General features: G+C 43.3%; 1 protein-coding gene and 1 long non-coding RNA gene across 3 annotated transcripts; one reads left to right on the top strand and one right to left on the bottom strand.

The window, feature by feature from the left end:
- Positions 1-39,298: 39,298 nt before the first annotated feature.
- sned1 (sushi, nidogen and EGF-like domains 1) lies at positions 39,299-218,308 on the bottom strand. Its single transcript, XM_069896336.1, has 29 exons — positions 218,032-218,308; positions 169,824-170,111; positions 165,408-165,548; positions 164,734-164,896; positions 156,369-156,494; positions 155,634-155,747; positions 152,337-152,450; positions 146,785-146,898; positions 139,290-139,403; positions 131,345-131,470; positions 127,766-127,876; positions 120,596-120,712; positions 117,111-117,230; positions 116,607-116,723; positions 110,297-110,470; positions 85,035-85,148; positions 82,793-82,906; positions 77,337-77,630; positions 74,321-74,504; positions 72,546-72,658; positions 67,140-67,418; positions 63,809-63,977; positions 60,314-60,396; positions 57,995-58,084; positions 57,049-57,165; positions 56,144-56,231; positions 53,317-53,393; positions 46,041-46,076; positions 39,299-41,107 (listed from the first exon to the last, which is right to left on the bottom strand). Exons 1-28 carry the CDS (start codon positions 218,239-218,241, stop codon positions 46,051-46,053), a joined length of 3,897 nt encoding a protein of 1,298 aa, XP_069752437.1. The 5' UTR covers positions 218,242-218,308; the 3' UTR covers positions 39,299-41,107; positions 46,041-46,050.
- LOC138742227 (uncharacterized) lies at positions 77,393-100,154 on the top strand. 2 transcript variants are annotated; one of them, XR_011344005.1, is made up of 4 exons: positions 77,393-77,508; positions 77,611-77,766; positions 96,615-96,685; positions 99,966-100,154. It is a non-coding gene; the product is annotated as an uncharacterized lncRNA (long non-coding RNA). The 2 variants fall into 2 exon arrangements; XR_011344004.1 differs by having other exon boundaries at positions 77,393-77,766.
- Positions 218,309-231,685: the final 13,377 nt, after the last annotated feature.

Raw genomic sequence — 231,685 nt, 5'->3', positions numbered from 1 at the left:
GTAATGATATGATGATGTTCTAAGCGTGTATCCAAGGGTATAAAAAATCACCATTTTGCTGATAACGGCAGAATGCATTCTCCGACTAACATGTTTAGTCGCAAGTGTTACAATCCGGTAATAAAGAACAAAGAACCCTGATTTCGACTCAGCCTGGTGTTTGTCTCACTCATTCATGAACAAAGCAGACCTAACAATTAATTTTATATATAAAAAAACCCAACCATCCCACTAATACCCTCCCTCCTCCCTCAGCTACAAAGAGAGAAAAAGGAGATCATTATCTAATACAATCACTTTTAGAACTTTGAAGCTTCTTGGCTGCAGGAGCGGTGGCATCCACTGGAGCGGACCGAGAGTTCAAACGTGGGCTCCAAACTTATATGTAATCTTTTCGCCAATTGTGTTCTTGTTTAAAGATCACTGCGTCAAAAGAGTTTGGGCACTTAATCTGGTTCATCCCTAATTCAGTGTCACATGACAATAAGAAGCCTTGGAACAAATAGCACGAGACTCGGAAAGTATCCGTCGCCGCTTCACCTCGCTTATCATCAATATGATTTATTTCTTGTACTTTATTCACAAGTTTCTTTAAAATGCAGAAGCTGCCTTTGTTTAAATATGAACACCTTGACGTTTTACACAATGGGTTAGATGTGTGATGGCATGCCTGCTTCGGGAACCTTGTCACCTCATTGACATGGCAGCTGCCTCCACGAGGCTGAGGTTTGGGGGTTCCTGCAGATGATCAGCGAGGAGGAGTGAGCTGAGACCACGCCGCTGCTCTTCCCAGCTTGTGCCTCCACCACTGTTGGTGAATGCCTTGGATGACTCGAGACCCCTACAAACAGGTGACTGCATAAAATGAATTGAAGGAAAAATATTATCAAAAAAAAGTGTACTTTTGCTTCATATTTATTCATTGAAACAGAATGCTAAGTGTTTGCCTTGAAATGTATTAGCCACAAAATAGAGTAAAACTGAAGGGGTTAGATGCAAAGTGCCTTCTGAGCTCAGTATCATCAGAAACTGCTGCTGGGCTCAGTACTAGCTCAGTACTAGCTCTGGGGAAAGTGTGGGTGAGAGATGAGGTTCGAACAGCATGGAACAAGTCTTTCAGCGAAACTCATCGTGCTGACTAAATTGGCATTCTGGGCTCATCCAATTTGCCTGCTTTGGTTCCATATCCTTCTAAATCCTTCTTATCCAAATGGCTTTTGCCTGTCAAAATTGTACCCTTTCCTATCAATTACACTGTAATCAGCACCCCTGAACTGTAATGCCCCCACAGCATATTTTCTCTGCTGCCTGGCCAGCAGTAAAATCAATGCGACCTGGCTCTGTAATCTTCAGATTCCCTGTGTCCGCCAACCTGGTTCATTTTTATTGAAAGCACAAGGCAGCGTTAGCAGAAAGGGAAACAAGGTTAACGTTTCAGACAGAGACTCTTCACCAGGGCCAGGAAAAAGCTACCTTTAAGTTTGAGAGAAAGTAGAGGGATGGGTGGATTGCCTCAAAGGAATATGTTTTAATATTTTGCTTTGACTTGCTTCTCTGCCAGAGCCATATCACCCATGTCTCACCTTTACCTTACTTTCTAGTTTGGGTTTTGAGATGCCACAACCATACCTCATCACCCACTGTGTATAATTTGAAGACCTAGATTTTTCGGCTGGGTGTATCTCCCTCCGATCTTGAAAGGCTATTGCGTAAGTTCATGAAACATGCCCACACGGAGCAGAAGTATCAGGGTCAGAACTCTGTGTGAGAATGATGCTCCCATCAATGAAGAAAATGAAGCGCAGGCTAGCTCGTTGTAAAGAGAACGGCCTCTCTCTGACAGCATTAATTACAACTTTCTGTTGTTATTTACCAGGTATTATTTATTATTTTGGTTATGTTTAGGCCTTTCTCCTACAGCGCAAGGGTGAAGTCATGAGGATGGGATGACATTTCCCATATTTGCTGACTGAATCCTGTTTCCTCAAAGATCTTGGAAGTAGTTACAAAGATCTTGATATTGGCCTTTCCACTTTGTTTAAAGGCTACAATTGAATAAAAACGTTGATTTTTTTTTGAAGCTCAGTATTGCTGTATAAGCAAACAGAATTAAAGAAACAAAACCATTCAAAGATGAAATTCACTCTGCTGTTTACAATTAACGTTGGTTTTCACTTCTGGATTTCTACCTGACACAGAAGCATGTGGATTGTTCTGAGATCCTGATCTTTTGGGATGCAGCGATTTTCAAGGAATTTTAACTAAGACCATTTTACCACACTGAATGCATAATCCCTTAACATATCAAGATCTATTTTAAATTTTTTAATTTAGACACGCAGCACGGTAACAGGCCATTTCGGCCCATGAGCCCATGCTGCCCAATTACACCCAATTAACGTACATCCCCGGTACGTTTTGAAGGGTGGTAGGAAACTGGAGCCCCCGGGGAAATCCCACACAGTCATGGGGAGAACGTACAAACTCCTTACGGACAGCGTAGGATTCGAACCCCGGTCCTGATCGCTGGTGCTGTAAAGGTGTTACGCTAACCGTTACACCAACCATGCCACCCTCCTTCAGATTTTAGATTTATTGTCAGAGTAAATGCATGACATCACAAACAACCTTGATACTTTTTATGCAGGTGAGGCAGAGTTAACACATTGGTAGTGCAAGAAATAAAAACTGTACACATCTAAACAAATAAAGAACTGTAAACAAATTGTGCAATACAGAGAAAATTAAAAAAATAATAATGTGCACAAGTACGAGTCCTTCATTGAGTCCCTGATTGAGTTTGTTGTTGAGGAGTCTGATGGTGGAGGGGGAGCAGCTGTTCTTGAACCTGGCGGTGCGAGTCTTGTGGTACCGATACCTCTTTCCTGATGGCAGCAGCGAGAACAGTGCGTGTGCTGGGTGACATGGGTCTTTGACGATGGCTGCTGCTCTCCGACGTCAGTATTCGCTGTAGATATTCTCGATGGTGGGGATCAGTCAATATGCTCACTGACTGATCCTCCACAGTATTGCTGATAAAAGAATTTCTCACCTCTGTATGCACAACCCCTTATTTGGGCCTTCAACACCTATAACAGAACAGATGGAGGCCAATTGGTCCATCATGTCCATGTAGATTCTTAGCTGAACAATCCCATTCCTCCTCTACTTTTTACAACTACTTTCACAAACTCACCAAGTCCCTTTGATTCTTTCCCCACTTACAGTATCAGGTAATTTGCAGAGGCCAGTTAACCTACCAGCACATCTTTGGGATGTGAAAGGTCTCAGGGAAAGCCAGCATGATATAACAAGGAGAAGATGCAAATTCCACACAAAAGGGCCTGAAGATCATGGAGCTATGAAGTTGCTCTTTCCTTATCCCCCATTTGATCCAGACACCCAGAGTATGCATTTACCCTGACCATATCTTCATTGGATGTCATACACTCATGGGATGGCAGGGAGCAGAGTTCAGGACAAGGAACTCCATCTCCTCATTTATCTTTGTTAAGGATCAGTTAACAAGGGAACATCAAGTTGGAACTTGGGAACTTCCAATTGATTACAGCATTGCCAGTTATTTAAAATGTAGATGGTACTGTAGATATAAAGCATTAAAGCACAGTACAACCCTCAGACCACAATGTTGTGCTGACCTATGGAAACCCATTCCACAACAATTACATTTGTTTCACACTTCACACTTACCTTATTCTGTTTTACTATACATCTATACAAAGGTGTCAGATAGTCCTTTGACTGTCCCTATTGCACCTGCACCACCACTCCTGGCAATGCATTTCTGCCCGCACCACTCTGGGTGAAAAAAGTACCTCTGATGTCTCCCCTAAACAATTCAGTTCAGTTCACTACATTATAGGAAAGATGTGGAAGCCATGGAGAAGGTGCAGAGGAGATTTACCAGGATGTTGCCTGGATTGGAAAATAAGTCTTATGAGGCAAGGTTAGCAGACCTGGGACTTTTCACTTTGGACCGTAGAAGGTTGAGAGAGGTCAAAAATATATGGTGGACAGCCAGTACCTGTTTCCTAGGGCAGGATCAGCAAACACCAGAGGACATATGTACAAAGTGAAGGGAGGGGTAAGTTTTTTACACAGAGAGTTGTGGGTGCCTAGAATACCTTGGTGGTGGATGCCTAAACCCTGGGGGCATTTAAGAGACAATTAGACAGATACATGGATGAAGGGAAAATAGAGGGTTATGGGGTAGGGAGTGTTTAGTACTATTTATAGGGAGTGATATATGGGACAGCACAATATCGAGGGCCAAAGGGCATGTACTGTGCTGTATTGTTCTACCTCCTCTCACCTAAAACCGATGTTTTCTGGTATTTGCTACTGTTGCCCCAGGAAAAGGTTGCCGGCTTTCTGCCCTATCTATGCCCCTTATTATCTATTCTACCTCCATTAAATCACCTCTCATCCTTTACCAACATTACCCCAGCTCTTCTTTGATTTATTTACACGAACTACTGCGAATTTTCAGCCCACCTTGAAGATTATTTTCTTTTTTTTAACTAATGTCAAGCCTTGAATTTTCATTCATTCTTGTTGAGAATGCCACATGTGGATTCCAATTCTTGTGCAGCTGACTGACCAATCCCAAATAAAACAGGGAACAATGGAAACAGACAGAATCAGGCAGTATCCATGGAGAGAAAAAAAAATTATTGTTTCTGGTCTAAGAAATTAATAAAACTCTTTCTCCTTTCACAGATGTCAAATGTTTCCATTATTTCCTCTTTTATTTTAGATGTCCACCATCTGCAGTCATTTTCTGTTTACATTTTTTGATTGATGAATCCCACCACTTGTGGGATGACCTGATCGGCTGTGGGCTAAAGCAGTGGTTCTCAAACTTTTTCTTTCCTCTCACATCCCACTTTAAGCATTCCCTATGCCATCAGTGCTCTGTGATTAGGAATTGCTTAAGGTTGGATGTGGGTGGGAAGGGAAAGTTGAGAATCACTGCTTGAGAAAAATTGTCATTGGCCCATTTCCTTTGGAGTTATGAAACTGTGCACATAACGAGTCAATGAGGTACAATTAAAACAGTGGCTTTCAAACTTTTTCTTTCCACTCACATACCACCTTAAGTAATCCCTGACTGATCACAGAGCATAGGGATTACTTAAGGTGGAATGTGAGTGGAAGGAAATAGTTTGAAAACCATTGGTTCAAAGGAATGGGAGCACTAAAAAAAGTGAAGATACTGTCCGAGAAATAATTTAAAGAAAAGTCTACTTGAGTCTGGAAATTTCTTAACGACCCTCTTGATTTAGTTATACTTCACATAAATGAATGATTTCTCCTGATGAACCATTTAATGGAGGCTACAAAATAAAAACCTAGGACTGTGGCCATTCCACCCCAGACCCAAGTTCATTGATGTATAATTTTTTTTGCTACACTACCCAATGCTCCCTCCTGTATATTTGAGGCCTTGTGACCTTGTGTCTAAAATCCTCATTCAAATTCAAGCAACCTGCAAAAAACATCACAGAAAATAAATGGGTAAAAATATACATGCTTGAAATTGGCATCTCCTAGTGGTCAGATTACACAATCTCAAGCAACCAGAAAATCCAATTATCCGGCATCTACCATTCCCCATAGGTGCTGGATACAGGAGATTTTACTGTATTAGCACAATAACTCCCAAGTAATTGGCTCACCTGTGCTCATCTATGAAAACCTGAGGGTGTCAGGCCAATTGAATCTACAGTGACACTGAAGACACAGGATTTATTTCAAACCTGAGATCTTTGTCCCATACACATACTGCTGGGCCAAGTCAGAGAGCCAGGAATCGCAGTTCAACTTGATCCTAACATTTCCAGAAACAATATAGATTCGTCCAACCTTGGGCAAATTCGTGAGCAGCCCTTGATGTACTAGAATTACCATTCCAAAATGTCCTATAAAAAAATAAAACAATGCTGGAGAAACTCAGCAGAGCAAAGAGTATCCTTTATCTAGCAAAGGTAAAGATGCAGAACCAACATTTCGGGCTTGAGCCCTTCATCAAGGTATGGGAAAATGTCGGCACGCGTCTGAATAAATGGGTTAGGGGGGATGCGTATGGGGAGGAGCATGGTCCCAAAGGCAGAAGGTAATTGGTGGAGAAGGGAGGGAGGGGACAGCAACGAGCTGGGTGAATAGAGAGGGAAACCACGGTGTCTGAAGACTCTTGTGTTTTACTTCCAAAATGTCCCAGGCCAGTATGCATAGACACATATGCTCTCGAATCTTCCCACACCTTTCACCAAATCATGTCCTTCTTTTTTAATCTAGTTTCTAAAACTCAACCCTTCCACTAAAATCATAAAGCTCAGATAATCCAGCATATTTTGGACTTTGATGGCACAGGATGAGCAAACTTTTCCAGGCTATCACATATCAGCCTTTTCTTTAAGATTTACATTTAAATGTAAATAGAGGGTTATGGGGTTGGAACCTTTATCCACTTATCCACTTTATCCACTCCACCTGGCTACGTATGAAGGCGAGATCCTTCTAGGTAGACCTGGGGAAAATCTTTAAAAAAAAATTACAAACGTGGAGTTTCCACAAGACCCAGAATTGTTCCTCCTGGGAAATATTAGTGAAGAACAGTTTAGATTATCCAAACACCAAATTCAATTTGTGAACATCGCTTTGTCGGTAGCCAGAAAGTCTGACTCTTAACTGAGTATTACACAATGGAGTTCGGAAATGTAGAATTTCATTCTGCTGGAGAAGATTACTTACACTTGAGGAAGAAGTATGACACATTCATCAAAGTGTGGCAGCCGTACCCGAGGCACAGAGGGACGCAGGTATGATCTAACACCCCCCCCACCTGAGGAATGAGTTAAGATACAAACCATCCTGGCAGATAAATAAAGAAGAGTGTGAATTAAGGTTGTGGCACAGACAATGTGTGTTTTAATTTTTAGGTTTTTTAAATTTTATGGTTTATTTAAATATTTTTATTACAGTGTGTGTGTGTGTGTGTGTGTGTGTGTGTGTGTGTGTGTGTGTGTGTGTGTGTGTGTGTGTGTGTGTGTGTGTGTGTGTGTGTGTGTGTGTGTGTGTGTGAGATAAGAAAATATATTGTTTGTATATATTTGTTTGAGTCTTTTAAAATATTACAAAAAAAGATTTACATGGTTGAGTAATATATTCTTCTCCATATTCGAAAGGGAGAGTGGGTAAATCTGAAGCCAAACACAATTGGCAAGAGGAAGTCAATGGGTTGAGCGGTATCCATAGGAGAAAGGAAATTTTGAGCCCTGATAAAGCATTTTGACTATTCTTCTCCCACTGATGCTGCCTGACCCACTGGGTTCCTCCAGCAGATTGTGTTAAGTTTCAATGGAATGTAGCCAGCAGTTCAAAGAGTTTAGAGCAAGTGTGGGAAGAGGGCCTCATGAGTGGACAGGCATATGGCAAACATCGTAAAAGGCATCAGTTTAAGCAGATGTTCCTACCTGTTTGCCTTTTTCCTTCCTTTCACTGGAACCAGGTGCCGAACCATTGGGATTTCCAAATAGAGGAAAGATTTTGGAGTTTTATTTGGCTTTTGGCTGGTTCTTCCTCCTTTAGCTCCTTTATGGGAATCCTCTTTGTATTAGGGGGCGGCAAGTTTGACATAATAGTTAGTGCAACGGCATGACAGCACAAGCGATTTGGACCGGAATTCGAATCCTGGTCTGTCTGTAAGGAGTTGGTATGTTCTCCCTGAGTCTGCATGGTTTTTCTGGGGGGGTGGTGGGGGGAGGTGGGGTGGGGGCTATGGTTTCATCCCACTGTTTAAACGTACCAGGGGTTGTAGTGTAATTGGGAGGCACGGGCTCGTGGGCTGACATGGCTTGTTACCGTGCTGTACGTCTAAATTAAATACAAACTGCTATTATCCATTTTAACAGTGATATGTGCTGTTATCCATCTAGAAAGAATAGAACCCTACAGAACAGAAACAGCTCCTTCAGCCCTTCTAGATTGAGCAGAACCATTTTTTTTTGCCCAGTCCCACTGATCTGCACCCATTCCAAAGCCTTCCATACCTCTCCCATCCATGTACCTTTCCAAATTCTTCTTAAATATTAAAATTGAGCACTCATTTACCACCTACTTAGAAATTCTGCGTTGGCCATGACAATAAACCATTAACTAATGAGATAGGTCTCCTGCTGGCCTGAGATTGGCACCCAGCTGTTCTTTTTCCACACTTTCCCCAAGGCATGGTCCTGGGTGTAGGCTTTACAGGCACAGTGCAGTGCGGTACAGTATGGGCATTGCGCCAAAATAACTAACTGGCTGCTCGCACACTGTCAAGGCTATCCCTGAACTTGACATTTACAAGCATTTGTAAAAAGACCAGGGAGTGTCTAATCAAAATAATACTAAACAATTTTTTTTGAAAACACTGAAAATAATTTTAAAGTAATTCAGTCAAACAAGGAAACTTGCAGATGCTGGAGAAATTCAGCAGGTGTGTGAGATTTAAGTCAGGTTTGGTGGGTTCACAGACAAGCTGACAAACAAGGAACAATTTACAGAAAAAGCATAACAGGGAAGGCACAAAACGTCAAGATTTACCAACACACTCTAACAACACAGCAGATACTCCCGATCTCTGTACCTCCGGGAGAGGCTCAGTGTTAAGTAATATAATATACAGTTTCTAATACACTCTCATAAGACAGGGACTTAAGCCCACTCTCCTGGTTCCCTTTACCAATGGTGGGGGGGGCCTCAATGCTAAGTATTCCCACACAATACTCAGATCTCACTCTAAGTAGTATAGTGCACACCTTACCAACAACTCCTCCAGTGATGTCCACAGTTAGGCGACCTAGCATGGAGCAGTGTTCGTAATCAAGAGCAAGGATCAGGAAGAGCGCACTGCAGCACATGGTTTGCTTTTAAAAGGCAGTAAGCTGGGGACTCCGGCCCAGGTGATCAGTGAGGGGCCAATGGACCAGTCGGCATGTTTGGGTGTGCAGAGTGGGTGATGTGACTTCTGACTAAATTCCAGACGGAGAGGTCACGTGGCCCTCCACCATCCCAATTTCCACCAAGTTCCATAATGAGAGGCCACATATCCCTCCACAATCCACAGTTCAGCAGGTCGCCCAAAGTCTCTGTTAAGCTGAGAGTGTTGAAAAGAACCTTCTGCAAGCTGGTACATTATGCACAGGTGTGGCTGGTAATAGATAGAGGAATACATGCCCACATCGTGTAATTGATTGAAATTCGATCTCACGGGGATTCAAGTAAAATTGGAAAGAAAATTTGCAATTTTTAAAAATAAATGATATTTTAAAAAATAAATGCTTTTTTTAATCAATAGCGACATCCTTAAAAAATGGCGCTGAAGCAAAAAAGTTTCATTTGATTGAGAGCAATAATGTATGGTGGTGGGTCTGAGTATGGATGAGATAGCTCCCTTCAATCAGTTCCCAGCATGAAGTCACTTGTTTATCAATGCAATGCTCTGTTTCTGTCGAATATTCGTCTTCTCCATCTCTCAGGGATATATTCAATTGGAAGTACAATTTGCAAACCCTTTAATTGCTCACCACACACACACATCCCTTTCCTGTTGGGTGTTTCCTTCCGTTAAACATCAGAAAGACTAAATTTATCTGTGGTTTTCCTGTGAGGACCAAATCCGCCCAAAGCCTCCTTTCTCATTCAATCAGTCTAAACAGACTTACAACCCTGATATAAAATGGGTATTAGGCCCTTCTAGTCTGGGCCAAAAACTCATACCAATATTCCCACTGACCTGCACCTATTCCATAACCCTCCAGACCTCTTATCCCATCCATGTATCTATCCACTTTATTTTTAAAACTTAAGAGTGACCCCACATTTACCACATCAGATGGCAGCTCGTTCCACACTCCCACCACTCTCTGAGTGAAGGTTCCCCCTAATGTTCCCCCTAAATCTTTTCCCTTTCACCCTAAAGCTATGTCCTCTTGTATTTATCTCCCCTAATCTAAGTTGCAAGAGCTTACTCAAATTCACTCTGTCTAAACCTCTCATAATTCTGTAAACCTCTTTCAAATCTCCCCTCATTCTTCTATGCTCCAAAGAATAAAATTCTAGCTTGTTTAATCTTTCCCTGTAACTCAACTCCTGAAGACCAAGCAACACCCTAGTAAATCTTCTCTGCACTCTTTCAATCTTACTGATATCTTTCCTATAGTTTGGCAAAATTTGACCTCATCATAACCTCCCAACTCCTGTACCCAATACTTTGATTTATGAAGGCCAATATACCAAAAACTTTTTTCACAACCCTGTCTACCTGTGACACCACTTTATTATTTATAGTGTACATCCTACCTTGGCTTGTCCTTCCAAAAATGCAATACCATACACTTCTCTGCATTAAATTCCATCTGCCACCTTTTGGCCCATTTTTCCAGTTGGTCCAGATCCCTCTGTAAGCTTTGAAAACCTTCCTCTTTGTCCAAACGCCTCTAATCTTTGTGTCATCAGCAAACTTGCTGAACCAATTTTCGACATTATCATCCAGATCATCTATATACCACAAACAACAATTGTCCCAGCACCAATCCCTGAGGCACATCACTAGCCACAGGCCTCCAGAAACAAATTGGATTCAAAATTGGCTGAATGGGAGAAGACAGAAAGTAGTGTGTGTGTGTGTGTGTGTGTGTGTGTGTGTGTGTGTGTGTGTGCGTGTGCGTGTGCGTGTGTGCGTGTGTGCGCGTGTGTGTATGTATATGTGTGTGTGTGTGTGTGAACAGTTTCCTGAGATGGTGGAAGACATCAGTAAGTAAACCTCTTCCGTGATTTAAATCTTGCATCTCTAAGTTATTTAAGAAGCCTCCCAAGTAATAAAGAGATATAGCACCCAATCTCTCAGACCACCCTCCAATAATTTACCAGGCTCAGCAGCCTGTAATTTCCTGGTTTGCTTTTGGAGCCTTTTTTAAACAAAGGAATAACATGAGCTACCCTCCAATCCTCCTGCACCTCATCCATGGATATGGATGTTTTACATTTTTCTGCCATGGCCTCTGCAATTTCTACACTCATCTCCCTCAAGGTCTGAGAGAATATCATGTCAGGCCTGACATTGTATAGACAATGCTTTCCATGTTCTATTATTTTCCATGATATTCTGAATGACTATCTTATCAATAAATCAAACTTTGTAGATGCAGTTTTATGTAGCTTTAATTCGTTAACATTTTGCATACCTTTGTATCAAGATTTTCGTAATGATGAAAAAATCAAAGCATTCAGCTATATTAAAAAACATAATGATAATAAGATGAATTAAGACGATAAGAAATTATTAAGATCAACTCACAGAAAAGTATTTTGATGCTTTCATGATTCTCTGAAGAATGAGATACAAACTCCAAGTCCTCACGCATAGTAACTATGGCTTCACTACAAAAAATACTTATTCTTAAAGGGTCAGGCACAAAATTAAACACAAGGTTTTCACCTTTACCCGTGTGAATTATCTACCTTTATTCAAGGTAAGATAGAAAGCACCTCCTCCTCTTTAATCTCTATATGTTACATGACACTACTGCTAATTTCCCTTCTTATACTCTATGCCAGATTCTTGAGTAAATACTGATGCAAAAAAAAACTGTTCAAGATCTCCTCTATCTCATGAGGATCCACACATAGACAACCTCTGATCTTATAGGGGACCAATTTTGTCACTAACTATCCTTCTACTCTTAAGCCCTTTGAGCCACTCCCACCATTCCCTGTGATCATGGCTGATCATCCACAATCAGGAACCTGTTTCCGTCTTCTCCCCATATCCTTGAACTCCGCTATCTTTAAGATCTCCATCTAACTCTTTCTTGAAAACATCCAGAGAATTGGCCTCCACTGCCTTCTGAGGCAGAGCATTCTACCAATCCACAACTCTGTGAAAACATTTTTCCACAGCTCCATTCTACCCCTTAATCTTAAACTGTGGCGTCTGGTCTGGACTTACCCAACATTGGGAACTTGCTTCCTGCCTCTTGCGCATCCAATCCCTTAATAACCTTGCATGTTTCAATCAGATCCCTTCTCATCCTTCTAAATTCCAGAGCATAAAAACCCAGTTGCTCCAATCTTCCAACATATGACAGACCCAGCATACCACAAATTAACTTTGTGAACCTACACTGCACTCACTCAGTAGCAAGAATGTCCTTCCTCAAACCTGGAGACCAAAACTGCACACAATACTCCAGGTGTGATCTCACCAGGGCCCTGAACAACTGCAGAAGGACCTCTCCTTTCTTATCCTCAACTTCCCTTGTTACGAAGGTCAGCTTTTTTCACTGTCTGTTGTACCTGCATGTTTACTTTCAGTGACTGATGAACAAGGACACCTAGATCTCATTGTACTTTTCATAACTTGACACCATTGAGATAGTAATCTGCCTTTGTGTTTGTTGTAACCATGGCCAGAAATGTTAAATGAGGAACCAAACTCCCACTCTTGGATACCCAGAGTAATGAAACAGCAGACACAGAGGTTTCCCTTAACACTGTGCTTTTTACTTAGATTCTCAAGACAAGACAATAGACAATAGACAATAGGAGCTGGAGTAGGCCCTTCGGCCTGTCGAGCCAGCACCGCCATTTTACAGATCATGGCTGATCACTACCATCAGTACCCATTTCCAGCCTTATCCCCATAACCCTTAACTCCTTTGCCCACTAGAGTCTTATCTAACTGCGGATGGTATGGAGATGAGCGAATATGAGTGATGCCATATTGTCTGCAGAATAAATCAACTTTGGCTGCCATGAATTGTGCACAAAATGACATAAACTATTTATATTATTTACACAAGCTTGTGACTTCAAGTCACAAGGCAATCTCATGAGTCTTTTAATTAATGGATGGCTCCCAAGGCAACACCCACTCCTGGTGATTGTTGGTCACTCTGATTAGAACTCCCAGGAACCTCTCCCTTTGAGTTGCTACTCATATGAGTGTAGACTTGGGTCGACTTGGAAGGGCTTTACTGGTTGCAAACTCTTTGTGAAATTTGTACAGGTTCCTGTGGTGCAGCAGGTAAAATCTTGTTTTCCTGTGATGGTTGCTCTTGGTTGCTCACTGGTTTCTGCGGTTCTAAAATTTCCAATAGAGCATCCAAGTTGAGTTGCTCAGATGTCTCAGCGAGATTACATTCACTTGGTCACCACTGTCTAGTCCATCTGTCTGGTCCAACCTGCACATGATAGAGAACCTCCCCGATCTTCCTCAGGATTCTCCCCAGCTGCCACTCACCCGACTTCACCCTGTTGTCCACCCTGAAATGTTCTTTGTTTTGATCCATGCCGACAGTTAAACTCTCTTTCCATCTACAAATCTCTGTGCCCAGGTTCTGACTTTTGTGGGAAAATAACGTCAAATGGTGCTCTTATTTTCCAACCGAAGATGTTTTCCGCAGGCAAAGTGCCACCAGGACTTTGTGGGTTTGGAGTGATCCTGTAATTTAGCAAGAATGTCTGCAAGATCTCCACTGTTGGACCCACCTCGTTGGCTTTGTTTAGAGCCTGTTTGAATGTATCCACAAAGCATTCTACATGACCATTGAACTGCGGATAGTATGGAGATGAGCGAATATGAGTGATGCCGTATTGTCTGCAGAATAAATCAACTTTGGCTGCCATGAATTGTGCACCATTGTCCATAACTAATGTTGCAGGAGTACCAAAACGATGGAACATGGACTTAAGTTCCATAATTGTAGCCAATACAATTGGTCGGGTTACCTTGATGATCTCTGGCCATTTGGAGAATGCATCCACTATGATTAGATAGTATTCCCCATTAATTGGTCCTGCATAGTCTACATGGAGACGATTCCATGGCCCGCTTGGTTGTGGCAAGGAACGTAAATTAGTCTTGACAGGGAATTTCACAGCCGAGGCACATCTGATACAAGACTGTGTTAGTTGTTCAATCTGGTCGTTCATCAGAGGCCAATAAACATAGCTTCACAGGGCAGTGGGTATTGATGGTCATCTAAAGTTGCATTCAAACCAGTTGAAAAATCAGCACACAGACATATGGATCCATTAGATTTCTTCACCAGCACAAATAGGTGCAGCCCACGATGAGTAGTTGACCAGTTCAATCACTCCTTCATGTTGCAGCTGTTCCAATTCATGCTCCACTTCTTGCAGTGCAGCATATGGGACAGGTTGTTTTGTCTTGAAAGTCAGTTTCACATTTGGCAAAAGACAGAATTTTGCCTTTGTTTTTGTGGACTGTCCGAGGTCTTCGGAAAATACCCGTGCATGGCGTGGCTTCAACTGTATCACCAATTCTTGTGCTGTATTTGCTGTTGTTGGGGTATGTGCCACTTCCAACTTCTGACAAATATCATTAAGTGGACGGTCAAGTAGGTTCAACCTTTCGATCCAGTCGAGGCCCATGAGGTCAAGGTTAGGACATTTTACCAAATAATATGATCCATTCCCTTCTGCGCCGTTTAAGCTGATGGAACAGTCAGCTGAACCTAACAACTCCAGGATCCCCCCAGAAGTGTTCCATGCCGTGTTTTCGGTTGGAGTCACCTCTGGCTGACCAATCTGTTTTCATGTTTTCTTTGCTATTAGGGTTATCTCAGACCCTGTATCAATTTGCAGCCTCACTAGAATGCCATTAATGCACCTTCGCGTATTTTCTGCATTTCGCAGTAGCCACCTTAAAAGTTGTTTTGATTGGTTTCACTTTTCTGTGTGAAGCTAACTTAATGGGTGTTTTCCCTCTGCAGCATTCTGGTTTATGAACTCGACACTTGCATTTACTGCAATGCTGCCGTCTGTATGGGCAGTCACGAGCTGTAGTGCCATTCATTGCAGTTCCAACAGGCGCTGGGCAGTTTGGCTGGGCGGGTCACACTTTTATTTGGTCTAGCAGGGTCTGTTGACTTGACTGTCTGTACATTGCTTGAAGATGAGTGCGCTGCTTCCACCATTTTGCTGTTGTGTTTCAAATTAATTAAGCGTTGGCTTTCGGCAATTAATTTTCGAATGGTCATGTCAGATTCCTGTTCATTCTTTGCCAGCAATCACGTTCTGAGGTCTACATCTTGGTGCAACCGCATTCCTGCTACAAAGACTAGACACTTGAATTGGTCTTTAGTCAGCGTAGAGAGTTTTAAATGCTCACATTGTCGATTTACCCTACTCGTGTATGCCACCAAATCTTCGGTATCTCTCTTGGTCATTTTTAAACACTGATACCGAATGTTGCACAATGATATTTGTTCACCGAATATTTCTGCCATTAAGTGTTCTCAAGTGTTTCCCTGAAACTGAGCTCCTGAAGAAGTTTTAGCAGAATGAAGTATATGTAGCACTCGTGTTCTCGAGTGCCTAACTTCCTCAACAACAGCCTAACCTTCCATGCCTCACTGAACTTGGAAGAGTCTATTGAAAACAAATCTTCATACTTTCTATACCAAGTTTTGAAAGTGCATGACTCTGAGTCATAATTAAACTCAGTAATATTCATTAATACATCTGCAGAATTTGTTTTAAGTGCAGGCTCAACTTCCTCAATGATTAAAGCTCCCACGGACATTTTTGCTGCCAGTTGGTCCATTACTTTTGATTTTATGAGCTCAAAACTCTCTCGTTGCTGTTTTAGGATGGCCTTGAGCTGTTCCATTGTAACTGACATTGTTGTTAAATTAAATTATCCAAGGTCCTCGTCACCAAAATATGTTGTAACCGTGGTCAGAAATGTTAAATGAGGAACTGAACTCCCACTCTTGGTTACCCAGAGTAATGAAACAACAGACACAGAGGTTTCCCTTAACATCATGCTTTTTACTTTGATTAGTTAATGGATGGCTCCCATGGCAGCACTCATTCCTGGTGACTGTGGGTCACTCTGATTAGGACTCCCTAGCACTGTTGTTGCCACCAAAATGGATAACCTCACATTTATCCACATTAAACTGCATCTGCCATGCATCTGCCCACTCACCCAACCTGTCCAAGTCACCCTGCATTCTTATAACATCCTCCTCACATATCACACTGCCACCTAGCTTTGGTCATCAGCAAATTTGCTAATGTTACTTTTAATCCCTTCATTTAAATCATTAATATGTATTGTAAGTACCTGCGGTCCCAACACTAAGCTTTGCAGTACCATACTAGTCACTGCCTGCCATTCTGAAAGGGACCTGTTAATTCCTACTCTTTGTTTCCTGTCTGCTAACCAACCTTCTTATCCATGTCTACTGACATGTCAGTACCCTACCCCCAATACCAGGTGCTCTAATTCTTCCCACCAATCTCTTACGTGGGACCTTATCAAAGGCTCTCAGTCATCCATTTTCATAGTTACATCCTCAAAAATTCCAGAAGATTAGTCAAGTATGATTTTTCCTTCATAAATCTATGCTGACTCGGACTGATCCTGTTACTGCTATCCAAATTTGTTGCTATTTCATTTTCTATTCTCCTCAAGTGCCTCATTTGCTCCTTGTTGCCTATACCTGTAATGTACCTTCTTAACCAGATCTCCAATATCCCTTGCAAACCAGGGTTCCTTCTGCCTGTTAATTTTGCCTTTAATCCTAATAGGAACATGTAAACACATTCAAAATTTCGCCTTCCACTTTCTAACCACATCCTTGCCAGAAAACAACTTATCCCAATCGACTCCTCCTAGATCCTTTCTCATTTCCACAAAATTGGCCTTTCTTCAGTTTATAATCTAAACTCATGGACCAGACCTATCCTTATCTATAATTAACTTGAAACTTATGACATTATGGTCACTGGACCCAAAATGTTCGCCTAAACATACTTTTGCCACCTGACCTGTCTGGTTCCCTAATAGGAGATCCAGTATTGCATCCTCTCTCATTGGTACCTCTATATATTGATTTAGAAAACTTTGCTGAACACATTTTACAAACTCCAAGCCATCCAGCCCTTTTACAGTATTGGAGTCCCAGTTAATATGAGAAAGTTAAATTCTCCTACTATCACAACTTCCTGGTTCTTACATCAGTCTGCTATCTCTTGAAGATTTGCTCTTCCAATTCCCTCTGACTATTGAGCAGTCTATAATACAACCCTATCAGTGTGGCACACATTTGCCACTTCTCAACTCCATCTGTAGTCTCTGTAGATGAACTCGACTGTTCTGTCTAAGCACAGCTGTGATATCTTCCCTGACTAGCAATGCCACACCTCCCCCTTTCATCCCTCCCCCTCTATCACCCCTGAAGCAATGGAACCCTGAAACATTGAGTTGCCAGTCCTGCCCCTCCTGCAACCTTCTCACAAATAGCAATAAGGTCATAGTTCCACGTGTCAATCCACGCCCCAAGCTCATCTGCCTTTCTGACAATCCTCCTTGCATTGAAATAAATGCACCTGAGAACATTTCTATCACATACATACCTTTAATTTCTGCATGCAGTCCTTGGGTGACCTTTACCCTCCTCCACCTCACTATCTACTTTAACACTCTGGTTCCTATCCCCCTGCAAATCTAGTTTAAACCCACAGGGGCAGCACTAGCAAACCTGCCCACAACAATATTTGACCCCTTCAGTTCAGATGCAAACCATCCCTTTGGAACAGGTCCCATCTTCCCTGGAAGAGAGCCCAATGATTTAGAAATCTGAAACCCTCCCACCTACGCTATGTCTCCAGCCACATGTTGATCTGCATTATCCTCCTATTTCTAAACTCACTAGCACATTGCAGGGTAGCAATCCTGAGATCATAACCCTGGAGGTCCTCTCCTTCAGCCTTGTGCCTAACGTCCTGAACTCACCTTGCAAGACCTTCTCACCCTTCCTATCCACGTCATTGGTCCCTTTATCGAACATGACATCTGGCTGCTCACTCACCCTCCGGAGAATGCCGTGAACTCGAAAGAGATATCCAAACCCTGGCACCAGGGAGATAACATACCATCTGGGATACTCAATCTCCTCCACAAAACCTCTCATCTGACCCCCTATCTATGGAATCCCCCATCACTACAGCTCATTTCTTCTCCTCCTTTCCCTTCTTAGAACCAGACTCCGTGCCAGAGACCTGGTCATCATGGTTTGTCCCTGGTAGGTGGGGAGAAGCAGAAATTAAGAGGTACATGCTTTTAATGTCTGTATTTAACTGTGTCTGAGCTTCCAATTCCATTCCCTTTCAATAAAAAAACCATAAATTTGTAACATCTTAGCAACCAATTGCTGCTGGTCTTCTTTATTTTTAAAAATATTTTTATTGATTTTAATAGATAAAACTTTTTATACATCATTTCTAACTGATTACATAATTCAAATCAATTAATAATATATACAAAACAAATATAAATTGTAATACAGAATAGAAACCCTAATTATCAAGCAATATATCTTGCTCAAAATCTCGAATTCTGATGTTAAACAGAAAACTCCACTGATAGAATAAGATAGAATTAAGAAACCCATATAGGGACTATATGTGATCATTATTAATTGTTTACCATAGCCCGGAGTTATCTAGAAATTTAAAAAAAGAAACAAGACCCCCTCCCCCTCCCCCTCCCACTAAACAAGGTTAACCTGCATATACTAAGTAGATGTGAATCGAATCGCGACTCTCGGACATCAGACAGGGCATCCTCAGAGCACTTACCCGACAGTAACCCATGAATGGGCCTCACATCTTGTCAAATTCAACATTGACATAATATCATGCAACCAGTGAGAATGAGTGCGTGAAGAATTATCTTTCCATTTCATCGGAATTGCTCATTTGGCTATCAGCAAGGTAAAATTAGGATTCTTTGTTGGGTTGAAGTTGAGGGTGTGACCTCTTTTTGAGAGAAACCAAACAAAGCAATTACGGGGCAGTCCCAAACCATGTGAATCTTCAAAGATTTTACATTTATCATATAGTGGATTAATATCAAAATAAAAATTAGAGCATTTAACTTTAAACTGACCTATTCTATACACCACCTTAAATTGTAACAGAGAATGTTGTGCACAGAATGAGGATTCATAATCTTCAGATTAATGTATAATCTGATAATGAGACATAGGTTGAGAAAATGGGCACAATTGAGGGAATGTTTTGGCTATCATGGTTTTTTTTCTTGCCAGCCCTATTATATGTAATCATTCTTCTCCATGCTTGTCGTGGTGGAGGAGATTGTGTGGTCCTGAGATTCCAAGAGTGATGCCGTCTGGAGCTATGCTCATGGTAGGGTCACCCATGGCAGTAAGATCAAGGGTGAGAATATGTTTAGAAGGATATGAGTCAAAAATCATGCATTTGGGATGAGCGAAAGTTTGCGACTTAGTCAGCCTGAATGAATTGGGCTGAAGGCCCTGTTTTGCAAGGGTAAAACATTGAATCCTGCTTAAATGCTCTGTGAATCATGAGACGTGATGAATTAAATAGCCTCCATTGTTGTCACTGAGCACTGCACACTGCTCCTGAGGTGAGATTAATGCAAAATCCATTATAATAAAGACACAAAATGCTGGAGAAGCTCAGCAGGTCAAACTGGGTCCTTTAGGTAGCAAAGGCAGAGATACAGAAACTGACTTTTCGGGCTTGAGCCCTTCATCAAAGTATGAGAAAATTCCGGCAAGAGTCCGAACAAAAGAATGTCTGTTCATTCCCTTATGTACTGTCCCACCCTGACCATCCACAGATTGGAGGAACACCTTATTTTCTGTCTGGGCACCCTCCAGCCAGATGACATGAACATTGACTTCACTGCTTTCTAATTTTATCTCCCCTCCCTCCTTTACTTGTCTTTCCAGTTCTTCTACCAACCCAGCCATCCCCCTCCCCCTCATTGCTGCTGTCCCCTCCCTCCTTTCACCACCTATCATCTCCTGCCTTTTCCACCCCCCTCCTTGCCCCCACCTCCCCTTTTGTTCAGATGTTTGCCAGCATTTCCTCATACTTTGATGAGGGGCTCAAGGCCAAAACATCAGTTCTGTACGTTTGCCTTTGCTACATAAAGGACCCTGTTTTACCTGCTGAGCTTCTCCAGCATTTTGTGTTTTTACTTCAAACATGGTGTCGACAGAATTTTTGTGATTTATTTCTATCATTTATATCATTTGCATTTTCATTATCAGCGTTCCCGTTAGAGGTTTTTCAGTCCAAATATAAGCCATTAAATTACAAATAAGTCTTTCTTCATCTGAATCCCATTAATTCATATGCAGAGATAATTACATTCATGAAGATGAGGAGGATTTAAGAGGGGATCGTTTTAACACACGAGTTACTGAAACTTTACTTCTGCAGGAGGTGATAAACAAGGCAAGGAAGAATGTGGAGGAGAAATTCAAAGCCCATTAGGCCTCTTGAGCCTTCCCACTGATCAATATGGTTCTCAGCTGGCCCCAAATCCCCACTGATCAAAATGATTCTCAGCTGGCCCCAAATTCCCACTGATCAATATGGTTTTCAGCTGGTCTCAAATCTCCACTGATCAATATGGTTCTCAGCTGGCCCCAAATCACCACCACTGATCAATATGGTTCTCAGCTTGCCCTAAATCCCCACTGATCAATGTGATTCCAGCTGCCCCCAAATCCCCTCTGATCAATATGTTTCTCAGCTGGCCCCAAATCCCCACTGATCAATATGGCCCCAAATCCCCCCCACTGATTCTCAGCTGGTCCCAAATCCTATTTAGGGCCAGATTCCCATGTTCCAAGTTATCTCCCAAAAAAGTATTACAGGTAATTTTGGTGCTAGATTGACAACAGATGACCTAATGGTGCTAACCCAGTGCTATAACCACAATACATGCTTGGTCCTGTATCAGGCAGGTTAAGGCACAGGCCTGAGCCAGGGCTGCAGATGTGAAAGATCCTAAATTAACCAGGTTGATCCAAGGAGCCAGGGATCAAACCCTAATGATGGCCGCATCGGACAATGATGGGAGCCAAATGCCATCTCTTACAGAATCATACCAGGCGCTCCCAGCAAGTATTAGAAATCCAGTGAACAAGGTAAAACATACCTAGACATGACAAGATGAGATAGCTGCATCATTAAATGCAGTTACAGACTCTCTCTTCTCTGCCCAAGAGATTCCATATTTTTATGGTGACCCCCTTGAATTGCACTCATTTATGGGAAGCTTTGAATGCACAATTGAAATTAAGTGTCAAAGCCAGAAGGATTGTTTATATATTTTGCAGCAGTACATGAAGGGACCACCACAAGAACTTGTAAAGAGTTGCCAACATATGAATCCTGAAATAGGATTCAAACAGGCTAAATGATGACACATATAGAATTTCTGGAGCTTATAAAAAGGCTCTTCCATGGCTGTTAATAAGACCAGAGGACATAAATGTTTACAAACTTATACCCTCTTTCTCAGAGGGTGTTGCAATGTCATGATGGAGATTGGCCATCTTTGAGAGCTTAACATACCTCAGAATATGGTAAACATTGTAGATAAATTGCCCACCTGGATGAAAAAATTATGTAGAAGACAAGTTGTTGAATACCAAAGAAGATACCATGTGAAAGCTCCTTTTAAGAATTTGGTGGAGTTCATTGAAGGACAAGTGGACATTGTCACAGATCCAGTGTATGGAGTTAAAGATACTCAGTGAAAAGTTCAAATCGTACACTCAACCAAAACTGAAGAAAAGTACATTTGCCATCTCTCTGACAGTGGCGGTTAAAGAAATTAAGAAAAATGAAAGTTCACCTTTTGTTCTGTAATAATAAGCATGATTTGGAAAAGTGTGTACAGATGGAAAAGAAGGTACGTAGTGAGAAAATTGCTTTTTTGGAGTAGGATTTGGCTGTCTATGTAAAGGACGCATCAGCAAAAACCTGCACAAAGTGACTCTGCTGCGATGTATGTAGTCAAAGGCATCCTAAGATACTATGTATCTTCAAGGAGAAGAAGAATTCTGAAAAGGAACAAATGACCAGGAACAAGCAATTGAAAACAGTGCTGAAGTCTCGGTATTGACTAATTGTCTTACTGCTCCGGTGAAAATAACTGCAGACTTTTGATAGAACCTGTGCAGGTCAAGACCAAGAAAGGAAGTGCAAAAGTATGTCCTTGTGCATTTCTTGACCCAAGAAGCCCAGTGTCATTTTGCACTGTGGAGCTTAAAGAAGAAGCTCAATCTTCAAAGAAGAAGAACAAAGATAAATTGTGAATGATAGGTCAAGTTAAACACATTAAAACCAATATAGTTTATGGCCTAGAGATCGCTGGACTGGATAGTAATGATTTTTGTGAACTTCCAGGCAGATATAGTAAGAAGAAAATGCCTGTGCAAAAAGAAAACATCCCACATCAAAATGAGATTGAACTGTGGACGTATTTGAAAAATATATATTTACATGATATCGACTCTGAGATTGAGTTGCTAATTGGTTCAGATGTACTGAAGGCTCTGGAAGCATTGGATATGATAAAGAGTAAGGGAGATGGAACTTATGCTGTCAAAACTATGTTTGGCTGGATAATTAATGGACCATTAGGAGAAGGAGAGGTCCAAAATCAATCAGCTATAAGTGTCAACAAGATCACAATTGTGAAGCTTGATAAAATGTAAAAACAGCAGTTCGAGAATGACTTTCCTGAGTGCCTCAGGGATGACCAAAAACCTTCAAAGGAAGACCAGCAGTTCCAGGAATCGGTGTCAGAATCTGCCAAACTAGTTAATTGTCATTATGTATTGGATTAACTTTGAAGAAAAAGGAAATATGTATGTCTGGTAATAGAAGCATTATTGAACGATGTACACTGAATTTGAAGAGAAGATTCATGAAAAATTCTTCCTTTCATTCAGTCTGATATGATCTCCAAAGGATATGCAGAGAAAGTACCAGATAATATTTTGGAGCATAGTGATGGTAAAAAATGGTACTTACCACCCCATGGCATTTTGCATCCAGAGAAGAAAAAACTTTGTGTAGTTTTTGATGGTGGAACAACCTTTTGGGGGGGGGGGGGTTGTGTTAAATTCTCATCTCTTGCAGAGTCCTGATTTGACCAGTACATTGATAGGAATTTTGGCTAGATTCCATAAAGAACCTTTTGTCATCACTGCAGAGATTAAAGTAATGTTCCACCAGGTGAAAGTACCAAATGAAGACCTTGACTTGTTATAATTCCTTTGATGGTCTGATGGAGACTACAGTCAGAACATGGTGGAACACAGAATGCCTGTGCACAGGCATCTATTTGGAGCGACTTCATCACCAAGTTGTGCGTATTTTGCCATTAATAAGTGTGCTGAGGACAATATGGAACGATTTAGCCCTCAAGCTAATTCGCACCATCAAGAATAACCTCTATGTGGATGACTGTCTCATTTCTGCAGCTACAATTAAAGAAGCAATAGCTCTTTATCAAGAGTTAAAGGCAATCTGCTACAAAGGAAGCTTTTTTCTTACCAAAGGGACACGTAATAGGCTCCAGGTATTGACTGCCAGACCTGAAAAGGAGAGGCCAAAAGGAATGAAAAATTTAGACTTGAAATCTGACAACCTTCCTGTGGAAAGGGTGTTAGGAGTACAATGATGTGCTCAGTATGAAGTTTTTAAGTTCAAAGTAATTTTGAAGAACTGCCCTCTCACCAGACAGGGAATTATATCAGCAGTCAGTCGATATATAATCCCCAGGGAATATTGGCACCAGTTGTCCCACTTGCCAAGAAGATCCTGTAGAAAGAAGATTGGTTGGGATGATGAGATACCGAAATCTATTGTACAAAAATGGACGTGTTGAATGCATGATCTTTGGAAGCTCGAAGACTTCAAGATTGACAGACGCTTCAAACCCACAAATTTCAGAACTGTAACATCTGCTCAATTGCATCATTTTGTAGATGCATGTGAAGATGGTTATAGAACTGTTAGTTATCTATTACTGCACGATAACAAGGATCAGGTACAATGTGGATTTGTAATGGGTAAAGCCAGAGTGGCTCCATTGAAACCAGTTACTATCCCATGAATGGAGTTGATGGCTGCTACCGTGGTGAGCAGAATGGACACAATGTTGAAGAGAGAGTTCCAGATAAAACTAACAGACTCCACATTTTGGACTGATAGCACCTCTGTGCTCAACTACATCAACAATTAAACCATAAGGTTTTGAACTTTTGTGGCTAACAGACTCGCTGAAATTGAGAAAGTCTCACGCCCAATAACTATCCCTGCTGATTTAACTTCCCAAGGTTTGAAAGTCATCTTTTCGTCAGGGCCTCAATTCTTCTACAGCCTCAAAATCCTGGTAAATTTTTAAAAATTTTACCAGAACGCCCTGAAATCAAAAGAGAGATCCCCCATAATCAATCTGAAATCAGGGTAAGATTGCAAATGCTGTTAGATAATGTCTGAACAAAATTATTTAGTTACCTGCTTAATCCATTACTTTTCATCCTGGAATAGTTTGAGAAGGGCAACAGCATGGTTGCTCAGATTTAAAAGATGGTATCTGAATCATAACAAACGAAGAAACAATGTTCCTGAAACACGACTCACAGTTAAAGAATTACTTGATGCTGAGATGGAGATAATCTGCTCCTGCCCAAGAAAAAGTTTTGCAGATGAAATATTTAGTCTGAAAAAAGGAATGAATGTCAAAACGACAAGTCACATTGGTAAACGAAACCTTGTTCTCATGAATGCTGTTATAAAAGTTGGTGGGCGCCTTAGTAGGGCAGCAATGTCAGAAGAGATGAAACACCCTGTAATACTGGCAAAACATTTTCATATTTCACAGCTAATTCTTCAACATATCCACAAAGAGATAAGTCATGGTCATTGTAACCATATGTTATCCCGACTATGAAAAAAAATATTGGATTTGTGGTGCCATTAGATTAAGCAGAAAGATTATAATTAAATGTGTTGTTTGCCAGCGTGTAAATGCTCCTTCTGGACCACAACTAATGGCAGATTTGCTTCTGGACAGAGTCACTCCAGATGAACCTTTATTCACATATGTTGGAGTCGATTATTTTCGACCCTTTGGAGTAAAGCGTGGAAGGAGAGTCGTGAAATGCTATGGTGTTATTTTCACATGTTCAGCCATAAAAACAACTCACATTGAAGTGGCATCATCACTCAATACAGACTCTTTCATCAACGTCCTTCGGGGTTTTGTTGCCAGACATGGGCAAGTGAAGGATCTATGATCTGACAATGGTACTAATTTCATGGGAATTCAGCCCGAATTGAACAATTACAAATTGGAACCTAACTCAAATTCATAATGAACTAATTAAAAAAGAAATTACTTGAATCTTCAATCCCTCTACTGGATCACACCAGGGAGATGTATGGTAAAGATTGATTAGATCAATACAAGACATTGTTAATTCAATCTTGGATGGACCAAATCTTAATGAGGAAGGTCTTCAGACAAAAGAAGAAGATAGCTTCAATAGTCATCCAATCAGTAAGACTTTAACAAATGTAAATGGTCTCCAAACACTTACCCCAAACCTTCTTTTGCTTCTTAAAAGTAAACCTGCATTGCCACAGAACTGTTTCAAAAGGAAGACATTTATGTGTGCCACAGGTGGAATTTATAATGGATTTAGTTTTGGAAAAGATGGGTGAAGGAGTACCTTCCACTATTGCAAGAGCAACAGAAATGATTTAAGACAAGTGCATTTTCATGGCTGGATAAGTTGTGATCTTCATGGACCATTCAGCACCATGCAACTCCTGGTTAATGGGGAAGATTGGAGTTGAAAGTGGTGAAGCTGAGAGAGCCACTGTAATGGCAGCGGTGCTCCTGGTGGAAACCTGCAAGGAGCATGGAATGGAGATACAGTGTTCCTGTGGGGTCTGTTATGAGCCCAGAGGACTCCAAAACCCAGAAGCCATAGATATTTACCAAGACAAAAGTTGCTTTTAATTATCTTTAAACATGAAAATAGAACCAGACTTTAATTTATTGACTTACTTAACCTAAATTAACCCCCTTCTAATTCTAAGAGCACGTATATGTAATGTGTGTTCAGAAAAGTTCTTTGGTTCACAGTCCAATCTTACTTCTCACTCCTCCAAGTTCACTGGTTGCAGACAATTCTTATACTGTACACAAAATTTAACATTTGTGTATTTCACCAGGCTTTGGTGCTTGAAAGGTAAACTGCTACTGCTCAGGAAGGTTCTTGTCAGCTTTCAGAGGGAGATTTGTTGTTCCAGGACATCTACAACTGATCAGTCACCTTAGAGTCTTGCTGATGAAACCTGCCCCGACAGGGGTAGCTTGTCCTGTTCCAGTCCCAGCTACTTCTGGTGGCTGTAACACTGTCGAGTGATCTCTATATCTTTCTCTCTATCTGAGAGAAATCCTGTTTGACTTGCTCTGCTTGCAAAAGCACATGTCCCTCTTAAAACAGCAAGCTCTTTTCCAGACGGCAACAGCTCCAACATGCTCTTTCATCTGTTGCCTTTTGTAAACAACAATCTATTAGTGAAGTCTCTTGAGCACTCTTCAAAGCTTGTGAAAGCTGTGGAGCCGATATATCTAGCATGGGGAAGAGCTCCAGTATTTCAAATAAGATCTGTTTTAAAGTGTTTTTAACATTACCTACTCGAACAAACCTTTCCCAATTTATCTCCCAAAAACTGTATTCTCTGTCACAGGTCTAACTGTCCGGTCAACTACCGTTGGCTCCGCACAGGCTTTGAACAGCTCATTAAAGGACACAATGGCAGTTTTAATTACAATCCTGGGACCACAGGGACTGCACCCAACATGGTAGTGCCTCTGATCGGCATTAGACTCGAGGGGTTGCAGATTCCAGAAAAGGATAAAACCATCCCCCTGCCTGAGAAGGAAAAGCAAAGGAGACAACCCATGAGATAGTGACCATGGTGGTCAACCAGTGAGGGTGCTGAAAGAGCAATGCATGTGGCAGGCTGCTGGTGACTCGAGGTGAAGCACCCACAGAGGCTGTGGGCTGCTGCAGACTGTTGTCAGGACACTCGCACCGGATGGAGAATTGCAGGAGACTGGCTCAAAATTGGCTGAAGGGGTACCAGGTATCAGAACTGGGGTGCGAGGGGGTGCCGCGGCGCTGAAGGGTTCCTGACCGTGTCAGAGGTTCAGATCTGGAGTTCTGGTTGCCAGTGGTTCGGACTGGACTCTGTGAGGCTGCGTGGGCTGGAGGCGAACCTACAGACACTTTTGCTTCTTTTTCTCTGACTGTAAGAGGCACTTCAGGAAATTTCTGCCAGTGGTGAATCTGTCTGCCTTACAGCAGGTAAAAGCAATTTCATGTAATACAACACTGTTTATTTCAATGACAGTAAAATGAATCTTGATTATTGTTGATACTATTGAGGACAAAAGAGGACTTGTACATCAAGTTCGGATTAAGACTAAAATTGGCATTCTAAACAGACCGATTACCAAAATCTGCCATTTACAAGAAACAGAAAGCTTTCATGATTGACTTTCACTTTCTTTGAATACATTATTATGATTGATTTTCTTTGTGGTGGTAATTATTATTTTACATATAATAATTAGGGGCTGGTATTATAAGGGTCAAAATGACTTTAAATAACTTAAAAACATATTTAGAAGAAATCTAACAGCTAGAATATGTTTACAAATTCTTTGAGTGTCTCCATAGCAATAGCCTGAAAGCCAAAGGTCTTTTTTTTTTAAAACATGTTTAATATAAACACAGTTAGTTTTGAATGTTCTTTTGTGGTGTGTAGAACCAGGGCAATGTACTCTGTCCAGGTAATTTCTTTGACTGCAGTACTTTTGAATGTATTAATATTTTATTGTCTGTTTATTAATTATTTTAAGTATAGTTTACTGTTTTAAGATTTCAAACAAACAGTAAAAAACTCAATGCTTCTTTGGAATGGACTTTTCATTTTGAATGAGTAAAAACAATGACATCTGCATAATACTCAAACAATAATAAAAGGAAATCGTTGCAACATGGGCTCATGAGCCATTCTGCCCAAATACACCAATTAACCTATAAACTCCATACATTTTTGGAAAATGGGAGGAAACCAGAGCACCCAGATAACACCCATGCAGACATTCCTCACAGGCACCATTTGATTCAAACCCAAGTTTCTGCCACGGTAATAGTTTTGTGCTAATTGGTATAGTAACCGTGCCACCAAGATCATAAAGTCCTGCTAAAAGAAATGCTAAGATGCAGAAACATTTTGAGCATCACACTATCATAGTTCTTACTTAACAAAGTTCATCCATGCTCGGAAATTGCCTTACAGATGCAGTGATATTATGCAGTGTGTAATGGATTGTCTTACAGATGCAGTGATATTATGCAGTGTGTAATGGATTGCCTTGCAGATGCAGTGATATTATGCAGTGTGTAATGGATTGCCTTGCAGATGCAGTGATATTATGCAGTGTGTAATAGATTGTCTTACAGATGCAGTGATATTATGCAGTGTGTAATGGATTGTCTTACAGATGCAGTGATATTATGCAGTGTGTAATGGATTGCCTTACAGATGCAGTGATATTATGCAGTGTGTAATGGATTGCCTTGCAGATGCAGTGATATTATGCAGTGTGTAATGGATTGCCTTACAGATGCAGTGATATTATGCAGTGTGTAATGGATTGCCTTACAGATGCAGTGATATTATGCAGTGCGTAATGGATTGTCTTACAGATGCAGTGATATTATGCAGTGTGTAATGGATTGTCTTACAGAAGCAGTGATATTATGCAGTGTGTAATGGATTGTCTTATAGATGCAGTGATATTATGCAGTGTGTAATGGATTGCCTTACAGATGCAGTGATATTATGCAGTGTGTAATAGATTGTCTTACAGAAGCAGTGATATTATGCAGTGTGTAATGGATTGCCTTGCAGATGCAGTGATATTATGCAGTGTGTAATGGATTGCCTTACAGATGCAGTGATATTATGCAGTGTGTAATGGATTGTCTTACAGAAGCAGTGATATTATGCAGTGTGTAATGGATTGCCTTGCAGATGCAGTGATATTATGCAGTGTGTAATGGATTGCCTTACAGATGCAGTGATATTATGCAGTGTGTAATGGATTGCCTTACAGATGCAGTGATATTATGCAGTGCGTAATGGATTGTCTTACAGATGCAGTGATATTATGCAGTGTGTAATGCATTGTCTTACAGAAGCAGTGATATTATGCAGTGTGTAATGGATTGTCTTATAGATGCAGTGATATTATGCAGTGTGTAATGGATTGCCTTACAGATGCAGTGATATTATGCAGTGTGTAATAGATTGTCTTACAGATGCAGTGATATTATGCAGTGTGTAATGGATTGCCTTACAGATGCAGTGATATTATGCAGTGTGTAATGGATTGCCTTACAGATGCAGTGATATTATGCAGTGTGTAATGGATTGCCTTGCAGATGCAGTGATATTATGCAGTGTGTAATGGATTGCCTTGCAGATGCAGTGATATTATGCAGTGTGTAATGGATTGCCTTACAGATGCAGTGATATTATGCAGTGCGTAATGGATTGCCTTACAGATGCAGTGATATTATGCAGTGTGTAATGGATTGTCTTACAGATGCAGTGATATTATGCAGTGTGTAATGGATTGCCTTGCAGATGCAGTGATATTATGCAGTGTGTAATGGATTGCCTTGCAGATGCAGTGATATTATGCAGTGTGTAATAGATTGTCTTACAGATGCAGTGATATTATGCAGTGTGTAATGGATTGTCTTACAGATGCAGTGATATTATGCAGTGTGTAATGGATTGCCTTACAGATGCAGTGATATTATGCAGTGTGTAATGGATTGCCTTGCAGATGCAGTGATATTATGCAGTGTGTAATGGATTGCCTTACAGATGCAGTGATATTATGCAGTGTGTAATGGATTGCCTTACAGATGCAGTGATATTATGCAGTGCGTAATGGATTGTCTTACAGATGCAGTGATATTATGCAGTGTGTAATGGATTGTCTTACAGAAGCAGTGATATTATGCAGTGTGTAATGGATTGTCTTATAGATGCAGTGATATTATGCAGTGTGTAATGGATTGCCTTACAGATGCAGTGATATTATGCAGTGTGTAATAGATTGTCTTACAGAAGCAGTGATATTATGCAGTGTGTAATGGATTGCCTTGCAGATGCAGTGATATTATGCAGTGTGTAATGGATTGCCTTACAGATGCAGTGATATTATGCAGTGTGTAATGGATTGTCTTACAGAAGCAGTGATATTATGCAGTGTGTAATGGATTGCCTTGCAGATGCAGTGATATTATGCAGTGTGTAATGGATTGCCTTACAGATGCAGTGATATTATGCAGTGTGTAATGGATTGCCTTACAGATGCAGTGATATTATGCAGTGCGTAATGGATTGTCTTACAGATGCAGTGATATTATGCAGTGTGTAATGCATTGTCTTACAGAAGCAGTGATATTATGCAGTGTGTAATGGATTGTCTTATAGATGCAGTGATATTATGCAGTGTGTAATGGATTGCCTTACAGATGCAGTGATATTATGCAGTGTGTAATAGATTGTCTTACAGATGCAGTGATATTATGCAGTGTGTAATGGATTGCCTTACAGATGCAGTGATATTATGCAGTGTGTAATGGATTGCCTTACAGATGCAGTGATATTATGCAGTGTGTAATGGATTGCCTTGCAGATGCAGTGATATTATGCAGTGTGTAATGGATTGCCTTGCAGATGCAGTGATATTATGCAGTGTGTAATGGATTGCCTTACAGATGCAGTGATATTATGCAGTGCGTAATGGATTGCCTTACAGATGCAGTGATATTATGCAGTGTGTAATGGATTGCCTTGCAGATGCAGTGATATTATGCAGTGTGTAATGGATTGCCTTACAGATGCAGTGATATTATGCAGTGTGTAATGGATTGCCTTACAGATGCAGTGATATTATGCAGTGCGTAATGGATTGTCTTACAGATGCAGTGATATTATGCAGTGTGTAATGGATTGCCTTACAGATGCAGTGATATTATGCAGTGTGTAATGGATTGCCTTGCAGATGCAGTGATATTATGCAGTGTGTAATGGATTGCCTTACAGATGCAGTGATATTATGCAGTGTGTAATGGATTGCCTTACAGATGCAGTGATATTATGCAGTGCGTAATGGATTGTCTTACAGATGCAGTGATATTATGCAGTGTGTAATGCATTGTCTTACAGAAGCAGTGATATTATGCAGTGTGTAATGGATTGTCTTATAGATGCAGTGATATTATGCAGTGTGTAATGGATTGCCTTACAGATGCAGTGATATTATGCAGTGTGTAATAGATTGTCTTACAGATGCAGTGATATTATGCAGTGTGTAATGGATTGCCTTACAGATGCAGTGATATTATGCAGTGTGTAATGGATTGCCTTACAGATGCAGTGATATTATGCAGTGTGTAATGGATTGCCTTGCAGATGCAGTGATATTATGCAGTGTGTAATGGATTGCCTTGCAGATGCAGTGATATTATGCAGTGTGTAATGGATTGCCTTACAGATGCAGTGATATTATGCAGTGTGTAATGGATTGCCTTGCAGATGCAGTGATATTATGCAGTGTGTAATGGATTGCCTTACAGATGCAGTGATATTATGCAGTGTGTAATGGATTGCCTTACAGATGCAGTGATATTATGCAGTGCGTAATGGATTGTCTTACAGATGCAGTGATATTATGCAGTGTGTAATGCATTGTCTTACAGAAGCAGTGATATTATGCAGTGTGTAATGGATTGTCTTATAGATGCAGTGATATTATGCAGTGTGTAATGGATTGCCTTACAGATGCAGTGATATTATGCAGTGTGTAATAGATTGTCTTACAGATGCAGTGATATTATGCAGTGTGTAATGGATTGCCTTACAGATGCAGTGATATTATGCAGTGTGTAATGGATTGCCTTACAGATGCAGTGATATTATGCAGTGTGTAATGGATTGTCTTATAGATGCAGTGAAATTATGCAGTGTATAATGAATTGTCTTACAGATGCAATGATATTATGCAGTGTGTAATGGATTGTCTTACAGATGCAGTGATATTATGCAGTGTGTAATGGATTGTCTTACAGATGCAGTGATATTATGCAGTGTGTAATGGATTGTCTTACAGATGCAGTGATATTATGCAGTGTGTAATGGATTGTCTTACAGATGCAGTGATATTATGCAGTGTGTAATGGATTGTCTTACAGATGCAGTGATATTATGCAGTGTGTAATGGATTGTCTTACAGATGCAGTGATATTATGCAGTGTGTAATGGATTGTCCTACAGATGCAGTGATATTATGCAGTGTGTAATGGATTGTCTTACAGATGCAGTGATATTATGCAGTGTGTAATGGATTGCCTTACAGATGCAGTGATATTATGCAGTGTGTAATGGATTGTCTTAAGATGCAATGATATTATGCAGTGTGTAATGGAATCCCTTACAGATGCAGTGATATTATGCAGTGTATAATGCATTGTCTTACAGATGCAGTGATATTATGCAGTGTGTAATGGATTGTCTTATAGATGCAGTGATATTATGCAGTGTGTAATGGATTGCCTTACAGATGCAGTGATATTATGCAGTGTGTAATGGATTGTCTTACAGATGCAGTGGTATTATGCAGTGTGTAATGGATTGTCTTACAGTTGCAGTGATATTATGCAGTGTGTAATGGATTGCCTTACAGATGCAGTGATATTATGCAGTGTGTAATGGATTGCCTTACAGATGCAGTGATATTATGCAGTGTGTAATGGATTGTCTTACAGATGCAGTGATATTATACAGTGTGTAATGGATTGTCTTACAGATGCAGTGATATTATGCAGTGTGTAATGGATTGCCTTACAGATGCAGTGATATTATGCAGTGTGTAATGGATTGACTTACAGATGCAGTGATATTATGCAGTGTGTAATGGATTGACTTACAGATGCAGTGATATTATGCAGTGTGTAATGGATTGCCTTACAGATGGAGTGATATTATTCAGTGTGTAATGGATTGCCTTACAGATGCAGTGATATTATGCAGTGTGTAATGGATTGCCTTACAGATGCAGTGATATTATGCAGTGTGTAATGGATTGCCTTACAGATGCAGTGATATTATGCAGTGTGTAATGGATTGTCTTACAGATGCAGTGATATTATGCAGTGTGTAATGGATTGCCTTACAGATGCAGTGATATTATGCAGTGTGTAATGGATTGCCTTACAGATGCAGTGATATTATGCAGTGTGTAATGGATTGTCTTACAGATGCAGTGATATTATGCAGTGTGTAATGGATTGCCTTACAGATGCAGTGATATTATGCAGTGTGTAATGGATTGACTTACAGATGCAGTGATATTATGCAGTGCGTAATGGATTGCCTTACAGATGGAGTGATATTATTCAGTGTGTAATGGATTGCCTTACAGATGCAGTGATATTATGCAGTGTGTAATGGATTGCCTTACAGATGCAGTGATATTATGCAGTGTGTAATGGATTGCCTTACAGATGCAGTGATATTATGCAGTGTGTAATGGATTGTCTTACAGATGCAGTGATATTATGCAGTGTGTAATGGATTGCCTTACAGATGCAGTGATATTATGCAGTGTGTAATGGATTGTTTTACAGATGCAGTGACATTATGCAGTGTGTAATGGATTGCCTTACAGATGCAGTGATATTATGCAGTGTGTAATGGATTGTCTTACAGATGCAGTGATATTATGCAGTGTGTAATGGATTGCCTTACAGATGCAGTGATATTATGCGTTGTGTAATGGATTGTCTTACAGATGCAGTGATATTATGCAGTGTGTAATGGATTGCCTTACAGATGCAGTGATATTATGCAGTGTGTAATGGATTGTCTTACAGATGCAGTGATATTATGCAGTGTGTTATGCATTATTGAGATAACATACAAAATTTTACTGGGCATTGAGAACAGCACACAACTTGATCATTAATCTGGTCTGATGTGGAGAGGTAGAGCCTCGTCTTGTACTATTTAAGATCCCTGAACTATCTACGTCATCACTATAATGCCATTTCCCTCTTAACTCCAGTAATGATCCCCATTCACCCATTTTGACCTGTTCATGGCCCTTCAATATTCATTCTATCCCTTGCATAAATTTTACCAGCAATTCATCAGCCATTAACTGAGCACATTCCTCCAATATTTACCTTTGACCCTCCCAGCTAATTTCACGATCATCTCAGTCTCTCCCAATTATCTCCTCCACTGCCCCAGCTCAATTAATTGCACATGCCCCAATCAGAGGCTTCGTCTAATTGTGATCCAGCAGCTAAAAAGGCAACCAAATTGGAACACAAAAATTAATCAATTTCTATTGTCATTAGAAACTTGGTGCCTGCCACATTGACCATCGCCAGTGGGCTGATATCGCCTCAAACCGTGCATCATGGCGCCTCACAGTTCGGCGGGCAGCAACCTACTTTGAAGAAGACTGCAGAGCCCACCTCACTGTCAAAAGACAAAGGAGGAAAAACCCAACACCCAACCCCAACCAACCAATTTTCCCTTGCAACCGTGTCTGCCTGTCCCACATCGGACTTGTCAGTCACAAACGAGCCTGCAGCAGACGTGGACATTACCCCTCCATAAATCTTCGTCCGCGAAGCCAAGCCAAAGAAAAGAAAGAAAGAAACTTTATGGGGGTGCAACCACTTGACTTGCCTGTCATGTCTCAGATGGTCACAGACTCTGCATTAAGGTCAATGGTAGTTTTGCATTGACAATGAAGACTTAAGTTGGAAGAAGGTCAAACTGTGATCTCCATGAGCAGGTTCTTATGCTCACTGGGTTGGGGGCAAGGGATATTGTCAAGTCAAGAAGGAAGAGCTTCAAACACTTCCCATGCTTTACCTAATGAGAGAGTTTGATGAGAGTTTTACTTTAAGTTGGAATTCTATTCTGATGTGACTCCTCATTTCTGCTCAAAATGGGAGCGCAGATGTAGTTTTGCCTTGTATCTAACTCTTTCTGTATCTGACACGTGTTGATGAGGTCCTGTGGAAGAAGCTTTTCTACACATTTAATGAGTGCTGTGTTAGAAGCTAACACAATGCAAAAGTTCCATTCCCACCAGATTAATATAAAGTAGATCAGCACACATTTTAGTGATGTAAAATTAATTTTAAAAGATTGGTTATTCACACAAATGTTTTATTTTAATAAAAGTATTCAATACAGCTGAACTACAACCACATTTAATATAGAACAAAGAGAGGTTCTTCAGAGATAAAAGAAAATGTTAGCAAGACAAAATAGTTAATCAATTTAGTTCACAAACTGACAACAGGGTGAGGACTGAGTGCTGGAATGAATTTCCAAAGGAAAAGGCAAATTTTACCAAGACAATGAAATCAGGCCACGTAAAAATGTGAACACAAGCCCGTCACTGTTCAAAGTGGCAGTGAGCCTTGTGCAATGTGCTTCCAACCCATAGACTAAATCATACTTAAGCCAAGATTGCTTTGGTTTCCTGGGAGAATGTTAGTAGATTGGTAGCAAAGATGAACTAAATGGATTGCATTTGGGGGAAAGTTGGGGGGGGGGGGGGAACACAAAAGATGGAGAACTCAAAGATTAAGGATTGGAGGTCATTGCCATCAGGGACCCATTTGAACACCTTTGACCTGTGATGTGACATTTAAGGGTCTGGCCATCAGCAGTGCTCGCCATGAAATAGTATTTACAAACTGGCAAGGGTGATGAACTGGTGCCACCAAAATAGGCCAAAAATGATTCTGTAGACGTGTGCATTGGATTATAAGTGTATTGAGTAACAAAACAAGGTGGCTTGTATTTTCAGAATGTTTCCCTGTTTAACAGCAGAAAGGATCACAAGGAAATCAAATGATTTTTAGCTTTTCAATCAAGTTCAAAAGAAACTGATGAAGGCAGATGTGTATAGGCATTTGACAAGGTTCCCCCTGGTAGACTCATTCAGAAATCAATGAGGCATGTGATCCTTGTAAGTTTACTTGTGTGGATTCAGATTTGGCTTCCCTGCAGAAAGTAGAAGGTAGTCATAGATGGGATGTATTCTGCCTGGAGATCAGTGACTTCCACATGGATCTGTTCTGGGATCCCTGCACTTTGTGATTTTTATAAACATCCTGGACAAAGAATTAGAAGAAACATGCAAATGACACAAAGGTTGGAGATGTTGTAGATAGTGTAGAAGGTTGACATAGTTTACAACAAATATAGACAGAATGCAGAGTGGTGCAGGGAAGTGGCAGATGCAGTTCAATCCAGATAAGTATGAAGTGATGCATTTTTGAGGGTCAAACATGAAGGCACAATAAATGGTTAATAGTATGGAAGAACAGAGAGATCTTGGGGTCCAAATCCAAGGTTGCCACATGGGTTGATAGGGTAGTGAAATAGGCTCATGGTATGCAGCCTTCATTAGTCAGGCAATTGAGTTTAAGAGTTGAGATAATGTTGCAGCGCTATAAAACTGCAATAGATAGGATGGACAGCAGCACCTTTATCCTGGGGTGACAATAGCAAATACCAGAGGAAATCTGTATTAGGTGAGGGGAGAACATTGAAGGGAGACATCAGGCAAAGGCTTTTTTGCACAGAGAGCAGTGGGTGGCTGGAATGGATTGCTAGGGGTGGTGGTATGATAGGGACAGGCACACGGTTGCAAAAAAATAAAGGGTTATGGGTATGAGGTCGGGAAGGTTTAGATTGCTGAGTAGGTTTATATAGGTCGGTACAACATTGTGGGCCGAAAGGCCTTTACTATGCTGCAATGCTCTATGTTCCAGGCACATTCAAACTGCAGCACTTATGTCACACACCTCCCAGACGTTACTGGACATGGGAATTCTAAACTATCTATACTTATGATGATCTGCGGTGAAAAGAGGATGCATGTGATCCTGAACAACGGGGAAGGAGGAGAGAAAATTGGGCTGACTGCCATCAAGTGATTCAGTTTGGCAAGGCTTATATGTAAGTGGTCAAATTAAAATGAGGTTACGATCATCTGTAAAATTCCAGATAGTTGAATAGTTCAGTTATATATTGAAAGCAAGGGTACACTAAGCTGCAGGGAACAACATCAGAGATTTTTTAGTCCACAGAGGTACAGAATTCACCATCCAGGCCATAAGAACTAGAATAGTAAAGTGCTTGCAAGCAAATAGAGACATAGGTTGGAGTAAAGAGGATCATATGACGGGAACCTTAATTTTAGCCCCTTTTCCACTGGCACCTTGTCCCAGGAATTAAGGGGGGATTAAGTAGTTAAGGGTCCAGTGGAAAAGGAAAACAATCAGCTTGCTGACGCCAAATGACACCGAATCATGCCAGGATCAACGGCCTCAACCCTACTCATATCCCCGCATCACCTGATGCCACTCGTGCTGATTAAACCAGTGGGAAAAAGACAACTTCCATTCGTTCCATTCAAAGGTAGGCTCCCTGATCCTTTGGGATGAGTTGCATTCAGTGGAAAAGCATCAGTGTCCTGGTTAAAGGTAGCCCAGTGGAAACATCACAAATGGGTCCCTATCCTGGGACACTGCAGGTCCAATTAACTGGGATGCCAGTGGAAAAACAGCTATTGTCAACTATTGCTTGTAAGTAAGAAAGTTTTAATTCTCGTTCCTATGGATAAATTGGATTCAACTGCAGCTGCAACATGGCACAAACATTAACAAGAGCTTTTGCCTTGCCTCATTCGGAAAAGGGTCATTGTATATTTTGTGTCTATTGTTGGAGCCATCAGTATCTTGGATTTGGAGAATGCAGGAGAGGAGAGAAAAGAGCCAATAATGACCCTTAATGGAGACGTGATGAGGGACAGAGGTCAATTCATCACTCAGGTCTCTCCTGCTTCTGACAATCAGCCTCCAATTTTATGCATCAGATCTGATCATCTTCTGCATGTACAAACAGGGGAACATTTCTTTAATCCACAATGGTCTATACATGAAGGTCAATAATCAGCAGATATCTTTCCTCAAAGAACCTGACCTTTAAGAATAATAACAAAGAGCTGGCTTGGACTTTTTGCAAACCTACAATGCCTGCAAGAAATAATTATGAGGAAGAGCGATTCCCATAGCTAAAGCCCAGAGCAGTCGACCTAACCCTAACCAGTAATGGTGGTGTAATGAGGCATAGCTATCATGTACAAACTAATAGACAGGGTGCTCTCAAATTGGTCTACTTCCATAACAATTTGTGTTTCCACGAAAGCAATGATATCTTCCCATTGTTCTTTGACTCCCAGGAAAGAGTTTGCTTGTGATAACAAGGACGAGATTGGGATTTAAAGATAGACCAGCGAAGGGAACCACTGTTTATAGCCATAGGGATCTTGTTCAATAGTGTGGACTTCGCACATTCTTCCAGTGATCATGTGAGTATTTTCCAGGCGCTCTGGGTCCCTCCCACATCCAACGGTTGGTGGGTTTAATGGCCAGTGTAAACTGCCCTCAAGGGATGGTAGACTCTGGAGAGGAATGGTTGAGAATGTTGGGCAAATAAAATGGGTTACTTGGGATTGGCTGGCATGGATGGTGATTCTGCGATGTCAGGTCATGAAGAAACTTCTCTCAGATGGTTACAAAGCCTCAAGGCACGTGTCTTGTGAAAGGTTCCATAACATTTTGTGCAGTTTGTCAAGGGAATAAAAAGTGCCTTAGTTTTCCAATGCTGATCAAGGTGTTGAAATTAAGCATCAGGTGCCTGTAATCTTGGAAATGGGAATATGAGCTTTCCATGCATTGCTGAATAACTCCCTCCACATTGGAGGGGTGTCTGTCAGATTTCCTCACATGGCATCACAGGCACCCATCCATGCTTATGAATGAGTCTGTTTCATCAGTGATGGAATCTTGTGTCACTCTGTTTCTTCTGCTGTCTGAGCTGCACTCTCCAAAATGCTCTTGCAAAGTCTCAGAAAACAAATGATGATGCATCTACTCAAGCCAGCTGGTGCAGAAGAAGACAAGGGAATTGGAGCGGATTTAATATAATAATTGTTGATCTGCCCTTGGCCTCAATTCCTCTACTGTGTTAACTTCTAATCAGCCTCAATTCACTGGTATTTTGCCGCAAAAATATAGTTCCTGGGGTCTCTCCAATCCTCAACCTGAACTGTCTCATCTAATTTCCAGTCAAATAATTTTGCTCATTTTGCACCAATTATTCCTACAACAGATATGCAAATGAAACTCTGCGATTTAAAGGAAGCACATTTATTGCTTTCATGTTGACAAAGTTCCCCTTGTGACAAAACAGACCCAAAGGTGGAAATTAACTTTGTTGTCTTCATATTAAGTGAGAAAGATGCAAAAGGGTGCTTCAGTGATTTGCAGATTGGAGGTGGAAGGAGAGAAAATGATGGAGGTAAAAGTGCTTTTCTCCACAATTACAAGACTACAAAGTCTATCAATATTAAAACTCCACAAAATCCAAGGATTTGAAATGTATGAGAATGAAATCTGGTCATTTTCCATTAAGGCAGACTGCAATGCCATTCATAAGTATGCATGCCAAATTGAAAATCTGTTCCCCTAATCCAATAAACTGGGGTTTTGGCATTACTACACCAATGAATCTGAATCTTCGAATAGAATTCGGACAAATATGTGATCAAAACATTCTATGTCATCAAACTTGGAGATCCACCTGGAATTCTGCATAAACAATGAAGGAATCAAAAGCAGAGACAACCTTTACCCAGGAAGAAACCTGCACATAATCATTCATCCCCACATCCCAGTAAGAACTCTAATGAGGAGTGAAGGAACATTCAATGAGAGAATGCCAGATATGGTTTCATTGTAATAAGGTGCTGTGTATCAAGGATTGCTCATACTTGCAGGCAAGGGCAAAGTGACACTAAAAGCAATGCATATTCTTGAACGTGACTTTCCTTTCAGAAGAAGATTTTGCAAGGCACTGGCAGTGAATGGGAAAAGACTATGTTCTTCAGCTGGGCAGCCTCGATCAAGAGTTCATCAACTGAACATGATCACAAATGGAGTGAAGAGAGGAAAGTCGAGAGAAACTTTGTTATACCGACAACAGTTGAGATAATGCAATGTATTGACTAGCAAGAATACTAAAGTGTAGCAAGCAGCAATATGGGCTTTTGTGAAGAGAGGAATATACAGTGAATTAGTTTCATATAGAGCTGGCAAGGAGATGAGAGGTACAATGGAACAAATGGCACTTCCAAAGATGTTACTGTCTGAGTGTCAACAGTAACATCTTCCTCAATGGATTAAGAAACAAATTTGGTACATGTTGTACTGTCAGTTGTGGGAGCATGGTTCTGCCTTAGTATCACCTTCTCAGTGATCCAAGAGCTGCCTTTGCAACTAGCTGGTCTCATTAATCTTAAATGCTGTCGTTAGGGCAATCCCAGCCCTGAAGTCAGTAAATACGTGATAAGTGCATGCCAAAGAATTTCTAACTAGCACAAGCGCAACACGAATGGAAATTCCACATGGACATACATAGTAAGAGAGGTAGGGTTTTAAGCACGCTGTCAGGCAGTCGAGGGGGCTCTGTGTTTTATACAATATATTGGAGCCAAACTTATCTGATTGAAGTCTGCACAATGCGATCATCTGGACAACGCAATTCAAATTCCCGGCAGTCTTGTCTCCCAGCTTGAAGAATTTATTCCCTGCAGACACATTCACACTCATGGGCACCCTTGTACTACAAGCATTCATTCACTCAATCGCTCCCCTCTCTCTGCTTAAACACAAAGACATACAAGAGTGTGTGCATCTGTTCTCCCCTCCCTTCCTTCCACACACGCATTCTTCAGTAAATTATGTGTTGATCAGATTTCAATTGTCCTAGTTTTTTTGGACTTTGATATCCTCAAAATGAACAAAGCAACACTGAGACGTCTTGGCTGGCTCTTCAATAGGTTGCCCCGTCTTTACAATGCGTTAACTTGTGGTGGATTAACTAGCATCATCTTTCTGGTGTCTTCAGATGTGATCTCCTTCCACACATCAACTAGAAGGCCCTAGAACAAAACAAAACGAACATCTCAGTCAGAGTCAAACATATCAAGAATCTCCCCATCACCCTACCATTGTTCAAGGAGATCCACAAGACTCAAAGTGCAGGGGTATAATCCACCATGACTGAAAAGGGAAGAATAGAGGTAGTAGGTAATGAGCATCTGGCATCACTATGAGTTTCCTTTACAGTCAGTGATCTGTGTTTGTGGCAAAAGGTGAAACGTGTAGAGCAACAGATAGAGCAACACAGGAAGGACACTGGCAAGAGGAGAGAGGTCAGAGATTAGAGGCATGAATGGAAATAGTTTGCTGCATTGTATCCCATCCAAAGGATGAATGGAGGTGTTTTACTGAGTCACATGAAACTCTTCCAAATGCCCCTTGCAGAAAAGAATATGACTTGTAGAGACAGTGTAATCAGTTAGGAGACTATTTATGATCAATGGTGTGGCACAGGAGCTCTGATAGCAGAGCATGGGTCGTGGGCTCAATCCTAACTTCCAGAGCTGTCTGTGGAGAGTTTGCATGCTTTCCCTAAGGCTTGATGCCTCCATGTGCTCCATTTTCCTCCCACATCCCAAAGATATTGGCAGGTCAGTTGGCAGAACCTGGGTGGAATTGATGGGAATGTGGGGAAGATAGATTGTGTTAGTGTAAATGAGCTTGATCATTGGCATTGGGTGAAGGGGGCATGATGATACTCCAGTGAGTACAGGTTTATCAATAGAATTAATTGAAGTGAACATGAAAGACTGAGAGTCATTGGCTTGATTTGTTTGAGATATGATGCAGAAATTGAAGTGCAGGACCAATGAAGAGCCTGGAAAGAATGGGATCAAGCAAACTAAGGAACGACTTGTTGGAGATTGGCAAGTGATAATGAAACAAGCTTGAGGTTACAGTGCTAGATCTTCAACATATTGTCATTGGGAATTCCTGAAACAAAACCAGAAAAAAATGTGGGAGCGAAAAGGAGGCAGAGAAACGATGGAAAAGACTCCAAATTCATTGACAAAGTAACAGTGAGTAATGTTGATTAACATTAGTCTGTGCCACAGTAACTACCAAGAACCATTTTCAGACCAGTAAGCAATTAATTCCAAGAAAATCTATGTGGAAGTGACCATCACCTTATGATAATTAATGGCTGAACAGTGGGGAGAAACCTGCCCCTTACTGCCTATAATAAATGTGTGGGAGAGCACTGGCAACCTTCCTACATTTGTTTTCAATGAACATACAACACTACAGCACAGTACAGGCCCTTTGGCCCTCAATGTTGTTCCGCCCTATATCTTCTTTGGCTTGGCTTCACGGACGAAGATTTATGGAGGGGGCAAATGTCGACGTTAGCTGCAGGCTCGTTTGTGGCTGACAATTGCTACCATAAATAACTCTTCCTTGTAACCCTCTATTTTTCTTTCATCCATGTGCCTAAGAGGGTCTTAAATACCCCTAATGTTTCAGCCTCCACTCCCTCCCCTGGCAAGATATTCCAGGCACCCACAAGCTTGCCCCTGATGTCTCTACTAAACTTGCCTCCCTTCACTTTGTACATCAGTATGTCCTCTAATGGTATTTCCATCCTGGGGAGAAAGAAAAGGCGCTGGTTGTCTACTTTATTTATTCCTCTCAGAAACTTGTATATCTCTCTCCTCTCATCCTTTGCTCCAGACAGAAATGTCCCGAGCTCTGCTGACCTTGCCTCATAAGAATTAATTTCCAGTCCAGGCAACATCCTGGTAAATCTCCTCTGCACCCTCTCCACAACGTCCACATCCTTCCTATAATGAGATGACCAGAGCTGAACTCACCAGGGATTTGTGAGTTTCGACTTATAACCATATAACAATCACAGTCCACACCGATTTAAATTAACTCCTCTAGTTCCACCTACCCGCTCCCTGTTCATAACCCTTCAAATCCCTCATATCCATAAACTTATCCCCAACCTTCTCTTAAATGACAAAATTGACCTTGCTGCAACCATCTCTTCTGGAAGGTAATTCCACTCAGCACCACTCTCTGAGTGAAGAAGTTTCCTCTCATGTTACTTCTAAACTTTTTTCCCCCTAACCCTTAACTTATTCCCCCTGTTCCAATCTCACCTATCCTCAAGGGGAAGAGCCTATTCACATCTACTCTGTCTATCCCCCTCATAATTTTAAATACCTCTATCAAATTCCCCCTCAACCTTCTACGCTCTAATGAATAAAGACTCAGTCTACTCAATCTTTCTCCATATTCTAGATACTGCAATCCAGGCAACATTTTAGTAAATCTTCTCTGTACCCTCTCTACCTTATCGATATCCTTACTATAATTTGGGGAGCAGAACTGCACACAGTATTCCAAATTCAATCTCCCAATTTATGAAGCCCAGCATTCCATACATTTTTTTAACTATCTTATCAACCTGCACATCAACATTGTATGGATTTGGACCCCAAGGCTCCTTTGTTTTCCCACACTGTTAAGCATCTGACCATTAATCCTGTACTCAGCACTCAGGTTTGACCTTCTAAAACCAAATTTAACTCTAACTGCCAATTTTCTGCTCAACTCTGCCTATATTCTTTTGTAACCTATGACAACACTCAACTTTATCCGCAACTCTACTGGCCTTCGTATTATCCGCAAACTTACAGACCCATCCTCCCACTTCTTCATCTAGGTCATTTATAAAAATCAAAAAGAGTAGGGGTCCCAAAACAGATCCTTGTGGAACTCCACAAGTCACTGTCCTCCAGGAAGAATACTTTCTGTCCACTACTACTTTCTGCTTTCTACAGGCAAGCCAATTCTGAATCTACACAGCCAAGGTTCCAAGGAAACCTGTGCCTCAGGACTTTCGGAGTTCAATGCAGCCAAGTAAGTGGAACTAAGGATAACTAACTTACAACTGACAATTAAAAACATATTTCAATCCCATTATTTTCACAATTAATGGAAATTTCAAGGTTACAGTCAAGACCGAATAATTATTTGCTTCCTAATGAAGGAGGGAAGACCAAAACATTCTGCAAAAGTTTTAAGGCAATAGCTGGGATGGAAGTGGAGGAACAGTTCATCTTAAATTTATCAAACTATCTACAATATACATAATAGGCATAGCTATTCCTTTGGCTTGGCTTCGTGGACAAAGATTTATGGAGGGGTAATGTCCACGTCAGCTGCAGGCTCATTTGTGGCTGACAAGTCCGATGCGGGACAGGCAGACACGGTTGCAGCGATTGCAAGGGAAAATTGGTTGGTTGGGGTTGGGTGTTGGGTTTTTCCTCCTTTGCCTTTTGTCAGTGAGGTGGGCTCTGTGGTCTTCTTCAAAGGAGGTTGCTGCTCGCCGAACTGTGAGGCGCCAAGATGCACGGTTTGAGGCGATGTCAGCCAACTGGCGGTGGTCAATGAGGCAGGCACCAAGAGATTTCTTTAGGCAGTCCTTGTACCTCTTCTTTGGTGCACCTCTGTCTCGGTGGCAGTGGAGAGCTCGCCATATAACACGATCTTGGGAAGGCGATGGTTCTCCATTCTGGAGACATGACCTACCCAGCGCAGTTGGATCTTCAGCAGTGTGGATTCGATGCTGTCGGCCTCTGCATTCTCGAGTACTTCGATGTTGGTGATGAAGTCGCTCCAATGAATGTTGAGGATGGAACGGAGACAACGCTGGTGGAAGTGTTCTAGGAGCCGTAGGTGATGCCGATAGAGGACCCATGATTCGGAGCCGAACAGGAGTGTGGGTATGACAACGGCTCTGTTTACGCTAATCTTTGTGAGGTTTTTCAGTTGGTTGTTTTTCCAGACCCTTTTGTGTAGTCTTCCAAAGGTGCTATTTGCCTTGGCGAGTCTGTTGTCTATCTCGTTGTCGATCCTTGCATCCGATGAAATGGTGCAGCCGAGATAGGTAAACTGATTGACCGTTTTGAGTTTTGTGTGCCCGATGCAGATGTGGGGGGGCAGGTAGTCATGGTGTGGAGCTGGCTGATGGAGGACCTCAGTTTTCTTCAGGCTGACTTCCAGGCCAAACATTTTGGCAGTTTCCGCAAAACAGGACATCAAGCGCTGAAGAGCTGGCTCAGAATGGGCATTTCAAGCGGCATCGTCTGCAAAGAGTAGTTCACTGACGAGTTGCTCTTGTGTCTTGGTGTGAGCTTGCAGGCACCTCAGATTGAAGAGGCTGCCATCCGTGCGGTACCGGATGTAAACAGCGTCTTCATTGTTGAGGCATAGCTATACACATATAGAATCATACACCTGAAAATGTACTGTTATCAAGCTTTCATATACTGCACTGATATTGGACAAATATTATGTAGAAGTGACCTAAATATATAACACCATGATTTTATACATTTTTTTGACTTTGATAGGTCAAAAAAAATCTTGTGTGGCGTTACACTGATATCTATTGAAAGAACAACTGACCAAAAGCCACACATATCGCATGCCACTGCAGATCATTTCTACACATCCATGATTGTATGTAAAAAGAAAAGGGGATCAATTATGTTTGTCATCGCAAGAAAATACATGTAGTTCAACAATGAGCAGGACACCACAAGCATGCATTGTAACTAATTGTGATAAACCACCGTATGTATATATTTATCCGTTCGGGCACACCCATTGGCCGACTATACCTGTGGCTCCTCCCACAGGTTCCTGAATAAAGGTGACTACTCCACAGCCCCCTCCCCAGTGAAGGACAGTCAAGCAGCCTGGACCTGCCTTTGTTCTATAGCAAATAAAAGCCTATCAGTTTGCTCAACTTCAGTCTTTTGGAGTCATTGATGGTGCATCACTAATACAACCCACATTCACTGGTGACTTATGTAAGCGAACTGCAGTACAGTAAGGGACACAAACATTCACCGTTTAATACAACACACATACAAATGGTTGACAGAGCAGTAACTGAAACCATAATTGTATACTTACCAGCATTTAGTTAGTGTCTGAATAACCTTTTGTTTCCTGAAAAAGGGTAAAACATTATTTTTGTTACAATTGGACAGCTAATGAATCTCTGCCACCCTGATCCTAAACTTTATCAGCAGTGAATCTCACAAACAATAACCTGTATATCTTTGGCTTGGCTTCGCGGACGAAGATTTATGGAGGGGGTATATGCCCTGCAACTTTTGGACTTTTTTACAATATCGAGGCTTGCGCTCATCTGGATTCATCAAAAGTGTGAAATCAATTTTGGTTGCCACCAGCCAAGCTAACATCAGTTCCTCTCATCTTGAGAACGACCGTTTACTGTAAAAGTGCTTTGCTTTAAGTCCCATTTGTCATGTGACTACTTCCCAGTTTTGGTTCCTGTAGAAGATACCTGGGTTTGCTTTACATTTTGTATAGTTTTAATACATCTCCTCATTATTGCAGTCTGATTAACTCTGTTCACATTTTCTGCCACTTTTGCAAATGTAGCATGTCAGGGATCAACAGAAACTTTTATTCAGCTGGTCAATTTGCAGCAAGATTCACCAGCCATTCCTGGAAAGGGAAATCTGAGAGGGCAGCAAGATTAAATCCAGACTCAATTTCCTTATTTATCCCTCACTGATAAAGTACACAAGAAAATAGGAGCAAGAGTTGGCCACCAGGGCCCATAATTCTGCCCCACCATTCAACGTGATCTCTCATCTCATGCTGTCACAGTTCCCCCAAACGCTCAATGACCCAGTCTCCAACACACACAGGAATGCAGAATTCCAGACACCCATCACTTCCTGCAAAATTTCTGCCCCTTTCCCTTTTAATTAACTAGCCGCTTATCTTGTGACTTTAACATGCAAAAGGTACATCCAAGTCCATCATTTTTAAATGAAGTACCCATTCAGATAGAGAAAGGAGGAATTTTAGAGCATATGCACATTGTACAATGTGTATGACAGTAAACTCAAGACCATAATTTATCATTACAATTCTTACACTCAATTTATTTGATACCAAACAGCTCCCACTGAACTCAATGCCTGGGCAATTTAATTCCCTTCACCACAGACAGGGTGCAGTACACAAAAGTGCTGAAGAAACTCCGCGGGTCATGCACCATCAGCAGGAAGTAAAGAGGAATTTTCGTCAAGGTATGAGCAATACACAGACAGGTGCCTGAATAAAAAGATGAGGCGGGGGAGGGAGAAAGGGGCAGGGGAAGGAGCACAGACTAACAGGTCACAGGTAGCTATCGGTGGGAGGGTAACCATATAACCTTATAACCACTTACAGCACAGAACAGGCCAGTTCGGCCCTACTAGTCCATGCCGTAACAAATCCCCACCCTCCTAGTCCCACTGACCAGCACCCAGTCCATACCCCTCCAGTCCTCTCCTATCCATGTAACTATCTAGTCTTTCCTTAAATGTAACCAATGATCCTGCCTCGACCACGTCTGTCGGAAGCTCATTCCACATCCCCACCACCCTTTACGTAAAGAAATTTCCCCTCATGTTCCCCTTATAATTTTCCCCCTTCAATCTTAAACCATGCCCTCTAGTTTGAATCTCCCCACTCTTAATTGAAAAAGCCTATCCACATTTACTCTGTCTGTCCCTTTTAAAATCTTAAACACCTCTATCAAGTCTCCTCTCAATCTTCTACGCTCCAGAGAAAAAAGCCCCAGTCTGCACAACCTTTCCCTGTAACTCAAACCTTCACCAAGCTGTGAAGTGGTAGGGGATGCAGTAGCTCTCTGACAGTAGGGGGTGGAGAGCTGAAGGAAAGAAGATCAGGAGCACTCAACTTGGATTTGTGGGAGGTAGGTCATGTTTGACCAATCTGATTGAATTTTTTGAAGAGGTGACTAGGAATGTGGATGAGGGTAGCGCAGTGGATGTTGTCTATATGGACTTCAGTAAGGCCTTCGATAAGGTACCACATGGAAGGTTAGTTAGGAAGGTGCAGTCTTTAGTTATAAATTTCAAGATAGTCAAATGGATTGAACATTGGCTGAAAGGGAGAGGCCAGAGGGTGGTAGTGGATAATTGTCTGTCAGGTTGGAGGCCGGTGACCAGTGGTGTGCCTCAAGGATCTGTATTGGGCCCATTGTTGTTCGTTATATACATTAATGATCTAGATGATGGGGTGGTGAATTGGATTAGTAAATATGCAGACGATACTAAGATAGGTGGAATAGTGGATAATGAAGAAGGTTTTCAAGGATTGCAGAGGGATTTGGGCTGCTTAGAAAAGTGGGCTGAAAAATGGCAGATGGAATTTAATGCTGATAAGTGTGAGGTGCTTCATTTTGGTAAGAAGAATCAGAACAGGACATACGTGGTAAATGGGAGAGCATTGAGGAATACAGAAGAGCAGAAAGATTTAGGAGTAACGGTACATCGTTCCCTGAAGGTAGAAACTCACATGAATAGGGTGGTGAAGAAGGCTTTTAGTATGCTGGCCTTTATCAATCATTGCATGGAATATAGGAGTTGGGAGGTGATGTTGAGACTATATAAGACGTTGGTGCGGCCTAATTTGGAGTTCTGTGTGCAGTTCTGGTCGCCTAATTATAGGAAGGATATAAACAGAGTGGAGAGAGTGCAGAGAAGGTTTACCAGAATGTTACCTGGGTTTAAGCATCTAGAGTATAGGGAGAGATTGGAAAGATTAGGTCTTTATTCTTTGGAGCGTAGAAGGTTGAGAGGGGATTTGATAGAAGTATTTAAGATTATGAAAGGGATGGAACAGAGTGGATGTGGATAGACTATTTCCGTTAAGAGGAGGAAAGATTAAAACAAGAGGACATGAGTTAAGAATTAAGGGGCAGAGGTTTAGAGGTAACATGAGGGGGAACCTCTTTACTCAGAGAGTGGTAGCCGTGTGGAATGAGCTTCCGGGAGAAATAGTGGCGGCAGAGTCAATTTTATTATTTAAGGAAAGGTTGGACAGGTATATGGATGAGAAGAAGATGGAGGGTTATGGGCATTGTGCAGGGAGGTGAGACTAGAAAGGGGTGTTTGGTTCGGTGCGGACTAGAAGGGCCTAATGGCCTGTTTCCGTGCTGTAATTGTTATGTTATGTTATTATGTTAGACTGAGAGAAGGGGTTTAACGGAAATGGGAGAAGTTGACACTAATGCTGTCTGGTTGGAGAGTGCCCAGACGGAATATTAGATGTAGTTCCTCCAACTTATGGTCAACCTTGGTTTGGCAGTGCATGAATAGGCAGTGCATACTCAGTGGGAATGGTTTGTGGGATTAAAATGGATAGCCACACTGGGCATTGCAGCAGACAGAGCAAAAGAGCTCAATGAAATGATCTACTAGTTTGCGTCCAGTCTCTCCAATGTACAGGAGGCCACAACAGGAGCACCAGATTCAGTGGATGACACCTGCCGATTTACAAGTAAAGCGTTGCTTCACTTGGAAGGACTGTTTTGGGCTATAAATGGTGGTGGCACAAGTGTAGCATTTCTTGCAGTCACCAGGATATGTACCAAGTGTGCAATTAATGGGAAGGGATGAATTGGTGAGGGAGTCCCGGAGAGTGCGGTCCCTCTGGAAAGTAGAGAAGAAAGGAGAGTTGTGGAGAAGACGTGTCTGGTGGTGGGATCACAGTGTAGGAGGTGCAGATTGCAGGTAATACATTAGAGGAGGAGGTTGGTGAGGTGCTAGATGAGGACAAGGGTAATCCTCCTGCAGAGGGGGCCAGGACAGATGTATTTGAAATAGAGGAGATGCGGGTAAGGGCTGGGTTGATGGCAATAGAGGAGAAGCCAGGATTTTGAAGAAGTTGGACATCTCATATGGTTTAGAATGGAAGAACTCATCCTGGGAGCAGATGAGGAATTGAGAGAAAGGAATAGAATCCTCGTAGGAGACAGGATGTGAAATGGTGCAGTCAAAACTGTGAGAATTAAAACCATAAGAAACAGCCCATTCAGCCCATCAAGTCTGCTCCACCATTCCATCATGAAGGTTTGCAGTAAATATCCTTGAAGAGTTTGTCTCCTGAGATGGAGACAGAGAGATCAAGAAAGGAGAGAGTGTAGCGGCACTCTGGTGGCACTACAACTCCCAAGAGGCATTGAACCGGCCATGTGACATCAGCACGTGACGACGTCAGCATGTTTCGAGTGCGTGATTCTGGCTTTTGGAAGGTTGCGCGGGTGATGAAGAGTAAATCCATTTTATTCACTCTAGAAACGCCTTATGTGGCTATTTCGTCGCGCCACTGCAATTCCAGTGGCCACAACTGGTGACCCCGACGAGTCCAAAACTGTATTTTTGGACAAACTTGGACTCTGCAGCCATTGCTGTGAATCTGCCACTTTTCTGAACAGCTGAGCCTGAACTGTGGTTCCAACAGGCTGAAGCGCAATTTCACCTTCGCAAAGTTGAGTTGGACACGACTCGTTATTACCATCTCGTCGGTGCCCTGGACCAGGCCGTTGCTAAGAGAGGGTCGGTGACTTCCTATGGGATCCACTACATATCAGCTCACATGGACACTGGAGCAGCCAACAGTCCGTCGTAGAGGTCGACCGCCTAAACAACAGACAGAGCTTTCTGCTGGTTCTGGGAGGGGGTGGGGTGGGGTGTAGTGGCTCTATGGCAGTGCAACATCTCTCAGGAGGCATTGAATTGGCCATGTGATGTCAGTGCGTGATGACATCAGCGCGTGTGGAGCGTGTTATTCGGGCTTTTAAAAGGTTGCACGAGTGATGAAAAGTAAATCTGTTTGATTCACTCTGGAAACGCATTGTGTGGTTATTTCGTTGTGACCACAAGAGCATAGCTGGACATGCACCAAGTGAATTTGAGGTCAGGGTGAACATTAGCAGCAAAGCTCATGCGTGCATGAGGCATCAACAATGTTGTCGTCGATGTTGGGGAGGAAGAGTCGAAGAGCCTTACCTTACCATCGCTCGACATAGCCAAGAAAAGGGCAGGCATTGCTGGGACCCATGGCCATATCCTTTGATTTAGAGAAAGTGAGATGAGCCAAAAGAGGAGTTATTGAAGGTGAGAACATGTTCTGACAGGTGGAGGAAGGTGGTGGTGGTGGTGGAGGGGGACTGGTTGGGTCTGTTGTTTGCGACCTTCAGTATGGAGGACGCAGGTAAAAAGAGACTGGACATCCATAGCGAAAATGAGATGATTGCGCCCAGGAAACTAGGCATCTGATATATTGTGGACGTAGGTAGGAAAAGACTGGGCTAGAGGGGACAAAATGTAGTAGAGGTAAGTCTGGTGGAGTAAGTGCAAACATAAACAATGGGTATACTGGTTCAATTGGGCTTGCAGGTGATCGAAATGGGCAGGGTGTGGCTGGGAAACAATGAGGTCAGTGGCTGTGGGACGGGGATGACCGGAGGCGATGAAGTCAGAGATGGTGTGTGAGATGGTGGCTTGATGATTTTTTGGTGGGATTCTGTAAGAGGAGGTATTTGAGTGCTGTCGTCTGGCCTCGGCAAGGTACAGGTCAGTGCACTACACCTCAACAGGACTCCCCTTCTCTGCGGGTTTGAAATGGAAATGATGGCATCATGTCCTATGCCGAGGTGTGTGTGAAGGAGCTGAAGGTAAGGTGAGCCCTTTCTGTCTCAGACAGGGGAAGGTCAGAGGGGTTGGAAAAGACCTGTCACTCTCCACATCCAATATAATTTCTGCCACCTACACTATAATTCCGTCACCAGACATGTCTTCCCCTCTCCTCTCTGCTTTCGGCAGAGACCACACCCTCTGGGACTCCAGAATCCACTCACCTCTTCCCACTAATTAACCCCTCGGAACCTACCTCTATGTATCTGGAGGATGATCCAACAGGTCAGACAGGAAACTGGTGAGAACAAAGAAATTTCCAAGCACTTGCTGATGGAAGGTCATGTGACCAGCCAGGCAGGAGACAAGCATAGGTCGTTTCACCATGTCAATCAAGGTCAGACCCACCCACAGCTAAACACACCTTACAATTCTCCTCATCCGAGGCCTCCTGGTTCTACCAGCGCCGGACCCCTAGCTGGCTGCATGATTAAAAACCCAGCATACAGGATAGTTCACTCTCTTTTCCCCCTTGAGACCATCTCTGAGCTCCACTCCAGGTTTTGAGCCATTGGCAAGGATGAAGAGCTAATTGTAAGGTGTGTGCCAGTAAAGGGTGGGGACTATTGTGGTGTACACCTGGGAGAAACTAGGTCTCACTCGCCGTGGATAGCAGTTGCTTTGTGTTCCTTTGTTAATCGGTGCGCCGTGCCTGCTTGTTGTAAAGTGGGGTGCTGGGTATTGTTTGTTTAACCCCCCCACATCGCAATTGAAGTTGTGATTGTCAGCGTCCGATATACATGATTTGTGTGTTATACTTCTGTGTGTGTGTGTGTGTGTGGGGGGGGGGGAGGGGGGGGGGTTGTAATCCCTGTTGTGAATTTCCTCATATATTAATAAAGGATATAATTTACTAATAATACGTGTCCAGGACATCAGATTCTTTGAACTTGTTCTCACCATCACACCCATTGACTGCAGGAAATGTTACGCTTGCTTCCACAAGTCCACCCTCACCACCATTCGGAGCCCCAAATGGTCCTTCCAATTGAAGCAACTCGTCACTCATGGATCTGCAGGGCTCCCGTTGTGCCCTCCTCTATAATCAGAGAGACTGGATGCAGACTAGGAGGTTGTTGTGTACCTTCGCTCTGCAATAACAGAGACCTCCCAGTGGCTGCTCATTTTAATTCCACACACCATTCCCACACCGGCATGTCGCTCCATCATCTCATGCACTGGCAAACCAAGACCACCTGCAAATTGGAGGAATAACAGCTAATATTCCACCTGGGTACTCTCCATCCAGAAGACATCAATGTCAACTTGTCCAGTTTCCATTAAAATTCCTCCCCAAGTCTCTCTCTCTTTCCATGTCCCTCCAGCTCTCCACCCCTTCCCTTTCCTCTCCATTCAGAGCTATTCCCCCCCCCCCATCTCGCTTCTCAGCTCTTCTCTTTGCCCGTCCCACTCCTATCCACTCGTGATCTCTTGGCCTGTGCTCCCCCCATCAATTTTTTTTCCAGGTGCTTGCCTGTTTTCTCGCTCAGACCCTGACAAAGCAGTCAGGCTGAAAGATTCGTGGCCCTTTACTTTCAAGAGATGCTGCATGACCTGTTGAGTTTCCACTGCACGTTTGTGCATTGCACTACTATCCCAGCGGCTGCAGCCATTCAAGTTTAACTCCACTGATGGGGTGCCATGTTATATGAGTGAATACTCACTGGGCGTTCTGTGTATTACAGGCTCACAAACCTCCTTGTAGCAGGTATCCTGGTGAACTTTATAAATTCTTCTGTACCTAAAAGTGAAATACAAGAACTTCCTAAGCTCCCATGGATATTAAAACCAAAAAAAATCAAGTCTAATCCAACTGGATGTAAACAGCAGAAGTAAACTGGACGATCCCCTGAGGTTCTTCCAGCATTGGTTTTACTCCAGATTCAAACAACTGCAGTCTACTGGGTTTCCCCTCCACCTGCTCCATTAATGAATAAGCATTCTCAAGTTAACTGACTCTATATTCCCTGATTCACTAAGTAATAAAATATCCATCAATCTCAGCCTTGAACATACTTAATAAAGGAGCTTGTACAGCCCTCTGAAGATTTGCACTGTCTCCTCAAGTACAAGTTTACTATCACCCAATTCACCAAGTGCCACCTGATGAAACAGCGCTCTCTGGTGGTCCTCGGTGCAAAACCATGCAAATGTGTCACACAAAGCGAAATACGAGGATCTCAGTCGGTCTTGCAGCGCCCATAGAAGGAAAAGATATATTAGCGAGATTTCGGGCCTTCTACGTTGAGGAAAGACTTAGGCCCAAAACGTCAGTATTATATCTTTACCCATGAGGCCGACTGAATTCCTCCAGCATTTCTGTGTGCTATTACTGACATAAACACACGTAGAGACAAATGGTACATATGCAGTATGTATATACATATATAGAAATAACTAAATATTATTTAATAAATAGTAGAGCCTCAGAAGGTTCATTCAGTCATTCTGCGGTCTCCCTGCCTGTGGGAAGAAGCGGTTTCTCAGCCTGGTGGTTCTGGCTCTGTGTCTCTTTCTTGATGGGAGTAGCTGAAAGATGCTGCATAGGGGTTCTCAATGATTTTGTGAGCCCTTTTAATACAACGGTCACGTCGATGGGGGCATGGGGGACCCAGAGTCAGCATCAGAACAAGTCTAATCCAGGAGCATTGCAGGGGGAGGGGGGGGGCACAAACTGATGTTCGAAAACTCACTCAATGGGGGGGGGAGTGGGTGCCAAACCTGCCCTGAATCTCCTCCATGCACAACCCTCACACTTCCCCCTCCCTCCAACGTAACAGATAATTTGTGTGCTTATATTGTACGGAGATGAAACCATGTGATGCTAGTGACGCGGGTGGGGGGGGCACAATAACTCATTTGGGGGGGGGAAATGCCTGTGAATACCTCCCTTGACCCCAGCCACGGGGAGACCTGAGACAGCCTCTCTGCCGCCCTTAGGATCCTGTGGATTGACCCCCAATCCAATGATCTACAGTAACCGTACCACACTGTGATGCAGTTGGCCACGACAGAGTTCTTGTAGACAGTTGACAAGATGGTGCCTGGTAGCACTGCCCGCCTCAGTCTTCTCAGGAAGTGCAGTCACTGATGGGCCCAGGAGAGGTCAGAATTAAAGTTCCTCGGAGTGCTGAATGCATCACTGAGATGCAGAAGATTGTGTATGGGATGCTCCTTGTGGAGTGTATGAACCAGGAGAAGGGATTAGTCATTTAAAAATGAAAAGAGGAGAAATTTATTAATAAGGATGACAGTAATAGGCCTCAATGACACCCGTCCTCCACCCTAATTAAATGCTTCGAGCTCCTTGTGATGGAATGCACCTCCCAGAGACCCTAGACCCATTTCATTTGCCTACAGACTAAACAGTTCCACTGATGATGCTGTGCCTTGTCCCTCTGCTCTGCCTTGACCCACCTGGAGAACAATGCCTCACACCAGGCTGTTGTTGATTGGCTTCAGCTCAGCATTTAATATGATCATTCTCAGAGGCTAGATAGAGAAGCTATCCCTGTAACTGGATTCTGGATTTCCTCACAAACAGAATGGGTCAGCAACAGAATGTCAAGCCTGATCACGGTGAGCATCGGCGCACCTCAGCGCTGTGTGCTCAGCTGTTCCTGTTCACGCTACTGACCCACGACTGCGAGGCCAGATCAAGCTCCAATAGTGTTGTCAAGTTTGTAGATGACGCAACAGCAGTCGGCCTCATCAGTAACAAGGATGACTTGCGCTACAGAGAAGAGGTGAGAGAATAACAACCTGAGTCTCAACGTGGACAAGACAAAGACGATGATTATGGATTTTAGGAGGACCAGGAACAACCACCCTCCCTGCCTCTGGAAGGTGCGCTCTGATGCGTTCCATTACAAGACGCTCAAAGCAGTTAATTATGGTGGAGGTCAGTGCCACGGAACTGCTGTCATTGAGGACTAATCCCTTCTCCTGGTTCATACACCCCACAAGGAGCATCCCACACACAATCTTCTGCATCTCGTGCACATCTAAACTCCAGTTAGTTTCAACCAGTGTCTTCCTGTGGAGCCATCATCTCATCTCAGGACTCAATCCAGCAAATCTATCTCCTCCAACATGGCAAAAAATTATTGAGTACCCTTTCCATCCAGCAGGCAGTATCTTTGACCTGCTACTATCAAGAAGGAGGTACAGGAACATCAAAATCAGGATTGCCAGGCAGGGAAATAGTTTCTTTTAGCAGGCTGTGAGATTGATGAATGGCATCCTGTTTCTGAGTAAATTATTGCAAGATATTTATATCTATTTATTTTAAATTATGTATATGTGATTATTTTGTGCTGTGTGTGGATGTGCTTTGCTGTTTCGTCTGGATGTATATAAACAGCCAGATGATAATAAACTTGAACATGATTTCTTCAACTAACCACAAGATTATGCAAACACTTAGTTTAACATTTGGGTTTTAATTCATTAATACAGGAATTCCAAAGATATAAACTTGCCTGCACTTACTTAAATTGAAAGACACTGTCTTCCCACACTGGGATAGATTTAGTTTCAGAGTACAGACGTGTGCAGGCATGTGGCAATTTCTTGCAAACTGAAAGAAAGTTAGAAGTTTTAAGAACATATTGCAGTGTTAAACTCGTTCCATCCAGTTTTCATCACCCCAGGCTGAAAGTCCTCCATTACTATCAATATCTCATTGTCATAGGAATTTGTGCCATCGATGCCAAGCCCCTCACCCTCATCTCAATGAGTGGCACTCTTCTCCCACTGGGATTAATGACACCCTCCTATATTATATCCTCCTGTCAGCATGACGGCAAACCATGGGTACGAACGGTAGGGCCTCTGATTCTCAACATCAGAGTCCTGGGTTCAGTCCTGACCGTGGGTGCTGGCTGCGTGGAGTTTGCACATTCTTGTTGTGACCGCGTGGGAGCTTCCTCTGATTTCTTCTCACGTCCCAAAGCTGTGCGAGTTCGCAGGGTACTTGACTGCTGTAAATTGCCTGAGTGTGTAAGTGTCTGGGGGTGTGGGGTGGGGGGAAAGTTGAGGGGGAAAAGTGGGGAGAATAAAGAAAAATGGGAATAATGCAGGTCAGTGTGAATGAGTGGTTGATATTTGGCAGGGGCGAGGTGGGTTGAAGGGGGCCTGTTTCCTGCTATATGACTTTTACTCTGAGATTAAAATGATGCAAAATAACTTTATTCCCTGTCACAACCCACAGATGTTGTTACAATCTCTTTGTCTTAACTACCTTTCTTGTTAAACAAGCAATGGCATTCTAACCTTCCACAAAACGTAAACCTATCAGTTATGAACCAGTCTCTTGTAGGTTCTCGATTAGTATCAGTTAGATCTTACCCACAGAGTGCACAAAGAATCGAGTGGATTTTGTAATCTTCTCTTACATAATTCACAGTTTTTCCCCTTGAATCCTGTTTCACAGTCACACATATACGACTTCATCACTGTCACACAGGTACCTCCGTGTTTACACGGGTTCGAGGAACATTGTTGATGGTTTTCTGCAAATGGAGAAGTTGGAGTTGGAGGTGGAGAAACAGACTGCCAACTCTATCCTGGCACCTTCCTTCCCAGCCTGAGATAAGAACTCACCGGTTGACCACACACTACTCTCCCACTCCTAGATCTCTACCCCTCTGTCACAGCCTGTCCCAGATACCAGTCCCTCCCTCACTCCCACAAGGCGTGTCCCACGCCCAGATTTCAGCTCCTGCTTTGCAAAGGCACACACACACTCCCCCCAGATACCAGCCTCCCCTCACCCCACCTGTCCAATCCCTAGATATCAGTTCACTGCCGCCCACACCACTGAGGGCGCACATATTCCACTCCTGGATGCCAACCCCTCCCACACTCGTGTATTCTCTATTGTGCTTTCTCCTCCCACATTTTCGACGTCCTGGACGCCACCCGTGCCACAGTGAATGCGTTCCCTCTATGATCATATTGCCTGATCCAAAGTTTGTCAGAGAACTCCTTTGGCCTTTGTGAAAGTTCTCAGAACTTTATACAATTAATTATTAGTGTTGAGGCTCTGTGTGATAAGTCTGGTCCAGCACTGGCTGAGGACACACTGAAGTTCTTCCCTTCTCTGGATGAGAAATTCTTAGCTATGCATCAGCTGGCGCAGTAACTCTTCCATTGCCGAGTCAATAATTCAATCTGGAAATTTACTGGTTTTGCCTACTTTGTGTCATGCATAAGAATATTCTGCGACAGCCTTAATATTTAGTTCTGTTGTCCTTATTAAATAAGCTGCCATCCTCTCTGCATGCCAATCTCCAGGTTAAGTAGTGCCTAAATTACCCATCAAATTCTGACCAGACTTACTGTTGGTCTCAGACTCTTGGATCTCCAGGGCCAGACTGATTCGATTAGTAGATTCTTCCAGGTTTTCCAATTGGATTGGAGGCCGAGGAGCTGTTCGGGAAAACAAAAATAAATTGAACTCCAAACCCGAAGAGAAAAATAAACCTCCCTGGCATCATGACAACTGGTGTCGAGGCGTATTGGCTGATGACGGACTCTTGATGAATGGGTACGTGCGTGATCAGTTCGTTGAGGAAACAGTTCACTCCGAACATTGACACCAATTCAAAGACGGAGTAGTGCTTCCACAGCCAGAGATGATGAACAGGTTCTTCTAGAAAAAGTGATTTTTTTTTGCCCCTTTATTATTTACAAACTGGCCCAGCGAAATCTTGAAATCACTAAATTTTATTGGAAAATTGAAAGTGACTGCAAGGATTTCACTGCACTATTTTGTAAATAATTAATCTAACAGTTCAGTGATCAAAACCCAATTTACTGGAGGAAATCTACAAGTCGAACATATTTATTTTGTTTTAGAAATTTATGTACAAGTGATGATTACCTGCTGTGTGTTGTGCATGTACCTTGGTGGGGAGAAACGCTGCTTCATCTGGTTGTATGTGTCATGTAAAATTATAGTAAACTTGAACTTCCACTTGATTGGTGGGAGAAAAGTAATGGGCAGCATTTCGAGTCGGAACCCTTCATCAAGACTGAGAGTGCAGAAGGAAGCAAGCCAGTATAACGAGGACAGAATGGGAGAGGTTGAACAATGGCCAGGGAACGTAAAGGATGGCAGAGAGAGGCAGTTGATTGGCAGGTGCCAGAAAATAGGGAGAGTCGGAAGAATAAATGAGGTTAGGTGGTGGGGATGGGGGTGTGGTGAATCTATGTCGTGCTGTCAGTCTTTCGCTGTGTTTAGTCTGCTTTACTAACATTGGATGTGTATTATCTCTACCACTAAAGACACTCCCCTTGGGTATAACTGTGTTTGCACCCATTATTATACCACTAGTTTCTGCTAATAAAAGCCATGATTCCTGGTTAACCACACAGCCTTCGACTTCTTCATTAACTGGCACTTCATGGGGGGAGGGGATAAGTGTAAACAAAAGTTGCCAGTAGTGGGATCTGATTAAAAAAAAGGCAGTATTGTGAGAGCTATTAGGAGAGATCTCTAACAGATCACTTTTTGCTCCAGATTCTTGCATCTTCAGTCTCTCATGTGTCCCTTTGTGACATTGCAATGGTTTTTGGAATCGGATAAGTGTGGTGTGCTGTCGTACAGAAAGCAGACACAAAACAGTTAAAGTCCCTACTGCAGTTAGCTTGTTCTCCATTTAGGTCAGTTGATTGACAGTCGGCCAGGTGTTGTCCTGTCCTCCAGTGCTCTTCCTGCAGGTAAACACAGATCACCACCTGCAGTCGGCTAGTGGTATATCACCACAATAAGAAAGTGGGTGTGCAGGTGCAGCAGGCAAATGCTTGTTGGCATCCATAGCAAGTGGATTTGAGTCCAGGAGTAGGGAGATCCTGCTACAGCTGTACAGGGCCTTGGTGAGACCACATCTACAGTACTGCTTGCAGTTTTGGTCTCCTTATCTGAGGAAGGACATCCTCACCATGGAGAGGGTGCAGAGATGGTTCACTAGACTGATACCACGGATGGAAGGACTTGCATATGAAGAAAGGTTGGATAGACTAGGCTTGTATTCTCTGGAATTTAGAAGATTGATGGGGGATCTTATAGAAACATATAAAATTCTAGTTTAATTTAGTTTAGACAGACTAGATGCAGAAAGGTTGTTTCCAATACTGGGAAAAACCAGAACCAGGGGTCACAGTTTAAGAATAAGGGGAAAGTTTTTTTAGGACTGAGATGAGGAAAGATTTCTTCTCTCAGAGGATGGTGGATCTGTGGAATTCTTTGCCACAGAAAGTAGTTGAGGCTGGTTTCTTGTCAATATTTAAGAGTAGGTTAGATTTGGCCCTTGTGGCTAAGGGGATCAAGGGATATGGGGAGAAGGCAGGAACCGGGTACTGATTAGTCATGATCATATTGAATGGTGGTGTAGGCTTGAAGAGCCAAATGGCCTACTCCTGCACCTATTTTTCTATGTTTATAAGAAGATACCAAGATGACAGTCAGTCCCCAATCCAAAATCCCTTACAATCAATCTGACAGTCCCTCTCTTCTCATCCTCTTATCTTTGTTCTTGTTTAAGCCTCAATGAAGCACCTTGAATGCAATTGAATACAAGCTCCTGTATCAAGGATCGAAGCCTAAAATATTGAAATGAACAGTACCCTGCAAGTTGATTGCGTTCAGCTACCTACATGCACGGTGGGTTATGGGTTTGGGCTGTAGATTGGCAAATGTGGCACTGATTCTTCCTCTTCCATCCAACATTTCTGAGTATCTGAAAATTAAATATAATATGATTTATTAATGAGTTAGACAAGAATGTCCGCAGATGCTGGGGTCAAGAGCAATGCCCAAATGTTGGGGAAATTCAGAAAGTCCAGGTTCAAAGTCCCTTTTCTGTCACATAATAATACATTAAAAATATACTGTACTTCAACTGTTGTCTGCTGTGAAATGAATAAATGTATTCCATTGGAAAAAATAACATATAATTTAAAAAATAATGTCACAATGTTTGAACAAATTTGGGAACCATACATGGAACATATCAGAGAGCTTGCCTACGACCTCCATTCCTAAAAATGAGAATGAAAATGATAAGAAGACAAAACGACTGGATTCAGTGTGTAATAAATAGATGACGCATTTTTCTTGTTTGTTTTCCTTTGTGTGAAAATATTGTTTTATGGTTTTATTGTATTGTATAAGTTGAATATCTATGTGTATTATAGGGGGGTGGGTGAAGGGGAGGGAGGGAAGGGGTGGGGGGAAAAGGGGAGAAAAGACCACTGTGTAAATTTAATGAGATACGTTTGTACATATTTTGGTTGATATGGTTCACAGTGTGAAAAATAAAAAAATTATAATAAAAAAAACTGTTGCCTGCCGCAAGGCAAAGAATCACCATAAGCATGGCCTGGTGCCCCTAACAACAGGAGGAAGAGAAGCAAAAGAGAGTCCTTTCAGAGACCTTAGCCTCTTTCAAACTGCAGCACCTGGGTGGCCCTCCTGGGACCCGGGTGCGATTACTGGGGCAGAGGTGCTGGAAGCACCTTTTAAATTGTAGGGGGTTCGACCCATTAAATCACCAACCTGGTGATTTAAGGGGGATCTTTCCCCCGCAATGACACATCACATACTCGCCGGAAGAACTGCCGGATGTTCAGATGTTGGGTGCCCAGTGACGCATGTACGCAAGGGCTGATGTCACCAGAATAACCGGGTCGGCCATTTTCATTTACGTGTACTTGATCTAGGTAAGTTTAACTGGGTTCCCTGACTATCTCCGATGTAGGTCAGGGTATCGGTTGGAATCTGATCAGGTTGACTGGGTCAGACCCTTTCTAACTGCCATGTAACTGGGATGCAAACTGGGCAAATTTCCCGGTTAACCCATTTTATACGGCAGTATGAAAGGGCCTCCTGAGTGTCATGGAATCACCTCCAAGCACTCCTGCAGCCTCTGCAGCAGTAGAACTCAATCCATCGGCCACCTAAACTTCAGATGTAGCCTTGATACGATCAGCACCCAAGGCCTTTTGGTAACACCCTCAACACCCTCTCGAATCCCCGTTCCAATTCCTGGTTCCGATGAGCCCATCTCCAGCAGCCCCACAGTCTGTGGGGTTGGGGGGGGGGGTCCTTTGACCTCGTCGCCAGCAGCCAGCAGCCCATGTGAGTCCGACTGTAAGTCACCAACAGCTTGTGTTGGTCCTTCAGCTGCCGAACCCCTCATCGGTCCACTGCTCTGGTCACTTTTCCTGTCTTTCACGCTTCTCTTTGTCAGCAGTGTGTCTCCTTTCCATTTCTGGTGCCCTGTGCCCTGTAAAGCCTGTATGGAGCCGTCAGCATTTGGAGCAGGTGGTAGGACGGTGCAGACCAGTGCTTGTCTCTGCTCCCTGCTCTCCCAGGTCCACAACAGCTGCAGCCATTACATCAGGTCATTCTTAAAAATTTATGCACGACAACAATATCAGACATATTTTGTCCGAACCCTATCACCCAAGTACTAATGGGGAGGCAGAACATTTTGTTCAAACAATCAAAAAAGCAATGAAAACATAAATGTCTTCTGGACACACAAAATCATAGATTTCCGGTTGGGGAACAGAACACGCTGCATTCTACCACAAAATGCACTTCAGTAGAACTAATGTTTCTGCAACCTGCAGACCAGGTTGTCCAGTTCATCCAGATTTGGGTCTCAGATTGCAAAAAAAAAACAGCATCGCCACAGACCTCACCTGGAACATTGGAAGTTGGCAAGGGAGTTCTGGTGCACGATTATTGACAATACAAAGACCCATGGGTTGTAGGAGTAATCTTACAAAAATTGAGCCCCTGCTCATACTCTGTTCAGATTGTGGAAGTGACACATTGACCAGTTACGAGCATTGACTGGCACCAAGGACCATGAACTGCCTCATGTCCTGCCGTGGCCTGCCCTGATCATCCAGGCAGAGCGGAGGAGAAAAAACGGTCATGGAGCTGAGGAGCCCAGTAACTGAGACACGCAGCTAGGAGGGCAACGAAGGTGGGCAGTTGCCGCCGACCCGACTCTCTATGGATCCCGAGCAAAGACCAGCATAGTAAACCTTGCCGAGGCAGTCCAGAAGAGAAAGAAGACCACCTGAACACTTTAAGGACTATGTGCCCTGATTATTATTAAATACTTTCCCTTTTATAATTATAATTATTTGTGAGATGTATTCTAATTCTCGTGTAGTCCTGAGCCTGATGTAATCTTATTAGTTCGAAGGGGCCCAGTCAGCATTTACTGCATCGGGGAGAAGAGTGTTGGGCAAAAGCCTGCCCTCTGCTGAACATCATGATGTGTCACCCTTCCATATCTAACCCTGAGTGTCAGTAGCCAGGTTAGTCTGATAGAAGCAAAAGATGAGAAAGCATCACGTCTCCAAGTCTTAATTGTGACGTGTTAACTCTGACATGTTAAGTTGCAATCACGTGAATGACAGGTATACATGGGTCACCAAATTATAGGAAAGATATAAACAAAATAGAGAGAGTGCAGAGAAGGTTCATGAGAATGTTGACAGGATTTCAGGGTCTGAGTTACAGGGAAAGGTTGTGCAGACTGGGACATTTTTCTTTGGAGCGTAGAAAATTGAGAGGGGACTTGATAGAGGTGTTTAAGATTTTAAAAGGGACAGACAGAGTAAATGTGGATAGGCTTTTTCAATTAAGAAAGGGGGAGATTCAAACTAGAGGACATGGTTTAAGATTGAAGGGGGAAAATTATAAGGGGAACAGGAGAGGAAATTTCTTTACGCAGAGGGTGGTGGGGATGTGGAATGAGCTTCCGGCAGACGTGGTCGAGGCGGGATCATTGGTTACATTTAAGGAAAGACTGGATCGTTACATGGATAGGAGGGGACTAGAGGGGTATGGACCGGGTGCTGGTCAGTGGGACTAGGAGGGTGTGGATTTGCTACGGCATGGAATAGTAGGGCCGAACTGGCCTGTTCTGTCCTGTAAGTGGTTATATGGTTATATGGTTAGTTACTGAGTAAAACCGAGGGAAGTTTCACTTCGCTGCCAGACTTTTGATCCTGCTCTTTATGACCTTGATGTGTCCTGGACTTTGGACGACTCTTTAATCAAGTGCATGACACAGGAGGCAAGGGGATTAAAGAGGTTATTTTCAAATAATTAGGCGCTGCACCTGCCTTATGACCGGTGAATTGTCTTTGTAGCTCACATTGCTGATTTCCTCTTCCTCATCAGGCTGTGCCGTGATGTACAGCAGGTTATTTTTCACTCCTGCATCAACTGGCTCGGTGTTGATCTTGCCATTCCCTTGCCCTTCCCTTCGGCTCGCACCTCTGTGACTTCCCACTATTAAAGGGTACAAGGTGATTATTAGTGCCATTGTTCAAGTTCATGTACATAGAGATCCAGACAAAAGAGTGGTCCACCATGGTCCACACACATGCACGTGCAATACACAGCACATAAAAAAATAACATATATATTAAAAAATGTAAATATTTTGGAATAATTTACTCATTTCTTTTGACAGGATACTGTCAATCAATCTCGCAAACTGCAGGAAGATGCTATTTCCCAGCTGGGCAGCCATGGTTTTGATGTTCCTATACCCCTCCCTGATGGTAGTGGGTCAAAGATAGTGTGTGCTGGATGGAAACGGTCCTCAGTAATTATTTTAGCCTTATTTATGCAACACTCCTGGTGAATAAAAAGTAAAGGCACAATGGTGGAGAAGCCAGGACCGAAGCTGGGACCGAATCAGTGTTCAGGGGCATCAGGAGCTCGGATACGTGGGTGGCTGAGGGGACGATTCACTATCAGGGTGTCAGGACCTTCGGTGGGCGGGCAGTTGAGGCATCAGGTCCTCTGGTGGGCGATCCACCGGGGCAAGGATCTGCAGTTGGGTTGTCGGGAATTCGGCTGGGCAGGCAGGCAGCCACGGCAAGGATCCGCAGTTGGCTTGTCAGGATTTCAACTGGATGGGTGAGTAACCAGGGCAAGGTTCGATGGTTGGAGCATCAGGAGCTTGGAAGGGCAGGCGGCCGGGCAAAGATCTGCAGTCAAGGCATTGGGAGGCTCAGATGGCTAGGTGGCCAAGGTGAGAGTTACCAGTCAGGGCGTTGGGAGCTCAGATGGGCGGGCAGCTGAGCAGAGGGTTTGCGGTCAGGGCATTGTGAGCTCAGATGGCTGGGTGGCCAAGGTGAGGATTCCCAGTCAGGGCGTCGGGAGCTCAGATGGGCGGGCAGCTGTGCTGAGGATTTGTGATCAGGGCATCGGGAGCTCACATGGCTGGGTGGTCAAGGCAAGGGTTCCCAGTCAGGGTGTCAGGAGCTCAGATGGGCGGGCAGTCAGGACCAAAAATAGGCAGCAGGTTGACTTTTTCATGGGATATACTGGGAAAAAAAAGGTGATTTTTTGGACCAAAAATGTTAGGGGTTTGGGGTAGATTTTTACACGAGTTTGAATTTTACTCAAGTACATACAGTAGTTATCTTTTTCCCAGTTCTGCTCAGAAATCATCAGCTTGAAGCATCATCTGTGCTTCTGTCTCCACAGATTCTGTCTGAATTGATGAGTATCTCTAGCATTAGCATCCTCTGTTTTATGGCCAGTGATAACTCTCCATGTGACAGTACCATTCCACCCACCCTTTCGTCTATACCTTCTCTGTTAGCTTTTTAAAAAAAATTACATCTCTTTCCAACAACTCGTCACCTTTTCCCCACTGTATATCCTCTTTAGCATCTTTATCAGGGACACCATGGAAGCAGGCTATTCAGCCCATTGGGACCATCCAGACTTCCAAGCACTCATTTGCACTGAATCCACTTTATCCTCCCTGACACACTGACTTTTGGGATGGGGAGGAAACCAGAGCACCTGGAGGAAGGTCACAGGGAGAATGTGCACACTCCACACAGACAGCGCTGGAGGTCAGGAATGGATCCAGGCGACTGGTGCTGCATGCCAGTAGCTTCACCAGGTCTCCCACCATGCCATTAATGTTCAGCATCCTCTCACCACTTTTGCCTTGCCCAATTCCTATCCCAATTTTCTCATATTTCCTTACATCAGATAAAGGCTATTTTGTTTGCCTAGTCTATGCCAGATTCCCCCTACTTATTCCCCTGAAACCTCTTCACACCAACCCCTGTCTCCCAGCTACAGACATGGTAAGTTTCAGCAACCAATTAACATGCCAGCATGACTGGGGGTGTGGAAGGAATCTGGAAGAATCCCAGGTAATTATGGAAAGAACATGCAAATTCCACATAGACAGAATCCATGTTCAGATTCAACCTTGGGCAACTTCCCACTCTTTGTCCACCATTCTCCAGACTGCCTTCCCATTGCATACTTCAATAGCCTCCCTTCTATGGACAAAAATCCTTCAGTCCACCCTTCCTTACCATGTCTTGTTATCTCAGGTTTGTATGTGAGCTTACACCAGTTCCCTCCCTCATCTCAATGTTGGCTTCTATCATAGATCCACAAAGTCAGAGTCAAGGTGCCTTCTGTCTCACCATCTGTCCCCTACTTATCCCACCCTTTCCTATCCACATACCTGCCCAAATAAAAAGTTTTCCTCCTTACTTTGAAGTGATTCTGTAAGAGCCTCTCCTGTAAACTCTTAACTGCTAATCTGTGCTCCTCCCACTTCCCTTCCTCCCCACCCCCACACTTAATTTTGTGGCCCAAAATGTCGATTGCCTATTGCTTTCCTTGGATGCTGCAGGATCCATTAAAGGCTCCTCCAGCACTTTTGTGCCATTGTTCCCTGTCCAAATGTCTTTCAAATGTTGGATATCTATTTGTCTCTGACTTCATCTGGAAGATCCTTCCATATGTGCATTTTCACCAAGGTGGAAATGCTGCTCCCCAGGTCCTTTCTAATCTTTCCCTTTACCTAAAATCCATGCCCTCTCACCCTATACTCTTCTATACTCGTGATAAGACTATATCGAAACCCCTCATTATAACACGCCAGGAAATTAATGTCCAAGCTTATCCAGCTTCTTGTTATAATTCAAGTCCCTCAATGCATTCTTTACCAGTATATAAAAACGATGGAGCTATCTTGTACCCTTTCCAGTTGAATCCTTCCTGTAGCAAGATGACTAGAATTGTGCAGGATATTCCAAATGTGCCCTGGTTATCAACTTGTACAGCAGTTCTTATCCCTCACTCTGGTGACCCTCTGTCCATATGCAAATTCCATTCCCTTTCCTTATCCTCTACCATGTCTACCTGTTCTCTGCCCATTTCACAGCACCCTGATCTGGCCCCAGTTTTTATCAATCCCATCCATAACCCATGCCTCTCATTCTTAATTTCTCCTCTCAGGATCCATATTCCCTCTTCATTGTATTCCATTCCAGATCCACATTCTCTCCATCCACTCCACTTCCCAAAATGTACCATCTCTTCATTCCCACCTCTCTGGCCACTATCCTTGCCTGTCCATCCTTCATTTACCCAGTGACCTGGTATTCTGCTGCGTATACAAACCTGTGCTGAATGTCAGGTGGGCTGGATCACTGACCAGCTTCTCCCTCTCCATGTTCATAACCCTCATTAGTGCCAGCTTGTACCTTCGTCCCACGTCCAGGTCGCGGAGAGTGTACATGTTTAATTTTCCATTGGGAAGGTAGCGGCTCTTCACATTATGGCTGGTTGTAATATTCAGGATATAACCATCGCTGGAGCCAGTTGGGGGGTTGTTCCAGTGGAGTTTTGCTGTCATTGCTGTAACCCCAGCTAGGACAAGATTCTGAGGAGGGAGAGGTCCTGAGGGAGAATCACATAAAGAGCTTTTGTTGCTGTTGTCTATTGGCCATCACCGGTAGCTATGGTGACACATCACTTATAACAAAAAGCTATGTCTCCACCAAAGATCTCAATCACTGGATGCTTGACATTTTATGTGCTGGGTACAGTTTCATGGGGCTATCACATTAAAGCCAAAGACTGGGACTGATATTGGGTCACCAAGATAAATAAGTGGGTTGGGTGGAATGTTTTAATGGGAATGATGGCTTGAGATCAAGAGGGAAATTTCACTAAAGATTGTTGAGGAAGTTGGGTAATTTTCATCACAAATGTAGCATTATATTATGTGGAACACAGGATAATTTTGGAGAACAAGGAGAGTTGGGAATGAGTTAGCAATGTAGTATCAACCCGATGGGCAAATGACTTCCTCCTTGGCCATTGGAAAAGAATTGGCAACAGGAGAATGAGGTGCAAGTGATCAAGAGATTGGATGATGGAAATTAATGCTCCCGCTGTGGGCCTCAGGAGAATTTGGAGACACAAGAGATTGCAGATGCTGGAATCTGGAGCAAAAGATAAATTACTGGAAGAACTCAATGAGTCAGGCAGCATCTGTGGAAGCAAAGGGACTGCGGACACTTCAAGTTGGGATCAATCAATTGAAATTGGTTTGGGTTTCGCTTTGTGGTTGGATGGGGACATGGTAGTTCCAGAGGGGAGGGAGACAGGAATGGAAATCTTTGATGGGCTTCAGAGGATCAAGATGATTGAAGGATTAGAGAATTATTGCAGAGGAAGTCAAGGTCTGATCTTGGGCTTGGCAGAATGAGGAGTGAGATCAACATCGGGTCTGATGGGGGGGGGGGGGGTGGAATAATCCTATGTTGGGAGTGTGCAGAGGGACCAAAGGCCAATAAGGTCTCAATATAGCATGGTAATGCAGCAAATTGTGGACACACTGACGTTGGTGTTTCACACCTTCCATCACGCACAAGGGCTTTGACTTCTGCACCATCTTTCAGCCAACCAGGATCTCATTTCCCAAGCTCCTTTTAAAGTTATCCTCATCGCCAGGAAATGTTTTATAATTTTGTTGAAACATCTTTGAATTATAATTGAAAACGTGCTGGGATACTAATAACAATACTATTCAATAACTGGAAAATTTGTTAAACTGGCAGCACCAAACTCAATGTATGTGCTAGATTATTGGAGTCTATCAGAATCAGGATTTATTGTCATGAACAAGACACGAAATTCGTGGTTTTGCGGCAGTATCACAGTGCAAACATTCATATAAATCTCTTTGTAAAATTAAATAAAAATAGTGCACAAAAAGTCAACTTAATGCAGTGTCATTGGCTCAGGAATCTGATAGCAGTGGGGAAGAAGATGCCCTTGTGCCACTAAGTGCTTGTCTTCAGGCTCCTGTATCTTTTTCCTGATGGTAGCAGAGAGAAAAGGTCATTGCCTGGGTGGTGGGGGGTCTTGAGAATAGAGACTGCTCTCTTAAGGTACCACCTCATGTAGACGTCCACTATGGAATGAAGTCTGGTGTCTGTGATGTCGCAGGTAGAGTTAAGAACCCTCTGGAGTTTTTTCAGGTCCTGGACATTAGTGCCTCTGTACCAGACAGTGATGCAACCAGCCAGAATGCTTTCCACTTGTTGAAATTTTATAGAGACTGACAGACTGAATCACCTCAAGCATCTCACAAAGTATCGCCGCTGGTGAGCCTTCTTTGTGATTGTGTCAAAATGGAGGCTCCAGGCCAGATCCTCAGAGATGTGGACACCCATATTGCACATTATTCAGAAAGGGGAGGAGGGAGTAAGAAAGTTGGTTCGATATGGAACTTTAACAAGACAACTTTAACTTTTAATACACAAAAGTGCTGGAGAAGCTCCGCAGGTCACATAGCATTCTGCATAGAGCAGACACATAACCAATGTTTCAAACTTGAGCACGAGCAAAAAATAGGTAGGTGACTGCATAAAATGATGGGGAGAGGGGCAGTTGAGGAGCACAGGCAAGAGGTTGTAGGTGTATATGTGTGGGGAGAGGGGCAGGGGAGGAGCACAGGCAAGAGGTCATAGGTGTATATGTGTGGGAGAGCAGAAGAGAAAAAAATAGGAAGTGATTGGGGCAGAGGCCAGCTCTGAACGGAGAGGGAAATGGGTTGAGAGAGAGAGAGAATGCCCAGACCTTGTAACAGAGTATATAATCCCCAAAAATTTATATATATTTATTTTAATTTGAATCTCTATGCATATAGTGACAGAGTATATAGATATATTTTTGGGAGATAAATTGGGAAAGGTTTGTTAGAGTAGGTTACATACAAACATTTTAAAACAGATCTTATTTAAAATACTGAGCTCTGCCATGGTAGATGTATCGGTTCCAGAGCTTCTGCAAGAGCTTTTGAAGAGCGCTCAAAAGACCGCTAATGGATTGTTGTTTACCAAAGACAACAGATGAAAGAGCATGTCGGAGCTGCTGCTGTCTGGAAGAGACCTTGCTGTTCTAAGAGGGTCAAGTGGTTTTGTAAGCAGAGAGGGCCAAACAGGCTTTATCTCTGAGGGAGAGAAAGACAGAGAGAGATACAGAGATTACTTGATAATGTTACAGCCTGAAAAAGGACAAGCTGGCAAGCCTGGTCAAAGCCCTTGTGGTTCATGCAAGAAGAGAGGACTGACTGTCTCATGTTTCACTTGGAATAAGAGAAAAAAAAAGGCACTCTGTGGTGACCTGAAAGAAAGAGGTTCTCATCTGGAAAACCCTGAGGCAAGAGTCCTCTGGGCTCATAACAATATTCTGTAGGTGATTATTATACATGGTTAGTGCAACACTGTTTACAGCTCAAGTGACATGGGTTTGAATCCAGCACTGTCTGTAAAGAGCTTGTACGTTCTCCTTGTGCCTGGGTTTAAATTTAAATTTAGACATACAGCATGGTAACAGGCCATTTCAGCCCATAAGTCCATGCTGCCCAATTTATTCCCCATTAACCTCTTCTGGGTGCTCTGGTTTCCTTCCACCAAAATTGTACAGGAATTGTAGGTAAATTGGTATATTTTGGCGTGGATCTTTTACCGTGCTGTACGTCTAAAAATTATGTACTGTGCTTTGTGCACCGTAGTCTGCAGAAATGCGATTTTGTTGAGTTGTACAGCCAGTTGATAATAAAATTAACCAAAGAGAGTTGCAAATTAGACACCCAAAGCTTGTTCAACAACACAAAGCAACAGGTAATGATGATAAACAAGGAGTCTGCAGATGCTGGAATACTGGAACAGTACACTAGGCGCTGTAGTAGAACCCAGTAGGTCACACAGCATCCAATGTCCATGTTTCACCCCTGAGCCTAGATCAGTGGTTCTTAACCTTTCTCTTTCCACTCACATCCCACTCTAAGTAATCCCTATGCCATCGGTGCTCTGTGGTTAGTAAGGGATTGCTTAAGGTGGTTTGTGAGTTGGAAGGGAAGGTTAAGAATCACTGCTCTAGACCCAATTGTTAATGAAATATTTTACTTGAGAAAAATTGTCATTGGTTAATTTCCTTTGGAGTTATAAAACCATGCCCATAATGAATCGATTAGGGACGATTAAAACAGTGGTTTTCAACCTTTTCCTTTCCACCTACACACCACCTTAATAATCACAGAGCACCGATGGCCTAGGGAAAACTTAAAGTGTTACGTGAGTGGAAAGAAAAAGGTTGAGAACCAATGCTTTAATTGTACTCGTTATGTGCACAGTTTCATAACTCCAAAGGAAATGAGCCAACGACAACTTTTCTCCAGCAAAATATTTCAGTAACAATTGAGTCTAGAGCATTGATTCTCAACCTTCCCTTCCCACCCACATCCCACCTTAAGCAATTCCTTACTGATCACAGAGCACCGATGGCACGAGGATTACTTAAAGTGGGATGTGAATGGAAAGAAAAAGGTTGAGAGTCACTGGCCTAGATGTTTTGCAATTGCTTTACTCTTGAGGCTTCAAAGGTCAGTATTTGGCCACCTGCTTTTGTAATAAACATGAATCACTGAGGCCATGCTAAAGTTTATCGGGTGATACAAGCATTGATCATGTGACTGACATTGATCTGGACCACGAGAAGATCCAATTGGATGATCAGCAGAATATAAAATTGGCAACTGCAATTTGATTCAGAAAAAATATGATGTAATGCATTTGGGATATCCAACAAGTGAATACATAATAAATGGGATGATTTTGACTGGTGTGGAGGGATAATGTTCAGGGAGGTGTCTGTCTGCAGATCAATTAAGCTCACAGGACAGGCCAATAAGGAAAAAGAGTGATCTGTTTTACTTTCATAGTCAAGGCTATATAAGAAATACAAGAAAGAGGGCAGAAAAAACTGAAGAGGATTTACTGGGGATGAAAATATATCGCCAATCAAAAAGATTGGATCTGGCAGGGTTGTTTACTTCAGCACATAGGAGGCAGAGCGGAAAGTAAATTGACATTTGAAGAATAATGACACCTGGACAAAGTGAGCAGAAACATCCTATTTCCCTTAGCAGAGGAGAGGAACACCTTTTCATCCAGAACACAGTGGGAGCCTGGAACTCACTGTCTCAAGGTTCTTGGCTTTGTACTTGGAGCAGTAGGGCTACAGCACTTGTTTTCAATGCTCTGGTTGAATTGGGTAGTTCAGACCAGCACTGTCGAAGGTTTCCCTCTGTGTTGTGAATTTCCCAGCCGGAAAAAATATGGGTACTCAAAGTGGTCACGCTGGAGCTGCGTGGCCTGGGTCCACTTGCAAACGTCCAAAAGCAAGGCCATATAGTGACTGACTGTGATTGACGTGGACATGTCCTTCTTTTTGGGGTGGGACCACAAGTATAAATAGTTGACTGGAAGGTAAATATTGGGAGTGAAGAATAGGCAGGATCTTATCAAATGGAGCATTTACAAAATTTCTCACATGGGGAACCATTAAGGTTTTATAATGCCAGGAGGTGAGCGCATGCACCATTTTGGGATCAGGCAACCTGAAGGATTTCAAGGTATTTATTCTGCTCTTGGACCAAGCCACGGTGGCTCTTCAAAATCTTTAGCTGCAATTAGATAGGTATCCAGGCAGAATGTGTCTGAAAACACTTACGTGTCCACACAAGAAGGGATTGTGCTGTTATACCTCTCCAAGGGTCTTCCTGATCTTTGAGGCCCATCTGTGGAACAGCTTCCACTGTATAAAGATTTCCTGGAGAAAGGTCACTGTATGCAGACAAGGAGGAGAGAAAAAAAGTACCTATTACATGTTCTTAGAAGCTTAGTTTCTCTATTACAATTCTCCATTCTTGATTAGTGTTAATGTGTGCTTGTTGGCCAGAATGCCGAATTAGGACTGGACAAAAACACAAGAAAAGCAGCATACAAAATAGGATCTAAAACTGAGAGAAATGGCCCTTGTGGCCCACCATGTCTGTGTCACTCATGATGCCAAGTTAGACTTATCTTATATAACCATATAAACAGGCCATTTTGGCCCTTCTAGTGCACATCAAACTAAGTACTTTCCTCTAGTCCCACCTACCTGCACCGTCACCATAATCCTCCATTCCCCTCCCGTCCATGGACACTGCTGCCACTACTTCTCCCGGAAGCTCATTCCGCACAGCCACCACTCTCTGAGTAAAGAGGTTCCCCCTCATGTTACTTCTAAACTTTATATAACAATTACAGCATGCAAACAGGCCATCTTGGCCATTCCAGTCCACACTGAACTAAGCAGCTGTCTTCACATTCTTGTATCTACCTAAATGCCTCTTGCATTCTATCTGCCCCCACCATCTCCCTGTCTGTGTATTCCAACCACCTGCTATTCTCTAAGGGAAAGAAAATTTGCCTCATGAATATTTTTTTTCTCCCTGTTACCTGACAGCCATGCCCCCTAGAATTTGATATTTCTCTCCAGGAAAAATAATTGACCCTATCTGTGGCTGTCATATACATTGTCAGGACAATTTTGAGCAAAGCCTGTTGCTTTTGACTTGCTGTGGAAGCTGTGTGACCTGCTGAGTTTCTCCAGCATTTTTGCACCCCTTAAGCCTGTCCCACCTTATCATATATGATCATGGCTGATCTACCCCAGGGCTCATCGCATTTTCGGTGCCACATCTCCATAGCCCCCATTACTGCCTAATCTTTCAAAAATTAATCTACCTCTCCTTTAAATGTTTCTCATGATCCAGTCTGCATTACCCTGTGCAATAATAGTCTCCTTATCTTTTGTGAGATTAAATTAGTGATTTTAATGACCACCCTCAATGCTCTGTAATCGTGTTCCCTTATTCAAGACCAGTAAAAGTATCTCAGCGTCTTCCTGTCAAGCCCCCTTAGGATCGTCCATTTTTCAAGATCACCCCTCATTCTTCTAAACTCCATAGATGTTCATGGTTACACTACTGCTAACATGATGTTTGCTGCAGATTTTCTATCAAAGGCTGCTCGGCAGCAACGAGAACTCTGGCACTGAAGTACCTGCAGAATCCAAGTTCTACCCCAACTCTCCAACTGTGACAGACCAAAGGTGAGGCGCACTTAACTGCTCATGAAAGATTGTGTTTGCCGACGAGGAGCTCAGAGGAACAAAAGACCGAGTGAGCAAAGGAGACGAGTGCATCAGATCTGCTCATTCCATTGCTCCAGTATGTTGCATTACAGCATAGGCTCAACTCACTCATGAATCATCTTACACAGACCATGCACACATTACGCTATCAAAGTCTACCTGTCCGCCTTTCACTTTTCCAACTGCTCCATCATTTCCATTGAACTGGGCTTTGCTGGCCATACACACTGCAATCCCACATGGTATGTATTCACCCGTGGGTGCGGGTGAAAGGGGTGGGGTATATGATGGGGATGCAGACTTACCCAAATGTGTACTGTGTGATATTGGAACTCAACGGAACTGTTGCGTCTCTAGCCAAGTCAGAAGACCTCAGAGACAGTAGAATTATGCCTGTAGCTGCATGTTTCAGACTGTACAAAGACCAGGTGATGGATATACTGGAAGCAGTAACATTTGCTGCAGACAGATTTCCAATAGGACCAGGTTCTAGAGGGAAGAAGAGACACCTCCATCAATTGAAGTCATTACAAATGACGGGAGATCTCAGCACACATCACCAATGCCGGTTTCTTTATTCTACTTAGTATAGGCTAGATGGAGGGAAGCGGGATCATCATGACCAAGAAGAGCAGAGCAGGAAATGAATGGGAGAATGTGTAAGCACTCCCAAAGAGGAAGATAGATTTTGGCTGGATGAATGTAAATCAGTTCCAGGGAAGAATCTCAGAACAAGGGAGAGTTTAAAGTTTCTGCTTAGGGTCTCCTGTAGATAGTAATTAATTACAGGCATGAACAGAATCAAGGGCTATGGGGCAGCACAGGGAATTTACAATGAGGTGGAAGATCAGCTATTATTAAATGGCAGATCATGCATGAGGGGCTGAATAGTACCCTCTTGCTTCTGAAGTGGCACAGCAGTTACTGAGCTGCCCATCAACTCCTCCAATTTCCTTTGGAGATATAACCTCTCCAGGCCATGCAGACAGGTCAAACCTTTGGTCAGATTTATTTGCGGAAGCAAAAGGGACCAGAGAGGAAAGGAAAGAAGATCGTCTTTGCTTGCTAGTGTTGAACATAGTCAGAATTTCATAGCCAGGTGTGCTCACCGCCCCTGTCTGACATTCAGAAAGTTTGGACAACCGGCAGTGGGCACTCCCACAAAGGCCAAAGATGAACCTTATACAAAAGGACCCTGCAGTTCCCTTCTTTGGTTTTTAGGGGTACAGTTGAAGAAAATTCTACAGCAGGTATTTTTCAACAGCTTCTGTTAGCATCCTGCAAAAGTACAGAGCAAGGGTTCCAGGGAATAGAGTGAGGCAGATCTGCTGAGAGCCTTGTGGACCTACTGTAGAAATTCCTGAAACTAGACTGTTGCAGAGAGGAGACTGCAGCATAATGTGGCAGACTACATAGATATGTTTTTGGGAGATAAATTGGGAAAAGGTTTGTTAGAGTAGGTCACATACAAACACTTTAAAACAGATCTTATTTAAAATACTGGAGTTTTGCATATCGGGGCCAACAGTCTTTGAAAGAGCTTGGAGAGTGCCCAACAGACTTCACTAGTGGATTGTTGTTTACAAAAAGCAACAGATGAAAGAGCTTGTTGGAGCTGCATATTGTCTAGAGCTGTTCTAAGAGGGTAACGTGGTTTTGAAAGCGGAGAGAGACAAACAGGATTTCTCTCTAAGAGAAAGAAAGAGACAGAGACAGAGATCACTTCTACAGCATTACAGCCAGTAACAGCAGCTGGGACTGGAACAAGACAAGCTGGCGAGCTTGTGGAAAGCCCCATTTGGAAGAGAAGTCTGTAAGTGCTTTTTCAGCCTAGTCGAAGCCCTTGTGGTTCATGCAAGAGGAGAGGACTGGCTGTCTAATGTTTCAATTGGAATAAGAGAAACAAAAAGGCACTCTGTGATGACCTGAAAGAGGTTATCATCTGGAGAACCCTAATGGGGAAAGTTTCATCAGCAAGACACTGGAGTGGCTGGTTAAAAAGGAATCCGTTGTGGATGCCCTGGAACAACAAATCTCTCTCTGAAAACCGACAAGAACTTTCTTGAGCGGTAATCATTTATCTTTCAAGCACCAAAGCCTGGTGAACTTTATAAATGTTAAATTCTGTGCACAGTACAAGAATTGCCTGCAACCAGTGAACTTGGAGGAATGAGAAGTGAGATTGGACTGTGAACCAAAGAACCTTTCTGAACTTACACACACATTACATACACGTGTGCTTAGAATTAGAAGGGGGTTAAGTTAGGTTAAGTAAGTTAATAGAGATAAGTTAAAGTTTGATTCTATTTTCATGTTTAAAGATAATTAAAAGCAACTTTTGTTTAAGTAACCATTTCTCTTGGTGAATATCTATTGCTGTTGGGTTTTGGGGTCCTCTGGGCTAATAACAGTAGCCTTACCTTCAGCAGTGAATCATGCCTCTAAATACGCATTGGTCATTAACTAGCCATTTACACTGATCCTTGACTTACTTTTATTCTTCCCAACTCTCACAGGTCCCACAGATTCTACCACTCACCTACACCCTTTACACCTTATAGGCAATTTACAGCTGCCAATTAATCTGCTGGCCTGCTCATTTTTTAGGACGTGGGAGGAAATCGGAGGAATCCATGGAGAAGGTGCAAACTTCAGGCAGACAGCACTAGAGGTGAGAATCAAACCCTTGTGTGACCTCGCATGGAAAAGTAATTAATCTCATGGCACCATTTGAGGAACAGGGAATTTTCCCATGAATGATTTCAGCCAACATCACTGAAGTTTATCAAAAACTGTAGGCGTTTCAATTCTGAAATGACAATTGAAAATTCTGAAGGCACTCAGCAAGCCAGGCAGCATCTGTGAGGAGAGGATTAATCTTTACAGTATTTGGAATACTGAAAATGAACTGTTTCATTTTCCACAGGTGCTGTCTGACTAGATGATAATTACTCATAGTTCATGAACTTGTCAGTGTGCTTTTAGTCATTATAATATAGAGGGGGCCTTGGTGTACAACAAGTGCTGCTCCATGGTCCCTGTAATGGAGAAATGAACATTATTCCTTGCTTCCACATCAATTATTTGTATTGTCCTGAGATATTGTTAGTTACTTCCATAACTGTAGAGACTAACTTGACCTGTAGCAGACATGCAACTAAAAGACATCCTACTGAGCCCTATTCCCTGTTCTCTCCATTTGTCAATACTATGGTGTGGGGGCCGGGGGAGGTAGTTTGGAAACTTCTCTGTAGTTCTAAACAGGATGGTATCAGATGGGTTCTTATTGAAGTGCGCCAAGAGAATACAGAGTAAACATACGTGTCCACACATGCAGCACAGCAGGCTTGCTGATGTCATTCTGATTGACATTACGCTTCACTGAGAAAATGGAGATGTTGTAAAGTCTTCCCGGCGACAGTGTTCTCAGCTGATGGCGAGATCTGCTCTTGTCGACAAAGTCGGTTTTGCGAATTTCCCCGTTGTACGATGTGTAGGTCACTGCAAAGCCATCAATCACATCCTGAATGCTGTCAGGCCCAGGAGCTTGCCACGAGATTTCAATCTCTCTTTCTTCCGATCTCTCCACCTTCAGCTCAGCAGGTGGAGCAAGCTCTGGAGAATGAAGTAAATGAGAGCAGCTTGTGACAAGGCTTGTTGATTTACATCATTGGTTTCCTTTCATTGTATCTGCATCCTTACAATGGCTCTACTTCCTCCCACCTTCAATGAGAGGATAAACAAAGTCCAGGTATGTGCCGCTTAACGTCCATGTTACGTTTTGTGAAATTTGGCATTATGTGATGTAGACGATGTATGAACACCATATTATATACTGAGTAAAGCCATATGGGATACTGCAGTGTATATGTAAACTCTTTATCTGTAAGTAGGGATCAGTATGGGGACTGACATGGGGCTGTGGGGAGATAGCGGGGCAGTGAGGAGATAGCGGGGCAGTGAGGAGATAGCGGGGCAGTGAGGAGATAGCGGGGCAGTGAGGAGATAGCGGGGCAGTGAGGAGATAGCGGGGCAGTGAGGAGATAGCGGGGCAGTGAGGAGATAGCGGGGCAGTGAGGAGATAGCGGGGCAGTGGGATCAGTGTGGAGACTGACATGGGGCTGTGGGGAGAGAGCGGGACAGTGGGATCAGTGTGAGGACTGACATGGGGCTGCGTGGAGAGTGTGGGGCAGTGGGATCAGTGTGGGGACTGATACAGGTCTGTGAGGAGAGCACAAGGCAATGGGATTAGTTGGGACTGATACAGTGCTGTGAGGAGAGCGCAGGCCAGTGGGATCAGTGTGGGGACCAACACAAGGCTGTGGGGAGAGAGTGGGGCATTAGGACCAGTGTGGGGACCAACACGGAGTTCTGGATAGAGCAGGGGAGTTGGATCAGTTTGGGTATACAGTATACAACTCACTCATTAATCATCTTACACAGCCCATGCACACATTTTGCTATCAAAGACTAGTCATCCACTTCATTTACTTTTCCAACTACTCCATCATTTCCACTGAACTTGGGATTTGTTGACCAAACACTCTTCAATCCCACATGGCCAAACTGGGCAGCTTGGTTAGCTCAATGCTGTTACAGCTCTAGCGATTGGGATTGGGGTTTGAATCCTGGACTGTCTGTAAGGAGTTTGTACATATCCCCCGTGGGTTTTCCCCAGGGGTTCTGGTTTACTCCAACTGTTCAAAATGTACCAGGGATATGTTAATTGGGTGGCACGGGTTCATGGGCCGATAGGGCCTGTTACATGCTGCATGTATGTCTTAATGTCTAAATAGCTCCTGTCACAATGCAGGCAATCATATTTATATGACATGGGATCCAGAGTGAGCTGGCCAAATGGATCCAAAATTGGCTTGGTGGTAGGAGAAAGAGGATGGCAGTGGACGGTTATTATTTCTGAAAGGAGGCCTAAGACCAGTGGTGGGCTGCAGGGATCAGTGCTAGGTTGTTTGTTAGTCAACTATATTAACGATGTAGTTAACATGATCAGTGAGTTTGCAATGCACCATATTTAGTAGCACAGTAGGTCAGCCTGAAGAAAACTGAGGTCCTCCATCAGCCAGCTCCCCACCATGACTATCAGCCCCCCCACATCTCCATCGGGCACACAAAACTCAAAACGGTCAACCAGTTTACCTATCTCGGCTGCACCATTTCATCAGATGCAAGGATCGACAATGAGATAGACAACAGACTCGCCAAGGCAAATAGCGCCTTTGGAAGACTACACAAAAGAGTCTGGAAAAACAACCAACTGAAAAACCTCACAAAGATAAGCGTATACAGAGCCGTTGTCATACCCACACTCCTGTTCGGCTCCGAATCATGGGTCCTCTACCGGCACCACCTACGGCTCCTAGAACGCTTCCACCAGCGTTGTCTCCGCTCCATCCTCAACATCCATTGGAGCGCTCACACCCCTAATGTCGAGGTACTCGAGATGGCAGAGGTCGACAGCATCGAGTCCACGCTGCTGAAGATCCAGCTGCGCTGGATGGGTCACGTCTCCAGAATGGAGGACCATCGCCTTCCCAAGATCGTATTATATGGCGAGCTCTCCACTGGCCACCGTGACAGAGGTGCACCAAAGAAAAGGTACAAGGACTGCCTAAAGAAATCTCTTGGTGCCTGCCACATTGACCACCGCCAGTGGGCTGATAACGCCTCAAACCGTGCATCTTGGCGCCTCACAGTTTGGCGGGCAGCAGCCTCCTTTGAAGAAGACCGCAGAGCCCACCTCACTGACAAAAGGCAAAGGAGGAAAAACCCAACACCCAACCCCAACCAACCAATTTTCCCTTGCAACCGCTGCAATCGTGTCTGCCTGTCCCGCATCGGACTGGTCAGCCACAAACGAGCCTGCAGCTGACGTGGACTTTTTTTACCCCCTCCATAAATCTTCGTCCGCGAAGCCAAGCCAAAGAAAAAAAAGAAGTCAGTGGGAAAGGACTCAACAGAATCTAGATCAAATGGGAAGTGGGGCAAGGTGAATGGCTCACAGAATTTAACACTGATAAGTGTGATATGTACATTTTGGTTTGTGAAACCAGGCCAAGACTTACAGTGAATGGTAAAAGGCCTGGAAAGGCTGTAGAAGAGAGATACCTCGAGATACAGTTACCTAGTTCCAAAAAAAGGTGCAACACAGGAGATGAAAAAGCTATTTGGCATGCTTTCCTTCATCGGTTATGAGAACAGGAGTTGGGATGTCACATTACCACTGCACAAAATGTTGGTGGGACCATATTTGGAGTGCAGTGTGCACTCTGGTTGTCCAATTACAGGAAGGGTGTCATTAAGCTGGAAAGGTTGCAGAGATGATTCAAGAGGATATTGCTGGGACTGGAGAGATCGAGTTACAAGGACAGGCTGGTTAGGCTGCAACATTTCTCCCTGAGGCATTACCTTATGGATATTTGTCAAATCATGAGGGGGATTGAAAATGTAAATAATCACAATCTTTTACCAAGAGAAAGGGTTGGGGGAGGGGATATTCTAAAATTAAAGGGCACTAATTTCAGATGAGAGGGGAAAAATTTGAAAGTATCCCAAGGGGCAAATTTTTCAAGTGAAATGCATGTGGAACCAATAGCCAGAGGAAGTGCTAGAAACAGATATAATTGGATTGTTCAATAAACATTTGGACAGAAACATGGATAGGAAGGGTTCAGAGAAATATGGACCAATCACAAGCAAATGGAACTGGTTGGGATAGACCAGTGGTTCTCAACCTTTTTCTTTCCACTCACATATCACTTTAAGTAATCCCTATGCCATCGGTGCTCGGTAATTAGTAAAGAATTGCTTAAAATGGTATGTAGGTGGAAAGAAAAGGTTGAGAATCACTGCTCTGGACCCAATTGTTACTGAAATATTTTGCTTGAGAAAAATTCTCATTGGCCCATTTCTTTTGGAGTTATGAAACCGTGCACATAGCAAGTCAATGAGGTACGATTAAAACAGTGCTTTTGAAACTTTTTCTTTCTACCCACATACCACCTTAAGCAATCCCTTACTAATCACAGAGTACCTATGGCACAGGGAATACTTAAAGTGGTATGTGAGTGGAAAGTAAAAGGTTGAGAACCACTGGGATGGATAAATTGGCCAGTTTCTATGCTGTAAGACTCCATTAATCTTAGAAATGTAAGAACCAACCAAACTGATGAGATCCAAGAGATTTGCTTTACCAAAAAACACTCAAGATCGACTGCAGCCAACTATACCCCTTTGCACAATTTCAACCTAACATCATAGATTCTGTCTGCACATTTATCCTTTTCCATAGCTTATCATTAATTCCACAGTCAATATACTCTGTCTGATAAAAATTAAGCTATTTGGTTCATGCCAGCTCCCATGTGAGAAATCCCATCAGCCCCCTTCCTCTAATCTTATTGCCCTGTATATTTGCAAATTTTTATCTCTCACACATATTCATCAACTCTCCTTTTTGACATTAGCCCATGCTAAAAGGAATCATTTACAGCAGCCAACTGGCCTATTTACCAACTCTTCTATGGGACGTGGGAGGACAGCAAAGCACATGGGGCAAACCCTCATGGTCACAGGCAGAAGGTGCAACCTCTACGCAGACAGCAGCAGGGGCCACCATTGGATCCAGGTCACTGGAGCTGTAAGGCAGCCACGGTAATGGCTGCACCACCATTCGAATGTGCAGCCCAAGAAAATAGGAACTTGACCCCTCAAACCTTCCCTACCATTCCAATCACCCACATGACTCTGTGGAAAAATACCTCTCACACCACCCCTAAACTTTCATCCACTCAATTTAATCAGATTTCCTGGTGTTTGCTACTGTCACCCAGGCAAAGATGGGGCTATCCACCCTACTTATGATTCTCTCACCCCTGAAAACATCTTCCCAGGAAGTAACCTGGTGAATTGTTTCAGACGGTCTCCATTTCCCTTCTTTTCACTGTCTTTTGATTTCTCTTGTGGAAATGCAGGATCAAACATGCCTTCACCTCCACTTGCCAAGTTTTCACCCATTCACTCAACCTCAACCACTCAATCACTTCAGAGTCACCTATGTCTGCGACTCATTAAGTGTTGAACACTCACAGTAACAGCAATGAACATGCACCTCCAATATGTATATTGCCTCGTGTTCAAAAGCCTGGCCCAGCGCACATTCAGGTGTCCACACAGTGAGGGTTACAGACCTCATGTAGAGGCAGAGCTTCACAAGACTTGGGGCCTGTTTCACTGAACAAGTCGCAGCTCAGGAACTACCACAGTCAGACACACATGAAGATATGGCTTCCTTGGCTCCCTCCATGATAGATCTAAGGACGACTGCAATGCTTCCTCCCTCTTTCCCCCACTGATTCATTATCTCAACCTCCTGCACCCAATGACCATTCATCTGAGATGAGAAATGGACAATTGATATTTCTAGTCAAAACCCTTCAGGAAACAGGGCTGTCAGGCCAACTTGCCTGCACTGACCAAAGCACCCAGCATGGAGAGTTGCAGGACTGTGGAATCTCAGAGCATATATATTGTTGTTTATGCCTGCCTTCCAGAGTGACACATGTGTAGCTTTGGAGAATGGATCTCAGGAGCCTCCATTTATTGCAAGCAAGGGATGTTGATTCCAGAACCGAATTGCTCTGACACACTTACAGCCCCCAGCCTTGATATTTCTCTCACATTCTGACTTTCTTTTGCCCCAACTCTGCTTGCACTGGTTCGAACATGTTGATGGTGTATAACCGCACTTCACTTCTTACCGGTGTTACAGTGTTTGCCAGAGTACCCAACTTTACAAGTGCAGACGTAAGACCCATTCACACTCCGGCAGAAACCACGAGCCCCACAAGGACTGAGACGGCAGGGGTTCACAGCTAGGAGACAACGCACAGGAAAACAACATTACTGGATTGTCAGCAGCACCATGAAGACCGGGAATTATTTAGAGTGGAATCTCTCAGCAGGGAATGGGAGGTAGAGAAGGAAATTGTTGACTTATATGGTAGCTTTAAATTCTGACATTTATATGTTACACTATCGAATAAAACTGGAGCAAGAAACAAATTGATAAAGAGACCCAGCAGGCCAGTCAGCATCTGAGGTGAGAAGTGGACAGTTATGTTTCTGGTCAAAACGATTCAAACATACAGTCATACATCATGGAAGCAGGCCCAATTTGCCTGTGCTGACCAAGATGCCCCATCCATACTAGCCTGTTTTTGGCCCATTTTGCTCTAAACCCATCCTAGCCCCGTATCAGTCCAAATGTTTGTTAAATGTTGCCTCAACCATGTCCTCCAGCAGCTTGTCCCATAGACCCACCACCCTCTGTATAAAAAAAAATCACCCTTCAGTCTCCTGTTAAATCTCTCCCCCTTCACCTCAAACCCATGTTCTGTGGTTACCGATTCCCCAACTCTGTGCAAAAGACTCTGAGTTCACCCAATCTATTCCTCTCATGATCCTGTTTACAGTCACAGCTCAATGACAGGCCACTTGGCCCAACGTCCATGCTGACCAAGTTGTCCACCAAAGCTGGTCTTATTTGTCTCTGTTTGGCCCATACCCCTCTAAACTTTTCCAATCCATATACCTGTATTAATATCTTTTAAATGTTGCCATTGTACCAATTTGTTTGGCAACTCATTCCACATGGCCCAAGAAGATGCCAAGTTCCTCTCACTTTAAAATGTGACCTCTCGTTTATCTCTACCTGAAATACTATTTCCCTCCATAGATGCTTCTTGACCCACTGAGTTCCACCAGCAGTTTGCTCCAGATTCCAGTTCCTTAATCCTTCATGAGAAGGACTCTGGGTTGATATGAAAATGGACATTGACCAGCCAAGTCTGATTTCTCCTCGTTCAATAGGCTCTCTCAATCCCACTGAGCTGACATCGGAGGTTCATCCAATCAGGAATGTGCCACTGGACACCTAATTCCCATCACTCCACCCAACTGGCTAACTTTTAATGAGCAAAAGTACACTTGGGAAAGGATTTTATCCACATTAATTTTTTTTTCTTCAAAATTGTTTGACTATCTTCTACAGGACACGCACCATTCATGGGAAGCAATAGGTGGTAATTTCACAAAAATGTTGGAGGCACTCAGCAGGTCACAGGAAGTAAAGTTACATAACCAACGTTTCTGGCCTGAGCCCTTCTTCAAGGTGTCAGCAAAAAGCAGACAGGCTTTGGAATACCAAGGATGGGGGAGGAGGGAAGGAAAGGGCAGGAGGAGGAGAAAACAGGCCAATAGGCAATAGTGACAATGGGACATGATAGGAAGATAGGAGAGGAACAATGAAAATTGACCGGGGGGGGGGGGGGGTGGTAGTAATGGTAATGGTGGCAGAGCTGGAGACAGAGGGAAAAGGAGAGAGACCGAGCTAGAGGAAAGGAAACATAGGGATAGGCAGGGCTGGTGTCAAAGAGCGGAGGGGGGCATTCACAGGTATTGACCCCCAAATGAGATATTGCAAAAACCCCTCCCACCCACAGCACTAGCGTCACAAATCTCCACGCGATATAAGCAGCACGTTTGTCTGTTACGTCGGAGGGAGGGGCAAGTGTGATGGGGGCGGCACACGGAGGAGTTTCATGGTAGGTCGGTTACCCCTCCCCCACCCCTGCGGTTACTCTAATGCCCCCCGATTAGACTTGTTCTGATGCTAACCCTGGGGATAGGGGAAGGGAGGGATAGGGGAAGGGGAGAGACAGAGGAGGAGAGAGACGGAGGAGGGGGGAATCTGTTGAGTTCCTCCAGCAGTTTTGTGGACGGTAATAGTGTGGAGGGAAGTTCTTTTCTGAATGTAATTTGTGTTATGACTCATCCAAAAATGGCTGTTGAAATAATGTGGTCTCAGTTACTTCACTATTTTATGGCATAAAATGTCAAGTAGTCATTAATCTATTTTGTAAGGAAGAGTTTACGTGATTCATTAAGCTTTTCAGTAAGCTTTTCAGTATGCACTCCAAGGAATGTAGCCTCACCACTTACCTGATTCACAAATGGTTCCAGTAAATGCTTTCTGACACTCGCATGCAAAGCTGTCAATCCTGTCCCTGCAGGTTCCACCATTCAAACAGGGCTGGGAGGAGCACTCATCGATTTCTAAGGAAAGAAACAAGTTAACTGCCCTCATGGTTTCTTATCTCCTGTGGAAATGCCTGTCTCAAAACGAACATTTCATTCCAGGATTGGCTGCTCTTTGCCCATGAGGTCTCAACAGTGAATATTTAGGCCCATCAATTGCTCTGTCCAGTGCCTCCACACATAAACTGACCCCATTGAATCCAATAAACTGAAGGACACCACACACAAAGTTCCTGCAAAAGTCAGAAATATTAATGTGAATATCACTGAGACTTTCCAAATTGACCGCAATCCAAAAGAAGACAATGAAATCCAACAGTTAAATTCATTAAACACCTCTGTACATATATGATGCATAGAAGAAGGTTGCTTGTTTCAGCATCATGCTGAAGAAGATAGTAAAGAGGGTTGGTGCGAGGACGCAGCCTTGCTTCACGCCGTTGTCAATGGAGAAGGGTTCAGAGAGCCCTGAACAAGCCATGAAAGACCTCAACAATGAAGACGCTGTTTACATCTGGTACCGCACGGATGGCAGTCTCTTCAATCTGAGGCGCCTGCAAGCTCACACCAAGACACAAGAGAAACTTGTCCGTGAACTACTCTTTGCAGACGATGCCGCTTTAGTTGCCCATTCAGGGCCAGCTCTCCAGCGCATGACATCCTGTTTTGCGGAAACTGCCAAAATGTTTGGCCTGGAAGTCAGCCTGAAGAAAATTGAGGTCCTCCATCAGCCAGCTCCCCACCATGACCACCAGCTCCCCCATATCTCCATCGGGCACACAGAACTCAAAACAGTCAACCAGTTTACCTACCTTGGCTGCACCATTTCATCGGATGCAAGGATCAACAAAGAGATAGACAACAGACTAGCCAAGGCAAATAGCGCCTTTGGAAGACTACACAAGAGAGTCTGGAAAAACAACAATCTGAAGAAACACAAAGATCAGTGTGTACAGAGCCGTTGTCATACCCACGCTCCTGTTCAGCTCCGAATCATGGGTCCTCTACCGGCATCACCTATAGCTCCTAGAACGCTTCCATCAGCGCTGTCTCCGCTCCATCCTCAACATTCATTGGAATGACTTCAACACCAACATCGAAGTCCTCGAGCTGGCGGAGTCTGCAAGCATCGAATCCACGCTGCTGAAGACTCATCTGCACTGGGTGGGTCACGTCTCCAGAATGGAGGACCATCGCCTTCCCAAGATCGTGTTCTATGGTGAGCTCTCCACTGGCCACCGAGACAGAGGTGCGCCAAAGTAAAGGTACAAGGACTGCTTCAAGAAATCTCTTGGTGCCTGCCACATTGACCACCGCCAGTGGGCTGATATCACCTCCAACCGTGCATCTTGGCGCCTCACAGTTCGGTGGGCAGCAACCTCCTTTGAAGAAGACCGCAGAGCCCACCTCACTGACAAAAGACAAAGGAAACAAACCCAACACCAACCAACCAATTTTCCCTTGCAACCGCTGCAACCGTGCCTGCCTGTCCCGCATCGGACTTGTCAGTCACCAACGAGCCTGTAGCAGACGTGGATATACCCCTCCATAAATCTTCGTCCGCTAAGCCAAGCCAAAGCAAAGCAAGAAGGTTGCACATGTTTGGAGGCTGAGCTTCAAGATATCATTGACATTAAATGATACCCCCCAGCTCACTGCCTGCAAGACCAAGGTCCTTTACATACTACCCTCCTGTAATAAAGGTTCACACAAGCCCCTGGCCTACTTTATGTATCTGGAGCCATCTCTCAGTGAAAGCAAACATCGATGCAACATACTTCGCCGAGCCTTTGAGGAAAAGGGTGTTTGAAGATCAAATCGTCAGATCTCGAACAAAACTCATGGTCCACCAGATGGCAGTGATCTTTGCTCAATACAATTCTGAGCATTGCTTTACACATGACAGACAACACGAAGCATTGATGGAGCACTCATTGAGGACCTCTTCCAACCTGCACACAGCATCTTTCAGTTGCTCCCATTGAGAAAGAGATATAGCAGATACAATAGTTCCACAGCAGATGCAATGTTGCTGGTTCTCCACTCAGCTCTGGATCACCTTGAAAACGGCAACTCATGCATATGGCTGCTCTTCTTCGACTGCAGCTCAACCTTCAATACCATTATTCTCTCAGTGCTGGCCAAGAGGTTACAAACTCTGGGCATCTGAACCCCCTCTGCAACTGGATCCTTGACCACAATCAGTACGATTTGGAAACAATGTCTCCTCCTCACTGATCATCAACACAGGCGCACCCCAAGGATGCGGGCTTAGCCAACTGCTCTACTCATTATACACCCATGACTGTGTGGCACAATTCCAATGCCATCTATGTGTTTTCTGATGACACCACAGTTGTCAGCAGAATCACAAATGGCAATGAGGAAGCGTAAAGGTGGGAGATAGATTAGCTCTTTCAGTGGTGTCACAGGAACCACCTTGCGCTCAATGTTAGCAAAACCAAGGAGAAGATTGTGGACTTCAGAAGGAAGCCAGGGGAACACAACCCAGTCCTCATCGTGGGCTCGGTAGTGGAGAGGATCAAGAACTTCAAATTCCTGAGAGTCAACATCTATGACGATCTGTCCTGGAGCCTCCATGCTGATGCAATCATGAAGGCGGCTCCCTGCCAAGCTGCCTGTCTCCCCTCTGGTGAGCCTTGCTGTACTAATATTGGCTGTGCATTATCTCTACTGTTAAGGACACTCCCCTTGTATATAACTGTACATGCACCAATTGTCTTTCATTATTGTACCATGAGTTTCTGCTAATAAAAGCCATGATTATTGTTTGACCACATCATCTTTGTCTACTTCATTAACTGGCACTTCAATTTTATTAGCAGAAATGGACGCAGCACTCAAGCCAGAGCGGCTGATAATCGACCAGTCTGCCCCGAGGGCCAGAGAAATTTTCAACCACTGGATTGCTTGTTTTGATTATTACATGGCTCAAAACAACATGGACGATGAGGCGATACAGTGGGGCCACCTAATCTCTCTGCTGGGTGAGGTCCCTTTTGCTGTAATGCAAGGAGCTACCACTCTGGCTATAGCCTGGGAACGTTTGACTGCTTACTATGCAGGGCCACGGAATGTGGTGCTTGCTCGACACCAGTTGCTGACTAGACACTAGAAACCCGGGGAAAGTGATGCAGCCTATGCACTGGCCCTTGACTCACTGGCAAACGAATGTGATGTCAAGGCAGTCAATGTGCAACAACACCACAATGCCTTGAAGCTGGATGCTTTTGTCAACGGGATTGACTCCAGTTCCATCTGACAGAGGCTGCTGGAGACAGAGCCCTTAACCTACAACCGGGCAGTCACTCTAGCCAAAATACTGAGAAGTGCCATGCGGTCCAATGAAATGGTAGAAACCGAAAAGGAAACATCCAGGAGTGCTGGAACCCGAAGGAAAGAAAAGGGCGAACTCCTGAAAAATGCTACTTCTGTGATAAGAGCTGGTACCCCAGACACAAGTGCCCAGCTCGATTTGCTACATGCAGCTATTGTGGGAAACTCGGCCACTTCGCTAAAGTGTGTAAAGCGAAAAGTACTCCCATTGATAAGAAGAAGAGAAGCACCAAGAAAATGCGTTCTGAACCTGCAGGAATGGAAGACAACTGTGAAAAGGGGGGAAGCTTCAGACGAGCAGGCTGAATCGAGTTCAAGTGATGGCGAGTGAGATCCCCTGTGATAGCTCAATTGACAGCAAAGCTTGGGGGATGCTACGGACTGGAACGGTCGACTATGAAGGGGGAGGTGAATGGTGAAACTCTTGATTGTCTAATAGACTTGGGGAGTACTGACAGCTACATCCACGAGAAAGTTGCCAGACCCTTAAATTTGCAGAAATATCCAGTGAACCAAAAGATATAGATGGCTTGTAGTGGACTTACAGAAACTGTATGGGACAAGTGTAAAGTTACTTAAAATTTGCAGGGACATTGCCTGGCTGATGTGTGGCTCTTTATTATGCCAGAGATCTGCGCTCCTGTGTTACTAGGGTAGATATTCAATCTCAGATGAACAGTGTAGTGTTAAATTTTGGTGGGCCACTACCCACGCTTACCATCCCCTGAGCTAGTTACTGCAATCTGTCTGCATTAAAGATCAAAGCTCATTCCCTTTTCAGTGATTTATCCCCTGAATGTCAGCCAATTGCCACTAAGAGCCGTTCTTACTGCAAAGAGGATCATGAGTTTATCAAAGCTGAGACCCAGAGGCTGCTAAAAGAGGGAGTAATTGAACCTAGTAAGAGTCTGTGGCGGGCCCAAGTGGTAGTCGTGAAAAATCACACTAAGAGACGACTGGCTATTGACTACAGCCAGACAATCAACCATTACACGAGTCTGGATCCCTACTTCCTGCCACGCATCAATGAAATGATTAATCAGAGAATGCAATACAAAGTGTATTCCACTATCGATCTCAAAGCAGCTTATCACCAAATCTCCATTAAGGGAGATTTTGAGGCTGATGGGGGGTTAAACTAGTTTATAAAGGTACCTTTTGGGGTCACTAATGGTGTGCCAGTGTTTCAGAGGGAAATAGATAAGATTATTAGGACATATGAGTTACAGGGTAAGTTTCCCTATCTGGATAATGTCATTATCTGTGGGAAAACACAGGCTGAGCACGACAAAAACTTAAAGAAATTTTTAGGAACAGCTGAAGAACTCAACCTTACATTTAATGAGGGCAAATGTGTGTTCAATGTAACAATGTAACAGCCCATTCTGGGCTACAATGTCCGCAAGGGCAAAATCTGCCCTGACCCGGAAAGAATGGCCCCCCTTAAAAAGTTACCACCCCCAAACTCAGCAAAAGCCCTTAAAAGGTGTATGGGATTCTTTTCCAACTACTGCAAATGGGTTCGGGACTACGCCCTCTGTTTGACACTAAATCTTTTCCTCTCTCTCCAATGGCCTTGAAAGCTTTCGAGTGAATTAAAGCTGATATTGCCAAAGCTGCACTCTCGTCCATTGACGAGGATGTCCCATTCCAAGTGGAAACTGATGCCTCAGATTGTGCCTTGGCAGGAACCCTTAATCAAAAGGGCAGACCTTTTGTCTATTAGACAATCAAGAGTTTCACCATTCACCTCCCCCTTCATAGTCGACCGTTCCAGTCCATAACATCTCCTGCACGTTACGCGGACCTGAACTTAAACATCCTGCCATTGATAAAAAAGCCCAGGCTATTATTGAAGCTGTTCGCTACTGGAGACACTTTCTAGCCGGCAGAAAATTTACTCTGGTCACTAATCAGAAATCCGTAACCTACATGTTCAGTACGAACCACAAAAGTAAAATCAAGAATGATAAGATGGCATGCTGGCGAATAGAACTCTCAACTTATAATTATGAGATCCAGTACAGACCGGGCAGGTTAAATGATCCCTCTAACGTATTGTCATGATCTGCTGCTGGTCCTCAGCTGGAGGGGCTAAAAGACATCCATAGCAGACTGTGCCACTCAGGAGTCACGAGATTCTTCCACTACATAAGGGCTAACAACCTTCCTTACTCTCTGGAAGAAGTCAGGAAACTGACTAAAAGCTGTCCTGTTTGCACAGAATGTAAACCGCAATACTTCAAAACTCCAGAGGCCACTCTCATCAAGGCCACCCGACCTTTTGAGAGGATTAGCTTAGATTTTAAAGGGCCGTTACCTTCCAACAACAAAAATGTATATTTCCTTACTGTAATTGACGAGTATACCAGGTTTCCCTTTGCAATATCCTGCCCTAACGTCTCTTCAGCATCTGTCATTAAGTCACTTGACAGAATTTTCAGCATTTTTGATTTTCCCAATTACATTCATACCGATAGAGGCTCAGCATTCATGAGCGCTGAACTGCGGCGAGCCCTGCTACAAAAAGGAATTGCCACCAGTCATACCACGAGCTACAACCTGCATGGTAATGGGCAGGTTGAAAGGGGTAATGCTACAGTCTGAAAGACTATTAATCTTGCTTTAAAAACACACATGGTTACCCTTTTACCTGGTGGCAGGAGGTGCTGCCTGAGGCACTACATTCTTTTCGGTCTTTATTGTGTACTGCAACAAATCAAACACCTCATGAACATATGTTTGCCTTTCCTAGGAAATCAGGAACTGTGATGGACTGGCCAACCTGTTTATCTGAGCCTGGAAACGTGCTGCTGAAGAGCCACGCTCAGGCGCGTAAAACAGACCCTCTAGTCCAACCAGTTCAGCCACTGCATACTAACCCCAACTACACTCATGTTAAATTCCCAGACGGGAGTACTGACACTGTACCCCAAAGAGATCTGGCCTCGTCTGGTTTGCCCCTTCCTCGCACCCCTACTCAGATTGAGCCTGAGAGGTTGGACTCACCCACCCCCCCAGCCTGTGACCCCTAGTAAGCTTTCAGATAGTCATGCTGAGGCTCCACTGCCTCATGCTGGTGATTCTGGAGTGGGTCCAGAAGTCATTCCTTCTCACACTACAGACCCAGGACCTGTACCAGTTCCCAAGGTTGCAAAGGAGCCACCTGTTTTGAGACTAAGCACCAGAATTCGTAAACAACCTGAAAGGCTGACATATTCATAAAACATCTCATTATATTTCTATTGCTTACTAGATTCTGGCGTATTTTGGCTGTTAGAGTATTCTCAAGGCCAAACATAGTATCCATGTATCGCTTGCTTCAGTCTTTCCTAGCAGCTGTCCTTTTGATTTTAACCCTTCTTCTGCCGGGGGGAGACTGTGGTGAATGTCTGCCAAGCTGCCTGTCTCTCCTCTGGCGAGCCTTCCTGTACTAACATTGGCTGTGCATTATTTCTCTTGTTAAGGACACTCCCCTTGGGTATAACTGTATATGCACCTATTGTCTTTCATTATTGTACCATGAGTTTCTGCTGATAAAAAGCCATAATTATTGTTTGACCACATCGTTTTTGTCTACTTCATCAACTGGCACTTCAGTGAGGTGTTTGAGGAGATTCTGTACGTCACCGAAGACTCTTGAAAACTTCTGCAGGTGTATCATGGAGAGCATTCTGGTTAGTTGCATCACTGCCTGGTATGGAGGTGCCAACACGCAGGACAATAAAAAATGCCAGAGGGTTGTTAACTCGACTTGCAACATCAAAGGCACCAGACTTCACTCCATCGAGGACATCTACATGAAGTGGTGTCTTAAAAAAGCAGCCTCTATCCTCAACCCCCACCATCCAGACCATGCCCTCTTCACACTGCTACCATCGGGGAAAAAGGTACTGGAGCCTAAAGACAAGCCCTCAATGGCACAAGGACAGCTTCTTCCCTGCTGCCATCAGATTCCTGAATGATCAATGAGTCAAAGACACTGCCTTACTTTTCATTCACTATCATTTTAATTTTATTTTATTGATGTAGGATGGTTCATTATATTTCATATTATCATTCACTATGATGCTACCGCAAAACACTGAATTTCATGACATGTTCGTGACATAATTCTGAGTAGCAGAGCCAGCACCACCAGGCTGAGAAACAGAATCTTCCCACAGGCAGTGAGAATGCAGAATGACCAAAGGAACTGCTCACACCATCCCCCTGAGCTCTCATTTGTACAAATCAATATTTATTTGCATAGATGAAATATTTGTTCTGCATATGTATTGTTTGTCCATGTGTGTGTTATGTCTGGCTGTGTGTCTGCAGGTTTTGCATCGAGGACCAGAGAACACTATTTCGTCAGGTTGGACTTATACAATCAGTTTACAATAAACTTGACTAAAGATTATAAAACACTATTTCTGCAAAGCACTGCCAATTCAGTGACAGGATCAATAAACTTGTATCAATGACCTCTCCCCTGTCAACATTCCTAGCACTGATGGCCTGGGTACACTCTGTTAGCTGTGCCATGTTATCCACATGCCCAACCCTAATCTCCCCATACATTCTATTCCCAACCCAGTCATGGTAAGGGTTTCCACACACAAAAGTGCCAGAGATGCTGTGACAGAGTATATAGAAATGTTTTTTGGAGATAAATTGGGAAAGGTTTGTTAGAGTAGGTCACATACAAACACTTTAAAATAGACCTTATTTGAAAGATTGGAGACATAGTGCCTTCTCACACCTTTTTGCAAGAGCTTTGAAGAGTGCTCAAGAGACATCACTAATGGATTATTGTTTACCAAAGCAACAGATGAAAGAGCAGGCTGGAGTCAATGCTGTCTGGAAGGAGAGTCTGCTGTTGTAAGAGGGTCAAGTGGTTTTGTAAGCAGAGAGAGTCAAATGGGCTTTCTCTTCAGTCACAGTGTGTGTGTGTGTGTGTGTGTGTGTGTGTGTGTGTGTGTGTGTGTGTGTGTGTGTGTGAGAGAGAGAAAGCAGAGATCACTTGACAGTATCAGCCAGCTGGGACTGGAACAGGACAAGCTGGCAATCCCGACTGGAAAACAGCCTGGTTACAGCCATTGTGGTTCATGGAAGAGGAGAGGACTGGCTGTCTAATGTTTCACTTGGAAACAAAGGGGAACTCTGTGGTGACCTGAAAGAAAGAGGTTATCATCTGGAGAACCCCGATGGGGAAAGTTTCATCAGCAAGATACTGAGGTGACTGATGGAAGTACATCAGTTGTGGAAATTGTTAGGTCTGCTTTGTTCATGAATGAGTGAGTCAAACACCAGACTGAGTCGAAATCAAGGTTCTTTGTTCTTTATTGCCGGATTGTAACACTTGCAACTAACAGTGTTAGTTGGAGAAGGCGCATTCTGCCGTTATCAGCAAGTGGTGTTTTTTATATACCTTAGGATACGTACTTAGTAAATTATCATACCATGACATTGTCCAATGAATAAACTGTTGCTATCCTTCTCTGCTAGTTTCCTGCACATCAATTTGTCATCCCCACTCTTATCTTGAGAGTACAAGGTCACAACTGCATCTTGTTACGGCCCAGCACTGGGTGACTCCCTCCACATTCCCAGCTCATGATGTTTTTACCTAACAATGTCCTGGAACAACAAATCTCTCTCTGAAAACCGACAAGAAACTTCCTGAGTGATAACCATTTACCTTTCAAGCACCAAAGCCTGGTGAACTTCATAAATGTTAAATTCTGTGCACAGTATAAGAATTGCCTGCAACCAGTGAACTTGGAGGAATGAGAAGTGAGATTGAACTGTGAACCAAAGAACTTTTCTGAATTTACACACACATTACATACACATGCTCTTAGAATTGGAAGGGGATTAAGTTAGGTTAAGTTAATAATAGATAAGTTAAAGTGTGATCCTGTTTTTATGTTTAAAGATAATTAAAAGCAATTTTTGTTTAAGTAACCATTTGTCTTGGTGAATATCTATTCCTGCTGGGTTTATGGGCCCTCTGGGCTCGTAACAATACTCAGTGGGCCACGAAGCATCTATTGGAAGTAAAGGATAACCAATGTTTTGGGCCTGAGCCCTTCATCAAGGTAGGAGCAAAGAATAGGCAAGCACTTAAATAGAAAGGTAGGGGAAGGAGAAGGAGAGAGAAGAGAGAGGAAGGGCCGGGGGGAGGAGCAAAGTTTAACAAAATAAAAAAGCTGGTGTGAGGGGGGAGGGGTGCTGTCTGAATGGAGAGGGAAGGGAAGGGGGGGGCTGAAGGAAAATAGGTAGGAGATTAGGAAAAGTGAGAGACTCAGGGGTGGGGTTAAATGGAAATTGGAGAGGTCTAGACTCGGACAGGATCTCTTACAAAATGAAGCTTTCAAAGATAGGGTGGTGAAGAAAGCCTTTAGTATGCTTGCCTATATAAATCAGTGCATAGAATATAGGAGTTGGGAAGTAATGATAAAACTGTACAAGGCATTGGTGAGGCCAAATTTAGAGTACTGTGTGCAGTTCTGGTCACTGATTTATAGGAAGGATATTAACAAGATAGAGAGAGTGCTGAGAAGATTTACAAAAATGTTGCCTGGGTTTCAGCATCTGGAAGACAAGGAAAGATTGAGCAAAGTAGGTCTTTATTCCTTGGAACGTAGAAGGCTGAGAGGGGATTTGATAGAGGTGTTTAAGATAATGAGAGGGATCAATAGAGTTGATGTGGAAAGGCTTTTCCCATTGAGAGTAGGAGAGAGGGATACAAGAGGTCATGGGTTGAGAGTTGATGGGTAAAGGTTTAGGAATAACATGAAGGGGAATTTCTTTACTCAGAGAGTGGTTACTGTGTGGAATGGGCTTCTGGGAAAGGTGGTGGAGGCAGGGTCAATTTTGTCATTTAAGAAAGAGTTGGATAAGTATATGGATGGGAGGGGGATGGAGGGATATGGGCAGAGTGCTGGTAAGTGGGATTAGAGGAGGGTACTTGGACCAGTGCGAACTAGAAGGGCCAAATAAGCCTGTTTCCGTGTTGTAATTGTTATATGTTATATGTTAAGCGATTTTATGTAACTTTATCTAAATCTCAATCAGTGGGGGATTTGTATCAAATTGACAGTTTCCTGTCACAATTGGATCTCCTAAATTTGAATTTAGAAAAAGAAGGGGGGGGGGGAGGGTTAAACACTCAATTTACTCAAATTGAGATAGGGGAAGCTTTGGCCTCCTTGCAAATTAATAAATCCCTGGGATTGCCACTGGAATTTTATAAAGAATTTAAAGATTTATTAATGCCCCTGTTTATGGGGGTATAGATCAGGCAGTGGTGACCCACACTCTCTTTGTCGACAGCAGTTATTACGGTGATTCCCAAAGAAGGTAAGGATCCATTAAAACCACTGTTTTATGGACCCACATCAGTTTTGAATACGGATTATAAGGATATTGCCAAAGCCTTGGCAAATAGATTGACAATTTATTTACCTAAATTAATGAATCTAGATGCGGAGAAAGTCTTTGACAGTCTGAAGTGGGATCTTTTTTATTCAGTGCTGGAAAAATTTAGACCAGGACAAACATTTATTAATTGGGTTTGGACTCCATATTCACTCCTAAAACTGAAGTAATAACTGATGGTCAAATTTCATCAGTATTCCCACTGTCCAGATGTAGCAGTCGAGGTTGTCCGTTATCTCCAGCTCTTTTCCTCCTGACTTGAACCTTTAGCAGAATCCATCCTTCTAGATCTAGACCTAAAAGGTTTCAGCATCAATCATGAAGAACATAAAATCAACTTATTTATTGATGATGTTCTGATATATCTGACAGAACCAGTTAACTCATTGAAAAAAATTGCTGTCTAAATTGGAAGATTTTAGGATTAATTTGGGCTATAAAGTCAATTGGGACAAGAGCAAAGTTATGCCACTTACAGGTGTGAATTATGAACAAATTAAGATAAAGTCTCAATTTAAGTAGCCGCTCAATGGAATTAAATATTTAGGTATCAAGGTGGAATTTATATAAGTTGAATTATCTTCCCTTGCTTCAGAAAATTGAGAATGATCTTAATAAATGGATGTCCCTTCCAATAACTTTGTTTGGAAGGATCAACTGTATTAAAATGAGTGTTCTGTCTACATTACAAATTTTTTTCAGTTTGCCTGTTCCCATTCCTCAGAGAGTCTTTCAAAACCTTAATAAACGCATCACGAAGATTCTGTGGAAAGGTAAGCCTTCCAGTGTCTCCATTGATAAATTAACTTGGAATTATGAATTGGGAGGATTAACGCTCCTGGATTTCAAAAAAATATTTTTGGGCAATCCAATTGAAGTTTGCACCTCCCTCTTTGATGGAGGAAACAAGTCTTCATGGGTAAAATTGGAATTGAATAAGGTTGGTGAGAGGATAGCAGAAAACCTTATATATATCAATAGAATTCTAGGGGGCGTGGCAAGATGACGTAGAGTCTAGACGTGTAATCTCGACCTCTCTGGCCAGACTTTTAAGTACCCGTTTTTTTAAGCCTTTGTTTTCAAGTTTAAACTTTTAAAATTTTAGATTAAAGTATTAAGGAATTATTATGGCCATTAATGGTAAAAAGATTAAACCTCAAGTGCAGAAGAAGTTACACTTTCGAACTGCTGAAGATTTGGGGCCTAGACAACTTGATACAGCTTCAGGTTTAATTTCTTCAGTGTCTAAACCACAAAGACTGCCTGTGGGAGCTGAAAAAAAAATGTCTACTACTCACCAAGTGAAGGATGGCGCTGGAATTACCCGTACTCTGGAAGAAAATGCGTGTTCCCAAGAAGTGGATCCCGATTCTGAAAGCCTTTCGATTTTAACGGAGGTAGCATACAGAAAGACGACTCCATTGTGGGAAATGCATCAGGAAGCATTTCAACCTGAAGATATCGCTTTCCTCCGTGATTTTTTGAAAAAACAAAGAGCTGCGGGGGGAGAACAGCGGCAACCCCCTGAGGAAGTCGGGGTGCCATTTGCTGGGAGTCCAGACCCGCAGTAAAACTTTTAAAATGCCTTTTGTTGAGTTGCAGCAGGAGCTGCAGTTACCTGGTTCTGCCACTACGTAAGAGAAAGCAGGGCCTGCTTTTCTGAGTTACAATGTAAGCAACTAAATTCAGTCATTCAGCCTTTAATGAATGAGATGGTTCAAATGATAAGTTCAGAATTGAATACAGTTAAAGCACGTGTGGAGGCATCTTATGAAGAAATTTAAAAATTTCAGACTGGTTTTTTGTACTGTAAACAACACGTGGCTTCTAACACAGAAAAAGTGTTGAAGGTTGAAAATTCAGTTATAGAATTGGGAGAATGTGAGGAGGAGTTAGAGAGGAAAATAGACTACTTGGAGAATCAAAGTAGAAGGAATTATGAGAAAATCGTTGGAAGACTGGATCCCACAAGTATTAGGGCAAGAATTTTTTTCTGGAGGCTTGGTACTGGAAAGAGCTCATAGAGCTTTAAAAAGAACACCTTTACCTGGTCAACCACCGAGACCGGTAATAATTCGATGTTTGAATTATTTGGACAGAGAAACAATACTTCAACTAGCAGTGCAAAATGCGAGACAATGACAAACTCCGTTATTGATTCAGAATAGCAGAGTTTTTTTAAATCCTGACTTGAGTCAAGAGGTCATTCAACGTCGATTTAATCCAGTTAAAGAAGTTTTGGGGCATAAAGGTTATAAGTCTACTTTTTGCTACCCGGCAGTGTTGAAGGTGTTTTATGGAGACCATCAATTTCGGTTTTTTGAGAATGATCGTGAAGCAATGATTTTTGCTGATTCATTGCCAGATACAAGAGAACAAAGACGTAGTCCACCATTATCTCCTAAAGAAAAATCTGGTTGTTCTGGAAACGGAAGAAATGGGAAAAACGAGAATGGAAAGACTCCAACTTCTTCTGAAATGGGATCTTCGAGTTTCGAACCTCTTGGATGAATAGAAGAATCTTCTTATTCTTATTCTACTTTTTTTTGTTATTATGATATTTTGATGTTAATCATTGTTTGGCTGTTGGCACTCCTGTTCGGCTCCGAATCATGGGTCCTCTACCGGCATCACCTACGGCTCCTAGAACGCTTCCACCAGCGTTGTCTCCGCTCCATCCTCAACATTCATTGGAGCGCTTTCATCCCTAACGTCGAAGTACTCGAGATGGCAGAGGTCGACAGCATCGAGTCCACGCTGCTGAAGATCCAGCTGCGCTGGGTGGGTCACGTCTCCAGAATGGAGGACCATCGCCTTCCCAAGATCGTGTTATATGGCGAGCTCTCCACTGGCCACCGTGACAGAGGTGCACCAAAGAAAAGGTACAAGGACTGCCTAAAGAAAGCTCTTGGTGCCTGCCACATTGACCACCGCCAGTGGGCTCATATCACCTCAAACCGTGCATCTTGGCGCCTCACAGTTTGGCGGGCAGCAACCTCCTTTGAAGAAGACCGCAGAGCCCACCTCACTGACAAAAGGCAAAGGAGGAAAAACCCAACACCCAACCCCAACCAACCAATTTTCCCCTGCAACCGCTGCAACCGTGTCTGCCTGTCCCGCATCGGACTTGTCAGCCACAAACGAGCCTGCAGCTGACATGGACATTTACCCCCTCCATAAATCTTCGTCCGCGAAGCCAAGCCAAAGATTGTTTGGCTGGGGAGGGAGAGATTTGCTCTAAGTTCTTTACTAGTCATCAGCCACTGATGGGTGACCCACACCCAATTCTTGTTTAGGGATTACTACCTTCTGGTAGTTTTTTTTGGGGGGGGGGAATTTAAAAAAAAATTTTTTTTCATTTTCATTTTAGTTAGCTTTTAATTTGTGATTTTTTTTTCTCCTACTGGAGGGCCTATATACGTTGATTTGAGTTTTCATATAAAGATATTATTGGTATTTAGTAACAATAGTAGATACGTCAAAGTTTAGGTTTGCTACTTTTAATGTTCGAGGATTAAACAGTCCGATTAAGCATAAGCGAGTCTTGGCGTATATTAAGAAAATGAAAATTGATATTGCTTTTTTACAAGAAACACATTTGAATGTGAAAGAAAGTATGAAGTTAAAGAGGGACTGGGTTGGGCATGTATATTCTTCTTCATTTAATTCCAGGGCTAAAGGTGTAGCAATTTTGATACATAAAAATTTATCTTTTGAATTACAATCAATGGAGGAAAAGGCAGGATGTTTTCTTAAATTGAATTGTAAGATTTTTAGTGAATTTTGGACTTTACTTAATATTTATCCCCCAAATGTAGATGATGAAATATTTATTTCAGATGCATTTTTATATTTGGGACAGGCTAATAATAATATTTTAGTTGGTGGTGATTTTAATTGTGTTTTGGAACCTTTATTAGATAAATCTCCGAAGAAAGTTAAGAAATCTAAGATGGGAGTTCAGGTTCAAGCGTTGATGAAAGATCTTAATTTAGTAGATATTTGGTGACATCTTAATCCGACAGAGAAATTTTTCTCCTTTTATTCATCTAGACATGAATCGTTTTCAAGGATTGACTTTTTAAAAAAGTATCGGCACATTTACAAGGGAAAATACAACAAGCGGAATATAAAAGTAGGGTGATTTCAGATCATTCTTTGTTATATTTTACATATGCAACTTTTGAGAAAATTCAAGTGTCCTATTGTTGGAGGTTTAGTACAATGTTGTTAAAAAATACAGAGGGGGAGGTGGGGGGGGTGGCTTGGGAGGAGGGAGGGGGGGGGAGAAAAAGTCACTGTATATGTGTGAAAAAGAAAAAATGTATATCATGGCTAATGTGATTTATGGTGTGAAAAATAAAAAATTTAAAAAAAAATACAGAATTTATTGATTTTTTGAAAAAAAAACAAATTAATTTTTTTTGAAAGAAAATTCTAATTCCGTTCAAAGTAAGTTTGTATTATGGGATGCTATGAAAGCTTATTTGAGAGGACAAATAATTAGTTATACTTCTAAAATAAAAAAAGAATTGATTAAATCAGAGTTTTGAATTAGAGATACAGATTGATGAGTTAGAAAAGGAATTCCAGAAAGATGCTACAGAAGATCAGAAAATAGAATTATCTAGGTTGAAATTGGAATATAATACTTTGCAATCTTATCAATTTGAATGTGTGATTAATAGGACTAAACAACGGTATTATGAATGGGGAGAGAAAGCACATAAGGTATTGGCATGGCAATTAAAGAAAGAACAGGTTTCGAGGACTATTAATGCTGTTAGATGGAATTCTCTTATTACTTATAAACCTCATGAGATTAATGATGAATTTTGTTCATTTTATAAAAAGTTATATACATCTGAAGAAAAACAAGAAACTGGATCGATTGATCTTTTTCTATCACAGTTGAATTTACTGATATTAGAGGATGCAGATATATGGGAGTTAGATGAACCATTTACTCATTCGGAAATTAAAATGGCTATGATGGAAATGCCGAACGGTAAATTCACTGGTGATGATGGATTTTTGGTTGAATTTTATAAAATTTTTTATGATGATTTCTCTACAGTGTTTGGGGATGTATTACGTCAAGTAGGAGAACATTATGAATTACCTGAGTCTTGTTCTAGTGCTTTAATTACAGTAATCCCAAAAAAAGATAGAGATCTTTTGAAAGTATCTTCACATAGACCAATTTCATTGTTAAATGTAGATTTATAAAATAATAGCTAAAATATTAGCAAATAGATTGGCTAAATTTTTACCTAAGTTGATTCATATGGATCAAACAGGTTTTATAAAGAATAGATATGCTTCGGATAATATTCTGCGCGCGATTAGTTTGATTAATAGATTTTGACAATTTTCAGATCACCCGATGGTGATATCTTTAGATGCAGAAAAAGCATTTGATAGAGTTGAATGGAATTTTTTGTTTAAAGTTCTGGAGAAATTTAAGTTTGGTCCTTTCTTTATTGGTTGGATTAAGGCTTTATATAGTAAACCGGTAGCTAGAGTATTGACGAATGGTTTGATTTCGGAACCTTTTAAATTGACTCGATCAACTCGTCAAGGTTGTCCTTTATCAACAGCTTTGTTTGCGTTAGTGATTGAACCTTTAGCACAGCTGAGAAGACAAAATACACAGATACAAGGTATGAAAGTTTTATATGAGGAGTATAAAATTAATTTATTTGCTGATGATGTATTGGTGTATTTAACAAACACAGCTCAGTCACTTTTGCACTTGGAGTGTTTAATACAATATGGATGTCTTTCTGGATATAAAGTTAATTGGGAAAAAAGTGAAATATTACCAGTAAGTGAAGGAGATTATTCAGTTTATAAGAATATTATTAATTTGAAATGGACTGATCGAATTAAATATTTGGGTATAATTTTGAATGTTAATTATCAATCTTTATATAAATTAAATTATGGTTCATTAATAAAAAATTAAAACTGATTTGGTTAAATGGAAAGATTTACCTATTAATTTATTGGGTAGGATAAATACAATTAAGATGAATATTTTTCTGCGTATGCAATATTTCTTTCAATCTATTCCGTATTTACTTGATAACTTTTTTTTTGAGATTTGAATAAAATAGTTAGGGAGTTTTTATGGAGAGGAAAATTTCCGAGAGTAGCTTTGAATAAATTAACTTGGAACTATGAGTTATGGGGATTACGTTTACCACATTTTCAAAATTATTATGAAGCAGCCCTACTTAAATTTATTAGTTCATTGATGGATTTGGAACAGCCTCCTAGTTGGGCCAAAATTGAGATGGCAAATATTTCTGAATTTGAAATACATCAATTTTTGTTTAGATGGAATATAAATTTGTTACAGCAATATAATGTGCCTATATTAAAACATCTAATTAAGTTATGGATTCAGAAAAATAAAATTATAGGCTCTTGGGGTGAATTATCGGCTTTGACTCCGTTGTATAATAATCAACTTATTTCTTTTTCAATACATAATCGAAGTTTATTGCATTGGAGATTTAAAGGTGTGAAAAATTTGGGAGATTGTTTTAAAGAGGGTAAATTTTTATCTTTCAATCAGATGAGGGACAGTTTTGGTATTGATAAGAACTCTGTTTCTCTATTTTCAAATTCAATCTTTGGTAAAAGATATGATTTTACCTGAAATTAATAAATTTGAGATTTTTGTTATGAAGGTACCAGAGAAGGGTTATATTTCATCTATGTATCAAATATTACAGGATGGTATGGATAAAAAGGGTTGGGATAGATCTAAAAGTAAATGGGAAGCGGATACTGGTTTTATTTTTTCTGAGGATGATTGGTTAGATATTTGTTATGACAGTGTAACTAGATTGATAAATGCACATTATGCAATGATTAACTATAATTTTTTATATCAATTATACTTAACACCTAAAAAATTAAAAAAGTATGGTTTTCATGAATCAGATTTGTGGTTTAGATGTGGTAATTCTGTTGGAACTTTTTTCATGCTGTTTGGTCATGTATACATATACAATCTTTTTGGAAGAAAATTCAATTGTTTTTAGAATACCTGTATAAGATTAAAATACTTTTAGATCCGATAGTATTTTTATTTGGTAGTTTGCAACCTTTGAAAGGTTTGGGATTAGATAAGTTTCAACTTGCTTTTGTATATTTAGCTTTATCTGTAGTGAAAAAATATATTGTTAATACGTGGAAAGATACAAATAGGATTGATATTAATAGATGGCATAATGAGATGAAATATTGTTTAATAATGGAAAAAATTACATATGTTTCACGTGATAATTATAGTTTTTTTTATTAATAAGTGATTGTTATACTCAGAATATTTACGTTTCAATTTAAATTGATTAGATCTTAATATGTATGTTTAATTTTTCTTTAATTTTTTTTATGGCTCTCCTTAGGAAAGTTGGCTGAAGAGGGGGTTCTTTTCTTTTCTTTTTTTCCTTTTCTATATATAAAAACTAATGTTCATGTTTATGGTTAATTGTTGTATATGTTATGTACTATTTGTTATTTGAACGAATAAATAAAGTAAAAAAAAATAGAATTCTAAATTACTTTCTGGCCCAAAAGAAGCCCCCCTATTAAAGCATATAATTACAATATGAAATAAAATTAATAGTCACATTGGGATGGGGGGGGTGGGGTGGGGGGGGGCCTTTCACCTAAAACATCCCTGGACACTTGGTCCCAGAGAGGGGTCAAGTGCATTGAAGATTGTTATGAGCAGGGACAATTTATGACATTTGAGCCAATTAGGAACAAATAATGGAGTTTTAAATACATCTTTTTTTCTTCTACCTTCAGTTAAGATCTTATTTAAGGGACAAATTAGGTCCAGCACTAACCTTATGCTGTGTAGAGGCTCTGGTTTGAAAGGGGAGCACAAAAAAATTGATTTCAAAAATGTATTCCTTACTTTAAGCAGGAACCCCTAAACAAGGGCTCGATAAATCAAGACAAAGGTGGGAATCCGATTTGGGTATAGAAATTGATTCATTTTGCTGGTCCGACTTATGTCGGGACAACATGATTAATGTCAGGTATCTGCTGGTGCAATGTAACTTTTACATCAGCTCTACCTTACTCCACAAATGTTACATAAATTCAAATCAGAAATATCAGACCAATGTTTTCGATGTGGTGAAGAAATAGGTTCTTGCTTGCATTCAACCTGGTCATGCCCTGAAGTGAGGCCTTTCTGGGAAGATTTGGGTAAACTCCTGGAAAACATTACTGTAATTTGATACCCTCAGGGACCTGAATTATTTTTAATGGGGAATTTAGAAGATGTAAAACCTAAAATGAGGCTGTTGAAATATCAATTAAAATTCGCTAAGCTCACTTTAGCAGTGGCCAGGAAATGCATCTGATTCCCAACTCGGTTTAGCCCGCTGGAAGAGAGAAATGTATCATTGTGTTCCCCTGGAGAGAATCACTTGTATTTTCAAGAATATGGAATTCATCCCAAAGGTATATCAGGGTAAATCTTTAATGATTCCCCCCTCCTGTCTCTTCCTGATGCTCACAATGCCGAGGACCCGGTTATTTGTCCCTTGATAGGAATAGGTTTTATCCGGGCTGAAGTCAATCTTTTTTTCTTATTCTTTCTCTTACTTTTTCCTCTTTTCTTCTTTCTTCTTATTTCGGGGTGGGGGGGGAAGGTTCCTCTTATTTTGTTCTTCTTTCTCGCTCTTATCTTCCTATTCTCTTTTTCTCCCTTTGGTTCAACGTGGACATTGGATGGCATTTTTGATGTATTATTAGAATTTTTCTCTTTATAAAAATTGACATTCCTTCTTTTTCCTCCCTTTCATTAATATCGACACGCGGGAGAGATTTGCATTATTTTGTTAATATCATGGATACTGATCTTTTTTTTAAATTATTCTTCACTTGTCTGCATGTTGATTGAAAATTCCTCAAAGTAAAATATTTTTTTAAAAAGACATTGGACCGGTTGGAGAGTGCCCAGACTGAACATTGTGTGTAATTCCTCCAATTTGCTGGTTAGCAATGCAAAAGGCCATAGATAGGCATGTCGGTGTGGAAATGGTGCCTGGAATAAAATGGTTGGGAGCTCTGGAATGGAAGACCTCATCCTGGGTGCAGATGCAATGGAGAGGGAAGAATTGAGAGCAAGGAGTAGAATCTTTACAGGGGGCAGGGTGTGAAAAGGTTCAGTTGATGTAACTGTGGGATTTAGTGGGTTTATGGAAAATACATGTAGACAGTTTGTCTCACGAGATGGAGGGAGAGCAAGAGAGAGAAAGGAGAGAATGTAGCCAGAGAGGGACCAAGTGAAATTGACGTCAGGGAGAAAGTTAGCGGCAAACTGGATACATTTGACAAGCTCATCATGGTTACATGAGGCAGCACCAATGTCATTGCCAATGTAGTGGAGGAAGAGTTGAGGATCCCTGCCTGTGTAGGTTGGAAACATGGATTATTGTCCTCGACCTCAGTGTCTGCAGATGTTCTTGTATAACTCCATGGAAAGAGGTTGCTAGATAGATAAAGAATGATTCAAGGATGTATTCAAAGTTTCCGTGAAGAAGTACAACTTCCCTGTGGTTGGATTTGAGTCCAGATTGTTGTTTATTTTGTATTTCCTGTAGTTTTGGCTTTCTCTAAACTTGCTTACATGTTTGTATAATCTCCTGTTTGTCTGTAAACATTGAGATATATTGTATATTTGGTTCTGCACTTTAAATTTATTTGCAACAATGTAAAAGGACACACACTTTGCTATTGGCCTTTGTAACCCATGCAGCCTAATTACAGATTATTATTCTCTCATCTCTGTAGTATGGAGGGTCGTGTGAGCCCTCTGGTAGGAACCTGGTCGGAAGCCACTAAATTTAATTTTAATTTATACATACAGCACGGTAACAGACCATTTCGGCCCTCGAATCCATATTGCCCAATTTACACCCCATTAGCCTACATCCCTGGTAATATTTTGTGTGGCATTAACGGACTGGGGAGCTTATTGTGGTGCATTCGTGTGAAACAATCATTGTAACTTCTTTTTTCTTACTAATTGAGGTTCCATTGCTGGGGCAGTGGGTTCTGTGGTTGTGTCTTTCTGCTATATTATGTAGATTGCAGTGTGTAGCGATTGCCAGTACTGCTGATGCATCAAATGCGAATAGAAATGAATAAATGTATTCCATTGGAAAAATTAACATATAATTTAAAAAATAACGTCACAGTATTCGAACAAATTTGGGAACCGTACATGGAACATAACAGAGAGGGCCTACTGCAGACCTCCACCCTCTAAAATGACAGAATGAGAAGCAGACGAAATGAACTGACCCAGTGTGTAAAAGTAGATGACACAATTTTCTTGTGATGACATTGTTTAATGGGTTTATTGTATTGTGTATGTTGAACATTTAGTGGGTGGGGAGGGTGGTGGGGAGGGGGTGGGAAGGAGGGAGGGGGAAAAAATGTCACTGTATATTCAAGAGGGAAATGTTTGTGTGTATTTTGGTTAATATGGTTCATAGTGAGAAAATCAAAAATTTAAAAAAAAATGCACATGCAGTGCACATGTCTTGTCTGAGTGTGTGTGTGTGTGTGTGTGTGTGTGTGTGTGTGCATGCGTGGGCGTGCATTCGTACGTGCGTGCGTGCTTTGTGGTGCCTTTTTGCTGCAAGCAAATAAACATCTTTTGTCACAATCAACTTGTGGTCAGACTCGTTGCTTCTCAGACCCACTGAATTTGTTTATTTTGTATTTTGTATCACAACACTCTGCAACACCAACAATTTCATTGTCTGTAAAGCTATAGTGATTAAGTTACTTACCTAAACCATTTTCGACCGGTTTGCAGGATAAATGTAGTGCATGTGGTCAAGTTCCTTTGTACTTACCTGCTTACTTCCTTTTGTATTTGCCTTGCTTGCTTGTACACTCTGAACTTGTCTACCCTGTATTCTGACTAACATCTCACAAAACAGCTGTAAAGGTAAGGCCACGTCCCAGCTTGCTTGGCCACGGCACACGAACCATGGGTGTAAAGGGTGGGGCCAGTACTGCGCACACTGCACTCCACCTAAAAGCTCCTTTGCGCAGGCCCCAGGACATGTCCACGACCTCCCCCTCCACGTCCTCTTCCCTCAAAAGATGCTCACAAACTCAAGCTAGCATGATGGAACATCAGAACCATGCTAGACAAGGCTGACAGCCACCGACCTGAACGTTGGTCTGCCCTCATCGCACATGAACTCCTCAGACTTGACATCGACATAGCCGCTCTCAGTGAAGTCCGCCTTGCAGATGTAGGCAGCCTCCAAGAACGCGTCACGGGCTACACACTCTACTGGTCTGGCAAGCCTATGGATGAACGACGCCTATCTGGTGTAGGCTTCATGGTCAAGATCTCCATTGCCTCCAAACTCGAAAACATCCCGACTCCCCCTATGCGACTCCCCCTTCAAAACAAGCGTCGCATCACCCTCATCAGTGTCTTTGCTCCAACCCTCCAGGTGGAACCAGCAGAAAAGGACAAGTTCTACACTGATGTGCGCAACCTAATTCAATGCACCCCTACACCGACAAGGTTGTCATCCTTGGCGACTACAACGCTCGCGTCGGCAAAGTCTCAGAAACCTGGCCAGGAATCCTGGGCAAGCATGGTGTCGGCAAGTGCAACAACAATGGGTGCCTCCTGTTGGAGCTCTGCGCAGAACAGCGGCTTGTCATTACAAACACCCTTTTTCAGCAGAGGGACAGCCTGAAGACTACCTGGATGCATCCCCAGTCCAAACACTGGCACCTCCTGGACTACGTCCTGGTGCAAGAAAGAGACAAACAAGATGTGCTCCACACCAGGGTCATGCCCAGCGCGGAATGCACACTGACCACTGGCTGGTTCGCTGCAAGCTCAACCTTCACTTCAAGCCAAAGTCCAGGAACAGTAAAGCCCCCAGAAAGAGGTTCAATGTTGGAAACTTGCAGTCAGACAAAGTGAGAGGAAACTTCCAGACAAACCACAAAACAAAGCTCGAGGATGCAATCCGCCTCACGGACTCGTCCCCTGAAACCCTCTGGGATCAGCTGAAGACTACCATACTGCAATCCACTGAAGAGGTACTGGGCTTCTCCTCCAGGAAAAACAAGGACTGGTTTGACGAAAACAACCAGGAAATCTAGGAGCTGCTGGCAAAGAAGCGATCTGCCCACCAGGCTCACCTTGCAAAGCCTTTCTGGCCAGAGAAGAAACGAGCCTTCCATTGAGCACGCAGCCATCTTCAGCGCAAACTCCGGAAGATCCAAAATGAGTGGTGGACTAGCCTCGCCAAATGAACCCAGCTCAGCGCGGACATTGGCGACTTCAGGGGTTTTTACAAGGCTCTAAAGGCTGTGTACGGCCACTCACCCCAAGTCCAAAGCCCGCTGTGCAGCTCAGATGGCAAAGTCCTCCTCAGCGACAAGATCTCCATCCTCAACCGATGGTCAGAACACTTCCAATCTCTTTTCAGTGCCAAACACTCAGTCCAAGAATCCGCCCTGCTCCAGCTCCCTCAACAGCCCTTAAGGCTAGAGCTGGATGAGGTCCTCACCCGGGAAGAGACAACTGAAAAGTGGCAAAGCAGCAGGTATGGATGGAATCCCCCCAGAGGTCTGGAAGGCTGGCGGCAAAACTCTGCATGCCAAACCGCACGGATGGCAGTCTCTTCAATCTGAGGCACCTGCAAGCTCACACCAAGACACAAGAGCAACTTGTCCGTGAACTACTCTTTGCAGTCGATGCCGCTTTAGTTGCCCATTCAGAGCCAGCTCTTCAGCGCTTGACGTCCTGTTTTGCGGAAACTGCCAAAATGTTTGGCCTGGAAATCAGCCTGAAGAAAACTGAGGTCCTCCATCAGCCAGCTCCCCACCATGACTACCAGCCCCCCTACATCACCATCGGGCACACAAAACTCAAAACGGTCAACCAGTTTACCTATCTCGGCTGCACCATTTCATTGGATGCAAGGATCGACAATGAGATAGACAACAGACTCACCAAGGCAAATAGCACCTTTGCAAGACTACACAAGAGAGTCTGGAAAAACAACCAACTGAAAAACCTCACAAAGATTAGCGTATACAGAGCTGTTGTCATACCCACACTCCTGTTCGGCTCCGAATCATGGGTCCTTTACGGGCATCACCTACAGCTCCTAGAACACTTCCACCAGCGTGGTCTCCGCTCCATCCTCAACATTCATTGGAGCGACTTCATCTCCCACATCGAAGTACTCGAGATGGCAGAGGCCGACAGTATCGAATCCACGCTGCCTAAGATCAAACTGCGCTGGGTAGGTCACATCTCCAGAATGGAGGACATCGCCTTCCCAAGATCGTGTTATATGGCGAGCTCTCCACTGGCCACCGAGACAGAGGTGCACCAAAGAAGAGGTACAAGGACTGCCTAAAGAAAGCTCTTGGTGCCTGCCACATTGACCATCGCCAGTGGGCTGATCTCGCCTCAAACCGTGCATCTTGGCGCCTCACAGTTTGGCGGGCAGCAACCTCCTTTGAAGAAGACCGCAGGGCCCACATCACTGTCAAAAGACAAAGGAGGAAAAACCCAACACCCAACCCCAACCAACCAATTTTCCCTTGCATCCGCTGCAACCGTGTCTGCCTGTCCTGCATCGGATTTGTCAGCCACAAACGAGCCTGCAGCAGACGTGGACATTAGCCCTCCATAAATCTTCATCTGCGAAGCCAAGCCAAAGAAAAAAGATACTATCATCTCCAGATCTACACCCTTGACAAATTAGCTCACGACCAGTCAAAGTGAAGATGATAGTGTGGAACTAAAACAGTCTAAAGCCCATGCATCAGGAGCACACAATCATAGAATTCAGCACAGAAATGAGCCCGTCGGGCCATCTCGATTTTGCTGGCCGCTAATTGGTGGATGGTACATCAGTCTTGCCAGACACCACCTTCCCACCAGAACCCACAAAACCAAATTGGAAGCAAGTCATACTTGATCTCAAAAGATCAAGGACAAAGAAGAAGTTGAAGATTTGAAGTGCATAAAAGATAACATCTTGGGGAAATTCTTTACATCCACTTCAGGGAAGAGAGTCATTGAAAAGTACAGGTGTTGTCTTTGGAATGAATGTCCATGGAATCAGGACTGGCGGGGGACAAATCACGAGTGGAGTGATTCCTGGGCACCATTATTCTACATATGAACAGCCAAACTCTTCAATTACCAATTCCAAATGATAGCCAACACCCTGAATCTATGACTCTCTATGTCATCACGGTTAGGGTGCAAGTCGTGACTTACCGGTTTCATTCTCCAACATGTTTTCAGTGGGAGGACCACTTGGTGTGACTGGGACACTCACCCTCACAGGTCGGTGCTTCGCTCCATCTTCCATCCACTTGACAGGTGCTCTCCCCTGTGCTAGGCCGCACAGTAAACCCAGCCTCACACATGTACTGAGCCACTGAGCCAAACTTGGTGGAAGAAACGAGGATCTCGGCATGCTTCACTTCACTCGGGATTTTACAGTCCACTTCTGCGGAAACAAAAATTCCGAGGCTGAAAGGCTGACGGTATTGGCTTGGCCTACCACAGCTGAAATGAATTTCTACACAGAATCAGCTTAAATGCTGGTTCAATTCAGGTGTGGGACCACAAGTTAGACACTAGGGAGGGAGGCCCATGCAGTAGTTGGCGGATAAAGTGAAAATTTAAACCTTTACGCAGTTAGAAGATCAAAAACCAAAGAAGAGGCAATGAACGCAAGGAAAAACACGAGCTGACTCAGAGGCTCAAGCAGCAATTCCAGAGACAAAGGGATGTCGATGGTTCAGGTTGAGACCCTGCCTAAGGGCTGAGGGTAAAGAGTTGAGATGGGTGAGGGGGAACGGTGGGTGGGACAGGAGTTGACAAGTGATGGGTAGATCTAGGTGAGAAAAGGTAGATTGTAAGTAGGGACAAGCATGGGGAGGGAAGGGTGGAGGTGGCAGAATATGGAATCTGATAGAAAAAGGTGAGGGGCGGAATCAGGTCAGGGTAGGATGGGAACAGTGGGGGGCGATCAGAGAACCAGGGAAGGTGTGTGAGAGAGATGGTCAGATAGAACTTCGTGGGGGAGGGAAATAGAGTAACTGGAACTGGGTGGGGATTTGAATAGAGGGGGGAGGGGTGTTGATAGGATCTGAGTGGCAGGCACGGTTGGAGTGGGTTGATGTAGCGGTTAGTGCAACACCAGAGATCGGGACTGGGATTCGAATCCACGCTGTAAGAAATTTGCACTTCTCCCCTGTGTCTGAGTGGATTTTCCTCCCACCTTTTGAAACAAACTGGGGGTGTAGGTTAATTGAGTGCAGACTGGTGTCATGGTCTCATGGGCCGAAAATGGCCGGTTACCATGCTGTATGTCCAAATTTAAAATAAATTTGGATAGATCAGAAGTAGAGGAAAAAAAGGGAAATGGAGGGGTGAAGCTTACCTCCAATTGGAGAATTCAATGTTCATATACCTTCTGGCCATCCGTCCCTTAGGATGATGATGGTTCCTTTCAGTCAGTTTGATATGCGGATACCCCTCTCCTCAGAAAGGAACAGCATGCGTGTGAATGGATTTAGGTGAGGAGGGGGTTGCACAGGACCAGTCCCACCCTCTTGACATCCCCTCCTGGATCCAGCTGCATGGTGAGGTCCAAGACGGCTGGGGAAAGTTCTGTTGCAGTGAATGGCCAGACCAAGTTTCGATGACAAGCTTCATGGCATGAGCTTGCTAAATGGCTGTTGACCTTTTGAGAGGGTTCGTCTGCCCTTTGACAGGTCCTGTTTATCATCCTGCAGGGTATCGAACCACCCCTATACCAGGCAAGCCTGGTGGGGGGACTGTTTTTGTCATCAACCACCCGACCATGTGACAGGTAGTACTGGGTAACATGGTACCAGTAGCACTCAGATAAATTGCCTGTTCATATACCATTGAGTTGCTGAAAGGTTGTGAAATTATGAAAGCCATGGATAGAGGATAATATAAAGGTATTTTTCCCAGGGTAAAAATGTAAAATATTCATGAACATGCATTTAACGGGTGGTGGGGGTGAAGGAGGAGTTTAAAGGATATCTGCAGAGAAAATCAGTTTTACACAGCGAGTGCCAACAACTAGGAAGAGGCTAGGGACTGGAAGGATTGAGTTAGAGGGAGTGGTTGGAGAGGATGTAGCGTTACTCCCTGGAGTGACAGAGACTGAGGGATAATCGTATAGAGGTTTACAGAATCATGTACCATAGAGAAGGGAATGCTCACTGTCTTTTTCCCAGGGTAGGAGAGTCTAGGACTAGAGATCATAGATTTAAGGTGAGAGGGGAGATATTTGAGAGGGACTAGAGGGGCAACTTTTTCAGAGAGGGTGGTCGGTTTCAGGAACGAGCTGCCAGAGGAAATTGCAGAAGCAGTTCAACAGCAACATTCAAAAGATATTTGGACAGATTTATAGACGGGAGGAGCCTGGAACATTATAGACCAAGTGAGGGCAAATGGGACTAACTTGGAATGAGTACTTGGTCAGCATGGACTAGTTGGGCCAAAGGGCCAGTTCTCTGCCTGTCGACTCTATTACTGCAAGAGGTAGTGATGAAAGCAGATATGATAATAGCGTTTAAGTGCTTCTATATAGAAGCACTATCACATTCAATTGGACAGGCGCTTGCACTGAAAGGCTGGAATGGAACAATTCTTGAACCCCCCCCATGGTCTGACCATCAGGACTTCCAAGGCAAAAGACAAATCACGGGCAAAATTCCATCATGTCTGGATTTATTCCCAACAGCTTGCGGAGGTGCTAAAAGTAGGCTTATAGAATTGAATAGAATTGTTTATTGTTATAATACTGTTGAAAAACTTTATTTTGCAAGCTATCCAGGCAAGTTAACTTGTAATGACGACAGCAAGTGGTGCAGCAATAAAATATGTGGCAGGTACAGTATTGCAGCAAGTCAAAGGGTGCCATGTTACAAAAACAAAGGGCAGAGTTTTGAGAAACATAGTTAAAGCAGTGCAAGGTCATAAATGTTGACCAATGAGTGGTCCATTCAAGAGTTTGATCACAGCAGGGAAGAATAAGAATGTTACTCCTTGATGCAATGGATTTACAACAAATGGAATAAGGATAGAAAGATCAAAGGGAAGGGTGTGCCAATCCAATTATTATGGGGATCATTGTGTAATAAAGGAGGAGGGATCTGTGCAGAGGATGGTCACCTGTACACATTAGAACAGAGCCCTCTGAATGATCACTGGGACAAGAGGTGTTGGAAGCCAAGTAAAGAGGATGGCATCTGAGGACAGTGATAGTTAAAGGGAACACGCTGTGAAAGGGGACACTATACTAGTGAAATGCGAAAGTCTGCAAACGTTGCGGATTGTAGTAAAATCACACCGAAATGCTGGAGGAACCTGGCCAGTCTTTCAGTGTCCATAGGAGTCAAAGATATATTGCTGACATTTTGGGCTAGAGCCCTTCTTCAAGGAATGAGCAGAATGAACAAGAAGCAGGAAATCTCAGAATTCAGACAGTGGTGGTTGGGGGAGGAATCCAGACCCCCAAAAGGCGATAATTAGATATGAAAAGGGACAAGGTGAGAATTTATCATGTCTGTGTGAAAGGAGTCAGGGAAAAGGGAGAGACAGAAGCTGCTTTCAGGTGCTCGGGCGCAGATAATGCGCCTGCAGACGTGGCTGGGGGAGTGCAGCTGGGACACTCAGGTGGCCGCGGAGAAGACGCCTTTCTGTCACTTGAACATGCTGGCTGAAGGAAAGCCACATTTAAATGAATGCTGGCTCCTGTGGACTGTGGCCGTAGTCCCACTGCTGCTTTCAGGTGCAATGGGAGATTCTCCGAGCCAGAGAAGGGTTAGGTAAGTGCTCCTCCTGGCTGGATTCTAGTCCCACTGCTGCTTTCAGGTGCAATGGGAGATTCTCCGAGCCAGAGAAGGGTTAGGTAAGTGCTCCTCCTGGCTGGATTCTTCACTTTCAGGTGGCCACCCGACAGCCACATTGGGGTAGAATAGGCAGCTTTACAGTTGGGTATTGTGGCCACCTGAAAGCGGCTAAAGCTGAGGTAAGAAGTGGGTGGGGGGGGGGGGGCAGGAGTAACTAAAGCCAGAGAAGAAGGTTAATGCCATCCAGTTGGAGGGTGTCCAGTTGGAGATGAGCTATTGTTCTTTCAATTTGCGAGCGGTCTCCACGGACAGACACATCAGGAAAGGAATGGGTTGGTGAATTGAAATGGGTGGCCACAGGGAGATCCATGCTATTTTGCGGTGGACAGAGCTGATCTCCCAGTCTGCGCCCAGTTTCTCCAATGTAGAGGAGACCACAACGGGAGCACTCGACATCCAATGTCCTCCTCCGCCATTTCCACCATTTACTGTGTGATCCCACTGCTTGACATATATTTCCCTCTCCTCTCCTCTTCATTTTCAGCAGGGTCCACTCCCTCCTTGACTTGTCATGTCCTCCTTTCCCACCAATTGACCCCTGTGACCACAGGAGACTCAGCAGGTCAAACAGTGTCTTTCATATAGTAAAGTTAAAAATACATAACCAAAGTTTCAGGCTTGAACCCTTCATCAAGGTAAGGAAAAATGTCACCAAGTGTCTAAATAAAAAGGTAAGGGGGGGGGAGGTGCAGAGTCCCAAAGGCAGGAGATGGATAATGGAGGGAGGCCACAGCAGCGAGCAGAGAGAGGAGGGATGGCTAGGTGAATAGAGAAGGAAGTGTGTGGAGAGCTGAGGGAAAGAAGACAGGGGGAAGGGAAGGGAGGGTGAAAGGAGAGCAGGTTAGCAGAAACCCAGCCCAGAGAGAGCCCTGATGGAAAATCAGGTGTTCCTTCAATTTACGGGTGGTTTTGAAGGGACAGAATGAGGCCATGGACAGACATGAGTGAGGGAGTGGGGCGTGGAACTGAAATGGTCAGCCACTGGGAGGTCACTGGTGTGGACAGAGTGAAGGTGTTCAGCGAAGCGATCTTCCAACTGGTCTCTCCGATGTAGAGAAGGCCACAAAGGGAGCACTGGATGCAGTAGATCACTCACATGGATACACAAGTGAAGTGCTGCTTCACTTGAAAGGCCTGTTTGGGACCTCGGACTGTGGTGAGGGAGGAGGTGTGGGCACAAGTGTGGCACCTCCTGCAGCCACAGGGGAAGGTGCCAGGGGGTGGGGGAGCAATTGTTAGGGAGAGATGAGTGCACGAGGGACTCATGGAGGTTCCCCTTCCCCTGTCTTTATTTTCCTCAGGCTCTCCACCCTCTTCCCTCTATTCACCCACCCATCCCTCCTCCCCCTGCTCGCTGCTGTGGCCTCTCTTCCTTCTCCACCTATTACCGCCTGCCTCTGCGACACGCTCCTCCCCATCCCTCCCACTCTTACCTTTTTATTTGGATGCCTGTCGACATTTTTCCATACCTTGATAAAGGGCCCAAGCCCGAAATGTTGGTTATGTATTTTTAACTTTGCTATATAAAGGACACTGTCCTAACCTGAACCGATTTATTCTTCCAACAGATCCATCAGCCCCCTCAGACTCTCCCCCTCACTTCCACAGTCGGAGCAATTTACAGTGGCCCAATTAATCTACCAGCCTGCACATCCTTGGGATGTGGGTGGAATCCAGAAAACCCAGAGGAAACCCCACATGGTCACAGGAAGAATGTGCAAATTCCACAAAGACAGTGCTAGACTTCATGATTGAACTGCAAGACAGCAGCCTCATTTTCTGCAGGTTGTGGCACTCATGTAACACTCATCCTCTGGGACTCCCAACAGAAGGAGATAGCAAGACATGTGATTCAGTAGATCAATGAACAGTGGTGGTATGGTGGGCGTAGTGGTTAGCGCAACAACGTTACAGCACCAGCGATATGGACCAGGGTTTGTATCCCGCACTGTATGTAAGGAGTTTGTACGTTCTCCCTGGGCCTACATGGGTTTTTTCTCAGGGGCTCCAATTTCCTCCCACTGTTCGAAACAAACCAGGGGTTGTAGTTTAATTGGGTGGCACGGGCTCATGGACTGAAATGACCTGTGTGTATAAATTTAAATTAAAAAAATATAGTAAATGTGGGGCAAAAAGGAAGCATTGAAATCATTTGGATTTCTGAACGTTGAGAATAAATGGGACAGGCATTCTCAAGATTCTACATAAAGTCAATGGGAAGGGATTTTTCCTTCTAAAACTTCAATTAAAGGAACCGGAAACAGTTATTTCATTGGAACTCTAATCATAGTCAATAAAAGTGATTGCCCTTAGACACTTTGTGTGAAGATGTACAGTATATATTCAGAAGGGAGGGATTCGCTTCAGTCGAATTGTGCCAATGGCAGTTAATAGTCCATTGGCAGTTGATCCAATGTGAAGTTTAATTTTAAAAATTAGACATACAACATGGTAATGAGTCCGTGCCACTCAATTTACACCCAATTAACCTACACCCCCCAGTACATTTTGAATGGTGAAAGGAAGCCGGAGCCCCTAGGGAAAACCCACACAGACACAGGGAGAATGTACCAATTTCTTACAGTGTTGGATTCAAAACCCAGTCCTGATTGCTGGCGCTGTAAAGGCGTTGTGCTCTCTGTGCTGCCCCAAGTGTTGCATGGAAGGAGCAGAGACTCATTCGTGTACCTGTATCACAATGCCGTCCAGTATATCCCCTGGGGCATTCACACTTGTACTTCCCAATGTAGTGAAAGCAGGTGCCACCATTCTGGCAGGGGCTGGAGGAGCAAGGGTCTGGCTTACCTAAACAGAGAGGAAGAGGACAAATAAACAGATGAGGGGGGAGGCAGGCAAGGCAAGAATAAACAATCACAAAGCAATAGTCACAATACATTCCGTGGCTGTTCACCTTTTACAGTATTTCACAGATTTTTGAATGCTACACCTTGAATCCTGAGGTTGCCAGGCTGACCAGTCAGAAGCACAGACGTATTAAAGTGGTGTCATTTTCCTGGCAGTACGAGGCCTCTTTTACGTATTATTGGCCATCTATTTTCACGCTAACATGCCTTATCTATTTTTCCCTTTGAATTCAAGCTAAATTTCTTTGGGAATCCTTTTCTCAATGTTCTTCCATTCTAGATTTCTTGCTGGTGTTCGAACCCTTTACACATTATCTCTTGGACTTACCAGTCTCACAATTCTTGCCAGTGAATCGATACAGACAGGTGCACTGGTAAGTTCCTCCATGAACCTCTTTGCAAGTTCCACCATTCCGACATGGATTGGATGCACAGGAGCGGAGTCTTTCTGAGGGAATGGAGAGTAAAGGAAAGATTTTACACAAAGGTGCTGGATGAAATAGGTGGAAGGGAATGTAGTTTCCATTATTGTCATTTGATGCAACATTTAGAATGTAACATACGTGAAATTCTTTAACTTTGTCTACCGTAAGGAAGACATGGAGTCGCCACTTTGTCCAGCGCCCCTCACAGAGACGAGGCTCCAGTGACAAATGAACTCCTGACCCCTGGTTTACAAGGCCAGTTCTCCAACCACTGAGCTGTAGAAGCCTGTTGTGATGAAGGTTTCATGACCCTGCATTGAGGTTTCGATAAACTGAGCAACTGTGTGAAAACCTGGCATATGGAGAAGTGTGATGCCATATGTTTCAGTGAGAGGGATCCAAAGGCAGATTATTATCTAAATAGAGAGAGTCGGCAACTGAGCGATCTAGATGTCCTCGTGCATGAATCCCAGAAAATTATCTGCAGGCCTAAGGACTGAAAAGGCAAATAGTATTTTGTCCTCTCTTGAAGAGATTGGAGTTTAAGAATAGAGAGATCTTGTGACAGTTTTTCAAGAGGGCATGCTTGGAAAGCAGTCCTCAATTTTGGTCCTCTGACCTCAAGATAGGTTACAGTCGCAATGAAGGATTCCAAAGGAGATTCTCCAGGCTCGTCCCTGGGATAGGAGGGATTCTCCAGCAAGAGAGATGAGAGAGGTTTGCGGTCCTTTGAGTTTAGAAGAATGATAGGTGAATATTTTTTCAGATATACAAGAGACAAAGGGATTGCTTGTCAAGATAGATGTTAAGATGATGGGAGAGTCATGAATCGTTACAAGATAAAGGGCTAGTCATTAAAAACTGGGATGGAATCTCTATAATGACCTGCTGCCAAGAGTGGTGGAGGAGCAGACATTTGGATTCTTTCATCAACACCTAACCTCTTCAGACATATAAACCCCACAAGAAAATCAAAAATCCTTACAATATTTAGTGGATCGACCTCTTCTTTGCAAGGCAATTTCAGATGAATATTTGAAAGATTGAGGAACTGAGAGTTAAAAAAAAAACTGCTGAAGGACTTCAGTGGATCAGGCCACATCTGTGGAGGCAGAGGATTGGTTAACATTTCAGGATGACAAAATTGTTCTCCCATCTCCTTATTTTTTTGCTTCATATCACAGTGTCTGCTTTCTCGGAGGAATTGAAGGCTATGGGGAACTGGCACAGAGAGAGAGCTGAGAACAGCCACAGCCACATTAGATGGCGTGGGAGGCTTGAGGGGGTGAGTGGAATTACAAAAAAAAGTCTTGCTATAATGAAGGATTTACCTTTCCTTTACACTGTATGAAGAATGGTAAATTCCTCCATTCTATCAAGACATTTTGTAATTTTCTTGTTGTATCTGAAATAGTTATCATGCCATAGAGTCTCAAGGCATGGAAATAGGCCATTCAACCCAACTTACCCTCGCCAACCAAAACGTCCCAGCCACATTAGTCTCTCCTGCCTGCGTTTGACCCATATACTCTAAACTCATCCTCTCCATGGTCCAAATGTTTCTTCAATGTTACACTTAACTACTTCTTCCAGCAGCTTGATCCATATACCCACCATCCTCTGTGTAACAATATATCTCGTGTTCCTATTAAATCTCCCCCCCCCCCCACCACCCCAACCTTGAACCGATGTCCTCTGGTTCTCGATTCCCCTACTCTGGGCAAAAGACTCACCTGATTTTAACTTCATGTTGACGCACGAAAACTTTCTTTCTTCTCCCAGTCCCAACGTCAATGCTCACAAGTTAGGAACAGCAAGAATTAGATGCACACATTCTCTCTGCACTGTACTCTTAATTAAGGCTGGCTAAGGCTTAAAGGCATATGAAATCTCCCTGTAAAATATTCCACGTGCAGTATATATAGATCAGCAGCAGGATTAAATTGTTTATCTATGGTGCCATTACAGTAGGTTTGGCCTGAGTTAGGTATTCAGTATACGTGATAACTCATCAGATTTCCCTCAGCTGAAGTGCAGAAGAAAGTGGATAAAAGGCAGATATTTCCCTCCATCAAGAACATAGAAATGAATAAATGTATTCCATTGGAAAAAATAACATAATTTAAAAAATAAAGTCACATTATTCAAACAAATTTGGGAACCGTACATGGAACACAACAGAGAGGGCCTACCGCGGACCTCCACCCCCTAAAATGATAGAATAAGAAGAAGACGAAATGAACTGACTCAGTGTGTAAAAGTAGATGACAAAATTTTCTTGTTTATTTTCATTGTGTGATGACATTGTTTAATGGGTTTATTGTATTGTATATGTTGAACGTTTAGTGGGTAGTGAGGGGGCTGGGAAGGAGGGAGGGAAGGGACAGAGGAAAAAGGGGAGAAAATGCCACTGTGTATATTCAAAAGGGAAAGGTTTGTGTTTATTTTGGTTAATATGGTTCATAGTGTGAAAAATAAAAAAAATTAAAAAATGAACTCCAAGGTCAATATTAAGAATAATGCTTTCTGCTTCACAATCAACCAACCCCAGAGTCGTGTGTATAGTTGTATTTGATATCTCTCTCTTCCTCAAGATTAAAAGTACTAAAATATTATCGCATTTTGTACTGCATGAATTAAGTTAATTAACTTAGAGATATTGTCCATTGTTTGTCTTTTCTTAATAAATCCAGTTTCATCAAGCTTTACTATTTTTGGTACACAGACAGCCAATCTGCTTGCTCATAGTTTTGCTATTATCTGATTCCACCTGCATTGAATTCGGCCATCATTATTGAATGAAGATCTACCGGGACCAATCCCTGAAGAGGGCGCACAAAATCAGTGAACTGGTGCGGACTCGAAAGGCCAACATGGCCTGTTTCTGCTCCGTAAATGGTTATATGGTTATTTTGGACAGTTGCCTGCTGGCACTACATGGACTTTTAGACTGTGATCCTGTACTCACTTTATGAAGAGAGAGTGGGAGAAATCTTTTATTAAATGAGAACACACTCATCAACGGTTGAAGAAACACAAAAGCTGAGATCTTGAGCAAACAATGAAAAGGGGTGGGGACTCAATGGATCAGGCAGAATCCATGGAGAGGAATGCACGACGATTCGGCACAAGATCCTTGATTGAGACTAAAGTAAGGGGTGATATCAAGTAAGAGGAAAAGGTGAGGAGGGGCTAAGAGATGAGAGGAGATCGGACAAGATGAGAGAGTTGGAGGTAGAGACCTTTGGGAGGAGGGGAATAGTCAATGGTTTGTGGGCCAGAGCCCAGACACAGCAGGCAGAGAATGACTGAATAGGCAACATGACAGTATGGGAGGACGGTGGCTTAATCTGAAGTGCTTGGCAGAAAAGATGAAAATAAAACAGACCTTTCTCACAATACTGCCCACTGAAGCCTGGTGGACACTGGCAAGTATAGGAGCCATCCTGTTCTTTGCAAGTCCCTCCTCTCTGACAGGGGTCCGAGTCACAGGGGGTAGGCATCACTGTAAACAGGAAAGAGAATTTTAGTAACTCCACTGTGAATGCACTGTTAAGATTGAAGGCTACAATTTGAAGGACCAATGATATAATATCAGTGGGGTTCCTGCAACAACTTGCTCTACAAAAGATTCCACTTTAACCCCAAATTACAGGGACCAGTCTGGAACTAAGAACAATTATAACAGCAGTGCATACATATTGCAATGTGAAGGAAAATGCTCATTAGCTTTGGCTCCAAATGGCAACTCTGCCTTGAAGTTAGAATCTGTGGCACATAATCTCAGCTTCAATATGTAGCAAGTATTGAATTATATTAAATGACCGAGATTTCACAGAGACACTAAAAAAGCTTTCCTAGTTTAATTGTTATTCTTGAACCACAATCACTTTCCCAGTATAATTTACTTCACCTATGTGGAAATTGGCTTCTATGCTCTTTAAATTCTCTATTATTTTCCTATCATTTTACTGAAACACCGGGAATCATTAGTTCATTTAATCTAACAAGTTTGTTAATTTATTGAACAAAAGCTCAACACATCCATGAGCATTCTTATTCTTTTCTTCCACAAAGACATGCAGGCTCCGATATACTCAGATAGCATAAGGGGTGGCACAGTTAGCGTAGCAACGCTGTTACAGCGCCAGCGATTGGGACTGGGGTTCGAAACCACGTTGTCTGTAAGGAGTTTGTACGATCTACCCATGTCTGTCTGGGTTTTCCCTGGGGTCTCCAGTTTCCTCCCACCATTCAAAACATATTGGAGTTGTAAGTCAATTGGGTATAATTGGGTGGCATGAGCTCATAGGCCGAAAGGGCCTTTTACCTGCTACATGTCTTAAAAAAACCCACATTACAATTCTACCAGCCAATGCTCCCCAGGCCACAAGGGCTGCCTTTCATCGTGCAGCCTCAGATGAAAAGTGCTTTGTCATGGCCAGCGTGGTTAGCATAACAGTATTACAGCGCCAGCAACCATGTCAAATCAGGCTGTCTGTAAGGATTTTCTGTTTTTCCCTGTGTCTACGTAGGTTTTCTCCAGGTGCCTGGTTTCCTCTCACCCTCCAAAACGTAAAGGGTTGTAGGCTAATTGGGTGTAATTTGGCTGCATGTTTCATGGGCTGGAAGGGGCTTCTTCCATGTCGTATTGTTAAAAAAAGTATGATGGCCTTTATCCCAAGTAGCTTTCATTCTGGGCTGTCAGAGTTCATCAGTTACCATGTGCACATAAGAAACACGCTTTATCCTCCTCTAACATTCAAAAAAGTCGCTCACCTCATTTTGATTTATTTACCGTCACTGTGCTAATCTTAAAGCCTTGAGTTCTCATTATCCAGAAAAAAATGAAGTGATCTGGAATATATTCAACAATTAAACCTCAACAGCTTTCTTGTGTAAAGAATTCCAAAGATTAACTAGACTTTGAATATAGACTTTTTTTCCCCCACCTCAGTCCTAGACAGTAGAGCTCATAATTTGAAACTTTTGATATTTGCTGTGCTAGACACAGTAACCAGGGGGAAATATCTACCCTGTCACCATCCATGAGAGATTTGTATGATTTAAGAAGATCATCTCCTTTTCTTACATTTAATCCTTTTTTTTTTAAAATCACACTATGAACCATAGACCAAAATACACACAAACATTTCCTTCCTGAATATACACAGTGTCATTTTCTCCCCTTTTCCCCTCTCCCTTCCCTCCCTCCTTCACCCCCCCACCCACTCAACGTTCAACATATACGATACATTAAACCCATTAAACAATGTCATCACACAATGAAAATAAACAAGAAATTTGTGTCATCTACTTTTACATCCTGTCTTTTTCTCCTTCTGTCATTTTAGGTGGTGGAGGTCCGCGGTAGGACTTCTCTGTTGTTGTCTTGATGAGATAACTTCAACTCCAGGAATCAATCAAGTGAACTTTCTCTGCACTCCCTCCGTCATAAGTGAAGCTTGTTCGACCTGATCGACTGAGAGCAATTGAGTCCTGAAGTCAGGCATTGCCATCTGGAGGAGACTGACGGCAGTACAGTCACATGCTTATTCAATCTTCAATCTTAGGCCCCACAACAATCATTGAGCGAATCATTTTCGAAGCAACTTCAAAATGAGGATCCGTAACTATGACATCAACGTTAGATGTGTTATTGTTCACCAAGTCTTTCCTGATTATGCTGCTGTCACTTCAGTTGGAATGGCTGTGTGGTTGCCATTTACCAGAGAGAGCAACAGTGAATTGGCAAGCAGTATTGATCAGATGGAGTTCAATGATCCAGTAATGTTCTTAAATTTATTAATACTGGCCAACACGTGGTAACCTCTACTTTGAGAAAGAACCACTTGACAACTTCAAGCTCAGAAGAACATCTTTATCCAGAGCAGCAAAACCCTACATTTACAAAGAGAGGCTTGTCTTCGTCCTCTCGTTTCTCTGCACACAGCATGGCCTTCAATCTACCCAGGCTCCTCTGCCAGCGTCTCTCTGGGAAAAATCACTAGGGAACACTCTTCCACAGTAGTCTGTCTCACCAGTGGAAACTCCATGGAACTACCTGCCTCCGAGTATGATGCAAGCGCACATGGTCCTGATGTCTGCGGAAAACACGTCCATCAGTCAGCTGAACAACATAGGAGGTGGGACTCTCTCTGCTACAGAATAACCCTGGGTAGCCATTGCTGATTGTTTCGCACATAGACATTGTCATCTGGTTTTAACTATCTTTCTAGTGCACGCTGATCATGTCCCTCCTTCTGCTTTTACTGCTTTCTCTCTGCTCTTGTTGTCCAATCTTGACTTGGGACTATGCCCCATCAGCATCTCCACTGGAGTGCGTGCAGTTGTAGTCTGCGGTGTAAGGCGGTATTTAAACAAGAAACGCGAAAGCCTGATGCTAAGATCCCCTTCACTGTCTGAACTGCCCGCTCAGCCAAACCATGAGAGGCTGGGTGGAAAGGTTCGTCCGAATGTGATGAATGTCATTCTACTGTGTGAACTCACTGAACAGTTAACTGGTAAAATCGGGCCATTATCAGTGACCAGCATGTCAGGCAACTCCTGGACTGCAAACGCTTGTCTGAGTTTGTCTGTGGTTGAGTGGGCTGTAATGTTGCCCATGATGTAAGCTTCTATTCATCTAGAATGTGTATCCACCATGACTAGAAACATTTTCCCCATTAAAAGGCCAGCAAAGTCCAAATGTAGTCTAAACCAGGGGCAGCCTGACCACTTGTAGGGTGCAAAGGAGCTGCTGGTGGCATTTTCTGATTGATCTGACATTGCTGGCATGATTTTACCTTGTTCTCCAGATCCTGCTCCATTCTTGGCCACCAGACATAGGATCTTGCAAGGCTTTTCATTCGAGTCACCCCTGGATAAGTCTCATGAACCTCCTCCACAATCTTTGAATGTCTGGGGAGGCATGATGACCCTCACCCCCTCCCTCCCCCCCCCCCACCCCCACTCTCCAAAAAATGCAGCCATCCTGCAGACTCAATGTATTGTGTTTGGCATAAGGCTTCAGTTCCTCTCCTTCCACGATACTGGACCATCCTTGTAAAAGGAATCTTGACTTGAGACAGGAATGTGTCCTTCTCTGTCCCCTGCTTTATCTGAGTCGCCTTTACAAGTGTCTCTGACAGCCTCTCCAATGAAAACACTGTCTCTGGAGGCACATATATAGTATCTGGTAAAGGTAGACGATTCAGCGCATCGGGATTTGCATTATCTCACCTGTTCTGTACACTATAGTTTACTGGTAGGCTGACAATATGAGAGCCCAACGCTGTATCCTAGTTGTGGCTAGCAATGGGACACATCTGGTCTCACTGAACAGGTTCATCAGTGGCTTCTAATCTGAATAAATTGTGAATGCACATCCATAGAGGTACTTATGAAACCATTTGACCGCAAATACATGGCCAGACCTTCTTTGTCTAGCTGTGAATATCCTTTCTCAGCAGCCATTAGGGTACGTGAAGAAAAACCAATAGGCTTCTCTGAACTGTCCTCCATTACCTGTGAGGGAACCACCCCTGCTCCATAGGGCAGGTGTCACATGAAGGGGTAATCTCCTTATTTGGGTCATAGTGAACCAGCAGCTTCACTGAGTGGAGGGGTTCTTTCACATCCTTTTGAAAGCTTCCTCCTGCTCTTCACTCCATGACCATTTGGTGTTATTATGCAACAGCTCGTACAGTGGATTCAAACCTTGAGAGGCCATAATAATTCACCATGCCGAAAAATGATCCAAGTTCCATGATCCCCTTCGGCTTGGGGCCTCCTTAATAGCTCTCACTTTGTCCTCCACCAGGTTGAGCCCCTCAGCTGTGATCCTGTGTCCCAAGTAGGTCACATTCGGTGCCAGGAACACACATTTGCCATGTTTCAATTGCAGCCCAGCATCTGAGAGCCTTTTCAACACCAGTTCCAAGTTGGCCAGATGCTACACCTCCGTGGGTCCCGTGAGCAAAATATCATCCAGATACACTGCAATGTGTGGAATCCCCTGCAGCAGGGTGTCCCTTGTCCTTTGGAAAGTGGCAAGCTGGACGCCACTCTAAACACCAGGGGATTGTATTTAAATAATCCCTAATGCGTGTTAATTGTGATGTACTTAGAATCCTCATCGAGCAGCAGCTGTTGGTAAGCATGGCTAATATCCAGCTTTGTGAATAGCTTACCCCCGACAGAGTCGCCAACAGGTCATCCTCCTGTGGCAATGGGTACTCCTCCAGCGTAGACAACTGATTCACTGTAAGCTTATAGTCCCCCACAAATCTTCACCATTTTGTCTGCCTTCAAAACTGGAACAATGGGAGCTGCCCACCTTGAAAACTGGATGGATTCAAGGATGCCCAACAGCTTTAAATGCTTCAGCTGCTCCTCGACCTTGTCTTTCATGGTGTCAGCTTACAAAAATATGGTGTGACCTCAGGGGTCAACATTAAGTTTTACTGTCACACCCTTCAAACGTCACTGTTCAGCTGCATAATGTTGTCCACCGTGTGTGCATAGCTAAGTTCATGCCAGTCGAGCTGGATTTTGTGAAGCCAATCACGGCCCAAAAGACTGGGCCGCTACTGTAAACTATCACCAGCTTGGCTTCTGCCTTCTGACCCTTAGCTGAAATATCCACAGGATAGGTCCTGAGTTTGATGGTCTGATGGGATGCAGGTTGGACCCCTGAATCAATCTCAAACTTCATATCCTTGCGTCTGACAGTGACAGAATACAGTTCAGTTGGTTCCTCATCTATTTCCACTCCAAACATATTGGAAGCACATACTGCCTCTTCATCAGCTTCTTATAGGTAGTGTGTGGCTGCTAGAGCCCGTTTAGCTTTCCTCTGCACTTTTTAGCTAAATGTCCCTTTTTGCCACAACCATAGCAGACAGTGTCTTTGGATTTGCACTCATGTGCATAGTGTATCCCTCCACACCAAAAACATACCACCCACATTGCCTGTATACAAGTCTGTTTCCTGACTTGGTACACTGCTGTTGACTGTCACCCCCTCCCATGTCTTTCTGGATATCCTTGGCATTAATAGCAACCATCTTCATGCCTTGGGCAATCAATAAGGCTTTCTTGAAAGTCAGCAGTGGGATTTCCCCCAACAAGCGGCATTGTATGGTGTCATTATAAATCTATTATGGAGCATGTCGTCCAACACTGGCTTTGTAGAGCTCGTCAAAAGAATCAAAGACTTGTTGATCCAAACGAAGGCTTTTATTAGCAAAAGACAGGAGCTCTTCAAAGGTGGCCGACCAGTCCGGAATGATCTGACCTGGCTAGGGACACAACCCTTTAAGGCCCAGACAGTAGGCGTGGCTAAGCTCTCAGCCAATCGCTGTAAGCACAGTCCAGATACTGTAACTATATACACTATATACATTGGTGATAGATCTGTACTATCACAGGCTTGAAATCACAATGTTCCAATAGCTGCGGAAACTCAGCCACAACATTGGCCACAGACTGACCTGGCTTCCTGAAAAGCCTGTGAAACATAAACCGCTGGACTATCACAGAGGTTTCGGATTGTGGTGGTTCCCCACGAGTTTGACCAGTTCATCAAATGCAATCTCCTCCCCACCCCCATCCCCCCCAGTTCCTTATCAACTTGTAAGTTTTTTGCCCCGCAAGCACTCAGAATAGAGCACTTCTTAGCCTCCTCAGTAATTCCATCAGCACAGAAAGATGTATCCCAACCTTTCTTCGTACTCCTGCCAAATTCATTACCTTCCATGAATTCACCGGTAATCCTGAACCTAGCCATCCAAACGCACGGGTCCGGTTCAAAATGGGTTGACACTTCCACAAAACCATCACCAAAAATATGTGGCAACTTTTACTTTAAGAAAGAACCACTCGCCAACTTCAAGCTCAAAAGAAGAACTTCATGCAGTGTGACAAAACCATGTACACGCACGTGGACCTATACATGCACGCGCGCCTTCTTCCTTTGTTGTTTCTCCTCTGCACACAACATGGCCTTCAAGCTATGCACATTGTGTATTGTTTTTATTTACACTACCAAGAAGTGGTAATTCTGCATTGCCTGCAGAAAAAAGAATCTCAGGGTTGTATGTGATGTACTCTGAAAATAAATCTGAAATCCGAAGTTGCAGGATAGCTTGAAGTGTTAGATGCCAGCTTTAAGTGGTGAGCAGAGAAAGAGTGTGGCCACAATAATGTGGTGATTTTAATTTAGCAGAGACTTTCATAACTGCTTGTTCCTGTGACATGAACTGTATTCGTGTCTCTCACATTCTCATTAATCCCACTCCCCAGCCCCCTTAACCAATCTGAGCCCATCTCCCTCACTCTGCCAGTCATTCATCCCTTTCCCCAGCACACCACGTTTCTCGACTATTATTGCTTCAGGTCTATCACCCAGTAAATCTTTACATGCTTTGCTCCTTCAACTCCACATAATTCTGATTGAATTTCTACCGACATGGCTGCAGCCTCTTCCTCTCTATCCCCACCGGTCACAGTGCTGATCCCTCTCCGCTATTCTCTGCATATCTCGTGGACAACTCACAGTCTTTGCCGCTGGGTCCCTGTGGGCAGATGCAGCGATATGTTCCCCCGTACTCAGCACAGGAGGCACCATGTGGACACTGGTGGTGGGCACTGCAAGGCTGGAGCACTTCTGTCAACAACAAAAAGAGAAAATATTTCAGCAAACCCTTGGGCCCAGAGGTAGGACACACACACACACACACACACACACGAGAAAATATTTCAGCAAACCCTTGGGCCCAGAGGTAGGACACACACACACACACACACACACACACACACACACACACACACACACACACACACACACACACACACACACACACACACACACACACACACACACACACACACACACACACACACAGAGCACCTGGAGTGGGACGTCCAGTGGTGGAGACGATACAGCATGAACTCCAGAGATGACACTCCTCAGAGGGCAGTGAATCTCTGGAACGTGGTGGAGGCCAAATTACTTGATCTATTGCAAAGTGGACAGATAATTATTTGAAAGCTCGAGGAAATGAAGGGTGCAGAAAACTAGCAAAGAAAGAGAGTTGAAGCTGGCACAGGTCAGCTTTGAACATATTGAATAGAGGGGTTGGCTTGAGGATGCAGGGGTTCTTCTACTGAAAAGCAGGCAGGAAGTAGATGAGAGGTATGGTGTGGGCCCACAATGATCAGCACTGATGCTTTTGCTAATAATTTACCTTGGTGATTTAGAAACAAAAACAGGCCAGACTGGCCTGGGTGTATTGATCACTGAGGTAGGCAGATAGCAATTAACTAAAGATGTTGATTAACTCGCAAAATTGTTATATAACTAGAACATGTTAGTAAGATTTCAAAATTATATTCTACAGAAAAATTGCTAAACATCATTCAGAAAATGAGATATTTAAATTTGCTCAATCAAAGATTTCAGATCTCCATTGAAACATCACATAAAGTAACACAATAAAAAGAGAAAACGTGTGCTCGCAGGACAAACAACTTCCATGGAAACAGAAATAGAGCAAATGATTCAGGTCACAGACACCTTGTCAAAATGACTAGCAGAGGCTTAGTCTGACAATTGGTTTAAATTTTTAAAAACATTTAGACATACAGCTCGGTAACAGGCCATTTCAGCACATGAGTCTGTTCTGTCCAATTTATACCCCATTAAGCTACACCCCTGATATGTTTTGAATGGTGGGAGAAAACCCTAAAGAAAACCCATGCAGACACGGGGAGAAAGACAGTGCGTGATTCGAATCCTGGTCCGGTCCCGATCGCTGGCACTGTAAAGGCGCTGGGCTAGCCGCTACAACAACAGCGCCACCAGGAATCAGAGTTCAACCAGAAGCTTGATTTCTGATTCCTTTTCCACAAATGCAGGTTCTACTTGCCAGAGTGTGTTTGAGGGGAACATTCAGGAGAACTTTATCGACTCAGAGTTTAGTGAGAACGTGGAATGAGCTGCCAGCAGAAGTGGTAGTCATGAGTTCAATTCTCACATTTAAGAGAAGGTTAGATAGGTATATGGTTGGGAGGGGTATGGAGGGCTATGGTCCAGGTGCAGGTTGATGGTTCAGGGTGAAATAAATAATTGGCTTCGACAAAATGGGCTGAAGGGCTTGTTTCTGTTCTTTTGTGTTCAATGGTTCGTAAGACAATAATGTACGTTACAAGTTTTTAAACAACAAATTTGAGAGACAGGTTTGTTTCTATGTCATAAACTATAATTACGTCATGGAGAACGGTGTCCCGTTCTGTTCACATACAACAAAAGAACTGGCAATGGTGTATTTAAACATTTATAAAGGTAGTGCGACAAGTATTATGTAAGAACAAAGAAGAAAAGGCTCCTTTGAAAACACAAGGCCAAATATGTGATGTTATGGAGGTGCTTCAGGTTCAGGGAGATTTTGAGGGAGGGAGAAACTATTTCCATTTGTACTATTTCACACTGGAAAGTTTAGGTGAATGAAATAGATCTATTTAAGGGGGAGCTGGATTAGCATACGATGAGAAAGGAATGAAGGTGTATTAGGATTGGAAGGATGTTTAAGTGGAGCCTGTACAGAAATTGTGGAGCTTATATGGGCAGTAGGAAACAAGAAAATAATATTAAGTTTTATTAGTAGCGGTAATTTGCAAATTTAATTTGATAGTTTTTAGAGAAAGAAGCTTCGACTACATAACTCTAAAAGGAATTAAACCATTTAAATCATGTTTGCTTATGAATCTGCTTGAGCAAATGTGAACACACATCATTGTGCACTGCTGCTCAATCCTCCAACCCGGAGATGTCTTTAGTTTGATTTCCAGGGATTGCCATTGAAGTGGATGAATCTAGAGCTGTGATTGGTTGACAGATAGCAAGCAGTAGGAATGCCTGAATGTGGTTAGAGGTTCCAGGTAAAAGTAAGATCATAAACAGATTCTGAAGGGGAGAGGGGTGGTGGTGGTGGTGGTGGAGAGGGGGTGGGGTTGTGTGCTGTAGAAAAAGAGAAGGGATGAGAAGACAGAGATGCAAGAAACAAGACATCAGAGTGGAGTTAGGCCATTTGGCCATTTGAGCCTTACACTCCACTCCATCATGACTGTTTCAAGAATGGATGCTTCTGAACAGAGAAGCTAAAGCTGGGCAGCATCTATGGGTAGAAATAGTCAGTCAGTGTTTCCAGTAGAGACCATTATCAAGACACACATTTTGCTTTTGTTATGTTCTTTGATCTAGCCTGGTGCAACCCAGGAACATTGCAATAGATGTGCAATTTCTGCAATATTAACACTTTAGAAAAGTGTCAGATGTAGGATAATTTCAACCGACAGAGCTCTCTATAATGTTTTGGGCAAAGAAATGGTGCTTTCAAAGAATGAATGAAGTTTATTTTCATTTGCTTTATGGACAGCTGCAATGGAAGGATCATAGAGTTTGGGTAGAGAAGAAATGTGTGGCAGGCATTGCAGACAGAGAAATGGTTGGGATACGGACTTTGAATCAAGAGTATATGATGAACACAGAGGTTGAAGTTCTGTTTATGCAAAGGGACTGAAATAAGAATGGGACGAAGAAAGCACTAGTTAAATTTAAATTTTAAATGTAGATGTACAGCATGGTAACAGGCCCTTTCGGTCCATGAGCCCGTGCCGCCCAATTACACACAATTAATCTACACCCAACGAACACCAAGAACAGACAGGGTAAGAAACGTAGGAACAACAAAGGATGCACCCTGGGGATGGAATGAAGTGGACAATGCCTAACTGGAAGAGTGAGGACACAAAGTGAAATCTTCACCAGGCCTGGAGAAATTACTCAGAGGCAGAATGGATATTTGAGAATGACAAATTGGAAGGGAATTGGAAATGCTCAGGCAAGGTGCCATGTTGCAGGAATAGAAATCATACCAAACTGGGAATGGGAAGACATAACAAAGATGTTGACTGAGATGAAGTCTGAAACACACTGGTGACTCAAAGTTTACTCTGAAGAGGTGCAATGTCAAGATCCACACCATGCACTGCAGAAATAACTGAAGCTACAGTTCATCAACGTCCATCCCAAGCTGCTCACAGATCACACGACTTCTACAAAAGGTTTACATACCATTCTCACAGTCACTGCCTGTAAATCCCTCAGGACAGTTGCACAGGTAACTCCCTTCAGTCTCGTTGCACCTTCCCCCATTTAGACATGGGTTTGGCTGACACACGCTCAAAATCACAGGCTCACCTTTGGATAAACCAAAGTCACATATCAGGATCCTCCATTTAAATCCAAACCCATCTGTGATATTCCAGCTGGCGGGGTTAAGTGGGCATTCTTCTAAATTTCAAACATAGGCATTTTGATAATATAATCCGTGAACATAGTGCCACTTATTCCACATCATCAATGCTCACAGTTCCACCTTAGTGAACCCATGAGATACTTGAGAGGCTATGACACAGGCACCAGAAGCTTGGGGACCTGTGACAGAAGGATGACTCCACCGTCTCTCGGACTCGGAGAGAACAGATTTTTATTTAGAGTAAAAACAAAATGGGCCCTTCAGCCCACCATGTCCACACTAATCCTCTTTGCTGACATTAGGACCATTTCCTTCCATGACATGCCTATTTTAACATGTGATTAAATGCCTCTTCTATATAGCAACTGCATCTAATTCCAATGCCTCCTCTGGCAGCAAATTTGTGACACTCCCTGACCTTGAGGCAGCCTTTAAAACCCTTGCCTCTCACCTTAAACTTCTGCCCTCCAGTTTTTGTCATCTCTACCACGGAAGAAAAAGATACATTTTATTCATATCCAGTGTAGTTAAAGGGCCAGATCACCCTTGCAATTCATTGCAGTAGCAAGGCTGGACACAACCGCTATAGAGTATAGAAATATACAGCATAGTACTGGCCCCTCTGTAACAAACTAATAATCTACTCAAACTGCCTAGAATTTCCCTACTGCATAGCCCTCCCAATTTTCTCAGTCCCATGTACCAATCTAATAGTTTCTTAAAAGATCCTATTGTCCCTGCTTCCACCATTATTGTCAGCAACACATTCCATGCACCCACCACTCTCTTGTGAAGCAAGTCCCTCTTACATCCCCCTTGTAGTATCACCCAAGAACCTTCATACTACCCACCCCCCCCCCCAGGTGTTAGACATTTCAGCCCTGGGAAAAAGCCTCTGCCCATCAATGACTGTCTTCATCTCATGCACCTCTATCAAGACACCCTCATCATCTGAAAATACCACATTCACACAACTTATCCTCTTAAGATGTGGTCTCCAATCCAGGCCACATCCTTGTAAATCTCCCCTGTACCTTAGAACCATAGAACATCACACCACAAAAACAGGCCCTTTCAACCCTTCTAGTCTGGGCTGAACCTTTTTTTTTGCCTAATCCCACTGACTTGCACCAAGTCCATAGCCCTGTCCAAATTCTTAAATGTTAAAATTGAGCCCGCATTCACCATCTCAGCTGGCAGCTCATTCCACTCTCGGTATGAAGAGGTTCCCCCTAAACTTTGTTCCCTTTCACTCATAAACCATGTCCTGTTTTGTATCCCACCTACCCTCAGTGGAAAAGGACCATCTACATTTACTCTGTCCATCCTTCTCATAATTTTAAATAACTCTATCAAATCTCCCTTTGTTCTTCTACACTCCAGGGAATAAAGTCCTAACCTGTTTAACCTTTCCCTATAACTCAGTTCCTGAAGTGCAGACAACATCCTAGTAAATCTTCTCAGCATTCTTTCTATTTTGTTTTTTTTAAAATCTTTCCTCTAGTTAAGTGATCAAAATTGCACACAAATCTGATCTCACTAATGTTTTATACAACTTTACCATAAAATCCCAACTCCTGTACTCAATACTTTGATTTATGAAGGCCAATATGCCAAAAACTCTCTTTACAACCCTATCAACCTGTGACACTATTTTCAGAGAATTATGTATCTGCATTTCCAGGTCCCTCTGTTCTACCATTTACCATGTATATCCTTTCATGGCCTGTCCTTCCAAAATGTAACACCTTACATTTTCATTGGGTGGTCTGCATTAAATTCCATCTGCCATTTTTCAGCCAATTATTCCAGCCGGTCCAGATCCCTCTGCAAGATTTGAAAACCTTCTTCACTGTCCACAACACCTCAAATCTTAGTGTCATCTGCAAACTTGCTGATCCAATTTACCACATTATCATCCAGATCACTGATATAGATGACAAACAACAATGGTCCCAGCACCAATCTTTGAGGCACACCATTAGTCACAGGCCTCCAGTCTGAGAAGCAATCTTCCGCCACAACTCTCTGGCTTCTCCTGTCCAGCCATTGTCGAATTCAGTTCACTACTTCACCATGAATACCAGGTATCTGAACCTTTCAGACTAACCTCCCATGTGGGACCTTTTCAAAAGCCTTACTAAAGTCCATGTAGACAACATCCACAGCCATTCCTTCATCAACTTTCCTGGTAAGCTCCCTGAAGATTGGTTAAGTATGTCCTTCCATGCACAAACCCATGTCAATTATCCCTAATCAGTGTCTGGCTATCCAAATAATTGTATATCCATTCTCTTAGAACACCTTCCAATAATTTACCTACTACTGACATCAGGTTCACTGACCAATTTTGCCCCTTTAATATCCTTTTGCTTTTTAATATACCTGTAGAAACCCTTAGGGTTTTCCTTCACATTGTTGGCCAAAGCCACCTCGTGTCTCCTTTTAGCCTCCTGGTTTCTTTCTTGAGGTTGTTCCTGCACTTTTATACACCTCAAGAACCTCATTTTCTTCATGTTGCCTAAACTTGTTATACACCTCTCTTTTCTTCCGAACCAGATCGAAAACTAAGGTTCCCTATCCCTGCTAACCTTGTCATTCTTCTTTGGCTTGGCTTCGCGGACGAAGATTTATGGAGGGGTAATGTCCACGTCAGCTGCAGGCTCGTTTGTGGCTGACAAGACACGGTTGCAGCGGTTGCAAGGGAAAATTGGTTGGTTGGGTTTGGGAGTTGGGTTTTTCCTCCTTTGTCTTTTGTCAGTGAAGTGGGCTCTGCGGTCTTCTTCAAAGGAGGTTGCTGCCCGCCGAACTGTGAGGTGCCAAGGTGCACGGTTTGAGGTGATATCAGCCCACTGGCGGTGGTCAATGTGGCAGGCACCAAGAGATTTCTTTAGGCAGTCCTTGTACCTCTTCTTTGGTGCACCTCTGTCTCGGTGGCCAGTGGAGAGCTCGCCATATAACACGATCTTGGGAAGGCGATGGTCCTCCATTCTGGAGACGTGACCTACCCAGCGCAGTTTGATCTTCAGCAGCATGGATTCGATGCTGTCGGCCTCTGCCATCTCGAGTACTTCGATGTTAGGGATGAAGTCGCTCCAATGAATGTTGAGGATGGAGCAGAGGCAACGCTGGCGGAAGCGTTCTAGGAGCCGTAGGTGATGCCGGTAGAGGACCCATGATTCGGAGCCGAACAGGAGTGTGGGTATGACAACAGCTCTGTATACGCTAATCTTTGTGAGGTTTTTCAGTTGGTTGTTTTTCCAGACTCTTTTGTGTAGTCTTCCAAAGACGATATTTGCCTTGGCGAGTCTGTTGTCTATCTCGTTGTTGATCCTTGTATCCAATGAAATGGTGCAGCCGAGATAGGTAAACTGGTTGACCGTTTTGAGTTTTGTGTGCCCGATGGAGATGTGGGGCGGCTGATAGTCATAGTGGGGAGCTGGCTGATGGAGGACCTCAGTTTTCTTCAGGCTGACTTCCAGGCCAAACATTTTGGCAGTTTCCGCAAAAAAGGACGTCAAGCGCTGAAGAGTTGGCTCTGAATGGGCAACTAAAGTGGCATCGTCTGAAAAGAGTAGTTCACGGACAAGTTGCTCTTGTGTCTTGGTGTGAGCTTGCAGGCGCCTCAGATTGAAGAGACTGCCATCCGTGCGGTACCGGATGTAAACAGTGTCTTCATTGTTGAGGTCTTTCATGGCTTGTTTCAGCATCATGCTGAAGAAGATTGAAGAGGGTTGGTGCGAGAACGCAGCCTTGCTTCACGCCATTGTTAATGGAGAAGGGTTCAGAGAGCTCATTGCTGTATCTGACCCAACCTTGTTGCTTTTCGTGCAGTTGGATAACCATGTTGCGGAACTTTGGGGGGCATCCGAGGCGCTCTAGTGTTTGCCAAAGCCCTTTCCTGCTCACGGTGTCGAAGGCTTTGGTGAGATCAACAAAGGTGATGTAGAGTCCTTTGTTTTGTTCTCTGCACTTTTCTTGGAGCTGTCTGAGGGCAAAGACCATGTCAGTAGTTCCTCTGTTTGCGCGAAAGCCACACTGTGATTCTGGGAGAACATTTTCGGCAACACTAGGTATTATTCTATTAAGGAGAATCCTAGCGAAGATTTTGCCTGCAATGGAGAGCAGCGTGATTCCCCTGTAGTTTGAGCAGTCTGATTTCTCGCCTTTGTTTTTGTACAGGGTGATGATGATGGCATCACGAAGGTCCTGAGGCAGCTTTCCTTGGTTCCAGCAGAGCTTGAAAAACTCATGCAGTTTGGCATGCAGAGTTTTGCCGCCAGCCTTCCAGACCTCTGGGTGGATTCCATCCATACCTGCTGCTTTGCCACTTTTCCGTTGTTCAATTGCCTTATATGTCTCTTCCCGGGTGAGGACCTCATTCAGCTCTAGCCTTAAGGGCTGTTGAGGGAGCTGGAGCAGGGCAGATTCTTGGACTGAGCGGTTGGCACTGAAAAGAGATTGGAAGTGTTCTGACCATCGGTTGAGGATGGAGATCTTGTCGCTGAGGAGGACTTTGCCATCTGAGCTGCGCAGCGGGCTTTGAACTTGGGGTGAGGGGCCGTACACAGCTTTTAGAGCCTTGTAAAAACCCCTGAAGTCGCCAATGTCCGTGCTGAGCTGGGTTTTTTTTGGCAAGGCTAGTCCACCACTCATTTTGAATCTCCCGGAGTTTGCGCTGAAGATGGCTGTGTGCTTGACGGAAGGCTAGTTTCTTCTCTGGCCAGGAAGGCTTTGCAAGGTGTGCCTGGTGAGCAGATCGCTTCTTTGCCAGCAGCTCCTAGATTTCCTGGTTGTTTTCGTCGAACCAGTCCTTGTTTTTCCTGGAGGAGAAGCCTAGTACCTCTTCAGTGGATTGCAGTATGGTAGTCTTCAGCTGATCCCAGAGGGTTTCAGGGGATGAGTCCGTGAGGCGGATTGCATCCTCGAGCTTTGTTTTGATCTTTAATCATGAGAGAAACATACAAATTCTGTACTCTTAAAATTTCACAATTTGAAGGTCCTCCACTTACCTCGCACATCCTTCCCTGAAAAGTACTTATCCCAATCCCCATCTTTTCTCATTTCCTCAAAATTAGCCTTTCTCAGATTTAGAATCTCAACCTGAGGCCCAGATCCATCCTTCTCCATAATTAACTTTAAAGTAATGGCATTATGATCACTAGATGCAAAATGTTCCCCTACACATACTTCTGTCACCTGATCCGTCTCGTTCCCTAAAGGGAGATCCTGTATTACACTCTCTCTATATTGGTTTAGAAAACTTTCTTGAACACATTTGATGAACTCTAAGCCACCCAGCCCTTTTACATTATAGGAGTCCCAGTCAATATATGGAAAATTTAAATCCCCTACTATTACAATTTCCTGTTTCCTGCAGCTGTCTGCCATCTCTCTACAGATTTACTCCTCCAATTGTCATTGGGTGGTCTATAATACAATCCCATGAGTCTCAGCTTTCCCGTTCCTCAGCTCCACCCATATTGCTTCATTCGACAAGTCTTTTGGTCTGACCTGCCTGAGCACAGCTGTGATATTTTCCCTGACAACCAATGCCACTCCTCCACCTTTCATTCATCACTCCTTCCCCCCCGCCCCGTTCTATCGTATCTAAAGAAATGGAAAACCTGAACAGTGAGCAAACAAGTTTCATGAATGCCCACAATGACATAATTCCATGTGGCAATCCACAATCTAATTTCCTCTGCCTTTCCTGCAATACTCCTTGTATTGAAATAGATGAACTTTGGAAAATTTCCACCCCACGTACGGCCCATTGACTCCTAATGGTGCATGCAATTTTCACATCATCTTTTCCCTCATTTACTCCTCTATGTGCTCTGGCCCCATCCTCCTGCAAATCTAGTTTAAACCCACTAGCAAACCTTCCCGCAAGGATATTAGTCCCCTTCCAGTTCAGGTGCGAACTGTCCTGTTGAAGCAGGTCCCACCTTCCCTAGAAGAGAACCCAATGATCTAGAGACCTGAAGCTCTCCCTCCTGCGCCAGGTCTTTGGCCACGTGTTAAGCTGCGTTATTTGCAACCTCACCAGTATGTTATCTATAGTGTCCACATCTTCCCTGTAATGAAGTGACCCATACCGAACACTATATTCCGTTCTCCCTCCATACCTGACCCTGTGGTGTTTCAGCTCGAGGGAGACCAAAGTCAGATCTCTGCGCACACTGAACATTGACTCCTTTTTTCATTAATTGTTTCTCACAAATAAAATACTTTTCACTTTTAACTCAATCAAAAAGAACACTGTGAAAAATATCATACAATTTTGTTTTTTGACTCCTTGAAAACTGCAGTTTGGCCCTCAATTTAACAAAAAAGAAATACACCGTCTTCCTTCGCATCTTCCTCTGAAAAATCATCAACTTCTGCAGATTTTTATTAAAATATACACCTGATGGGCAAGATCCAAGATAAGAGTTTGCAATCTCTATTCAAATGTGTACTTTGGTAGCAAACTGACATGAGGAAAGTACCAAAATTATTTTCCCAATCACTTAACAGTCAACATTGGAAATGCCCACAAGTCATTTTCCTTCCGCTTCAAGAAAAGCAGAAGATTTTGCTGCCCCCTTGCTCACTTCATGTTGAACCTCACGAAACCCTAGTGCAGTGAGTTGAAACATGCAGACTCCACAAGCCAAGAGCACTCATGGAGAACAATCTTTGGAAACAATGGCAGTGCAGGAACGGACTGAGTGCCCGGTGACAGTTTCACTGCCCCCCCCACCCCCCAGATGATCCACCCAACACTACCCTCAAGGAAGAAGCCCCTCTTCCATCTGTTGAAGACTTTTCTTTCTCATTTGCTTCCCTGCTTTTCTGATTCCCCATTCAACCATAATGCAATTACCTGGAGCTGTCTGTTTTTTGGGTTTTCATCTTATTAATTTAAGCTCCTCCCATGTCATTTTCCAATATATAATTATTTTTAATGGAATTAGGTTAGAAATATTTTTAAGATCTTAAAGATGTGAGCAGGGGAGGTGAACAAAATGAATGAATGAAATTATTTTTCCGGTGACTGTTAGAACATAGAACATTGCAGGCCCTTTACTCCTCTGTAAACCTACTCCGCAGCAATCTAATTCCCCCCACCACCACCTCACATCCAGAAGCCACTGTTTTCTTACACCCATGTGCCTTTCCAAGAGTCTTTTGTTCCAGCCTCTAAAACCACCCCTGGCAATGCATTCCAGGGAGCAACCACTTTAGCTCATTACTGTGTTCAATTGTGTACCTCCTAAAAGCCTGATGGAAATTGACCTAAAGGCTTCATGTTCTATAATGCCCTGGACTGTTAGTATAGGAAGAAAGCTGGGGCAAGGAGAATGCATCAAGCTCTGTCGTGAGAGTCTATCAAGGTTAATATTAAGTAAAATCAGATTTTCAGTTGACGTAGGGCTTCTACAGAGCTGCTGACAATTCAGAGAGCGGCTGTTGCGAGGACTTACTGCCAGTGGTGCTCTGATGTCAGGGCCAAAGCAAGCTTTTCCCAATTCAAGTGACCATCTAACCCAGCAGATGGTGCTGTGTTACAGGCTGCTGATGAAGCAACCTACTCAGAACACTGCTGCCTTCTTAAAAGAAGCAGACGTTCAGGCAGAGGGTGCTCCAGTACCAACCATCATCTGCTGCCCAGTGAAGAACCTGAACTTGTAGATATTGGCTGCAGGTTTCACCAGCAATGAGCTTCACTGACTTGGTTTACTGATCTGGGTCAGAGATGGCCCCACCTCTTACCTGTCTCGCAGTGTTTCCCTGTGAATGACGGGGGACACAGACAGGTGTAATTAGCAACCAAGTCAATGCACTCTCCTCCATTCAGGCATGGGCTGGAACCACACTCATCCGTTTCTAGAGAAGAAATCACAGTGTAAGGATCCACATCTTATCAATAGAACCCACAAGACACTGAATTTCACAATACATTCCAAACTTTTGTACCCACTTTTATACCATTAGAATGTCTGGAAGGAAAAGTCACATTTCAAACAGCAAATGTAAACAGGTCTCATACTCAATGATGGGTCAATTAAACTCATTGGTTGCGTTGCTCGGGGGAAATGGCAGAAACCTTGCTTATTTCCACAGAGCAACATTCTTTCCTCCAAAGATCCCAGGAGAGACACAAACGGTTTAAAATAATCTTGAGCTTCCACTAAACTATCTTGTTGAACATTCTTAATGTCGGTCTTGAAGACAGAGTGCAGCTCCCTTTAATGCAACAATATTTAACAACTTAACTGGGAGTAAAGAGCAAAATTCCGGTTCACTAAGCTCTCCAGAGTCAGGGGTACGGCAACAGTTCAGCCTAAACCCAAAGCAACACTGGACCCTTTAGTTCTTCCCCAATGTAATACTCAAACCTTTGTTTTAACAGAAAATAGATTCTCAACAATACCTCTCCCAGTACAGTTCTTCTCTTTTCCTACATATAAAACTCAACAAAAGAATCAGAGCTAGGAACTGTTGTCCAGCTGAAATGTAAAAGCTTGAAAGCTTTCTTTGAAAGGCTGGAGTGGATGACTGAAATATGGCAAAACTTAAATCAACGGGTAGGAAAACACTAAACATGTGAGTAGGAAAATAAATGGTAAATGACCAGTTGTCAAAAAAAAGAACTGATGAACATTTATATAAGAAAATGAGAAGGGGGGGGGGGTAGGGTTGAGTGAGAGAAATTTCAGTAACAACAATTCATCTTCACTGCATATGATGCAAAATGGCCAAACAATTTCCCTATAACACGCAAAGGTGCTGGAGAAGCTCAGCAAGTCACGCAGCATCCACAGGAAGTAAAGGGCTACCAACATTTTGGGTTTGGGTCCTTCATCAGGAATAGATCAATTTGCCTGTCTGTCCTTCAAGAACCAACTTTTGGTCCATTACTGACTCTTCTGTTCACTTTCCAGTGGATCCGAAGCCACAGAGGATGTCTCTAGGGAAATCCAAAGAAAGGTCGACCTCCCCAAAGCAGAGATCGGCACAAGATGGCGCCGACGCAATTGTCCTGGCAGTGGGCCAAGACATCCGCAGATGCGATGTGGTCTGCACAACCGTGGGTGGTGAGTTGCGCGGGGCTGATGCAGGGCACGAGCAGGGGAGAGCGATCAGCAGTGTGCTGGTGCGCAGCGACGCGCCATCTGACGCCCGCTACCGCACGACAGACCCTCTGGGCATGCGCACAACCTCCCACTTCCATGAAGTCCTGGACAAGTTCAGAGCTGCAGGGGGACCTGCTCCACGTCACACTGATGAGGTCGGCCCGACATGGACTGGGGTCCAAACCCGTAGCAGGGCCGCCTGGGAAGAAGTTTTAGTACCTGAGGAGGAGGAAGAAAAACATCTAGAATATTTAGATGAAGATGATCAAAAACTTTTATTGATGGCAGCAGAAGCAATCGAGGGTAGGCCCAGAACTACAAAAATGGTTTCTCCTTTTAAATCAGTTACTTCACCTGTTTTAACAAGCTCCTTGCCAGGACCTAATGTGGTTACTATGTTTGAGGAGTTATCAAAGCAAAATGAAAATATTATGGCCTATATGACTACTAGTTTTTATAATATAGATGAACAATTTGCTGAAGTAAAGGGGAAAATGTCTGATTATGTGTGGAGAAATTGCATCTATGAAAGTGGATCTCAATAAGCATTTAACAGCAGTTGATGAAGAATAAGAGAAATTTAAGAATGAAGATAGAGTGGATCAAATTGAAGAACCATTTACAGGACGGGATACTCAGAAGAATGCCTTTTTGCAAAAAATTGATTCAATGGAAAACCAAAGTTGACAGATTAATGTTAAAATAGTTGGACTTTCGGAAGTTATTGAAGGACTGGATCCCACAAAATTTTAATGGATTCCAGAAATACTGGGGATTGAATCATTTCCAGATGGTTTGGAATGGATAGAGCTCACCGAGCATTAAGAAGGAAGCCTTTTCCGGGGCAAACTCCAAGAGCACTTTTAATTAGGTGTTAATGATATCAAGATCGAGAGACGATTTTATGTCTTGGGGTACAGAAACCCCTGTGTTGCTTAGAACCCAATAATGGTTCAGGGTAGACAAGATTTTTTTTATGCAGACCTAAGTTAAGAAGTTATACAGAGGCGTAAGAAGTTCAATCCAGCTAAGGCAGTGTTGTGGAAGCAAGGCATTTAGATATCCAGCAGTGTTCAAAGTGTTTTATGAGCAATATCAATTTCAATTTTTTGAGAAAGCTCAGGATGCGTTAACTTTTGCTAATTCTTTGCCAGATAATAAGCTGAGCCATGATTTGTCAATGAAGCCTTTGGTGAACATTCTCAAGACTAAGAACGAGAATGGGAATGGGACAAAAAAGCTGAAAACTGGTTGAAGTGGCAGAAGATACTCAAACTCAGTTTGGACAACAAGATGATTGGCTGTATTTTTTTTTGAAGTTCTGTTTGGGGAGAGGTAGATGACCCTGCTAAATTCGAAGTCATCTGCCACTGGTGGTATTGACCACACCTGGTCAAATGAGGAGAGTACTGCTTTGCAGTTTTTTTGGGGGGTTTTGTTTTTCTTTCTGTGTATTTTAAGTTTTGTATTTTTAATTTTGTTTTATTATCTGTAGATTTGTTAAGCTTTTTTTTAAGGAGCTTCAATTTAGTGTAAAGGTTGGCTGTATTGGGTGCCATTCTATAGGGAACAATGAATAACCTAAATTTTGAGACATTTAATGTTAAAGGGCTAAATCATCCGATAAAACAGAAATGTATATTGGACTATAGGTGGATATTGCATTTTTACAAGAAACTCATTTGACAGAGAAAGAATATTGGAAATTGAAATGAGACTGTGTTGGTCATGTGGTGACATCTTCTTTTAATTCGAAAGCAATTTTGATACATAAAAAAGCCCCTTTTATTTTGGAATCTTTTTCTGCCAATGCTGGTAGAGTGCTGAAGATTAATTGTAAAATATTTTCAGAAATTTGGACCTTGATGAATGTTTATGCACCAAATGATGATAATGAAGAATTTGTTATGGATACATTTCTGAATTTGAATCAATCGAATGAGAATATTTTGGTAGGAGGGGATTTCAATTGTTGTTTGGATCCATTGTTGGATAAATTTCGAAAAACTGTGAAGAAAACCAAATGGCTAAAAGAATAGCTAAATTGATGAGAGACTTAAATTTGATGGAAATATGGATTTTTCTTTTTACTCTGCCTGATATAATTTGTTTTCTAGAATCGATCTATTTTTCGTATCAGCTCAACTGTAGGGTAAATTTATTCATGCTGAGTACAAGAGTAGAATATTGTCTAGCCATTCGCTAGTGTTAGTTTCATGTATTGACTCTTAGGTGGTAGAAACTACTTATCATTGGAGATTCAATGAAATGTTGTTAAAGAAACCTGAATTTGTTAAGTATATAAGAGATCAAAATGAATGAGGGTTCGGTACAGAGTAAATTGATTTTATGGGATGTTTTTAAGGCATATTTAAGGGGTCAGATCATTAGCTATACAGCAAGAGTGAAAAAAACTGTACTTGGTAGAGAGTCAACATTTGGAAAAATAGCAGTGTTAGAGAAGAAATTTCTTTCAGAAGAGTTCAACTGAGATACAATTTATCTAAATTAAAAATCGGTTATAATACTTTGCAAATTTATAATTATGAAAAAATAATTCAATGATCGAAGCAATCTTACTATGAATTAGGAGAGAGAGCGCATAATGTTTTAGCTTGGCACTTGAAGACTGAACAGGTATCCAGAGCGATTGATGGAATTAGGAAAAATTCAGAGATTACATATAAACTGCAAGAAATTAATGAGGAGTATTTTTTACATTTTATCAAAATTTATATACTTCTGAGGGTACTCAAGATATGGATCAGATTGAGTCTTTTTTATCCAATTTAAATTTACCATTTTTAAACGAGATGGATATTAGGGACTTAGATAGTCTATTTACTGATTTGGAACTTAAGGGAGCACTGCAATCTATGCCTAATGGGAAATCTCCTGGAGAGGACAGATTTGCAACAAAGTTATCTAAAAAATTTCATGATTTGTTATTTCCTGTATATACAGAAGTAATGAAACAAGCAACAGAAACAGGTTCATTTCCAGAGTCTTTTTCAAGGGCATTGATAACTGTTATTCCAAAGAAGGACAGGGATCCTTTAAAAGTGGCTTCATAGAGACCAATATCTTTATTGATGTGGATTATAAGATTGTGGCAAAGGTATTAGCTAATGGATTGGCTAATTTTTTTTAACCAAAATTAGTACATGTGGATCAAGCAGGATTTATTAAAGGTAGGTATTCAGCCGACAATATTACTAAATTGATTACAATAATTAATGCTTCAAAATGACAGATTAATCAGCCGATCATGTTAGCGTTAGATGCAGAAAAAGCTTTTAACCATGTTGAGTGGAATTTTTTTATTTAAGGTGTTAGAAAGATTTAAATTTGGACCACTTTTTACTGGTTAGGTTAAAGCTTTATTCACTAATCCCTCTGCAAGAGTGATGACAAATCAACAGATTTCATCAACATTTAATTTGTCCAGATCAACCAGTCAGGGTCGCCCACTCTAACCAGCTTTATTTGCTCTAGTAATAGAACCTCTGACTCAAGCGATAAGACAAGATTTCAATATTAAGGGAATTACAATAGGTGAACAAGAGTATAAGATTAACGTGTTTGCAGATGATGTGTTGATATATTTATCTCATTCTAAAAACATTTTAGAACCATTACAAAATTTGTTGAATCAATATGGGACAATTTCAAGTTATAAAGCATATTGAGATAAAAGTGAGATATTACCTATATCAGATGAAGATTGTAGACAAATCACTAAATTTAGATGGTCTAATAAAATTAAATACTTAGGGGTCATAGTGAATAAAGAATATCAAGATTTATATAGTTTAAATTATAAGATAAAAGTTGATTTACATAGATGGGAAGATTTACCATTAACTTTAATTGGACGAGTTAATTGCATTAAAATTAATATATATCCCCATATACAATACCTCTTTCAGTCATTCCAAGTGCAGTATCGAAGAAATTTTTTAAGGAATTAAATAATTCATTTGTTTTTGTGGTAAGGTAAATCGTCAAAGGTCTCTATGCAAAAATTAACAAAAATTAGGTGGACATCAATGACCACAGTTTCAAAATTATGATGAGGTGGAACAATTAAAATTTCTTAATAGATTGTTTGATATTGATCAACTACGTATGTGGGCAAAGATTGAATTGGGTGGGGGGGGGGGGTAAGGGGTTTCTTTTTTATTTGATTGTTGTTATTTGTATGTTTAACGTTTTGTAAAATCTTTAAATAAAATTTTCAAAAAGAACAAGTCTTGTGGTTTACTCTTCTCATTCTCCCCTAGATCTGGATTAACGAAGTTATTAGCACAATGCTATTTCAGAACCAGCGACCTGGACTCAAATCCGATGCTCTATGTAAGGAGATTGTACGATCTTCACGTTCACAGGAACTCTGGTTTCCTCCCACGTCCAAAAAAATATTTATGAAGTTAGTTGGTTAATTTGGTGGTGTGGGCTCAAGAGCTAGAAGAGCCTGTGACTATGCAGTATCACCCAATTAATTAAATTAAATCCGCCTTGAAACCTGACATCGCCTTAACTCTCCTCCACTTCTGGGGAAATTTCCTCCTTTCACAGACACTGCTCGACTGACTGAGTTTTGCCAACATTTCTGTTTTGGAAATTGTTAATTCTCACTTCTTAAAATTTTGGTAGACTGAAACCTGGCTAAGTTCCACTGTATGGGGCAGACCGCCTGGCTCTTGCCCAGACACTGACGCTGTGAATTATTGAACAACAGCGAGGCACAGATGGACCCAAGCAGAGTGAAAAAAAGTGCAGGGTAACTAAGACGACAAGTGAGGAATAAAAAGAGAAAAGCAAGTAGAGAACGAGAATAAATGTGAAAGTGTCAGCTGAGGCTTGGATTCATTTCTGAGTCAGAAGATTGTGGGATCAAGTCCCACTCCAAATACAAGCCTAGGCTAAGGTTCCTTAGTGCTGAGAGAGCCTTACATCATCAGAAGTGTGCTTCTCATGTGAGACGCTAAGCCAACCAACCACTCCAACCCAACATTTGGAAGGAAATAGAGCTTTAGATTCATAGAACATGACAGAACAGTCACAGTCCATTTGCCTCTTCTCGTCTGTGCCAAACTATTATTCTATCTAGTCGCCTTGACCTGCACTAAATTGACCATCACCCTCCATACCCCTCCCATCCATGTACCTTTTTCAAATTTTTCTAAACATCAAAATTGAGCCCCTTCAGCAGCCCTCAGAGATCTCAGCAGCCCAAGGACAGCTTCTTCCCCTCTGCCATCAGATTCCTGAACTGCTCCACTTTGTCTTTTGCTTACACTATTTTATTTAATTTGAAATGTGGAGTATAGAAATGTTTTCAATGCAATGCTTCCACAAAACGACTAATTTCATGACGTGTTCATGACAATAAAATCGGATTCCTTCAGCAGGCAGTTCTTTCCACACTCTCATCACTCTCTGTGTGAAGTGGTTTCCCCCAATGTTCCCTTTAAATATTTCCCTTTTTGCCCTTCACTCATGTCCTCTAGTTCTTGTTTAATCTAACCCAGTGGTTCTCAACCTTTTTCTTTCCACTCACATCCCACTTTAAGTTTTCCCTGTGCCATCGGTGCTCTGTGATTAGTAAGGGATTGCTTAAGGTGGGATGTGGGTGGAAAGAAAAAGTTTGAAAACCACTGTTTTAATCATCCCTAATAAACTCATTATGTCCATGGTTTCTTAACTCCCAAGGAAATGGGCCAATGACAATTTTTCTCGAGCAAACTATTTCAGTAACAATTGGGTCTAGAGCAGTGATTCTCAATCTTCCCTTCCCACCCACATCCCACCTTAAGCAATCCCTTACTAATCACAGAACACCAATGGTATAGGGAATACTTAAAGTGGTATGTAAGTTGGAAGAAAAAGGTTGATATCTAACCTCAGTGGACAAGGTTGCTTGCATTTACCCTATCCATACCTCTCGAAATTTTGTATACCTCTATCAAATCTCCCTTGATTCTTCTACACTCAAGGGAATAAAGTCCTAACCTGTTTAACCTTTCAAGTTTTGGTCAGGAAAGATCTCTCGGTCACCAAAAAGTTGGTCTCAATATAGGCAGTTGCTAAACATCCTAGCTGGTTCACCAGGGCGAAAGTGAACTCACCGTTTTCACAGCTCTCTCCTGTGTAGCCCTTCTGACAAATGCACACTGCCGTTCCATTGATTGTATCACAAATGCCACCATTTTGGCACACCTTAGTCTTGCACAAGGAGTCAGCTGTAATTGGAAATCACAAGTCATGGAGTTATATGCAACTGTAACTTACTGGCAGATAGCGGATGATTTCACGTGCCTTACAATTTGGCCTTAGTGTAATAAACCTGGACACTTTAACAGTAAGTCTGATCCATTTCACCTTTGATTGCTGGCATTTTGAATCATCGCAGTATTTCACTACATAATCAAACTCCATATTATCCTGTATCCCTTGAATCCACATGAGCTCCACATTACAAAACATAGCAGAGGAACATGTCCCTTTGCCCACAATGTCTGTGTCGACATCACGCCAAATTAAACTAATCCATCTGCCTCCACAATGGTCCATTCCTGCCTTTCTTAAATGTTCACACAGTATCTGCTTCCACCATCTCCTTGTCTGTGTATTCCAGACACCTGCCACTCTCCATGTAGAAAACTTGCCTCATTAATCACCTTTAAATTTTTTCACCTTAAACCTACACAATTTACAACACTATCTGAATATTATTCTGATCCCTGCTTCATATTGCAATGCATTGAACCAAAGAATATTACAGCATGGAATCAAGCCCATCTAGTCTGTGCCAAACTATTATTCTGCCAAATCCCAATGACCAGACCCCTTCTTACCCTCCCAATCCAAATTTTTCTTAAATGTTAAAAATGAGCTCGCATTGACCACTTCAGCTGACAGCTTGTTCCATATTCTCATCTTTCTCGGCATGAATGCTTCCACTAATGTTTCATTTAAACCTTCCATCCTTAACCCATGTCATCAAATTTTTGTCTCACTTAACCTCAGTGGAAAAAGCCTGCTTATGTTTGCTTTATCTAAACTCCTCATAATTCAGAACACCTCTATCAAATTTCCCCTCATTCTTCAACACACCAGGGAATAAATTCCTAATCTATATAACCATGTGACAATTACAGTATGGAAACAGGCCATCTCGGCCCCTCTGGTCCATACTGATCTAAGTGATCTCCTCTAGTCACACCTACCTGCATTTTGCCGATAACCCTCTAATCCCCTCTCATCCATATACCCATCCAACTTTTCCTTTAACGACAAAATTGACTTTGCTGCGACCACATCTTCCGGAAGGTCATTCCACTGAGCCACCACTCTGAGTGAAGAAGTTCCCTTTCATGTTACTTATAATCATATAACCATATACAGCACAAAACAGGCCAATTTGGCCCTACTAGTCCATGCCAGAACAAATCCCCATGCTCCTAGTCCCACTGTCCAGCACCTGGTCCATACCCCTCCAATCCTCTCTAAAAAGTCTAAACTTTTTCCCACTAACTCTTAATTCGTGACCTCTTGTTTGAATCTCACCTACCCTCAAGGGAAAGAGCCTATTCACATCTTCTCTATTTATCTCCCTCATAATTTTAAATGTCTCTATCAAATCTCCCCTCAACCTTCCTCACTCCAATGAATAAATACCTAATCTACTCAATATTTCTCTGTAATCTAGATTCTGAAATTGAGGCAACACTTTATTAAATCTTCTCTCCACCCTCTCTACCTTATCTCTCCTATAAATTGGGGACCAGAAATGCACCCAGTATTCTAAATTTGGCCTCACCAATGTCTTGAATAGTCTCAACATCACTTCCCAACTCCTATATTCTATGCTTTGATCTATAAAGCCCAGCATACCAAAGCCTTCTTCACCACCCTATCTACATGAGAATCCACTTTCAAAGAAAGATGAACCATTACTCCAAGATCTCTCTGTTCCTCTGCATTCCTCAATGCTCTCCCCTTCATTGCATTTGTCCTGTTTTGATTTTTTTCCCCAAAATGAAGCACTTCATACTTATCAGTATTAAACTCCATCTGCCACCTATCAGCCCACTCTTCTAAACAGTCCAAATCCTTCTGCAGTCTCTACAAACCTCTTCATTATCTACAACTCCACCTATTTTTGTATCATCCACTTGTTTACTAATCCAGTTTACCACTCCATCATCCAAATCATTAATGTAAATGACAAACAACAAAGGATCCAACACCGATCCCTAAGGCACACTGGTCATCACTGGCCTCCATCCTGACAGACGGTTATCCACCATGACTCTCTGGCATCTACCTTCTAGCCACATTTGAACCCATTTGACTATCTCAAAATTAATACCTAGTGCCTGAACCTTCAACAAGATTTGTCAAACATGACCTTCCCTGAACAAACCCATGTTGAGTGTTCCTGATCAAACCCTGTCTCTCTAGTTACTTATATTTATTATCTCTAAGAATACTTTTCATTATCTTACCAACCACCATGTCAAACTTACATGTCTATAATTGCGAGGCTTACTCCTCAAACCCGTTTTATTCAAAGGAACCACATATGTGATACGCCAATCCTTCAGGACTATGCCTCTCTCTAATGTCTTGAAAAATCACTGTGAGAGCCTTCACTATTTCTTCCCTGACTTCCCTCAAGGTCCGGGGGAAAATCCCATCGGGACTTTTCACCTTTATATGCTTCAAAAGCTCCAATACCCCCTCATTCCTGATCCCTAAATTTTCCATAATTACCCCTTTTGCTTCCCTTATCCTTCATAATTCAATATCTTTCTCCCTAGTGAAAACCAAAGAAAAGAACTTGCCCAATATCTCCCCAATTTAATTTGGCTCCGCACGCAGTTGCCCGCCCTAATTTTCTAAGGGACCAATTTGATCTTCCACTCTCCTTTTTCTATTTACATATTTGTAAAACCCTTTGGATTTACTTTCACCCTGTTCGCCATAGCCACCTCATACCTTCTTTTTGCTATCCTAAATGCTTTCTTAAGATTCTTTTTACAATCAATGTATTTTCCAAGCATCTCGTTTACACCTTGTTTCTTATAATTAATGTAGGCCTCCCTTTTTGTTCAAACTAAATTTCTAATATCCCTTGAAAACCATGGCTCTCTCAAACTTTTGGCCCTGTCTTTTATCCTAACAGGAACATAAATATTCTGTACCCTCAAAATCTCACCTTTAAAAGACCTCCAATTCTCCTCTACTTCCTTCCCATAAAACAAACTAGCCCAAACCACTCCTTGCAAATCCTTCTTATTTCATAAAATCTGGTTTTCCCCCACTCAAAAACCTTAATCTTTGGACCAGACCTATCCCTTTCTGTAATTATATTGAAACTAGTGGTACCAAGATCACTGGATCCGAAGTGACCTCTGTCACTTGCCATATCTCATTCCCCAAAAGTAGATCCAACACTGCCCCTTCTCTAGTAGGTACCTCAACATATTGCTGCAAAAAACTATCCTGCATACATTTTACAAATTCTAATCCATCCAGTTCCTTCGCAGAATGTGTTTCCCAATCTATATAGGGAAAATTAAAATCCCCCACTAACACAACCCTGTGCTTATTACAAATATCTGCTATCTCCTTACACATTTGTTTCTCTATTTCTCTCTCCCCACTAGGTGGTCTATAATACACCCCTATAATTGTAACTTCTCCTTTTCCATTTTTAAATTCCACCCATATCGCCTCCCTTGATGATCCCTCCAATCTATCTCGCATCAGCACCGCTATAATATTTTCCCTGACAATCAATGCTGCACACCCCCTCTTACCCCTCCAATTCTATCACACCTAAAGCAGTAAAATCCCAGAATATTGAGGTGCCAGTCACAACCCTCCTGCAACCAAGTCTCACTAATCACCACCACATCATACTGCCAAGTGTCCATCCACACCTTCAGCTTTTCCACCTTCTGCTTTTCCACCTTCCTTATAATACTCCTAGCATTAAAGTAAATGCATTTCAGAGATTTCCCACATCTTTCTCTCTTTGTCCCCATCTTTACAGTCAACTCTGTTATTTATTTCCATCATCTCCCCTCCATTACTGTACTGGTCATTTTCCTTCTCAATCACCTGCCTATCCACCCCCAAACTTTGTCTACAAACCTTCTCTATTTGCAGTCTAACCTCTTCTTGCTGTTCTCCTTTATTTGGTTCCCTTCCCCCAACCAATCTAGTTTAAAGCCTCCTGAGTAGCCCCAGCAAATGCCCTCACCAGGATCCTGGTCCCTCTGTGATTCAGATGCAACTTATCCATTCGGTACAGGTCCTACCTCCCCAGAACAGGTTCCAGTGATCCAGGAACTTGAATCCCTGCCCCTTAGACCACCCCTTTAGCCATGTATTCGTCCTCCATCTGATTCTATTCTTACCCTCACTATCGCATGGCACAGGAAGTAATCCAGAGATGATGCCCTTTGCAGTTCTTTCTTTTAGTTCCCTACCTAACTCCCTATACTCATTTTTTAGGACCTCTTCACTCTTCCTCCCTATGTCATTGGTACCAATGACCTCTGGCTCATTTCCCTCTCACCTTAGGATGTCTTGGACTTGGGAAGCTACATCCTGGACCTTGGCACCAGGGAGGAAAACCACCATCCGATTCTCCTTAGCAGGTCCACAGAATCCCCTATCTGTCCTACTAACTATTGAGTCCCTATAACTACTGCCCTCCTCTTCCTTTCCCTACCCTTCTGAGCCACAGGGGACGGCCCTGTGTCAGGAGTACAGCCACTGATGCTTTCCCCAGATTGGCTTCCCCTCCCCCCCCCCCCCCCCCCAACAGTACTCAAGCAGGAGTACCTATTGTGAGGATGACAGTCTCAGGGGTCCTCTCTAGAACCTTCCCTGTAATTCAGGTCCTCAAGTCTCAGTAACATCCTTATAAATCTTTTCTGCATTCTTTCAATCTTATTGATAACTTCCTGTAATTAAGTGACCAAAATCACACACAATACTCCAAATTTAGACACACCAATGTCACCATGACACCCCAACTCGTGTACTCAATACTTTGATTTATGAAGGTCACTCTGCAAAGCTCTCGTTGCGAACCTATCTACCTGCAACACCACTATCAGGGAATTATGAATTCCCAGATCCCTCTGTTCTACTGCATTCCTTGGTGCCCTACCACTTACTGTGTATGGTTAGTCCTCCCAACACCTCACACTTGTGTGCATTAAATTTCACCTCTCATTTTGAGCTGATTTTTCCAACTGGTTGATATGCTCTAATAATGACTCCAAAGACGGAGTGGGAGACGATAGGCTTTAATACACCAGATTGTAAATGGCCCGACTCCAAGTGCTGAAATGAATCGATAGAGGGGAGGGAAGTCTACCTTTATGGCCAGGTCACAAGGAGAGGAGCTTGTGGGGAGAGAGTCATCAGTGGACGGGCCCATCATCACCCTGGTCCAGTTGCCACCGCAAGTTTTGAAAGGCTTCCTCGCTGTCCACTACACATCCAATCTTTGCCTTCCACACCTTTGCTCTATGACATCCTTGTCTAAATTAACATTTCTCCTCAAGACATTAATTCCTGCACACCCTCCACTGTTACCAGACGTGTTACAGTGTGGCATCATTTATTCTTACTCGGAGTCCTCAGCAATACTCACCAATCTCACAGTTCTTCCCAATGAAGCCAAATATGCATTTGCAGCTGTATGCATCTATTTCATCGATGCACGTGCCTCCATTCTGACAAACATTTGATGCACAGTCATCGATATCTGAACAAAAGAGGGAACAGATGGTAACAGTGTTATGAGACTGTCATGAGCCCTTTGAACATAGCTTACTCTAAAGGTTCAAACCATGCCTTTTGTACCATGCCTTGAAAATAGTGATGAGTTTGTGCTGATGGTTAAACATTGCCCTTTATGTAGCAAAAGTAAAGATACATAAACGACGTTTCAGGCGGTGTCCAAACAAAAGATTGGCGGGGGGGGGGGGAGGCAGGAAGAATAGGTGCAGAAAGGAGGGAGGGGATAGCAGCAATGAGGAGGAGGAGGAGGAGGAATGGCTGGGTGAATGGGTGGAAGAACTGGAAAATAGGAAAGGGGGAGGTGGAAAAAAGGGAAGCAGGATTAATGGAAGGCAGTGAAGTCAACATTCATGCCATCTGGATGGAGAGTGCCCAGACAGAAAATAAGGTGCTGTTCCTCCAATCTGAGGGTGGTCAGGGTGGGACAGTACACAAGGCCATGGACAGACATGAGAGCGCAGGAGTGTGACCAAATTTGAAATGGTTGGTCTCTGGGAGGTCGCTATAGTTGTGAACAGACTGGAGTTGCTGAGTGAAGTGATCTCCCAGTCTGCGACCACTCTCTCCGATGTAGAGAATGCTACAAAGAAAGTAACCTTCCCCTGTGCCCACAGGAGGTGCAACACTAGCACCCACACCTCCTCCCTCGCCACGGTCAGGATCCCAAACAGGCCTTTCACGTGAAGCAACACTTCACCTGTACATCCAGGGGACTGATTTACTGCATCCAGCGTTCCCTTTGTGGCATTCTCAACATCAGAGAGACCAGTCGCAGACTGGGAGATCGCTTCATTCAGCACCTCCTCTCCATTCACAACCACAGCGATCTCTCAGTGACCAACCGCTTCAATTCCAGGTCACACTCCGGCACACACGTCCTTCCATGGCTTTATGTACTGTCCCACTCTAACCATCTGCAGATTGGAGGAACAACACCTTATTTCCCATCTGGGCACCTTCCAGCCAGATGGCATGAACATTGACTTTACTGCTTTCCATTAAACCTGCTCGCCTTTTCTTCCCCCACTTTTCCTGTCTTACCAGTTCTTCCAGCCACCCAGCCATTCCACCCCCACCTTTACTGCTATCCCCTCCCTCCTTTCTCCACCTATCATCTCCTGCTTTTGCCCCCCCCCCCCTCAACTCTATTATTTGGACACTGTCGGCATTTTCTCATACTTTGATGAAGGGCTCAAGCCTGAAACGTCGGTTCTGTATCTTTACCTTTGCCTCATTGCGGACATTGCTTAGAGCATCTCCAGACTTTTGTGTATTTTACTCCAACTGTGGCATCCACAGAATTTTGTGATTTACTTGTGGTGATGGTGGTGATGTGTCCAGTGCACCACTGCTTTTGGCAGAGAGGGGAAGATGGACGGCAACACTGTCCATTTATCAGCCTCGCAATCCATTTGTAAAGTATCAGGCATTTGTGCAATGGGAAAGAGATCATGGAGGTCAGTAGCAAACAGTCCCAGCTTCAATTTGGACAAAAGAGAGCAACATTGTTTTTCTGGTGTGAGGAGTCTGATAAAAGTGGGATCTCATGCTCGTGAATCTAATATTCATGAATCTTCTTCCTGACCTGGGGGGCGGGGGGAGAGAAAGAAGTGTGGCTGGGTGGAATGAGTCTTTTGTCTATCAGTGAACTCAGTCAATAGTGAAGCAAACAGTCACAGGCAGAAAGATACCTACATAGAAATTCCCTTTCTATTTCATGGAATTTATTTGATTTTATTCTATTTTATTATTCCAGTTCTTTTAGGTTTTAATTTTTAAATATGGTTAAATAGCATTTTTGTTTTTAAGATGCTTTTGAATAGCAAAGGTATTCTCAGATGTTCCATCTCGATGACAGCTTTGTAATTGATGAGTTTATCGTCACACACATTGTAAAATGTACATATGCAGTGAAATTCTTACTTGATGAACAGCGATTTGTAAATACATAACAGTAAACGATTGAATTTAAAGAAGACATCAGATAAATAAATACATCAGCTAGATAGATGGATAATAGAAGTTCACAATAATCTTAGTGCAGAGTGGTGACGGCGGTTTCACTGGTGAGGGTGGAATGAGGACCCCCCCCCCCCGCCACCAGCTGTCAGGGCGACCCTGAGATACGTCATACACTTCATCAGACATTGTCTGTTAGCTTTGACACAGCTTCCCAGCACAGATCCCTGTATCTGAGGAACGGTCCAGGAAAGAATTCAGGGATTAAGGACCAGTCAACTGTCAAGCAGCAAATTGACCACTTTCAATGGAAGTTGTGGAAAGTGTGAATGAAGGTGCAGGAAGTGATGGGCTGTAAGACAGGACTTAAAGAAGGCAGGACAAAGGTGAGGTGAAGGTGAAGAGAAAGGAGTATGTTTAGGAGAGCGTGCGGTGTGTAAAAATAGTCTGGCTGAATGAGGCAGTGGTTTTAGAGAGAATGGAGTCATTGTGATGTTACCAAGTTTGCGGAATTAAAAAACATTGGTCTTTCCAATGTGTAGCAAAAGAAAACAATGTGCCATTCAGGCCAGGATTTGCAGAAGTAGTTGGAGGCCATGAAGTGGATGGAGAGCCTTAGAGAGTCAGTAATTGTCTGGTTTTCTCCTGGAGACATTGCTATGATGGGTATTCATGCTCCAACCTTCCCAGTCACTTCCATTCACCAGAATCTTTGCCTCTCACTGGACAGATTTCAATTTCTTTGTGTTGGTGGTGACAGTGTTCACTTCTGGCACACTCAGAACGGGCAGAAGCAGGCTGCACTTGAGACTAGAGGAACCAGAAATCTCAGACCTAAGTTCTGGAAAAGTGGTCGGCATTCAGGGAACACAATTGGAACCCATTCCTTTTTCAATGGGTATTGCCATTCTCATTGTCATGGGTGTTGCAATCTCCATTAAAACCAAGGATGTGGGCCGGCTGGCATGCTGCAGGGTGAATGTCCCTATAGGTGCAACTTGTGTATTAAATGCCTGTCCCGCATCGGACTTGTCAGCCACAAACGAGCCTGCAGCTGACGTGGACTTTTACCCCCTCCATAAATCTTCGTCCGCGAAGCCAAGCCAAAGAGAAGAACAGGGTAATGGTGACTCTTCAGTCCAACAGAGCACCAAGCAGTAAAAGAGAAGAATGTGAAACCTGCCCATACCTGTCTCACAGAGAACTCCTGTATACCCAGCAGTGCACTGGCAAGAGAAGGCATTTTGTCCGTCCAAGCAAGTCCCACCATTTTGGCATGGGTATGAAGCACACTCATCAACGTCTACAGAACAAGATGGAATATGAAAGAACCAGTGTATCACTTCCATTAGCAAAGGGACTAATGTGTCGCAAGCAAAGTGATGACAGGTTCCCACCAAAACCAAGCTGATTTCATTCTCTCAACTGCCGACTCTTCTACCTACATCCCATCCTGCCTTCTCCCCTGTCTCACCCAATCCATCTCCTACCTCAGCTCCCCTTCTCATCCCTCACATCCTGGTCCCAGCTGTGAGCTCCCCACCCCATCCTCTTTGTTCTCCCATCTGCCCCTTAAACCATTTCTCCCCTTCTTCTCCCCTCCCTCACCCCCATATCCCATCCACTTGCTTCCCTCTTCCCACCCCCAACTTCCCCTCTAGTGAACTTGCTTCCTTTTACCGAACACTAATAATCCCATCCTTCCAAGTAACCTCTGCAGGGCACCCTCCCCATCATCATCGATTCTCAGCCCCTCCCTTGCTCATACATTGCCCAGTTACTTCTCACACATGCCACATCCACTTCCCTTCTCCTCTTCTTTTGCTCTACTCCACTTCCCTCTCTTTGACAGTATTCCTCTGTTCCCTCAACCTGTCCTGCCACAAGTACAAGGAGTGCCATTTTCTCTGGTAACACACATTACCTATCTGACACTTCCGTCCTGTGAATCCTGCCCGACAAGAACAGGTATAAGAAGGATTTCCGGTGATGCAATCGTCGATACACCTTCCATTGTTCAGACAAGGCCGTAGATTCAAACACACTGAGGCTGTGGAGAGCAGAGCATCATTGAAGGTGTTTTTAACATCTCAAGCCTTTCTGTTCCCTTGTCATTAAGTCAGAGTGTTACGGAGTCCAGAGGACCCCAAAAACCAACAGCAATAGATATGCACAACACAAAGGGATACTTAAAACAAAAGTAGTTTTTAATTACATTTGAACTAGAAAACAGAATTAAACTTTAACTTATTACTATTAACTTACTTAACCTACTTAATACCCCCTCTCATCCAAAGCCCAGGTGTGTGTAATGTCTATATAGGCTTAGAAAAGTTCTTTGAATCACAGTCCAATCTCACTGGTTGCAGGCAATTCTTGTACTGTGCACAGAAGTTTGCATTAATAAAGTTCACCAGGCTTTGGTGTTTAACAGGCAAATGATTACCCCTCAGGAGGGTTCTGGTTGGTTTTCTGAGAGAGATTCTGTTTGTTCCAGGACATCCACACCTGATTCCTTTCCTGACAAAACGTGCCCCCTTCAGGGTTCTCCAAATGATCCTTTCTTTCAGATCACCTTTCAGACAGCTAGTCTTCTCCTTTGACCAGGCAGTCTTCCAAAATTTGCCAGCTTGTCCTTCTGGAACCTAAGTCTGTGTCTCTCCTTCTATCTCAGCTCCCTCCCTCTCTGAGATCAAAGCTGTTCTCCTCTGCCTGGAAAGATCACATGCTCTCCCAGGCACATTGCTGAACATTGCTACTTTGTTCCTTTCTGCAAAATAGCATTCTGCAAAAGTCCTGCAAATATTGTGTGTGGTCAAATGTTTGTGCGCAACCTGCTCTAGCAATCCCTCCCAAACCACCTCTAAATACTCTGTCACAAGAGATATACAGCATAGAAACAGGCCCTTCAGCTCACCAAGTCTGTGCTGACCAGCAAGCAACTTTGTGCATGAATCCTCTTTACCAGCACTTGGTCCAGATCCTTCATGGCCTTGGAAATTCAAGAACTCTCTGGTTTTGTGAGAGTACCTGCCACCGTCACTCTCTCAGTCAGTGCATTTCAGATTCTAAACACCAGCTATAGAAGCTCTAAATCTCTTAATCCTCATCTTAAAGTCAAGTTTATTGTCAGCTGTTTGCAAAAGTACGACCCGACAAAACAGCATTTAAAATTTTTTAAAAGAAATTTAGAAATACAGCAAGGTAATAGGCCATTTTGGACAACAACTTCGTGCCGCCCAATTCACACCCAATTAACCTACACCCCTGGTACGTTTCTCCAGTCCTTGGTGCAAAACACAACCAGACCTAACGCACATACAGACAAACAACAAACAATACATATGTAGGACAAGTATTCAGACATATAAATAAATAAAAATATTTGAGTCTTGTATGGTTAGTGAGAGCAGTTCCTTTGGTTGTTCAGCATTCTCACAGCCCCTGGGAAGAAGTGGTTTCGCAGCCTGGTGGTGCTGGCTCTGATACTCTGCCCTCTGGACACATTCCACCTCGGGATAATGTTTCCTACTATCCTTTTCTCTGCCTCTCGTAATTTTGTGCACCTCGATCGAGTCCACTCAGCCTCCTTTCCTCCTAGGAAGACAACGGCAACCTAACCAGACTCCCCTTGTAGCTGAGACCACCCCAACCCTGCCAGTATTCTGGTAAATCACACTGCAGAGTAATCTCGCCTTTCCTCCACTGTGGCTCACCAATGTTACAGTTCCGACTCCCGATGGCAAGCTCTCTTCAAAATCACAAGAGGTCCACTTTCCCTGAGAGGATTCATGTTTCCTACAACTGAAACCTCACCAGCCCAGCTCCCTGGGACCTGCCACAGGACACTAGTTATATTTCAATCCAAACATTAGTGGCTGGGAGTTGTTCTAGTTTCCCAGGATGCTGTTACATCACAAGCCTGGAAAGATGCCACATAATCAATCAACTGTACCGTGTCCTACTATACGCTGCTCCCATCAAAGTACATTACTCTCACTCGCTCACAGTCCATCCTATTCTTTAATGAGCTGACCTATCCCCTGCCTCCTTAGAATCAGAATTCTACCACTTGGAAACTGCCTTTGACCCATCTAGTTCACGCTGATCAACTGGTCCTATTTGCTTGTATTTGGCCTATATCTCTCTGCGCCAGTGGTTTTCAACCTTTTTCTTTCCACTCACATATCACATTTCCTATGCCATCAGTGTTCTGTGATTAGAAAGGGATTGCTTAAGGTGGTATATGAATGGGAAGGAAAAAAATTGAAAACCATTGTTTTAATCGTCCCTCATTGACTCATTATGTGCATGGTTTCTCAACTCCAAAGGAAATGGGCCAATGACAATTTTTCTCAAGCAAAATATTTCAGTAACAATTGGGCCTGGAGCAGCGATTGTCAACGTTCCCTTCCCACTCACATCCTACCTTAAGCAATCCCTTCCTATTCACAGAGCACCAATGGCATGGGGATACTTAAGGTGGTCCCTGATGTCCTGCTCACCCAGGGAACACATAGCACTCTCATTTCTCGGGGTAGTGATCGCCGAATGGCCGCTGTCTGGCTTGCCGGGCAGGAAGTCACTGAAAATGGCTTCTCCAACCTTACTGTGCCTACTCATTGGTGTCCCCCTTTTTCACTGACTTTGCTACGTCATGGTGCAACCGAGTGCCCGCCAGTATATCTAGGTGAGTTGGCCGGGCTCATTAGTCTTGGGAAGGAAAACTCTGATTTCAAACCCGGGCAGATGAGGCTCGTTACCCTCGTCAGGGCATCAGTTTAGGAGAAGGACACTCTGAGTAACACCCATGACCCAAGGATCTGGCTATCACTGTCCAGTGTGCTGGGCCATGGCAGATCAAGGGTGGGGCCAGTACTGCGTACACTGTACTCCACCTAAAAAATCAATTGTGCAGGCTCGAAGGACATGCCCATGTCTACAATCCTTCCTAAATCTTCGTTCACAAAGCCAAGCCATAATGTGTAGAAAGACAAAGTTTGAAAACCATTGCTCAATGGTTGCTCTAATTGCCCGGCCCCACATCACAGGTACAGGCCCGGCCCCACATCACAGGTACAGGCCCGGCCCCACATCACAGGTACAGGCCCGGCCCCACATCACAGGTACAGGCCCGGCCCCACATCACAGGTACAGGCCCGGCCCCACATCACAGGTACAGGCCCGGCCCCACATCACAGGTACAGGCCCGGCCCCACATCACAGGTACAGGCCCGGCCCCACATCACAGGTACAGGCCCGGCCCCACATCACAGGTACAGGCCCGGCCCCACATCACAGGTACAGGCCCGGCCCCACATCACAGGTACAGGCCCGGCCCCACATCACAGGTACAGGCCCGGCCCCACATCACAGGTACAGGCCCGGCCCCACATCACAGGTACAGGCCCGGCCCCACATCACAGGTACAGGCCCGGCCCCACATCACAGGTACAGGCCCGGCCCCACATCACAGGTACAGGCCCGGCCCCACATCACAGGTACAGGCCCGGCCCCACATCACAGGTACAGGCCCGGCCCCACATCACAGGTACAGGCCCGGCCCCACATCACAGGTACAGGCCCGGCCCCACATCACAGGTACAGGCCCGGCCCCACATCACAGGTACAGGCCCGGCCCCACATCACAGGTACAGGCCCGGCCCCACATCACAGGTACAGGCCCGGCCCCACATCACAGGTACAGGCCCGGCCCCACATCACAGGTACAGGCCCGGCCCCACATCACAGGTACAGGCCCGGCCCCACATCACAGGTACAGGCCCGGCCCCACATCACAGGTACAGGCCCGGCCCCACATCACAGGTACAGGCCCGGCCCCACATCACAGGTACAGGCCCGGCCCCACATCACAGGTACAGGCCCGGCCCCACATCACAGGTACAGGCCCGGCCCCACATCACAGGTACAGGCCCGGCCCCACATCACAGGTACAGGCCCGGCCCCACATCACAGGTACAGGCCCGGCCCCACATCACAGGTACAGGCCCGGCCCCACATCACAGGTACAGGCCCGGCCCCACATCACAGGTACAGGCCCGGCCCCACATCACAGGTACAGGCCCGGCCCCACATCACAGGTACAGGCCCGGCCCCACATCACAGGTACAGGCCCGGCCCCACATCACAGGTACAGGCCCGGCCCCACATCACAGGTACAGGCCCGGCCCCACATCACAGGTACAGGCCCGGCCCCACATCACAGGTACAGGCCCGGCCCCACATCACAGGTACAGGCCCGGCCCCACATCACAGGTACAGGCCCGGCCCCACATCACAGGTACAGGCCCGGCCCCAGATCTCAGGCACAGGCCCGGCCCCACATCACAGGCATAGGCCCGGCCCCACATCACAGGTACAGGCTCGGCCCCTCATCACAGGTACAGGCCCGGCCCCTCATCACAGGTACAGGCCCGGCCCCTCATCACAGGTACAGGCCCGGCCCCACATCACAGGTACAGATTCTGAACTCACATCACAGTATAGCTCCAGAAACAATGCCAAGACTCTGCAATTGACAGTAACAACCCTGGGAAAAGTCTTCCAGTTACAGCTCCAAGAACAGCTAGACTACCTTCTATAGGACCTCTATCAAGAGGGTCCTGGCTGGCTGCATCATAGTGTGGTATGTTTGCTGCAGAGAAATGGATCAATCACAAGGCCATAAGAGTGGCAGAGAGGATCAATGGAGTATTCTTCCTCCCACCCGCCCAATCCCTCTCCCCCAAACCCCGATGTGATCCACTGAGGACCTCTTTCACCCTACACACATCATCTTTCAGCTGCTCCCATAGGGAAAGAGATAAAAGTTTATCACCCACCAGGATGAAGAACAGCTTCTTCTTGCGGGCAGTAAGAGGCTGATTGACCAAAGGATCTGCTCACCTTAACCCTCTGGGACTCTCACATGTACCAAACAATATTTATTTATTCATTTATATGTATGATTACTTGTCCGTGAACTACTCTTTGCAGACGATGCCGCTTTAGTTGCCCATTCAGAGCCAGCTCTTCAGCGCTTGACGTCCTGCTTTGCGGAAACTGCCAAAATGTTTGGCCTGGAAGTCAGCCTGAAGAAAACTGAGGTCCTCCATCAGCCAGCTCCCCACCATGACTACATCTCCATCGGGCACACAAAACTCAAAACGGTCAACCAGTTTACCTATCTCGGCTGCACCATTTCATCAGATGCAAGGATCGACAATGAGATAGACAACAGACTCGCCAAGGCAAATAGCGCCTTTGGAAGACTACACAAAAGAGTCTGGAAAAACAACCAACTGAAAAACCTCACAAAGATAAGCATATACAGAGCCGTTGTCATACCCACACTCCTGTTCGGCTCCGAATCATGGGTCCTCTACCGGCACCACCTACGGCTCCTAGAACGCTTCCACCAGCGTTGTCTCCGCTCCATCCTCAACATCCATTGGAGCGCTTACATCCCTAACGTCGAAGTACTCGAGATGGCAGAGGTCGACAGCATCGAGTCCACGCTGCTGAAGATCCAGCTGCGCTGGATGGGTCACGTCTCCAGAATGGAGGACCATCGCCTTCCCAAGATCGTGTTATATGGCGAGCTCTCCACTGGCCACCGTGACAGAGGTGCACCAAAGAAAAGGTACAAGGACTGCCTAAAGAAATCTCTTGGTGCCTGCCACATTGACCACCGCCAGTGGGCTGATAACGCCTCAAACCGTGCATCTTGGCGCCTCACAGTTTGGCGGGCAGCAACCTCCTTTGAAAAAGACCGCAGAGCCCACCTCACTGACAAAAGGCAAAGGAGGAAAAACCCAACACCCAACCCCAACCAACCAATTTTCCCCTGCAACCGCTGCAATCGTGTCTGCCTGTCCCGCATCGGACTTGTCAGCCACAAACGAGCCTGCAGCTGACGTGGACTTTTTACCCTCTCCATAAATCTTCATCCGCGAAGCCAAGCCAAAGAAGAATATGTATTGTCAGTCTGTATGTGGTTCCCGTCAAGTCAAGTCACCTTTATTTATCGTTCACATTATGCTTTCATGGTAAAGACGAGAAAGTGTTTCTCCTGGACCACGGAGTAAATTTACATAAATATAAGTTAGAAGTTAAACATATAAATTATTAAATATTCAGACGTATACTGTAAGAGTTCCCGGTACCAAGGTATTCTATGCACATTTGTTCTGGGAATTCGGAGTCTAATGGCCTGAGGGAGAAAGCTGTTGCCCAATCTGGATGTAAGGGCCTGAGTGCTATGGTACCTCCTACCAGATGGCAGAAGGGAGAGCAGTTTACATGATGGGTGTGTGGAGTCTTTCACAATGTTTATTGGCTTTGCCTGCATTGAGGGTTGTAGATGTCCTTCATGGTAGGAAGAGAGACCCCAATAATCTTTTCCACTGACCTCACTATCCTCTGCAGGGCCTTGCAGTCCGAGGAGGTCCAGCTTCCAAACCAGGCGGTGTTGCAGTTGCAGAGGATGCTCTCAATACATCCTCTGTAGAATGTAGTGAGGTTGGAGGGTGGGAGATGAACTTTCCTCAGCCTTTGCGGGAAGTAAAGGCACTGCTGGGCTTTCTTGGCCACAGATCTGGGGTTAAGGGATCAGGTGAGATTCTCTGCCAAGTGTACTCCAAGGAACTTGATACTCTTGACAATCCCAAATGGTGGAGCCATCAATGGTCAGGGGAGCGTGGTCCTCCCGGGCCCTTCAGAAGTCAACAACCATCTCTTTTGTTTTATTAATGTTCAGATACAGGTTGTTGGCTCTGCACCAGTCCATTAGTGACTGCACCTCATCTCTGTACACTGACTCGTCATTCTCACTGATCAGGCCCACCAGGGTCATGTCATCAGCAAACTTGATGATGCGGTTTGAGCTGTGTTTAGGTGCACAATTGTGGGTCAGCAGAGTGAACAGCAATGGGCTCAGCACACAGCCCTGGGAGGGGTATACTCAGTGTGATGGTCTTGGAGATGCTGTTTCCAATCCAAATTGCCTGAGGTCTCCCCGACAGGAAGTCGAGAATCCAATTGTACAGGGTGGTATTTAGACCCAGCAGGTTCAACTTCCTTATCAGGTACTGAGGTATGATTGTGTTGAATGCTGAGCTGAAGTCAATAAAGAGCATTCAAACAAACGAGTCCTTGTTTTCCAGCGGGGTGAGGGCTAGACGGAGGGCAGTGGCAATGGAACGATTGGGTCTATATGCGAACTGTAGGGGGTCTAGTGATGGGGGCAGCAGGAGCTTGATGTGCCCCATGATGAGACTTTGAAGTACTTAATGGCAATGGGTGTGAGTCATTGACACAGGACACAGATGGGTTAAGTGTCTGTGTGTTTTGCACTGAGGATTGAGAATGCTGTGTTGTCGGGCTGAACTTGTGCAATCAGATGACAATAAACTTCACCTGACCATACTGAATGTCAAGTTATCATTGAAGCCCATGAAATAGTCCAACATTGCCACCAATGCATTCCACAGGTTGAGGGATATTTATTGACTGTGACGGTCTGGATTGAAATGCTGGTGCTTGTCATGGAACTTAGGGTGGGAATTCACCATCCAGATGGGAATATTATTTTGATGTTGGACATAGTTGTCTTCAATGCCATTTGCTCTTTGGTGGTTGGATTTAGACACAAAATTGTACCTGTTTATGATCCCATGCGACTAATTGCAGGTGAGCATCAAATGCAAACCTGCTCAATCTCATCCAAATTTCCTGCTACCAAGACCTGGCTTCTGAATGGACAAGCACATGTTTCAATCCTCATCAAACTCTACCAGTAAGAAACAGGAACACAGGAAAAGAAATGATGTAAAGATCTTAATAAAGTGTTTTTCACGACTCAGTATGCTCCCAATATTTATCCCCAAATTATCTTGGGAAATGTTGTCACTCTTGAAGGAGGTCGATTCAGGAGGAAATTTCCAAACAGAACATGGTCTCATCAATAGTAATGAGCTATACATCTGTTTTAGTGGAGCTGATTAAGGAATAAATATTGGCCAAGACAGGGATTAATTCTTCTGTTCTTGTTCACAATGGTGCCAAATGATCTTTGACACCCACTCTGGAGGGAAAACAGGCACTGTTTAACATTTTATCTGTTAAAAAAACATATCCAACAATGCTGCTTTGTTTAATGCTCTGCTCCAGGGTTTGGACTCAAGCCCACAACTTCCTCATTCAGAGATAAGAATGCTGTGGCGGAGCTAAATCTGGAGACCATTGTCCCGTTATTGCCCCATAGACAGATAGCAATACTGTGACCTTACCTGTATCATTGCAGCCACCAACCTCGACTTGGGCATCGTGTATCCGGAATACCCAGCGTCCAGGAACTCCAACGTTAGTCGTCATTTCGACATCCACAATATCGTCCGTGCGTGAACCAGGAATGTTGAAGTAACGTTTCCCATCTCCAGCATTGAAACCTGCCTGAGGTCAATGAAACACATTGGGTATTAGTGGAAGGGATGCACATGGGGTACAGAAATAAGTAGAAAAGGAATGCTTGTGCTCAAAAGGTCTCACTTGAACAGAATGGCATGAAAGGTAGGATGGGCGAACTACTGGACTGCTATCAGGAGCAAAGTCAAGCTCAAACATGTTCTAATTCACCCTTCTCAGACATACTAGAGGAAATAGCATCAAGATGCTGCTCCCTCTTCCCCAAATTGAGGTCATTTAGATGTCCCCTTTCCCGAGGATCTGCTGAAACAATTGCAGCCAACACTTCCTCTATTTCGTTGAAGCACGAGTAATTTATCACTCAGGTTCTCAGCCTGAAACATGCAACCTTCTTGGTTTAATAACAATGGGTGGTTGTCACTAATCCAAAGAGATGATGACATATTACCAGTGGTGGGCTACGGTGATCCACTCGCATACACTGGACACTGGTGACAGTTTTTTTTAAGGAGGACGGGAAAAATCAGATTTGCTCTACCTGTGCGGCAATGCCTCCTAAGCCGGCAAAATCTCCTCCGCTGCTGGCATGCATCCCAGTGGTCCAGGTGATGTTTTCATAGTTGAAGATAGTGAAGGAAGACTCTCCGTCTGTGACCAGGACAATCTGGAAGGTGTTAACCTGAAATGCAACAGAGACACTGTCGCCATAAAACTCATTAATCATGGCAGCCCTCTGTCCTCTCTCACACCCACCAACTCACTGCCCAACATCCATCCCCCTTCAAATCGCATCCATCGACATCCTTTATCACACAATAGAACTGCAGGATGTTCTACCTGTAGCAGAATAACCCAGTAATACTGTTGTAAACCATGCAGAGACCTGAGAACAGAAGACGACTCTGCATACATGAGCGGAACATCAAAACTGATCTCCATATCTTGTCTGATAAAAACTTATCAATTTCATTCTTTAACACCTCAGCTGATTGTTATTAATTCAAGGTATGCAGGAATTGCTGGCTTTGGACTCCCCAACCACACTTGCTCTTTAAGGGAGTGACTTTCTTGGGCACTTCAGAGGGCAATTAAAAAAGCAGTAGATCTGATGTCACAGATTGGTTTCCGTCCCTGAGGGAAAAAGGAGAGCTTTTAATGGCAACGTGGGTTGTGGCTGGATCTAGCACTTGGTGTTAGATTCACAAAGTTAATAGGTCAGCAGGGAGCCTCAGAACCCCATAGGACTAACCGCTTGGATAATGTAGGATGGAAAAATCAAGATCGGCAATTCATCAATTGAGGGGGTTTAGGGAACAGATCATACCAGCTACAATAGGAGAACTGAGGGAAGAGCTAGGATGAGTGGTGTGATGAACGTTGGACACGTAACTAGCAGAGGTATGAATTGGGACCTGGCAGTTGGAATGGTGGTCAAATGGAATGGTAGTCAGCTGGTCATGATGGGGGTAGGGGTGAAGAAGGGATGGTTGAGTTGTGGTGACATATAGAGTGCCGGGGCCACAGTGATCTTAGGATCACAAAGCAGGAGAGTAGGAAGATAGAGGACTGGGGTTATTTTTTAAACTTACAGAAAGTAACTAAAAAAACTCAGAACTATGAACTATGAAAGTAAGTGAGCAAATAATATCAAAGAGGATTCAAAAGGTATCTTCGAGGATATAAAGGCAAGAGTAGATATAGGTCTACTGGAAAATGATACTGGAGAAATAATAATGGGTGACAAGGAAATAACCGAGGAACTAAATGAGCATTTTGCACCAGCCTTCACTGTGCAAGACATTAGCAATGTCTGAGATGTCAAAGGGTATCAGAGAAAGGAAGTGAGTGCAGTTACTATTTCAAGGGAGAAGGTACTCAGAAAGATGAATGGTCCAAGGTGGATAAGTACCAGGGTTGTAGGTTAATTTGTGTATTTAGGCAGCATGGGATGTGATGTAGTTGGATTTTCAGAAGGCCTTTGACATGGTGCTGCACATGAGGCTACTTAACAATGTAAAACCCCATGGTACATCAGGAAACATACTTGCTTTGGTTAATTGGCAGGTTGGAATACAGGGATCCTATTCAGGTTGGCTGCCTGTTGCTCATGGTGTTCTATAGGGGTCAGTGTTGGAGCCACTTATTTTTGTGTTGTATATTAATGATTTGGATTCTGAAATGAATGGCTTTGTGGTCAAATTTGCAGATAATACAAAGGTAGGTGGAGGAGCAGATAGTGTTGAGGAAACAGGGAGGTTGCAGAAGGACTTAGACAGATCAGGAGAATGGTGAGGGATGTGGCAAATTAAATATAATGTCAGAAAGTCCACGATCATGCAGTTTTATATACAAAAAAAAGGAGCAGATTTTTTTTTTTTTTTTAAATAGCAGGAACACTGAAAATACCCAGATGCAAAGGGACCTGGAAGTCCTCGTGCAGGATCGCCTGAAGGTAAACTTGCAGGTTGAGTCGGCAGAGAAGAAGGTAAATGCGATGCTGGCGCTCATTTCAAGACAAATAGAATATCAGGGCAGGGATGTGATGTTGAGGCTTTACAAGGCACTGGTGAGACCTCACCAGAGTAGTTTTGGGCTCCTCTTTGAAGAAAAGATGTGCTGACGTTGGAGAGAGTTCAGAGGAGGTTCACAAGGATGATTCCAGGAATGAAAGGGTTGTAATATGAGGAGCATTTTACTGCTCTTGGCATATATGTGTTGGAATTTAGGAGATTGGGTGGGGGGGGGGGGTGAAAAGAGAAATCACTTCGAAACATTTCCAATTTTGAAAGGCGTGGAAAGAGTAGATGTAGAAAGGTTGTTTCCTATAGTGGGAGAATTTAGGACAAGAGGGCACAACTTCAGGATTAAAGGACATCTGGCTGGAACAGGGATGCGGAGGAATTTCTTCAGCAAGAGGGTGGTAAATCTGTGGAATTTGTTGCCAGAGGTAGAGGTGGAGGCCAAGACATTGGGTGTATTTAAGGTAGGGATTGATAGCTTTGCGATTAGCCTGGGCATCAAAGGTTACAGGAAGAAGACTGAGTGGGAAAATGGATCAGTTCATGATTAAATAGCGGGGCAGACTCGATGGGCTGAATAGCCTATTTCTGCTCATATGTCATGATCTTATCTATTTGGGGACAGAGGTCAGTGCTCTGCAGTATTTTAGAGGAGTCGATAGGGCTGTAAGAGAATAAGACATTGAATGAAGCAAAATCACACCGAAATGCTAGAAGAACCCAGCCACTCTTTCAGCATCCACAAAAAGCAAAGATTTATTGCCGACATTTTGGGCCCGAGCCCTTCTTCAAGGAATAAGCAGAACAAGTCAAAAGTGGGAAATCTCAGTATTCAGATAGTGTCGGATGGGGGAGGAATCCAGACCAACTAAGGGTATTAATTGGATATGATAAGGGGAGAGGCGAGAATTTATCGTGTCTGTGCAAAAGGAGAAGGGGAAAAGTGAGAGAGACAGAGCTGGGGGAGGGCATTGGGGAAAATAAGTGGGTTGGAGGAGAGAGGGTTTAACGAAAACCAGAAAAGTTGATGTTAATGCCATCCGGTTGCAGGATGCCCAGTCAGAAGATGAGGTGTTGTTCCTCCAATTTGCGCGTGGTCTCAGTTTGGCAGTGCATGAGGCATTCCCCTGTGTCAGCAGGGGAATGGTATGGAGAATTGAAATGGGTGGCCCACTGGGATATCCACGCTATTGCGGCGGACAGAGCTGAGGTGCTCAATGAAGCGTTCTCCGATCCGCCCAGTCTCTCCGATGTTGAGAAGACCACAAAGGGAGCACTGGATGCAGTAAATCTCCCCTGCAAATTCACGTGAAATGTTACCTCACTTGGAAGGACTGTTTGGGGCCTCGAATGGTGCTGAGGGAGGAGGTGAGGGCATAGGTGGAACATCTCCTAGAGTCATAGGGATAGGTACCACTGGTGGAGAGAGGAGTACCCAAACAGTCCTTCCAAGTGAAGCAACACTTCATTTGTGAATCTACTGCATCCAGTGCTCCCTCTGTGGTCTCTTCTACATCAGAAAGACTGAGCACAGACTGGGAGATCGCTTTATTGAGCACCTGGGCTCTGTCTGCTGCCATAGCGTGGTTCTTCCATTGGCCACCCATTTCAATTCCCCATGACGTTCCTTTGCTGACATGTTTGTCCAGTCTCATGCACTGAAACCACTCACAAATTGGAGGAACAACATCTCATCTTCCAGCTGGGCAGCCTCCAACCGGATGGCATTAACTGGCTTCTCTGGCTTTCATTAAACCCCCACCACCACCCACTTCTTCCCCCGCTCCGTCTCTCCCTTTAACTCGTCTCCTTTCACACAGGCATGATAAATTCTCACCTCTCCCCATATCATATCCAATTAACACCTTTTGCTGGTCTGGCTTCTTCCTCCAGTCAGAATTGTCTGAATTCTGAGATTTCCTGCTTCTAGCTTATTTATCTTATTCCTTGAAGAAGGGCTCAGGCCTGAAACGTCGGCAATATATCTTTGTCTTTTGTGGATGCTGAAAGACTGGCTGAGCTCCTCCAGCATTTCCGTGTGCTTTTATTACAATCACATCATCTGCAGACTCTCGTGTTTCACTCAAGATATTGGATGATGCTACCCAACCAAGCTGGAGCAATACGCAAAACATTGGAGGAAACCAATGGTTCAGGCAATAGACATTCAAGGGTTCAGGCAAAAGCCTTTCATCATGACTGGAAAGAGGACTAAAGCCAGAATGGGAGAGAGAGGACGACGAGCGCAAGCTGGCTTGTGATAGGTAAGAACAGGTGGGATGGGGGGAAAGAAGGTTTGCAGGGAAGAGGGGCTTGAGAAAGGGACAAAGCTTTGTATCTGGCCAAGCTGTTGGTCAAAGCAGGCCACATGGCTGACATATACGAGACGGCGAACAGAGAATTCAAACATCAGAGTTTCAATTGATCAATCCTACCGGTGAAAATGAGCTTCCTCCAAAGAATGTGACTTTGTACCATGTGGCCACGAAAGCCCACTTGGTGGTGAATTCCTCAAACTCTGGAAAGTACCTCCTGATGTCGTTGGTTGTACTCTGAAGAATGGCAGGGTCCTTGGTCTCTCTGTAGAAGACATCACCCGCCCGACGGTTATCTACATCTGCCCAGAAAGCTGCCACCACTCGTCGGTCATTCGAGATCGGAAATGCCACTGGAGTGAACTGGGAAACTTCCTTCAGGAACGATATGATCCCATTATTATTCACCTAGCAGAAAAGAAAAGAATCAGATGTAGAAGATGTGGGAACACAATCCATTTAATCTGATTGAATCAGATCATGGCCAACATGGATACCAACTTTGGACAGACATTTCTTCCCCCATATCCCTTCTAGTGTTTGGCCAGTAAAGTTCTGTCAATTTTTACTTGCGGAAGAAATCACAACTTTATTTACTGGGAAAAACGAGATGCCATTAGAAATTCTGAGCATGCCAGCTTAGGACTGTAATATTGCCAAGTGACACCTTCCAAATCCTTGTTGCCCCTCCACAAATTATCTCCATGAAGAACTCCTTTGATCTACTCCTTAGAACAATTCAGGAAGCAGCAAATTCCCTGCAGAGGATCCACACTGGTTTTCTTCAAAGGGAATTTTTTTTCTGTGCCCTTAAAAGGGACACAAATTTGATCCTCTTACCTAACAAAAGATATAGTAGCATTGTAAAATTCCAAATGAGATCGTCCAGGCTCGTCTCTGGATGGAGACGGTTGTCCTATCAAGAGAGGCAAGACAATTTGGGTCTCTATTCCTTGGTATTTTGAGGAATGAGGGAAGAAACAGTATCAAACACCCAAAATCCAAAGGGGACTTGGCAGAGTAGATGTTGAGATGTCTTCAAGTGGGAGAGCCACACTCAAGCTCTAAAATAAGGGGCCAATCATTTAAATCTGAGCTGAATAGAAACTTATCTTGAAGGACAGTGAATCTCTGGAGTTCCCTGCCCCAAAGGTGATGGAGGCCAGATAATGAAATATACTTTATTCAAAGATTAATAATTAAAATACTGTGGAGCTAGTGCAGAAGAGGAGTTGAGGCCAGAATAGATCAGCCGTGATAACTGTGAATAGTAATCAAGCCCCCCTCCTCAATTACAGCATGTTGGTCCTCAGTACACCAAATACTTAATAACCACAAAGTGAGTTATTGAATCAGATCGTTCTAGGATCTGGCAGTTGAAAGCATCAGCAATTTTATTTACACAGTTGACAGCTGGTGTTACAGAAATGATCTGAGAGTAATGGACATTTTTTTTAACTCAAATTAATTGATACTGAAAGGTAATGGACCAAGAAAGTCTACATCTACTTGCTGAGAACCTAACAGCGGAAATCTCGAAAGACACAAGAGAATGTGTTTACAGTAATCTCAAGCAAAAACCAATCCTCTAGAGAAAGTCAGCAGGCCAGGAAGTATCTGTGGAGGCAGAGGTCAACGTTGCTGATCTAAACCAGCAGCTTCCAGTCTTGTACATCAGTATCGGCATAGAGAGCAAAAGCATCTCCCTGTGGGCCTCCAGTTTATATCGCTATATCCCCCTCTTACAATGCCCAACCCCATTCAAGATCAAGTTTATTCTCAGTGTACATACATGGCATCAATGCAACCCAGAAATTGTTTTACCTGTGGATCAGGCAAAATTTCTACTTCTGGGTAATCTAAACTGCACTCAAGAGAAAGAAAGTAACGTAAATAAAGAAAGAAATGTAAACAAACTAACTGTGCAAACACACCAAAAAAAAATCAGTTATAAATAATGTGGAAAGTAAAAGTCCTTAAACGTGTCTCAGATTTGTTGTTTCAGAGGGGTACCAACTGCTTCTGAATGTGGTGATAAAGTCTTGTGACATCTGTACCACTTTGCTGATGACAGTAGCGAGAAAAGAACATGTCCTGGGTAGTGTGCATCCTTGATGATTTGTGGCTACTCTCCAATGAATGTTCCACGTGGATTTTCTCAATGGTGGGAGAGTTTTGCTTGTTAATGATCGAACTGTGCTCTCAAACTTTTTGCAAGGCTTTCTACTCAGAGGGCTTGGTGCCTTCAGAGGTATGAGTGCCCGTGATGCAGCTGGGCAGCACACTTCCACGAAACATCTGTAGAACTTTGCCAAGGTTCCCAATGTCATACTGAACCTCTTCAAACTCCTATTTAGAGGTGCTTACGTGCTTTCTTCACGACGACATTTATACATTGGGTCCAAGATTCTCTGGGATAGTGACTCCCAGGAATTGTTTTTTGCTCACCCTCTCGATCTCTGATCCCTCAATGATTGCTGCATCATAGACCCCTTCCTAAAGTCCACAATTAGCTCCTTAGTTCTGGTGACATCGAGAGGTTGTTGTTGGTACACCATTCAGCCAATTTTTTTCTTTTTTAAAATTATTATATATAAATCGGTCTCCTGTATGTCCCTTTTCCTACAACCATTTCTGTGGTCTCATCAGCAAATTTGTGAATAGTGCTGTCGTACTGACCCACACAGTCGTCGGCGTAAAGCAAGTAGAGAAGGGGGCAAAGTACCCAGGCCTGTGCTGCTCTGGTACCATGGAGGAGATGCTCTTGCCAATCCGCACTGACTGAGATCTGGAAGTGATGAGATCCAGGATCCAATTACATAGAGTTACACGAGCCAGTGCCTTCCCCATTGTTTATTCCAGCAGATTGTCAACATTATTTGCTGAACAATGATATCGAAAAGCAGAGTAATGAAAAAAATAAGACAACACAGGAGATCACAATTTAGTGCCTTAGGGATTCTAAATATTAGGGATTATATCTGCAGTTCAACCAGTTAACGCTATGTGATCTTAGAGATGGAATATGAATGCGAGTTGTGGAATAGAGAAACTGGGACATTCTGCTTGCTACTTGTCTGAAATAGTGTCATGCAATATTCACATCCAACCAAGAAAATAGATAGGGCTTCTGGTTCAAGCCTCATCCTAAAAATGGGACTTTTAGCACTCCCTCAGCACTGAAAGAAAAGTCAACAGGGGTATTTTTCTGCTATTCTTGGATTGAGACAAGCCCACAATTTCAGACAAGAGGCAAGAGGTCCACCAGTTAGTCTGTGATTAACAAAAGCCAGGCTTCCCCACCTTGTTGACTTCAGCATTCATCTCTCTTCAAAGGAGCAGGCCTTGAGATGAAACATCAGTCTGCTACCTCTCGTATGAAATTTAATACAAAGGTGCTACTTTTATGGAATTTTCCTGAGGCAAAAATTAACTGCTTATAAAGGTACAATAAGAATACCAGCAAGGAGGTTGCTTGCACCTCCATTCAATAAGATCTTGCTTGATCCTTTACCTCACTGCCACTTTCCTGCCGTAATCCCTTGATTCCTCAAAACATGAAACTTGATCATGTGATAGCACAACCGTTTGAATTTACGATGGTTATTAGCCGAAGCACTTTCTCTATTGCTTGGGCTAACTTGGTTCTCCCTTTCCCAGGTCTAATGAAGTGTCATGGGTTTGAAATGCTGACTGATCCATTGAGTTCTAGTTCAGCATTTTCTGTTCTTATACCTATAATGCAAGTGAGGAGCTTATGAGAGTGACAAAAAAGCAATGCAGTAGAAGACAAACGTGCTGAGTTTGATATAATGACGTTCGCAGAGAATATTACAGCACAGTACAGGCCCTTTGACCCACAAATGTTATGTTGACCCCCAGAAACCTATTCAAAAATAAAGCTTCCCTGTCTCATAAGCCTCCTTTTTCTTGCATCCATCTGCCTGTTTCAGTCTTTTAAATGTCCCTATAGTACCAGTTTCCACCACCACAACTCATCCCAGGCACCCACAACTCTCTGTAGCCGCTTTCAGGTGGCCAGAACACCCCAAAGTAAAGCCGCCTAAAATACCTGAATGCGGCTGTTGGGAGGCCATCTGAAAGTGGAGAACCCTGACCCGAGGAATACTTACCCAACCCTCCTCGGGTATTCTCCGCTTCTGAGTGCTCCCCCACCTGAAAGAGGGCAGGACCACAGCCACAGTTGACAGGAGCCAGTGTTTGCTCCACAGCGCCTCTGCCCGCTGCGGACCTTTCAGGTGCCAGAACAGCGCCTTCAGCGCTGCCACCTGAATGTTGCCTCACACACAGCCCCGCAACTGGCTCCAGAGCCGCATTCTCCCAGTTATTCCACCTGAAAGCGACTTGTGTGAAAAATTTTCCCCTGACTCATCCCTTGTAAACTTCCTTCCACTCACTTTGTACAGATATCGTCTGGCTTTGCTGGCTGTCCACCCTATCCATGTCTCTTAAAATCTTGTAGATCTCTACTAAGTCGCCTCTCATTCTTCTTTGTTCCAAAGATAAAAGCACAAGCTCTACTAACTTTGCCTCATGAGACACATTTTCCAATCCAGACAACATCCTGGTAAATCTCTGCAACCTCTCCACAGCTTCCACATCCTTCCTATAATGAGGTGACCAGAACTGAACACTATATTCCAGGTGTGGTCTCACTAGAGTTTTATAGAGGTGAAACATTTCCTCCCAACTCTTGATCTTAATCCCTCAACTAATGAAGGCCATCGTACCATAAACCTTCTTAATCACTCCATCAGCCTGAATGGCAATCTTGAGAGACCTATGTGTTTGAACCCCTGTTCTTCCACAAGGTTAAGAATCCAGTCATTATCCATGTGCTCTGCCTTCAAACGTGATCTTCCAAAATGCATCATTTCACACTTATCTGGTTTGAATTCCATCCGTCACTTCTCCACCCACATCTGCATCTGTCTATATCCTGTTGCAACTTATGACAACCTTCAATTCTATCCACAACACCTCCAACCTTCATGTCACCTGCAAATGAGCAGTATCTCAGGAGCTGTGATATTAGAGTCTTAATTGTTTCACCCCTTCACACTCCTCCACTTTTCCAGATATTGTCCTGCAAAGTTAAAGTTTACTTAGTGAAACGTGAAAGTTTGCAGATGCTCTGATTGCAGTAAAAGTACGCTGAAATGCCAAAGGAACTCAGCCAGTCTTTTCACCATCCACATAAAGCTTTTTTTATGGATGATGTAAAGACCAGCCAGGTTCCTCCGGTATTTTGGTGTATTTTTACTAAAGTTTACTTGACTACCTTGTTGATCTGAACGCATCGCTGCTGTGATTTGAAGTAGACTGAAGTGCTTTGGTAGATTGGTGCCAATCAAAGTTATAGCAATCAACAAGGCCAGGATTAAACTAATGTGGGAGATTTAGCAGGGTAAAATAAATCATGTCCACAAGGATTAAAATCATTTAGTGAGTCTGTACAAAACTAGCACTGGAGGACTTGGAAAACACAAGTTAAATTAATATGGAAGTTGTTGATTAAATTGATATGGGTGACAGAGAGTTAAACAAATATAACAGAGAGAAGTGGGAGCCACAAGGTTAAATTAACACAGGGGTGAAACTAATTCAATAGACACAGATTGAAAATCCACATAGGAGACAGCATAGTTAAACTGATTAATAGAGAGAAACAGGGGGTCACAGTGTTAAACTAATACAGGGGATAATGGGTTAAACAAGCAAAAAAGTCATTTGGTAAATGTAACAAAGCATGGAACTTATCCGGGGTGGGGGGGGGGGTGCGGGTGAAATCGCAAGGTTAAGCTAATGCAGAGGCCACAGGTTTAAGCTAATAGGAAGCGACATCATGATTGGAGTTTTCCGGAGAAGAAGTGCAATTATTCATGAAACAGCTGGATGCCAGGATAATGCTTGTGGTGAAGGGAATCAGAGGATTATGGACAGAGGATCTAAAATAGACCAAATCTATCCCATGTTTTAACAAAGTTGCCAGAACATTTGTGGTTATAGTTTTTTTTAAATTTTATTTTCAGGGGGATCCAAATTAAAAAAAGAAGGAAGTTTACTCTGACCATCCTCGTTAAAAGCTGACCTAACTAGATCAGTGCAATTTGATTTTTTGTGCCAGGTCTTTAGTAAAGTTATCTCTACTTGTCTTTAAGGCACAACTATTGTGGGGACACTATGTCACTGTTCATTTTGTAGATCATTCAACCTGCTATTTTTCATGTGTGAGCCCAGAGAGAGTTATTCAGCCAAGGAGTCTTTATTGAAAGTACCTGCAGAGGCCAATGTCAGGAGCCAAGGATTAGCTGCAAGACATAAAGGTGCTGGAGAAACTCAGCAGGTTACCCAGCATCTACAGGAAGTGAAGGGTAACTGCCATTTCGGGCCTGGACCCTTGGTCAGGCCACCCTTTACTTCCTGTGGATGCTGCGTGACCTGCTGAGTTTCTCCAGCACCTTTGTGCATTGCTCTTGACCCGGACATCTGCAGACTTTCTTGTTTAACAGGCAAGGATGAACACATGACAAACCCCAGCCAGCATCAAGCTACCGCATCAACGTTGCTCGAATTAACCAGCAAACTCTCTGGAAGAGATGCATCTCAAAATATGTGAGAAGCCGATGAATTTGCCATTTCTAACATCTGTCCAAGGTTATACAACTTGAAGGCACAAAAGCAGAGGTTAGATACCTTCAGAGGCTCTGAAGGTATTGCATCAAGATATTGATGAACAGCATGGGGAAATAACAGGAGGCAGCCCAGCAGGGAAAAGGTCATATGTATCACCTGGGTAGGAGCATTCATAGGATGTGAATAAAGAATGGAATCCAGTTGGGAAAGATAACAACTAGAAGGGAAAAAGAATGGAATCAAATGGTGAAAAGTCTATGGAAGGTCCATAGAAGAAAATAAAGAAATGTGTGCAGTTGGAGATCAGTGACCATGCAACAATTCACCATGAGAACATAACTACTTCCTTGGCATTTGAACTGCAATGATTTCTGGTTTGTCTGATCAAGACTGTTATCTGAATTGTAAAATCATGGCATTGCATGTACAACTGTGTTACCAATCATATGTTAATTAATATTTTGCTTCAACTGCAATACTGAGCAGTAAAATAAGAAAGTCTGCAAACACTGTGATTCTCATAAATACTGTTACAAGCCCAGAGGACCCCAAAACCCAGCAGCAATAGATATTCAACAAGACAAATGGTTACTTAAACGAAAGTTGTTTTCAATTATCTATAAACATGAAAACAGAATCACACATTAACTTATCACGATTGAATTAACTAACCTAACTTAACCCCCTTCTAATTCTAAGCGCACGTGTATGTAGTATGTGTTTAAGTTCAGAAGAGCTCTTTGGTTCATAGTCCAATCTCACTTCTCATTCCTCCAAGTTCACTGGTTGCAGCCAATTCTTATACTGTGCACAGAATTTAACACAAAGTTTACCAGGCTTTGGTCCTTGAAAGGTAAATGGTTACTGCTCAAGAAGGTTCTTGTCAGTTTTCAGAGAGAGATTTGTTGTTCCAGGACACCCACAACTGATTTACTTCTATCAGCCACTTCAGTGTCTTGCTGACAAAACTTGCCCCCTCAGGGTTCTCCAGATAATAACCTCTTTCTTTCAGGTGATCACAGAGTTCCTTTTTGTTTCTCTTATTCCAGATGAAACATTAGACAATCAGTCCTCTCCTCTTGCATGAAGCACAAGGACTTTGACCAGGCTGAACTAAGCACTCACAACCCGACTTCCAAATGGGGTTTCCACAAGCTTGCCAGCTTGTCCTGTTCCAGTCCCAGTTGCTGTTGCTGACTGTATCATTGCAGAACTGATCTCTCTCTCTCTCTCTCTCTCTCTGAGAAAAAGCCTGTTTTACTCTCTCTGCTTGCAAAACCACACGACCCTCCTAGAACAGCAAGTTCCACTCCAGACAGAATGCAGCTCTGACAAGTTCCTTCATCTGTTGCCTTTTTGTAAACAACAATCCATTAGTGAAGTCTATTGGGCACTCTCCAAGCTTTTGCAAAGGCTCTTGGCCCTGACATGTCTAGCATTAGCAAAGCTCCAGTGTTTTAAATAAGATCTGTTTTAAAATGTTTGTATGTGACCTACACTAACAAACCTTGCCCCAATTTATCTCCCAAAAGCATATACTCTGTAACAATACACACAAAAGTGCTGGAGAAACTCAGCAGGTCCCACAGCAACCATAGGAGGCAAAGATGTACAACCACTGTTTTGGGCCTGAGCACTTGGTTGAGAAAAAAGCAGGCCAGCACCTGAATTAAAAGGGGGCGAGGGAAGGAAGGGCGTGGGGTGGAGCATAGGCCTCCAAGGTTAGGAGGGCAAGAGAGAAAAGCTGAGATTTGAATGCAGAGCTAGGAGGCAGGGGGGATAAGGAAATAGAGGCACGGTGAGGTGAACTGGAGGAAAGGAGACAGAGAGAGATAGGTTGGGAGGGGGGTCTAACAAAAATCATCTGGTTGGAGGGTGCCCAGATGGAATACTATGTTCCTCCAATTTGCAGGTAGTCTCAGTTGGGCAGTGCATGACACCATGGACAGACAGGTCGGCATAAGAATGGGATGAGAAATTGAAATGGGTGGCCACTGGGTGATCCCTGCTATTACAGCAGAGAGAGCCAAGGTGCTCAATGAAGCGATCTCCCATTCTGTATACAGACCGTTTGATGTAGAGGATGCCATAATGGGAGCCCCTGATGCAGTAAATGCATATTCACAAGTGAAAGGTTGCTTCATCTGGAAGGGGTGTTTGGGCCTCAAACAGTGGTGAGGGATGAGGGATGAGGGATGGACACAAGTGCAACTTTTTCTGTGGGCACAGGAGTAGGTACAAAGAGCGTGAATTGTGGAAGGGTGGAATGGATGAGGGAGTAACGGAGAGAGGGGTCCCTGCCGAAAGACAGAGATGGAAGGAGAGGGGAAGATATGTCTGATGATGGGATCACATTATAGGGGATGCGGAGGCTGGTGGGGTGGTAGGTGAGGACAAGGGGAATCCTGTCCATGTTGCATCCCGAGGTGGAGGGTGAGAGGACAGATGCATAGGGAGTGAACAATATATGGGGGAGGGCCAAGTTGATGGTAGTAGAGGGGAAGGCTTGAATGCTGTGCTATAGGCTTACGCAATTCAGAGCGATCTGTATGTCTCTCTGCCAACCCTGCTCCAGCTGTTTCCATTTCTGATAAAAGGTAACAATGTGTAGACAATCAGTGAGAATATCTGTGTTGAACCAGCAATTTCATCTATTACCTTATTTATTATTTATTAGCAATCTCCCACCCAATAGCAGTCCAAAAATCCAAAATAATAACTTTTTAAAAATTAAATTTAAACATACATCGTGGTAACAAGCCATTCTGTCCCATGCATCCGTGCCTTCTGATTTACACCCAATTAACCTACAGCTCCAGTAAGTTTCGAATGGTGGGAGGAAACCGAAGCCCATGGGGAAAACCCACACAGTCACAGGGATAACGTACAACTTCCTTACAGACAGTGCGGGAATTTGAACCCTGGTGTTGTAAAGGTGTTGCGCTAACCATTACGCCAACATGCCGCCCTGACTTCTGCATAATTGACCAATATCGTTCAGTATTTTTTATCTCTCTCTGCCTCATTCCCTGGATATTCCACTACCACCATCGCTATTCAAAATCCCCTGCCCAATATGATATAATTCCCCTGTTACAAGCCCTTTACGCAAATCAAAATGAATGATCATGAGGAGTTATTCTGTGTGCAGTAAATTACAAATCCCAGCAAAGGGTTAACTGAGTTTGATGTTTAGTAACTCATCTGTTGCAGCCAAGAAAAGCTTCCCTTCTAGATGTTAATTCCTTGCTTGTAAAAACACATCTTGAAAACACTTCAAGCATGTGCCGGAAGGAGAAAGGGGGGAAGATTGGGTCTGGGCCAAGACACACCAAGCATAGGAGGACATTGTGAACTTGAAGGGATTGTGACGACCCTTTTTTTCACCTAGGCAATTGCTCCCATCCCCCATTGAAGAAAATAACCCAACAAAAAGGTTACGAGCTCCACTCATTTTTCTCCCTTGTTCATCTCATCTCCCACCCCAACCTCTGCTTCAATACCACAAAAGCACTCTATGGGTCAAGAAACACTTGGAGTGGTGGATACACTGAGTATCGCAAAGACAATTGTGTTGGCCCTAACTGTGAGAACACATCCAGTTTCCAAATCAGGATTCACTATTCCACCCCAGATACTCGACAGGATAATCCAGGCTGACCTAAATGCAGTCCTGAGATGGTGCTGACTCAGTTAAGTCATTGAATTAAGACTTCAATTATTCCCTCAAATGAACATTTTTTTCCCTGGAGATGATTTTTTAAAAATCAGGGTAGATGATTCATGACCAAGAGGGCAGAGGTTTAAGGTGAGAATGGATGGATTTACAAAGAAGCTGAGAGCAGGTTTTTGCAGTCCATATCTGGAATAAGATGCAAGGGGAAATAGGAGCTATTTGGATGGACATATGGTTAAGAAGGGTTGGAAGGTTATGGACCAAATGCAAGAAAGAAGAACCACCCCAGAATGACAAATTGATCCCTCCAGTATCCAAGGCAATAATTATCAACTGTTTAATCAAACTGATAAACATATTAAATGCGGGGCAGCATGGTTGGCATAGTGGTTAGCATAATGCTGTTACAATGCCAGTGATCGGGACAGGGGTTCGAATCCCGCGCTGTCTGTAAGGACATTTTTCCATACCTTGATGAAGGGCTCAAGTCCGAGACGTTGGTTAGGTAATTTTACCTTTGCTACATAAAGGACCCTGTTTGACCTGTCAAGATTCTCCAGCATTGTCTGTGTTTTACTTCAACCACATTATCTGCAGATTTTCGTGTTTTACTGCTGCTGTTTGTACATTCTTGCCGTCAGCTAAGGGTTGGGGGTCAAGTTTCCTTCCACCATTCAAAATGTACCTGGGGTTGTAGATCATTTGGGTGTAATTGAGAGGCATGGGTTCACGAGCCAAAATGGCCTGTTACCACACTCTATGACTAATTTTTTTAAATTTTAAAGTTTATATTACTGCTTTATCATCATATCTCAATTGGTTCTTTTATTTTTCACGTATAAGCAGGGATTACGGCTTTCATTGACTGCACGACACTTTGGAGGCACAGTGAAGAAACAAAACGTACGATAAAAATCATGCCTGCCAAGGAAGGAACTAGATTCTCACAGCAAATGGTTGCATGGTCCACGATCTCACACTGCATGTGTTTCTTTCTGCTCATAGCCCTGTGAAGCCAGCAGCCTCCTGACTTTACAGTGAGCAAAGGGCGCCTTCTAGCAGGCACCTCAGGACCTCAACGTTAAATGACTCTGGGTACTGAGTTAAACGGCAGCTGAGTGAAAGTGTCAGCAAGCTGCTGTTATCAGTAGAGATGCAATCAGTAGCCTAAGGCCACTTAATAGAACAGAATGAAAGAGAGGGAGTACAGTTTAATACCCATCCATTGTACGAGTGTTACTCAGATAACAGTTCTATATTGCCTTCATTACAGGTTAGCAAATGATAAAGTCTGAACACTTTATCAAACTGAGAACTGCAATTGTGAAGCATTTAAACAACTATAATAACCATTACATGTGAAATCCTGATAATGAGATCAGCAAAAAAAGAACAGAAATTTGAGATGGCATGTTAGATGAGACAGGGCAGCAAGATGGATACAAAAGAAACATATACCAGCATAAACCCAACGGAGCTGAATGGCCTGTGCCCTGTGCTGCGGAATCAATGCAATTTGATGCAACACCTGTGTTTACACAGCAATGTTTCCACAGGATAAAGTTCTGCAGCCAACTTTCTCACTGTACAGCTGGGATGGCTGGTATGTGGCCGGTTGAGGCACTGACAAGCCTCACGACATAATCTGGAGAGCTAACAGCTGATACATGGCATCTCACAAGCTTGATGAAGATATCAGCTGCCAGTAAAAGCGTGAATCCCTGACACTTGTCACACTTGTTTAAATAGGAGTGCAGACAGATACTATTTCCAGACGACCAGTCTGAACAACATAGACTAGTGTCATGCATGTGCCTGGAAATTTGGTTGCGCATTAAGTTGTTTTTTCTCCCCATAATGCAATCAAATCAATTTTTCCAAAAGTGAAACATTTCTGGGTTGTTTTGTGTCATTTGACAGGCACCTTCAATCATGAGTTATCTGTGTGACTCAATCAGGGAAAGAAATGGCAACGCTGTTCTGAGGCTGCCCTCCTTTTGGAACCCTGCAGGGGACCACTGATCATGTAACCCTGGCTGCGCCCATTGTGGGGGTCTTCCTGGGACAAAATAGCCTAGGTTCCTCTACACTACAGCACGGGGTTTTCCCCCGGGGCTCCAGTTTCCTCCCACCTACTGGGGTTGTGGGTGGCATGGACTCGTGGGGCAAAATAGCCTGTTACCGTGCTGTATGTCTAAAACTACTCCAGCTGCACCAAAAGATCTGTCTGCACTTTTGAATTATCAAGTATGTCCCTAAACTGCAACTGAGATTATTTATTTATCACTCCTTTTATATGTGGCCATTTAATTTAGAGTGTTGTCATGCAAATTGTACTTATGTATATGACAATAAACACTCAGCATCATTTTAAAACTAGCCCCAACACCCCTGTCCTCAAGCAGCTTCCCCAACCTTCATATGTATTTCCCTAACTCATAATTCCCATACTTTGCTGGGTCTGTGGCTTCCCATCCCATGCCCTCCTGGCTTCTGACCCCTTACAATCCATGTCACCTCCACCCAAAACACCCCGTGTGAATGCTACGACTCAACATTAGCCTCCTTGTGTCACCCCAATCCCTCTGCCGCCTCACCAGACCCTTCTCTCTCTGGCTTCACATCCAAGGCCTTTAACGATAGGACAATGAACAGAACACCAACCTTCTTTTCAACACCGTTCAGATGTTGAGGCTACAGAGTACTCTCTTGCTCAGTGGACAGGACCCTGTCTATGTTCATGTCCAGAAAGCAGGATGCCACCGCCAACCCTTCCCAATGTAGTGCCCCTCTAAGGAACTCACTGGCTGAGCTCCCTGTCACCACATCCCTCCCCATGAGATTTAACTTCACTGTCTAAACTAAAACACCTCAGATGGGCTTCAGCCCAGCTGACCTGTCCCTCAGAGAACTGACACCAGTTTACTAATTATAACCAAGTTGCTGATTACAACAATCAGTGGTGCAAGGTATTGAGAGACACTATTTTGATAGAAAAATAACATGATTTGTTATTTCAACATTTCACTGCAAAATAATGATCTCACGATAATCCACCCAAGTCAGCAATTCTTTTCCTAACTTTTGACCCTAACCCACACGATATAAAAACATTGGGGCAGCCAGCCATGCAAACGGAACGTTCAATAACCAAGGGCTTCAGACAATTTGAGAATGAGAGAATCAAATGTAAGGTCCTGTCCAAGGCACTCAAACTAAGTAAATTAAAATTTAAAAAAATAAACTGCAGCTGCTGGAACTAAGCAAAAGCAAATGCTGGAAACACTCAGCAGGTCGGGCAGTTTAAATGGAAAGAGAGAGAGAGAGAGAGAGAGAGAGAGAGAGAGAGAGAGAGAGAGAGAGAGAGAGAGAGAGAGAGAGAGAGAGAGAGTTTCAGGGAAGAAGTACAAACCAATGAGTGGCCTAGCAGCCTCTGTGGAGACGAAGGGACATTTCTAGTGCTGGTCGACCTGCCAGGTTCCTCCAGCTGCCGGTTTTGCACTCCAGACTCAAGCATCTGCAGTCTTTTATGTCTCCAGATAAACTGACAACAGAGTTTTGGCGAAGGGTTTCAGATGTACGCTTGATTTTCCTTTCCATATATGCCGCGTCACCTGCTGACTGTATCCAGCATTTTCTGTTTTCAACTTGCATCTAAGTACCTCTGCGACTTTTATCGCCACAACCTACAGTGGTGGGAGAGCAGGATTGGACTCAGTGCAATGGACTGAATGAGACAGTAAAAGGTGAGAGAGAGAGAGAGATCTTGTTGCACCAAACTGTAACAGATTTTAAACTCTGTTTCCATACTCCCCAACTGCTTGTCACTTCTGCCACCAGGAGGAGATGGTATGCCATGTACATATGGAGAATGAGTGGATGTTGCCTCCATTTGGTTAGCGTAGCAGTCAGTGTAACGGTATTACAGGGCCAGCGACCCGGGCTCGAATCCTGCGCTGTCTATAAGGAGTTTGTACATTCTCCCCATGTCTGGATGGGTTTACTCCTGGCACTCGGGTTTCCTCCCAACTTTCAAAAAAACATTGGAGTATTTGGGTGGCACAGCCTCATGACCTGGAGAGGCCTGTTACCATGCTGCATTTGTAAACTAATAAAGAAAAATAAAATACATAAATATTTAAATATTTGAAGGGACTGCTCCTCAAGTTGTAGCTGTATCTCCATCCCCATGCTCCTAATCTTCGGTCATCTGGCGAGGAGGAGGGTGGATTGCTTGGAGGATCTCCTGGGCCCAGCCAACTTGGCCATTCATGGGTCGAGGCAAGGAGAAGTCAAGGGATTGGCCCAGGTTGACTCCTTGCCCATCTTCCGGGGTTACAACCATGCCCACATGTCTCCAGAGAAGCAGCATGTGGTGTCCTCAGGGACAATGAAGGAATTCAGGGACTGGTGGGCAACACAGGGCCTTGAGTGTGTTTTGGATCATGATGACCATGTTATAAGAGTAGAGGAGTCATGTTTCAGCTTTATAAGTCTCTGATGAGACTACATTTGAGGTATTGTGTCCAGTTCAGGTCACCTCATTATAGGAAGGGTGTGAAGGCTATGGAAAGGGTGCAGAAGAGATTTACCATGGTGTTGCGTGGACTGGAGGGCAAGGTTGGGAAAGCTGGGACTTTTCTCTTTGGAACTTAGAAGGATGAGAGGGGACGATCAAGGTTCTCCAAAATTATGAGAGACATAAATAGGTTGAACAGCCAATACCTGTTTCCTAGGGTGGGAATAACTACCACTAGAGGACCCATGTATCAGATTAAGGGAGGGAAGTGTAGAGGAGATATCAGGGGTAATTTCTTTTTTATACAGATTGTTGTTGAGGCCAAAAATGCCTTGCCAGAAGCAGTGGTAGAGGTTGAAACATTAGGGGCCTTTTTAAAAGACTAGTAGATTGGCACACAGATGAGAGAATGTAGAGGGTTATAGGATAGGGAGGGTTTTGCACTTTTATATGGTTCAGCACAACATGGAGGGCCGAAGGGCCTGTACAGTGCTGTAATGTTTTAATAATTTGAACATGTAAATAGTACATAACTGAACTACTGCAATATTAATGCCATTTCGACTAAGCTCTGAAAAAAAAATCACCTTAGTAAACAGAAATTAAAAGGAAGGTCTTGAGAGAACAATGATGTGGGTGGGGGGGGGGGAGGGAATCCTTGAAGAGTGTTTCCGTTAAAGGTACAAACCAACACTCTTCTACATTGAAAATAAATTAATACATGATTTAGCAGCTGAGAATTGGCCCTGAAATTTTCTGATACCTCTGAAAGGCTACCTGGTTATCTTCCATATGTTATTCCCTCAGCCAGCTGAGTGCTAGCATTCTTTGCCTTGATCTGAAGGTAGAGATCCTCTGGTACAAACAGCACTATCCCAGCACTGGCATGCAGGAAATACAACTCCTCCGCTTCCCAACCACAAGAACCACACCAAAGGCAGAGCCGGAATGGGCAAATCCATTGACCCCTTGATGCACAAACAACCGCACATCTGTTCTGAGCAGATTGGACACGGACTCTTGGCAGATGATCTGCTCCACAAACTGCAACAGCTGGGAAACTGAACAGCATATGTCAAAGAACTGCTCATTAATGTTCTCTTTGTAAATTTTTGAGCATTTTTTTTCCCTTGGAGAAGCATTTCTGCTAACATTTTGTTGAAATTGTGGGTTAGGAGAAATAAGCATCTTTGCATGTTGTTTTGTAAGTGGCAGAATGGGTCAGTGGTTCATGCAGTCAGCCCAAGTTACTGCAGAATGTGCTTATCTTGCTCTTGGACTGAACCTGGACTCTCAGAATTTCTCAGAACCAAGTTACCTCTCCAAGCTTTGCCCATTAGCCTGCCTTTACCCCATATCTCTTTCAACCTTCCCTGTCCACAAACCAGACAAATGTCAATTAAATGCCATAATTCCACCCATTCTACATCATCCCCTGACAGGATGTTCCTGACCTATATCACCCTTTGGGGAAAACATCATTGGATGCCTTTCAAATCTTTCCCCTCCCAATTAAACCAATACCCTTTAGTTTTAGATTCCCTTACCCTGTATTAAAAACTATGATGGTTCATCCTATCTATACTCCTCTATAATGTTATTCCTCAGCTTCCTATGCTCGACAGAAAATACTCCTAGCCTCTCCAATCTCTCTTTAAAACTCATCCCTTCCAGTATCAGCAATAGCCTCATGAATCTTTCCAGCTTAATGACATTCTTCCTGCAGCAGGATGATGCGAACTGTCCACTGTGGCCTCACCAACATTTTGTACAACATGATGGCCTAACTCTTGCATCAGTGCCCTGGATGATGAAGGCCAACCTGCCAAATGCTTTCTTCTTCACCCTACCAGTGCCTCCAGTTGCACAGAACTATGTATCTGTAGCCCAAGGTGTCTCTGTTTTGCCACACTCTCTTCCCATTCACTGTGTAGACCCTGCCTTGGCTTTACTTACAAAAATGCACCTACCTGATTTAACTGCATTTGCCATTTCTTGGCTCACTTACTTGGTTGATCATTGCCTTAGAGATCCCTCATTACTGCCCATTGACTGTTCCACCAGTTTTAAAGTTATTCACAAGCTTACTAATCATGATAGCTGCAATTTCATCCAAATTGTTAGTATAGATAAGAAATAACAATGGACCCAAGCACTGATCATTGTAGCATGTCACAGATCACAGGTTTCCAATCTGAAAACAAAGAACCCTCCAGTACCACCCTTGGAATTCTTCCACAAGTCAATTTTGATTCCAGTTGACTTGCATAGCGTGGAACACAATGAGCCCATAATTGGGGAACCTTGTCAAATGTCTTGTTAAAATCCACAGAGACAACATCCACTATTTTGTCCTTATCGATCCTCTTTGTTACCTCTTCAAAAAACTCAAATTTGTGAGACATAATTTCCCATGCACAAAGTCATGCTGACTGAACCTAATCAGTTCTTGCTACCCAAATGCTGGTAGATCCAGTCATTCAGAATCCCTTGTAGTAACTTTTGCACCACTGACGTTGGGCTTACTGGCCTGAAGTTCCCTGAGTTATCTCTGCTTGAATCAAGTGATAACATGAGCCACCATGCTGGTATCTCACCTGTGGCTAAAGATGATGCAGATATCTCCTACAATTTCCTACAACAGCTTTGGTCAGGCCCCGGAGATTTGTCCGCCTTTATGCATTTGAAGACGTCTACCACTACTACTTCTGTAATTTGGACTCTACTCAAAAAAAAACTATTTATTTCCCTGCATTCCAGCAACTGCATCTTTCTTTTTGGTAAATAAAGGTGAGAAATATTCATTTAAAATCTTGTGGCTCTGCACATTGACACCCACATTGATCCATAAGGGGCCCAATTCTCACCATAATTAACCTTTCACTCTTAATATACCTGAAGACTATCGTAGAATTTCTGTATACTCAAATAATGGGACTAAACTTGCAGTGATATCCCTGCTATCCCTCCATCCCTGCGAACTTCTCCCCTTTATGTTTATGTTAGAACTTATTAAATGTACTGACGATGTCTTTCTCTGCGATCCAAATACCGTTTTTGTTCCTTTCTTTCTTTTTTTAAATACCTATATAGGTTTTTAAACTTTTTTTAATATGAAAAGTGTTTTTTTTTTGTGGGGAGGGGGGTGTTGGGTGGGAGGGAGGGGATTTTTGGTTTGGAAAGAAAACCATCATGTATGTAATCAATTTGTGTTTTTCTTGATATAATGATTGTAGTTACTGCATGCATAGAATATTAAAAATAGACATTAAAAAAAGAATATCCCAGAATTTCCCTTGCCACAAAAAGCTACCTCATGTCTCCTTCTTCCCCTCCTGACATCGCTCGAATGCACCCCCACATCCCCATTCCAACTTTGAGCTGGGAGGATGCTGACCTCCCTCAAAAAGAAGTTTGTATTTTTGTTGTGCCTATGTGCTGTTCCAAATCACTTTGTACTTGTTGAAATGCAGCTGCCATTTATCATATAGAAAACACAGCAAGAACTCAGCAAGGTTCCGCAAGCCACAGGGGCTCCAATAGCAAGGGAAGGCGTTTCAGTGATGTAGGTTATGGGATAATCCTGGCAGAGATGAGGTAGACAGTGAGAGACATTTCCCCAAAGAAGAGGTGTTCAACGCGAGAGGAGTAAGACTTTGAGGAGAACCGAGGAAGTTTCTTTCGCCCATAGTGGAGCTTCGATCCAGAGCATCCTGCTGAGGTGACAGGTAGTATCACAACATTTAACAAGAATCAGGACAAGCAATTGAATTTCTGAGGCTAGCGGACCAAATGCTGGCAGATGGAATGAGCATTGGGAACCGAGGTTTGTTGTGTTGATGAAGGGTTCTGACCTGTAACGTCAACCATTCTTTATAACATAACAATTACAGCACGGAAACAGGCCATTAGGCCCTTCTAATCCGCACCGAACCAAACACCCCTTTCTAGTCCCACCTCCCTGCACAATGCCCATAACCCTCCATCTTCTTCTCATCCATATACCTGTCCAACCTTTTCTTAAATAATACAATTGACTCCGCCGCCACTATTTCTCCCGGAAGATGATTCCACACAGCTACCACTCTCTGCGTAAAGAAGTTCCCCCTCATGTTACCTCTAAACCTCTGCCCCTTAATTCTTAACTCATGACCTCTTGTTTTAATCTTTCCTCCTCTTAACGGAAATAGTCTATCCACATCCATTCTGTCTATCCCTTTCATAATCTTAAATACTTCTATCAAATCCCCTCTCAACCTTCTACGCTCCAAAGAATAAAGACCCAATCTGTCCAATCTCTCCCCATACTCCAGATGCTTAAACCCAGGCAACATTCTGGTAAACCTTCTCTGCACTCTCTCCACTCTGTTTATATCCTTCCTATAATTAGGCGACCAGAACTGCACACAGAACTCCAAATTAGGCCGCACCAACGTCTTATACAATCTCAACATCACCTCCCAACTCCTATATTCCATGCAATGATTGATAAAGGCCAGCATACCAAAAGCCTTCTTCACCACCCTATTCACGTGAGTTTCTACCTTCAGGGAATGATGTACTCCTAAATCTTTCTGCTGTTCTGTATTCCTCAATGCTCTCCCATTTACCACATATGTCCTATTCTGATTCTTCTTACCAAAATGAAGCACCTCACACTTATCAGCATTAAATTCCATCTGCCATTTTTCAGCCCACTTTTCTAAGCAGCCCAAATCCCTCTGCAATCCTTGAAAACCTTCTTCATTATCCACTATTCCACCTATCTTAGTATCGTCTGCATATTTACTAATCCAATTCACCACCCCATCATCTAGATCATTAATATATATAACGAACAACAATGGGCCCAATACAGATCCTTGAGGCACACCACTGGTCACCGGCCTCCAACCTGACAGACAATTATCCACTACCACTCTCTGGCCTCTCCCTTTCAGCCAATGTTCAATCCATTTGACTATCTTAAAATTTATACCTAAAGACTGCACCTTCCTAACTAACCTTCCATGTGGTACCTTATCGAAGGCCTTACTGAAGTCCATATAGACAACATCCACTGCGCTACCCTCATCCACATTCCTAGTCACCTCTTCAAAAAATTCAATCAGATTGGTCAAACATGACCTTCCTCCCACAAATCCATGTTGAGTGCTCCTGATCAGACCCTGTCTATCCAGATGTTTATAAGTACTATCTCTAAGAATTTTCTCCATTAATTTACCTACCACAGACGTCAAACTTACAGGCCGATATTTGCCAGGCTTCCTCCTTGAACCCTTTTTAAATAACGGAACCACATGCGCAAATCCTCCGGCACTATCCCCATATCTAATGACATTTGGAAAATTACCGCCAGAGCCTCTGCTATTTCCTCCTTCACTTCTCTCAATGTCCTGGGGAAGATCCTGTCTGGTCCCGGAGACTTATCCACCTTTATATTCTTCAAAAACTACATCTCTGACTGATGCTGGTTAACCAACCGAGTTCCTCCAGCTGACTGTTTTTTGTTCCATATCTGAGCATTTGCAGTGTCTCTCAATAGGTACTCAATGGTCAACATGGACGGAGTGGGCTGATTGTCCCAGTTCTGTGGTGTATGGCTCTATGATTGCATGCTGTGAAACTGAAATGGAGACTATAGCTCTCTACAAAAGAGGGAGATCCTGTACTAGTTTAATACACAAGTTACAAATAAGTACATTAGAAAAGCCTGGATGAACCTGGTTTCCAACCAAATTGGTTATTTTTCTCAATATAAATTTATTTATATGATATAAAGTGAAGAAGGCAAACAGAAGAATTGGTCACTAATATGACAGAGAATGCAAGGGAATATTCAGCAAGAAAACCTTCACTAGAAATGAACCCAAATGATATGCACATTCTTTATATCGAAGATAAAGAATAAAGATTATTACATCCAGATAAATAAATAAAACTGGTCCAAATAAAAGTTCATGAAAAATAATATATAGTATATATTATCTCTTTGGCTTGGCTTCGCGGACGAAGATTTATGGAGGGGGTAAAAGTCCACGTCAGCTGCAGGCTCGTTTGTGGCTGACAAGTCCGATGCGGGACAGGCAGACACGGTTGCAGCGGCTGCAGGGGAAAATTGGTTGGTTGGGGTTGGGTGTTGGGTTTTTCCTCCTTTGCCTTTTGTCAGTGATACTAAGAAAAATCACTTTCATTCAAATAGTGGAAAAGACTTGGAATAATGAGCCAATGCATTTGGTTAAACGCAACTGGATTTTACAGGCATGAAGCTTGGGTTTGGAAGGGATAATAGGCTTACCATTTATTCTGTGACTTCCTGCATCTTGGAGTCATTTAGTTTGTAATGAGTGATTCAGTTATTTTGTGATCTCCAACCTATTGGATTGGCTCCCATTTTTTCCAGTCAACAGACAATGAAATCACCTGAACTCGTATCAGATATGCATTGCTGCAGATCTCACCATATCCAGTACAACCAAGGATAGCCTGGTTAGCGTCACTGTTATTGCAATGCTGTTCCAACACAATCGACCCAGATTCGAATCCGGCCTGTCTGGAAGGAGTTTCTATGTTCTCCTTGTGGCTGCATGGAATGATTCTGGGTGCACCGGCCTCCTCCCACCCTTCAAAGGCATACAGGGTTTGTAGTTTAATTGGCATATTTGGGTGGATCAGGCCCATGGGCCCATGTTGTATCTCAAAATTTAAAAAAATAAAAATTAAATTAAAAAAATTATTTTCCATGGGATCACTCTTCCACACAAGTGAAAGGTATGGCAGAACATGAGCTACACCTATGAAAGCCACAGAAGATTAACATTGGGAAAAGCATATGGTTCCAATGCGTACACAATGTAATCAATATTCCCAACAACCACCAAAGGTAGTTGCCTATAAAGCAAAGATAAACTCTATAGATGGCGGTGATGCTTCACTACACAATGAGCTGAACACCTTCTACGCTCTCTTAGAGAAGAACAATACAGTGCCCTCTAGAATCCCTGAAAATGCTGAGGACCCTGTGATATCTGTCTCTGAGGGCAATGCCAGAACATCATTCAAGAGGGTGAACCCTCACAAGGCATCAGGCTCTTGACTGCTTACCTGGTAGGATACTGAAAATCTACGCTAACCAACTAGCTAGAGTGTTCAGACATTTTCCACCTCTCATTGCTGCAATTAGAGGTTCCCATCTGCTTCAAAATGGCATCAATCATCGCGGTACCCAAGAAGAGTAGTGTGGGCTGCCTCAATGATTACCACCCAGTAGCACTAACTTCTACTGTGATGAAATGCTTTAAGAGGCTGGTCATGGCCAGAATTAACACGTACATAAGCAAAGATCTGGACCCACTGAAATTCACCTATTGTCACAATCGTTCCACAGCAGATGCAATATTGCCGGCTCTCCACTCAGCTCTGGATCACCTCGAAAACAGCAACTCATACATACGGCTGCTCTTCATCGACTACAGCTCGGTATCACTATTCCCTCAGCACTGGTCAAGAAGCTACAAACCCTAGGCCTTTGTACCCCACTTTGCAATTGGGTCATTGACTTTCTCATTGGAAGACATCAGTTAGTACAAATAAGAAACTCCTCATTGATCATCAACATAGGTCCACCCCAAGGATGGGTGCTTAGCCCTCTGCTCTACTCATTATATGCCCATGACTGTGTGGTCAGGCACAACTCCAATGCCACCTACAAGTTCGCCGATGACGTCACAGTCAGCAGCAGAATCACAAATGGCAATGAGGAAGCGTCCAGGAGGGAGATAGATCAGCTCATTGAATGGTGTAACAACAACATCCTTGCGCTTAACATTTGGAAAAACAAGGAGATGATTGTGGACTTCAGGAGGAAGTCAGGGGAACACGACCCAGTCCTCATCGAGGGCTCAGTAGTAGAGGGTCAAGAACTTAAAATTCCTGGGTTTCAACACCTCTGAGAATCTGTCCCGGAGCCTCCACATTGATACAATCTCAAAGAAGGCTTGCCAACGGCTATACTTTGTGAGGTGTCTGAGGTGGTTTGGTATGTCACTGAAGACTCAAACTTTGACAGTTGTACTGTGGAGAACATTCTGGCTGGTTGCATCACTGCCTGGTATGGACGCACCAGCTCTCAGGACAAGAGAGGTTGCTCCCAAGAAGGTTGTTCACTCAGCCTGCGACATCACAGACACCAGACTTCACTCTATCGAGGTCATCTAAGTGAGGCGGTGTCTTAAAAATGCAACCTCTATCCTCAAAGACCCAGACCAGACCCTCTTCACTCTGCTATCATCGGGGAAAAGATAGAGGAGCCTAGAGATGAGCACACAGCAGCACATGGACAGTTTCTTATCCACTGCCATCAGATTCCTGAATAATCAATGAACCAAAGACACTGCCTTACTTTTTATGCATAAATATTTTTACTTTTTATAGTAAAGTTGTAAGATGTTACTCGATGATGCTGCCAGAAACACCCAATTTTAATGCCTTGTTCATGACAAAAAATCTTGATTCTGAACTGAAAGTGTTGGGAATTCATTGCTGAAGGCAGATTTGGAGTATGACACGGTGCATCACTCAGCAGCAATAATGTCTTGGCGAGAGTTTGGAGAGGTGCAATGTTAAAGAAGTTTTTAGCCATAATTATTTACCAATAGTGTGTCTCTCAAACTCTGAAAGATATAAATATGCCAATTAATTAAACAAGAGGAACTCTACAAATGGAAGATGCAAACAATTATTAATTAGTACTATTGTGATAAGCTACTTCAAGAACAAACATAGATTTTCTAAAGAATGGTAAACTAGTGTTAATTATTCTTGCGGGTTACATGGTTTTCAGCTCGACTTCTGGAACTGGATAGAAACAGTCCAATCAACCTAACCTGTCCAAACAAGCACATGAGGCTCTTCTTGAGCTTCATCCCATGCTTTCTCAGATATCTCTACCAAAGTAACCCTCTTTTTACTCCCATTTCCAACCACCTCCTTCAATGCATCAATATTGTTTATTCTAAACACTTGTAAAAGTGAGTTCCATATTATCACTAATCTTTAGCTGCTTTCTGGTGGTCAGAATACCCCAATGTAAAGCTGCATATTCTACTTGAATGCGGCTGTCGGGAGGCCACCTGAAAGTGCAAAACCCAGCCCCGAGGAGTACTCTCCTAACCCTTCTCGGGGAGATATAATCTCCGCATCCGAGCACTCCCCGAGGCACCAGACAGCAGCAGCTGGGGGAGGGCTGATGGCAATCAGCCGGCGACCCAACTCCCCGCACCCGACAGACCCCCCCTCCCCACGCCCGACAGCCCCCCTCCTCATTGCCCCTGCCCCCCCAGCATGGGATGTCGGGGCCAGTCACCCCAGCCCTGTCATCCCCTGCTGGCTGCCCCTGCCCTGATGTTCCACCTGGCCGCTCCTGCCCTGACATCCCGCGCCAGCTTCCCCTGCCCTGATGTTACGTGCTGGTCACCCTAGCCCTATCAGCGGGCGGGACTATGGCCACAGTCGACAGGAGCCGGCGTTCACTCCAAGGTGCCTCTCCTGCAGCCGGCCATTTCAGGTGCCAGAACAGCGCCTTCAGTGCTGCCACCTGAACGTCGATTCGAACACACCCGCAGCCGCTTCTGCAGGCGCATCTTCAGCGTGATTGCACCTGAAACTGGCTATTGACTTCTTGGGTTTTTTTTTTTTACCCCCTCAGTTCCCTACTGGTCTCGATAACTTCCTTATATTGATGGCCTCCAGTTATGCTTTCCCTCACAAGTGGGAACATTCTCCATTCACACCCCACCCCAACACTTTTAAAGACACTTCTTGAATTACTTGTATGGAAGAGACACAATCTGTTCCTTAGAGATCTTCTGAAACTTGGTCATTCCTGTGTTTCTTGGATCCCAACTCTTGCAGGGGGTTTATCCACTTCTAAATCTTAAATGACTCCTGCTGGGACGTTGCTTATGCTGTGTTGCTGGATCACAGTGTTTCTCAAGGTGCTGGGTTAGGAAGGGGCAAGACAATTCGAGAAATTAAAGGAATATTGATCTTGATACTTATGCTCCCAAAAGGTTGAGGAGATGGATCAGATTGGATCCAGATTCATTGATTGTCCTGAACTTTATTACCCATCAAAGCTTTCATTTTAAATAACTATCCTGTGGAAAACCACTGTTATGCTTTGATTGGCTGCTGCCGGCTGGATACGCCTCCTGAGATCGTTCCTACCCATAGCATGCTCCCCATTCCACTCGGCCTCGATCAGTCAATGAGGTTGACGGCTGTTCCTGTCTATAGTTAATAAAAGCAGATCAGTTTCACAACTTCAGCCTTTTGTGATCATTGATGGTGCATCAGATACATTCCCTTTTCTAAGTTCAAAGATCCATTGTACTACTTAGATCAATGGTTCTCAACCTTTTTATTTCCACTCACATACCAATTTAAGTATTCCCTATGCCTTCAGTGCTCTGTGATTAGTAAGGGATTGTTTAAGGAGGGATGTGAGTGGGGTGGGAAGGTTGAGAATCACTGCTCTAGTCCCAGTTGTAACAGAAATATTTTGCTTGAGAAAAATTGGCTTTGGCCCATTTCCTATGGAGTTATGAAACTGTACACATAACAAGTCAGTTAAGTACAATTATAAAACAGTGGTTTTCAAACTTTTTCTTTCCACCCGCACACCACCTTAAGCAATCCCTTACTAATGACAGAGCACCAAAGGCATAGGGAATACTTAAATTGGTATGTGAGTGGGAAGGAAAATGCTGAGAACTACTGACTTAGATATCAGCCTCCATGCAACTGGTAGCAATCCCTTACATTCAGAAACTTCCTAGTTTCAAATTCCATTTCAAAATATAAGCATATAACAGGGTGTACATAAAATATAACAGCGGAGTTCAGTAAAAATAGAAAGGCAAAAGGAAAAACACATGTTTTCAATGAATTTGAAATGAGGATGGTCTTCAAAGTAAATGGTAAAGTACAAAGGAACTCAACAAGCTTGAAGGGGCAAGATTTATCAGTATATTCCAAAAAGAAGCAGAAAAGACAAATATTACACATCTAAACAGAAATTCAACCTTCGAATGACAAGTTCCCAACAGACTATTGAGTCAGTATACGATGAACTTCTAAATCCTCTCTCCACCTTCAAATTTCTGCCACCTATCAGTGCCCGTGATACATGATCACATGATTTAAAATTGTGCACGTGTCCAAGCATGTACACTTCAAATGTCCACATTTGTATTTATGAAAGCATAAAATGTGTGTGCATGTCCTCATGCCTAAACATGCACTCTGTGTATGAATTGGTGTCTGTATATGTGTTGTTGTATGTATACAATATTTAATATCGTAAATGAAGAAGGAAGGAGGAGAATAATTTTAACCTGGCTGCAAACTGGTGATAAAACTTGATGCAATTCACAAAAGTGCTAGAGAACCACAGCAGGTCACACATCATCAATAGGAAGCAAAGCGATTTATCTGTCGGGGCACACCTATTGGCTGGCTGCACCTGTGGCTCCACCCACAGACTCCTGAATGAAGGAGGCTGTTCCACACCCCCCCTCCCCAGCTCAGGACAGTCAACCAAGGAGAGTGAGAGAGGGGAAGGATAGGGGAAAGAGGAGAAAGATGGGAAGGAGAGGAAGAGAGAGAAAAGGGAGAAAGAGAAGAGGGAAAGTGGGAAAAGAGAGAGAAAAAGGAGAGGGGGGGAGAGAGAGAGAGAGAGAGAGAGAGAGAGAGAGAGATTCTAATGGAAACCAGGGAAGTTGATTTAATGCCATCGTGTTAGAGGTTGGGATTGGATAGATCTGTTGGTGAGCCTCATGGGAAATTCACACACACACACACACACACACAAAATGCTTATTCATACAACAACATATACAAACACCAATTCATACACAGAGTTCATGTTTAGATAGGAGGACATGCACACACTTTATATCCAGCCTCATTCTGAAGGCTTCAAAGTCCTTTGTTTCTTCTTCAACCACAGAGAAAATCAGTCTACCTCCACCACCACCTTCTCCTCCACCTGGCAGAACTTGCTCTCACACTCAATAACTAACTTATCCCACTTTTCTCAAGTCAAAGGGCTGGCCATGGCTACCTGCAGAGGCCCAAGCTCTGCCTGCCTTTTTGTTGGCTATGTGGAGCAATCCATGCTACAAACCTGCACAGGCAATGCTCCTCAACTCTTCCTCCCCAACATCAATGAGTGCATTGGTGCTGCCTCCTGCACCCATGATCACCACGTCAACTTTATCCACCTTTGATAACTTTCACCCCAATCTCAAATTCACTTGGTGTATCTCTAGCAACACTCTCCCCTTTCTCAATCTCTCTGTCACCATTTTGGGAGACAAACTCTCTAACAGACATCTTCTACCAACACCACCTCCCACAGTTACCACAACCACAACTCATCGCCCCCGTCCCCATAATGATTCTATTCCATTCTCTCAACATCTCCAGCACATCTGCACCCAGGATTAGGTCTTCTATTTTAGAAGATCCGAGAAGTTCTCCCTCAAAAAACATGATTTCCCCTCTATTGCCATCAACACAGCCCTTTTCAACAATACTTCTTGCACATTGCCCTGGCCCCATCTGTCCCTAGACACAAGGACAGGATTCTCCCTGTCCTCACCTATTACCCGACCAGCATCCGCACCCATGTATCATCCTTTGCTCTCTCCATCATCTATGTGATCCCACTGACACATCTTCCCCTTTCCACTTTCTGCAAGGACTCCCTCATCTACTCATCCCTTCCCATTCATTGCTTCCTTGGCACCTTTCAGAAATGCTACATTTGTGTCCACATCTCCTCCCTCACCACCATTCAAGGCCCCTAACAGTCCTTCCAAGAGAAGCAACACTTAACTTGTGAGACTGCAGGGTTCATCTGCCACAGTTATGGTCTCCTCTACATCAGACAGGCTGGAGGTAGACGGAGAGATCATTTCACTGAGCACCTTCTCTCTGTCTGCTGCAACCTCCCAGTGGCCAACCATTTCAATTCCCTCACCGACATGTCTTTCCATGATGTCATGCACTGCTGAAACGAGTCCATCTGCAAATTGGAGAGCAAACACCTAACAGTCTGTCCGAGCGCCCTCCAACCAGAAAGCACTAATACCAACTTATTTGGTTTCTGCAAGGCCGTTTCCCTGTCTTTCTCTTTCTCTCACAACTTATCTATCCCTTGTGCCATTCCCTCAAGTTCCCCACTCCTTTCTTATTCAGAGAGCTGCACCCCTCCCCCATTATTTTTCTCTTCTGCCTTCCTCTCTCTTGCCTGTTGGCCTGTGCACATCCCCCTGTTCCTTCCCTCCTCCCTCCACCTTTTTGTTCAGGTGCTCAAATGTCAAAGGGCTCAGGTCCGAAACATTAGTTTATCCCTTTGCATCCTGCCGATGCTACAAGACCTGCTGAAGTTCTCCAGCCCTTTTCTGTATTGCACTGAGTCACAGGGACTCCAGACTTTCTTGTTTAACTTGATAAAGCATGCTGGTTCTCTACAATACCAAAAGGCCAATGGAGCGTTGTCCATTTCATCAGAAAACAAATGCTTTATATTTCACACTGATAACTGAGACAGGAATGTCTTAAAACCATTCTCTACCTGCCAGCACTTTAGCTGTTCAGTGCCTGCTTCATTGGAAATCATTTTTTCCCTTGGCTTCAATCCAACAATCCATGTCTCAGGGCAAATGTACCTCAGCACTTTGCTCCTCCCATCCCTCTAGGACTTACTGTCTGTGAATCGTGGATTCCTGCTCTTGGTCATGTGTTACTAGAAGTTGTAGTTAATAATAACGTGCTCCTCCAAAGCCTGTTTGCCATGGGGTGGATCGCATTTGATGGCTCGTACTGGCAAATGATACAGTGTCAGCAGTTGGTGTGTCACACGGTGGGGAAGTCAGCAATGTGGCTTAAGCTGGAGTCCACGTGGCTTTATACGATTCAATATGCTTTGACCAGTGGAAACGTACATCAAAGTTATTATAACCAAGGTGGGGGGGGGGGGTATTGACCATTTAATCTTATTTTTCTTCTTCTTTCTTTTATCTCTTCTCTTCTGATGTGTTGTGTGCTTTATCTACGGGAAGATGCAATAATTAAGACTTCCAATGTTGCTGTATCTGAATTTATATTTATGTCGATGACAATAAACTTTGTTTTGTCAAGTCAAGTTTATTGTCACCGGATTGTACACTACAACTCCGAAATCCTCATTTATCCAATTTTAAAAAAAAATATCTGAAACAAATCCTCATTTATCTTGGAGCCAAACTGTCCTCACAGGTTGAAAAAAATTCATTCGACATTAACTTAGTACGACGATTGTCCTTGTTTCAGGTAACTCCCTCCCATCTCTTGATCCATTTCTTCTTCCCCTATTGACTTTTCTCCCCAAATTTCCCTCTCAAACTGTGTGCCACTATTTCCCAGCCGCAAGTGGTCGGAAGAATCCCTGTTCCTTTCCCTCCCTCCCTCTGTCTCCTCAGCACAAGAGCTCCCAAAGCTGAGCCCTCCCCTCGGCCTACACCGCACATGCACACACCAGACTCCCCGGTATGCCTGTTCAGGAGGCTTAAAGGATTCAGGGTTGGGACTTGGGAGTCAGGAAACCGGGGAGGCAGAAGCCGGCTGACTCACCAAGGAGTGTTCCACTGGTCTGGGAACCATCCCCAGAGATTGGCAGCAGCGGTTGATCGGTCTCGGTGATCGGCGGAGGCAAGCATTCATTTTGGTGAGAATTAAACATTCTTTTAATGCTTAAAAAGCCTTCCCTTGTTGGTTAAACACTGTTACAAGTGATTTGCTATTGCAACTGGGCTGTTTTTAAAAAATGATCAGTTCTCCGAAAAAAAAAACGCTCATCTGACATAGGCCCAGTCCCGACCATTTCAGATAATCGGAGTTATACCGAAGAACCTAACAAAACAGCATTCTCTAGTCGACAGTACAAAACATGCAGACACACAACCAGACATAACACCATACAGACAGACAAACAATACATACACAGGACAAGCATTTTATCAATACAATTAAATTAATTAATTAATATTGTTTTGCACATATGTGAGTCTCAGAGCTCTGGATCTGTGCATCTCACAATATCACTGGTAATTTGTATCCCTTCTCCCAAATGTACCAATAATGAGGACTCCGTGATCACCAATGGGAACACATGGATGTTTCACAGTGGTAGGCCAGTGATCAGTGCACACACTGGCAGCTTCTCTGTGCACACTGCCCTGCAGAAAGAGTTCAAAGTTGGAACTGTCTGCCTTTTCCTGGCCTTTCACCTGATGGGCAATCAGCAGGAGATCCTTAGGGAGACTCCCTAGTGAACTGGTCAGACCCAGATTTATCTCCAGCATTTGCTGGACTCTGCAATGGGTGGGGGGGGGGGGGGGGGAAGAGGGGAAATATTTAGCCACAAATGTAGATATTAAAAAAAGTGGTAAAATAAGACATCTAAGATATGGCACCACAGAAAGAATATAGATGCAAAAGAGATTTGCCTAGTTCAAAACTTACCGGGGGTGTAGGCTATTGGAGTGCAAAATGGGCAGCACAGACTCATGGGCCAAAATGGCCTGTTTCTGTGCTGTATAAAAAATTATAGGCCTGGTTTGTGGAGAGTTGGACAAGCTTTATTTCGATTTCTCTGATGGAAGTTCATCAAATTCTGAGAGGCACTGATGGGGTAGACAGCCAGGATCTTTATCCCAGGGTAAACATGACAAATACGAGAGGGCATGTTGAGGAGGGTGAAGTTTAAAAGGAACTGCGCAGGGCATAGTTTTGTTTTTAGCATTGAGAGCAGTGGGTGCCTTGAGCAGGCTGACAAGGTTAGAGGTGGAACCAGATTGGTCCTTAACAGACTTCTTGATGGACACATAAGCATGCAGGGCATAAAGGACAGGCATCACGTGCAGGCAGCAGACATTTATTTAATTTTACTATCTGTACAGCACAGATGCTGTGTCCTGAAGGGCCTACTCCAGTGTTGTAATGTTCTATGTTAAATGGAAATAAAAAAGACCAACAATAAAAGATAAGCAATCCCCTTCATACTGCACAGACCAGTAGGAAAGTACAAAAGTGGTTTAAAGCCTCTTTAGTGACTTGCTTCAAGAAAAATTGCAATGAAAGCCAACACTTCACAGTCATGAGTTTCATGCGACAGTCCAAATTAATTGCTTCAAACAGATGCAGCTGTTTGACCCTTCACCACATCATGCCAATATTACACAGCCTAGAAACCTCGGTATGCGCTCGACACACGTGATTCTCTTGCTGAGGAAGATTTGGTCCAAGCCTGTCCTACAATGTACAACCTCTGCCAAAACGTCCACCAACAAAAGAAGGCACATCAAGTCCTCCCAGGACTACCCCCTTCAATCTGGACAGAAAGTATCCTTTCCCACCCTGACCAGCACTGGCCCTGTCACCTCTTTGCGCTGGATTATTTAAGTTTCCTGTTTCAAGGTGTTAAGCTTCAACCTCAATGACAACTTTCCTGCCAGTAAAAACAGAAAATGCTGGAAAACGCTCACCCAGTCTGTTTCTCTCCAGAGATGCCGCCGAACCTATGGAGTGTTTCCAGCATTTTCTCATTTTGCTTCATAGTTGCAGGATCTGTTTTTTTTAAAACTTACATTATATCCCTCTGCCTTCTGTTGCAGGAACGGGCACTCTCATTAGAATAGCTAAGATGAACTAGCACTTCAAGGATTCGGTTACATCTCAGGCTAATATTGGAATGACGCCGACTGTATGTGGTGGAGCCTGTCACGCAATAGCTTGACTAAGCAGGTCTGCTGCACTCCGGATACCTGCTGATGATCGAACCTTCGATAGACGTGGATGGGTTAACCTGTCTCAGGAACACTGCCATTTCTCCCAGTTAACCCTGCAGGCCAATATGACATGGAAGCTAACTAGTGCTCAGAGCTAAGAAGAGATGTGGTTTTGAGCTGGTTAAACAGCAATCCTGCACATACTTGTCGACAAACCTTGGCTGTTTGACTCACTGTTTCAAATAACCCTCTGTTTTTATGGGTGTCTGGCAATCAGAATTGGGTCTTTGAGTTGTGGTTCTGATGTAGAGACACCTGTTCCTCAACCTTTCACTCCTCAAATATATAGCTCAACTCACAGTGTCTTTATCCAAATATGTAACTACATCAATTTGATCTATGGCAAAAATGGGTACATTCTGATTTTTTTAAAAATGTAGTGATTGAGCACCATAACAGCCCCCACTGCCCACAAGCCCATGCCACTCAAATCCACGATGTGACCTATGCACCTTTGGAACTTGGGAAGAAACCATAGGACTGGAGGAACCCACGTATTCACAAAGAAAATTTACAATCTCCTAACAGACAATGGCAGATTGGGTTACTGGCGCTGTTCTAACCACTGCACTAACCAGGTAATGTCGATTACCAGATGCCATCCACGAGAAGATGCAATGGGACCCTGTGGCACAGACTTAACCAAGCACATTCTATGTTCAGTCGATTTAGCTTGCATTTAAGGAGAAGTTGGATATGTAGAAGGACAGGAAAGGAACGGAGGGTTACGGGTTGAGTGTAGGTCAGTGGGGTTAGGTGGAAGAAGGTGTTCAGCATGGACTACAAGAGCCAAGGGGATCTTTTTCTCTGTGCTGTAATTGTGAAATGGTTACATGGGCTGAAGGGCCTGTTCCCATGCTGTAGTTTTCTAGGTAATCAGTTAAAGAAGAAAACCCAAGCTATTTCAGAACCAAAACTCCATTCTTCAAATGAAGATGATAAGGCTGGCCATTAGTACTTGTTCTATGGTTTGGTGTAGGGTCACTCTAATGTAACGGCCACAAATGTTTAACACCATGGAGGCCCTTTCCAGATATAAACATTCATTGCCAGGTTTGAAGCCAGTTTCAGATGGAAGTTCCTATAAATACATAAATTTTGCAGCTGAAGGCTTGTTCCTTTCTCAGACTTGACTGTTGAAGTTGCTTAAAACTGCTGGGGCAGGAGCATTCCAGTAGCCTGGGAATGGGCAGGCAATAGCACATCTTCTCCTGAGCAGAGTGGCGCCATTGTTGAAGTCGTGCTCTGAAGCAGGACCAACACTGCAGACACAGTGCAAAGTTGGGTTCTCTTAGCTTCAGCTGCTGGCCTGGATTGGCCCCAGACACCCGTCAGACTGTCAGGGAAACCACTGCAAGGCTGCCAGCATCCACTGACATCACCCGACGGAATAGAGAGCAAATTTAACACCTCTGCAGATGTCCAATGCTGCCAGCAGCTGTTCACAGTGGTCCTGCCGTCTGCACTCGGATTGCTCACGAGGGGAGTGTGAAGTTGTGGGATTTCCCCACTGCTTACAGACAGGATGTGCTTGAAAATCCAACATGGATACAGTTCCTGACCTATTCCAAAAGATGTTGACTATTGCATAGAGCTACACTTAGTTTAGTGTTTTTAAAATTGTTTGACCATAATAGAGTGGGTTCAAGTGTTTTGTGGAGGTTTTATTTCTTGAACATCCGATACATTTAAAAACATTCACACTGAGCATTTCACACAAGAGGTGGGGCTAAGCTGGCAGCCAAAGGTTTCAACAGTTGTTTGGGCCCTGACCCAACAGTGGATTTATGGGGGAGTGCACAGTTTAATGGTGCTAATTCTGTGGCCAGTTTCTGCAAGATGGTTTGCAATGGGCGATCCGTGCAAGCTGCACACGTGGACAGCATGAATGGTCTGTTCCTGACTGCAGGCAATAGATCAAAAAAGACTTTGGGCAAATCGATCTCCCCAGGTTCATTAGCCTGGATCTGGGACAGGATCTGCAGTGGGCTCAATCTGTCAACAAAATGGTGAGAAGGTGGGTCACCCTTCACCCAGCATGGATGGAATTGACAGGAGGACGTAGGCTGAACATTGCACAATCTTTAATTCCTTTCCAACTTCCCAATACATGAAGCAGTTGTACCAGTGTTGGGAAATAACCATCTCCATTGCGTAGGAGACTAAACATTCACCTTGGGCATTTAAAGGCATTGATATTCTTGAACTGGCCACCTCCAGCACCCTGAGTGGATAATTACCATGACCATGCCGATGAAAGCAGAGCAAAGGGTAGGAATCCAGCAGTAGGTGACTTATCTCCTGGCCTTTCAAAGCCTTTCCACCATTTCTCATGATCATGGCAGCATGTTTAGCGTACTGGTTAGCTGCTGTTCCGCACCAGTGATCCAAGTTTAAATCCAACACTGTCTGTAAGCAGGGTGTACATTCCCCATAGTCTTCGTGGGTTTCCTCTGGATGCTCTGGTTTCCTCCCACCCTTCAAAGTTAACAGGGGTTGTAGGTTAATTGGTGTATTTGGATCATTTTTTTCTGAATGGAAGAGCTCTTCAAGGATCAAACCTCTGATTATTTGTCACATATATGAATGACTATAGATCTGATCAGAATGTTTGCAGATGATGCAACCATTGGTGGTGGAATTGCTATCTTCAGCAGAGGAAAGGGAAGATTTGGAACTGTGACAGAGTATATAGAGATGTTTCTGGGAGATAAATTGAGAAAGGTTTGTTACAGAAGGTCAAATGCAAACACTTTACAACAGATCTTATTTGAAATATTGGAGACATAGTGGCTTCTCACACCTTTTTGCCAGAGTGCTTAAGAGACTTCACTAATGGATTCTTGTTTATGCAAAAGCAACAGATGAAAGTGGATGCTGGCTCCACTATTGTCTGAAGGAGACTTACTGTTGTAAGAGGGTCCTGTAGTTTTGCAAGCAGAGAGGGTCAAACTGGCTTTCTCTCAGTCTCAGAGAGAGAGAGAGAAGCAGAGATCACTTGACAGTGTTACAGCCAGCAGAAGTTCATGGGACTGGAACAGGACAAGCTGGCAAGCTTTTGAAAGATGGCTTGGCCAAAGCCATTAGACTGGCTGTCTAATGATTCTCTTAGAATAAGTGAAACAAAAAGGAACTCTGTAGTGACCTGAAAGAAAGAGGCTATCATCTGGAGAACCCTGAGGGGGCAGGTTTCGTCAGTAAGACACTGAGGTGACTGATGGAAGTACATCAGTTGTGGGTGTCCTGGAACAACAAATCTCTCTCTGAAAACTGACAAGAACCTTCTTGAGCAGTAACCATTTACCTTTCAAGCACCAAAGCCTGGTGAACTTTATAAGTGTTAAATTCTGTGCACAGTATAAGAATTGCCGGCAACCAGTGAACTTGGAGGAATGAGAAGTGAGATTGGACTGTGAACCAAATAACTTTTCTGAACTTACACACACATTACATACACGTGCGCTTAGAATTAGAAGGGAGTTAAGTTAAGTTAATAATAGATAAGTTAAAGTTTGATTCTGTTTTCATGTTTAAAGATAATTAAAAGCAACTTTTGTTTAAGTAACAATTTGTCTTGGTGAATATCTACTGCTGCTGGGTTTTGGGGTCCTTTGAGCTCGTAACAGAACCAAATTAAAAAATCACCTTCAATTGTCAAAGTGAATATTTATTGTCAGAGTACAACCCTGAGATTGTTCTTTCAGCCAGACTTAATTTCTATACCGGAAACTGTAAATTGTATACAAACTGTGTAAACACAGATGTAAATATAAACAAATAAAGAACAAGCAAACAAGTCCTTAAACGAGTCTCTAAAGGGGTAGAGTTATTGCCTTTTGTTCGAGTTAGTATATGAGTGAATGAGAATAGAAATCAACACCAGGTGACTTCAGTGAAGACAGACTCAACTGCAGATGTTGCAATCTGGAACAAATAAGATTCAAGAATCCTTTATTGTCATTTAATAGTACAGAACATGTAATATTACACAAAACTGCCTACTGTCCGCCACAAGGTAGGCAAAGAGTTGCCATTCATGTCATCCTGCACTCCTTACAGTACGAGAGAAAGAGAAGCAAAAAGATTCACTGTGTCTTTGAATTCACCCCCAGTGCAATGGCAGCCTCAACTCCTCTTCAGTTTATTGGCAACTTGAGCTCCAGATCCAAACTCCAAAATGATCCAAGAAGCCTTCAGGTGCTCTTCTTTCCCTCAGCACCCTCTCGAATCCCAGATCCAATACCTGGTTCCCTCGAGCCACTGTCCAGCACCCCACGGGACCATGTGCATTCCTGACTCTGAGTTTCCCCTCCGCCTGCACAAGTCCTTCAGCTGCAGAGCCCCTTGGTGATCTGCTGCCATGGTCACCGTCCTGTCGGGTTGTCCCCCTCTTGCTTCTCATCAGGGTGGGAGGGGGGTGTCTCCGCATTTTTGGTGCCCTGCACTGCTCCACTGCTGCCCTGGAGTCAGCAACCCTCGTGACCGGTGCCGAACACTGTTGGGTATCTTGATCACAACTCTGTGGTCAAGAATTTTAGTTTTAAATCACTGCCAGCCCCTCAAACAGGCCATTTAACACCTGTACAGAGCTGCTGGCTTTCGGACCAGGTGGTTGAACCCTTCACAGCCGCCCTGTGTCTCCGCTCTCTCGGGTCCACACCAGCAACAACCCTACCATTACACAGCCCATGCAGTTATTTTATAGAAATAACAGAACAAAGGGGAGTGGCAGACTGGGAGGTAAGAGGTAGAGAAGGGGTAGGGCAGGGATAATGAGCAGACACAAGTGTTGGGGAGGGGGACAATTAGAAGCTGGAAGCAGGTGAAGGTGGAAGCAGGGATGAATAGATGGGTCCAAGATGGGAGAGGGAATAAGCTGGAAGGAGGAGAGGGATAAACAGAAATGTGGGTGGGGGATGATGAGTAGAGAGAACCAGATCAGGGGGACAGGGGGTAATGAGTAGAGGGAACCAGGTCGGGGAGGGGGAGGGGAGGAGATGAGTAGAGGGAACCAGGTCTTGGGGGAAATGAGTAGAGAGAACCAAGTTGTGGAGGGATGAGGAGAGGGAACCAGGTTGGTGGGGGGGGGGGGGGAGAAGATGAGTAGAGGAAACCAGATCGGGGGGGAGGGGTCGATGGGGAGGAGGTGAATACAGGGAACCAGGTGGGGGTGAGGGTGTGCAATTAGCTAATGATACCAGGTGCAGAGGAGATGATGAGTAGATGAAACCAAGTGGTGGGGAGGGAGAGGGTGATTAGTGCATGGAATCACGGGAGGGGATGATGAGTAGGTGAAGGTGGGGTGAGGAGGTGCAACCAGGGATTGGTAGAATGGCAGGGGGAAAAGGAGAGGGAACCAGGTGGCAGCTTAATAAATGGTTAAAGAGATGGTCAAGTCATTGGGGTCTCTTGCAAGGAAGATGGGACCTGTTCCAACAGGACAGTTTGCACCAGAGCTGGAGGGGGACTGATATAATTGCAGGAATGTTTGCTTGTGCTGCTCCAGGGGGTTTAAACCAGATTTGCAGGGAGATGGGAACCTACCAGAGCAGGTAGTGGAGCAGGGGAGGGAAGATATAATGTGAATATTGCATGCAAATTCAGAAATCAAAGAGTTGAATGTGGTGGAAATGTTCTCAGGTAGAGCTATTCCAATGCAAGGAGTGTTGTGGGAAAGACTAAAGTGATTGCATGATTGATGACTCAATCGTCAGTGAGAATTGAAGGATTAAATCTGCAGAGATGAAGCAGACAGCTGCAGGAAAAAAAAGTTGTGTCCTTAGATTATTTTAACTTTCCACATATTGTCTTGGACTCCCATACTGCAAAGGGGCTGGATGTCTTGGAGTTTTTCCAAATATATTCTGGAAAGTTTTCTAAATCAATATATAGAGGTACCAACTAGAGAGAGTGCAGTACTGGATCTTCTATTAGGGAACAAAGCAGGACAGGTGACAGATGTATGTGAGGGAGAACATTTTGGGTCCAGTGATCATAATGCTATTAGTTTCGAGTTAATTATGGAGAAGGATAAGTCTGAGCCTCGTGTTGAGATTCTAAATTGGACCAAGGCCAATTTTAAGGAAATGAGAAAGGATCCAGAAAGAGTGAATTGGGACACATTATTTTCGGTCAAGGATATGAGCGGTAAGTGGGAGACATTCAAAGGCGAAATTTTGAGAGTACAGAGTTTGTATGTTCCTGTCAGGATTGAAGGTAAATAGCGTAGGGAACCTTGGTTTTCAAGGGATATTTGGGATCTAGATTAGAGGTGTATATTAGGTATAGGCAACATGGAGCAAATGAAGTACTCAAGTATTAAAAAAATACAAGAAACTCAAAAAAGAAATCAGGAAGGCTAAAAGAAGCCATGACATTGTTTTGGCAGTCAATATGAAGGTATATTAAAAGCATAAGGGACAAAATTGGTCATCTTAAAAATCAGAGTGGTTGGAACAGAAGAGACGTATGTGGGGGGGGGGGGGGGGGAGGAAGAGATCTTAATATCTTTTTTGCACCCGTATTTACTCAGGAAACTGGCACAAAGTCTAGGGAAGTGAGTACAACAAGCAGTGAGGTCATGGAACCTATACAAATGAAAGAGGACGAGGTTCTTGCTGTCTTAAAGCAATGAAGGGTGGATAACTCCCCAGACCTTGAGGGAGGCCAGTGTAAAAGTTGCAGAGGCTCTGGCAGAATTATTTAATAGGTCCTTAGCCACTGGTGTGGTGTGGAGGGTAGCTTATGTTGTTCCGTTGCTTAATTAAGGCTGGAAATTATAGGCCAGTGAGCCTGATGTCAGTTGTAGGCAAATCATTGGAAAATATTCTAACAGCCCAGATATACTAATATTTAGAAAGCCAGGCACTGATTAGGGATAGTCAAACACAGCTTTGTCATGTTTAACCAATCTTGCATGGTTTTTCAAGGAGTTAACAGGAAAGTTGATGAAGGAAAGGCTGTGGATATTGTCCATATGGACTTTAGTAAAGCCACTGACAAGGTCCTACATGGGAGGTTAATTAGGAAGGTTTAGATGTGAGGATTTCATGGGGAGGTAATAAACTGGATTCAACATTGGTAGACCAGAGTGGTTCTCAGACTGGAGGCCTGTGACTAGCGGTGTGCCATAGGGATCGGGGCTGGGACCACTGTTGTTTGTCATCTGGATCATTGATTCAGATGATAATGTGGTAAATTGGATGAGCAAGTTTGATGATGACACTAAGGTTGGAGGTTTAGTGGACAGCGGGTAAGGCTTCCAAAGCTTACAGAGGGATTTGGAAAAATTGACTGAAAAATGGCAGATAGAATTTAATGCAGACAAGTGTGAGGTATTGCATTTTGACCAAGAAAGGATGTACACGGTAAATGTGAGGGCACTGAGGAGTGTGGTAGAACAGCAGGATCTGGGAACACAGAGATATAATTCTCTAAAAGTGACATCACAGGTAAGAGGTTGTAAAGAGAACTCTTGGCATATTGGCTTTCATAAATCAAAGTACAGTAAAATGTCTGGCTTCCTGCACTTATGGGGATTGGTAGATGCCAGATAAGTATATTTTCCAGTTGCTTGAGACCTACTCTTACAATGCCTAACTTATACGCCTGCAATAAGAACAAACAGTTTAAAATACAAAAGACAAATATACTCTATTGTACTTGCATTGAATAAACTTCACTTGTAAAAATGTACAAACCTGGAAGGATTTTATTTCATTTCAGTCACATTCTTTGAAAGCATTTCACCATTACTGTATCTACAGATCCCTCCCCCTCCACAGAGTGACCCAAAAGAGGAACAATAATATTATAAATAATTAAGATTCCCTCCTCCAAGTTTACAGATAAAGTCTTTGACCAGGGTGACTTACTATGCAGGAATAAAGAGACAATTTAAGAGGGTCACCTCGGCAGCAAGTGACATCAACCACTCTTTATCCTGGTTGAAGCCATTGCTGTTGCAAACAATTTTATTCAAATAGCAGGAAATACAGGGTTGTAGTTATGGGTGATTTCAACTTCCAGAATTTAACTGGCACTTCCTGACTGCAAGAGGGATAGATGGGGCTGAATTTGTCAGGCACGCTCAAGAAGGATTCTTGACACCGTACGTGGACCAGCTGTCAAGAGGATAGATCACACTGGATCTGGTTCTGAGGGGAATGTTCCTGGTCAGGAGCAGACCTTTGAGTGGGGGGAGCATTTTGGTAAGAGTTTCCTCAACTCACTGAGCTTTAACATAGCTATGGATAAGGATAAAAGGAGACAAAATGGGGAATTGTTTATTCGGCGATGGTATAATTAAGTTAGGATGAGGTAGGAACTAACGAGAGTAAACTGGAAACAGATGTTCAAGGGTGAAAGCACAGAGGTCAATGTGGAGGAAGTTTAGGGATCACTTGTGTGGGTTTCAGGATAAGTTTGTCCCACTGGGACAGGCAAAAGATGTTAGGAAGAGTGAACCATGGTTGATGAAGCAGGTGAGGCAGCTAGCCATGAGGAAGTAGGAAGCTACATTAGATATAGGAAGCAGAAAACAGGAAGGGCTCATGAGAAGTAGCTCACAGGAAGGAGCTTAAGAAAGAGGCATAAGAAAGGGACGTGAAAAGGCCTTGGAATGTAGGATTAAGGAGAACCCCAAGACGTTCCATGCAGAAGGATGATGAGAATGAAGGTGGGGACGCTAAAGGACAAAGGAGGCAGAGGATGTTGGGAAAGTCCTAAATTTATACTTTGCTTCATATTCACCACAGAAAAGGACCTTGATCAGGGTGAGTTTAGAATACAGCAGGCTTGTGTGCTGGACAATGTTGTGATTAAGGAAGAGGAAATGTTGGATCGTCTTAAAATCATCAAGATTGATAAAATGATAAGAAGACAAAATGACCTGATCCAGTGGGTAAAAGTAGATGACACAATTTTCCTGTTTATTTTCATTGTGTGATGACATTGTTTAATGGTTTTATTATATTGTATATGTTGAACATTTAATGGGTTTGGAGGGGGGTGGAAAGGAGGGAGGGAAGGTGGGGGAGGGGGCGAAAGGTGAGAAAATCCCACTGTGTATATTTAAGAGGGAAATGTTTGTATGTATTTTGATTGATATGGTTCACAGTGTGAAAAATTTTTAAAAATGTTAAAAAAGTCCCTGGAACTGGATGTGATATACCCCCAAGCTGCTGTGGATAGTGAGAGAAGAGATAGCTGGGGCAGTAGCAATGATGTCTGAATCCTCGTTGGCTGCAGGGGAGGTGCCGGAGGATAGGAGAATGGCAAATGTAATCCCTTTAAGAACTAAAGACAAAGTACGAAACACCCCTTCCCAAAAATTGGAAAGAGAAAGATAAAACCAGAACATATGAATACAGTGAACCTTTTTCAGTTAAACATTTATCACATTTAGGAGATAGATTAGAATAAAATTTAGCCAATTGGACTTTAGAATAATGGGCCCGATGTATGACCTTAAACTGTAATAATAAGTGTCTGGTATGAAGAGAGGATGAATGTACAGGCTTCAAAATAAAATTCCATGTAGTTTCAGAAAATAACTGTTGGAAAAATCAGAGAGCTTGGACTGAACAAAAATGTATGACTTGTAACTATCTTTAAAAAAATGGTTATTAGTTACTTTAAATTTTGCTGTCATTTGTTCAAAAGAAGCAAAATTATCTCGAATAAAAAGACCTTTAAAACTTTTAATACTGAGTCTATCCCAATCCTTAAAACCTCCATTCAACAAGGGTTGATAAAGATGGTTAAGTATAATAGAACTGGCAAGAGAAAAACTATGAAATCCAAAGTTTTCATAAATTGTGCCCATATTCTCAGCCTGTGGCTCATTATTGGAATATCTGTCAATTTGAAAAAGGAAAAGGATAAAAAAAGTAACCAAAATAGATGATTTTTCAGAAAAAAATTCAGTTCCATTTCTACCCAAGAAGGGCAGTCAACCAATTTATCCCAATGTAACAATAGGAGCAGATTGCGTACATTGACCATCCAATAATGGAATCTAAAATTTGGAAGTGACACTCCCCATTCCTTTTCATCTTTTGAAGATGAGCTTTATTTATTTCCTTGCCATATGTACAAAGAAATAAACAAATCCAGTGAATTGAAAACAACTTAGGTAAAGATTGAAAAACATACAAAAATGTAAAGTTTAGTTTCCATAAGACGTGGGGGCCCATTCATGGATTATCATCAGAATTTAAAGAATTAAGGTGTTTGCTCCAACGACGTGCTGTCTGATTTCTGGATGTCGTCATTCAATCCATATGTCTATTATATTCAGACAAGTTAACCTTGTTTAGAGGGAGGGTGCTGAGTAGAAGGAGTTTTTTTTTTAAAGAGGCAAATTAGATAAATATGTGTTTAATTGAGAATTGTATACATTGATCATATTACAAAAGATGAAGATAATGTCCGAGAAGTATAAATTCCCTTTCTTTTTAAAAAGGACATTTTATTTATAACTTACCTTCAAAGAAGATTAAAGATTAAAGTATCTTTTTGTCTCAGGTTTTATTGCTTTTTTTCCCCCCACTCTCTCTTCTCCCCCCCCCCCTCGTATCTTATATTTTTCCTCTTCTTTTTCTTTTCAATATTAGCTTTCGATATATTATGAAGAATGTGTTAACTGTTAATTCAATCCAATTCTGGATTTAATATTTTGGATAAGATTAAATTAAGAAAAGAATTATAGTTAGGTTTTCGATTGACAATTTATGTACATGATATTTATGGTATGGTTTATGTCATTTACTAGATTATCACGTGTAGGTTCCTTATTAAATTCAATAAAAATTTTAAAAAGAAAATAACTTCAAAATTCTGTTCCCATAGCTTTTTAATTCTGTCCAGAGAACTATCCCTAGTATTTAGAAGAAATTCATAAAGGACAGATACCACCCCTTTATAATTATGTTGAAAATTATAATTTTCCAAGTTTTCCCATCGGTAAGGTCGATTGCCATGTCGTCAGCTCTCATTTTTGGGATGTGAAAAGGAACATCCAGTCTAAAGTAAAGCAACAGACAGGGCATAGCTAATTTGATCAAGCGTTGTAGTTCTGGAACTCGATGGTTTCTGTCTCAACAGATGCTTCCAAGGCCAGCATTTTCTGCCAATAAAATTGCAGCTTCCCCTTCATACAATGCTTGAGAGTATTATATTGACAGTGACTGTCCAACCTAGTATGAAAGAAATTAAGTCCTTAACTTTGTTTAAATCTGATCTGATCATTACATAACGCCTGGTTGAACTACATATCACAATAGCTTCAATTGTACAATAATAGGTGGCAATGGATTTAATTTTATAATGATCAGCAGGCAAGTGCAACTGATGGATTATAATCGGCAGTGTGCAATAGGGAATGACCGATAGTTAGAGTATAATGGTGACTGGAACTAGTATAACAACACCAGTCGGGTGGCATGGTTCGCGCAGCGGTTATCACAAAGCCATACAGCGGGAGTGACCCGGCTTTAAGTTTAAACGTTCTCCTTGTGACTGCGTGAATAGTTTCTTTCCACATTACAAAGACTGATGAGATTAGTAGGTGAATTGATCAAATGGGTGTATTTTTGGTGGCATGGGCTCATGGGCCAGAAGGGGCTGTTACCATGCTGTATCTTTAAATTAAAATCACACCCCAGTCATACTCTCACCTTCCATCAGGCAGAAGATATACGAGCTTGAAAATAAGAACCTCTAGATTTAAACAGTTTCCTTCTTGCTGTTATCAGACTCTTGAATGAACCTTTATTTAATAAAAGATAATGCCCCTGCAATGTTTAACTGTACTTTTCTCTACATCCTGCACCTTTTGACTGATGGCACTGTTAGCCTAGCAATTAGTCCAACACTGTAACAGAACACTGTAACAGCACGAGGGATTGGGACCAGGGTTCGAATCCCACATTGTCTGTAAGGAGTTTGAATATTCTCCCCAGGTCTCTGTGGGTTTTCCCCAGGTGCTCTGGTTTCCTCCCACCCTTCAAAAACATACCAAGGGCTCTTGGTCAATTGGGTGCAATGGACAATACAGGCCTGTAGGCCAAAATGGCCTGTTACCATGCTGTATGTCTAAATAAATAAATAACCTGTCTGCTATACTTAAGTCCCTGGCACTGGACAAGATATATCCCAGGTTACTACAGAAAGTGAGGGAATAGATTGCGGGGGCATAAGCAATGATCTTTGCATCCTCCCTGGCCACTGGAGAAGTACCGTAGGATTAGAGAATGGCTATTGTGGTGCTCTTGTTTAAAAAAAGCAACAGAGATAATCCTGGGAATTATAAACCAGCTAGCCTTTTGTCAGTGGTGGGACAACTATTGGAAAGGATTCTTACACAGGATTTACAAGGATTTAGAGTAGTCTTCTCAGGGATAGTCAGCATGCCTCATCAGCCTAATTAAGTTTGGTGATGAAGGTAGGGTGCTACATATGGATTTTGGTAAGGCATTTGACAAGGTTCCCCATGATAGACTTATTCCAAAAGTCAGGACACATGGGATCTATGAAACCTTGGCTGTGTAGATTCAGAATTGGCCAGCCTGCAGAAAGCAGAGGATATATTCTGCTACAAGGTCAACACTGGAACGAGTGTTAGAGCAGGCTATTAGGGACACTGGCAAGGGAAAGGGGCACAGTCCAACATTCATAAACTCACTCAGCAGGGGGGGGGGTGCTGGTGCTGACCTAATTGTTGAACAGATGTAAACCTCCTCTATCCCTCCGACATTGCACTGTCGTCAGCGCACTGTTTTTATTGTGTGCAGTCACTAGCATGCTTCAAGTTAGATGCTAGTGACGCTTGACGCACACCAGTGACGCAGGTGGGGGAAAGTGTGATGGCGAGCGATGGTCGTGAGTGTATGCGGGGCACAGCACCTCACTTACTTGGGGGTGGAGTTGCCTGCGGATGCCCCCCTCCTTGGTCTGACCCTGTTCTGCTTGGGGTTCCGCAGGGATCTGTTTTGATCTCTTTATGATTTTTATAAATGACCTGGATGAAGTAGAGGGATGGATCAGTAAGGTTGTAGATGACATGAAAGTAGGTGGAGGTGTTGTGGATAATGTAGAAGGTTGTCATAGGTTAAAACAGGATATAGACAGGATGCAGAGTTGGGCGGAAAAGTGACAGTGGAATTCAATCCAGATAAGTGTGAAGCAATGTATTTTGGAAGGTCAAACTTGAAGGCTGAGTGCAGGGTTAATGGCAGGATTCTTAACAGAGTGGAAAAACAGAAGAACCATGGGGTGCAAATCCATAGATCTCTCAAGGTTGCCGCACAGGGTAATTATGGTATTCTGACCTTCATTTATTGGAGGCTTAAGTTCAAAAGTTGGAAGGTTATGTTGCAGTCCTCTGAAACTCTGGTTACACCAGACTTGGAATATTGTGTTCAGTTTTGGTCACCTCATTACAGGAAGGATGTGGAAGATATTGAAGAGGGTGCAGAAGAGATTGACTAAGATATTGTCTGAATTAGAGAACATGTCTTATGATGCAAGATGTAACAGAGCTGGGGCTTTTCTCTTTGGAGCTGAGAAGAATGAGAGGTGACTTAATAGGTCTACAAGATTATCAGAGGCAGAGAGATAGAGTGAAGAGATAGAGTGAAGAGATAGAGTGAAGAGATAGAGTGAAGAGATAGAGTGAAGAGATAGAGTGAAGAGATAGAGTGAAGAGATAGAGTGAAGAGATAGAGTGAAGAGATAGAGTGAAGAGATAGAGTGAAGAGATAGAGTGAAGAGATAGAGTGAAGAGATAGAGTGAAGAGATAGAGTGAAGAGATAGAGTGAAGAGATAGAGTGAAGAGATAGAGTGAAGAGATAGAGTGAAGAGATAGAGTGAAGAGATAGAGTGAAGAGATAGAGTGAAGAGATAGAGTGAAGAGATAGAGTGAAGAGATAGAGTGAAGAGATAGAGTGAAGAGATAGAGTGAAGAGATAGAGTGAAGAGATAGAGTGAAGAGATAGAGTGAAGAGATAGAGTGAAGAGATAGAGTGAAGAGATAGAGTGAAGAGATAGAGTGAAGAGATAGAGTGAAGAGATAGAGTGAAGAGATAGAGTGAAGAGATAGAGTGAAGAGATAGAGTGAAGAGATAGAGTGAAGAGATAGAGTGAAGAGATAGAGTGAAGAGATAGAGTGAAGAGATAGAGTGAAGAGATAGAGTGAAGAGCCACCACCATTTCCTCAGGGTGAGAATAGCAAAGGTACAAGATGAGGGGAGGAAAGTTTAGGGGAGACATCAGGGGTAGGTTGTGGATTACACAGAGAGTAGTGGGTGCCTGAAATGCATCGCCAGGGGTGATGGTGGACACTGGTAAGTGGAGACAATTAAAAGACTCAGATAGTCATATGGATGGAAGAAAAATAGATGGTTATTGGTGTGAGATGGGGAAGGTTTAGTTTGTTGAGTAGGTTTGTATAGATCGGCACAGCATCATGGGCTGAAACATTACTACTGTAATGTTCTATTTTCATGTAACTGGAACATTTCTTAACCATGACCTCTCCAGTTAAGCTCCAATTATTTACATGCACTGTGGACAGCCAAAGACTCCAGACCTTTTAGTACATTCCTCCAATCACTAAAACTCCCAAAATTCATGAAGTCATGTTTGCCCTCTATAAAGTCATTTTCTAACTTCAATCCCTTTTATTTCTTTGACAAATCTTCCAATGTGGAAGGATTCTGAATGCTTCTTAAAAATAAATGCAGACCACAGTAAAAATCCGATCACTACCGTCCTTGATAGCCCCACAAAATGTTAGTAATTTTTGTCTGCCCTGAAAAGCTCTGTGCTGATTAACCTTAATTAATTTGGACCTGATGCTGCCTCTCACAATGGTTTGCTCGACCAGTGTTAGACAGTTTGGTTACTTGGTCCAATTTTTTTTTCTCTTTGATTAATCAACTCGCCTAAATTAGCTGTCTTCCAATATTCCAGCAACATGCCCGTAGGAATCAAGAAAAATGAGAACTGGAGTCTGCTCATTTCTCCTTTGCTTCTTTCAAGAGCGTGGAATATACTTTATGCAGAGATAATGTTTGATTCACTGCTTAACTATGCTAGACCTCTGAAAATATATTTTTTTCTCTTTGTTTACCAATACACCATATTCAACTTTGATGTCAATGCATATATTAACCATTTCCATGAAGACAGATCCAAAATATTCACTTTGGACTGTACGTATTTCTTTAGCTTTCATACACAAGGTGACTTTGGGCCTGCAATGCTACCGACACTTTTCTTTGCCATCTTCTCTGCAGTTGTATATTATTTCTTCATTGATCAATTTGACTCCCTACTTTCCTTTCTTTAATTTGACTGCTGCATGCCTCTGGGGTCTGCAAAGCTTTGTTCCAGTCATTCTTCTTAATTGCCCCGATACCATGTACCTTCCACAAAATCTGTTGATCTGGTTTAGCTTTGGGAGCTCTCATTTATTTGGACATTGGTTAAAGTGATCATAATAAGGAGCTGGACTGATCAGCGCAGAACCATGATCTGACAGAACACCTGCAATCCCAAGAGTAAGCATGTTATAGTTATGGTGTGGCTTGTGTGGAAGAAAAGCTTGGTGAACTCCCAGTGCATAACAGCAGCCAGGTGAAAGGTGCAATAATCACTCAGTGTACAATAATGCAGAGGTAAAACATCTAGTACACAACAAGTCATGTGCATGAGGCATAGTTGGCAGTAAACAATGTCTTCTAATGGCCATTTGGAGTATCGAATTAATAGCCAAAAGCAGGTGGTGTATGGGGGTAGATGATAGGGTTTACAATAATGGGAAGGCACCTGCTGTCTAATAAAGTGCTCAGTTTATAGTAATAAATGCAGACCAGCTGGCATAGAGCTTGTCCTGGTGTGTAATCACGAACAGGCATGGAGTTCATCAAATTGGTTGCATGTTTGTGTAAAGGGCAGATGTTTGCACAATTTCTAATGGTCAGCCCTTGGAATGGCCAGCCCGGTCCCGTGGTCTGGTCAGTGGACAGTGACCAGCAGCGCCTATGAGACTAAATGCCAGGGTATCTCGAATGCAATCCTCACGGTGCAAGTTGCAACTGGGAAACTGGAGGGTCCAAATTCAGGGTGGCCACAGGGAATAAACAGAAGACGATGTGCAAGAATCACCAAGTGCAACAAGCGAGCACAGCAAACGTTATATAACAGTTGGCAGCGGCGCAAGGAACAACAGGGTTAAAATGGGCAACGAAAGACTTGACAAAAACAACGGGAACCTGGGGATAATAAAGGGTCAAATGGGCGGTGCAATGAAGGTTCATAGCCCCCCCACTTCTTCTGGACGAGCGGGGCGTGAATGCTTTGGGGTAAACTAACGGGCCGGTCATTCTCTGCCCGATTCTATGTGCAGGAGGGACGGGCCAGTTTCACAGTCTGCAGCGAAACGGGTGCCCGGGAGGAGCAGGACCTTGGTGGGAGCAGCAGGACATCAGTGCGGGGCTGGGGGCCACTGACAGGGTGTGGAGGCAGGGATCGCCCCGGGACTCCCCCATCCAAGGCGGCGAGGAAATGAGACTCACGTAAAGGCCGGAGTGCCTCTCTCCGAAGAAGGGGAAGCCGAGCGAGATCTCCAGCAGCCCGGAGCCCCCATCGTCCACTTTCGCGTTGACCGAGTCGCCGCTCTCCAACCCGAATGGGTAAAAGTCACTGAGCGGCACCAAGCAGGAGGTTCCCTCCAGCGAGCCCAGCGCGGTGCAGGCAGCCAGCAGCGCTCCCACCCGCAGCTCCATCTGTCACTCCCAGCCCGTGTCACCTGGACGGTGTGTGCGCGTCCTACCGGTCCCGGGAGCCACACTGTGGCGGGAGCAACCCCCACGCCTCCGTCCAATCAAACCCCATGAAACCCAACACCGTTCAATCAGAACGAAGGGCCCGGCGCCCAATCAGCTCCAAGGTAGTCTGAACTTCAGCAACTCCATCAAAAACTTTCTTAAAGCTGAACTCACCCGTTCGCACAATGTGGCTGCGGGACCCCTCTCATTTCCCCCTGCACGCACCTATAACCAAGTCAGCACCACGGAGGTGGGAAGTATGCCTCGAAACCCCCTTTTCGTTAGCTCAGCGCTCAACGCCACAGCTTCATAATATCTTTATAATTTAATTTTTTAAAAACCCTACACACATATAAATCCAATACATGGGGTGAACTATAAAGGACGGATAACTTGGATTTCTCAAATAATACCTTAAAAATACACAGTATAAATTGTGTGTACCCTTCTCAATCAAACCCATTTTATCAAAATTACTCAACAGAAAAAAGGACCCCCTTCCCCATTAATCAAACCCTTCCCTCTCAACAAGGTTAACTTGCATATTTAATATACAGAGGGAAGGAAGGAAGGATGGCATTTGGAAACCAGAAACACTGCTCAGTAGCATCCAAACATCCCCATTCATTAAATTATGGTAATGGGCCCCAAGTAAAAATTCAACTTTGCATAGATAACATAATGTCTGATTTTTATTTCTAAATGTAGGAAGGACATGACCTTCTGTAACCATTGAGTCTGCGTAGGTGGAGTACTGTCTTTCCATTTCCACTTCATGATATCAAATGCCCTTTCTTCAGACATGAAGGGCTCCGGTGCTGAGTTTCTCCAGCACCAGGTAAACGAGGGGGGTCTGCAGATGCTGGAGAAGGAGAACCACGCACAAGATTGCAGGAGGAACTCAGCGGGTCACCCAGCACAGAAAGGTGGCGTTTCACCTCAAATTCCACTTCTCCCCCAGTTCTGCTGGAGGATTCTGCGCATGAAACGTTAACCCCTTCTCTTTCCACAGATGCTGACTTCCCTGCTGAGAGCTCACAGTATTTTCTCTCTTTTTCAAAGTAGATTAATGTTTTTTAATAGAAAAAAAGAAATATTTTTTAAAAAATAAAGTACAACGCACAGAAATGCTGGAGAAATTCAGCAGGCCATGCAGCATCTATAGGGTGACCAAGGTTTCGGGCCTGAGCCCTTAGTCAAGGTATGAGCAAAAAAGCAGGCAGGGGCCTGAATAAAAAAGGGTGAGGGAGGAGAGGAGAGGGCAGAGGAAGTGGTAGGTGGAGGAAGTGGTAATGGAAAGGGTAGCAGTGAGAAAAGCTGAGGTGATGGGGAGAGAGTAGATCTCCGAATGGAATGGGAAGGGAAGGAGACAGAGGGGTAGGGAAAGGAGGGATCCAAGGGAAAATGGAGAAATCCATGCTCATTATGTCCAGTTGGAGAGTGTCTTGACAGGATATTGGGTATTCCTCCAATTGCGGGTGGCCTCGGTTTGCCAATGCACGAGGCCATGGGTAGACAGGACAGCGTGGGGATGGTGAGTGGAATTAAAAGTCCCTCTTATTACAGCGGCCAGATGGTCAGGAGCACCAGATACCAGCAGAGGATGCCTGCAGATTCGCAAGTGAAGTGTTGCTTCATTGGGAAGGACTATTTGGGGCCCCGAATGATGGAGGGGGAGAAGGATCGATCTGGTCAAGTTGGATTTTCTACACTGTCAGGCAAACCAGGCTAGAATCAGCAGGTGAAGTATGACTATGAACTTTTAATCCACTCCACGACATGAACATTACTGCAAAGTTGTTTCTCTCCCCATTCTGCCCTTTATTATTGATTATTTATATATATCCTAGGGATTAATAACATTCTTAATTGAATCAATGTTAAAATTATCTTTCTCCAAGACATATTTATTTCTATGAACCCTTAACCCTGTGACAAACGTGTTCCTAACAGATCATTTGCCCTGGAATCACACTTCTGCTCCACTATTTCTCATAATCATTTGCAGCTTTATAAATCTAATATATTTTCAGCCTTGCCACAGTTTTGGAAAAAAATTCCAAGAAACTAGAGATCTCCTTGCAGACCATCCTTTTTTTTTCTCTCCAGTTAAAGCCTTTCTCTTTTCATTATTGATGTGACTGGGGTTTGAGCTCTTTGTTTCCTCTGGTGTTCCTCCATGGCTGTAGGTTTGCATGCACACTCTCCCTCATCCTTGCTTCTTCGCTTTGTTGAACCCTCCTCCCTAATTACGACCTGAGTTCACGGCCCTCCAGTCAATGCTTCTTCAGTTAACAGTGATACTTTTCTTGTGAATGGAATCGCAGCATTTTCCCCACACTACCTGTGCTAGGGCCTTGAGAGGACTCAGACATTGTGGTCCCAGGTCAATGCCAAGCTTTTCGATAACAATGAATCAAAAATCCGAAGATGCAAAAAAATTCTGGTACATGGAGCAAGTCTTTCCAAACTCTTCCAAATACGGTATTACAGTGCCAGCGGCCCAGGTTCGAATCTGGCACTATCTCATAATGAGCTTGTACATTTTCCCTGTGTCTGCATGGGTTTCTTCCGGGTGCCCTGGTTTCCTCCCATGTTCCAAAAAACATCTGTGGTTTGTCGGTTAATTGGTGTATGAGAGGGGCGCGGACGTGGGCTGGAAATTTATTTTTTTTCAAATTAAACTTCTTTTAAGAATCGCCTTTGCCAGTGAAAATTATTAAATTACATCTTAAACTTATGTAGATGTACATTTGTATGGAGACTCCAGTCTTCAGGTTAGTTCCGACAGAGCATTAACAAAGTTTGAGGCCCCACAAAATCATGGGGGTTGCAGAGAGACAACACAACTCCTGCTACAGTCATTTCTCTTGACAACTACAAACAACTTGTTGAAGACAATTGAAACCACCGTTTTCATGAAATCCTACAGCATTAGGCAAGAGTAAAATTGAACTGCAGGAAAATGTGAATAAATTTCCACTTCCAGCACATTCCCTCTTACTCTGTACATTTTCCCCTTTCAACAATGTATTCTCTATTAAAGGTCGCTACTAAATTTGTTTGCTGATCTTTTAAGGGATTTCATTTAAATTCAAGTTTATTATCATCTACACAGCCAGACAAAACAGAGTTTCTTCAGATTCCTGGTCACAACTACTTCTTGGATAAATTAATACCTTCTCATCTCCGGTTTGGTTCCCTCAGCGATTGTGTTATCTCTCCTTTTCAAGGCGCATTCCCTCAGCACTGGAGATTACTTACTTCCTCATCAATTTTGCCAGTTCCAAGGGGGCGGATGATGGAATTGCTGATCCTTCCACTGTTGGGGGCTGATGGGGTGGTGAGGTGGGTTAGCTTGTGAGCTGGGTCTGGTCCCAATGGACGGCCTTGTAGTTCTCAACCCATTGAGCTCCTTTGAGTAATCATGGGCCAGAGAGCCCCAGAATTCAGTGAGGGCATAGCATTTCTTCAAGGAAGTTCTGAGCACACCCTTGAATCAATTTCATTATCCATCTGGAAATCTCCTTCTGTATTAATGTGTTTTTTTGGGAGTCTGGTGCCAGGCACCCGAGCGATGTGTTCTGCCTGGCAGTTGAGAAAATCTCTGACGATGACCTTCTCTGTGGCAGTCACAGGTTCTTCAAGATGGTTTCAATTATAGGATCACTGAAGCCCACTAGAATATTTTGTCCTTTACAAACTTCAGCACACAGTCTGGATTAGTGACTGAAGCTCTTTCTTGTCAAGCATTATAGCTTCTGTAATGGTGCTGTCTAGTCTCAATGTCTTGTTGTGTTTTGTTTTGAGTTGGGATAAGATCTTCTTGACTTCTTGTCAGTCAGCAATTTCAGCAAGGTCGGCCTGGGTATGTTACCATGGGGTCAGTGAGTTAAATATAAAACTGTAGAATGCTTCAACACAGAAATAGACCATTTGGCCCTTCAAGTCTATGCCAAACTATTTAATCTTATTGGCCTGTACCCAGACTGCAGCACTCCATACCTCTCCCATCCATGGACCAATCTAAATTTTTCTTGAATGTCATGTTTGAGCCTGCATCGACCACTTCAGCTGGCAGCTCGTTCCAAACTCTCAGAGCTCTCTGCGTCAAGTAGTTCCCCCAAAACATTTCATTTCTCACCCTTAACTCTAATTCTTGTCTAACTTAACTTCAGTGGAAAAATCCCTGTTTGCATTTACTCTGTCAATATCCCTCTTAATTTTGTATACCTCTACCAAGTCTCCCTCATTTCTTACTCTCCAGGGAATACCATGCAAATGAAATGAGTTGTTGTTGCATTTAGCTCAACATTCCTACTAATCCGTCATCCTCCGACACTCTTTATCCAGAGCTCATGAATTACTGACTTTATATACATTGGTATTAATCTTTTCTGAATCTATATTAATACTACAAAATTTATGTATTATTTATATATTATTCCCACCAGATGTAATGACAATAATAATCACACAGCTTTATTGGTAGCTCCAATACAGCTGTAATGTGTATGTAAGGCTCATTGCCCCTCATTCTTCAGTTCATACAAAGTTCCAGGGTTGCTTCTCTCTTGGCAATGCCATCTGCTGAAGGACACATTAACTAAATCATGTTTCAAACAATCTTTGGCACAACTATCTGGCACCAAGCCAGATAAGGAAAAATGAGGAATGGCAATTAAATGCTTGTCCAAGAATATAGGTTTCAATTTTATTTTTTAAAGTAACAGGCCTTTCTGCCCACACCGCCTAAATACTCCCATGTGACCAATTAACCTCTGACCCCGTACATCTTTGGAATGTGGGTGGAAACCAGAGTACCCAAAGGAAACCTACGTGGTCACAGGGAGAACTTACAGATTCCTTACGGACAGCAGTGGATTCAACTCTGGGTCATGTGCTGCCTGGACCTTGCAGATAAAGAAGCAGAGGTAACTATTCCAGAAGAGCTCGGGAGCAGTAACAGTGGAGGGAGGGAATGCAATTTAGAAAGAGGTCAGAGCTTGAGGTACTGCTGAACCTTAGTAGCATCAACAATCTGTATTTTAATATGATTTCACAATCCCTGGCAACTACATGCAGAACAACATGCTTAAACTAGACACAAAATACCCAATGGAATGAAAAATACAAGCATTGGTTGCAATGCACTCACACATCAACAGCTTGTCATCAAAATTCTTCAGCCCAATTGTCCCTGTGCAGTCATATTCCCTGGCTAGTTTAACTCTATCTCTCCCTTCTCTAGTTTATGATATACCCCTGCATTGTGTTAAGATTGAAAGAAGGCATTTTGTTCAATAACCTGACTTAAGCACAACTCTCTGAACATACATCCAACAGAGTAAATAAAGCACCACAGCAGCTGAGCTTGCTCAAAAATCGTAAGCAGAGAATCACCAGCCAGCAGAAGATTAATGCTTCAATTAGCACTGAGTGCAGAGAGATACTGATCTTGGGAGTGAGAGTACATGGGAGTTGGATTCACATTAGCAGATACAACAATAATACATATTGCTGAAGAGTGGTTACTGAGTGACAGTGTGGGGGAGAAAGATTAATACCAATGTATATAAAGTCAGTAATTCAAGAGCTCTGGATAAAGAGTCACGGAGGATGAAGGATTAGTAGGAATGTTGAGCTAATTGCGACAGTAATGCAATAAAGTATTCCAAGGCACTTAACAGGTGCGATCGCAAGCAAAAATTGACACTGCCTATTGGAATTGCATTTCATTGAGGTTATCTGGGCAATCAAACAGTTATTTTCCTGGGTGTTCACAAGGACAAGAGTGTAATGCACGCCGAAAGAACCAAAGACTTGTTGATCCAAACTAAGGCTTTTATTAACTAAAAGACTGGAGCATATCACAAGTAGGTCGACCAGTCCAGAATGACCTGGTCTGGCTAGGAGCAATCCTTTAAGACCTGCCAGTAGGTGTGGCTACACTCTCAGCCAATCACAGTCATCCTACACTACCATCTCTCCATATGTACATATACACATTGGTGATAGAATCTGTACTATCACAAAGAGTAAAGTTTAACTTCTGGAAGATTATTTTTTTGCAGGGGCATCAGTTTCTGACAACACAGAGTGGAAAGGCACAGGGAGAGAAGTACTGCAGAAGCGTTTTGAATTAATTCTATTGGAGCTGGTTGTTGGAAATTCACTCCATAAAGTTAATGCACCCACTGATCCTCAACCTTCTCTCTCTGTCTGGTGACAGAAGGAGAGAAGAGCTGTCAATCCTGTAGTGACATGAAGCATAACAGCCAAGGAGACCATATCCACAAAGAGCAAACCATTTTGAGTGAATTTTTCTCACTGGAATCAAGACAGTTTTTCTCCATAAGGAATGGAATACACGGCACAGCACAGGCCCTTCAGCCTTTGAGGTTGCGCTAACCCTTATATTCCTTAAAAAATACTAAACTATCCATACCCCATAACCTATTTTAATTTCATCATGTGCCTGTCTAATAGTTTTTTAAATTCCCCTAACATTTCAGCCTTCACCACCATCTCTGGTAAGGCATTCCAGGCACCCACAACTCTTTGTGTAAAGTACTTACCCCTGATGTCTCCCCTAAATTTCCCTCCCTTCACTTTGTACACATGCCCTCTGGTGTTTGGTGATCCTGCCCTGGGAAAAAGATGCTGGCTGTCCACCCTATCTATGCCTCTCATAATCTTGTAGACCTTTATTAAGTCTCCTCTCATCCTTCTACACTCCAAAGTGAAAAGTCCCAGCTCTGCTAACCTTGCCTCACAAGACTTATTTTCCAATCCAGGCAACATCCTCATAAATCTTCTCTGCACCCTCTCCATAGCTTCCACATCCTTCCTATAATGAGGTGACCAGACTGAACACAATACTCTTAAGTGTGGTCTCACCAGGGATTTGTGGAGTTGCAACATGATGTCTTGACTTTTGAATTCAATCACCCTATTAATGACACCCAGCATCCTATAGGCCTTAGGATCCAATTACTCAGCATGGCAATCTTGAAGGATGTATGGATTTGGACTCCAAGGTAACTGACCATTAACCGTGTGCCCAGTTTGTCCTTCCAAAATGCATCATGTCACACTAATCCAATTCGAATGCCATCTGCCACTTCTACACCCAATATACATCCTGCCTATATCCTTTTGTAACCTACGACAACCTTCAGCTCCATCGACAATACCTCCACCCTTTATAACATCCACAAACTTAGTGACCTATCCTTCTGCCTCTTCATCTAGATAATTTTTAAAGATTGCAAAGAGCCCTGCCTACTACTTGTTCAGAAGACACACTACCTGCCAATTAAAGTTTGTCCCCGCCCCACCCATCATGCACACATGACCATTGGCCCCTTTAAGTACCTTTGTATTTGGCCTTGGGCCATTAGCCTTTGTTATGGTCTAGATCTTGCTCGCACTGAGCCATTGGTTTCATGTAAATTATCTGGGCTGGAAATTATCTGGGCTGGACCCTCCAGCACTCCTATATTTGGCCTTGGGCTATTGCCTATTGCAATCAATTAGACATTGCTGCACCGAGCCATTGGGTCTCTGTAAATAACCTAGTTGGATCCCCAGACCTTCAGGACTATAAAGGGCACCATGTGCACTTAATTCTTTCTCTTTGCCATCTTCGAGGGACCATCTGCTTCACTCCAGGCTAAGTAACGCAGAACAGCATTGGAGAAATAATTTGGTGAAGTGTGCACTATTAAAAGGTTGGGAGCATTTTATTTATTGTCCCTAGTTGCATAGAGCCGTGTCTGCACTAAATCAAGGAGTGGCGTGCTTCGTACTGTTTTTCCTTGATTGTATGTTCCTAGTTGGTGTGCATGTGTATTTTATCCCTGTTGCAATTTTCCCACACTCGAGTTATATAAATTGTGTGCATCTGCTTTATTCCTGTTATGATTTCCCCATGCACATCTTCTGTAAATAAAATTATTTACTGCTAGACTGTGTTCAGTGTCCTTGCTTTTGAGACCTATCAAATCTGTTTTCTCATTCACAACACAGGGGTCCCAGAACAGATCCTTGCAGAACTCCACTAGTCACTGACCTCCAGGCAGAATACTTCCCTTCTGTGACTACTCTCTGCTTTCTAGACCCAAGCCAAATTTTCTATCCACACAGCCAAGGTTCCATGAATCTCATGCCTCATGACTTTCTGAACAAATCTCTCAAGGGGACCTTGTCAAATGCCTTTCTAAAATTCAAACAGACCAAATCTTCCCGACCCTCATCAATTTCTTGTTACCTCCTCAAAAAAAAACTCAATTAGGCTCATGAGGCACGACCTTCCCTTCACAAAGCCATGCTGACTGTCCTTGAGTAGACCGTACTTCTCCAAATGCTCATAGATCCTATCCTTAAGAATCCTCTCCAATAAATTGCACACCACTGACATAAGACTCACCAGACTATAATTCTCAGGATTCTCCCTATTACCTTTTTTTAAAATAACAAGGGGACCACATTTGCCGTTCTCCAATCCTCTGGCACCTCCCAAGTGGCTAATGAGGATTCAAACATCATAGCTACTGCCCCAACTATCTCTTCCCTCACTTCCCACAGCAGCCTGAGGGTATATCACATCCGGCCCCGGAGACTTAACAATCTTAAAGTTTTTAAGAAGATCCAACACTTCCTCTTCCTTAATCTCCACCTTGTCCAGCACACAGGCCTGTTCTATTCCGACCTCACCCTGATCCAGGTCCTTTTCTCTTGTGAATACTGAAGCAAAATATTCATTTAGGACCTCTGAACCTCCTTTGCCTCCAGGTGCATGTTGCCTCATTTATCCATTAGCGGTCCCACTTTCATCCTTCTTCACCTATGCATCGAATGCCTTGGGGTTTTCTTTAATACTACATGCCAAGGCCTTCTCATGCTCCCTTGAAGCTCTCCTGAGTCCTTTCCTGAGCTTCTTCCTGGCGAACATATACTTCTCATGAGCCTTTCCTGTTTTGTGCTTCCTATCTCTAGTATATGCTTCCTTACATTGAGGTAAATCTAAATAAAATAAAATTCGGATTCTGGAAATCTTAAATAAAAGAAAATGCTACAATCTGGGGAAAGCGTTACAGTTAAAGTATCAGGTCCGGTGAAGGCTCAAGGCCAGGAATGCCAACTGTTTCACATTCCACAGGTGAGATGGACACATTGCAAGGCGTGCAATCTCTCAGCCACGTCAATCAGCCTCAAACCAGCCTCAAAAAAAGGTGGCTGAATCAGAAAGTGCAGCTGGTAAGAGGTTTGGCTTCTGGATTTTGGTGAACCCCTTAAATGTCTCTGTTGTCAGTCAGTCTTGCCTGAGTGGTTCAAGGGTTTGACATTAAAAAAATCCCTCACAAGAATTGACAACGAAATATAGAACTCACTCCCTCAAAAGGTTGTCGGGGCTTAGTTATCTAAAATAAAATGTCAAGTTTATTTTTTTTTGTTGAAAGTCATGAAACCAAGCTACATGGAGTGAGGAAAAGATCAATTGAGATTTAATCTCGTGGCCCTTGTCCCTCTTCTCTGACAGCCTTCTGACTCAGTAAAGCAGTTTCACATGACATGTTATTGTGGTGAAACCACGATTGTATATATAAATGATAGGACCTTTTACGTTTGACCCTGCTCTCACTGGCCGGCTTGTGACTCCTCCCACAATCTTGCCCCCAGTTCGAGTCTGGGTCAGTGTGAGGCAGAAACACAAGGGATACTGTCCATCTCTTGCTAATAAAAGCCTTCAGTTCCAGTAATTTCAGTCTTTGCGTAATTGATCGTGCGCCAGTTGTTTTGTCATTTTTCATCCATGTTGAGAACGACGATATGTGTTGCATTATCTTGACTGGGAACAGGAATCACAAAGGAAGTTGCTAGTTTTTCCATTGTGCACGGATTGATAGCCTCTTCCAAGTGGATGGACTATCTCGAAAGCTGCCTGCACCGATGTTGTACTGACATGAAACTTAACAGCCGAGGAGACCATATCGACGATAAGCAAATAGGTTGGAATTAACTTTCCTGACTGGAATCAGGACAGTTTGTCTCCCAGTAGATCTTTTTATGGTGAGAAAATAAGCTTGTGTCAAAGTGGATATTCTCCGACTTCAAGTCGCTTAACTCACCTTCATAAAAGCTCAGAGGGCGGATCCAACACACAAACTCTGATCTGTCCTGAGGGTACAAAGGTGTCGATCACAGCCGCTCCACCTCCTCCATAAAAAGGGGCGGGCTGATGATGTCGCAATGGTGCCCGCAACCCAGGAGCCACCATCCAGGGTGACTGGGAATGGCTCGGAGTGCCGCAGCCCAGCGTGCTGCTATAGTGGGGCCGAGGGCCGTCCCACCGCGGAGCTTGGCCTTAGTTCCAGTGTTGGTGATGCTTTATTAAAATACCTACGAGCACATTAATACCACTAACAGCAGAAAATCAGATCGATTACAAAAGTGAAATGACCTCAAATAACTCAAGCTGCCACCTGGCAGTGTCGGGCAGAAGAGTTAGAAGAAGGAGCCTCAGGTTTTATAAGGAGAATCTCTTTTTTGTTTTAATGCGGGATCAATGGCCGTCTTTGTTACCCATAATCCCCACACTGGATTCTCTTTTGCTTCTTTCTCCTACTGACAGAGATGCTGAGCAATGCTAATGGAAACTCTGTCCTCATGACAGGCAAAACATGTACATTAATGTTTATTTCATGAAAATAAAAGGAACCTTTGAAAAACAAATGCTGGAAAATGCAACAAGTCAAGCAGCATCTAAGTAAAAAGGAACCGCTAATGTATCAGGACTGCAGTTTTATGTTCTGCAGGTGAGATGGATCAACATGCTTTTCAGACTCCTGGCTGCATCCTTGATTAGTCACACTTCACTGAAATGCCTTGAAGCTTCAACATTCTGCCACCAGAATGGACTTCCTGCCTGTTGATCTCCAGTTTTGGTGACTGATGTCAGAGAGAAAAAAAATTAGAGAAGTTTTGTCGCGTAGATAACAGCTCACACTTGACTGGAGGGAGAACAAATGCTTTTATTAGCTTACAACACAGGTGGGGCTCATGAACAGGCTTTAGAGGGGTTCTGGGTTTCGGCGGAAAACCTGGGTTATATACGGGCCCCAGGGGGAGGAGCCGGGAGGCGGGATCAATGGTCAGTATAGCACCCTCCTAGTGAATCCCAGTTCACTACAAGTTTCACCTAACAATTGGTTCTCCAGGCTTGATTTTGAATATCTCCATGGAATTGCACAGCCATTGCAGGTTAATGATTCGGCTTTTGACTGTTCCCAGACACATTAGTAAAATCAGTGGTTTTCAAACTTTTGTCTTTCCACCCACATCCCACCTTAAGTAATCCCTTACCAATAACAGAGCACTGAAGGCACAGGGATTGCTTAAGGTGGGATGTGAGTGGAAAGAAACAAGTTTGAAAACCATTGATATAGGTGCATCAAAATTGGTACACAGGTGTGTAAGATACAGCAACTACCATACCGTATATTAAGTTAAAACAACATGTCAAGGCAGAAAAAAAGGTAATAAATGTAAAAGGATGTGCAACATGCTTCACAAAGTGGTTATCCAGGTTTGAACTTGGTGCTGCTTGTAGGGGATTTGTACTGTTACGAGCCCACAGGTCCCCAAAACCCAGCAGTAATAGATATTCACCAAGACAAATAGTTACTTAAACAAAAGTTGCTTTTAATTATCTTTAAAAATGAAAACAGAATCACACTTTAACTTATCACTATTGACTTAACTAACCTAACTTAACCCCCTTCTAATTCAAAGCACATGTATGTAATGTGTGTAAGTTCAGAAAAGTTCTTTGATTCACAGTCCAATCTCACTTTTCATTCCTGCAAGTTCACTGGTTGCAGGCAATTCTTATACTGTACACAGAATTTAACATTTATGAAGATCACCAGACTTTGGTGCTTGAAAGGTAAATTGTTACCACTCAGGAAGGTTCTGGTTGGTTTTCAGAGAGAGATTTGTTGTAAGCTGGAACCCACAACTGATTCTGATTATTTTTTTAATCAGCCACTTCAGTGTCTTGCCGAAGAACTGTGCCCCATCTGCATTCACCAGATGATAACCTCTTCCTTTCAGGTCACCACAGAGTTCCTTTTTGTTTCACTTATTCCAAGTGAAATATTAGACAGCCAATCCTCTCCTATTGCATGAACCACAAGGGCTTTGACCAGGCTGAACTAAGCACTCACAACCCATCTTCCAAATGGGGTTTTCCACAAGCTTGCCAGCTTGTCCTGTTCCAGTCCCACCTGCACGCCCTCTCTACGCCCTCTCTACGCCCTCTCTACGCCCTCTCTACGCCCTCTCTACGCCCTCTCTACGCCCTCTCTACGCCCTCTCTACGCCCTCTCTACGCCCTCTCTACGCCCTCTCTACGCCCTCTCTCTCTCTCTCTCTCTCTCTCTCTCTCTCTCTCTCTCTCTCTCTCTCTCTGAGAAAACCTGTTTTTCTTTCTCTGCTTGCAAAACCACATGACCTTCCTAGAACAGCAACTTTTCCTCCAGACAGTCTGCGGCTCCAACAAGTTCTTTCATCTGTTGCCTTTTAGTAAACAACAATCCATTAGTGAAGTATCTTGGGCATTCTCCAAAGCTTCTGCAAAGGCTTTTGGCCCTGACGTGTCCGGCATGGGCAGAGCTCCAGTATTTTAAATAAGATCTGTTTTAAAGTGTTCGTATATGACCTACACTAAAAATCCTGCCCCAATTTATCTCCCCAAAACATATCTATATTCTGTCACAGTACATTCTCCCCAAGTCTGTCTGGGTTTCATCCAAGTGATCCAGTGACTTCCCACCATTCAAAAAAGAATGGGGATTGTAGGTTAATTGGAAAACATGGGCTCATGGGCCAGAAGGGTCTGTTACCATGATGAATGGTAATAAAAAGAGAGATAAATATTCACAGCTGCAGATTGAGTGGATTTTGTGTGTATTTGCCTGAAGATGGGCTGGAAGTAACAAGTTATTTAGGCTAACTGATTTGATACAGATCCTGTTGGAATTTGTTACTTACAAATATTATCAGGTGATTTGTTAGGAGATTCCCTCCACCTTCCTGGGCTTCTGCGAGTCTTTACAATGTGAAATAACTGCCCTAGTTGATTCCCTAACCTGCTTGTTGACCAATCCTCAGAAGTGGCCATTTGAGGATTTTTGTGCCCTGGTTATTTTTAAGTTGCGCTGGTAGAGTGGTTGAGATCAAGGTGACGAGAGCGGTGGGTGGGCGGGCATGAAGAGACCAGTGCTGGGAAGATGAAATATGAGGAGGTACCCTGGGGTTGTAGAATATTAGATGCCTTGGTGACAGGGATAATTTGCAAACATCTTGAGTTTTACAAACCAGAGAATCTGCATTAATG

The sequence above is a fragment of the Narcine bancroftii genome, chromosome 9 (genome assembly GCF_036971445.1).
Source record: "Narcine bancroftii isolate sNarBan1 chromosome 9, sNarBan1.hap1, whole genome shotgun sequence".
NCBI lineage: Eukaryota > Metazoa > Chordata > Chondrichthyes > Torpediniformes > Narcinidae > Narcine > Narcine bancroftii.
This window is presented reverse-complemented; position numbering and strand designations above follow the sequence as displayed.

Excerpts from the sequence above, each read along its gene's own strand:
- sned1 (XM_069896336.1), bottom strand. The coding sequence starts at position 218,241 with ATGGAGCTGCGGGTGGGAGCGCTGCTGGCTGCCTGCACCGCGCTGGGC. Across the intron at positions 155,748-156,368 it reads AGGACGGAAGTGTCAGATAG|ACGTTGATGAGTGTGCTTCA; the intron begins GTAATGTGTGTT and ends CTTGTTCTGTAG. Across the intron at positions 56,232-57,048 it reads GGGGAAAAACTGTGAATTAT|TTTGCAAGAAATTGCCACAT; the intron begins GTAAGAGAAGAT and ends ACTTTCTTTCAG.